The sequence below is a fragment of the Erithacus rubecula genome (genome assembly GCF_903797595.1).
Source record: "Erithacus rubecula genome assembly, chromosome: 5".
Lineage (NCBI taxonomy): Eukaryota > Metazoa > Chordata > Aves > Passeriformes > Muscicapidae > Erithacus > Erithacus rubecula.
In genome coordinates, this window is record NC_136687.1 from 43,336,137 (window position 1) to 43,624,494 (window position 288,358).

The window sequence follows — 288,358 nt, forward strand, 5'->3', positions numbered from 1 at the left end:
GAATAGAAGACATTTGATGCATTTTCTGTAGCAGGCAGTGCTGAAGGGGAGGAAAATATCTGTAAAAATAGTGTGGCTGTGGAATGGGTGGTAAACTCTTGCTTGATATATGTAATAGAGTCAAACTTCAGCCACATCTGCATATACCATTACTTGGAATAATGTGCAAGTATTTATCCTATACTCCTTATTGGAAGTGTCTTGAATATCTATATAATGCTGTAATCAGCCTCCAGATTTTTTTTTTTTTTTTTTTTTTTTTATGATTGGATGCCAAACTTCTTTCAAGTATTTCAGTTTGTGGTGAAACTCTACTCAATAGCTTCTATTATACTAAAAAATAGCTTCTATTATACTAAAATCAGCCAACAGGACTTACTCTCCCCGGCATAATCTTATACAGGCAGTGGAAAAGAAATCTAGCACTTGAATACAGCCAGCAATTATGGACTAGGACCAGAGCACTGATGTGCCAAGGGTGTAGCAATCTGAAAGACAGATTCATTGCAGATCTGATTTATGCATCAATCTTTATCCAGCAAAGTATTGGAACTTCGCTGAGGTTGTAAGTACATGCTACTCCAAAAGATGAACCTAATTATGCTTTCTGCTGCAATCATTTAGAGATCATCTTTAGGGAGCTCTTCCCATTTGTCCAAATTCAATATCCAGATAGATACAGGAGAAAATATTGCAAAGGGTTTGTTTTGCTGATAGTGAATTAGACTGAGTGGTATGTGATAAAAATGTGGTGTGATACTTGCGTCCCACACTGCATGTGAATGTACTACTTACATGCATATGGTGAATTCATAATGTGGTGCAGTAGCTGCTGGACAGCACATGAATCTTTTGCTTATCTTCATCTCACACTGGAGCCATGACACACTGGAATTCAGACACAGAAGAGCACAGGTTACCTGCCAAAATTAACTAACTTTATGCATTGAAAGGAAACAGATCCCCTGACATGCAGCCAAAGTTATGGCCACTACAGAATGATGTGAGTGTGATGAGTGACCTGCCAGACAAGGAGCCCAGTTTCAGGGTTTGCTGTGGGACTTGCCTGGCCAATGGACTCCCACCACTCTGGCTAATTAATGTCTGCTGATGGAACCTGAGGCATTCAGGCTCCAGAATCTGCAACTCCAAACGCAAGAAATAACTTCTGGTACTTGATGGCTTTTGCAAAATCATGATTTAAGGTATTGTCCCAAGAAAATGAGGCAATTTCAGTTGAAATCCAGCTTTCTATGTGACTCTATTATGGCTGCTGACAGAATATTTTGTTGCAGTAATTAAGCTCCTTCATTGTTAAAAGCGGCACCCTCTTTCATTTAAATTTGTCTCCCTTCTTTTCTCAGCTACTGTCTTATTACATCTTTCTCCAGTAGTTAAATATATCTTCAATACCAAGAACTTTGTCCACATCCAACTATTCCATTCTTAAGTCAACTTTTGATCTTAGTTTTGGCAATTTAAGCTGAGTACACTAATTAAGCCTATCAATGCAAGATTTTTCTTCCTCAAAGTGCAAATTCTTCTTCCTCGCCAACTTTACAGTATCTTTTCTGAAATGTAAAAATGACTGCATGTAGTATTTTAGTGGTAGTGTCAAACATGTCCTAGCAAACACTGCTTTTCATTTGCAAGGTGCAGAGTTATGCAGAAACTTTGTGGCAAATAGTTTAAGGCGAAGCATATGTAGAACACATTTTGAGAATCCTTTAAGGACCGAAAATTGGATCCTTCTACTGGTGACAGCTCCTAAGTGCTCCCACATAACATCCTTGAAGTAGAAGTACTTGCTTGGAACAGTACTTAGCCCATATGCAAGCTCACTTGGTGGGGTGCTGTTGTTGTGACTGAATTACTACAAGGAAAAGCTTTACCCTCTCTAGAAATCCCAATGCATAAATATGCTGCATAGGCTCCATTTCATTTGCTGAAGTTAAGACTGGAAAAGACAACTTTGCACAAGGTTGAGTTTTCCCTTTTCCCCTTTCCTCAGTGAGGTGGTCTGTGTTGTCATTTTGGCTGGTATTTTATACAATAGAGATGCACCAGCATGACATCCTAGTGCAGGCATCCTTCTTTCAGTGACAAAGTCTTTTCAAGCATTCAGGGTCTGCATTGATGCTGGTCAGTTTTCCCAGTTGCTGCCAAAGGATTTAGGAATGTCAAGCTTATTTCTCAGTGGTATTTCTGCCTCTAATTTCCTCCAGTGCTTTTTTCAAACCTCTGTAGCAAGACTACCATCATGGCAAAGGAGCAAAGCACTGAAATGAAGACAGATTTTGCTATCTTGCCTTTGTACAAAACAAGCACAGAAATTAGGAGAGATTTTTCAGGACAAGAATCCCAAGTAAATACTGTCATACTGGGCAATGTGCCTGTTCCCAGAGATATTGTGGGCTTTGAAAAGCTTCTCATTTATCTAGTCTGTTTTGTAAGCCACAGGGGACTACATGACATATTGCAGTTCTGCTTGCTGAGATGGAGGCTTTACCACTCTGCTGCTCCTGTCTTCCTGACAGTACCTCTGGAAGTCTGGTTTAGGTTGTACATTGGACCACAGAATGGGGTCCCTGGGAAGAATTTCAGGGAGAAATTGTGTCCAGCCTTGCATCCTTGCAGCAGCATTTCTTAGGTATAACAATAAGGTCTACATGCAGTTTTGCACACTTATATCTCTACCTATCCGCTCACACACAGGCAAACTGAATACTTAGAGCCACTCAGTTCTTTCAGGCCTTTAAAGCAGACTGTGAACACCTCCACCACTCCCAGTGCACTGGAAGCAGCTCCAACAATCTGAATCCAACCAGCACTGTTTTGCTGCCAGGGGCAAAGGAAAATCCTTGAACAAAATGCCCCACTTTAGGGGCATGATATGGTTTCAGTTCAGTTTGTTGATAGGGTAAGAAGCCAGAATTGTTTTGCATGAATCCATGAGAGCAGAATTTGACCTCTGAAGAGGAAGATTGAGTTTAACCTTCATATTCCATTTATCTCTCTATCAGGTGATCTGTGAATGCTGCCCCATGGGTGTTTCACCCCCGTGCCAGGACAGCACTGTGTCATTGCATTAGTTGCCTATATTTATTTCTTTCCTGACTGCAGACAGGGAATCTCTCCCCTGAAAAATGTAACACAATAGTATTACAGTATTTCTTTCTGCATGCCCAGTAACCTACTGGATTATTTTATCAGCTTTGCACTGAAAAAAATCTGTAGAGAGGGGAGTCCTCTGAAGGCAGTATTACTTGTTCACAGCAAAGGCATCCTTTTGCCTACCTTGCCCTTGAGGGTGGTGTTCAGGGTGAAGCTTGCAGTTTGTGTGTATCATCATTGAGCCTGGAAAAGACCATTAAAATCACTGTGTCCAACCAAATCCAGTGGTGCTACTGTAATTTTTCATTTTTTCCAGAGCAAGAGAAAAACTTGCTTCTCTTGATACCTTCCAATTCACTTGTACAGCTAGGAGAAATGTAGGATTTTGTCCTCTCCTACATTAAGAGCTCTGAAACTCAGATTTACTTTACTAGAAAGCATTTAATCATGAGACTGTGATCTCATTTGGAGAGACTATAGCAATCCCTCTCCTTTTGCATAAGCATTGCATGGAGTAGCTAAGAATCAATGGATATCACAGAGGGAGGGAAAGCTTGCATGCCTCTTTGCTCAAGAAGTGGGACTGTCTGAGAGGAATAGGAACTGGGATTAGCTATAGGATTTAAATGCATTCATGTACTCTTAACCTAAGGACTATATCACCCTTCCCCTTAAAGCAGTTGCTTCTCCTACAGTTACAACCAGCCCGGACTTTTTAGTCATGGTACAATTCACTGCCACTGAGCTGATCAAATTATCACAGTGTCTGGTTTACAGTATCACTGATTAAGTCACAGAGGAGGAAGCTAATTATAGAGGAGCATGCTATTTGCACACAGGGATGCTGTAGCAAGCTCTGCAGGAGGCAGATGGAAGTATTTTGAAAAAAAAAAAAAGCAGAAAGGCATACGGCAGCAAAAAAAAAATTGTAGGAAATGCTACAGCTCTTCCTTCTCTTGAAGCCTTTCTTTTGTATGGAAGAGATGGTCTGAGAGACACTCAGAATTTGAGGGTACAATTCCAAGAAGCTGCTTTAATTTTATTACTGGACGTGATCATTATGCTACAGACTAGAATAGCTCAAGTTTGGCTTTAATGTCAGCTTGAGAGTGTATTTATCATTGAACAAGCATTACATAATTATACTGAATCACACGATTAGAATATAGGAGATTTTTTTGGGCAGGTGGGGATATTTTAATACAGAGTAATCTAATTTGTATTGATCCTTTTTTCCTTAACATGCTTAAGAGTAAGCGTACTTAGGAGCCAACCACATAATAAAAACAAGGTCTGGAGTCAAATGGAGGAGAGTGGTGGTATAACCAGGCTGTGGGTACTTGATCAAAAGATTCATTGAAGCAAATGGAACCATTAATGTACGGTGCCCTTGAAGAGAAACATTTTAAATACAAATCAATCTAATATTGTACTTACAGCTGACATTTTCTTCAATGACCAAGTGCTCTTGCATTCCAGCTTTCCAATGGGAAGTACAAGTTTCCAGAATGTGAATCTGCAATTATCTTGCTTTGTCTCTTGTGTGATAGCTTATAAGAGAGTGTAATAAAGAACTGTTGATACAACAGCTTTTAGCCCCACTTTGTATGTTAAGGTCAGAGAAAGATACAGGGCCAGTGAAGGCTAATCTGCTTTATAAATCCTGTGGAATAAAGCTTTCTGACTTGTCACCATAAGATTTAAAAAAAAAAAATTAGAAAATGATCTCTTGACCAGGATTTCATGGAAATGCTGCTTTGACAGCTGTTTTTTGGCAAAAACTGTCAGAGTTTAGCTCACAAACCATAACATGCTACTTTTCTTAGAGAAGATTAACAGACAAGGGGGGGCTGAAATGAATTGCCTGTAGGACATATCTGAATCCCCTTCAGTCACATCATTAAACCCCCAATAGGTCAGCACAAGTGTAGATAGCAAAAGTAGAAGGAGGAATCAGATTACCCCACTTAGTCTAGTTCTGGTAGGGCATTTAGGAGGCCATTTTCAGTTTGACAGGATCAGTACAGTAGGACGAGAGGAAGGCCATAATTTCCTCTCTGTGGGAATGACCATTGAGAAATCAGGTGGTAAGAAAGGTATAAGCATTTACTTTGTGAGCGTGAGCTTTGAAACAGGAGTTATTTATTTTGCCTCTGCTTATAGAGAGCCTAAGTAGCAGTCAGCTGGATTCTGAGATGCTTTTTTATCTGCAGACTGGTAGGTAATTTTTAGAAGGAAGAATGGAACTAAGGAATAGGAGATGTTGTATGTACTACCTCTGCCTGGGGTATCAGTAATACCACACCTTCCACATCACCAGTGAAAACCTGAGCTATTAGCAGACTGTTGCTGCTTGCAGTACAACACCCTTGCCTACAATGCTGAAGATGAGACAGAGAGAAGAAACAAACTGCTTGAAAAAATGTATCTGAGACAGGTGGGACTTTCCTTTTGCTGACATAACCTTACCTTTGTTTGGACCTAACACAACTTGGAAATGCCTGGTGGGAGCATCTCAGAGCCAGGGTAATCTGTAGTCTTCAGTTCTCAGAGAGGAACTGTCATGGCAATGTCGTAGTTTAACCCCAGCCAGGAATGAAGTACCATGCAGACACTCATCTACACCCCTGCCCCCCACACAGGGGAGGAGAATCAGAAACAAAAACGTAAACTTCGTGGGGTTGAAATAAAAACTGTTCATTGAATAGAACAAAATATAATAATGCTGTTGGTGATAATGGTAGTAACAACAACTTTAAATGGTTCCCTCCAACTCAATGATTTCATGATTCTCTGAATTGTAATGAAAAAGTGACAGAGAAAAAATAGGAGAAAAAACAAGGGACACTCAATAGAGCTGCTCACAACTCACTGACTAATGCCCAGTCAGTCCCCAAGCATGGATTCGCATACTAATTCAATCGCAACTAATCCAATCCATTTTACAGACAGAGCATAATGTTATGTGATGTGGAAAATCCAGTTTGGGTCACCTGTCCTGGCCATGCTCCCATCCCAGCTTCACGGGCAATTCCTTACCAGCAAAGCATGGGAAACTGAGTAAGTAACTTATAGGAAGCTCTACTGAACAACAGCCAAAACATAAGTGTATTATCAACATTATTTTCATCCAAAACACAGCATTACACTGGCTATTAGGAAGAAAATTAAATCTATCCCAGCTCAAACTATGACAGGAGGTAACATCAGTAGCTGGCATCTAAACATTTGGTATATTGCAGCAAAAAGTTTGAAGTGAAAGGAGAATGAGCCTAATATATTTTTCTAGCTAAAGGTAATTAATTATGTGGGAAAACCCTGGCATGGAGAATGCCAACACCCTAATAGATTACTCCTGTGTCTGTGCCAGAGAGGTATCCACTGCTGCCAATTTGTGACAATGACAATACTCAGAGGTTTGTCTGTGTGTGTGTTGTTTTCCCTTATGTAGTATCTCTTCCACTTGGTCTCACTTGTCTATTAGAGATGCTTGCAAGTCCCAATAACAGCCATATGGACTGTACAGTCTCTGGATTGAATGTGTCCAACAGTGCTTCTCTTTAAAGTGACCTGTGGGGCACCTCTGTTAACTGGAGTCAATTTTCTTTCACAATTGCACGTATGGGGCTAAGTTTGGGATTTGTGCTGGAAACAGTGTTGATAGCACAGGGATATTTTCAATAGTTCTGATTACTATTGAAAGGCTTTTTCTGCTTCTCACCACACCCTACTTGGGAGGAGGCTGGGGGTGACAAGAGGCTGGAAGGGGACACTGCTGGGACAGCTGATCCTAGCTGGCCCAAGGGATATTCTATACCATATGGCACATAAACCTGGGGAAAGAAGGAACAATATACCTTGAGGATGATGGCATTTTCTTCCCTTGTAAATTCTACAAGTGGAGGAGTTCTGTTTTCCTGAGGTTTCCTGGGGTTTCCTGGGGTTTCCTGGGTTTTCTGGGGCTGAGCTTGCCCATGGGAAATGGTGGATTAATTCCTTGTGTGGCTTTGCTTGTGTTCACAACTTTAGCGTTACCTATTTTAGTGTCTTTATCTCAACTCATGAGTTTTCTCACTTTTACCCTTCTGATTATTTCCCCTGCCCCACTGGTAAGGGAGTGAGTGAGCAGCTGTTTAGGACTAAGTTGTTAGCAGGGATTAACCCATGACACTGAATAAGTGTGTGACTCTGCCACAAGAGTAAGAAAAATATGTCTTGTCCAGTTGTGGCAAATTCAGCATTCTAAATAGGTGATAGAATAGATATCAATTTTCAGCTTTATTCCTTCAGTACACTAAGTTGCAAGACACCTGTAATATAAACTTGAAAATAAGTCATGTTAGATAATGGTGTCCTAGTATTTACTTTCTGAACTGGTCTAAGAAGAATGTGGAGAACAGGCCTGCTTAAATGTTCATAAGAGTCTCAGTATAAAATCCTAATGAGCAATAATCTGTCTCTAATTCCTCTAATGTAGTCTCTGGTCTGAATGATAGCACTTGTATTACTTTCTATGAAACATATTTACCTCCTGCGATTCATTTGACTGTAATTCTTTTGCAGTTTATATTTGGCTGGTTTTGTTTTATTCGTAATAGTAATTCTATCTAAGCACAGATACTTTTTTTAAAAAACCCTAAACATATTTAAATAGTGCTGAAATAAGATTCTTCTATCTGCAGCTATAATAACACCTCTAATGTTTAACAAGCCACAAGAACTGCGAAGAACAGAATAATTTACTTGGCTCATAAAAGAGCAGAAGTAGTTACATAAAATGAACATATCAGTCTGCTGTTATCCCTATTCCACATAGCTCCCTGTGGCTTATTTCATTTTCAGGTTTCTTTAGTTTTTTTTTTTTTTTTTGAGCAAAATTAATTTAATGATGATACAGGTTCTTCTGGGTCAGAGAGACCAGGTTAGCCAAAAAGAAATGACTTCTCAGAAACAGAAAGATTATATGCTTCCTGGCTTTCAACCCTGTTACTACGACAATAGATGGATATAAATTTCAACAAATACAAAACAAGCCAAATTGGAGAGCTACTCCAAGAGGGATTCTGAAATGATACAAAAACAAATGGGTTTATAAGAACTGTAAAACAAAATACTACATTACTTATATCACTTTTCCTGAAGGCATAAAAATATATTAAAAAGTCATTAGCCATCCTAGCTTAGTCACCTGAGAATCTTTGGGAAAGACACTTCAATTTCAGTTTTTTAATGACCATGTGGGTTTGCAAAGGTGGAAAGATAACAGAACATATTTTTCTGGAGTGGTTCATTGCTGAAAAGATGGCAAAGTACCCCTAGCAGCTCCGAGACAAGCACCTACTCCAAACACACATTTAAAGGTCAGGCCCTGTGTCAGATCTAGTCATTGTGGCTGATATTCCAGCCTGTGCTAGTGCTGGCAGCTTCAGTGGGAGTCTCATTATGCATGTAGTAACCTTTCCAGTTATCCCATAATTTTATATCTTCTCATTTTATAAGGCTGGGCATTGTACTTCCCTAATTTTATGCTCTTTTGTGGAAAGCGTAACATCTGGGGCAGAGTGAAAAATACTATCTGTCTGATGCTGTCCCTTGGCAGCCAGAGGCCTGTCTTCCCAGGAGAGCACACTTGCAGTGTTTTCAGGAAGAACAGGATTTTGGGACCAGATCTGCCTCACGGAGTGGTCTAGTGGCATACAGCTGGTATATTGGTATTGAGTACATACATAACTCAGCAGCTATTGACTTCACTGAAGTGCACAGGGCTCTGATCACTTTCCTTCGTGTTAAGCAGTTCTGCTACTTGTCTAGGATGATGTAGGGGAAAAAGGAATTTGTTGCTGTATATTCTACATTTTAGCCCAACCCTTTGTCCTGTTTTTGGCGAAGAAAAATAGCAAACTTGTGTACAAAGTAATTGCCTTCTGTGACTTGTTGATTGGAAGCAAGAGCGATTTTCATAGTTATTTGCTAGAATGATTTCCAACTCCTTGAATGAAAGATGAGCTTGTTGAATCGAAGTCTACATTTAAGGTCTATAAAACATGACATGTAGAGAGAAGGATGTGTATGTATGACTAAATTTCCTCCAAGGGATTACACAAGGCCTCAGGCTGGAGCTATCAACACTGTAGGGAAGTGTTTCTTTAGCGAGCAACCAGATGAAAGGTGATCTTCCTACTGGGAGTTAGCACTGCTGGTGCTTTCAGTTCTGGAAATCCTTATTTGCTAAGGGCAGCCCCTGCCCTGCTTTGTGAGGCCAGAGGTTTGGTCTTTGATCACATCTCTTGCTCTCCCTCTGCAAGCCTTGCTGAGACTACAGTTTCACTGTGGCTTCAGCCATTGACATTGTACTAGAGTATCTGTAATATCATGGACAGCAGGAAGCCAAGGTAATGGTAGGACAAGGAAAATAGCTATTAATACAGAATATAGTCTGTCTTCTCCTTAGATCTTATTTGTATTGCTTTTCTCAGTCAGTTTTAATCCATCAATAGGCTATCATTGTTGATAATTATCACAGCTGAGAAATCATTGCTGAATAATAAAATGTCTCTGAAGGAGATTGAGGGGCAATAAATGAGGAGATCTGGTGTTCTGCAAATTATGGTGGTCTCTGTACAGCTTTGCTCTGCTGGGAAAATATCCTGCACTTGCCTCTTGGCTTTTCCCCCCAGTCCTCTAGGGGGACGGGGCCTGTAGTAATTGTGTCAAAACAGATGGGACTGACACCATCATCAGTCTTTTATTCAAAAACTTTACAGGCAAGTCGGACTCCTTACCTCATAGGCAGCTTCACACAGTACTGAATCCTTCTCTGCAAGTTTCCTTCTTCTTTCTACATGACCAGCTAAACCCCAAGCTGTCCCTCACCTGGTCACCTAACACTGTCTGTCCCTTACCTCCTCACATCACAGCCAACAGGCTCCAACCCAAACTGCAGCAGATTGTCCCAAGCTCCAACTACAGGCCAGCTAGCCCACTCCTTTATAACACCCATCCTCGTGGGGCAGGCAAGGCTGTTTCCACTCCTTGGTAACCAGTACAGCTGTAATCCATTGGGAAAGACTTCCTCCTGCACTATGCTTACAACCTATCTTCCCACAGGGACCCACCCTCGCAAGGGGACATGCTGGCCTTGGTATCGTGCAGGGCTTTTTCACAGGTGAGGGGTATAGCAGGGCACAGATATTCCCTAATGTACAGAGGCTGCTTTCTCTGGCATGAGGGCTTACCTGCTCCTGGTTTAGCCAGGCATAGTGCAAACTCCTCCTGGTAGAACCAAGTGCAGGGGCAGCATGAGGAACAGAAAAAGCACTGATGATGTGCAAGCCCTGTTTCCACAGGATTTTTAGTCCAAGAAATAAGGAAAAAAATCCCTCTGTTACTATCACTGTTTCCAACAAAGTCCCAAATACAGGCCCATGCCACCTGCTGTGAAGAAAATTATCTCTACCCCATCCCAAATCAGCACACTGGGCTGGTGCAGAGATTCATCTTTCCACTACCTCCCCTGTGTGAGGCCAGCAGGACTGAGTCAAATGGCTTTCTGTTGGGCAGAGCCAAGGTGTGGGAGATGGCTGACTGGAGCTCTCCTTGAAAAATGAGGGCTTCTTTTTACCTCCTGTCATTTATTAATGGATTTTGGGATGTGTAGGACAATGGGGAGCGGATCCTTCATGCTTAAATTTGCCTGGCACCTCACTTTGGACTTCAAACATACCAGCAATACAAACAGTTATGCTTTTAAATTGGGGTGCAGGTGTGGGGGTTGTTGTTGACTGTTCTGTGGGGTTTTATTTGGCTTTTTGTTGTTGCTTTTTTTTTTTTTTTCAGTAAAGACACATCAGAAAAGGTTTATATTGCTATTAAACCATGGCCATACTTAGGTATTTAGAAGCTCTAATTCTCTTAGGACTATGGTATGACAGCAGTGGGTTGCCCTGGGAATGTGCCAAGATTTCTTCCTCTCTCCAGGTTTCCTAGAACATAGTAGTTAAGGGCCTGAAACTTCTTGGGATGAAACTGGCCCTCAGGACTTGATTCAGAGTTGAGTGTTATTTCACAAGAGTGGCATAAAGTTTGTATTTATTTTGGAATGATTTCAGGATGTCTTTTGATATGGAACCAAGTGATACTTGATGTCTCCTGCAGGGCTGTGTGAGCAGAGTCTGTCCATTTAATGAGTAGCTAAAGGGAGACAAACTACAAGGAATTGCAATAATCAGGTTGCTGAGGATGGGACAAAATCAGTATCTGAGGCAAAAAAAGTTGGGAAACAAAAGTCAGGTAATATTCAGCAAAGTCAGGTAATATTCAAGAGATTGAAAATGTACTGGGGTTAGGGAGAGGAGAGACAGGAGAAATCGTGAGCAGTTTTTTCTCTTTAAATTTTTTTTGTTTTGTTTTGTTTTTGTTGCTGGCTTGTTGGTTTTGTTGGTTTTTATGATGGTTGGGTTTTTTATAAATAGTATTTTAGTTCTGCAGGTAATCCATATTGTGAGTTACAGTCCAAATTTATTTTGAAGGCAAGGTTTTATCCAAAAGGTGAATCTGTTGAAAACAAATGGAAATGGACTATTAACTAAGAGGGCAATGGAGTGACAAGGTATCACAGCTTCAGGTTTGAATGTGTTTACGTGTAAGAAAACTTGATTACATTTGGGGTTTCACTGTTGTTTGGAGCTGGGGAAAAGACAGCCCAGCATAAAAGCATCAAATGAGGTAAAAGTGAAATAAATCTATAGAGTAATAGAAAGCTGTTGAGAAATGCAGAGTTTCAGTAAAGAGCAATATCATAAAGGCGAACATGGCCTATAGATTCTGAGTAAACTTAAATTTCAAGCCACTTTTTATGCAATAACAAGCTGAGCTGAAAAGGGAGAGGAGGAGGATAGCAGACAATAAGGACTTGTCTCTCGAGTGCAGCTAAGTTCTAAATCAATTGTATAGTGCTTTAGAAATGCCAGTGAATGCTTCCAAGCATTATATTAAAATTTCATGATCAATAATGCTGTAAGCTGCACTACACACCAGCTAAAATTATGGCTGATAATTCACCAGTATATGAATTTAATAAAATGTTGTTCACCAGTGTTAGCTGCAATACACTGTCCAGGTTATCCTCTTGATTAAAAATTACCTGTCAAAACAGTCCTTTTTTGTTAGATGAGCATAGATCAAAGACAATAGTGCTTGTTCTCTGGTATATTTACTGCCAGGAGTAGGTGGCTGTTTATTCAAACTTGGTCTAGCTGCTAAGGAACATAGCTTTTTTCCCTTTTTGTAAGCATATTATGGTCTGCATCAAAGGAATGCCCACAGGCCCAGCTGAGTTCAGGACTCTCACATTCCAGTCAGCAGCAGTCCCAGTCCTAAAGACTTAAAGTGCAAATAGGCAAGAGCCAGAGGGCAAAGAAGTGGAAGCAAGTATTTTAAAAGCAGTTAGAATTAATTACAAATATTCCTTTAGTTATCCTTGGAAAACTCAATGAATTGGTTATTAAACCTATTTTCAACACATAGCTTTATCTGTCCAAGATGCTTCTTGAAATCTGACTTGATTATCCGGGAACTTCTTTTAAGATTTGCCTGAAGAATTGGGTCTTTCTTTTTCATTTAAAGCATCAAGATTGTTTAGACTTATCAACTTGATTATAGATAGAAGGTTTATGTGTTATGATACTGAGTGTTAAATTACTTTACTTTTCACTTCTAGGTAGTTAATGTCCCTGTATGATTCTGAAGCCAACTTTGTGTTTATTTGCTACCTCAGTGGTTTGCATCTTTTTTTCCTTATTGTTTATTCAGCGTATGAAAAGCATTCTAATCTGTCATCTGACTGAGAGATTTCAAAAGCAGCTGTTTCTCAGGACTTGCAAATATTTGGCTGTCTGTAGAATATTTTAGGATGCTTTTACTGGCTTTTCTTGAACCTCTTCCACTTCTCATAAGTGAGCAAGAATTTGGTGGAGTGCAAGTGAGGGCAAGACTATCTTTCAGAGTGGCAGCAGGAGTGGGTGAAACCAGGCTTTTTAGCTGTGCTGCAAGAGCTATTTCTACTTTTTCATATTTCAGGGAATGGTATCTAGCATGCAGTGGCCCCTCTGCTCAAGGTATTGGTTTCAGAAATGCAGGTATGCTGTTTGATTTGTGGATAATTTGGTCCACATTAAGCCATTTGAAGTAGCACAATTTCATGAATAAGAGAATTTTGTCACATAATCTTCTGCCTAAAGGCATACTATCATTTAGTGATGATGCATTCTCCTGACATACAGGAAGACTGGATTTACATCACTGTTAATTTTTACAAGTTGTTATGCTTAATAAACAAAAAATGAGAAAACAGTCTCCATGAATATAACACTCACATTCTCTGAGGTATTTAATCTTTATTGATATGTCAGAGCTTTTAGTAATTCTGCAGCAGCTGGCAATTCTACACAGTATTGCCTGAAGGATGCGGGTTCAGGCTTGTCTAATATTGGGGATTGCTTGATGATGTTGAGTAATGCAATAAAATATTACATATTTTTTACTAGCAAAATCCTTCATTAACTCCAAGTGTCTGACCATTGGAACCCTTAATGTGTTCCCCTAATTAGCTGCTGAAGCCCCTGCTTTGATTAGATGTTCACAACTTTGGTCCATTGATTCTTTATGCCTTATAATGGCAGAGGCTGCTGTCCAAAACAGTTATTTTGTGGACGTTTGTGTGTCTTGATATTTTCTGATGTTTCTTATGTGTTTGGATATCTGCCCAGGATTTGCTTTGAAGTATGAAACATTAAAAAAAAAAAAATCTGTTTTTATTGTATTTGTCAGGGATATGGTAAGCCATAAAAATAAAACATATTGTAGGACTACACTAACTCACAGTAATGGCCTTGAATCCTTCTGTGGGAAACTAGTTGTTACAAATTAACAAGAAAATGTGCATTCCCAAACAAGCAGTATGTTGCTCATTTATTTGGACAATTGTTCTTTAAATAATTTATGGCAACACTTCATGGTGATCAAGTAGCACACGTACTCCACTAAAATGTCTTGCAAGAGTAAAGAGGGAATGGTAACACACCTTTGCTATTGAGTCTTTTCCTAGACATGGGCTGAGTCTAGTGGGAAAAATTGTTCTTGTGGAATATGCAGAATGTTTATGAGTAGTGGTCTATACACGCTGGAGATCCTGATGAGCCTATAGAGAAAACTAGGCAGGACAGGATATCCTGCTCTAGATGGGTCCTGTTGCTATCATGTCTCAGGGTTTTTTGCCTGGTTAATCCTGCTCTGTGTTATTGCAAGCACTGCAAAAGCAGCTGTTTGGATTCATATTATCAGCTGAAAGATTGGTTAGGCATTGGAATGAGTTGCTGAGGGAGGTGGTCAAGTTACAGTCTCTCCAGGAGATGGAAGTGTTTAAGAGGCATCTGGATATGGCACTTGAGGATCGTCTTAATTCACCTGATAGCCTGGGAATAAATACAACAGGATACTATGTAGATGGGTATGCTGTATGTATTTCAGAGTAGTCCAAAAGTTGCTGCTAGAGAGTTTGGCTCTGAAGCTGTTAGAAGCTTTGATATTACAAAGGCAGATTCCATTACCTGTGGTAGTCATTGTTCAAAAACACTAGTGTTTCATTTCAGAGATTGTTTGATCTGGCCAAGAGTGGATAGCAGTCTTGGAAAATTGCTAGACCCAAATAAATGAACTGTGGCATTCTGACTATACCTTTCACAGAACAGAAAATGAGAGAAAAAAATTTTTAGACAAGTACCTTCTCCCCTTGCCCCTTCTTTGCCAAGTCACTAAAAAAAAACCAAACAACCAAACTGATTCACAGTTTGGGTTTCCAAAACAACAGCCATTCTAATGATTCAATGACATTTTTTTCCTATTTTTGTTCTTTCACCTCTCTGATGAGGAGGAATAAAGTTGCCACTTAGAATCACAAAATGGGTCAGGCTGGAAGGGACCACATTGGTCCAATCTCCCTGCTCAAGCAGGGTCATCCTAGAGCACATGGCACAGGATTGTACCCAGATGGTAGTTAAATAGTGAGGAAGACTCCACAACCTCTCTTGGCAACCTGTTCCACAGTGTGAACTTCTTCCAACAAGGACTTATTCTAGATTTGTTTTGTTTTGTTTTGGTTTGGTTTTTTAATTAGACTTTGTTTTAATACTGTCCTCTGATATCAAATTTCCATTTTCATAAAAATAGATTTTGAGCCTTGCTTTGATACTGTGGTAGGACCCAGGAGGTATTTGTTCATTGGAGAAACCCTTGCTAGATCAAAGCATTTCAACATGGCAAGGTAGAGCAGTACAACATATGGTTAATGCAGAGGAATGACACAGAGGGAAAATGCTGCAAGAGACAGAGTAACATGTCCTAACTGTCACTTCTTCCTATTCAATACCATATATTCATATTCTATTTGGTTAGAAATGCAAAAGAGTTTAAAGATTGTCTGGAGGATCTGGCTGTCCTCTAGGTAGAGTTGTGATTCAGGGACTGTGGCACAAAATGTGCTTTACAGTTCCAGTTTGAATCCTGGTAAAAAAAAGGCAGGTGAGAAACTGGGAAATGCCAGGTTGTAACAGCTACCTCCAGTCAAATTAGTTGATTTCAGCTTATTTTTTGCCTGATTCTCCCCAGATGCTTTTCCTACTCCTGCAGAAACAAACACATTTTTTTATTTTCTGTTTTGTTAATGCCTTGTTCATTTTAAAAATGGAGATTCAAGTGATTAGAACCTCTCCTTTACTAAGACAATTTGATGTAAATTTGATTTAGTCAGGTTGTTGAGTTCTTTTGTTTGTTGTGGTTTGGTTGTGGGTTTTCTTGTTTGTTTGTTTTGTAATTTAACAATAAAATCTCTGGACAGTGAGCTAGCTTGAAGTTTTCTGGCTCAAGGAGCCTGCAGTCCCTTGAAGCATCTTTGCTTGATCAGAACACAGAACATAATTCTTACAATAATAGAAAGCAATTTCATACAAGCCCAGCTTCAAATTTGACTGGTTGTGATATAAAAAATATAAGCTCCTTCTTTTATCAACTGGTCCAACTGAAAAGCCGCACAACTTCTTTGTTGTCTTTTTGGAACTTTCTGTCATCTTCAGTATTTGCTAATTCACAGTTGTTCTAATACATGCCTGGGTTTGGGCCATCATTTGTTTGAATTTAATATATTTTTTTCTCCACAGGATGCTCCCCTGGAGTTAAGATAAAGAGGATGTTTCATTCTTTTTGGGAATAATACTAATCTGAAGTTCTAAAGCCCCCTCTTTCCTTTATGCCAGGAGCCTTCCTTTGTAGCTCTCCTTTTAAATAATTTATCCTAAACTGAAGACTGATTATGAATTACTGCTGTCAGGAAGGATCTTGATCTCAGACTGACTTTCACTCTCCCCTGCTTATTATTGATTGCCCTGTGACAATCTGTGTGTGGCATATAGCTAAACAATCCTAATCTTAAATACTGCATAGATTATTTATATGCAAGAATTTGGGCAAAATAAAGTTCATTTTTTCTGTTAGCCAGTGTGGTGGCTGTCACTGCCGAATCAACACTTGCTCAAGGTTACTGTACACTGAGATTTTGGGATCTTTTTTCCTTTTCTTTTTTTCTTCCCAGTATGCTAAGAATAGGGACATATCCATGGTAACAGTATGTTATATCATGGCAAATGTTGAATTTCTGTCTGTGTGTGAAACAGTGGCAGCTGCATGGTACCATTTCTAAGCATTTCACCTCATATGTGTGTTGGGCAGGATAAGAAGGTTACCTCATACATTACCAACTTTAAAGCATCTGAGATTCAGTATCCTGTGTTTGTACTTCTCTTCATGCTTGGCTTTTATCTGTAGCAGTGAGGTGCTGGGAAAATAAGCATTGCCATTGAGCTCCCAGAGCTTTTGCATCTCTGGAGAATATAATTAATGTTGTTTGAGACATTTACAAGTGAGGAGAGAAAGAGAGAAGTGTAAATTTACTTCGACTCTATTATTTCTGGACTCAAAGCATTTTTGCTGGTTTTAATCAGAATCAAATGTCACTTCAAAACATCCTGAAATTATTGACAACTTCCAGATTGCTGAACAGGACTGTGGCAAATTCTCACTGGAGGATCTTGTCTGCATGGCATCCCATTCCTCAGGGGGATTTGTCAACTATACCCATCAGCTTGGCTTTGTCTGAAAAAGTAACCTGTAAGAGACTTTGCAAATGTTAGCTGTTGATTCCAGGGCATGAAAATGTAAGCACTAGTCAGCCTATATACCCTTTCAACTTGAGTGCGGTCAGGCACTTATTTCTTTGTATGTCTAGTCCAAACCAGTGTTTCAGCTGAAATGGTTCCTGCCCTGTGAAAGAATAATTGAATACAAATTTGTTTGTCTTTTGGAACATAGTTGATTGGGTTCTAATCTAGTTCTGGGATTGAAAATCTCTTGCTCTGACAGCCAAGTCACACAGGTTAGCAATGACTTCCAATGACTGGAAACAGCAGTATGCAAATGCAAAGATGAGCTCTGAAGCAAGAGCCCTCCAAGTGCTCCTCCAGAAACTGCCCAGTGCAGGTCTAAAGGGACCCCAATTCTCTTTATAATGGACACCTCCACAGGGTGGTTCAGCCTCCTGGAGTCAAAAGAGTTTTCCTGGCTGTCACGTGGTCCTGGGCTGACATGGATCTCAGCTTGGGCCCTTAGCAGGTCTCTTGTAGGGTCATCTGTACCGCATGTACTGCTGCTTTGTAGCAGTAGCTGGCTGTGAGTTGAATTCTAAAGCTTCAGCTTTTCGGCATCCCTCAAAACTCCGTGGTAGATGAAAAACCAAGACACAATATTTGAGAAGGGTATTTCAATTCCTCCTCAATGCTGACACAGTTCTTCGTGTGTCTACTTTCTGGAACAGATTTCTTCCAGGCAGTGCAGACAAATTCAAAGAATTGTGTGCGCTGTTTTGTCTTGAAAGGGGAAATGAATGCTGACTTTAAAATCTGAAGGGTGCAAAAAAGTGCTTTTTGTGAGATGCTGCAATAATAGGACAGCTATGACAGAAACTATGCTATGACAATTTGTTGGCTTTTCAACTTGAAGTGTTACTTAAAATAAATGCTTTTTAAAATTTATGTTTTAAACTCTTGGTTTTATGTTTTAAATTCTTAGTTTTATCACTAAGCACCTGTTACAGGGCTGCCTCACTTATATTCTCCTACCTGCTAGAGTTTGGTAGCCGAAAGTCACTAGAGGTAGATTTTCTATGAAAATAGAGTATGGCTGTGAATTCTCCTTTGGTCCTGATGGGCTTCTTCTATGGGATGTGCATGTGGGAAATTCAATGCCAGGTGGCGTTTCCACTGTAGTTGTTTTTTTCTCCTGGTAAAGTAGCAGTACAAATTGATGACCTTCTGCTACTCTCTGTTACCACTGAGGACACTAAAGGTCTTGGGATATAAGGGAATGTGATAGGCTCTTCTCTGACAGGGTAATATTGATTAATGCTCAGAGTATGGTACATGGCTTTTCTGACATTTTCAAGGACATTGTATATATCATTTTTAGAATTCAGTGTACCTCTTTCCATTCCCATTTATTTCACTGTAGGTCATACAAATTTAGCTAGGACCAGAAATACTCCAAGTTCAATAAAAATGCACAAATTTCATTACCCATATTCACTTTTTGTCCCAGCCCAGCATTTAAGAAGTAGGCAAGCAGTGAATTTCATCATAAAGTAAAATATTGGAATTATTTCTGGACATAATATTGAGACTCTAGGGACAGTAACTTTTTGATTCTTGAAGTACAAGAAGCCTTTTTAGGTAATAACTTCATTTGCATTGTTACTTGCTCCGTGTAACAGATTTCAAGGGAGACTCAGCTACCTTTTTTAGAGGAGTGTTGTACTGTACAGTACAGTGTGTTTGGTAAATGATGACTCAAACCACATGGGTTCAGAATTTCTTTTTCTGTGTTTCCAGTGATGTTAGAGGATTTGCATCTTAGTGTGAATGTAGTGAATGTAGTGGTTACTTGTTTGTAGGAAAAACTAATTAATATTTTAGTTTTCAAAGAACAGTAGCCTGTAACCTGTTAATGCCTTTTAATATTTTGGTCAAGGAAAAATGAGGACATAAAGTCATTCACAAGAGTACTTGGCTGGCTGAAATAGGTCAGGTTTTACAAACAAGCCTCTGAACTGTGATTCTGCCATAGAGAACAGCAACAGCAGATCTGAGAGTCAAATGATTGGATTTTCAGGATTCTATGTCAAAGTACTATGTATAAGGAGACTGTTCATTGAATTATCACTGCCACAAATGAGTTACTCAGGATATGCAATGGTCTGCAGCACCAGAAACTTCCATCCCTACCCACTGCCCAGTGTTTAGGATATCACTTGCATGTCTCAGTTTGCACACACAAAGGAGACTCGTGATTGTCTGTTAACTTCAGTGCAACACATCATGAGAAAGGTGGACATGGTATTTGATGCTTTTAGTAATAAGAATGCTCTATTGCCCGTGACCTCAAAAGGTTCTACCAACTGCAACTTTTTCAAATTAGTTTGGAATGTAGAATCCCCAAGCCACAGATTGTGTTTTTTCTTCTTCTTTTTTTTTTTTTTTTTTTCATTTGGGCCAGGACTGTAGTCCAGGTGTCTCCAAAGGAACAAGTAATATAAGAAAGTATAAAAGTACTGAAGGGAAGGGAGACGTGTTGCTACTAGTTGAGAGTAATAAAAACACTACTTTGACCTGCTATAAGAAGACCAAGTGTGACCTTCTTGAATCTCTTGATGGTTAAGTAAATTATGTGGATGTGTGTGTGTAGATGGGTTATTTAGAATTATATAATGGACTTAATTTAAAATGATATTCAAAGGGATATAAACAAATGGTTTAATTTGCCAGGGACATCCCCTTTTATTGTCTTTAAATGGTAATTAAGAGGAAATTTGGGTGAAAATTGTTTCTTGGTCTAGCTTGTTATTTCACTATTCACGAGATTACCAAAGGGAAATAGCCTTGTCCCTGTCAAATCTGAACTCATCAACAAGTGCTCAAAAACCACAGGGGCTTGTAGTAAAGCCTATAATTATAAGGAAAAGGGGAAAGTCTTCCTAGAAGTAGCATGTAATATGGGAATAAAAGGGTTGGCTTTATCTCCTGTTGCCTTTTTCCTCCAAAGTTCAAGTGGTTGAGTCCTCACTCAGAAGTGCTGCTCTCCTGGAAAGTGTTGTTTGCCATGAAGTAGAATAACAAATTGAGAACTACAACCTGAGCAAGTTAAGAAAAATAGTGTTTTGTTCTATGAAGTGGAGAAGCATACAGTGATGAAATACCAAGGTTGCTGTTGCCCTGAGTGTATGTTTATAACCAGCAATGTGGAATGGTAAGGGTCAGAATTTAACTTAAAACCTATAAAGTGATAGAATTTGTCAAAAATGTAGCACTTAAATTTTGTCAGCAGCTGAACACTTAAAGACTCTAAAGTTTTAAGGCACTTAAAGGATCATCTAATGCCCTTGCATCTTGAAGATGTTTATCTTCCTTTTTATACTTCAATATTGTTGACTCTCATGCTGGCAACCTTTTTATGAAACACTGCAAATGAATGTATCACATTTTAGGTGTATATGATACTTGTGTGCAGAACTTTTGAGATGGTCCAAGGTGGCTTTTGTTAGTAGGGCTTTGTGGCAAAAAGAACCAATGCCTTTGCCTTCATTTGATATTTTTATTCTCAAACATCCCTTCTCTGTTTTCACAGCAGCATAATACATGTATCTTAAGGAGGAAATGGGGTTTTAATCTTCTGTATATTTTAAAGTTTGATTATTCATAGAAGGGGAGAGGGAGGCAAGAGGTATTGCGGGCATTTTAACAGTCTTTCTGAGTACTTTTATCCTTCAAACACAATTCCTCGCTCCTGTCAGCAGTGACTGTCTGAATCATACACAGAGGAGAAAAGGCGTTTGGGTAGGTGTGGATTTCTACCAGAATGCAGTTTTTGAAACATTAGTGACATCCTTTAAGTGTGCATACTCAGCATAACATATTCACTTGTGAATGAATATGTTCATTCTCATTCTTCTAGCTAATTAAAGCAATTTATTGGGACATGAATATGCAAAAAAAGATAACTCTCAAAAGATTTTTCTTTTTTTGTTCTGTCTTGGTTTTGAATATAGTCTCAATTTTTTTCCCATATGCCATTCTGACTATTGGCTCATGGTTTTTTGTATTTTAGTCTTGCACCCTGTTTCTTGAATGGCTTTGATTAAAGCTTTGAACTTTTCTAGTAATGGTTATTTCTGTAGGTTTAATGAAAATAATAATGATATTAAAAACAGATTAACACCTCCTCCCCAAAATAACTTTCTCTCTGCCTGATTCTTGTATTTGTTGGAGGAGATGTATTAGGAATTGTTATACACATTGCTTCTAAATCCACACATATTGTAATAGATGCATCTATAGGAAGCAGAAAATTTTGTGAATAGCTAATGGTGTGGGAATTACTGTGGAGATATTTAAGGATAAGCCATGGGGATTTTCAACACTAATGACTGAGCAGGAAGTATAAAAATCTCAGGTATGTATTAACTATAGTACTGCAATAATTGTGCAATCAAGACATTTAATTGTTAATTTTTTTTGTCTTGCATCACAAGACACTTGACACCCTGGAAAGCACACGTAAATATAGAACAAGTAAGCAGATTTCTTCATAGAGGCATCTTAATTCAGGCGGAAGTTTAGAATCATTTGTATTCTGCTTTTGTTGCTCTTGAAAATTGGTGGAGTAGTCTGGATATAAGAGGGTTTGCTGTAAGATTGTGGATTCTATCTGTTGTACTTTTATAGTGTCACCTTGACAGCATGTGCCTGATCCAAAGAGGACTGAGAATAATGTTTACAGCTGTTGGGGCGCATAATGAATGCCTATAACTTTAGTCTGTGAAGTAATGCCACTTTAACTTGCCTGTCCAGAGTGGGTGCTGTGGTTGTTGGTGCACTTTTGAGGAAGCAGCAGTTGCTGGGTCAGATCCACTGCCAGCAAGAAGCAGAAGACAATTTAATAATGATACTGTCCATGCAGATTGGCCAGCTGGATGCTTCCAAAGCAGGTGGTAGAGGTTTTGTACTCGAAAGACAAAAATAGTACGTGAGAACTTTAAACTGGATGCATCATTCCTTGGTAAATGCTTATGCAAATTAGAAGCCTCTCATTAAAAGCAAGCTAGAAGAAGCAGCTTCCCCTTGTATTTGATGAGATTGTGGGGTTTTGATTGAAATAATTTCATTTTGTACTGAGGATTTACCTTTTTATAAATTATGTTTAGTTAACTTTAATGTAATGTGTGATGTCTATCCCTGGTCTCTCTAGATAGCACTGGAATTAATACTAGTTACAATTTGACAAATCTGACAAATCCCCAGTAATTGTTATCTTGGTTGAAATCTAATTAATACTAGTATAGCATTACTCTTGTACCTCCTTTGCGAAATTTAATAGTCACTTGGTGACTTTCAGACTGTAACTGCCTGGTAGGCAAATATGCTGCAGTGGTAGACTTGGAATATGCAAATCGCAAACACCCAGCAATATGCCCTTTACTGTGACGTGCAACACTTCTAAGGAAGCTTCTCTTGCACAGCGAGGTGTTGAAAAGGGTTTTTTTTCCCTTGGATGAAGAGGGAAAAGGGGGTTAATGGAATATCAGTGCACCCTGGGGAGGTGTTTCTCTAGTCTTCTTTGCTTTAATTCTCTGCATGTGCCATGCATATAAACTGGAAGGACCCGGTTTATTTTTTCATTTTCTATTTCCAGATCCTAGTGAAATATCTACTGTTCCATATGTTTGCAGGATCATGCTGCTACGTTGTCTTAAGTTCCTTAGGCAGATTAAGTATCTAGTACTGTTCAGCTGAAGCTAAATTTTCCTACTGAATTTAGCTCTGTTTGTGCTCAGGCTCAGAAAGTGAGTGAAAGGTTCAAGGCATAAAACATGATACAACTATTCAATGAAAGGTCAGAATTTCAATTCTCATTCTGAATTTTAAAATTAGTCTGAAACAATGCATGCTGATCATCAAGTTCTATACCCAAAATAATGGGGTTGACCTGAACTCATGCAGTAGAGGGAAGAAAAGAAGAAGATGATAATTTGGCTTGGCTTTCTGATAACTCTCACCATAAGGTCTGAAACAGTTCTTGCCTGTTTTCAGTGTAGGCACTTGAAATTTTGTTTGTAAAGGACTATCTCAGCCAACCAGACAAATTTCTGTGTAGGGGGGTTTCATTACAAGCACGGTGTACAACAGTTGATGTAGACTGCAGGACAGCCTAGCTTTGGAACATATATCTGTGATCAAAATAGAACCACGATGCAACTAGAAAGATTACTAAGGAAACATTGGACAGCAAAAAGGGGCTTTTCTTCTCTAGAATCTATTGCTGTCTCTGGCTGCTGCTGGCTGGAGGTTTAGTTAGTGATTCATTTGTTATAGCTGACTGCTTGGAGTAAGCCTGTGACTCTCCGGATCTGTTTCAGATTTGGATGTGCCCTTTGGGGTTCTTTCATTAAGGTCGCATGGCAGAAAGGAACGCATCAGGCTCCTATGCAATGAAGGCAAGATCACCAGGGAGCCACGGCAGCAACCACACCATTGCATAATTGCAATAAAATAATTAAAACCTGGTAGGAAGTATATGGTCTCCCATGACTGTGTTGATAATTTCTCAGCTGATTAGTTGTTGCACATTCAAACTGTAATCTCACTGCTACCACAATGTAGTTTTCTTGCTAGGCCACCTAATATTGAATGCTGAATCTGGAAGGCTACTTGCTCTTTTGCCTTTTGTGCTAGCATTTTTGAGGTGGTAGAAGTTGATTGGTGACGAGCAATCTCTGTTAATGCAGATGTAAAGTTGAGTGCTAGGATACTGAAAACCAAGGGAAACACTTTGCAGATAAGCAAGCTCTACATTTTGTTTAAGACAGCATAGCATAATTACTCATGAGAAGTACCTTTCCCTGAGCAGTTGCTTCTGCCCCATTACCAGTTCAACCCATTTCAGATGTTGACAGAAGCAGCAGCATCTTTGTAAAAATCTTAGTAAATTAGTTTTCATTTTCATCCTGATAAACACTAGCCTGAAGTGAAACAGGAAGAGAGGAGATGAGCAGTAAATAGTATAACCACTTTGAAAGTAGCTGGCATTCTAAAAATATAGAAAATTGAAGAAAACTAGTTGTAACCTACAGGCAAATCCAACTCATCTCTAATACACATCTAGTTTGGAATTTCATCATGTTTCTGATTGAGGAAAGAAAGACCGATTATCCCAGGACAACATGTATTGCATTACATATGCATTCACTGCCAAAGGGGGAGAATGTTGATTGCTTAACACAAAACTGCTGAAGCCATTAGTACAGCCTTTTAAGAGTCGAAAATAAGTGTACTATATGCCTGTAAATCCCAGTGGACAGCACAACTGGTGTCATATTCCATAGTGGATCCATTAGCAACATAATTTCATCTAACCACAGGCCATGCTAATGGTTGAAATTAGAATGTGTGTGAATTTTTTAATTTGTAAAAGACACTGCTGCCTGATTAGAATAACCCTCTTCAGCATAAAGCCACTGCTCTTGTGATATATCACTTCAAGCAATATCAGTGAATGGGAATGGCTGAAACTAAGCTTTCTGAGTATGCAAGGACCAAGAGTTGAGCAAAATCAAATGTGTCCATGCAGTATTTTACAGCACATAAAAAAAGGCTGAGATGTCTTTAAAAACAATTGAGATCTCATGTGAGGCAGGTGACAAAGGATAAACAATGGCATGTTTGTACATATCCATTTTATAGCTGAAGATAATTGTCTCCACTATACGCTGTGTGACAGTGCCCCACTGACAGTAGTGGTGCTAATTGCTTGGGTAGATAAATAAGCAATTGTCACAAGTCTGATGCAGAAAAGAATCTGTGTAAAGCAAGACTTTAATAATCAAAACGATGACCTCAACACAGAAAACAGAAGGACGTGTGAAATTGGGGACTGCTGTTCTTCTTTTTCATGATGACTATAAATGGCACTGCCAGAGGTATGGAGGCTACTGCTGCGTCTTCAAATCTTTTCAGAGAATGTGGCACTTGTACTATACAGCTTCCCACATAATTCCTCTGTGAAAGCATTTCACCGGATGGCTGTGCTACAGTATGACACTAGTAAATCATTCTCTCCTATGGAGCTGGAGGGCAGACTATACTGTATGGCTAATAGTACTGAAAACAGTTTTTGTTTTAAAGTCTTCTATCTACATAGTACTCTTTTCGTCAGAAAATGCATATGTATTTTCTCTGCTCATCGTCTATATCACTTATCATCCTGAAAATTCACGCTCATGTTAAGCGCAATAAATAACGAGCTGCTCTTGAAACATCTCATGCAGTTTGGTTGGGGTTGAATAGAGGAATAGAAAGAACCCTCTTGTGATGAGTAGAGGAAGCAGGATGGGGATCTTGTGATTATAAAAGTTACCTGAAATAGTTCTCAATTCTCTTAAATGGGCTGCTAACTTCACCACAGAGTTCTCCCCCTAGGGTACCATAGAGTACCGTAGCCAGCTCTGGTAACTTTAGGAGCATTTGTTCTTACTGCAAAGATGATTTGATCATAATGAAAGAGGTCTCAGTTTTAAAAGCAGTAGTGCTCTTACCTTGGGCGGGCTGGCAGGTTGGAGAACTTGAGCAGAGCTCACAAATTACTTAGTGAACCACATCCCAAGCTTTCTTCACTGCTGCCCCAAGAGACACAACTTTTCCTTTCTCAGTAAAAACACTGTGTAGTGGTGATGCCTTCCAAGCTACCTGGAAAGAGGATAGACAGTGTTAAAGGAATAAAGTAGGTATTTATTAAAAGGCCTTCAAAGGATAAACCTTGGGCAGTATAAGAGCCCAGCTGTGGCTCCACCCAAGATGTGGGCCTGGTCACAAGTTTTCACACTTTTATAAATTTTGGGGTTATTTGTCCAATTACAGCTTCAGGTTATGAAATCCCACCCTCCCAGATTGCTCTCCTCAGTTTGCTACTGTTTTTACTCTTTGGGCCTGAAGCTGCAATGGTGTCCTTGGTTCTTGGGCGGAAAAGGACTGCTTTGTCTAACTAAACTGTGAAGAGAACTTGCTAATACTTTATATGAAGTTCAGAGTTATATACTAATGCAGTACAGAATCTGGAAAATATGAAAGCTAAAACTTAAGGCAGTACCTATTTTTCTAAATGGGTGTTCATGGGTCATTTACTAGAGTGGAACAAATCCATGCTGTGCTCACACAAATCAAAATTTTTGAGTGCCGTACCCCTGAAAGAAGGAAAACTATAATCCAGTTTGCTGTGTGGATATGAAAGCAGAGGTTCAGACTGGAGGGCAGGTGGAATTGGGGTGGGAAAGAGATCTTCTTCAATCTGTATTGCAAAAGAGAGTAAGAAAGCCTTCAGGGGAATAAATGATGTAAGTATTTCTGCAGTGAAATAAGCTCTATGCAGATAAATCATAACTCCTCACTGTACAGGGTCCCTCTCTTGCATTTTTTTCCTTTGAAAGGATTTCTGAATTCTGCTGACTATTCACATGTTTTATGTATATATCTATGCATGTTTTAGTAGAGCCATTCATGGGACTCTTTTCATTTCCTACCTATGTGCAGTCAGACCTCCTATTACTGTTTATGTATGTCCTTTGGTGAAAGCCAAGCATACCTTTGGAATTTGATCTGTTGTCTGTAGCTGAAATACTGCCCTCTCACTACTCTCACTACAATGAAGGATGATACTTGCTTTTTTTTAGTCACTTTCTTAAAGCCCAAACCAACTTTCAAATTGTTTGCCAATTGTTTGCCTTTCCCCTGAAAGAGCGAAAGGAAGCAGAAAAGTTCAATTAGTTCACTTCAGTACAAGTCACAGGTGCTTTATATGGGAACTTAACAAGCACATTTTAAAAACTACCTGTAGTTGACACCCAACACTGTGTAATTTCATCTGGACAGGCTAAGAAGGTTAAATTGCAGCCTTTTGCAGAGCTGTACTACTGTATTTGTGACTCCTAGCTGTGGGGCTAACTCTCGTTCCTATCAGGGTTGGCCGACAGGACAGGAGGAGACTTCACCAGACCTGTGTTGAGCTCAGGTGGTGACATGCTTCTGGCCCTGACGTGTGAGGCTGCTCTGTCAAGTGCTGCTCTGTGCTTTTAGCAATAGCATAGAATCATAGACTATGCTAGTGGGAAGGAACCCACAAGGATGATTGAATCAATCTGCTGGACAGGACAACCCTAACCAACCTGCCAGCTGGGAAGGGATCTTCCACAGCCAGCCTTGGTTGCTACATGGGTAGAGGGCATTTCTAATCCTGATTCTAACCCTGTTTTGGCAGTTGCGGTCAGGTGTTGAGCTGCAGGCTTTTGCTGCTGAGGTGTTGCAGCTGCCTTTCTGGGCTATTCCTTCACTAGGGAGCATGTCCCTTTCCATCTAAGAAATGTGCAAAATAAAGCAGGAGATAACAAAAAATTAGTTATTCATTAGCACCTCTGATCCTCTTAGGAAGGCTCATCATGCTTCACTAGCACCTTGCTTTTGCTGCGGGAGGGGAGATTTGTGACTGTGCTGTTCAGATTGTCATGTCCAAAGTTAAAGTAGCAGTAGCTGAATAGTTTCTCTAGGCCAAATGGGAAGATGTCGATGGGGTTTGAGCTGTGCAGGTAAATGCTGTATTCCTTTTGTCATTTCTGAGCACTGTTTTTTGAAAGCTCTAAGCTTGTTGAATACAAGCTTGGGTTTCCATTTGCTATAGTTGTTTCAGGATTTATCACATGACTGTGAACAATCTCATGTAATAGACCTTATTCTATAATACTACCTACCATGTGCATTTTCTACTTCAGAACCTTACAATCTGCTGACATTTTCAAGATTACCAAAAGGAGCTGTGCAAGAATTAGACCCCAGTTTCTTGAAATGATTGAAAAAATTAAATAATTAAAAATTAATAGCAGCCCATTCTGAGGTACACCCAGAATGTAAGGAACATGTCTGAGTTTTCTGTGAGTCTGGCATTCCATCTTTAAAGTGAAGAGTTTTCAAGACTTCACTGCATCTTTTTCTAGAGAGGCTAGATCGCTATTAGTAAAGCAGTTAACCCATTCTCTCTTTCTGACCTTAGCACATAATCAGTATTCAGTGATGTTTGGAGTCTTTAACTGTGCCAGAAAATCAGTCTTGCAGTTCACATTTGCATGAAAATACTTCAGAAATCAATCTTCCTGTTTTTCCCTTAATTTGACAAAAGTTACAATTGAATTTGCATTTTCCCAGTTAGGGAATTAGTTTTCACTTGGTTTAGTAAGATAAAATGTCAAAAACTGTGTTCACAAATGGGAATGCAAAATAAAAATTGACAGCATGGCATCGTTTGCTCATTGTATTTTTCAATATCAGAGATTAATATGAAATGTAATAGAGGTGAAAATAAGACAATCAATGTGAACATTTGGTATTGAAACATAGTTGAGATAACACTGATCAATCTTTTTATTAGTTGTCATGCTTTAGAAGATTGTTTGAATATTCCCTCTTTGTGGGGGGAAGTTTATCTGCTAGGGAAGTTTGGGATAGCTTGTAACAAGAGCAAATGCCAAGTAGTTCTCTTCTGAGGAATCCTAGTCTGCCATTTCTTTGAGTTCTGGTCTTTTCATGGGAGTCATGCTCACAATACCTATGTTACTTTTTCCCACCATGTATAGCTCCAGTGGGAATCCCTGACATGGGATTATTTTAGCTTGGTTATCCACAGCTAGAATTCTTCACACATGAAAATAATCTATAAGAGGCAAATTAACTACAGATTTGACCTGAAGCATCAAAATCAGTCAGTGAAGTAAATCTAGAAGCGCAGCAGAATTTCCTTGAAATTATTTGCTCTTTTTCAAGGGAGTCATCTTTCATTGGATGTCTTCTTTGGCACCTATGATGACAGATACTTGAGGTTCTCTGCCTGGGCATAGTAACAGCAAGGAAAAGCCAGGACAGGCAGGGGAATTGAGGCTTTGAAACTGAGTGGGCCAGCACGGGATGGGTTTGGAGTATGAAGCTGATGTGTTTCATTGTGTTTGCTTGAGGCAAAAGGAAAAAGTAAACTTTTGAGAAGCTTAGGAAACTTCAAAACAAATTTTATTTCCCGTTTTTTATCACAGTGTGGAATGACTCAGAAGCCTTTCAGAGACTTCACTTTCTCATCATTGATGAGATCCCCACTAAGCTTTTCAGGGTTGGGTTGCCACAGCTACAAGTGAGCACAATAAAATGTGAGATCATCTGTATGATTTTTTTACCATTGATTTTTATGACTTGGCTTCAGCAGTGATGTATGGGACTTTCTCTTCTGTAGTAGATTCTTCTCAGCATCAGACTTGGAGAGCCTTCAGTGCCCTTGCTGTAGCTTTCACTGGAGTGCCAACTTAGCAGAGACCTCTCAGTTTCAAATGATGTGATAGATTGCTATGGTAACAGTTCTGTTGTGCAAAGCTGCCAGAAGGAATGGGTTACATTTAAATGAAATGAATTAAAATAAATGAAACCAGTGCAATGTTTTAGTTTAAAGCTTATTGTGGTGAAGTAGTTCCTTTTTGAAACCTGATTCTATTGAAAATGGACCTCCAAAAGTTCTACAATTCTTTTGTGAGGTCAAGGGCTTTATGTCTCATTATGGGGCCCTTTATCATGTTTGTACTTCCTGTTTTGAGCTAAGGTGCAAATTCAGAAGTATCTTGTGAGTCTCAGATTAATTATCAAAATAGTAAATGATCAAAAATTGATTGTGTTCTTTCATTTCTAAGCTGGAATTTTCCATTTTCAGTTTATATACCTTTGTTTCTCCAGTGAGGATCAGGGATCTCTTTTTGCAGACAGGAGAGACTATTTCTTAATTTCTTTCTGCTTTTTCCAGACCTAGCTTATTTCTGGGTTTTTTTGGGTTTTTTTCCCTCCTAGAATTCTTCTGGTACAGTATACCCATTGTATTTCCCTTCTGCTTAAGTAAGGACACAGAGCATTTCAGGTAGTTCTCTTGCCACTTTCTCAATCCTGCCTCATATCTCCTGCTTGAAGACTGGCAGTTGGATTATCTGTCTGCCGTAACTACGGGAAGTTTTCGTTCCCTTTCTGTCTTGTGGTCCTTAGTCTTCATTCCATGCACTGTATTTAGGACTTCACATTCTTTCCCTATCTTACAACCAACATGTTTTATCGTGCATTTGGTTTGTTTAACAATTCCTACCATTCAAATGAATCATCTTATTCTAACAAGTCTTCCTGTTTCAGTACTGCATTAATCCTATTTGCAAAGATGTAATAATGATCTGAAGGGAAATGACACAGTGTCATTGAATATTTACCACTTGATTTTTTTTTGTGTGTGTGTGCTCTACTGCTGCAGTAGTTTCTGGCTTACGAGTTGCAAAGGTACTTACTTTTCTGTATTGCTATGTGAAACTAAATCAAATATTCCAGAGTCTTTAATGGCTACAGAAAAGTATCAGCAACATGACTGTATTTTTTCTCTTGCTTTTTCATACCTGTTTTCATACCAGTTTTTCATAGCAGACACATTTAAATCAATTTGAAGCTTATGAGCATAGGCTTTGCCCAGACATCTCTTGGAATTTCACAGAGAGGTGCAAAGCATTTCAGAACACAATAGTAGTACCCATTGAATAAAGGCACTACAAATACATGAATGAAGGACTACTGATATAATTAAATATATTAGTATCTGTCTTTCTCCTTATGAACCTGTATTCTAATCCCTCCCTTGACTGAAGAGCTGCCATAAATAAATAGAAAGGACAGGAAGGGCACAATCCCCACCAAAAATAATAATGAGTAAAAGAGAAGTGTAACTGTATGATGAGTATGGTCCATCATATGTATGGGTGATTTCCTTGTTTTGTTTTAAAGGAAAATGACATCAGGTGAGAAAAAGATATCCAAAATAATCCTCATTCACTATGGTGAACCTGTTTTGCAATGGGGTCGCCTATGCTGTCACACATGTAGAGGTGACAGAAGCCTTTGTTGTGGTCTTCTCCCAAATGCTACTATGAAAATGAATTTAGATAAATTTGGACTGAGATTTGGTTAAGATTGTCAGGAGGATTATAAATTAAAGAGACCAATGTGTGATGAAGGGAGGAGAAAGACTGATGAGGGGTGAAGTGCTCCTCAGCTTTTGTTAATGACTTGTGAGAAGAAGTAAACAGAACTTGACTCAGTTTCACAGATGCTGTTCCATTCTAAAGGACTGACAATGCTTTTTAGAGTACAAAAAAACAATGCAGAGCAGAATGAGCGGGATTTTAAACAAGGAGAGAAGATGAATGAAATAATATAGTTTGTGTGTCTGGAAGGAAAGAATATAAAAAGCATGCATTTGTCTACAATCATAGGCATTGTTAAAGGAAAATCTTCATCAACAGGAATGACCAAGGAGATCTCTATCCTCTGGCCAAACTGAAAAGACTTTTGGAGTGAAATATGACCAGCCATTCTACAATGTTTCTGCTGCTGGTCTGTCTACATGTAGAAGCATACTGTGGCCAGTGGAGCATGTGCTTTTTTAGGTAAAGTGTAAAATAAGCTATCTCCATGAAAAAGAAGTTATTTAATTAGCAGATGTGTTCTGCATGGCAGGGAGGTGAGATTTTACCTTTTCTGTGGCCAGCCATCTGTCTGACAATGTCAGTTATGTGCAAACCAATCTCTTGGCCCCAGCTAGCAGCTGACCTGGCCTCTGCTGGTTTCATGCAGGCCCTGTGTGCAGGGAGTCAGCAGAAGTCTGTGGGGATACACTGATGGCTGGTGATGCTGCTGCTTGAGGTGCAAGGATAAAGTGATGGGGAGTTTCAAGGAAGTGTTATGCATAGCTGTAGAACCAACTCCTCTTACCTCCTTTTGATTTGAACATCTCTGGATTTTCCCAAAGTCCTGTAGTGCCTTTCTTGGGAGAGATTATGAACAACCTTTTTTTTCTGTATTTAACTTCTTTGCTTTCTCCAAGACTCCTCTTATTTTCCTCCATTCTCCCACCCCCTTCACCATGCCTGAAGAGTCCTATTTCAGCTGTGAATTCTTTGGATGGAAGCTGTCCTGTTACCTTTGATAGCTTTTTGCCTTTTTTTTATTATTACTGTTAGAATACTTGGCAATATTTTGAATAGAGAGAAATTGAAAGTTCTCTCTTAATTACCACCAAATATTATTTACTGTTCCTTATCAGTGCAAATTCAGATTTTTGAAAATTACCTAGATGAAAGATTAGAGCAGAGATGGTCAATTTCCATTTCCTGCAAGTTGAGTACCCAAAAGTTCTTTTGGCAAAGCACTGCACAAGAACATGAGAAATGAGGACAGAGAAGAACTGAGGAGCTGATTGGAAATGGGTATCCTGTTGCTTCCCAGGACTTAATCTCTTCCCTTACAATAAGGGAGGTAGGTAATTGCTTTGCAGCAGGCTCTTGCACCCAACTTTGGCTGTTGATCTCACATATGCTCTTGGGTTACTTTTCCTTACAGATACAGTTTAAGATTTCCTGTGCTGTAGTGTTACTTTACATTTCTGTGATATCTTGTGCTAGGCTGTGTTTTTAAGAGATTTTAAGGGCTGGATTTGGTTTCCAACAGTGTATCTACAACCTACCAGATTTGTACTCTCTGTGCTTGGGTGCAAGCATGTATAGCATACTAACATACTGCCCCTACATTGTCTAATTTTAAGATTATGAAAAATCTTAAAGTGCTTCGAGTAAGACAACTTACTTTTGCTCTCTGTTTTGTCATCTACTGCAAATATATTTGGCAAACCTACTAATCAATGTTGACTGGTCTGCTGTAGGCTGTCTTATCTATATTTGACTATATTGTCTGTTATGATTTGTTGAATATGTAATTTTGTTTTGTTATAGCCTAAATCTCAATGAAAATTCTTTGCATGTCTGCTCACTCAAAATGGGATTTATTGAGGGTGATAGAAGAACACTTATAATGTGCAGTGTACTGAATGAAAATATACTTGTAATAATTCCACTTGTTTTGCATCTGCATTGGTAAAAGGTTGCGATGACTTTGAATTAAGGAGAGAAAACTGCTGAAAAGAGAACAGAATGCAGCTTATGAAGGGAAGAAGTAAATTTTCATTCATTTTGCTGTATTCCTTTCAATACTGAATATTTTGTCTGTAAGCTGCACAGTACTTAGGGGGTGAGTTTCTTCTGAGCCCTGGCATTTTGTAAAGAAAACTAGTTCAGATGTCAGTTAAGCTCATGAGGTTGGAGCCTCAAATAAAACAGAATAATAATATTGCCTGTGCTTTTTTCCAGTCATGTGTCACTGCTCCCTGGACTGTGAGCAGAAGAAGAGGCTACGGGGAGAGCAGTGCAACTGCATCAACATCATGATGCTGCTGGGCAGTACTAACAAGGAGGAGTTGTGCTACAGCTCAGCCTCTGCTTTTCCTCCCCTACAGGTGCACTCCTGGCTCCTTTGCACTCTTATGGTTGTGGTAGCTAAAGCAGAGACTGTCTCTTGCTATGTGAGGGTCTGGCACAACGAAACCTTGAAGGGGAGGTATTGCTGTACAATAAAGGAAAAGGAGAGTGTACAGAGGAGCTCTGACATTGGTTCTATCTGGCAGCCCTGGGTCTCAGAGTTGTTTCTGATTTGGTAAGATCTTCTTTGGTAAGATCTCAGAAGCCATGTAATAATGATAATTATGGTTTTTGTGCCTAGTTAATATATTTTGATTTATTTATCATTCTATTCCTTTCCCTCCTCCCTTTTATGGCTACTGCATGACTGTTACTTGTTACTCTTAAAAGTCTAGCAAATTTCCAGTGTAGGTGGTAAATTACAGGTGCTCTGCACTTCAGTAAATAATTCAAGATAGGTAAAAAGAGTGTTAACTTTAAAAGAACAAACCAAATCAAAACTACACAACAATCTCCCCCAACCTCTCCCCAGCAATATTCCTGCCAGTTTGCTTTGAATTTTTATATAGCATTACTTCGGTTAATCCTTAAACTTTACTGTATCTCTGTCATCTACACAGAAAGATGGTGGTAAGTCAGATGTCAAACAATATGGAAGCATGCTAAGTGGCCACACTTGGTCACTTCAAAATCATCATCTTTCTCTCTTGCTGTTACGTGGTGTTCAGTGTCTGGCATCACACTGTCCTGCAGAAGTGTCCCTTCTCATGTGTGTTCAGAAGGTACCATTCAATGAGGGTAACTGCTGTAAAAAACACACAGAGAAAACGGCATATTTTCTCCATAATCCAGAAAATCAGAAAAAGTTGCTTCGTTTCTTCTCTTTATTAATTTGTAGTAGACAAAAAAATATACTTGTCTTTGGCTAGTTTGGTTCAGGGTAAATGGTCTCCTTCTTTCTAAGGATAGTTATTATCTATATTCTTTAGAAGCAGACTGGTTGTGGCTTCTTGCTTTGCTCTGCTCTGCAGCAGCCTCACAGTTTTGGGTGCCACAATACAAGAAAGACAATGAGCTGTTAGAGGATGTCCAGAGGAGAGCAACAAGGATGGCAAAGGGCCTTGAGGGGAAGCTGTGTGAGGAGTGGTTGAGGTCACTTGGTCTGTTCATCCTGGAGGAGACCTCATTGCAGTCTACACCTTCCTCATGAGGGGAAGAGGAGGGACAGACACTGATCTCTTCTCTATGGTGACCAGTGACAGGACCTGAGGGAATGACCAGAAGTTGTATCAGGGGAGGTTTAGGTTTGATATTAGGAAAAGGTTCTTCACCTAGAGGGTGGTTGGGCATTGGTACAGGCTCCCCAGGGAAGTGGTCACAGCACCAAGCCTGACAGAGTTCAAGGAGTGTTTGGACAACACTCTCAGGTACATGGTGTGACTCTTCCAACTCAGCACATTCTGTGATTCTGTGGCTCAAGTCAGCCAGGCTTTGTATCTATCAAGTAATCTGATTAAGAAGTCAACAACCCGATGATATGTAAGGCAAAACCTGCAGAGACTGTGCTTCCATTTCTCAGTCTATTAAAGTGAAAGAACAGAAGGCTTGCGGTCTAAAGCTTAATTAAACAAATAGATTTCCAGCTAATGTATTGGAAAGAGGAATTATGCATGCAAATAATAATAAGAGAGTTCCCTGTTACAAAAACAAAATAGAAAACTTAGAGGGGAAAAAAACTTGAAGAAAAATAGCTGTCAAATTATTCTGAAAGCCACTGGTTACATGTCAGTCAGAGGATCTTGCTGCTCATGGCAACTGCCTTTACTGACACAAGATTAGAAGCTGCTTTTTCAACTGTCATCTAGGAGTGTACAAGTAATTGATTTTTAGGTTCAACTGACAAACAAAAAATACCAATAATAATAAAAAATTACTAAGATTGGATAACATGTAGCTTCCCCCTCATCCATATGTAAAACCAAAATTATTTTACATGAATAAAATATTCTATTTTGGATGTTGTTTGTTGGGGGTGTTGTTTTTTTTTCCATAAAAAACCCCAAATTGACAGATTCTCCTTATAGGTATGTTAATTAGTGTCTGTTCTATTATGGCAAAGATAGGTGGGTTTAAGAATTTCATATTGAATTTGAATATTTCATATTATTAATTATCTGTACTTTTCCACATAAAGGGTCAAATTTTAAAAGCTGTGTGTGGCTATGTACTGTATTATTCTCAAAAGAGACAACTTGAGCATCTGATCATTTCTTATTGCATGCTCGTAAGATTCATAAGGGGCTTTCACATCAAAAACTGTGATGTGAAAGCTGCCTTCAATATTTGAATCTTCATTTTCCCTTAAAATAATCAAGTAATTAAAGCCTCTAATGTAACAAAACACAAGTGAAAGTGTACAACTCCCCTTCCTCTCCTGGTAAGTAGGTCCAAATAATATTTTTTGACAACAGAGTGAAATTAAAGCTGATATTTGTCTTCAGGATGTATTGAGATGCCTTTTGGAACCAGCAGAGTGTTGAACCCTCACGCTCTCCAGACTGGCACCCCACACTCCTGAATCCTTGTGACTGAAGGTGCTACTTCAGTTGCTGATACTTCAGTTCATTAACCCCAGTCTTTCCAGTTGCTGTCACTGCAGACCCCCATATAGACACATGAACACAGAAATAAGAATCCTTCACCCAGAAAAACAGAAAAAAGTGGAATCTGATAGAAAATAAGACAGATTGTGTTAATCGGGTGCAGAGTGCTCAAAGAGAAGTGTATGGAGCACAGTTAACCTTAGATTGCTCCCTTTTGCTCCCTTATCCCCCTCTATTTTCCCACATTTTCCCTTTCCAAATCACCTAGATCCATCCTTTTCCCAGCTTTCAACTCCTTTCATAAACATCTTTTAAGTCATGTGTGATCCCCAAATGTCTGTATTCTGTAAGACACGTAAGTGAATCCATCATGCTGTTTTCTGTGTGTGCAGAGCAGCTTTTATCACATAACCTACTGCTGTTATCTTGGCTTATTTTTTTCTGTTAGTTCCTATGTTTAAGGGGGTTATGATGTCTTAAGGGCCATGTGCATCTCTCTACCATGAAGATCTGGAGGATTTTTTGCTCAGTAGGACTGAGCTATGCTTCAAGAAAACCATCTCTGAGACTGTGTTGCTTGAGTTTTTGTTCTTTCCCTGAGACTGTAGTCTAGGAAAGACTGATATCAAGAGGTGACTGAGTTTACTGAAAAATGGCAAATATTAATTTAATAGAATAATTAATTGTATTTCCAACACAAAACTGGAATTTTGTTTACTTCTGAGCAAAATGTGAATACTTGTCCTAAGTCTGATTTGTTGTTCTCGTTAATTTTTTAACTCAGCTTTGTTATTCTGTTCTTGGTTCTTGTGATTTCTGGTTTCTATCAGTTGCAGATGCAAGAAAGCCCTCAGATAAATTTCCTCTGTTCTGACAGATCCAGCTTCTAATAACTTTGCTCTACACCTTAGTATGACAGGAACTACATTAAACTTAGTTAATAGTAAAAAGGTTCTGGTACAGAGTTCTGATGAAAAGTAGATTCTCAGAAATTGTGCTGTTTCTAAAAGAATTTTTATTTTATCCTCTAACAGGACATAAGTCACTTCTGGTGTTGACTTAAGTTAGAGCCAATGGAAACCTGTTCTCTGCATCACACTGGGTTTCCATAAAATAATACTTGTGAAGTTCAGCTTCCCTAGTTATTTCTGTTTCCAGCAGCATGGTAGACAAAAATCAATTATTTTGGGGGCTACCAAAGTCACAATGCTGTAAGGTAATGGGAGTTGCCATGGAGTGAATCTGTCTATTGACCTTTCTCTTTTCCAGCAAAATTCTGTGACTGCTGGTGGCTCTTGCTGTCAGCAAGCAGGAGACATAAAACCAAGATATTAGTTCAACAATAACCTAGCCCAGGGTAATGAGTCTTTCTAGCCATTTTGAAAAACCTAACTTTCCAGTTGTTGTGCTCTTGGAAGTAACTGTAGATGTTCCTTCTCTGTCACAGCAGCTAACCTCTCTGTAGTCTGGCTGTGCTCCCTGCCTGGGTGGTTGTGGCTGCAGCCTCTGTGTTGCACACAGAGATGAGGTAATTTTCTGCTTCTGTGCCATCTGCACAGATATATCTGCAAGGAACAAAGACTTGCAAAAAAATCAGAAGACCAGGAAAGAGAGAGGAAAAATAAGCAGCAAATGTTAATCACTGGGATGGTAGTAAGGCAGTGCTTAAAAATGCTTTTGGATGAATAAGGTTGATTTTTCTCTCAGTTTTGCTTGGTCAGATTTGGAGGTAATGATTTTCATAACTCTAGATTATTTCAGTACATACCTTGCAATCTAGGGAGAAAGGTCTTTTATCTTCCTATGCACCTCAGCTGTGAGACTGGTTTCATAGTAGTTAGCTTACCTTTGTCTAAATGAGCCATGTGTGATAGTGCTGAGAGCTCTGTTCTTTTCCCTTGCCACATGGCAGTGTTCACACCTCATCTGTTCCCTGCCTATACATATTCAGGAGAAAGTTGCAAGAGAGTGGATTTTTTAAAAAAACTGTTTTCACTGTCCCTGTCTAAATTTGTTCTTTTTTTTTAATAGCTGCAATTGATTTTTTTAATGTAATCACAGGAATTAAAGGGTAGGATACTTCAGAAAAATGGAAACCATTTGTAAGAATCTCAGTCAAATTCCTAATGATTTTTAGAAACATAAGGTAAAAGAGAGACTGATTTTTGCTAAGTGGACATATTTCAATGTGGATTTGACATAAGTGAAGGCAAGACTTATATGGAATGTATAAATATCTCTCCTAGTGATGGGGATATTATTTAGGGCACGACTGCAATTTCAGATGAATGTGTTCACTTTTGTAAGTCCTGTAAGTTTCTGTTTGGTACAGTGTGTATAATGCCCTTTGTGATAGGTGAAAATCTGTGACTGAGCCTTTCTGAATAAAGGACAGCTTCTCTGAGGCTCTAGAAGATCTCATCTCCTTACAGAGAAACTTGAGTAAGCTCCCAAGGTTTTCAACCCAAGTTGCTTGGGCTTCTCTTACACCTTGCCCCTCTTTGCTGCTTTTTTTTTTCAGGATTATTTCTGCTCGTCAACTAGCATGAATTCACATCGGCTGCTGCTCAGTGCTTATCAAAATGGCTTTGTTCTGTAGAGGAAAGATTCCAGTGCCTTTCCCTATGAAGAAAAAGCTTGTATTGTGTAAACCTTACCTTTATGTTCTATAACAAATGGAGCTGTTAAATGTATTAACAGAGGCATAACTGATCATCTCCATGGAAGCTGAAAACTGTTTCAGAGAACCTTTCATTAAAACAGGCAGAGCTGAGGGCTAATGTATAAAGTGCCATGAGAGCCCCATTGCTAACAGGTATTCTTCAGCAGAGTCTGTCAGCAGTAGATGAGGCTCTTGTCTATGCCTTTAGTGTATCTGAAAAGCAGAGATCCAGCCAGCATGGTGTGGATATAGATGGGTACAGATGCTTCACAATGTGAAGCTTGGTGTGGGGTGTGCAGAAGGAACGGAGGAGAAAAACCTGCTGTCTCTGTGTATCTCCTTCTTTCCTCCTAGAATATGCCTATTCCATCAGAGCATCTTCTGCAGCCATAAATACATTTTTTTCCTTTGATGTCCTGTGAAAACACAGGCCTGGGGAAGGCTGGATATTTCTTTGCTCAGAGGAATTTTATTTCTTTTTTTTTTTTAAATAAGGAGAGAGATTAGGAATATAGAGCATCTGAGCCAGGGTAGAGGTACAGGCTGTGGGCACAGACGCACACACATATGTGGCACAGGGCCACTGGGGCTTCTGTCACCCCTCCACCTCAAGTAGTGGCAAGGCTTGATCTTCGTCTCAATGCTTGAGCAGACAAGGACCCAGGTAGGCTCAGTGTTGCCACCTGTGGCATGGCTCCCTAGATGATATTTAAAGTTCCTGGACGTCTTAGCAGGCAGGCTGCTGGAGACCAGTGAGGCCTCCATATAAACCAACAGTATTTCAGCTAACAGGGAGTTTCTATTAAATTTCCATTGGATTTGATGCATTGCCCTACCTTTGGGCAATGTTTTATTCTCTGCTTTAGCTAGGGGCATTATGTTGTTCATAAAAGTACAAGCCCTAAGAGCAGTCCTGTGACAATGGCAGGATTTGAGAGTCTGGTGTTTGCCGTTTCCCTTGTTGGTAAAGAGGGAAGTTTTCTTCAAATCCAGAAGTCTGTTCAGCTTTAGCTGCAGTGTCCCTGACTTGGTCTTCACCTGTAACTTGTTGCTCTACAGGACTGAAAAGTAAAGTGGAGTCACCTGTACAAGGGGGAAATGGAAGTAGTTGAATGGCCCATATAAATGTGTCTGCTCTTGGTCTAAGGCTCTCCAACATGGAAAATTCTTGGGTTTTTTGACAAAGGCGGTTTTAAAAAACATGGGCACTAAAGATTATTAACAGGGGACATCTCTAAAAATGTTGTTCTTGTGAGGTTTTCCATTGTTACAGCCCTGGAATCACATACCTAGTCTTGTGTCCCAATCCTTTACAAGAAACTTAAGGGAGCTGGATATTCAGTTTGCAACTATTTCTGTTATCTCACCAGTGCAGTTATTTCAACTTCTTAGACTGCCTTTAAATTATATTTTAGGCTCTTGTGCCTCTCCTTTGGCACCCAGGGCTAGATTCGCAAGTTAAAACTTTCCCTGACCTTTACTTACCAATATTGGGCAGCTACCTAGCTATTGTGGACTACCTCAATCTTCTAATTTCAAGTTTATAATTCATCCTATATGAGGAAAAAGTATGTTCCCTAGTGTCACTACATCATTTGAAATCACTTACCATACCTGGTGGTGAATAGTAAGACTTCTGAGCAGCTCTGCCAGGTTTTATATTTTACTAGTAAGCATGCTTCTAAATGTTCTTGGGATGAGTTCTCCCAATCTCTCCAACAGCAATAAGGAAAAATGAAAATCAGGAGAGGGTCGTTGGCATCTAAGTTACTGTGCCAGCCTGAAAGTCCAGCCCATTAAATGTGAAAATCCTTTAATTAAGTTTTGATTATATCTTTCTTTCAGACAACATAGTCATAGCAACATAAATAAATGGATAGACATTGGATCACATAATTTTTAGGGTGTCTCCAACTGTGGAAGATTTTGTAAATGTGTGATTAATACCTCCGGTTATCATCTCTAATTGAACAGACACAGGAACAGCCCCAGTAAGCCCATGGCACTACTGTGGGGAGGGATGGAGAACTGATGGGACCAAACCAAATTGCATTTTGTCTTTTGTAAGCGTAGCATGTTGTTGAAGCCTAGAAGAAAAATATGAGTGATTACTGAAATTCTGTTCCTGCAATCTGCCAAGTACTGATGTCTGAGAAGACAGAGGTTGTTTAGCAAATATGCTCTTGCATTGAGATTGGTGGTAAGCAATGTACTTTAATATATTTAGTTATTTAGATCATAATAATCTATCAGTTTGATATCAAGTACTCAGCATGAAGACCTCTACCTTAATCCTGCCTACTCCTCTTTATTTATTAACAAATAGAAGCTTGCAACTGCGTAAAAAACAGTATTTATTGCAGGACAGAAGCTGCTTGCATTCCATATCTTTTCCAACCAATATTGGGCATGAGAACTGGTTGAAGACATGTTTACAGTTAAAAAAATGTGGTTTTTAGAAGAAAACTGCATTTTTTTCCACTCAAAAAGTGGCAAGTCTGGCACTTTTCCATTTGGAAACTCTGGATTAAAATTTTAGTTTTCCTCTATGTCATAAGACATCCTCTTCCACCTCTACCCTGTCTACCTTGTAATCACATATGCACACCAGCTTTTAAATCTGGAACCAATATGTCCATTGGGAAAAAAATATTTTGAAGACCTCCAACTGAAGAGCTACTTTGTTTTTTGTAAAGTTTTATCTGTGTACAATGAGGAAATATTTTTCAAGCATGTCTCTATGACTTGCTTGTATTTGTAAAACAGTGGCAAAGTTTTATTTTATTTATTTATCTTTATTTATAGTTGCAGCTATAAATAATGTTTGCTGAACCTCAGCTCCACATTTCTAATGCAGCCAGTGCTTCTCCTGAGGTGGGTACATTTAAAATGATGGCACAATCAATGAAATCTGAGATGTTATGAAGAAGAAAACCACAGTATCTTTAAAAAAACCTTGATAGAACATTGGGGCAGATGGCAGTGGGAGAGAGATGAGAAGCAGTCCCTTGTGTGAATAAAATACATTATATTCAGCTCACTTTGATTATGGAGCACATTGCACTGAATTTTATAACAGTGTTATCACATAAAAAGTATGTGACTAGATGCCTATGTTGTTGCAGCTGTCTGCACTTAAAAAAGGCAACAACCTTTGTACCTCAACCACCCATAGGAGTAGGAAGCCCCTGAAAGGGCCATTATTAGCAGGAAGGTTTGGAGCTGGGGGTACTCAATCCATTGGACTGCCAGCTATTGTGGTCAACTCTATAGCTTGGTAGCAACCTACAGGTCACCTTCAATGCTCCCTAGTTCCTAGTTCTTTGTGCAACCAATTTAGACAGACCTGTCAGTTCAGAGAGAAGATTTTGAAAGCTGTTACTATACATTGCCATGGGCAAATTTCAGAATGAGATATTTCTTTCATGGAGGATGTTTTTTAAAAAACAAATGGGAACAAAATGGGATCTAAACGTCTTCATGCAAACTAGTTTCTGCTGTACAGCTTCAGTGTAAAAGTCAGATAAGACATCACACAAACAAGAAAGAGCCAAAATCATGTAATCAAGAATGGTTTGAACTGGAAGGGACATTAAAGATCATCTAATTTCAACCCCCTGCCATGGGCAGGCACACCTCCCAGGTGGACAGACCCTTGAAAGAGTGTGCAGGAGGCAGGTGTAAAAATATACAGTCAAAATCTCAATCACAAGATCTTCCCTAGCACACAAGACATTATGGCTAAAGGTGAGCTGGTGGAAAATATGGAGTTACCTGGTTTTGTTACACAAAAGAGAAGGTGTTTTCCCAATGTTAGCAAAAGTGTGATTATCTCCCAGGGGCTAAAGGAGTATGGCTCTGCCTTTCTCTTGAGATTGATAGTGGCGGGAATGATGGGGCAACACACAACACACTGCTAATCACTCTCCAGTGTGTCTCCTACTGCACACAGACAGAAGACAATACTTGAGACATTCTTCCAAAACCTCACCTGCTCTGAGGCTAGCAGAAGTCTTTGATCTCTCATCCCATTTTGAAGTCATTCATTACCAGAGTGAAAAAAGTCAGTGGTTCACCGAACAAATACGTGATTGCTTTACTTTTAGGCAATTTGAAGCAAGTTTTTAAAAGACAAACCCTGGGAGGCAAGGCAGAAGAAAATAGTTTCTACTGTGAAGGAGGCTTATTATACATAGGGAACATGTAAAGAAAATTCACTCTCTAAATATCAGTGTGCATGTCCAAATTGATTTCATGAATCTATCACCTTTTCTCACCTCTCTGACGAGGTCACTTCTAATAAGTTTCCTGCTGCGATCCCAGCACTTGGTGAAAAATCTATGGGAAATCCATTCAAGTAGCTGTAGTTTGACATAAAGGCCTTCTATTAATGAAGTGATACCAGAAGCATACCTTTCATCTCCTACAGGGTCAGTGCTATAAGGAATTACTTATGCTAAAGTCATTCTTTTGTTCAGAAACATGGTCTTGACTGAGGTGCCAGACCCCTGGGAAATTACATTTCTGTGAAGCTTGAACATAATAAGCAACAAGAAACTCCTACTAGCTCAAAAGCCAGCTTGGTATATTCCTGCTGCACCAATACCCCCAGGTCAGCAGCATTTAGGCAGCATCCAGTGTGCTTACCTCTGCTGAGATGATTGCTAACCTTGCAACTCATTCCATGGTGTGGTGAGTTGACCCTGTCTGGACACCAGGTGCTTACCAAAGTCTTGCTTTGTGGCTCCCCTCCTCACTGGGACAGGTGAGAGAAAATATTATGAAAGACTTGTGGTTTGGGATAAGTACAGGAAGGACCAACTCACCAATTGCTTTCACAGGCAAGACAAATGTGACTTGGGGAAAAAATTATTAACAACCAAGTTAGAGTATGATTATGATAAATATAAACTAAATCTTAAAGCATCTGCCCTCTCACCCAGGCTTCTTACCAGGCTCATTTCACTCTCTTTTACCACATGTATTAAATTCCTTGCTGCTGCCATTGACTAAGAGATCAAATTGGAGTGCTGCCTGCATCCCAGTCCCCCATCTAAAGAATATGTATCTCAGAACTCAACTTACACCAGCAGCAGAATGTGTCTCAGTGGTTTTACACTTGCGGAAATCATGTAGCAATATGCTGATGTCAAAGCTGAAGTACTGGTGCCACCCACGTTCCTACGCTGTGTTTCACCCCAGCTCCCCCCATTCCACTCCTAAGTGCTAAGTCACAATCCCAGGCAGCATCTCTGGGGAAGCCAGAGAGACCTCAGCTGAGAGCAAGAGGAGATGGCTCTTCACTGAAATTTATCTGCAATGCAAATTGCCACATGATATAGTGGTTGCAACTTCTTGATGAAAAAAGCTTTCCCTGGTTGGTGGATATTCTTGAGCTTTATTGAAAATAAATTGTTTGAAACTTGCTAAGTAGATAGAAAACAATATTTGGCCCAAAGTCCTGGAGACCAGCAGAAGTTGTCTGTCAACCATAAACACCATACCTTCTGGATGGCTAAGGTGCTAAGTGGGAGATTGCTTCTGCACAAGAACATCTATACCCATAGATGGTATAGGCATGGTAGGCATGTCCTTGCTCTGACCAATATGACCATTCCTATGCTTTTGACTGTTCTTAACCATGTGAAACTTGTATTAAGAGGGGTCTGCCTAGCTAAAGAAAAGTCTCTGCCAATCTGTTTTTGGAGGTTAAGCTTTTACAAGGTCAGCAATTTCTTCTTGCTATGCTTGTTAGAGAGCGCGTGCAAATGTGAGTCGAGTTAGAGGATCGTTTCTAACATGGAAAGGCTAGAAAAAGTTAACAATTTTTTCTACCCCAAACTTCAAAGTATGAAAAGGGAAAAACATGTTATCTGTCCTGATTTGTCATGTTTTTGTTTCTTGTCCCCAGTACTACTTTTTCCTAATTGAAATAAAATAGTAATAATGCTTAAAGGGACAGAAAGGGGAGGAGAAAAAAAGGGTTCTATTTTTCTGTCTTGGTCTTGCATGGTGTTATATTTACCCTTGCTTTGCATGGTTTTGTTTGCCCAACCTAGGCCACTCAGTTTTACCCAGGCAGGAAGTGGTACTGTATTCAAATTAATTTTGTACGCTGCATTCAAGTTGGCTTTGAGTTGTTAAAGCCTGTGTAGCAACCAATAGAAACATTTGCATTTTGTGCTTGGAGCAGCTTAACAGGAGACACAAAAAAGGTGACTCAGCATTACTGATATTCATCTTCATTGTATTGATCTCACATTTTAATGATAGAGGAACGTGCCCACTGGGTGCTAGTTCATTTTCAGCTAATCCTAATGGGAAGGGTTGGAGAGAAAAATTATTTTTAAAAACTTAATCTCTTTAGAAATTAGGTGACTGTGGCTTTCAAATATTATAAAAGGTTGTAAATTACAATTTAAATAGTATAGTTTGTGATTGCCCTGAGTGAGAAAAATGAGTTCTGTGAAATTCAATAGAAGTTGTCATATGATGAAAAACTTAGTATCTGTATGATTAAAGTGCTCCAAAGTTTGGATTTTGGTGACTTTATTGTACAAACAACACTAAATGCAGAATCAGACTGAAGATGGATCATGAAAACACTTGTAGAGCTGGAATGCTATGCCAAAAAATATGTACATCTAGGGAAAGGAAAAAAAGCTATCTGATTTCTTGCCATTATTTAGTGATAGAGAAGCAAGCAAGAATATAAAATAGGAGAACATTCTTCCTGCAGGACTTTATTCATTCTGTTATCTCCAACCCTATGCAAAGAAGTTTTGGTCTTGTACCAGTACTCTAAGGAGAACAATTGTTTGCCTTTATCTTCTCTCTCCACTTTCAGGAACTCAATGGTCTCTCCAGATTGGGAGATTCCAATTGGATCTGCTGTCTCAACGATGGGAAGAAAAATAGCAACACTCCTCTGTGTCTGCCTCAACAGGGGAATGGCTACTCCACAGACACACAGATTTATAATGCTGGGAGCTGCCCTGTGGCATAGCAGGATAAATGTAGAGAACAATGGCATGGTTTCTTTCAGGGCAGTTGATTACTTAAAAAAACCCAAAAAACCAAAAAAAACAACCAAACCAAAACAAAAACGAACAAACAAAAAACCCCAATGCTATGACTGCTGGGTACTTGGTAATGCAGTTTTTGATAAACTGCTGGAAACGCCACAACACTGTCATGTTTTGTCTAAAATGTTTGGGGACAAAAATTATATATAAGGTAAAGAGATGTATTTTGGCTTCTTTTTCCCCCTCCTTGCTTCCTGAGGAGGCTGTTTTCACAAAAACAGAAGCCTTTAAGTCTCAGATGTTTCTACAAGCAAATGGTGAAATGGGGAGACTAAGATCCTTGAGCATAGTAAATCAAAATCAGGGTGCTGGGAGCTGTGTGAAGTAGTGCTTTGCAAGGATCTGAGTGACTTGACACTGTTATTGTGTGGCAAGACAGATGAGCTTGGATATGTGAACTCAGAAGGGACATATCAGCTGAAGATCAGCTCTGCTGAGGCTCAACAGTGTGGAATGAGGTTTACCTGTGATTTGGAGACATGAATGTTTAGTTTGCTACTCTGCCTGCTTTTGTAACAATGCCAAGATGCAAGTAATTTTCCAACAATTTATGTTAGGATATGTGAATGAAAGACTTAAATCTGTTTTGAAACAAAGTTAAATGAAGTTACAGTATTTAATTTTGTTTAAATAGAAGGGGGTTTGTACTGATTAAGAAAGCTAGTCAGTGTGAATCTGTTTTCTGTGCAGCTGCTTCCCAAGTCATTTGGAAATTTTCTATACCAAGAATTGTGTGTCATATGAGGGGATGATGCACCCTCTTTGTGGAATCTGAAGTGCCATGTGGTTATTACCATGTGCTCCTGCTGAAAGAGGGAGTAATGAGTCTTCTACATCTCAGACAGGCTTGGTGGAACAGGATTAACATGACTGGTGTGTATTTGGCTCAGCAAAAGGGAATGCAACTTCTTCAGGAAGCAAGGTAAAACAAATAATTTCCATTGAGAAACTGTTCAATAAAAATGAAACAGTTTTTTTTCCTGAACCCTTTCATTCTGGGGAAAAAAAGTGCTAATGATTTCTTGTAAGCACTTCTATTTTCTCTTACACAGAAGAAAAAAAAAATTGAATTACTAGAATTTCCCATTCAATAGAAACATAGATTTCTGCCTGCCCTCCTTCCCCTGCCACATAAGGCAGATGATTATTCTTGAAACTGGTAATAAAGGACCAGAAACATAGCACTCAGTTGCAGAGAAGAGTGAGACAATTGTGTCAATGTTGCCATTTAAACATGGATGAGAAGGTTTTTTTCAGAGGTCTGCTTCTGCAGTTCCTAGTTAGCCACTAATGCTGAAATGTATTCCTGCCTCTGTTTGCTGTACTGGGCATATCTGAAAACTTCCACCTTTTCATTCATGCAGTTAAAGGTGAATTGCTCCTATTTGAAATGCTGCTTAGAGTCATGGGTGCTGAGAGCTTTTCAGAAGCCTGGACCAAAAAGGTCCAAAAAGCTTAATTTTGACTTGGGAAAGGAGTCATCAGTGGAGGAAATAAATCGAGGTAAGGATAAGATAATAAAAATTAATAGAACGAGTCTCACATGGCAAAGAGCAATTTGCTGAATTAATGCTTCCTTTGTCAATGGGAATATTTTACAAGGCTGGGAGCAGGGCTGAGATCTAGAGAAGGCCAGAAATGTACTTAGATATAGAGCTGTTCCCTCTGCATAAGAGAAGAAAAACCAGTGTGGACAAGCAGCTGATGGATGTGGATATCTTTCAAAGTAATGAGTTCAGGAAAACCCAGGAAGGAATTTGGCCCTGATCTGAAGTGGGCTGGACACAGAGTGGGAAATATAGTCAGAGGAAAGAATGATGCTTCTCCAAGTCCAAGGGTGTCCCATATAGATGTAGCAGGGACAGAATATGCTCTCTGGTGCTGAGTTTGATAGATATGAATATTATGCCAGCCTAGCAAATGAGGTTTGTACGTTTTTTGGGAGAGTTGGCAGCTCCTTTACTGTCATGGCCTATCTTCAGTGTCTGGGCATACTACTTGTTGACTGAGTACAAAGCAGAGAGATGGATACTGCAGTCAAGGTTTACTTGTCTGCACTGATGTATTGACTTCTTTGCAGGATATTTCAGTGTTTTTTCCTCCCTAGAGCAAATATGAACTCTGAAAATTATATGAATATACATACACCTCTTTTAGCTCAGCATTTGTGCAGGCAGTTTGTCCATAGATAAATCAGTCCTCTGTTGCTCAGGTATCTTAAAGGGTAATATCTTAACACTGCAAGGTAATAACATTCTCCTGCTATAATATCTCTAGTCCATTAGTTTGAAGAGTGATTTACTCTTGGAGGAATTAAAAGAGTTGTCCAGCTGTGGCTAAAGTAGTACATCTGTAATGCAGCTCTCTATGGTGGTTTCTCATCAGCTCTGAATGAGGTAGAGGTCAAACCAGGAGAGGTTCAGGACTTGCTTTGAGATCCTACTTTATTTTGTGATATTCTTACTTAAAAATACTGAACAAAAATAATAACTGCTTTAAGTTATCTTGTATTAATGAATGACAGAATGTGCAACAGCAGTGGCAGTGTTGCAGATGTACGAGATGTACTCAGGTGGTTGCTTAGTCCAGCCACCCATCCTGAGCAGGGCCAACAGCAGGTTCAGACCAGCTTGTTTAGGACTTTTTTCAGTGCAAGGGCAGATTCCTGTTCTGAGCAAGCTGCTTCAATGCTCTATTATATCTCAAATGAAATCAGAAAATAGCCTAAAGGCAAAATAAATTCCTTGTTTGCCAATTCTGTTGTTTTGTTGTTATGTATTTGTTTCTTTATGTAAACCAGCCTCTCTCCGTTTTTTAATATTTTTTTTTTATTTGAAAGGTGTGAAATCCCCTTATCTATCTTATTTTATTCACATTTTTTAAAACTGAAGAGCAGTGGAGGGGGAAAATAGCATAGGGAGGAAATTTCAGTTTCTTTTAAGTCCTTTTCTGTCTTTGTAGAGGATAGAGCAGGATTGGAGATCACCTGCTGTTTCTGACATAATCCTCTGAGATTTGAAGATGTGAGAGTGGAGTCTATTTCTGATCTTTGTTGCTTTCAACAGCAAAGGCAACTCTTGGAACTGAAGAACTGAGGCTCAATCCTTGATTGTATTGAAAAAGGTGCAGTTTACTGTCTTATGTCAAACTTATTCCTAACAGAAACTATAGCCCAGCCAGGTTGCTGCTGAGGGTGTAGGCAAGTGTATCTCCAGAAAACAATTGTGTTGTGGTAGAGTGCTGTAGTATGGTAGCAAAAAATGGACTCCTGAATTCCTAGATTCCTTCCTCTGAAGCAAAATGTTATTGCTTCGACTACCACCAGAACTGTGCTCAGCCATACCCACCTTCTACTGAACAGGTATTTAAAATCTGCCTAGATATGGGACAGCTTTATACTGCTCTGGATAAGGGAGGTGTCAGGAGGGAAGGTCTTCGGAAGGAATTTAGCCAGGCTCCCAAAGCTGAGCTGCCATAGACTATGCTAACAAAAACAATGAAGAAATCAAAACCAAGCAGTTGCAAGCCATCTTCTTGTGCAGAAGGAGATGCAGTGGTGAGTAAACCAGTGTTTGCCAAGTGGCAAAAAAGACACTGACTGGCAGAGAGAAATGTTACTTGATGGTTTGAGAGACAAGCAAATGGAATAAATCCAAACCACTGCCTATTCCTCAGAACAGGACAACATGAAAATTAACTTGTAGCTGGCATTTTGCAATGATAGGTCTCTTTAAACATAGTCATAATGCCTGCAATTTTTTCCAGACAACCAGAACAACTTTGCCTTTACCTCTGCTTTCTACAAGACCTGTGCGAAGCCCGATGATGATGGGCAGACTGTTAATTTCAATCTCAGCCCAAGTGTGGCAGCAGTAATCAAAAATAGGTGCTTAGAGCAAGTAGGCTAAGAAAACAGTAAGAGAATATGTTGGCAAGTATTAACAAATATTTGTTAGTATCACTGCTGTCATACAGTGCAATGTGAGTTCCAGCCAGTGTCAGAGAAAGTTTAGAACTCTGCTGGAACAAATCATAAAATTGTAATGGAAATGTTTGAGAAACAGCTTGAGCCTTCTGATGAACTGAATTAAAGTGGGACTGGCGTACCTGACATCTTAGATTCCTTGAAAAATCCTATCCTAAGAAGTTGCTTTCTGTTTTCCATCAATTGTGCAGGTAGTCTTAGGTGTGTTCTTCCTCTGTTCTTACCAGTAGGAGCTTTGCCACACGCTCTGAATATGTCTCTGCTTTCATCCTGCCAGCTTTATTTGTCAGGTTTGCCTTATATTCTGCAAATGCTGAATTGATTCATTTGGCAGATTTATGGATTTGCCTCACACTGGTTGTGGCTTAATATGGAAAAAAAAAAAAAAGAACTGGATTTCAAGTACCACATGTTCTAGTATCTCTACCAGTAAAAGAATATATGGAGGGATAGAGCAAATTTTGACTCATCCATTTTTTATTGTCTGTATGCTTAATCAGTGGAGGCCAAAAGTTTGTGGGTTTTTTCACCCCAAAGGGATAATCAAAGTTCACAGATATTAAGTATTGATTTAATTTAGAGATTCAGAGATACTCCTGGAAACTATAGTCAGATCTTCTCATGTATTTAGCACCTAATATTAGATAACTCCTTTACACATCATTGCTGCATAAAAAAACATTCTTAAGAACATGGGTTTGCTAGAAATGTTCTAAACTGTTATAGGGGTGTTATTTCACTTTTATAGTAGAAAAATTCAGAGTTAACTTAAGTTCTAATTTTTCACTTTGGGATGAAAGTAGTAAGGTGTTGTGCATTTCTTTCCTCTGTCCCCTGTACAATTGTGGATGTACAGGAAAAGAGAAGGCTTGTTCAAGATTTGGAAAAGATCTCTGGAGCAGACTGGTTTCACAACAGCTTTCAGAGTTTCAAAACTAATTTGAGAATTTGTGCTTGTTATGAAAACCAGAAACTTCTGAATGTTTTCATGATACTACATAGCATCAATAGCTTCAACTAGGTCTTTCTAATAGAATAAAAGGTGACCTTACACCTGAGAGGTCTTTCTCTGTCAAAAAGAGAAAAAAAAAAAGTGGCGGCATTTGGAATATGATGTGGATTGTGAAAAGAGTTCCTGGAAAAAACACTTGTCTTAGCAATAAGTATTCCAACCAGCTCTGCATTATACCTAAACACAAATCTAGAAATTATTTCAGAAAAGATGTGATGTGTGTATCTTGCCCAGGTGTTAGTGTACTAACAGAAACTATGCAGATAATGCAAATAATAAAATACGTAAATTTGCTCTTGCAAATATTTCTGAGTTGCATCTGCAATCCTAATTTTTATATGTTGGTTGAAAAGCATGATGACGTTGGAATATTTACATAGTAAACTATGCTAATTGTCTCTTCTCAGATGCTGTAAGGTCATGTTTGGAGGATGCAACTTAGACACTAACATTGAAATGCAGAACACCTAATATTTTGTTACTGGCCCCTTCCTTGGTTCATATAAACTAGGGTAAAATAACTACTTCAATTTGCTAGCTCAGTAAACCTGTTTTGCACCGCATAAATTAGAATGTCAAATGTGAAACAGTATAGTGAGGGATAGAGATCTGTATTTCTACATGGAAAGTATATACACTGTAGCAAAAAATACGGTTGAATATGGGGGTGACAGTAAGATATTGTTCTCACACCAGGTTTTAATTAGGGGAGCATCAAGCCTGAGAAACTCCACTGAATTTTTCAGTTTTAATGTACTGTATTTCGGCAGAATTTCATCATCCATGGCTTGTATCTGTAATGTATAATCTTGCTGTAGTTAAACCTGCAGTGCTAAAGGGGCTAACATGAAGGAGATATTTACAGTACATAGAAACACTTAAAAGTCCTTTGAATGAGAAGTGAGATGGAAGTTCTCACTTGCTGCTATAGGTTCCTGTCTGTAGAGGTTTATGAAATGTTGTCTTCTGCTCCTCCAAATCTCTTCCTTTAGTTTTTCCCTTTTGATTCTGGAAAACTCATTGCTCTTCTGAGCCTATGATCTGTCAGGTGGAATCAACCTGTTTTTGCAAAAAAGGAATGCAAATTGTTGAGAGTGCTTGAGAACTGTTTAAACACCATTGTTTATAGACAAAAAGGGTGCAGCTTTCTTTGGCCTATGATGTTTGGGCTTCTTTATGGATGATGTGAACCTCAAGTATCTGTTGACACTCGACAGGTGATTGCTCAGAGAAAACCTCCAAGGCATCTTCCTGAAATCAAAAGGAAGGATGAAGCATTTTTTTGGATATCATGGAAATATCTCCTGCATATAGAAACAAATTTTGACACCTACGCTGACTTTAAGTGCCATGCCACAGGGTCAGAAATGCCTGGAAAGAATTTGCTATTTTGCTTAAATTTTCCACTTTTTTCTCACTTTTCCCATGTTTCTGCACTGAATGCCATGGAAACCCAGGTTTTCAGCTGGGCTCCTTCTGGAACATAGGATATGAGATGCTTAAATCTTAGTCTTTGCTTGGGCATGGTTACTGAACAGGATTGGATGTAACGCATATGATCCTGCTGTTGCTCTGTTTTCTTCTCCTAGTGGTTCCATCTAAGAACCCTGAACATGTCACCAAGTCCCTCCCCAACTCCTGCACATTTTTTGCTCACAAGGCATCCAGCAAAGAAGGCTACTCTTTTTTTCTCCTGGAGAACAAACACAGGACTCTAGAAAACAGTCATCAGGTACAAAGACTGGGGAGAAAACTCTGAGAGGGGATTCTGACTAGCAAGACTGATGCAGAGTAGGGACTACTCAGAAAGAGATGGCCTGGGCAGAGACTAATGAGGAAGAGGTGAATCTGAGTGTGTGGTGAGTGGCTGTTATAGAAAAAGGATAACAGGGAAGAGATGCTGAATAAGTAGATAAAATTTCCTGAGACCACCTCCTCTTCACTGGATGGGAAACGTGGTTATGACAAAGAACTTGTAAGGGAACCAGCTAATGAAATACAGAAATGTGAAGAAAGAGCACTTAATTGTGCCCAAGTGCCTTTTGAATCAGTCGTGTTGCTGCTAAAGTGTAAGACAACTGGATTTATCACTATTTACTATTAATAAATTTCTCTTTGCTATTAATCTATCTCTACTAAATCTATTTACTAAATCTATTTACTGTTTGTCACCTTTCCCTCACTCAAAAAAATGTGTAAAGAATAAGCTTAGACTTAAGCAGAATCACGGAGATATTTGAGATACTCACTGTCCAAGTCATTAGTTTCTTGTGCAGCTTTGTGGTTGAAGGTCCCTCCTGAAATCATCTTATGAATCTGTTCACCTTTCAAGACTTGTGGTTTTGTTTGCACAGTAAACTAAATTAGTTTATTAAAAAAAGTAGTCATAAATAGAAGCTAAATTAAAACTGATCTTGGATTATATTTTTAGTGGACCTGGCTTCCTGAGTCAATGTCCTGTGAAGAAGCCTGCCATATTTCAGATGCATTGCAGCAGCTTCATGCTTTGCATGACAAAGAGCCGCTATCAGCCACAACTTCAGCCTGCCTGTATGCCAGGTTAATGGAGCTCATCAGGGGTCGGGGGAGAGGAGTGGGTGGGTGGGTTGCCTAACAATGAAGGGTAAGGTACAAGGAGAAGCTTTTTTAGTAAGTTTGTTTGTTTGGAGAGATTCTCAAAGTTGATTATCAATCTCTGTATCCTTAAAATCAGGGATAAAACTTCCAGTGACTGCCTACCCTTCTGAGTTGTAGTATACAGCCCACAGACCTTTTTTCTGCAGAAGGTGGCTGTACAGTCTGTCTAGATTAGATGCTGTAGCTTTGGCATTCTTTCAAATTCTTGTCAAATCCATCCATTCTTTCTTGAAATACTAACAAAACAAGGAAGACAAGGTAATGCTAGCCTGGTATTTAAAGCTTTCTTTGTTTTGATTTGCTATTACCTCTTATTTTTCTCCCTCTGAGGCACAAAAAAGGAGAAAGAATAGATACCAGATCAACAATCAAATTACAATGCTTGCTTTTTAGCAGTCCATGCCGTCATGATTCACTGTAATCAACTGCCAGTGCTCCCAGTGCAGGAAAGGAATTGAGATAACTTGATAAAGCATCTGTACTGTATTCAAGCTTCATCTGGCCCAAGCTTTTGCTTCATTAGTATTTCAGGTTGCACTAGAATGTAACCTTCTTAAAAAAGATCAGTTGGGGATGAATTCTCATGGCTTCAGTTTTGTCATAGTACTGTAGTGCTTAAAAATGTGTAATCTTTTTTAGTACAGTTGTTCCATTGAGAAGCTTCAATTTAAGGATTTGTTATTTTTCACTCTTCTTGGGAATAATGCATAATTTATCTGACTTTGGGAGAGCAGAATCAGCAAAGGAATAATATTAAAGAGTAGAAGTATGATCTTTCATGTTATTGTTAATTGTGTGAATTTGTGGAGGAACTTTGGGTGAGGTCAGACCATGCACATGGTGTTTGTCCTGACCATAGGTTGTGGTGGTGGAAGTGGAATGCAGATGTAATGTAAGGACTGGGTGAGAAAGCTGCAGTGGCTCTAGGTGGCTGAGTGAACAGGACTGGTTATATACTTGTACATGAAAAATGCCTTCTTGGGCCTGAACTTGCACAACCCTTTGCCCAAGGGGAAATGGCAGTGAAAGTGATAGGACTTTCTCCCAGCAGTTGTGTTAATATAAGGACTCCGTCCTGACGAATCCATACAAACTCCTTGGTTTCTGGACTCTACATCTCTTTAGGTGGCTGAGGGTTTGTGTTACCTCCCTTCTAGAACACGTATTTTATGGAGAGGGAAATGAAGGGCCTCACCTGGTTTCTCTTTACCTGAATGGGGCAGCTGCATCCAAAACTTCCCTTCTTTTTCGTTGTCCCTCCTAAAGTGTGGATATATTCAGGGATGAACAAGCAGTAAAAAGCTTGTGGTGGCTTGTTCTGTGGCTGGAAAGTGGATGAGGTTTTACAGCTGGGATGACATTTCTGTGCTTGTGTGAAAGAAGGAGCATAGCTTTAAGAGCCCATGAGCCCCGATTAGGCGTCTTATTTTTTTATATGCATCATAAATGAAACTTCAAAGCTTTCAAAGAAAGGAAGGGGGATGAGAGCACATTCTCCCATTCACTATAAGTGTTTTTTGCCTGCCAGAACCATTTACTCAATCTGCTAAACAGCTTTGTTAAGGTGTTTATTCCACCAAGACAGTTCATAGCTGTGGGCATTCAGGGATATACAAATGAATTGAGGCTATGGCAAGCATACAGGACAATGTTTCTGAGCCTGACACAATATAGTGGCTCATCTGCATAATCCCTCCATCCTGTTTGAGATGGAGAATGGAAAAGCAGTGGATACTGTATGTCAACCCTGACAGCTTTATTATAACTAGAGAGTCTGTTCTTCTGGTCTTGCAACTTTCTTCTTGCCAGCATTCAGTCTCTAGAGAGAGGGCTGCATTGCCCCCTTTGTAGAGTTGGAAAAGCCTGGAAGGGTGGAAAGGATGCAGAGATTTCACTTTATGCCCTCCCTCACTGTACCTGAAGGTGCTGCAGACTGTCACTTTGCAAATACATTGAAGAGAGAACATGTGGCTGTGTGAGCTGGCCTGTGTAAGGTAAAGTGCACAGTGTGTGAGCTGTGGAAGGCAGGGGCAGGTTTCCAAACCTGCCAGCTCTTATTTAGGCATGCCCATAAAGTGGCTGTATTTTAAATAGGCTACTGCTCTCAGTAGGAGTTGCTGGGTGCTGAGGCCTGAAAATCTGGCTTCTTGACAGTATAATTCATCACTTAATTGGAAAGATTTCTTTCGGAACCCTGTGAATAATCTGTTCTGTTTGAGTGTAAATAATATCTCTAATATTTCCTTTCTGGCTTTTGTGGAATATCATGGAGTTTATTTTTCCCCCCAAAAAAAGCAAAGAGAGACTCTCTCTATTTATTGAAGTTGGGTGAATAATTTTCAATGAATAATTTATTCAGGGAATAAAATCTGTTTCTGCTTGCAAAAATCTCCCCTCTTCAATTACTTACTCAAATGCATGTGACAAAGTTTTTTATTGGCTCTCACTTCAACCACTCACATCCCCCATTCATCCCTTCTCATGGGCTTGGGACCAATTCAGTTTGGGGCCTTGTTCAAACATGTGGAGTAATGTGGCAGCAGCTTCTTGGACAGGTGACCCACATCTGTCATACAGGTATTTAAAATTATGTTGGTTATAATAAGCATCTGGGGCAATAGGAATCAATTGTTCATGCTTTCCACAAAGTACCAGGTGACAAACCCTACAGAAGTGCTCCTCTGTTGTGTAATAATGTCTTGTCCACTGGGCAAAATTTTTATACAAGCCCACTGAGAGTTGCTCATTCAGCGCCTGAATGCAGACAGTAGATCCAGTAGATAGCTCATTTGTATTGGAGAAGTTTGTCCTGGTGCTGTAGTTGGATATCCAAACGAAGGCTTGCAGGTGATATATAATCACATATATAATATCCACACTATATAATATATAACATATAACACATAATATCCACTCTATTCCCAGATTGTTACATGCCCTTATCCCTGGTTTCTTTGGTTTTGTGTGTGGACTAGACTGTAGGTTGTAAAGCTTTCACAGCAGGGACTCTTCCTCACCCAGTAAATCTGCAGGAGGCAGAGCAAAGAGATGGAGTGACTTTTGTGTCCTGCTTCTTGATGGCCTGACAGCAGATGTAGTCCTGTGGACTTCAGGTGCAGGATCAGAATTAACAATATTTCCCAACTAATTTAATTTCACTCAGCTACTTAGGGAATAAAGTGCAAGCTGTCTAATAGCAGAATTAATTGAAAGACTGAGGTGAGATACTTTGTAGAGATAATCCACACATCCTCCTGATGTAGCTGGCAAAAGGGAAATCTCCATCAGAGGCTGACATGGAACTGTCAGACTGACTGAGTGTTCTGGGGTACCCTTCAGCATCTTGCTCAGTTGAGTAATTTTGGCACCTAAGTCAAGGGCATAAAATGAGATGGTGTGAGCATGTGTGTTCAATGTAATCTCAAGAAAACTGAAGTCCATACGAAATTTATTTCCTGTGGTAGTGTTGGGGGTTGAGTGTTTTTTGTTACTGTGTCAATTGAAAGAATTTTTCCCATTATGATGCCAATGGAGCTGGCCGGGCTACACCCAGGGTCTCTGATGGGTCTAGACAAAAGGGGTGGGTGGGAACGGCTCCCGGATGGGCCTCTGAGGCTTCCGGGAGGGCACTCGGGTTTCCGGCGAGCTTGGACGAGGACACCCGAGGATCGTCAGCCCACGCGGCCGAGCACAGGAGAGCCAGAGCCTCTGCGATCACCTGCCCTGCATCTGCCTCGTTCCAGCCTCCTGCCTCTGCGGACACAGATGATCACCCAGACACACACGGTGAGCGAGGAGCCGCCGCTCCAACCCGTTCCCGCCCGGGACCAGCGTGGCCGCTGCCGCCCCACCCCCCTCCCTCCTGCCTCCGTTCCCGTCTGCCCTTCGGCAAATCCGGGCTGTGGACTAAGCACAGAGACAGCGTGCTTGCATCTAAAGGGACTGACACTGAGTTATCTATTTTGTTCTGTTAGCAATATTAACTGTTATTGTTTTCTGTTTGTACAGTTAGATATATTAGTAAAAGAGCTGTTATTCCCACCCCCCTTATCTCTGCCTCAGAGTCCTTGATTCAAACAATTATAATACTTAGGGGGGGGGGAGTGGAACCAAAGTCTCTATTCCAAAGGGGAACTTCTGCCCTTACTGGCAGACACCTGTCCTTTCAAACCAGGACAGATTTTGGCGCCCAACGTGGGGCAGAGGGCACTGAGTTGAGAGTTAAGACAGGAATAACAGCTCTCTTAACTGGCAATATGTTGTCTGGTTTAATCTGGTTTGTGTTCCATGTGGTCACAGCCATCTCCCTCCCATTTGCAAGCCCTTTTTTGAATTTGGGCCCCCTCACCAAGGTTGCTGTGGCTATTGTCTGATTGGTTTGGTGGATTGATTATGTCAGGAATTCATGGGTTTTTAATTTTTTCTGGGAAGCGGTTGCATGGATCCGGAGCTATCGTACTCTAACTGCGTGTTTCTGGGGCTATTTCAGTAATGGTACTTACTGTGAGATAACGAGTGCAAGGGAAATTTTCTCCCAACCCATCACCCAGTTTTTTGAGGCTACCCCACTGGTTCTCAAGGATTTCAGATCTGTTTTAATTGCCAGTGCTATTATACAGTGGCTGGTGTTGCTGGTAGGCTTGCTCTACTTAGCATTCAGAAACAAGGGAATATTGGCTTGGACAATAACTCTGATACCTGCCCCAGGGACTAGGAATGCTGCCCCAGAACCTGCCTCTGCTCCAGGGACTAGGGATGTTGCCCCAGAATCTGCCTCTGCCCCAGGGACTAGGGATGTTGCCCCAGAACCTGCCTCTGCCCCAGGGACTAGGGATGCTGCCCCAGAGCCTGCCTCAGGGACTAGGGATGCTGCCCCAGAATCTGCCTCTGCCCCAGGGACTAGGGATGTTGCCCCAGAACCTGCCTCTGCCCCAGGGACTAGGGATGCTGCCCCAGAGCCTGCCCCAGGGACTAGGGATGCTGCCCCAGGGCCTGATGCTGCCCCACAGCCCACCACAGAAATGAGCCACCCAGAGTGGTTGGGGGCTCTAGTGAAGGATATAGGTCAAATGTTGAAGGAGCAAAGCCAGATGTTGAAGGAACATAGCCAGATGTTTAAGGAGCACAGCCAGATGATGAAGGAGCATTTTTCTCCAGCTGGTGAGAAACCCTGCCCTAAAGAGGGAGAGTCAGATGGTGCTGCAGTAGAACCCGTAGATGTTGTATCTGTCCAGGTTCCAGCTGGATCACAGGAGCAGCCACAGCCAGCAGCAGTTGCTCCTGTGGAAACTAGGAAATCTAAGATTAAAACAAGACACTTAGATAATGGGGATCAGCAGGAGGGTCCTCACAACCAGCAAGGGAGCCAGAGGTTGAGATTGTCACCGAGTCCCTCTCATACGATAGTCTCCGTAACCTGCGTAAAGACATTGCTCGGCGGGGCTGTGAGCCTTTTGCAACTTGGTTACTCCGGGTCTGGGACCTTACGGGAACAGGTGTTCAACTGGATGGAACTGAGGCCAGGAATTTGGGATCCTTGGCCCAGGATTCAGGTGTGGACCAGATATTCGTAAGGAGCAAGGCCTCCTTTCCCTCTGGGACCGGCTTTTAATGAGTGTGAGAGAGAAGTTTGTACACAGAGAGAGAATGCAGGAGCACCACCGTAGGATGCGCTGGAAGACCCTTGAGGAAGGGATCCAGCAGCTTAGAGAGACAGCAGTATTAGAGGTACTCTTTGGGAGGGATGGACAGCATGACAATGACCCTGACAAGGTCAAGTGCACAGGGCAGATGTTATGGAATCTGGCAACCTTGGGTCCATCTCAATATACCACCTACATAGCAATGATTAATGCTGATAACAATCCAGAGACAGTGTGTTCTGTTGCCAACAAACTCAGAAATTTCAAAAGCATGATGAATGGCCCAATGCAGGCTAATGTCTCTGCCATGGCCAGGGACCTCCAACAGGTCGAAGATAGGATGAGGGATATGAGGGAGGAGATGATGGAGGAGATGAGGGAGGTGAGGGAGGAGGTGAGGAAGATCAGCGTAGCACCAGTACGAGTCACAGGCCCCCAAGTCAGAGCTTCACGTCCCCCAGCTAGGGAGAGAGGGTACACCTCACAAGCTGACCTGTGGTTTTTCCTGCGACACCATGGGGAAGACATATGGGAAAATGGGATGGGAAATCCACTTCTGTCCTGGCAGCATGGGTGCGTCAGCTCAGGGAGGGAAATGCTAACCGAGGGAGCCGCACTAAAATGAAGGTAGCCTCAACCTCCTACAAGCAAGGTGCAGGGTATTACAGCAAGGAGGATGTTCTGTCAGATCCCCTGGAAGGAACCTCCACTATGTATGCCCAGGAAAGAAATAATAACCAGGGCTAGAGGGGCCCTGCCTCTAGCCAGGGAGAGGCATGGGATGACAGGATCTATTGGATAGTGTGGGTGCGATGGCCTGGCACGTCAAAGCCACAGAAACATAAAGTGTTAGTTGATACTGGTTCACAATGCACCCTGATCCCATCAGAACATGTGGGGATGGTACCTGTTTCCATTGTTGGGGTGACGGGGGGATCACAGGAATTCACTTTGCTGGAAGCTGAGATTAGCCTGACAGGGAAGGGGTGGCAGAAACATCCAATTGTAACTGGCCCAGGGGCACCATGCATTCTAGGCATAGACTTCCTCAGGAATGGCTACTACAAAGATCCAAAGGGGTTCAGGTGGGCTTTTGGAATAGCTACTGTAGAGACAGAGAGCATTAAGCAGTTGAACACCTTGCCTGGACTGTCAGAAAACCCCTCTGCAGTAGGACTCCTGAAAGTGACAGAGCAACAGGTGCCAATTGCCACCATGACAGTGCACCGCCGGCAGTACCAGACAAATCGAGATGCTGTGATCCCCATCCACAAAATGATCCGTGATCTCGAGAGCCAAGGGGTGGTCAGCAAGAGCCACTCACCCTTCAACAGTCCTATCTGGCCTGTGCAGAAATCTGATGGAGAATGGAGACTGACTGTGGACTATCGGGCATTGAATGAAGTGACTCCACCGCTGAGCGCTGCCATGCCGGACATGCTGGAACTCCAGTACGAGCTGGAGTCCAAGGCAGCAAGGTGGTATGCCACCATTGATATTGCAAATGCATTCTTCTCCATTCCTTTGGCAGCAGAATGCAGGCCTCAATTTGCTTTCACCTGGAGGGGCATGCAGTACACCTGGAACCGACTGCCCCAGGGGTGGAAGCACAGCCCCACCATCTGCCACGGACTGATCCAGGCTGCACTGGAGAAGGGTGAGGCTCCAGAACATTTGCAGTACATCGATGACATCATTGTGTGGGGGAACACAGCAGTGGAGGTATTTGAGAAAGGAGAGAAGATCATCCAGATTTTGCTGGGAGCCGGTTTCGCCATTAAAAAGAGCAAAGTCAAAGGACCTGCTCGAGAGATCCAGTTCCTGGGAGTGAAGTGGCAGGATGGACGGCGCCAGATCCCCACTGAGGTCATCAATAAGATCACTGCAATGTCTCCACCAACAAGCAAGAAGGAGACACAAGCTTTTCTAGGTGCTATCGGCCTTTGGAGAATGCACGTCCCTGAGTACAGCCAGATTGTGAGCCCTCTCTACCAGGTCACTCGCAAGAAGAACGATTTCCATTGGGGCCCTGAACAACAGCAAGCCTTCGCCCAGATCAAGCAGGAAATCGCTCATGCAGTGGCCCTTGGCCCAGTCAGGACAGGACCAGAGGTAAAGAATGTTCTCTACTCTGCAGCTGGGAACCATGGTCTGTCCTGGAGCCTTTGGCAGAAGGTGCCTGGTGAGACCCGAGGCCGACCCCTGGGATTCTGGAGCAGAAGCTACAAAGGATCTGAAGCCAACTACACTCCCACAGAGAAGGAAATCTTGGCTGCCTATGAGGGAGTTCAAGCTGCCTCAGAGGCTGGCACCCCGACTGCCAGTGCTGGGGTGGATGTTCAAAGGAAAGGTTCCCTCTACTCACCACGCCACCGACGCCACATGGAGCAAGTGGATTGCCCTCATCACGCAGCGCGCCCGTATTGGCAACCTGAATAACCCTGGGATTTTGGAGATAATTACGAACTGGCCAGAAGGTGAAGATTTTGGTCTTGCTGATGAAAATGAGCAGAAGCAAGTGACCCGGGCTAAAGAAGTTCTACCGTACAACCAGCTGCCAGCAGATGAAACACGCTGCGCCCTTTTCACCGACGGTTCCTGCCGCATTGTGGGGATGAACCGGAAGTGGAAAGCTGCCATATGGAGCCCCACACGACAGGTTGCACAAGCTACTGAAGGAGAAGGTGGATCGAGTCAACTTGCTGAACTCAAAGCTGTTCAGCTGGCCTTGGACATTGCTGAGAGAGAGAAATGGCCAAAGCTCTACCTTTACACTGATTCGTGGATGGTAGCCAATGCTCTGTGGGGTTGGCTGGAAAGGTGGAAAAAGGCTGACTGGCAACATAGAGGAAAACCAATCTGGGCTGCTGATGAGTGGAAAGACATTGCCACTCGGGTAGAGAAGCTCCCCGTGAAAGTCCGTCATGTGGATGCCCATGTTCTCAAGAGTCGGGCTAATGAAGAACATAGGCACAACAAGCAGGTAGATCAGGCTGCACAGATAGAGGTCTCAAAGATAGACTTAGATTGGGAACACAAGGGAGAACTGTTCCTGGCTCAATGGGCCCACGATGCCTCAGGCCATCAGGGCAGAGACGCCACCTATAAGTGGGCACGAGACCAAGGGGTGGATCTAACCATGGACAGCATCTCTCAGGTTATTCATGACTGTAACACGTGCGCTGCCATCAAACAGGCCAAGCGGGTGAAGCCCCTCTGGTATGGGGGGCGATGGTCCAAATATAAGTATGGAGAGGCCTGGCAGATTGACTATATCACACTGCCTCAGACCTGCCAAGGCAAGCGCTATGTGCTGACCATGGTAGAAGCCACCACCGGATGGTTGGAGACCTACCCTGTGCCCCACGCCACTGCTCAGAACACCATCCTGGGCCTGGAAAAACAAGTCCTCTGGAGACACGGTACCCCTGAAAGAATTGAGTCAGACAATGGGACTCATTTCAAAAATTGCCTTATAAACACCTGGTCTAAAGAACACACCATCGAGTGGGTGTACCATATTCCCTACCATGCACCAGCGGCTGGGAAAGTCGAACAGTGCAACGGTCTGCTTAAAACCACCTTAAAGGCACTTGGTGGGGGGACTTTCAAGAACTGGGAGATCAATCTACCAAAGGCCACATGGTTAGTGAATACCCGAGGTTCCACTAACCGAGCAGGCCCTGCCCAGTCAGAGCCCTTGGGAACAGCAGATGGAGATAAGGTTCTAGTGGTACACCTGAGAGGCATGTTAGGGAAAACTGTCTGGGTGAACTCTGCTTCCAGCAAAGACAATCCTGTTTGTGGGGTGGTTTTTGCTCAAGGACCAGGTTGCACTTGGTGGGTGATGCAAAAGGATGGAGAGACCCGATGCATACTCCAAGGGGACCTTGTTCTAGGGTGAACTATCTATGATACTGTGCCTATAACTACATGTATGTATATAATTTAAAGTTTTCAATATGATGTAGCATGTTGGCATGGAAAAAATTCGGGGTGGATAATGTTGGGGGTTGAGTGTTTTCTGTTATTGTGTCAATTGAAAGAATTTTTCCCATTATGATGCCAATGGAGCTGGCCGGGCTACACCCAGGGTCTCTGATGGGTCTAGACAAAAGGGGTGGGTGGGAAAGGCTCCCAGAGGGGCCTCTGAGGCTTCCGGGAGGGCACTCGGGTTTCCGGCGAGCTGAGAAGAGGACGCCCGAGGATCGTCAGCCCACGCGGCTGAGCACAGGAGAGCCAGAGCCTCTGCGATCACCTGCCCTGCATCTGCCTCGTTCCAGCCTCCTGCCTCTGCGAACACAGCTGATCACCCAGACACACACGGTGAGTGAGGAGCCGCCGCTCCAGCCCGTTCCCGCCCGGGACCAGCGTGGCCGCTGCCGCCCCACCCCCCTCCCTCCTGCCTCCGTTCCCGTCTGCCCTTCGGCAAATTCGGGCTCTGGACTAAGCACAGAGACAGCGTGCTTGCATCTAAAGGGACTGACACTGAGTTATCTATTTCGTTCTGTTAGCAATATTAACTGTTATTGTTTTCTGTTTGTACAGTTAGATATATTAGTAAAAGAGCTGTTATTCCCACCCCCTTATCTCAGAGTCCTTGATTCAAACAATTATAATACTTGGGGGGGGGGAGTGGAACCAAAGTCTCTATTCCAAAGGGAACTTCTGCCCTTACTGGCAGACACCTGTCCTTTCAAACCAGGACAGGTAGGAAGGCTATTAAGAGGCAGTTGAGTTATAGATGGACAAAGACTGAGCTATCTGATACTGACATACAGATCCTGTCTGAATTTGTGTGATCAGTGCAGCATTGTCCGAGATTTCAGGGCACCTATGCAGTTAGTGTTGGCACTATGTCTCTAGCACAAATGAAAATCAAATTAGCCAGACTGTAAAGGACATCTCCAAGACATCTTGAGATTATCTTAAATTTGTCTAAATTTTCAAACAAAATTTAAGCCTTACAGAAGTTTTGTCAAGGTTAATTTGCTTTAGTGTTCTTTTGTCTGCTTGAACCAGTTGCATGTTTTCATCCATCTGTGCTGTCTTACTGCTAGCAGGAGACTGGGTGCATTTGAGGATCACTCTCCTGCATGGGCCATTTCTGGGACTGCAGGAAGTGAGAAAGACTCTTAATCTGCATTTACTACAGCATCCCTGCACTTGCAACAATTTTGTTTAACAGACAAATCTTTGTCAGAGAAACTAAGCAATGAACTTTATGCAAGCATATTCCATAAATTACTGCTGACTAAATTAATAGCAAGCCTCGCCTGCTACTCTCAGTTTATTTTCTTCTCTCTCAGCATGAGCAAATTCTGATACACCTGATAACTGCACAAATAGCACTGAGCAGTGCAGCGTGTCCCTAGAATGAAAGCCACAAGCAACTTGGGCAGTGTGGCAGCCGATGAGTGAGATCAGCCTTGTAGTGAGAGGAGAGCATGAAAAGGGCATTTTGGAAGATGCTGGATCAGATAATGAGTCTCACTACAGTTTACATACCTCTATTTCCCAAAGCAGTCTGCTCTTCAACTGCCCTTTCCTAACTGTTATAAAGGATTTAACTTGAAAAAAGAACTACTGCATACACAAGATGAGAGAATAAATTGCTCTAAGTAAGCCACCCAACGTTGCTCTTGAAATTTCTTCTGTAGTGTTGGATTGTGACTGGCTGGTATCAAAGTCATCATGTGCTTTGCCTGTTAGCAGAGCTCTTGTGAAGGCTGAAGCAGTTGCATGTGTCTGGCCAAATGACTCTGCCTGTCCTCTTAGCCAGACCAGACTCCATGCCTGTGCACTGAGGCTGTTAATCCTTACCTAAATTCCAGCAAAACGATGAGCTAGAGGCTTCTTTAACATGAAGAGTTTAGATTCAGAAGTACTGAGGCCCCTGTAAAAGAAGAATATTGTTGGTCTAAGATCATCACATTTCTCAGAAGATAATTTATGACATGTTATATCCTAGGGGGAAAAACTGAAAAGGAAAGTAATTCCTGAGGGAGAAAGATAGTATCTGATAAGAGAAATTAATCATAAGTTGGGAAAAATGTATGGTAAAACATGAAAGCATGTTCTTATGAAATAATTTTGTGGGATTTTAAAAAATATTTTTCCATATCACCCCCTTGCATATTTTCCTGTATAAGGGATTGCTAATGTTTCTAAAATGTTGTAATCTAATTTCTTGCTATGTCTTTTCAAGTTATTTTCAGTAACTCATAGAGAGAAAGGTGCCTTTCTAAACATTGCATATGCAGGAAGTGAAAAATGGCTAGTCAGAGACACCAAAGCAAGCTTAAAAATCATGGCAGAAACTTGATTCTAATCGCACAAAATGCTGCTTGGATCCCCCTATAAACTAAGCCCTAAGGGTGCAAACTTCACTTTTTGAGATGGTTCCCCAAACACCAGTTTTGTAACTGCATATAATCTAAATGTGCATTTCCATAGACTTTCTGTAGCAATTTGTGTGTGGCTTATCGGCTTGTGTGTGGCTTATCACACAGATACAATACCAAAAATAACATTTTATTTGGAAAGTACTCACTGGGCAGCAAAAGAGAAGGAGCCTGTGGGAAATCCCATTTATTTGCTTTTGGTGTTTGCCTTTCTTGCTGTAAATGTTAAATACATGCCTCCTGTTTCAGGTTGCACAAGCCCTTCATTTGTGTTTTCCAGCTCCATCTGTAGTCAACAGAATACAAAACGAACAGAGGTAATGCCTTGGCTGCTGTAATAGCTAAATCAATTTTTGTTGTCATTTTTACACTCACATTACATAGGTGCATAAAATTAGGTACCAGGTTCTCTGCCAGCAGTAATTAGTGATAGGTAGTTGTGGAGCTTTGAGGCTATTGGGTATGAAGAAGTTGTACATGGAAAAAGCCATTGAACCAAATGAACCAACAGCAGGAAACACTCTTGTTGCCACAGTCAAGAAAATGGCTAGAAGTCGAATGAGACTACCTTTTTGTTTGTTTGTTCATTTGGTTTGGGTTGTTGTTTTTTTGGGGGGGGTGGGGGGTGGTTGGTTTTTGTTGTTGCTGTTGCTTGTTTGTTGTTTGTTTTAAGTTAAACTCATGGGGGAACAGCTATATGGAGCAGCCCAGTATTGTGAGTAATTTAGTTAAAACACCAAACCCATGTTGTGTGAATTAATAATGCTGACCAGTATTCGTGCAGAGCACTGAATGTTGTGTTGGTACCTGAACCAGCAGAAGGTGAACACAGGTTATTGTCTCTCTGGTCTGGGATATGCACCTGATATGGGCTTTAAAAGAAAGCCACTGCTTTGTTTAAAGCAATAAAATTCTTGACTCTGGTATGGAAATAAGAGAAGAATGACGACAAGATTTACAAGGCATCAAAACCCAAGAAATTTTTTGTTAGCTTTCATAAATTGTAGAAGGAAGGGGGGGAAATGTCATAAATTATTTTGCAAATGGAAACTTTACTGGAAATGAAAGTGAAAATTAAAAAAAACACAGTCAGTAGGAAAAAAAATCTGGGTTTGCTATTCTAATGTGAGTGTAAATATTTAATATGAAAATGGACAGTGCCGGGGGACGGAGGTTGGGGCGGGGGGGAGGAATTCCGAAGTACAAAGCACATGGGAATATTCATGATTCTTTTTTGCTTAGTTGAGTCTATCTTCAATTCCTGAAATACTAAAATAAGTAACCTGATTTTCAACACTGCTTTGAGCAGTCTTCATTAAAGAGAAAACAAGTGACTGTAGCCACCTACTTTGGAAGAAACCTCAGTCACATATTTGTATTGATGCCACTTGCTTTCTTTTAGTTACGTTACTGTCAGAGGATCCTCTCATTTGAGCCACAATTTCTCTTCCTTCTCTTCCAATTTAAATGGGTAATATCCATATGCAAATTTGCTAGAAAGGTCTCTTGGCAAGTACAGGGGGAAAAACATCCAGCAAAACTTCTTAGCAACAGCTGGGAAGAACATCAAGAAGGAATCTTTCTTTCTCAGCCTTGGAAACATGTTGGTGTTCATATCTCTGCTCAGTGCTCTTCTGGGCCTGTGTGCTTATTAGTGCTCTTAGAGTACAGACAAACTCCACTGATGCCATATATATATATGCTTGTCTCACATTCTTTGTTCATATTTTAATCTAAAAGTCTCCATAGGTGCATGCTAGAGTACTAATCCAAATCTCAGGAAAGTTAGTCCTTGCTATCATCTTGCATGTCTTATACCCTCTTCCCTCAATGACCCTAAATCCCTGTGTTACACCCCTCTTATAAAAGTATTGAACTGTTTCAGAATGTCTGATGCTTGATATTTCAAATGTCTGTTACCTGTGTGTGGTCTGGGCAGTGAAGAAGTCTTTTGGCCTTTTTTTTGGGAACTGCTGCAAACAGTGGTTTGCATTTGCAGGCACGTGATACCCTTTTCTTTATTTGCTCCTGACATCAATGTGGTGCAGGGACATTGAGGGGCTTATCACCAGAGTCAGGCTGAAGTGAAGACAACTATGGCAGGACTTTTTCCAGCCTGAAATATGAAAAGTGTGCTCCTGTTTTATGCAGAAAAGCCCAGCAAGATGGCCCATGTAATTTCTGGAAATCAGCAATCTGTCTCCTGTCATTCAGTTTAACCCATGTAAACTTGCCATGTGCAATGGATACAATCCGTGGGTGTGATTTCAGAGAAGGAATGGTCCATCTGGTTTATGCAAATGATGCTTTAAAGGAGGATGACTGACAGTTTTTTCCAGGCACAGAGTGCAACAGACATGCTGGAAGCTGGTTACTTACCAGCTTGGATACAAAAGATCTCTGTATTAAGCTTGCTGTCAAAGTAATGGAAGCTGATATCATTAGCAGAAGCAGGCAAATAGGCAGTGGGAATTTGTGGCTGTGCAGGTAAGCCAGAGCTCAGCTTTTTGTAATATATGGTGACTCACATGGAAGAAGAAAGCCTCACCTCTTCTGGATGGACTGATTTTTGTAGATAGCTCTAATTTATAAAACCTGCAGTAGCGTTTGAGGATGTGCCTTACAGTAGAAGTGATCCAAAGGGGTCAAAAAAATGAAGAGTGATCAGCAGTACAGCTGCATCCACATTTCCTCTCCTGACTATGGTGCTTCTGTTCTGATCTAGCTGTTCTGGTACTACATTTCAAAATAATTAAAAGACAATAACACCTGTTTTTCTTATTCAAAGTTCAAAAACCTACTGTTAAGTATGTTGTCTTGCTTATTTGTCTGCTTAATTTGTACCTAGAGATACTTCATTTTTCGTTCCCTCTTTGAGATTTCAGATTACTGATCTGGAGAAAATGGGCACTTTGCCTTAACATTATATGAATAGCAGAACAGGATCCTGTCACTGATGAAAGTACCATATTTATGACTCATTATAATTCATTCATTGCTTCACAGATCCAGAGCCCTCCAGGGAAAACCACAAACCCACATAATTTTCCCAAGTGCTCCATTTCACATTTGGATCTTTGGTTTAGCTGACAGATATGAAAAAGGAAGAAAAAGGTGCAGGAAGGCAGGGAGGCCATGCAACTGCGCATGTACAGATGCTCAGCGGGTTGCAGAAATTTCAATTAGAGTGTCCCTGTCATGCTCCTGATCCCCATTCCTTCTGATGTTGTAACAACCATGAGGGGGTGAATTTCAGGAGCTGACAGAGGCCATCATGCCTTTAATGGTTGCAGGCCCATTGTGGTAAGCAAGTGTTGGCACCACAAACCTTGTTGGAACAGGCTAACAGAGTGGCTTTATGGATTTTTGAACATTGGGATGCCATCCAGAGGGACCAAACTCAAGAAATGGGCCCATGTGCACCTCAAGGGGGTGAATAGAGCCAAGTGCAGGGTGTGGCACCTGGGCTGAGACAACCTGTGGTACCACATGGGCTGGGAGATGAATCAAGAGCTGCCCTGCTGAGAAGGAACTGGAGGTACTGAGGGATGAAAACCTGGACATGATCTGACAGTGTGAACTTCTAGCCCAGAAAGCCAGTTATATCCTGGGCTGCACCAAAAGCAGCGTGGCCAGCAGCGTGAGGGAGGGGATCATGGGATTATGTCCCTTTGCTTTGGTGAGACCCCACTGGAGTGCTGCATCCAGCTCTGGGGTCCACAACACAAGAATGACATGGACACTTGCAGATTGAGTCCAGAGGAGGGCCACATAAATGATCAGAGATGAAGCAAGCCTCCTGTGAGGAAAGGCTGAAAGGGTTGGGGTTATGCAGTCTGGAAAAGAGAATGTTCCAGGAAGACCTTATAGCAGCCTTCCACTACCTACAGGGAGCATGCAAGAAAGCTGTCAAACTTTGTAAAAAGGTGTGTGGGACAAGGGGTAGCAGCTTTAAACTGAAAGAGGGTAGAGTTAGGCTGGAAATCAAGAAGAAATTTTTTACAATGAGGGGTGTGTAAGGCATTGGACCATGTTGCCAAAAGGAGTGGGGGATGCCTCATCCCTGGAAGTGTTCCAGGCCAGGCTGGATGAGGTTCTGAGCAAACTGATTTGGTTGAAGGCATTCCTGCTCATTGCAAAGGGATTGTGCTAGATGATCTTTAAAGGTCTTTTCCAACCCAAACCATTCTATGATCTTGCTGCAGAAAGGAGCTTGGAGTCCCATGCAGGAAAGCTATGGTGCTACATTTTCACAGTGCTGTCTATCAATCCTTGGAATAGCATAAAAAAGCATATTTATTCTGCAGTACCCTAAAAATGCACTGATCTGGTGTTACCAAGTAGGTTTCCTGGCTAGGAATGTATAGCTCTCAGATAGGTGCTATCAAAGCTTTTTGCAGGCAGTGTTTTGGGTAAAGATGACCAAAACCAGGTGCTTTGGTTGTACCTTGCAGATTATCTGATTACCGCTATAGAGAACAGCTTTCTGATGGCTGTGCTTAGTACTTGTGCTGGTGTGGTGTCTGCATAGTGATGCTGGGACTGAGTAGCTCAGCATCAGCTGCAGTGTAGAAGAGGAGGACTGGCTTTGAGGGTCACTTTTGTCTGAAAGTTCTTTCTTGGATTGGTTTTACAGAGCCAATCTCTTTCTCTCCTTGGTATGGGAAATAGCTCCTGAGCCATATTTACCTTGCTCAGGTTCAGAAAGCTCTGCAGTGATTTGGGGAGGTTTTTTTTGTTATCATCCTGACGTTATTCTGTGTGTTAACATGTCTTTTCATTTATAGCATGTGTGGTATTTCCAGAGTCGTCCATCTCTCAGTGGAAATCTGACTGATGTCAGCCTTACTCTGTCAGTACTCCTCCGAATGCCTTCATCAGAAGGGCTGTAATTGTGGAGAGTGGAGAGTGTGGTTGTTTCCGTCAATTCAAGATGCCTTCTTTGGGATTGAAGTTTCACCTCTCTCTGTTCTCATGAGGAGAACAGAGGTAGCATGATGCAAAAAAATAAACTTGGGCCTTTGGGTAGATAAACAAAGATTGGGGTGTTTATTAACTCATTATTTTATAACTCATTTGAGTGAGGGGTTCAGATTTTTTACTTCAACATACAAAATACATTTCTTGACTTTTCTAGCATGATTTGCAATGCCATTGCCCAGTTTTTAATGAAGTCTGAAGAATCCCTTGCCATTTCTCCTTCGATAACTTTCACAATTATTGTACCTGCTTCATGATTCCCCTCCTCTTTTTCCTTCAAAAACCTTGTTTTTTCTGGCCAAGAGAAGACAGTGAGTCACTTTTGACCATCTTGTGGTACCTTTTAATTTTCTGCTGTTGCGTAATGGAGCACTTCTCAGGAATACTGTCATGCTATGCATAACGATTAAGGCAAAGAAGAGGAAAACATTATAACTCTTTCTTTCTCTAGGAAGTTCGTTGAAAAGTAGCAGAGATTCTGTATCTACCAGAAATGAAGATGGTTTGGGTTACCTGGGGAGTTCTCCGCTGTCTGGAGTAGAGTGGGTCTGTAGCAGGTTGTTGAGTCCTATTTTTCCCAGACTCTCACTGGGGTGGGATTGCCCTTAAACCTGGCAGTTTTTAAGAGCAAAACATCTCTTCTAGTGGCAGTTCAAACATAGTGACTTCACAGGTTTCCCTGGAAAGTCACCTGCTGAAACTTTAAAAAAAAAGTCTTAAAATTACTGATTTGATCTGGGAAAGATTTGATTTAGAGAGCTGTTCAGGAATTCAGGACACTTATGCACTGAGTAAGTATGAATTTAGTGGCTTAATTTAAAACATCCAAGTTTTAAAACGTTGAACTTGAGGTAGTAATGTTTTGTACGAATACTCAGAAGTGCTTAAAATCAAGGAGAATCTGTCCCTTTGCTCCACAGGCAGAATGGTGGGTGCTGGCTGCAGGGCAGCACTGTCCATGTATGTGCACACTGCAGATGCTGCTCACCCATAATCACCATGGAAAGCAATAATCATAACTGAGCTATGACAGCAGCACGCTTCTAGCTGATGTCTTTGACAAGAGCGCTTGTGTGCCAAAATCAGATGCTTCTCTGAAATGCTGCTTCCTCTGGGGAATCTCAGCTGCAGTTATACTTACGGCAAATGAGGCTGTTGAATCAAAAATCCCTCATCCTAATATTCTCCACTTGGCCAGCTTTCTGCATTGTGATCACTATATGGAAAAGCTTTTAGACATGTGCTTAATCAGACTTTTCAGTGAGGGCATGCTGGAGCTCCTTTCATCAGCTCTACAGTTCTCACAAAAGTGAAAACGTGTAGATATGTACTTGTATGCTTGAGTTTTGTGAGTAGCAGTCCATTCTATTTTAATCCTACTTAAACTATAAGCAGAAAAGCCTCCAAGCAGCATGACTGCCCAAGTTCTTATTTGTACTTTTGATGCCTCGGTGACTGCAGATGTACTCAGATGCCTTTTTGCAGCATTTACATTGGCTGACATAGGTAAATAAGATTTTGGTTAATACAGAAATGCATAGTATAAATTAAGTGCAACTTCCAGAGTAGGACTCATAATACCTAAATATTTTCAAGAAGAATTTTCACAAGCAACACTGAATAATGTCCCTGCTCTGCTGTTCCCCTGCTTTTCAAAAATATGGCTAGGGAAAACCAGGGGAAAAAACCTCTGATTTAAAAAAAAAACCAAACCCTAATAAACTTTGGATCCTATTAATCTTAATTTTGCAGTATTTTATTTAAACCATTTTAATATACTTTTCCTAGGCAAAATACCAAGATATGGTTGATAATGGTTAAGCTTAATTAAACAAGCCTGAGAAATTAACCTGGAAAATGAAGGTATTTTCTTTTTCTTGGGCGGGTTTGCAATTATGTGATTTTGTGAGGTGTTGATGGCTAGGGTTTCTCAAAAGATGTTATTCACAACTAGATCATAGTACCTGTTTATGGGTTGTTTATGGCTCCCTGGGATGTTTCATGACTTTATTAATAGAAGTAGTCATTGTTTCAAACATTAATTATTGCTCTTTAGCACAAGCTTAAATTTATCTACTACAGAAAATTTCTTTCAGACAAAGTCCTTCCTACATTAAACAAGCTTATATCAGAGGACCAGAACTACCCATTAAATTGTGAGTCCAAAATAATTTGATCCAGCAAAACCACAGGAAAAAAATACTGAATTTTTAAAATATGGGGCTATTTTTGGAAATAAAACATGAAGAGCAACTTCAGCGAGAATTGAAAGTTTTCAATCCTTGTCAGAGGGGTCCACTTTGTTGCAGGACTGAGGCTATGAGTAGTGCCACTGTCAGAATAGATTTGCAAGGGTCTTCAGGAAGCAGATTTTTTACGTGCTGGTAGCAGCAATGAGTGTGGCAGAGAGTGGTGGGTCCTTCTGACTCTTTAAAACTCTGTCCCATGCAGCTTTTCCATTGTCTACTAAGGATCTATTTAGACTCATCCATATACAGCTTCTTGCTCTTTGAGGACTAACTTGGGTCTCTCACCTCCCTGTCCAGCTCTTTCCAACAAGTGCATGAAAACAATGTTTTTTGAAGTGTCCGTCTTTCTGTCAAATGTAATTAAGTAGAATAAAAAGTTTTAAAGTTTTGATGGAGGATTACTAGACCAAAACAAAGAGAGCTTGACTCTAGTTTCTTTACGAAAGCACAGTATTCCCAACTAGAGAATTACTGCCTCTTGAAGCAATCTGGTTTTATAAACACATTGCTGAAGTTTCCCAAAGCCATCCTTAGAAAATGAGATTCTGTGTTGGCATATGCCAACATATTTCTGATGAGCTCAACTGACTAACTACCCTTCTGGAGTTATTTATTTAGCCCTTTTCAAATTATTTAGATTTTTAATTAGAATCTTGATGGAATTGAGATTTGGCAACTTGATAGCAGGAGTAACTGCATCTTCTTTAAGGAAACAGCTTTCCAAGTGACAGAACCCTGTATGAGAGAGAGTGGGGAGGAGGTAGGAACAGCCTTTCCAATAGCATCCCGGAAAGAAAACAGCTTCATGGATTAGGAGCTTAATTAGGACTGAAATCCATAACAATAAGTGGGGAACAAATATAGTTAATTTGATTAAGCCTCAGAGTGAATGAGTTGCACACTGCATTGATTACTTTAAAGCAAATAACAAAGGCAAGGCCGTTTACTTTATGGTACTATTACTGCAAATGAAATCAGTATCAAGCAAGTTGCTGGGGAGTGTAACTAAGACAACCTCATAACCTCATCTACTGATAAATGAATCTTTGGCTAATCAGTAGACTCAGCAAGGAGGCTACTCCAGCAGACTGTAAGAAAGTCACAGCAATGCAGATACCCTCCTAAACAAGAAGGCTCAGAAATAAACAGGCCTTGGATAGATGGTAGTAGGTCAAGCACTTTCTGTGTTTGAAAGCATTCCTCAGAAAAATACAACTGCTCTCCCAAGGAGGGCAAGAAGGAATGATATTGGTTATGCACAATGCAAGAGAGCAACTTGTAGGACTTCACAGCAGTATTTACATCAACAGATAGACACCAGAATAACCTGTTTAAAACAAAATGCTGCAAGTTTTGCTGCTGATTTGACAAGTGACACTTTCATAGCACAGCAAGAGAACTGAGGAGCAATCTCTCTGATGGTTCTTTACAATATCAGTTCTCTCCTAAAATTCCACTGGTTCTTGTAGGTCTGGCTGGCTAGAGATACCTGCCATTGCCTCTGCAGATGGTGTTACCCAGAAGAGAAAGAGGGGAGGTTCTTCCCCCTCTGCTCCATGTGATACACTGAGTCTGCACATCCTGAGTGAGAGAGAAACCAGCATGATGGTTTGCTTCAAGTTTGCATTGATGAGTCAGATGCTGTTCTGGGAGTAGTCTGTGGCAAGAGTGAGGGGAGCACATCTGCTAATCTCCTTTTGTTGAGGAGGGCACTTCAGTGCCACCACCAAAAGGATGGTCCTTCACATACCCTGTTGGTTCTTAATTATCACCAGGCAGATCCTGACTGCACAGCACTCCCTTAGGAGGTAAGCACTCTGTGAAAAGCTTGTAGGTGTGCATGTATAAGCCATCCCTGCAGACATTTCTAGGCACTAGGTATTAGCACTGGAGAAACAGCTGCCCTCCCACCCACTACAGATGATTTTATTGCTTCTGCATCTCTGAAAGTGGAATAGTTGACTGCTTCAAATTTGGAGACAGAAATTCTTCAAAAGCTCCTGCATCTGTTCTCAGTCCAAACAAGCACTCTCCAGAGGCCAACTTCCCATAGGCCATTATGCATATGTGGATGAAACCTCTTGAATTATTGATCTTGCAGAGGCATATAATTGTAGCTTACACAGTGTGTTTACTCTCAGCACTTTGATTTATCAGATCTTATAATAATGTTCTCACTTTTGGCACTTGTAAAATACAACTGGCTTGCAGTTTAATAAATATTGACTTCTAGCAATTTGCTGCTTTGTGATTATTCCTCCTAAAGAACAAACTGAGCGCTCCTTCATTCAGATCCACTGCAAATGAGCAGGAATTTAATGCTTATAATATTTCAGTTTCCCACCAGGGAAAAGCTTGGCTCAGCAGTGACCTTCCCATGCTTGTAAGATCAGGCACTGCTTCTCAAGCTGATGTGAAGATATTTGTGGTGACCTTAAGAGTCAGCAGGCATGTTCTCTCTATAGAGAGAGCCCCTTTCCCAAGCCCTTTTTTTTTGTTCATCACTTTCAACAAATTAAGATGTTCCATGTTGCTCTGATTAGAACAAGGAGAGTCCCTGTGCTTCACCTGGTAGATTCTGGGTTCAACCCTCTCATCACTGAATTACTGCTGTGTGCAGCACACTGGGCCAGGGCTCCCTGTGGAAATCCTGCCAGACAGAAGGAGAGTCCGAGTGGGTATTTAAGCAAGACCTAATCCAGCCCCATATTCCAGCAGCTGGAAAGCCATTTTCTGCTATTTCCATATCAACACTGGCCACATATCTTGAACAGCTTTTTAGGTAATTCCCTTTCTCTGACCTGAGCTGCTCATTTTCCAGTTTGCATCTATGCAGCTTCTCTCTTTTATGTGTTACCATAAATCCACACTCCTTCTATGACTGACACTAACCATAATATTATATGGAATACACGGTGAAAGCCTGTAGCAACTGACAGCCACAAAACATTTCCAAAAAATGGCAAATGCTCATCTTTTTGATGTAAAACCAAGAAGATAATGAGTTTTTATCATTTGAGGGGCTCCTGTTCTCCTAGAGGCTTTTTCTGTGTTGAAGACTCATTGTATTACGTGGAATCCCAACTCACAGTGGGAGCTTGTCAGTCACACTGCTCATAGCTCAACGAACTAGTGAGCAGGGGTGGAAATAAATCACAGATGATATCCTGGATTCACAGCCTGATTAAACAACCTTCCCTCGGCTCCCACAGCAGGTCCATTGCAGATCCATACAATGAGTCTCCTTTTTTTGGTTCAGTCCCCTATTATGACCCACAAGCTCACCTGTCCATACCTATCAGCACAGGAGTCAGAATGAGAGCTAACAGTATTAGCCAAGCCAACAGAATCACAATATATTCTAGGCTGCATTTGCAATGCTGCCAGCACTGAGTTCCCTGGATGTCTTTCTGTTAATTGGCAGTAATAGCAGAGCAGTCAGTTCAAGGAAAAAAATCTTATTCTGTTCTTTTTCTAGAGAATCTTCTATCTGTTTGGTTGGTAGAGGCTGCAAGACAGGTCTCAGAATTTGATTATATTTTTTAATGAGTTTAGTTGAATTTAACTTACTTAAAAGGAGATATAAATTAGAAAATATTGAAATTAAAAATCACCTCTTCTTTTTCTAATTATATTTATTTTTGTGCTTAATTAATATAGTTCCTATCTCTTTGCCCATTGCTAAAAAGTAGATAAATTTGTCCCAGAGAATATCAATCTAGATCCCCTCTATTAGGCAAGCTTGCTTTGCACCAGGTCAGGGTTTGGCCTAAAACCCCTTTGTGTTAGCAAAGTGCAGGGTGTTTCTGTGAGTCTCTGGTCTCTGGAAGGATTTGCCAAGCTGTAACAAACACTGGTAGCTCAGTCTTGGAGAGGAAACATTTCCTTGCAGGCACTTCTGGCTTTTGCCTGTCCTTCCCCAGCCAGCACTCTGCAGGCAGGGATGAGGTGGTCCAGTGGGATGTGTGGCAGGAAACCCTGGTGTCACCTCAACCTGTCTTCCAGCTTCCTGTTGTGCTTCTGGCTGCACATAGAAAATTACAAGGGTGACCTATATGATTCACATTATCTCATGGTATCCTCATTTTCCTTCCTGAGATCTATTTCTCTCCTGCATCTCCCTGGTTAGTGGAAAGAGGATGATGAGGAGGTAGGAGGCAGCCTTAGGTGCTGTGCTTACATTACTGTCTCCAAGGTACTCCATCCAGCTGGATCTCCTTTGGTGCCAATATACTCTTGGGTGATAAAATTGTGACCCGTCCTGAGATTTTTTCTTTCTGCTGCATTATGGCTGTAAATTTTAGAACATAAGATATGGAAATAGACAGGCCTCAAAAAGAGGGAAATTAATGTTTGACTGTCACCAGTTTGGGAATCCCCCCTGTTAGCTGTGAGACTGGAAGAAACTGAGCTGTCAGTTCCTGTTATTGGTATAACAGGCCTGATGTGTTCTCCACATCTGCTTTATCCACTAGTTGGATGACATAAAGCAACTTCCTTCACAGCAAATACTTTACGTCATCTTTAATCTGAAGTATTTCTGTAGTCTGCCAGAACACTTTGGTGTGAATTTCTTGTTAGGTTAAATGTATGTTTGGAAGCCTCAATCAGTGCTGCAGAGAAAGATTTGTCTCTAAAAGAAAGATTGGCACAGACAGACATTGATATAATTTTATTAGCAGTTCCATACTTCTCAGCACGTGGGCTCAATGTGTAACTACAGGATAGCTGAGACATGATATCACAAGGACAGGAAAGGATAGCTGGTTTAATTTTTTGTGTCTGTATCTCTCATTTGCCTGCCTGCCTCCTGTATTTCCAAGATGTGATATCCAACCTCTGTAACTGAGATCTTTAGTACCAGCTAATGGATCCAAAAACTTCAACCCTTCAACCCCCAGCTACTTTAATGGGAATGAGTATTTTTGCGGGGGTTTTTTTGTTTTGTTTTTTGGTGGTTTTTTTGTTGTTGTTTTATTTGTTTTGTTTTGTTTTGTTTTGGTGGTTGTTGTGGGGGTTTTTTTTTTGGTTTGTTTTTTTTTGGGTATTGTTGAATTTTCCTCTGAAGATTTGCCTCACTCTGTTCATCCACATGGGTGCAATTTCCTTAAGTGCCAGCAGTCTTAAAGTTTTATGTTGTTAAATATTGCCTCAGGAGAATCTCTGGAGGTTAACTCTGTCATCTCTGGGTCAGTAACATTTTGCAAATATACCATATCAAATTAGAGTAGTTTTTCCACGTGATCATCCCTGTTCATCAGCAAAATAGTAACCTGAACTTCAGTATACTTCTTCTTTCTTACTGCAGGATTGTTGTCACAGCTCAAGTTGTCTCCTTAGATTTGAGATCACCTCTGGGGGACATGCAGGTGTTCTGGACCCCAGCTCTTTCCAATGCCCGCTGATGAGAGACTGCAGGAGGCTATTCTCAGAGGTTTCATGGTTGTTTATTGTTTCTTATTTCAGGAATTCTTTGTCCAGTGAACAGCGGTCTGCTCGCCAGACGTCCAGGGCAAAATCTGCCTGGTAGAGGCAGGACTTATCTTTTATAGTCTAAATTAAGTACTAGGTACTTAAAATTATTTTCCAATACAATACAACTTTGTTAAACTGTCCAGCTTTGTCCCCATCCAATCTGAAAGTGCCAGAGTGTCACCCAGCATGGATGACACGGAGAAGAAGAAGGAAGAGGTATCCATGCCCCAAATCCTCCATCTTGGCCACGAGCCCCTTAATATAAACATTCCCAAAAGTCTATTTATCTATGTTCTAACAGTCTAATTTGCACTTTATTAATTTTTGTGGCTTGCTTCTCTTCCCTCTGTGTTGGTAATTTGTTCCAAGGAGCTAAATCCAGCCCTTGAGACACTTGGGTCTCATTCAGGTGTCTTTGAGACCCTCACCAGGGCTGTTTTGAAACCCCCAGGGAAGCCAGGGGAACACCCTGGACTCCCACAGATTTACACTGCCATTTTTTTTTGTCTCAGACTTTTGTAAGAGATACCAATGGCATATTAGCAGCAAGTTCTTTGTTGTATTTTTTTAGCAGAGATTTCAGCAAATTCAAGTAGTGTTTTGAGGAGAGGCAGCATTACATAGGTGACATTATAAACATGAGCAAACTAAACCTTACACATTCCTGGGAAGGATAGGAGATAGTCTCCTATCTTTTACAGAGGGAAACTGAGGATAAAAAATGTTCATCAGAAGTCATAAAGGATGTCAGGGTCTGGGTTGTCTAGACAGCTTCCTCTTGAATTCCTCCCTTCCAACTGAATCACAAAGACTGCATGCCCTCTCTTCTTTCCTTTGGAAAGAGATATATAGTGCAGAAATTAATTTCACAGAATTGTATGTCCTTAATAAAATTCAGCTCTAGTTATGACCCTGTGAGATGATTAGTGAATTTGAGTTCTTAATTAGCATTTTGCATAATTCATGGCAATTACAACATTCTCATGGATATGATTGTCAAGGTGCAGATGTGCAAATGTTCAGCTATAATTTTCTCATCTAAACAACTCTTGGAGAAACCTCTAATTTTTACAACTCTATTGTGTAAGGGCCATTATTCCTGTTGTTATTTTTAAGGCATTAGAAAATGGATGCGAATCTCACTTCAGCTCCAATCACTGCAACTAACTGTTTTTCAGAAGCTTTAAAAACTGCCATAAAAGTTTGCTTCTGGGTGTGAATCAGGCATTTGAATTTTCTGAAGGACCTATCCTACCCTGTGGGATGTTTTTTAACATCCCACAGGGAACTGTATTGCAGTTTTTCAGTTACAGTAATGAAACAAAAGCTACATAAAGTACGTGTAGTAGCCAAGATTTATATGGCTGGATTGTTAATGGATTGAGCTCCCATTCCTTCTTCAGCTGAAAATAGCTTTCAAAGTTCTTTGAACTGTGGAGATCCTTTTGTCAGAAATGTATAAAGTATTATGTATCTAAGGGTATTAGGACTAGTTTTCTGGGCACAGAAAAATCTAGCAGTTACCTAGACTGAGTGGCAGCTAAATAGAGGAGGAAGGTGGTCATGCATAGTTAGAATCTCTGAACTTTCCAAAATGCCATCCATCAGAAACTGAAGGCAATAGCACATAAATCAATGAGCCAGATGATCAAAATGCAGTTGCACCCAACTCAACACTTCCAGGTAAAGCTTGTAGTTAAAAAAATTACTGAGTTCCAAGTGACAAATTTAAATTTCTACTTCCTTCATTAAGTGCCTACCCAGACAGCATTAAATGTAATTAATTTTACCTTCATAGTTATAATCTAATATGTTAATCCATTTACAGTATTCCCTTCTATTAAAGGTACAAATCAAAATTATAATTTCTAAATAAAAGTTGTTAATTTCCTTAAATGAAAGGCATTTGTAATTTCCCACAGGAAATTTTAATCACTTTAGGATGTGTAGTCACAGAACACGTAGGAGTTTCATGTAGTCAAGATGTGATGGAGGGAAAGTGCAACCCTTACTTCCTTATTAGAAGTGAATGGCACTCAGAGGAACCTGAACGTGTATGCCTGGACACACATCATTTTTAGCAGCTGATATCACCTTTCAGCATTCCCCAAAGGAACTACTTTGCAGGAGTTTACTCTCACTGTAGGGCTAGGAGCAGCGAAAGGATACAGCAACACAAACTTCCTCAGAAGGCAGAAGAAAAAGAAGCAATTTATTACAGAATCTTTTATAGACTAGATCGCAGAACAAAGGATAGAATTAAACTGATCGGTCCAAGGAAGGCAACACCCCTTACAAACATGCTTTTACCAAAACATCATGTTTCCCACATACTCTCCTGTGCACAACAGCAGGTGCTAGCTTTGTTATCAATTCTTTCTTTTCTGTTTTCCTTTGAGTAGCTTGGGAAAACTCACACTGCTGCATCCACAGCTTACTAGTCCTTTCTAGACAGAATGAATACCCAGATTTAAAACCTCTCCTTTCTGGCTTTCCTCTGCCTATTGAACATGAATGTAAAGTAGTTGCCCTGATCAGATGGAATTTGACTGCCCCTTTAAGGCTGGACTTTCTTATACCCCATTTATATTTTTCCCCAGAAATTTATATCTGTGATTTAAGTCCATTTCTTTCTGTGTTCAAGTTTCACAAAGCACTGCTACCAAAATAAAAAAATCAGATCCAAAAGAAAGCAATTCCTTGCTTTTTCCAAGTGAAATATTGATGCTCCTTATCTATTTTTACCACCTTTTTTAAATGTCTTTGTTGTTTTGAGCAGTCTGATACTGCTTACAGCAGCTTACTCTGTAAATGTCATTCATGCAAATTCTACTTTCAGTCAGTTTATTCCCTTCCTTTCTTTCTGTAACTCTTTTCTTATCCTTATGACAATATGTGGAAATGGGTGTTGTCCATATATTTATCTTTTTGCTAGTTTCTGAATTGTCAGCATCCCTACCCAATGTACTTACATTAGGAGAGATTTTCATGGATTTTAAGCAGATATCTTTAAAATTGTTCACCACTGCAATTAATGGTAGGGGAGAAAAACAAACCAATGAAACCCCCAGTGAAATTCAGCACTTTATTCCTTAGTGTAAAAGGAAAAGTGAATGGTAATTTGCTAACCGTGGAGGAGAGTTAGAGGACACAGGAAGCTAGCTTTCCTTACAGTGACAGTTTTGCCTCTGGCTAGAAATATGGAGACATTAAAACAAAACTTCTTTCCTTTATGTCTTTTTTTCCCCTTACAGTGATACCTTGTTCATGTTAGCCAAAAGCATTTATGAATTACGTCAAATAATTTCTGTGGAGGGAGGATGAGGTTGATAAGAATTTTGGAAAACCTTGAAATATTTCAGGTTATCTTACCCGAATGACACTTCTCTTCAGTTCATTTCTAACTTTTCAAAGGAAAAAGCACATTCTTCCATAGAGGAGAAGCTTCTATTTTCAATTAAGTAGACTATTTTGACAAATCAAGAGTATATTGTACTTTCCCCTAAAAGGAGGGGAGGGGAACCAGAGAAATGGGAATTGGTTTCTGTAGAAGACAAATGTTACAGTTTTGTTTTCCTCAACCTGAGAACTAATTTTCTCATTTCAATACTGTCCTGGTTCGAAAGACAGGTATTTTCCAAGAAAGGCAGGAACTCCTCCCTGAGATGGAGAATCCAGACCCCCCTCCCTCCTGATGATTATAATTTTGGAATCAGGGCCTCTCAGGCAGAGATATGGACATAGGAATAACAGCTCCTTACTGGTATTTATATACATATATGTATATAACAAAGCAAACAAAACAACAGCTAGGAAATTAAGAACAAACAGAACAGGAACCCAGTAACAGTTCTTTTGGCTGTGGACACCTTTCCCCTGTGGTACAGTCTCTGTCACAGCTGGCGGGCAGCACCGGCAGTTCCCGGTGAGCAGGGAGAGATCTGGCGATTCCAATGGCTGGAGGGGCGCTGGGGGGTGATGGTGGCTGTGTCCCGTGTGGGAAGGGCGGAGGGACACTGCTCACGGATCTGGGGCAGTGTCGGTGCCGGTGCTCCAACAGGATGTGTGGAGGTGGCAGGCTGAAGCAGGAAAATGTCCGAGCAGGATGAGGTGTGGGGTCCCACGGCCGAGGAAAGCAGCTCCCGGTGTCGCTGTGGCAGGGTGAGGTTTTCCAGCGGCCGTTCTCCTCCAAGCCAAACGAGCTAGAGTGAGAGCAGCTGCCCACACCACCTTTACCTGCTTGCCCCCATCCGTGCTAAGGTGTAGACAACAAGATTTTTGCATGGCAATGGGAAAAATTCCACAAAGAGGAAAGGAAAACAAAACCCAACCCCCAACCAATACTTACTAGAGGAGTGAGACAGGCATATATAGGCATGAAAAAAGTATTTCAAATGCTAAATTATACAGTAATTTGACACAGTTTCTATCTGTAACCTTGAAAAATCTTATCACAACAAGCCATTAAAAATAAATAAGTGGTGGCTTCCAACTACAGTCTGCCACTCGGGATTGATCAGTGATCCACTGGCATGCTCCTGTTATTGTTCTGGTTCTCTCTGAGCTAAAACACACTGGGGGAAAATTTCAACATCAAAAGGTGCATTGGAGTATCCAGTTCACAGGCATGGCAAATGGGAGCCTGATATGATCTGCCTTGAAATTAAGCTTCTCTTTACTTAGATGATCTTCAGTCAGCAAAGTAGCTTGGCAAGGTGATCCAAGGCCAGATCCTGTGTAACCCTGTTTTTTTTTTTTCCATAAGAAGACACTGAACTGTTTGTTGTTCCTCATGGGAGTGCTTCTACTTTGTGGCATTGTGAGACAGTAGGAATACTGACCACTCTATGCACCTGATACATCTCTGAACTAAAGTAAGATTACTAAAATGAGACCATTCTTTTCTATACTCAAAACCATGTATCTGAGTCTGTGTGACAAATTTTCACCTGATGTACTCCTCAGCTGGTGCAAGAAGCTATGGCACTGTGCTCTACTTTCATTTTGTTTGTAGTGCTGCAGATTTTGGTTTCCTGTGCTGGGACCATTTGGTTTTCTCTATGTTAGCAGTGTTTTGTGGCCACTATCATGTGGCAAAGCTGGTATGGAGCGTTTCAGATTTAGCATATTTTTTTTAGTTTCTTCCACTTGTAGGAGGACAGTTTGATGGACTCGGAAGTACCTCCCATTCAGTGGTCCCAAAATTTTGGGTTACTTTCAAAATTGCCAACATATCAAAAGTTTCTGTGTCAAATTAATTTCAAAATCATAGAACTGTTTAGGTTTGAAAAGACCTTTAAGATCAAGTCCAGATGTTAACCTAGCAAAAAGTCAAGAGATCAATCACAAGAACAAGGATACAGAATCTATTTAACCCAAGTTTTCAATGTGTTGGCATCCAGTGGCTGTATGACAAAGTCCCTGTCAACCCCTTCCTGCCAGTCCCCCAGAGGTCTTTGCTCAGATGCGTCTCCCTTAAGGCAAAAATAAAGAGGAGGTTGACAGTGATGAAATGCAGGGATTGTGTATGTATGGAAGAGCTGAGTGGCAGAGCAAGATTCATGTCTGCTATTACATAGGGTGATGGGGGAGTAAACAAATGTGTAAGGGAGCAGGGTAGGGTGAAGGACATTTTGAGCACAGATGGGAGCAGACATGGCAACAAACCCATGAGCAGAAGAATTGTGGATTGGAAAATAATTTATAAGGTGCAGAAATAAGCAAGGAGTGCAGAGACTTAATTTTATGTCTTCTAGGAGCACTTCATAAACAGTGCAAATTTTATTGACCCATCCACAAATCCTAAAGCATCTCTCAATTTTCACTCTTATAAGGCACTGAGATCATTGGGCCTGACCTCTTGAATAGCACAGACTACTGAATTTTACCCTGTGATTATTGCATGAAGGTTTATGTTTTTCTGTCCAAGCTTCAGTAGTAAACTTGTTTTCAAAGCCTCCCCTTAGAAGCAACACATTCCATTCATCAGTCCCCTTTGAGTCATCTGTATTGTCTTTCTCTCAGTGGGCTTTGTGTGGGCAAGACAGAGTGTTAGGGACAAAATCAAAGGCTGGGAGAGTGAAACAAAAGCTGAGTACAGTTTGATTAGTGCAAACCTGTTAATTGCTCAAGTTGGGAACACACTGTCAGGAAAACACAAGAATAAAACTGCATCTACAATGCATCACTGTACCATTGTAATGCTTTGAATTAAAAAGATTAATTCGCTCAACTTTCCATCTAGTCCTAATTTAATTGATTCCTGTATTATTTCACTGCAAATAAAGTGTGCAAGTTTTCTGTAATGTAAAAAATAATGTTCATGTGAAGTGAGAGTTTACATCAGCAAGGTTGGAGTATATTTTCAAAATGGTAGGAAGGGAGAAAGTAGTAAAAGAAGATAAGGAAAAATATATTTTCCATAATTCTGTCAAAAGAGAGAGCATCTGTGCTTTAAAAATATATGGGAAGCTTCGAAAACTGCTTAAAGTGCAAGCAAAGAGAAAAAATGAAAACTCTTTTGCAATCTAGTATTTGGACAATAGAGAATCTTTCAAGCTTTTAATTAAGAGTTCAGTGCTCAAATGAAAGGCCTGTCAAATATCTTGAAGGAAAGACAGATTTGTGCTCTGAAAACAGCAAAGTTTTTCAGACTTCCAGTAATGGAATTACGTTCTTTTTACACAAAGTGAGCAGACAGTTACATGCTAAAGATGTGAATCTGCAAGCACATAAGCATATACTTAGTTCTAAGCATCCACAAAGTCCAGCTGAAATTCATGATCTGTATTTTCAAAAAAGATAAAATATAAAAAAGCAGATGTCAGCTCTTCTGTGAGCAATCTTTGTACTATTGTCTCCCAGTCTTGTAACTTGGATGAAAGATCTGCCTTAGAAAAAGGCTGCGGATGGAGGCATGTTCTTCTGCAGCCCTCTCTGAAAGTGGTGCAAGTTATCCTAAAGTTTTTCAATTAAAAATAAAGGCCATCTTTTAAACTGTTTTGTTCTCTTAAGTCTGTGTGGTGGTGTGCTGGTTCCACATGGAAGCGTGGGGGCGGAGCCGCCTGGGGGAATGGAGGGGCTGTCCCCCCTCTGGGAGCTTCCCCTGTGGGACACGGGGACCAATCGGAGGCTGATTTGGTAGTTGACATCCCAGGTGGCAAATGAGAGAGTTGATTCATTCCCATAAATCACATTGGTGGGGGGGGGGTGCCCGCTCTCTTTTGGCTTCCGGCCTCCCTGGAGGTGCGGTGGCCTCTGGCTGGGGCCTCGGCTTCGGCCTCAGCCTTGGCCTCGGTCCCGGCCCCGGCACCCCGGACCCGGCTCTGTAGGGCTCAGCTCGGCGGGGGGCCCGGCCCAGCACCCCAGTCCTGGCTTTGCAGGGCTTGGCCCTGCTCGGCTCAGCCCAGCTCCGGGCCCGGCCCTGGCAGGGCCCCACGTGGTCCCCTGGCTCTGTGTGACTCCGGACTCTGCTCAGCTCAGCTCGTTTCGGCTCCTGCTCGGCTACCATGTGGCTCAGAGTTTTTCTTCCAGCAACAGCCTGGCCCAGCTTTTTCACATCCTGGATGCAATTTTACTCCTTTTAATGGCTGGATAAGACTCTAGATCTCCGGAGCTCCCCGGAATGAGAACAATGAAGAGGAACTCTACTGAAGTCAGTGGAAGAAAGTTAAGTTTCCAGATGGGAAGAGATTGAAAAGTTGCCACTCTTAAATAGCTGAAAACCTTTTTTTGTGGGCTATAAGGAAACTGTGACTACACTAAAATTCCTTTAAACATACTTGGGGAGGTTTAGATGCTTGGAAAGAAGACCTTTTTGCTTTGAGGAAATGGGGCTCTCTGTTTTAGGACTGTAAATATGGATAGAGACATTTAATAGAAAAAGACACAAAGAGAATTTTGTTTCTCAGCAGTTTGCCTTTAAAAGTGGTACCCCAAGTGTGTAACATAACCCATAGCACAGCTCTGGAAGTGCGGAGGACTTTTTGGCAAGGGAAATATGCAACCAATCAGTGTGATTGATAAAGCACAATTCAATTTATTGAAGTTATAATATATATATATATATAGTTATAATCCGAATACAATGACAATGCATATTTAGCATAATTTCATTGGTCTCAGTTACATACGCCTTTCCTACTATTGGCTCTTGCAAGTGTGAGATGACCACTCCTGCTTTCTCAACCATGTCTGTGTATGTGCCATTTAGCATCAAACGTAGTGCATCTATGCTCTATATAGCAACAAACCACATCTTCCTTTTTCACATCCTTTAGCTGCAATAATATCAGTTTTATGAATATGCTGGTACATTTTGACCTTGCTAATACATGCAGTTTAGCAGCTAGTTTCTTGCCATAAGGCCTCTGACAAGCCATATTCATTCATTGCTAGTAAGGCCTCAGCTGAACCATGTCCATTACTTGCTAACCAAGCATAATCTGCAATATTTCCTGGGCGGATGTAGATTGTGAAAGTGAGACACTCCCAAAGCCTAAACCAAAAAAAGGGACTTTTCTGTCTAGAGTGAACTGAAATGATTATTTAAGTAGATAACTGACTGAAGTGTTTTCTGTATGTTGTTGTTAAGAAATGTGGAATGAAGGAAGGGGGAGGAGGAACAATCTAGGAATCTTATTCTGAATTCTTTTTGTGTTATTAATAAATTTCTTCTTATACCCTTTTAAGTTTTAAGCCTGCTTTGTCTCCTCCTAAATCCTATCTCTACAAGAAATTATAAAATTGGCAAACCCAAGTCACACTGTGAGAGGTGTTTGTTTTTGTTGTTGTTGTTATTTTTTTTAATATGTCACTGGTAAGTTTGATTTATTGTTTTGAAATAATACTTTCAAATCACTCCACAGGCTTGCATACATTTATACATATGGCCCAATCCTATATCAGCTGTGAAGCCCTAAAAGATCTGAATACTAAGAGCCTTATTTTTTTCCCAGTGCACTTGCCCAATACACACTTGAAAGAGAAATCTGGTGTGTGTTTGTAATACGGAGATGACGAAAAGAATAATGAAGTACCATGAAGTATTTTCACTTCAAGAAAGTATTCAATACTTCAAAGTATTTTCACTTTGAAGAAGAGCATATTTGTCAAATCCAAGAGTTTCACATTTATAGCTTTTTTTTTTCCTTTATTGTTTACTGTATTGAAAGTTTCACAGCATGAGATTCTATTCTCCTTTATGTTTTGGTAATAAGTATTTCATTGCACATGTGCTTCTCTCAGCAGCCTTGTGGATCAGTGTGTTAGAGTGAGCTCTTCCTCCTCCTCCTCAGCAATGCACCCCAGTGCCCTGACCAGCATTTTTTATTTATTTAATGAATACATGTATTTCTTTGGAGGGAAAGGGGCAAATAGAGCACTGATACTGATGGCAGTGGGTTGATTAAGCAGAAAAGGACAGGAGTGACTGACCATCACTGTATTTTTCACTAGATGCATGTTGCAAGAGGGCTGAACGCTGTCCTCTTTCTGCATGGCTGGTGATGCTTACACCAGAGCTTGTAACTGTGGCAGCCCTTGAGTGCCACTCAGCTAGCCAACATGACATCTTTGACATGTAATTAATTTTGACTGAAAGCTTTGGCAAATAGAAACACTGAAATAATTTCAGTGTCTCTTCAAAGATCTCTCATTTTCAAGTGTTTTGAAAGTCAGGTGAGTACCAGTTTAATGAAAAAACTCAGTGAGGCCAAAAGCTGCTTTGATTTAGAGCACAAAGTATTGGTTCCATCCTTCCCACTAAGATACTTGAAGAAACTCAGTGTTCCCTTCTTTGAGACACTGTGGAAACCTGAGGCTTGGAAATGAGGACCCAGGTCATCCTGTACATGGACCTCAGGGTGGTCCAAGACCAAAGCTCTTAGACACCACTCCTTGAATATTACTTAAGTCATTAAGTACTCCAGTGACTGTGTTTAGTACACAGAGAGTAGTGGCAATACACACCATGCTTTGAAACTTAATTCTGAAATACAGACTTGTACCTGGACAAAGATTTTCTGAGAAACTGGGGGTTTTTGCAAACTATGTGATAAGTGGTAGACCAACTCTGTTGACAATTTGAGCAAGAAAAGAGAACAGGGTAACTGATGGAACTGTTGGTGCCATTCAGACAATTGTGTGTATGTGGCTGGCTGGAAGAGTTCTGTCTGGTAGGTGTTAGTGATGCTTTTTGCAGGCATAACAGTCCAAGTGCTCTCTAGATGCTAAAGGTCTATGCTGCTGTTAATAAAGCAATTCTCCCCTAGACAAGCATTTGATCTGAGCCAAGCACACTATAGCACAGTACTTTTAGTTTGTTCAGTAAATCCTTGTTTGCTTATACATACTACCAGTGAACTATTTACACAGAAAGTATTCTCTGTGGGTTTCAGTACAGAAAATACTCCTGAATACATGACAGACTACTCTTGCTAAATTCCACTGGTCCAGGCTGTAGAACCCATACATCTACTGTCAAAATATGAGTTTGATGTGTCAGGTACCCACTGGCATTCATAAGCCTCCAATGTATTATTATTATTTGGAACTGAGATGGTGAGCCTAATTATGGTTAACCACAACAACCCAGAAAGACATCAGTGGAGGGGCATGTTTTACCCTAAAGTGCTATTTGAACTCTTTGGAAAATGTTGAATTACCCCTACAGCTATTGCCGATTAGCTATTTAATGAAGCATCTGCGACTGCTGGCATGTCCCAGCCATGTCACTGTGATGCTTGAAGGACGACAGAGATTAGCTAAAAGATTGATCATGGTGACTTCTTATGCAGCAGCCAATCTAATCAAATCTAATAAGGGGCAATTGGAATTGAAAATGGCTTTGGAAAACATTATTTTGCTATAATATAAACAGTTTTTCTAAGACCTACTATCTTTATATTTTTTTAAAAGGTACCTGTTCAAGCTTCAGCAATGTAATCCCTTTACCACATAGAGTTTTTATTTGCAGCCACTATTTCTGCCTGTTTTTTCCATTTGCTTCTGCACAAATACAGAGCAACAGGACCAGGTGAGTGAATTTAGCTGAACAATAGGTGGAAATTCTATGCAGATATAAATGGCACATCTTATACATTAAGATAAATAAATCTATAGTACTGTGTAATGGTTTGAAAGCAAAACCAGTGAGAGACTCCAAGTCAGAAATACAATTTAATAGGAAAAAAAAGAGAAAAATAAAATACATGCAATAGTACAAAAGAAAAAATTACCAACAGAGTCAGAATACAACCTGATACCCTGCTAGTTGGGATGGTGGTAGCAGCCCAGATGAAGTGGTCTTGTTGAAGTAGTGGTCCTGTAGATCTTGTCCTCTGGAAACCAGTGGGTAAGGGCAACCTTGGTATTCCAAATCTCAGTTTTTATTTAGATAGGAAATGTTTGACTCCTCCCCCTGAGTGAAGCATCTCACAATGGGATGATGTAATTTTATCAGTCATGCAGTGAGACTCAGTGGCCCATTAACAGAAGATATCTTCCTGGAGGAAGGATGGGTTGTGGGAAGGATAAAGAACATTGCCCCACCTGGTTTTTAACAGACGGCTCATTAGCAGAGGATATCTCCTGCAGAAATAAGAATCACTGCCCCACCTGGCTTCAGCAGATAGTGACACTTTTGCGCACATCTTTGCATTGCAACCTAGGACACCCTGTATATCTTCATACACCACATACAGAAAGGTATTGTTTAGACATAGATTATATATTTAAGAATTTAAGTGTGCAGAATCCTTGACTAATTAAGAAATTAGAAGGAAAGCATGCACTCATGGATTTATTTTTGTGATGTATCAGATGTTATTTTGCCATAATTCACAGCAGTGCCCTGCATAGGCACTGTAATTTTATCATTAAATGCTTTCAATATAAAGCTTATTGCACCTGGGAGCAGTGGTGTTTAAATCAAGACAATCTGTCATTTCCAGAAGAGCTATTCTTGTGTCAAAATGGAGTCTGGCTCATTTAACAGCTGGACTGCCTGATTCAGAGCGAGCTGAGGGCTCTGCTGGGCATTCCCCAGGCAGAAGCAAGGGTGTGTCCCCTTCAAACATTGCTATGGATTCCCACTCTGGGGAGAAGGGGTTGATGCATTTTCTGCTTTGAGGGTTTCTGTTCTGCCAGGTATTACTGTTGGATTAAAGATCCTGTTTTGTTCCCAAATGAATGAGAATAGGCAATCAAAAAGATATCTTGTGATTACCTGGGGCTCATGTTGCTATCAGGAGATCTAGTTTATTTGCTGCACGACTCCACCTGGTTGAGCAGCAATCCAGCAGTTTCCTGATAGGGATATTCTCTAACCTCTACCAAGAGAACTTTGAGAGTATTGAGTTGGTGAAAACAAACAGGTTTTTTTTCTTAGATTATAAATCAATCTTCTTCCTTTTGGCTCGTCTTCTGTCTTACTCTGATAAGTGTGACATATTGTGCTAATAACATGTCAGCAACTTAATCTCACATCAAAATTTCCTGCCTTTGACAGCATCTGTACTTCTCTGGCAACAATCAGATGCCATAGCCCTGACTGAATATATAGGTGAGAGTGATTCAGCTGGGCTAAGGTTTTAGAGAGAAGCTGAGAGTTTCTTCATCTGTGAAGTCACAGCTTCAAGTCACTCTTGAAGCTTGAGAGAGCAGTGAAACACATTGAGGTTGGACAAAGATGACCAACCAAAGATAGCAAAAGTTTTGTGGGAAGAACAAGTCTCATGAGAATCTCATCTGGGACTTGGTCCATCTTGAACAAAGCAGGGTTTCTGTCTGTTATTCCACTGTCATGTTCTCAGCTGGACCAGTCAGGGTTAGCTTTTGCTTGGAAGAGTTCAAGGTACTGTGGGTGCTTAAGCAGCAGGGCAGTCCTTGCTGGTTTCTCCTCATGGATGCTGCTGGAGTTGAGGGAAGTGCAAAAAATGACAGGATCTAGGTTTCTCATTAGAAGTGCAGTCTTGGAGGTGTGTGATAGCACAGCTGGACATTCATGGATTCCTCAGGGAGAGGCTGGAAAGCAGTGCCTGCTCTGGGTATTTTTGAGCACATTGGAAAAGTGTGTGCTTTTTGAGGACCATGATTTTATTGCTATAGAGAGCACTGGCTGGAATTGCAGTCAGATATATATTTTAAGGTGCATCTCAAGCTGTCTTGCTTTTCATGTGACTGAGATAGGAAGTTCAAAATTGCCTCGAAGAACTGAAGTTTTTCTTTGAAAGAAATAGTCTCTACTGTAAAACAACAAAGTTCTCTTTGTTTCAAAAAATGTCAAAATGCCTGTTCAAAGAGGACTTTGTGTGGTTTATCATGTTTCTGCTCCCTGATACTCATGAAAGATTTGCATGATTTCTACAGAGTTGTCAGTGAGTTGTTTCAATTCTAACAATTATTTTTAACTTTATATATTATGAGGAAAAAAAATCCTACCTGAAATGGTAATGTTTTTGTTAGTTGTCCTTGATTGCTGGTTAAGAGAAGAACATACCTTTATTGTAAGAATCCAAATATGCCTTTCCTAGCTGAGCCATGGTGATGTCACTGCTCTCATCTTCCCTATGCTGACCTTTAATGCATTAAACCAATATTGCTCTTCAAATAGGATTGAAATCCTTCATCAAATATCAGTTCATAATTGGTCCCTGTGGGTGCAGACTGTGACTGCCTTCTGTCTTTCCTCCTGGTATGAAATAAGGTTGCTCAGGACTTTATGTTCAGGACCTACATAATGTGTCCTCATCTCACGAAGTCTCTAGGTTCAGTTTATTTTAGGAATGATTACTGGAGATAGAGAGCTTGGGAAAAGACAAATTAAGTAAGACGCACATGACAAGGGAGCTAATGCAGGCACTTAGGCACTTTTGCCTCGGACTTTAAACTTCAGTGGTGATTACAGACAATAACGTGTATCATGGGGCTTGCATGGGGATCAGCTTTTTCATCCAGATGAGAGAGGTGGAGCTGTAGCAGAGCAGGATTCCAGCATCACTGTCCTTGATGCTGCCCCTTGAGGAATGGACATTGAGCCAGGTTTGTTACTGTTGGATCCTCCTCCCAGCTGCTTTCTTGCCTTCCTCTGCTCTGTGCTATCTCTGCCCAGACATCCTCACTGCATGGGGAAGAAACCACGCAGGCAGAGGCCTGGCTGAGCCACTGGACTGGGTGTGAGAAGCTGGAAGCTGGCTGATACTGGATCTGGTGTGGCTGAGGCCAGCATTGGCAAGGAAAAGGAAGAGCCAATTTTTCTTCCTTTCTCCTGTTCTGTGCACATTGACCAAGGCCTATCACATTTCTGTAATTTTGTATTTGTACCTTTTGCGATGCAAGCTCTCAAGCACACTCCATCTCTTCTCACAGGTGTTCTGGCTCAAGTACTATTAGTTTTATTGGCATTTTCTATTTTCTGAGTGTCAGACAATGAGTCCAAAGAGATCCTGATATATCTGTAATTTAGCTGTCTTCTTGTTGTCTCTACCTGTTGTGAAAGGACATTTTGTAAGAAACACAGAAGACTGAGCTATCAAGCAGATCCCACTTCCCATTCAGCTGCAGCATAAAATTTGTGTTTAAACCATCCAAGATTCTGAAAATTCAAATCTAAATCCCCCATATTGCTGAATTAATCTACCTTGATCCCCTGTTTAGTACTTCTATTACTGTTCTTTGCAGTGCCACACAGCCAAGGTCATCCTTTACACGTGTCCTTGTTGTAATCCGATAACAGAGGTATAAGGAAGGTCTTACCTCTTCCCTCCTGTCCCTTATCCTATTGGCAGACGGCCAGAAATCCCCTCCCTGACCCTTTCCTAGAAAAAGCCAAGACCTGAGATCCTGTTCCTCTTTTGCCCTGCTACCACCATGCAATAAAGGCAAAGAGCCACTCTTTTGAACCTCGTGCTTGTCTCATATGCTAGACCTAGCTACTTCTTATTGATACAATAGGAAGAAGTTACAGTTTGTAGCATGTCCTTTCTCATTGTATCACTGTCTTGCTGCTTAGTTAATTCATAAAGATGAACAAACAGCTTCCCCAGGCCAGTGGGAAGTCAAGATATCAGTACCCGGAGGTTGTATAGATGTAAACAGCTCTGAATCAATTGACTTCACCCTCACCTGCTCTTTGAGATTTGTCATAAGTAACTACAGCTTTGTGTAATAGTAATGTGTTTTTATACACTATGGATTTTTACCAGTGTCCTCATAGGGTACATTTGCTTTTAGAAAGTTATTCCAGGAATATCTCTGTTTGTCTGTTATTGCAGGTCTTATTTCTCTGTGAAATCACCACACCTGGGTCACAACTTTTGATTTCTAAGATATTCACATTTTCAGAGCAGAAAAATAAATGCTGCTTAGTAACAGGCTGAATTACAAAGGTCTAAAGCTCTCAAACTGACTAACTGCTCCTCAGCAGGTGATTGATGTACAGATACAGTCATATAAAATTAGAGTGTATCCAGTGAAAAACAATCAGTTATCATAAAAGGGAGCAAACAGGCTAAAATTTAGTTAAGAGTTATTTAAATAATAGCAGGAGCTCCTGCCTTAATTCATTGAGCAGTTGAGCCTGTGGCAAACTGTAAACACATGTAGTAGTGAATTACTGTGTCTGATACACAACTGGAGAGCAGAGCCTACACCATAGCTCATGTTTTTGTGGAAAGATAGAGTACCCCTGAGAGCTGCACCTTTGTTGCATCTCCAGGCAGTTCCCCTCAACAAAAAGGGTTATACTTAAATTAGATTCTTGAGTTTCAGGTCTTGGCTCAGGGTTCCCCAGAAAGTAGACTTTGAGAAGAAGAAGAAAATAGTGTATTTCCCAGCAATTTACTTCAGTCTCAGCAGTTCAATGGAATATTTGGTCTTGGGCAGCTGGGACCTCAATGCCCATGAAGTAATATTGTTAGTACCTGCACATCCATATTAAAAAACTTATGTCTGTGCCTGTAAATCCCTTTGCGACTCCAGACCCCACTCAAAATAAGACCTGAGCTCTTGACTGTGGCCTGTGTTTGCCTGCTGGTTCCAGTATGGAGGTGTTGGCTGAGGCTTCCCCTGTTCCTTCCCATTGTCTTGTGTGAGAAGGTTAAACAAAAACACAATAAAACTCTGGGTCAGGCATCTTTCACTGTAGGTCAGAGAGACATTCATAGCAATTTCTTTATTTATGTCATAAATTCTACTTCCCTTTGTGTTGGTCAAAGAAATTAAAATTAAGGACATCACCACTACCATCAAAACCTAGATCCCTGAGGCCAAGGAATGGTTTCACTATTTCTTCAGGTTTTCTTACCCATCTATTCTTTGATATCTGATCCTTCTAGTGCATTGACTGTCTTACTTTTTTAATTTGTATGTGCTGTAGCCTTAGTCTGTGGCTAGAAATAATGATATTCTTCTCCTTTTACCTGGTACTTACTAGCAGACAGTGTGTGCACAGCAAGGAAGAAGAAAAGTAGAATGGACTCTGTAATAAGAGCTGAAAGGCAACAACATGCATAAAGTCTTAATAAATTTTGCTATTGTTTTTCAAAGCATACCAGAGTTTGGTGCACTCCTTACTATGCCAGCTCTTGAGAGCAGGGGATTTTGGAAGTGTAAGGATATTTTTTAAGGGATCTGTTTATTTTTGTTCCGTTTATTTGTTGATTAATTTATGTAACAATTTAATTTTTTTTTGCTGGCAAAGCTGCATACCAATTTGTTTCTTAAAGACAAAACCAGAAGGTAAATAAAACCAAAATTGGATCATTTTTATAAAAATCTTGAGTAGGTTTTAACCAGTTATAGAATTTTAGGGAGAGGGGAGCTTTTCATGTTCATTCTCAGATGTACTGTCCCTTGGAATGAGGGACAGCAGGTTTACATCATGAGAAGAAAAGGATATTTATAAAATGTATCCTCTCCCTGCATTTATGTTTATGAGATTTTAAGAAATGGATACAGTTCTTAGCAAAACACTTGTTCCTGCAGCTACTGACCTAGACTGTCAGATTCTTCTGGATGAATTTGAGTTCCCTTCCATCACAGCACTCACATGCTTGAAAGGACAGTGTGAAAAGTAAAGAGAGAAAGTGGCAATGTGCTAAATGTCACAGTTCCTTGCGAGTGGTGGTTACCCCTGCACGTCACCTTTATTGTGTCATGCTGCCCGAGCCCTGCTTGGTGGGTGAAAGGTGTGTAGCCCCACTTTCTCCCTTCTTGTCATGTCTGTGCTTGTTTCAGACCACTGATCTTCCTAACCTTGTGCAAGTCAAGGGTATAAGGAGAAAATGCCGGGCCACTGAATACGAGGGCTTTCCACCCCCTTTGTTTCCTTTCATGGAAGAGAGGTGAGCAGAATTACCCTATTTATCCTTTGGGACCTGCTGAACAGGTTAGGGGTTAGAGACAGGCTCTGTGCTGAGAACAGCAGCAGCAGCATGGGGCTATCTTTGCATCCCATCTCTTTCCCTCCCTTCCCTAGTGATCTGCATCTATATCTATTTGCCTCCATGTTCCCAGTCTTTTCTAATCTATCTTTCTGTCACAAATACATTCTCCTATGATACAGCTTCTGTCTGGATAGCAGTTGTTTTTGTCTACAAAGCCTACAAAGCCTACAAAGACAGCAAGCTCAAGTGAAAGGGTACTTTTTCCATAATAACTTTTAGTGACTCTTGAGTTGTTCTGGCCCCTCAGCTTCCAGAGAGTCTTTTGTGGCAGTGGACGGAGGCTCCTGGGAAGCCTGTCCATGGTGCCGCTCTCATGCTCCAGCTGTACAAAGAGCTGTGCCTGGATGCAGCAGTGTGCCGGGAACAGTGCCTGCTGCCAGGGAGCCCCACACCCTCCCAGGGGCCCGGCGCTTTGAGATCAGCTGGAGGGCAAAGCCGCTGGGAAACCATCTTTCCTTGTTCTGCTGCCATCTGCTTGGGAAGGTGATTGACAGCCAAAGGGTGAGGGGCCAGGTCTGTGCTAATTGTCTGAGGCCCTTGCTCAAACATGGCTGGAGGAGGGGGTCCCAACAGGCAAGGAAAGAATAGGAACCTTTGTGAGGCCTGACATAGCAAACGCTACTTTTTGTGAAGATTTAGACTTGCTGAGGTCAGTTTTTAACGACTTGGGATGCTCCAGTCTTTTCCTTTTCCTTTATCTCTAAAGGTTCCTCTTCCTTCTTTATTTCTGCTACATCAACATGCATTGTTTCAGTCAGGCTTGAATCCTCTTTCAGTGGCCTAGCTAAAGAAAAAACATCCCATCCTCCTAAACAAGACCCTTTTGGGACCTTCTTTTTTTTTTCTTTCCTGTCTCCCTGTCTCACACACTATAAAGAATGTTTCAATATTCTCAGAGGAATGGGAGAATTTGCATATTAATTTAATTGTGTGTGTTCATGCAAAACTACTCAGCTCTCAGCAAACTAGCCACAGTTATAAAAATTAATTTGCAAAGGAAGGGAGCTATTGTTTTTCAGGACAGAAATTGTCAAAGCTTATGTTTTTCTGTGTGCTAAAAACACCTTCCTAGTTTCTTCCTGCCTTTATAGGCACTAGACGACAGCTGGAGAAACATAAGAAAGTTCTTTGGAGAACATGGTATGTAGAGAAGCTATACAGAGGTAAGAGCTGAGAGAAAATCCCAGTGTTTTCCAGTTGATCCCAGAGAAGGATCTCCCCTCTATCAGACATCCCTTCTACTTGCTGAAAGGAGAAAAACAGCCCTTACTGCCTTTAAAATTAGAGATAACTCAGCTCAACTCCAGCAGAATATTTCCCCATAAAACTGCTTGTAGTGCTCTTGGATATATTTCCATCTGTTTTGGACATGCCTCTCAAAATAAACCTGTGTAAAGCTTGGGGATGGTGTGTTTGTAAGCCCAATCACTGTCTGTGTGTGTATTTATACAAGCAAGACAGTCGAACTCCTCATCCACAGAAGGAATTGACAGGCTAGGGCTGGAAAGTCAGCTCGTGCAGCATTTTGTGATCTGCAGCAAGAAAATTTTGTCAAGATGTCATAGTGCTTTTCATTGGAAATAGACTGTTAGACAGGAGGAACTTTGCATAGTCTCTGTATGTACGGGATTATACACACTCCCTTTTGTTTTTGCTTTCCCTTTTTTATGCTTTTTCAAGATGTAAAGTGTACATATTTTTAAGGTCAGTCATGATCAGCTAGAAGTCAATATATGTTGTTATTCAATCTGAGCAAGATGAAAACCTAGATGTTTTTCCACATTTATATTTGTTGACATTTTATAATTATAAATAATATTGCAGACTTGGCTACCAGCAGACAGATGAGCACACAAAGCAGCAGAAGGTTTTCTGGAAATTTTGACAGTTCCATACATAATCCATGGATGTGACATGACCCATGTCTGGTCTTAAAATGTATTATCAGAACTATCACTGGCACAATATCCAAAGTAATTTAGCTTCAGACCATGCACAGAAGCATAATACGCAAGTGATTTTGCCACATTGCTTTTGCAATATTTGCTCCCATGTCACTGATAATAAAACTGTCAGAATGACCTTGGGGAGGTAATAACTGCTCATTGATTTGGATGCAAAGCCTCCATGGTGTTTTTCCCACTGTGTGGTATTTGTTAAAGGAAAAAAAAAAAAAAAACCAAACCCAAAACAAATCTTGCTTCCACAATCTGCTTTAAAAGGCATAGACGTAGGGCTTATAGATATGTTGTAGTATGTTTATTAACTGCACAGACCTCTAGAACCTCCCAGAGACCTTGAATTTTCTGGTCCTGGGAGACAGGGACTCAAAAGCTGCATACACTGAAAATTCTGGTTTCTGTAGTAGTCAGCCTGACAAAAAGCAGGGTGCTGAGCCAGTTTTGATGGAAATTTGTTTACAAGGGTCAGTTAATAAAAACTGTCTTTTCAACCAATCACTTTGGATTTAGTGAATATCCAGACCCTTTTTATTGTGTCTGTCTTCCTCTTGAGAGTTAATTTCAGCTGCAAGCTCTGGGTGATTAATGATGAACCTCCTTGTTTTTTGCTCAATACTTTGGAAAATCTATTTACCAATTTATAAATATTAACATTGAGTTAAAAGGGGGTTGCAGGACTGCTGGCTTGGACAGTCAGGGTGTGCATGGCTTGTCCCCAGTCTGGTACACATCATGTCTCTGACAGGCTGGGAAATCTGGTGGGTAATCCCAAACAGTGCTGACACTTAAGGAAGTTGTCTCAGCAGTTCTAAATTAGAAGTTTTGATTTCATGCACCAGTCCATACGGTGCCACAGTATAGTTTGTATTCTCTTCACTATCATTTTTTTTTTTTGGTGGAGAATAAAGTTTTGATCACCTGGACTGGAAGGACTTAGAGGTTTTAAGGGGAGAGGATGGGCAGTAGGGGTAACTTTGATCAGAAGCAACTCTGCTGTGGAACAAGAGCAGACTGAGAGCCCTTGCTGAGGGCAAGACTCAGTATGATGCTATTAGTTCTCATCTTACAATTATGAATTATAAGCATCATTGCAACAATTTAGCACACAGATCAGGCTTCTTTGGTTAACTGAGAAAGTGCATTTTGAGCCACACAATACATGCTTGTGGTTGCTTTATGTTTAGATACTGCTGCACTATTTTGAAATTGCACATTCAAACAATATTTTTTCCAAGTGGCAACTTTAGGTTCTGCTTTCCCGCTCCTGTTACTACAGACATTATTTGATGAGAATTTTCTTTTAGTGAAGTCTGTTCATCTCTAAAAGGAAAGAGGCATGTATATTTTTAAATTCATTTGCAAAATACAGTGGCTTATATTAATTGGTTGGGGGAATTTCAGCTGAAATTTATCATGCAAAGGGGCACATGACACTAGGAACATGTAGAAAATACTATTTCATATGTACTGAGCACACAGGCTTTTTAACCTGAGAACATTAAGTGATGCAAAATATAACTGCTCCTGGTTTCCAGTTTGCTGCATACTACACTTGAGAATCAGAGTTGGGTTAATTAAATTGAATTAACTACCAGGATCCTTTCCATTGATTTTAGCGGACTGTGGATCATACCGGTGTATAATACAAATTGCTACTTCTTAATTAACACCTCTACTCTTATCTGATCTCTACAAGTTACTCACCAGGTGTGGAGGAGAATAGGGACTGAAACTTTGGTCCTCTGTATCAGTTAATGTCATCAAGTGTTGATTATTCAGCTGGTTCTTCTGTTGTCCTCCCACCAAATTAGTGCCTAGGGTGGGGGTTTTTTTTAATGCTAGTGAAAGACAGCAAGAGAAATAGAAAAAAATCCATGCTCTGTTGAAGGAGGTACCTGCCACTCTTCAGACAGACTCCTGACGCAGAAACTTGATTCAGAATGTTACCTTTGTCAGGGCAAGTCTGCTACCAGCTTCCAGCAAGTTTTCTTTTCTGCTAATTTTTAGTAACCTGCAATTAATTTGCCCAATTAGACTTTAGGAATCCAGAATAATGGTGAGAAGGGCTAAGTGCTGTTCCAGGGAGTGCCTGATAGGATTTGAATGAGGAGAGGTGGTCACTGTGATACAAAGGATGCTGGATTCAAAGGTAGAGAATCTCAGAAGTCTTTTGGAGGTGAAATTCAAGATGCAGATGACATTGACTATGCAAACTTGGTACTGTCTTCACAAGGGTACTTTTTGCCCTGATAAATTCTCTGTTCATTTTACCAGACCAGAAATATATTGCATGCAAAACGATAATAAAATATGGGTATGACATCGTATCCCAGCTATTGCCAATGCTAACCATTCCAATGAGGCTACAGACTGAAATGTCTGAAGTCCAGTGGTTTCTGGGACAAACATTTTCTGGAATTGCTAAGACATTTTAGTTGCTAAGTGCGCCATTTTTTAGAGCTGTCCCCAGGTTAGAGCCTTACAGACATCTTGGGGAATTCTAAGATTCCTAAACTCCAGGTTCCTGTGTAATTTATTGCTTGTCCACCTGTCATTGCATTTTCAACTGGCAGTTGAGCTAAGATGGCCCTCTTGCAATTTAATAATTTCAACCTTGAAGCACCTATTTATTAAATTCAATTTTGAAAGTGGTAGTTAGGCTCCTAGGCTGCATGGACATGCTGGAAATGCTGCCATTGACATGTCATTATGTCAGCACAGAACTGGCAAAATTCTCCTTAAAAGGCATATGTACTGTGATCTTACTCACTTCCTTATGTCATGAGAGATTGAGCTAAACTCCCCAAGTTAATGCATAGTAGGCACAATATCAAAGATGCTTGCTTGCAGGAAAAAAATCTTAAAAAGTAGATTTAGCCTGCTTTGCAACAAATAAGCACAGTAAATCACTGAAGCCATTTATCTGTGTACTTTTGCATCCATTCTCTTAAAACAAATAATGCATTATTGATAACCCCACTTCAGAGAAAAAATTGATGTTATGCTCTTTTGTCAATTTTGTTTTTAATTAATGGTGGGTTTGAGAATGATGTTTTATAAACTGCTTCATGGTTTCAAAGCCATTTTTAGTGTATTGTTTCTCCGTGATCTAAGAGCCACAGAGTGAAATGATCTGTAAGACATCTGACTGGGTGATCACAGAAACCTTGTCCAGCCCTGAAATAATCTTTGTGGGGTTAAATTATGCATCTTCTTTCAGAGAGAGCATTATGGAGTCACATCATCCCCCAAGTAAATTGCCATCCCAAGCAGCACAGCAGTGTAGCCCAGCAGAGCAGCTGACCACAGGCTAGCAGAGACCACATTTGCTTCATGGGCTAGTTTTGTGCACAGTGGTATCACTTATGTACCTCTTTGTTTCATGCTGGGAATAAGAGAGTCAAAGGGTAGAACGATAACTGAAAGAGGAACAATGGCATTCTAATGAGAATACAAATCCTGTCATGGTCTAACTGGGCTAACTGGGCTGGGTCACCATTTATCCAAATACACAGACTCCCAGGAACTGTCAGATTGGATCAAACCCAAACCCCAGCTGGTTTTCAGGAGTGGGCAGAATCAGAAATACCAGTGGAAAGACTAAGACCTGTCCTGTAAATAGATAACAAAGTACTCCCATGATCATCTACAGTAAGTGTTCTGCTGAGTTGGAATTAAACAATTCATGTCCTGGAGCACAACACTGGGTAATTGTTTCAAAGTGCTTTCTGATGTTGATGGTAGATTTGGATAGTCTTGGTATGCAGATAAAATGAGAGTCACATGAAGAAGACTTAACATGATGCATGTTCAATACAATTCCACTGACTGGGCAGGTTGCTAAGCAAGACTAGTACCTGGAGTAAATAAAGTGGGAGGGCAAAGAGGGGGGAACCAAGTATTGTGTATTCACAGGGACTGCACCTAAAGAGTATAATTTCAAGTAGAAAATGCTCAGTATTGCTGCTATGCTAGTGACAATGAATAAGTATTGTTGGAAGGGACTATATGGAAGTTTTCCCGTGTATGTACAGGGATACAGGTATGCCTTGCACTACAGATGTTGGATACTGTCTTACAGCTTCAGTGAGCATATGCCTTTGATAGTGTTTATTCACAAGCTCTTTCATACCACAGTGTAAAGGAAATGGTTCAACTTCTCAAAATACGCTAGTGATTTGAAAGCCAAGAAAATGCTGCCTGGTGAGCTGATTCTTCTGCTTTGAAAAAGGACTCATTTCTTGGAAGAACAGGGATTAAGTCAGCTCTTCAAGTTTTGAATTGATTATATCTGTGCACCAGAGGTACAAGGTGGGAAGGGTAGGAGACAAAAATGCTTTTTCTCTCCAAACAAAGCTGTACGCTAAAAAAAAAATGTAGACCTGTTCTAAGGAAAATGTTCACTGAAGAAGTTTGGAAGCATATGATATGATTCAGAGAAAAACAAATTCCTCTGTAAAAAGAGTTTATCACTGTAATGCCTTTTAGATAAGTATAATTCAGTGAATTAGCTTTGATGTGAAGTTGGGATAAGAAGTATTTACCTTAAGTGCCATAAACTTGCATGTGAAGAAGAGAGACTCATGCAATTGGAGATTTCCAGCACTTTCCTAATGCAGTATTGTGAAGAACAACATAAGGAAATTCACATCTCTGATAATTCCTCCATGCAGAAAATGCACACTTGACTCATACATCCTATTTTACACTGTCTGAAAGAAAGCAACACTTTCATCTTGATAGTATTAAAAATGTGGGATCTCTTGAAATGGCAGAAGCACCTATATGTTGATCTAATTTTTTTATAACTGAGAAGACAAAATAATATTATATTTGGAAGTCTGTGTTTTCATAATGTTAAAAAAACAAGATTATTAAAAACTTGAAGAAATGACAGCCAAGAAGAGAGAGGGAAAACTGTTCTGTAAGATATTGAGTTCAGGACATACATTTTAGCAGTGTCATGCTACATGATTCAATTGCTAAACTAGTAAATTTTAATACAATATTAGGAAATTATAGTAATGAATATAGCTTGATACCCTCTGGTATTAACTCAGTTCCCAGGGCATTTAAAATTGTGATTGCACAGTTCTTTGTAGGATTACTGGGTTGGAAAGCTGTAGTAAGGAATGTTGTAATTTGTCTGGTTCTAGGATTACTGAAAAGTCAGCCAGTTCTGAGTTCTGTTGGTTTTTTTGTTGTTGTTGCTTGGCTTTTTTTTTTTTTTTTTTTTTTTTTTTTTTTTTTTTTTTTTTTTTTTTTTTGTTCCCTTCTATAAATAAATAATATTTTGGGGGGAAAGAGCGGTTTGTTGTTTTTGTTTTTTCAGAAATCCTGGCAGGGAGGGATGTTGTGTTTTTGGTTTTTGTTGACAGTTGAGTTTGTGAGTTTGTTGGGTTTTTGTTTTGGGGGGTATGTGTGCCTATTTCAATGATGGTGCTCTCTGGAAGCAGTAGCTCTGAAGAATTAGTCTCATTCTTTATAATGTAACCTGGTATCAAGAATCCAGGCTGTGTTTGCTGTTCTGCACCATCCTCAGACCTTGCATTGCAATAGGTTTTTCTCCCTCAAAGACAGCTCTCATCATATCCATGGGAGAGAATCAATATGTGAGAAACACAAACTGCACCTCTCAAACTGCTGTTTCTAACTGGACAACTTTCAGTTTTAGACACAATTTTTCTAAGAATAAATTTGCTTTTCATACCCTTAATAATTTTGTTCAAATACAAATAAAACACTTTTTCATTCATAAATAATACTTTTATTTTAGAGAAACTGCTGTAAAACACTGGGTGTCTTAGGCCAGTGATAGAAGAGATAAAAATCATAAATAGTAGTTTGGTGAATATGAGTAGCCAAAACTCAAGTCAACTGAATTTTTAGGTCACTGAGAAATAACAGATACAGAATATACTGAAGTTGCAAGAAAAGTGTTAGGTTTGCTATGCAAGAAGTCAGCAGAAATAGCTCCAGTGCCTCAGTGCCCCATATATATTATGCCTTATTAGGATAAAACAAGATTTTAAAGCACATCTGCTAGCAATGTAAAATTTCAGACAATAAAAGGGGTATCGTCTGGTAGCTTGAGTGCATTTCTTTATCCTTGAGCTAGTGTTAGAGATTTCCATCTACAGATGTTGAAATTCTCTTTGAGAACTATTTATTGTCATTACAAAACATGTTTCTCTCCTAACCAATAACTTTTTGTGAGTGTTTTTTGGGAGGAATTCTCTTTGCTCTTGATTGTTTATATTTTCCTTACTTTTACATGGTTTTTCATTTCCATGCTGTCTCTCTCAAACCCTAACCTTTATATCTTTCCTGCCTATTACTGCCACACACAAATTTACTACATTATGTCAGTATTTTTTATTTACATATTACTGAGTGAATCAGCTGTGAAATAGAATTTTTGTCCATCCTGAGCCCTCTGGGATTCTTTGAGAACTTGTGATTTCACTGTTAATATCAGGGGATTTGTACCTTAACATTCAACATTGGTTTGTCAAAAATTGATGCTATAATGAGAATAGGGTGTCTATGATGCAGAACAGCTCTCTCTTCTGATAGTGTAAATGGCCATTGGAGTCCCAGCTGCCTTAATTAAGCTGATATGTGTGATTCACAGAGCTGGCAACCCTCCTACAATTCCTTTCTCATCAGTTACTTCAGGCAAAATTAAGGTGCATCTCAGCTTTGCATTGTTCTGATAAAACACAAACTTGAGATTTTTAGAAGCCACTAGGGGATTGGAGTGCCTTTCTTCTTAGGCACCACTCTAAATGCATCGATAGGAGGAGGGCTTGAAATTTGGAAGAGAGGCTGAAAAAGATTGTGAATGTTTTTTTTTAATTAAGTCTTCACTCTCTGTTTATTGCTCTCTGTACACAGAGATTTTCTGCTCTTACCCTTAAAAGAACCTTTCATTAGCTCTCTTTGTGTATGCTTTTCAAGAATACACAGCAGAGGAAGAGCAGCCAAGGTGTGGGCATCACAGGGCAAATGTCAAGATATGTTCCTCTGACAAAACATTTATTTGAGTAAAAGGCTCAGGTGATCAGATTTCCTTCAAGCCATTCCCTTAAGATCTCTCTGTTCTATGCCTCTTGTAGGACACAGTCCAACTGTCCCAGTGGTTTTCCCTTGCAATTTATTTCTCACCAGTCTGTGGTCTGTCCAGCGCAGGCACACAGTTGTTTCCTGCCCTGGCTGCATGTATGCTGTCTGAATGTGTCATGTGCCAGCAGGTCAGATGCTGAAACACCATTGTCCAAGACAACTCCTCACTGGGGTCTATGGTGGGTCCTCAGCACCACCATGACAATGAGACTCAGACAGGGTGCAGAGAAGTTTTCCTGTACTGACTCCACCTGCAAGGCTCTGCCTGCTGTGTCCTGCAGGACAAAGGCACATTGGTCAACTTATCTGTGACAGACACTCAACAGAAAGGCTTTTTGTCAGTCTCTTTCACATGCTCTTGCCTGCTATGGCACATGTTCTCACTTTTTGTCCTAATCATCCTTCTTCTGTTTGGTGTAGTTTTGGAGAAAAGGTTTTGCTCAGCTATTTGATAAACTTCAGCATTTGTTTTAAACCCATTTCACTTAATGCCTAGGGGTTTTTGGTTGTTGGTTTTTGTTGTTTTTTTTGTTTTTTTTTTTTCCCTGGAAACACTGGTTTTCAAGGGCATTTAGGCATTTGTCTGTATTGCTGGTGGTTTTTCTTTAGCATAGTGGAGTTGAAATGACTGCGATTTGCTCTCCCTTTCTTCTGTTTCCACTGATTCCCTTCTCAATCCTAATGCTTTTGCTTTCCTATAGACAAGTGATAAATGGCCCAGAGTGGAGTTTGATGAGGTCAGATGTTACTGTTGGCTGTAAATCCTTCCTGCTTGTTGGTTCAGCATCAGTGTCTGGCCTTGGACTTTTATGGGTCTCTCAGTGGAGGAGGGACAGGAGTGGTATCACTGTCAGCACACCAGAGTGATTTGTGGAGGGGTTTTATTGGAAAGCCTCGTGCACCTGGAGAAACTCCCCCAAATCCCAGTAACAGAAAGAAATCTTCTAATCAGCAATCCGTTCCTGTAGGTTGAGCTCTCCCGCTTATGCAGCACAGGCCTGCCTGCTCCTCGTGCAGCAGAAAGTCAAGCGGTGCCTCAGGATTAAATGATCTCACCACAGACAGCTGAGATACAGATACAGGTATACAGAGGTACTGTACAGAGGTACTTTCTGGGATAACAATTGTAGCCACTTCTGAATCTGAATGCTTTGGTAGACATACAAGCACAAGCAAGGAGTGAACATGCTGGGGCTTTTTTGGGTACTAAATGTGATAGCCCACTATATGCTGCAAGCAACAAAATGTTTGGAGACACTCAGTTTGTAAATGTAGTCTAGCTGGTGGCTGCCTAAAGCTCTGCTCTCCCTCTATTCTGTCACAAGTGCTGGAAGAAAAAGGGAATCGCAAAAGGATGGCTACATGAACTTACTCCCAAGTTCTTGTGCCACTGCTGCACATAACATAAAAGATAGGAAGAAATTAATGGATACTTTAAAATGTAGCTTTACCTGTGTCCTGAAAAGGCTCAGAGTCAGCCTGAAATCCTGCATGAATTAGAAGATGCAAGTATGTGTGGCAAGGGAAAATGCTTCCCTAAAATCCAACAAAATTAGTGCTGCCATTGGCTTGGCATAATCAGTGTCACTCATTCTCCCCAGATATAATTATCATCAAATATGCCAAAAAATTTTAAATGTAGTTAGATAACACTTGAACAGAAAATGAAATATATCTGTTAGTGGGTGGGGCAGGAATTTATCCTCTGTGCACGTACTTGTTTATAATTAGGCAAAAGAGAAGAAAACATTCCTTTAATGATTTATTTTAGTGATAAAAATCAAGACATGCCAGATAAAGAACACTTATTCAGAAATAGCTTTATTCTGAAATTAGCCAATTAAAGGGACCAAATATACAGCACCACAACAGAGGAGCTGTTCAAAATGCAGCATTACTCTCCATTCCTCATGCATTTTAGCTCTGATATTGGTAATACCTTTTGGGTAAGATTAAAACCCTTCTGACTGCTTTCTATTTTGGTTGTTTGGTTTTGGTTTGGTTTTTTGTTTTTTTTTTGTGTGTGTGATATCCTTAGTATTCAAGGAGGGGAATAATTAGAAGATTGACATAAAAAATTATGTTTATTTATTGGATTGTTGCAAGGTGTTGATGTTTTCTACCTTCTCTGTCTTGTCTCTTTAAACCTGCAGGATCATACAAAGGAACATGAATAGCAGAATTTGCCTCCAGAACTTTTCATTATTAATGATGCTCTATGACTAAATTGGAAATCTGCTACTGTACCCCAAGGGGGAGATTAATTTAGCAGACTAGGAGTTTTGATTAAAAGGGAATGAAATGTCTGACACATAGTCTATTTATCAGTTATTATGATATTAAAACACTCTAATCATTGTGGTGCCTAAATTAAGGCTTCACAGCCTAAATGTCACTTCAGTGTTCTTTTAGATCTGTCTGTGTGATATGAGTTTATTATCAGTGGGTGCATGAGAATATAAGCGCATGTAGTGGTCTTTGATAAGAGCTAAGCAGTCTAGTAAGATCTCTGCTCTTTGCCCTTTTCTCATTTAAAGAGGAGATGAGAGGAGATTTTATAGATGTGATTTGTACAAGCACTGCATGCAGGACAAGATGAAGTTATCCCTGATGTCCTAAGGATTATGACACAAACTTTGTAAAACTGGACTAAGCCTAAAGGACACAGAAAAACAGGTAAGGATGTCTAAGTATTTAAATCTAAACCAGTGTGCTAAATCTAAACCACATGTGCTCTGAGATATTACATGCTCTGAGAGGTGAAATCCATGTCCTTAAATTGAAGGCCAGGGCAGAAATTGGCAGCGATCTATCAGGAATGGTAATCAACAGTTAGAGCTAAGTGTGTCATTGAAGTCATTGAAGTAGGAGGCAGAAGCAGTAATCATGTGTTTCTGTGTAGATGCCCAAGAAACAGCTTCAAGACCACTGACACACCAGCCTTGCAAGCCTCAGGGCTGGGGGGCACAACGTAAGGAAAGACAGTCAAGTACTGGTGGAGGAGTGGTGCTTTGTGTTCATGAAGGCTTGGAACCAAATCAAATCCCTAAACTAGCCATGCCAGCAATTCAGATAAAGGTTTTAGGCCTCAATACGAAAAATGCTACATTAGGACTAAATTATCCATTGATTTGGAACCAATCAAGAAAAAAAAGCGAAAAAACTGAAATGGCTGAACAGTAGGTAAAACATACTAAAAGCAAGAAGGCATTTTTCATGTAGCTGGGGCTTGACAAAGGAAAAAAGTAGATAGGCTCATAAACCCAGGCATTTTATGGGGGAAAGTGCAATAAGAAAGGCCAGCAGTGTTGGAGAAACTTACAGAAATCACAAAAAAGTCCCTAAAGTCCTGTGCCAAACATGTGAAGCAGGAAGCTTGCTGGAGTCTGTAGGCTCAATAAACAATAAACATGCAGAAAGAGTGTTCAGAAAAAATTAAAAGTTTTGTGATTTTGCTGTGTAGGAACATGGAGAAGTTCCCACAAAATTCCTCTCCTCACAGATGTCAGCAATGAAATAGTTCATGTGGTAACTATATCATCCCCTAGCTTGAGTTCTGATACCAGAGGGTAAGGACCAGTGTAACACAATTTTTTAAAAACTGTTTGCTGAGAGAATCCCATAATAAATACATTGATAAAAGCTCAAATAATAACAGAGTAATAACAGAATAATAACAGAATGAATGGGAGCATCAATAAATGTCATAGTGGCAAAAAGCCAGACAGGGTTTTGAGATTAAAAGACATGATTTTCTAATCAGTTGGAGATCACTGGGGGAGTGAATGTGTGGGCAGGGCAGCACTCCTACCCCTTTCCTCAGGTTAGCCTGGGCACAGATCCAGGAGTTGGGCTTGCTTTGATCTCCAAACTGTCCTGCAGTGCATTGACGTATCTCCCAATCTGAAGACAGGCACAGAAGTGAATACTTTACTAAAAAAAAAACCCCAAAAAACCAAAAGAACCCCAAGATTCAGAACACTAAATAATCATCATTTGAAGCTACCTGGAGATTATGATTTTTTTTAAGAGAACCAGGATGTGAAATAGAAGTGGGGTAACTGTAGGGGATATATTATGAGAGAAAAGAGCATTTTGCAAACAATGCTTTTAAAGACTTGAAAGAGCAAGGGTAACATGCCCTCTAAATTAGTGGCAGATATGGGAAAAGGAATTCTTACCAGTCTCTGCTTTTAGGATTCATTCTTCCCTTAGCTGAAAACCAAAGGGCATCTGTGGGAGTAAGAGATCTTAAGCACAGGTTTTGTTTGTAAAGAAAACAAGCAGAAAACTGGCAGAAGATAATCACTTCCTTAAACGAGGCATGTAATCCAAACCCCAGAAAGCACCCAGCCCAAATGGGAAGGGCAGCACTTGCCTCTGCTGTGCAGGCTGGCTTGCTGCCCACTGCTGGAGCTGCTGCAGGTGAGTATGTGTGAGAGGCAGCCTGGATGCTCTGCTCCCTCCCTCCCAGTCCCCGGGCCTCGGCAGCTGTTTGTGGCTGCATGAGAATAACGAGGACATTGCTCTGGATGTGGCACCGCCTCAGCTGGGTCTTTAGGAAAGCTCTCTACAGCCAGTCTCCTGAGACCTGCAATATTCTGCAGCCTGAGAAGACAACGCTGGTGGGCTCATCATCTTCCTCTCTTTTATTTGCCTGTTGAAGGAAAATATTGCCACTACTTCTGTGGTTTCTTTTAAAATGATGGAAAGCAGTAACACATTGAAACAAGGGGCGAACATTCCCTGCCAGGATAAGGATGAGGGAAATTATAAAGTAGCTTTACATCCCCTACACCTGCTCAGTTATACCAAACTCAAATTACATCACTGGACTGTGTCCTGTAGAAGATTTCTGGTGGGAATATTGCCAGATCAGCAGCCAGGTTATTGGACAGTGAACCCTGCTCACTCCTGTTGGGACAGCTTAAGTACTCTGTGACTGCTGCTGTCATCCCTGCCCCTCTGCTGGAGTTTTGGAGAGGGATTTGGGTGGTGGTGTCTCAGCTACTGGACTTGCAGCCTTAATGGTAACTTAAACCACCAGGAATTGTGAGTCTCTGATTTCAGGAGACCAGGCTTTTTTCCCTGTGCATAGCACAGAAATTCCTAAGTGAGAATCTTTGGTCTGTAGTCTCCTGGGGATCTAATCAGAGGGTTGGGATGGTCCCATTTGTTGATAAAATGAATTCAGTTTATCTTGTACAATGAGTTTGCGTTCTCTTCAGTGGGATTTTACACAGAAACCTGAGGCAGTGTGTGAGTAAGGCAGAAAGTGCTCAACGTGATGGAAATCTGGGGCTAGCCAACACATTGAAATAGGAGGAGTTTCTACATTTCTGTGGGATCACTGAATTTTATGTGATCTTTTTCAATATCTTCAATTCATTGTTCTGGGTGTTGATTTAGTGACCTGGAGCTTTCCAAGGTGGAAATTGTTGGAGAGAAAAAAACCTATCCATGAGTTAGTGATGGAAATATCACTAGCCTTTTACCTGCTTTCCTGCTTTGATTTCTCTAGAGCTTACCTGAGCTGTCTGTCATCCAAAGAACATTTTTATACCTCTGCCAATAAGCAGTGGAGTGTTCATGAAGGGCACAGAACAGTGGCAGTCTGTGAGGGATGCAGTGAAAGACTTTCATTTAACACCACCGTACATGGCAAACACAATTTTCAGCTGTATGTATCAGCATGGCAAGTCTTCTTGTTCCCAGTCAGCATGCTACAGGGTAATTCAGAATACAGCTTATTGCAGGCTTTGGTTTCTCTTCCAAGATTCATTCCTTTTCATCCCTTTTTGTGCCAAGTATAATAAACAGAACAGGAGCTGAAGGCAGTTTGGCTGGGGAAACAACATTCAATAATTGAAAAAAATAAAAACCTAACAACAGAAACCAACCCTGCAGAAAACAAAACAGAATAAAAAGACTGGTCAGTAAAAGAGGTAGAAAGACACCTTTGCTGACAGAGGAAGGGCGAAAGCAGAAAAAGGAAAAGACACATCTGAGCTGCTCCTCCTGCTCTTCTCAACCAGCCTGGAGACTGAATAACAATGTATAGAGATCTCACCATTTCCTATTCAGGCAGGCTGTGCTTTTCCAGTGCTCCCTTATTACTGTCAACCCACTGAAACCAGAATGGCTGAGAGCAGAGTGTCACTGGATAGCCCTTGTCCTGAGGAATGAAGGCACCAGCTAGGTGGGAGTTTAGAGTGCAAGATGAATGATCTGGTCTTGAGTGTCCTTATGAAAATTAATATTGGCATTTGGCCCTTAATATCTTAAACAGCCTGGAGAGAGCTCTAGGGAGCTGGAGCATGGGGAAAAATAGAAAAAAAGAGCAAGACAATAAACGAAAGGCACACTGGTTCTGCTTTCTTTGTGTGCTTAAATCTTTTGAGTACATAGAAAATGCAGATATATGAGATCTTAGAATGCTGCACTTCTATCAGCTTCTTCCCTAGTGTTGAGTGTGAAGAATCTCATAACTGCCAGGCACTGCTTTTGACATGGGGAGGATCATCTCTGGAATTGAATCCAAATGCTAACTATTACAGGTGAGCCTAAATGTTAACTATTACAGATGAGAACTGCTGCAATAATAAATTATCCTGCATCTTATAGTGATATTCTTGTCTGTGCTGTTCTGGGTATTATGAAACAAGAGATATACATAGATAAACTGTGGAGCTCATGATCTTGAGCAATTCCTGTGCTTCCATGTTTTATCTGGACTGGTAGTTTGGTACTACTCCTCAGAAAGGGTTGAACAGTGTTTGGTGCCTGGCTAGGAACTTGGTTCTGCCCCCTAATACCTGTTGGCGATTTTCTGTAGGAATATGGACTGTGCAGTGAAATCATTCAGAGTGGTGAAGGTTCCTGCTAGGCCAGGCAGTTGTGATAATCTGCTCCCTGTGACCTCATTAAAACAGCCGGATTTGAGCTGCTAATCACATAAATAAAGAATTAAATCATAACATTAACCTTCTACAGAGAAACCTGCCCTGGCAAGACTGACAGAATTAGATCCATTAATTATTTAAAGGGTTATTTGATAGAAATGTATATAGATGGCAGATTATAAGTACTTGAAGCAATAAGTTAACCATAAATTTTCACTCTGATAAGAATCTTTTTATATTTTCCTTTTAATGTACCAAAACTTTTTTTTGCACTTTTTGAAAACAGGACTATAACATCACATATAATTTAATATATATAAATTATACATAAATTAAAAATACTACACCCCAACATCAAGGATTTTTGTCCTTCTTTTGGCTCTTGAGCCTCCTTTTTATTAGAAATTCTTCCTGTGAAAACAGTTTCTGTAGCTAAATTCGGAGCCAATTTCATATTTGCTATAATGCTTGGAGCTTCTTTGATGGCCAGGGTGTTCAGAGGACTTGAGCACATTTCCTATCCACACCTGAACTAAAAGTCAATGTGCAGGAAATCTGTCTCGCCAGCGTAGTGGACTATCAGGATGCTTTCTGCAGCAGTCATCTACTGTTACCCATTGAGGTGTTAAATTCCATTAATTTAACACCTGTGTTTAGCAGATTTTCCCTTTTTTCTCTGAATTTCTTGGAAATAAAATGCTCTTGAATTAGATGGGATTATGAGTTGTTTTACTGATTCTACTGGGCTTGCAGGAATGACAATAGTACTAGATAGGCTTGCTTGCTGACCAGAATTTGAATGCGTATTTGCAGATAACACACAAAAGATTTGGGCATGTGGAGTGGAGGAGGGTGGGGAGACTGGAGGGAAATCTGTAATTATTTATGGAAATATCCAGTATTCATGGAGCCATCTGCTGTGAATGATTCAAGACTGAGAAGTGTCATAAAATGTGAAAGCATAATGTAGAAAGCAATAAAAAACGCGACCTGGAAAAATCTTTTAAATTTGTATCACTCAGAAACCTGAACCAGGGAATATATAACCTCAGACTCTTTCTTTCTAAAGATGCTTTGAAAATTTTCCTGCCAGATTGAGAGATAAAGATACATTATATTTCTCAGGTTCCTTTCCTCACCCTTTTTAGAACAATTAATTCCATTTGTTCATTTCCAGTCCTTTAATTATTGATCACATAGTTTCCTTTTTTCTTTCTCACTGTGCCAGGCTACTAGGCAAGGGATGAAGACAAAAAAAAACGGTGTTTAGGAGACTGCTTAAACCTTGAAGCATTGAGAAGATCTGTACCATAGCCACAGTTTTCTCTCTGATAGTGAAGCTCCACTTTTGTTGCCAAAATTTCATCAATACTAAGAGATTTTATTAAGGGCGGGACCTTCATAGCACTTCTGGAGAAAGTCTCAGGCAGAGGATCATGTGCTTCCCTGTACTGTGCTTTCTCAGTTCAGATCATTAATTTATTGATTTGATCATCATGTTCTGTAAGAAGTGAATATAAACAAATAGTGGAGAAACTGAGGCAAAAAAGGGGAAATTATTTGTACTGCGGCACCAAAGGCTTATGAGAAAATCAGGAATGCACTGTATCTTTCTCAGTCATTTGTATTAGAGACCTGGTCCAAGTCCTTGCCTTGGGAGCAGTTGGAAATCCCTTTGAAACATTTTTTATCTTTCCTTCTTCCATGTATTTTGGTTACAGTTATAGTGGCACATCACTTACCAGGACATACTCCTGTGTGGCTGAGTGTGATTGTCTTGCCATATCTGTTTTCATCTCTACCACCTTATTCTCTCATCATCCCTTGCTGAAAAAAAACCTGATCTACCTGAACATGTTAGAACAGAAATTTCTCTTCAGCCTTATTTCCTCTCCTATAGTGTCATAGTCCAGGACTATGAATTTAAAAGTCTAATTACTAATGTATTGACTTTTAAAAATACTTCCTTACCTTTAATTTACTCACTATTGGGCTGCCTTGACATCCTTCAATGTTCTTGTCTGCTGTGCAGGTCTGCCTTTCTTCTTCTACTATTCCAACTTCATGTCTTAAAAATCACATCTCATTTCCAGCAAGGCACATTAGGATGTGGTGAAGCATCACAGATTTTAACTGATGTGCTTAAGTACATTCTGAGTGCTTGCTCAATGCCTCTTTATTTCTATTTGGACAAACACCTTCTTTCACGTGGAAGCCAACAGAGTAGTAGCACAGAAACACATCCACTACTTCCTTCTCTACACAGGGATTCCTGTTCTCTCTGGATGGGAATTTTGTGATTCTTTAAGGCCCTATCAATGCAATACTAAATTATAGTAATAATTAAAAAAAAAAAAAAAAAAAAAAAAAAAAAAAAAAAAAAAGATTAAAAGGTACTTTAAGGGAGATCATCCAGTGTCTTCTTGTTCTTCAAGGTGAGAACAGCTATACCTTTTTCTTGTCCGTGTTTGTCTAGCCTTGAAATATAAGCCATACTAGAAGCATAGTGACTATTTTCTGACATTCAAAACATGTCTAATCTAAATCTCCCTCAGCCATGACTACATGATCTGCTCACTGTGCATAGAGAGAGCAAACTCTGCTTTTCATTTCTGCCTTTCGCAACTCTGAAAGTTGTTATGCCATTTCTGTAGACCTTTTACTGTTCTTGAGGAGCTTGTGTAGCACTACAGCCCAACTGCAATGCTCTTACAGGTAGGTTTCACATCTTTGAAGAAAGACGCCTTTGCTCCTGGTTCAGGAGACAGCAGGTGTTGGGTTTTTTCCCCCACTATCCCCTAGCTCTAGAAACAACTCCTTCCTTTGCGGTATATTTGCTACTCTTCAGCTGTGTTTTTTTTATCTATAGCAGAGAAAAAGTGAGACAAATTCACCTAGATATGAATTACAATGCTGTGGGATAGTCACTGTAAGTTTTTGGACAGGTCATTTGTTCCTTTCTTTGATTATACAGGGCTTGTTCCAGCCATGCTCATGCTGAGTAGCACCTCATTCATTCAGCAGCCTCTCAGTAATCAATATGTCTGCAGGAGAAGAAATACTGTGTACCAGGTAAGGCAACTATTGCTTCCCATCGCAGGCCACTCTTTTCTCTCAGCTCTATCAAAAGTTGTGTTTAGGCCAGTAATGAAAAAGTGATTGCATGATGACATCTGTGAAGTACACAATCATACTGTCTGCAGTGCACTGGAGAATGGTCCTTTGTTTGCTGCAACATCAAACCCATTGCGAAAAGCAGTATTTGCAGCTGATCACCACAGTGATTTCATTTTGCATTTAGCCATTGTGCTAACAGAGGCAGCTGGAAAGAGAAAAAAAATCAGCACAAATAAACACAGCCATAAGTACTGTCAGTTTTTAGCACCAGGAACTGCTGGAAGCAATGCTCATGCCTCCAACCCAAGAAATCTTTTTCACATGAAATGATATATGTGAGGCCAATAGAGGAACACATTTTGTCTTGTTTGCTTAAACTCCAGAATATATGTCCAAGTCTCTGGATGTAATGATTGCTTAGTCAAGTCAAACACTGTATATCACCTGCTGAGTATCTGATTCATTGACTGGGTGGACTGAAGCCAATTTAACCAGCTGGAATCTGTAATATTGACTTCAATGGTGTGATACTGATTACACAGAGAATTTGGCCCAGAAACAAAAGGAGGTAGTTTCCTTTAGGTGACATATTTCTGCAAGCCAAGGTGGACAGCATCTGTCTTGCACAACCTAGTTGTCCTAGAGGTGGCGTGTATTGCTCTGAAGTGGTGAACTTCAATGGGTTTCTCTGAGAGTGACCTGTGCTTCCAGAACCCAGAGCACGCTTGCTAAAAATTGGCTGACAAAGAAGGGGAAGGACGGGTCTTTGTATGGAAATCCAAGGGAAGGTCTTCAAGGGGATCCAGGGACAAAGACAAAATGGAGTTGAGGACACAGGATTAAATATGGGGAAGAAGGGGTGGATCTGAGGGTCAAGGGCCAATGGAAGCAAAGGAAAGTGGTGCAGAGGTGGGGCAACAAACTGGGAGAACCAGGGTGCTCCAGGGATGGAGCACTGCAGCAAACTGGGACCAATGGGGATTAAGAGAGGGGAGAACATTCTAGGGAAGGTACATATATGGTACACAGGGGCTGAACCAGAGTGAACAGGTAATAACCAATGGAACGTAAGGAATTTAACATGTACCTGCAAAGGTCTATGGGAGGGAGCATTTCTCGCCATGACCTAAATGGGTGTTTCTCCTTGCTTGCTCTTGCCCTTCCAGGGCTGAAACACTATGGTTGTCTGAATCTCTACAACGTTCATGAAGTACCACAGAGTTTTATTATTCTGTAGATTTTTCTTAGACAGAGGACGGTGATAAGGGACACCAGCTACTGCCAATTTGTTTTGGTTCTCTTACTTCCCAGCTGGTGTCATTTTAAAGCAGTTTTGGGATCAGTTATCTGATCGTGCTGAGTCCCTTTGTGCAGTTTTCTGCAGGCATGTTTGCTGCTGTGTAGAGTTATTTTTGGGGAAGGGAGGAAGCTTAACCTGGCTTTAGATTTTCCTTTCTCCTTTTCACCTTGCTGAAGAGACAGACTGGGCATAAGACCTCACATACTGTGTGGAGAAGCCCAACAGAACAAAATATGACATGTAGGCATAAACAGCAGCAGAGGACAGGCAAGGCAAGGCCCTGCTCTGCAAGTGCTATGACAGCCCTGGTGCTCTGTCTGTGGGCATGAGAGTTATGACACTACAGTGCTGTTGCTCATCTTTATTTTCTAGCTAAGTGACTTCATTTCACTAAATCTCTCCAGCTTTCTGTATCTCCATAACCAAAAAACCAGAGGTACAAAAGACTAAGCAAAATTTATTATTGCTCTTTATTTTTATAATATGTTTTGTCATCTTTTTAAGATTCATGAACCTCCATTCAATTAATTTATCAGAAGCCTGAAAAAGCCAATTGTGCATTCATATATTTCCATAGGCACAGGCTCATTCCTGTGCCAGATGTCAATAATACCTGATTTGTGCAAATGGAGCTGGGTTTGTGGCAGCCTGCTGCCCAATCTAATTAATGTTGTGACTCCAGTTCTTCCAAGTAGGAATGGAGTTTGGGTTTTGAATAATTGTAAGACCAGAGGTGGGAATGGTGGGAGACAGGGATCTCAACTCCATGTCTCCAGGGCTGAAATCCAAAATGCCAGTATTCCATTCCCAAGGTCCTGTATATAGGAAGGCGATGCAAAAGGCTGTTTTTTTGCAGAAAGAGGGCTCAGAAAAATTTGCACTGCACTGCCCAGCCCTAGCAGCTGTTTGAAGAGACAGAAGGGGCTTAATAACTTAACTGAGTTAACACAGTTAACAGTTAGCACTGTGTCCTTCTCTGGGTTTTTTTGATCATCCTAACACTGCTGTTGCCCCTAGGACAGACAGTGCCAGACTGGCCACTGCACAATTTCACACATGCTGGGCTTCCCAGGACTTTGGTGGCTTGTGGAAGTGATGTTTGTGGGTAAGTGCCTAGGGCCAGGACCATGTGCATTATCACCTCATTGCCTTCTCCAGGCAGGAAGAGTCTCCTTGCTTCAGAGAAGATGCTTTTCTCAGGCTTGGATGAAATTTTATGTTTTCCAAAGCAGGTTGCAGCCAAGCATGGCTTTTATTTTGTTGTTCCTAGCATTATTAGCACACAGCTTGCTTTCAAAGATAACGATGTGGAAAAACAATAGCATCTTGCCAAACTCCTTCAGTGTACCATTTGCAGGTTGTGCTATTTTATCAGAGTCTTAATATGTACATTGCAATGGTGTGAAAACTCTGTTTTGCGAGCTACAAAGGGAAAGGAAGTATTGAAATAAGTCCCTCTCTGCCCTGCCCTTCCCGACCTACCTTATTCTAGTACTTTTCCTTTTCTATCATTGTGCTGTATTGTAGGGAACTTGTTTAGCATATAAAAAACTACTGCTGCACTCTATCATCAAAGACATATTTATTAAAACATGCATATAAAAGGATTTGTAATTGAAAAACAGCTCTGATATATTTAATAGGATGTAAAACTGCCATCCTTTTTTTAATAGGAGATGCTTTGTCTGCATTAAAAGTAGTATAATAATGATCTTCACTGAGTTCTACCCATTAGCAGACTGGTTTTTTCCCTTTCTTTTAGTTAATCTTAAAACTTTAATGTAATCTAAACACATTGGCACCTTATTTTCCTCCCCTCTCTGTACTTGGAAGTGCTTTGAACTGAACTTTGTTTTAAATAAGGGCTAGCAGCAAACATGGCATCAATATACAGGGCCCTGGTTCTGTCTGACAGATGGTTCATAAACCAGCAAATCTCCTTGCCTTAGGAATGTTAACAGTAATGGGAGTGTGGCTGCATGTGCAAGCAAGCACACCTGAGAGTAACTTGTGAAGAATGAATAGCTATAATGCCATTATTTTCTATATTCCCATGTTTCAAGTGTAATCAAATACCAGAGCAGCAGCAATAGAAAATTACAATCAAAACAAAAATAGTAATAGCTTTAATAGCTGTTTCTGGGTTTCAATCTCAGAGTGTTTTACAAGACGCATTGTTAAATTCAGGAAATAAGGCTGTAAATTGGTGAAAAGAAAGTATGCTAAATCTGACTGGTGTTTTGGGGTACTTGTGGTTTGGTGTCTCATCTTGCACAGAGCTGTTCTAATCTTACTTATTTATTCTGGAAAATTGCATCTGTGTCGCTGAACCTTGTTAGAGGAAACCAGGAAAGAGGCCATTTCTCCTGATTCCTGGTCTAGTGCCTCACCAGCAGTACATATTTATCATGACAGCTGTAGGAATATTCACAGAATGCCTGAGATTCTGCTTCATGAACAAACCGAAGCCATCAAAAAGAAAGTATCTCTCTCTTGTTTCAGAGGCATTACTGTATTGACCAAGTTCAAATTGACTGTGCAGCTGCATTTCCTGTTTTTCCTAAAAATATTTTTTGGTTCATTTATTCATGTGTCCTTTCAACATGAAGATGTTGTACTAGTGATTGTGCCAGCAGGAGCTGGACAGCTGTGACCCACAGATGTAGTCCTTTGCAGCATGAATTTGTATGTGTTCACCCTGGTTTTGTGGCAAGGGCTGAGCACTGGCCTGGCAGACAGGTGAGGTGACATGTTTGAAGATGTATTTTGGTGACTGTAGGGATGCTGCTGTCATCCAGGTCTGTTTGTAGGAGGGAGTTGCAAATCTGTGTCTATTTGTTTCCTGATGAATTTTTGGAAGAATGACTGTTCCTCTAGGCTGTCAAAGTAAGTGGGATGGCAGAAATGGCCTGTCATCTTTCAAATTACTCAGCCAGAGCATTCTTTATTCCCTGCTTGGGACTGTAGTTGTCCAGTGCTGCAGCTTCTGCTGTCTCTATTGCTTTTCTTCAGCAATGTTTTTAACCTGGATCTTCTATCTTGCACTAGAGAAACAGTACAGGTATCTGAAAGACCTGTTAAGCTGTATATGTAAATATCTGAATGTCAGAATATATTCTACTAGTGTAATTAATGACTGATGGACAGAAAACTCCATTTTATATAGAGAAAATGACATATTCCTTTCATAAAGGGAGGCAGTGCAAGTCATTCAATTTCATCTGGATATTGCCATCGTTCAGTGAGTGCTGTGGGTTTGGGTGCATAGTGCAAGAATCACACAAGGAAGTATAAATGGTTTCTGAAACTGGTTCTCTTTTTCAGATGGAAATACAGCTCCCATCTCTGCCAATACATGAATTCTAAAAAAAAGTGTATTCATTAAGTGTCTCTGACTTATGAAAAAAACACAGTCTTTTTTTTCCAATGAAGCCGGTCTGCAATTTGGGCTGATGTAAGGTAGGTTTAAATAGGAATTAAATTAAAAAAATTCAAGCCAGTATTTAGAGATATTTTCACTGTTTTCTGTGTCAGCACACTACTTCAGTGAGTACAGTTTTAATACCAAGGCAATTATTTGTCATAAATTCCTCGGGTGTAGCTAAGTTGAGTTAATTGTGGTGAAGTGCTGACCAGCTACATCGATCAAATGGATGAAAATTTTGGAAAAAAAACCAACCCAAAACAAATAAAAAAAAACAGAATAGGATTTAGAACTAGTTGATGGAAGAAAAATACTACAGTCAATGAATTATAAAAATTCTAATCTGGGTTGTTGGTTGTTTTTGTAATTTAAAAAACAAAAAAAAGCCATACTGGAAGAAGTGCTCCAGTGAAGTCTTGGACAAAGCCCTGCAGTGCAAGCTTCCTGTGAGGCACGAGTTCATCCCAGACATAGCCAAACCCTACTATAGAAAATTAAAAGTTATTTACCCATTTCAGTCAGCTTCTGGATCAAATTAGCTCTTACCTTTTTCTTGCAGGACAAAGTCATTGGCCTGGAATACATCACTAAGCAGAAATTTAATTATAGTTGTCTGGGTGTAGAATGCTTGTCACTGGGACTTAATCCAGTAGTCCTCATAGATCTCCAGGGCACTAGACACAGGTAGATTATGTGGTTCTGCTTTTTGTTCATGTTTGGATCTGTACTCAGGCAGCTAAGTTTTCAAAGCAGCCATCCTAATGAGGGTAAACTTGTTTTCAGTCAAGGATATCAATTTTAAGTCACTATAGGTGACCTCAGCATTTATTTGTTTAAATGTAAGTATATTTGAAGCGATTCCGTTCTTTTTAAGAGTTAGGATAAATACTCCACAGTCTTTTAATTCTAGCTCAAATGTTTAGCTTTTCTCTCTTCTTCTAATTGTACAGTAAGTGTAAGGAAATTATTGGGCCAGAGTTAAGTATAAATATGCATTCTAATAAGAATATGCCTTCTCTATGTGTAAAGGTCATGAAGGACTGAAAACAACACTTCATTATTATTTTAAATATACTTTAGAAGTTTATTTCAGGAAAAAAAGAACAAGCCAGATTTACTTAAGACAGAGAACTCAGAAAAAAAGTAGTTGAAACAAAGCATTCACAAAAGCGTGTATGAACTACAATGGATTAACAGCAGACTACCTTGATTTTAAAAAGGAACAAATCCTCTATTTTAAGCAATTGCCTGTGGCCTAGACCACTACATGACATGCAAAGAGAATACATTGATAGAGCAAGTAATGCTTTAAGTGTCCTCAAATAATAACTAAATCCTACCTGTTGGCCAAATAAAACATGTTGATTCTTAAAGAGATCTTTCAGTCTGGAAAAAAAGGTATCAATTTACCTTGAAAAGGCATGGAGCCTGGAAGAATAAAAGGCACACACAGCCTTGTCTAACACACATGCATTGCAGCTATTCCAAATATTCCCGAAACATGCAGCTTAAAACTGATAATTTTTGTTCATAGAAACAATGAAAGCTGCATTTGAAGGTACTACATTTTCAAGAGGAAAGGAGAAGATACATGTTCAGTGTCAGTTCTCTACTGAAGCACAGTATGTATCTCTGTGAAGAACCCACAAGTATTAGCTACAGCTAAAGAGCAGAGGTATGGCATTTCCAAACTTAGCTCTCCCCTTCACGCAGAATTAGTCTTCTAGGAATTAATTTCTTCCCTCACTTCCTAAAATGTGCAACAAATATATTAACCTTGAAACACCTTTGTGTCTCTCCTAAGCTTCACTGAAAATAAATCTAGGAGTCCTAATCCTCATATGTGAGGTTGAGAAGGATAATGTAGTCTGCTTCCACAGAGGAATTCCACTGAGCCTCATTGCTGCACAGGCCTGGAGACACAGAAGCAGAGGGGTCAGTCTCCTCTGACAAATAATACCGGGTTCAAAGTGTCCCTCTTGTGCAAGGTATTAATTACTTTTTTTTTTTTTAGTAGTGCAAGTTCATTACTTATTTTCTGTCTTCACAAAAGTGCCCGTGGAACAGGCACTTCTTTGTGCAGTGTCAGCCATGTGAAGATTTCTAGATGCCTCAGTTCCAGTCTGCAAAAAAAGTAACACAGGAAAAGGATGCAAGAGACTATATAGATATGAGATATTGATATAGATATGAGATTAATTGTTTGGAGGCAAAAAATCCATAGGGCTTATTTGTCCCCACAGATGGCACAGCATGACAGTGCTCTAACAGGCTGGGCCTGCTAGTGCCTCCTCATACTGCTCTCAGAGACTTGGACTGTAGAACTTGATGGTTAGTACAAGTCCATTGGGAGAACTAACTCCCTGAGCAGTTGCTGGTCCCTGAAAGTTTTAGCTGTTTTCAGGGTGATGTTGGCAAGGTGACAGAAATTCAGCTTCTCACCCAGGCAGAAAAGATGGCTCTCCTTCAATGGAGCATGTGTTACATATAAAATAAACCACATGTTCATTTTGCAAATCTGCCTATTGGAGCAGAAATCTGCCCCTTCTGTGAGCCAGTAAAGAGGCAAGAGAGCAGATTGGGAAAAAGTCAGTTGCTATTCATGTGCCCAATGGAAACAGAGTTCTCTTGGAAACCGGGACATTTATCTGGGTCATTAAACAGAAGCTGTGGGTCACTTAAGGAAATGGGGTGCTGTGGGTAGTGCCTGGAGAGTAATAATGAGAGCCAGGTAATGGCATCCAGTCAATTACAGTCTTACATTGGCATTGTCTAAAATGGAAAACCCAACAGTCTAAAAGGCTATAACACTGATTCTGTAGAACATTAAACTATTACTTTATGCTGATGATATCCTACTGTTAATTAAGGACTAGCATGCTTCCCCTCCTGCTTATAATGAATATTGCTCTCTGAGTACAAAGTTATCATTGCACAAAATTAATGACTCTGAGACTGCAGTGATACAGCTTTCTAGAGTTTGCCCTTCAGCCCTGTTCACTTCACGGACTCTTAAGTGGGCACCCAAAAATACAGTACAAATACTTAGAGGCTGGTATTCCAAAAGGCTCAGACAATGTAATTAAAAACCATTTAAATCCAATTATCAAGCAGGTAGGAGAAAATTTGGATGGATAGCCAGAGCTAAATAAAAGCAAATATGTGTTATTCAGTTTGTTATCCCATCAGGTTGTTAAAGTAGACATGGAAACATCGTGTAAGTTGGCACCCTCAGAGTTACTGTCATAAATGAGCTCATGGCAATATTTCGCACTGGCACTGACCAGTTATGTGTGTTGAGTTTACTGTGTGCATAAATGTCCATAAAAATTTTAACAATGACTAATAATTATATTTCTGATCCACATCAAAAAGGAAAAAAACCACACACAGTTAGGAGTACTTCACCTGCTACTGAAACTCAGCTGCTTCTTTAAAGGGTACACAGGTGGCTCACACAAGTACCATGTGAATACGTACCACACAGAATGTGACAATGATTAAGATGTACTGCCAAGCTCACATTCACCCACAGCCCAGGCTTCTAATGCCATAAACCAGCAAAGTTTCCTTAAAAGTCACTGTAGAACTTATTGAATACCAACAACAACTACACTATATTTCACATGACAGAAATTTCAGGATGTGGGGATGAATTAAAGATGCTACATGGGACATTCAAAAGTGTTCAGCTCTTGGGATGAGAAATGGCACTATTCTCCTTAAGTGTCATATAATTGGCCCAATTTTATGCACCAAAATCATGCAGATTTTTATAGATTTTTTTATTCCTAAAAGGCAAAGTTTTGAATGAAAATTGCTGTACTTTAGGTAAGATTGTCTATTTTCTCTTCCTCACACTGCAAACTAATATTGATGTTAAGCAGAAGTTGCATTTTAGTGGTGGCTGGAATAGATATCTTTGGATAGTCACATGAAATCCTTAGTGATAAAATTATATAGATATTAACCAATTATTTTTGGACTGTCTTAAAAAGTTAAATCAGACACACTTATTTGAACACTATCCTATGATTTTTTTGTGCCATTCAATATGTTCTGTGGAATTAATTTTATCTCTGATAAAAGGCAGACAAGATCCATTCCAACAAGTGTGCTCAGATTTTTCCAGTCTATTGTGAGATTAGCCAGGTGGGGCCAGATAGCAGAATGATTTTGCTGGGGAAATGGTTGAAGCTGTTGTGAATGACAGTTGCCTACAAAAACAGAAAGCTCATATGCGCTAGAGAAGGCAGTGATATCTATTTGTGATAAGATGGAGAATGCAAATAAAAGGTGTCAGTGAAAGCATAGTTTGGACAGCAATAGATGCATGGAGAAGCTGCTGCTGCTGCTATAAGAACACGAGCTATGAAGATTCATGGCTATGAAGAGTGCATTACCCTAACAGCTCTACAGCAAACTCATGAAAGATAGCACTGTAAATACTTAAAATTGGCAAAAATGCTGAAAAAATTGTTCAGCAGGTGGGGGTTCCTCTTCAAAACTGCAACCTGCTTCCCAGATACCCACATTCTCTGAATTATATTCTTAGGAAATTTCTGCATGGGAAATTGTCAGCTTTCTGTACAGGCATTTGAGCTTCACTGAGTGAGTGTCCAGAGTTCAAGTCACAAGAATATCTAAATTGACAGACACACAATAATCAAAGATCTCTAACATGCTAACATGGTTTAAGGACTAAGAAACAATTTAAATAGCCTCAAGGACATTCATAGTTTCTCTTTCTGATCCATGTTTGGTTGTAGTAAGCAAAAGGTCTTCCCACAGATCACTGATGAAAGTAATGGACAAAAGAAGTGGGAGTGAATAGAGAAATCTTAGTGCTAGATCTCCTTCAGAGTTATTTGGGGTGAACTGGTTCAGCTTATTGGTAAGAGGTTGTACACAACAAATTTGCTTGTGTTCCTAAATTATTCAAAGTTTTTAAGCAAAAAATTAACTCTAAGTACTTGCAGAAAAATATATGGCAGATAAAAATCACAGATGAGGGTGAGGTTCAATAAATGTAAACTAAAGCATGAAGAAAAAAAAGTAGCAGCCATGCACGTTCAGTGGCATGCTGTAAATCCCTTAAGAAAGAGGCACATCAGTGTTGGTCTAAGAAGTCAATAAATTAGGGGAAAGGCAAAAAGAACAGAACAGGAGACAACACTCTTGGATAATAATGTTGTTGCATAACTAATATGTGCCTGCACTCTAAATACTAGCTGCAGTTCTGGTCCTAGTCTCAGCAAGGATTGAAGAATAACTGGAAAGGGTCTAGAGATGGATTATAAGACTAATCAAAGGAATTGGACAGCTTCCAGGAATTGCCCAGGAGTGATGATAGACTAGGCTTTGGAACTATAGGAAAAATATGACTGAGGGGTTTATAAGGAAAAATTATCTCAGCTGACAGAGTAGGGAAATAAAATGGTTATCATTTTATTTGGTAACACCATTACCATTTGGTGTTTCTCAGAATACAAGAAACAGAGACTACATTTCATGTTCAACATTCAGATTAGAAATAAACAGAGCACTATTTTTACATATAGTGCATATTTGAACCCAAGAACCACTTGCCACACACTGTTGTAAAAACTCAACATGTTCCCCAGAATACCATCAATTCACATAGGTGCAAAGTGTAATTGTACAAACTCATACAGAACAACAGCTCAAGCCTATGAAAGGATGTCACAGCTAACTCAGGAGACCTCCAAGATGTGGTTCACTAGAGGCTGCAAGGATATTGCTGTACACTTACTCTCTTTGCCTTGGTGTTGCCTACTTGTGTGGAAGGGAGCTCTGGTTTTACCCAAATGCTGTTGCCTTGTCAGATGAGGCATTTGGGTGTGTTTACTCAAACTGACCCCAAGTCCTTCTGCAGCATATATTTCACACTACAGCTCTTGGGTCATTAGTCTGCATTTGTGGGCATAGAATGACCAGCTAAAATTGATGGCCAAAATTGCCTAGAGTGGTTCTTTATACCATGGAGGTTGAAAAACTGAAAAGCCAGAAGATGGTAAGAGTAGAAGATAGCAAGTTTAAGAGGACAAGAACAAAGGGACACTTACTGTTGACACAAGACTATGGTTGAAGCCAAATTGTAAGTACAGCGGAGATGGAGTGTTAATCTGGCCATGAAAGCAACCAGCCTACATAAATTCTGCTGGATACTGACCGAAGACACAGCCAGGAGAGAGCTCTTTGGATGAGAAGAAAACCAGGAGCACAGAGTCTGCATTTCTGCTTTGCTAAGGAAATGATGCTGTGAAACATGATCTAAACTGCTAGAACAGAGCTTAAATCAGGGACTAGTTTCTCCTCTCAAATAAATCAGGGTGGCAGTACCAAAGAGAGAGAATCGTCTATCTGACAGGTCTTCACCAAAGTCAATACACTTTAAAACTGATATACCTGAATTGCCTAGTGTTACAGAAATCAGTGTAGATGTATTAAATTTTATCTATCCCAGTCAGCCAACCTATGATTTTTTTCTTTCACAAACCCCCCCCCCAAAAAAAAAACACCCCAAAAAAAACCAAACCTCAATCCCCACACTGCAAACTGTCTCTGACTAGCCTTACCAGATATTTGAGTTTTCTTCGTGGTTTCAGTTGCTTATGACACTGAAGAACTAAAGCTACTAGAGATTGGGCTATAGTGTTTCATTTTAGAGTACAGAGCATAGCTTAGGTTGAGTATTTTGGAGTCTTTCCATCACCAGATTTCTGTGTTCTTTTTGGTACACACAACAGCCTGAAGCTGTGCCTTTCACAGACACAAAAGCCAATGAGCCTCTTGGCCCTATTTCTTGAGCTACCTCCAATTTTTCCTCACAGGTTTTGGAAGCTAAAGTTTTGATCTCCATTTTTGTTACCTCATCCTCTGTCTTGTTCACTTTAATTGCAGATTCTCTGGGGCCTTTGTCTGAGTCTTTAGGTACTATCATACTACAAATGATATTTAATAATAATTTTGTATTTTATCAGCTGCATTTTAATGGCTTTTTTTCTTCTGGGCTTTAAACTTTTTTATTTGATTGCATCCTTGCCCTAATTTCAAAGATAGAAAATAATAGATTTTTTAGAGAACAATCCCAAAAGTCCTATCTACAGCTGATCTGCAATTCAATATGATGGTTCTTTCCTTTTTCATAATTTTTTTCCCTTTCAGATTTGAATAATATAATTTGTGTGATGTTACTTATTTTCTCTGTTTTAATTTGAAATCCTATTTTTAATCAATTAGGAAAAAAATGACCTAATTATGGAGTAATTTAGGCTAGCAACTTAAACATTGTTTTATAAAGTAGTTGCATTTAATTGAAAATGTGCTCAACTACTGCATTGCATTAGCAAGTAATTTGGAAGAAACAGTCAATGGGATCCCCTGACTGCTATTTCAGAAATGATAGTGACAAAGCTGAAGTCCAGAGCAGTCTGATGAGCTTGGCTTTCACTAATAGCCTTGCTATGAGCCTAAAGGTCCAAGCAACTGCAGCTTCTCTTTATACAAGACAGAAACATACAGTGACTGCTGGCTCCTGGGAGTCAGCACTGAAGAGCTCTGAAATGATGTGATTGATATATGGCTCCAGAGCCAAGAACACACAGAGGTGATCCAATTTGCTCACCCCTATCACTAGTCAGTGGCAAAGGTACTTGTCTGCCAGAGTGCCCCCAACCAGACAATTAGGCTGTCACCAGCTAATGCACATGTTAATAACATTTCCTAAAACTCCCCAGCACCTTTTTCTTCTGTATTTCCCTTTAGCTGGTAGAGATCCTAGCATCAGGGTTGTCAGAACTTTCCCTAAAAATGCCCATGTGTCACAAAGAGAAGAAAAGAAGGCTGCTTAAAAGCTCACTAGGATAAGAAATTCAACTTTCACTCCCAAAGGATGTGCTACAGGTCACAGCTCTGCACTGGCTGCCATTGCTGTCAGGACAGGTCACTCCCTTCTGTATGGACTCATCTCTCCACTGGTACTTTTTACTGGAACAGCACTACAATACAGATGGTTTTAGCATCAGAAAGAGAACTTGTCTAACACCTCTGTGCTGTCTATGCCATGTTTCATTCTCATTTACTATTAGTGGTTTTAGCATTGTGTACTTACAGTAGTGTAGTGGAAGAAATAATTATGACTCTAGGCACCAACACACTCTTGAAAGGACACTAGTTTCCAGCTGATCACCTAAGATTTCTTCACTGTAGAGTGGGTATTGCTGGACAAACGTATCAGCACATTATTTATTCACAGTGGCTCAGAATTTTTCCTCAGATAATGGCCCTCAGGGAAACACTTATGTGGCACAGCCCTTGCCACATGTTACTGCTTCATGACTGGGAACAACAGCATTGTATTCCATTTTAAAAAAATACCAAGAGGCTGCTTGCAGGCTCACTTCAGTTTTACACTAATACTTTTTGTCATGAAGTTTCATGTCAGGCCATTATTCTTTGAATATTTTGCTTGAAATCTGAGCTACAGAGGCAAGAGAGATTGTCATCCAATTGGTACCCAAGTGGTTGTAACACCAAGGAAGCTACAGGAAGCCACAGTGCTGTTGGCCCGATGCCCCAACAGGAACATGTGCAAGTTTGTAGTGCTGCAAAGGGGACACTTGGTGGACAGGAGAGAAATTTGGCATTTGGGCAATTTAGTCCTCAGCTACTGATGCCTTACTTCAGGCAGGGTACAGTCTCATTTAGCCAAGCAAAGGGTGGAGCAGCACTTTTAAAACTCACTGAGGGCAAGGTAGGCTGATGCTCTGCATATCATCTTTAAAATGATGTGTGTCTAGATAAAAGAACTCACAGCTTTTGTAGTCAAATATTAAGTTTCCCAGGTGATCTCTGTGAGAAGAGCACACCTCCTGCACCTTCCTTTAAGTCAATAGTAGCAATACATTATCAGATTGCCTATTTTCCCAGATACATTAAATCTGTTGGGACAAAGGTGAAAATGTTAGCTGTTGGCAGCCTGACACGGAGTCAGCAAAATCCTGGGCCCTTAAAAAGTATCAGCTTTGATTTTAAATCATGTCATACTTCAGGAGAGAGTATATGCAGTCACCTCACCTGGTGGGCTCCTTCAATGACAGCTTCCTTTCAGCCTTCAGGTAGTATGAGCTTGGAAAAAATCAGTGCATAATCCCAATCTTGCTAAGGTGTATTCACATTAAACCACCACATCAGTGGTATCTCTAGACTTTCAGAGGAGTTTAGTGCAAGACACATCTTGCCCTAATCTATGCTTTTACACAAATGGGATAAATTTTCCCACCTTCTGGAGATGTCGACTTCCCCCATCTTAGTTATTGAGGGAGAAGTTTCTATTTCAGCATTTCAGTATTTCATATATTAAATAACTAAAACTTGACCATCCAAATTCCACCAAAAGAACTTGTACAAAACACGGGGCCTGTTTGAAGTGTAAATTACAAGTATTTAAAGAAAAATATAATCAATATTTTTTTGCCTGCATCCAATCATAAGCACACTAAACCAGCCTGATGTACACAGTGTGCAAGTTGTTTCCTGCCATAGTAATTCCACCAGTAACCACTATCAGCATGATGAGACTTTGTAATGCACCTGAGCAGAAGTGTCTAAATTGCATGGAACTGCAATGGGGAAAGAGGGAGACTTTGATCCTAAAAATAGGATAAATAATGCTGGGAGGTGAGTTTCCTATCCCTTCACTTTCTGGGGAGAGCTGAAAAGCATAAAAAAATGAAGAGGTAATAAGGCAAAACAGGGAAAAAGAACATGAACTTCTCTTCCAGCTTTCTTTCTGGAAGAGCTCTTGAATTTGATTTTAAGGTCCTCAGCCATGGAAAGCCCCAAGAACTGCATCAATGTTCACTACACAACATCAGCCTTATTCACACTCATGGCTAATTTAGAATAAGATTGTTAAAGATTAATTGTTTGAATAAGTAGCATTAACGACTGATAATGATTAAGTGCTAACCATTGGCAGTGTATATTTGCTAATGAATGTCAGTCTAGAAAAGTGTTGTTTTGAAGTTGGAAACCCACTTGATTTATCAGATGCTTAAACACTCCAACCACAGTAATTGCTAATCCCCTCACTGAAATGCTTATATGATGTGTGGATATTCATTTGTATTAAGTTGTTAGATTGCAAATGACCATCAGAAAATTCAGTACACAAACCCATTGAAAATTAGGAAGAATTTCAAGCCCAAAGCTCTCTGCATCCTACTCAAACACACCAAAACTGATCACTACTGCTGCATCAGCAAGCCTGGCACCTTCAGACTTTGTGATAAGTTGGTGCATGGATTGCAGGAATCCAGTTGGATTCCTTCTTCCTAGAGACACAGCCTTAGAGCCAGGATTTTTTCCATCAGCTTTAGAAGTCAAGGTTTTTGATGAAGAGTGATCCACTCTGGAGACACCCAATTCTGTTCTGCAGCACAGAGAACCTCTATCTGACCATCCTGTGCTAAAACAAAGATTTTCTAATAAAGGGCAAATGCAATCAAAATGCCATTATCCTAGCTATATAATTACTGTCATGGTACAATGGCTGTTGTACATTCTTCTCACACAGAATGGGAATGGACTTATATGAATCTTCACCAAGATGATTGGATACTAGTAAAAAAAGAAAAAAAAATCTTGATGCCAACGGCAAATAATATCTATTATATAACATTATAATACTTATATAAATATTGGTTTGGTTTGTTTGTTTTTGTTTGCTTGGTTGGTTTGTGTCTTTTGGCTGTTTTGTTTTTTTTTTTAACTACGGATAATGAACTACTCAACAAAACCATGAGGAGAATAAAAAATTAGAAAAATACAATGGTCCTTGATTAATGGAATAGGATAAGCAAGTCAGTTGTTCATTCTGCCTTTGAAATCAATGAGTTATTACAACTCTCAGCACAGGAGAGAGGTTGTTGGTTTTTTTTCCCTTAAAAGTAAGAGCCATTAGTGCTGATTAGTCAGCACCAGACTAGACATTTTAGAGGGTCCACAACTGCAACTATAAGCACTTAAAAATTCCTGTCTTGACTGAACATAATGATGTTTTACAGAATAAGAACTACATACTTAGTATACAAAGTCTGGTAGTCTGGCTTGGTTCTGTTTGTTTCATATCTGGAAGGAAAAGTTGTTTTTTATATGCCAGCTCTGACTTTTAAAGTTCATTTGAAACCACTTGTTTCTAACTGGTAACATCTAAGTTGACATCATAGCTGAATTTTCCCTTGTTCAACTGAAAAAGTTAACACTGCATCATTTTATTCCTACTTGAAACACAAGAAACTTCTTAGAAACTACATGTAACATGAACATTTAGGAATTAAAAATCCCTTGTAGAAGCCTAAACCAAAGAGAAAGTCCAGGAAGAAATGGGAAGAAGGGCTGCTTTTGTGTTGGAAGTACCCCAGCTTGGCATAACAGTGAGGTGCTGCTTTTTCCTGCCTGCACAAGGACCAGCAGCAGTGATGGTGAAAGCCTGAGCTGTGCAAGGGGGTGGCATTACAGGTGTCAGGCTATGTCAGAGAAATGTGCTCTGAATGGCTGATGCCAGAATGCAATTATTTAAGTGGTTAAAAATCCCAACAGGAAATAAACCCAAATGAAAGAGGATTAGATGGCGGACATGATTATCCTAGAAACAGGCCCTCACTTTTGCTTCCTTTTAATACAGCTGGGGGCCAAGGAAAACCATGTTTCCAGTGCTAATGGGCCTTGTTGAAGGCATTAAGACATTTTATAAAGAATGAGAGGCTAAGGGATTAGGAGTGACGGGAATTCACTGAGCATTCATGAATTAGCATCAAAGGATGTCTGCCTCAATGGAAAGTTAAAAGCAGAGCTAAATGAAGATACCATTATAGGAGGAAAATGGCATGAACATTTTTCTAGTTAAAAACAATATTGTTATTATATAAGTATGGCTCATTATACATGTATGTTAATTTCTGTCCTGAACTTCAAGATATAAAGCAGACTGAGAATTTCTATTCACTCTTGCTTATCATGGAAGCACAGAGGATATTAACTTGGGTAAGAGGATTAGCTGGAGCTCAGGGTCTGGGTCTAGAGTGGGACTTCATGGCAAGATTGCAGCCTACATAGCCCATACAAACAGTAAATGCTACAGCTGTGTGTGCTAAAGAAAGGCAGAAAAATCCCAAACCATCTTTATTTCAGGAAAATGGCTGTATTAAGAACAAACAGCCATATAGGAGTAGGGTTGTGGGGCTGAAAAGTCCTGTGTCCACCAAGTCCAAGAGGCACAGCAGCCTATTGGGTGAGCAAATGGTAAAAGCAATTTCCAAACCTGTTTGCCTGTATGTTCACTGCAAAAAAAATGGCTTTCCTGTGCAAATGCTCCCTGATTGTGAATACCAGAAATCAAACCAGTCTTATTGCCACAGCCCAGAAGGAGCAGCAGAATGAGAGAAGAGGTGGAAACAATGAAAAGTGTTTCTCTATCTGAAACTCACTCTTTTTCTACCTACTGAGGTTACTCCTGGTCCTTCAGCTTCTGCTCACTGTGGTGATGAATTTTCCAGCTGGAAATTAAACTCCAAATAAACCACTCCTCTTACTCTACCCCTTTGGGTAAGGGAGGGAGAAAAGCAAAGCCTATGGGTTGAGATAACAATTTACTGAAAGCACAAAGCAACAGAATAAGAAATGCACAATAACAACCACTGTGGGGACCCTAAAAGGCATTCCCTAGTTAGGGAAACACAAGAGGCTTCTCTCATAGCAAGCCCTGTTCTGTCATGCCAGTGTACCCCAGTCTGTTCCCTGGGTCGGCTCCATGCCTGGTCCCAGTCCCTCAGTTTTCAGTCACTCCCACCCTGTTTCCCCTTGGCTCCACCCTTGTGCCATCCCCACGTTCCCTGGTAACTGTTCTCTGATGCTCCCTCTGCCCAGAACACCGACGTACTTGCACCTGGACCTTCACCAAGAGGTTCATCTTTTGTCTTTGCCTCTAACCCTGGACTATCCAAATGCATGGCTTAAATAAACATCCCTGTGGAACCCATACAAAGGCCCTTCTTTCTTCTTTACCTGAAACCATCTTAACAGCTATTGAGGCTACAACAAACCTCAATATTAATAACAGGAGTATGCAAAAACAGAGGATGTTTTACTTTCAAAAAGATGTTCACCACCAGGATCAAAAACAAGATGGTGGACTCTTGTTATAGGCTGTGTCCACGTGGCTACTCCAGACAAGGATCAGACAGTTACCATTCCTGTCCCCTGCCCAAAAAAAACCCAACAAAAAACAACAAAAAACAATGACAAACAAGCCCTCTGGAAGCTGCATCTTCTGAGATGGGTCACGCAGCCTCTCCACTGGTCTCAGCTTACTTCCACTAGATCAGATTGCTCAGAGCCCCTTTGAAACTGGCCTTTTCACACTGTACTTGTGGGGCCAACTCCTTATTGAAGGTGTGCAAGACAGCTGGAACAGTCATTAGTCCATATTTCAACAATATACAACTGTGAGAGTTCATATTCTTAGAATAGTGATTTACTTAACGATTTTGTCAAAGCCCCCATTGCTCTAATGAGCACAAGCTGTAATTTAGCTTAAGGATGGGCAGGGCTGTCCCCAACCAGGAGCAGAGCAAGCAGCAACTTCATTCTCAGCACAGGCAGCCTGGCTTTTTCCTCCTGGATTAAGTGAACCCTGGGCAGGAATCTCCCCATCTCCTTTCAAGGGCAGGAGTGATGTGTCCCAGCACGTGCATGGTTCCCACTCAGCAATTTGTGGGCAGCACCACTGGCCTAGTTGCTCTCTGCAGATGAACCCAGGACTGAACTGGTTCTTTCCTCCCTGGGAATGAAGGTACTTTTCAGTCAGAAAATTGTCAAAAAGCATCTTCAATTTCACATGTTACAATTGAATAATACTTTCTCGGTTTATTAAATAATAATGAAGTGTTTAATAATCAGCCAATATTTGTAAACTAGTAATTCATTATTATTTGTGTATTTGTAAGTTGATTATTCAACATATACTCAATATTAAACTATGATACGTATAATCAAGTGATCACAACTGGTTTTTTGCAACCATCTCAAGAGTCCCCTCACCCCATGAGTGTGGCAGGAGCTGGGCAGGATCAGGCAGCATCCTGGCAGTCACTCTGCACAGGTCTGTTCCCTTGGTCTCAGGGAGCTGAACAGAGTGCAAGAATTAGCAATGCCCAGGTGTAGGAAATCAAGAAAGGATGGCAAGAGACCCAAATGGAGCTGAGATCTGCTAGACAAACTGAAGAATAAGAAGGAAATGCAAAGGCAGTGGAAGCAGAGACAGAGATTTCTTAGGAAGGGACACTTCCTGATTGTGTAGAGTTTGGATCTGGAAAGGCAAGGCATGGCTGGAGCTGAACTTAGCAAGGGATGCGTCAGTGGTGGATGAGAGGCTGGACATGAGGCGACAATGTGTGGTTGCAGCTCAAAAAGCCAAATGTGCCAAAAAGCCACAAGTGCCCTGGGTTGCATCAAAAGAAGTGTGGCTTCAGGTCAAGGGAGGTGATTCTGCCCCTCTGCTATGCTCTGGTGACAAGCAAGTCTAGAGGAGGCCACAGAAATTGTCAAAGGGCTAGAACACCTCTCATGAAGAGCAGCTGAGAGTTGGGTTTGCTGAGCCTGGAGACAAAAAGGCTCCAAGAAAACTTTATTGTAGCCTTTTAATACTTTATAAAGATTCAGACTAGACATTTTTTACAGTAAGGGTAGTGGAAAGCAACACAGGTTGCCTAGAGAGGTGGTAGATGTCCCACCCTGGAAACATTCAAGGTCAGGTTGGACAGGGCTCTGAGCAACCTGATCTATTTGAAGATGTCCTTAATGACTGCAGGGAGTGTGGACTAGATCTTTAAAAGTATTTTAGAACACAAAATAGTCGATGATTCTATTATTGTTAAATATTCTGATATTGTGCACCAGGAACGAGCAAATTACAGGAGATGAGAGGATGTGAAAGCTATGGAAGCTGCCTGAAATAAAGTATTACGAGTGGTTTTGATCAGAAAAAATCCATGACACAGAAAAAGAGGGAATAATATGACTGATGAACAGATAAGACTTTAAAACACTCTCTTTAAGGCTGTTCCATGACTGCTCTGTGCAGCAAACTGTTTCAGGGACCCTTTAATGGGTCGGTCTGTACTGTGAGGGAAAGAATCCACTTTTTTCATATATATCAGTGCTCAATAACCAACTCATACCTCAATCAGTAACTATATGCTATATATCACGTATATGTATGTCATCCACTCAGCACCAAGTTTGGAAAAAGAAGAAGCCCCCAGGCCAAGCACATATTACAAATACAGAAAGGCAGAAGAAATGCCAGATTATTGACACCTTTTTAAATTTTTTCTTCTCATCCCTCAGGTAAATATGTGAAAGTAAAAGAATCTCCTGGACTACTAGAAAAGGAAGCTGAATTGGATACATCCATCATGTGACACATAGGAAGGTAGACAGGGACGCACAGGTAACAAGACGTTATCGTAACATTCTACGTAAATGTTGTCATCTGTGATGTTGTGAGGTGTTCCAACTTACCCTTAGTCAGGCTGCAGACAGAGGGTACAAATGTCCCCTGTACTGTAGGGACAACCAATCATTGGGCTGCCTCTCCAGAATAACATCTCCTGCAGGTTGTACTCCTGTCTGCCAACCCTGTGACAGCAAAGACACAGGTCAAGGCAAAATTAACATCTAAACTATTTCTAGATGCAGGCTTAGTGCAGGACACACTCAGAGTTACAACTTGACACATTTGCAGTTGTCTGACTGTGTGGTTTTCCCCTTCTCCTGTCGAAACCAACCACACTCTATTGTTGAAGAATCCAACTCAGGATCTGTATTTAACTCCTTTTGCTACACCAATTATTTTTGTGTGTTTCTGAGTACCACTTTAAAATTCTTCCTTGATTCTGTTGCATGAGATGTTACACAGAAGAAATTTGTTCCACTTTTTGCTGGCTCTTTCTGGAGAGGTGCCTAAGCAGCTTCTGGTTTGCAACTGTAGGCAACTGTTCTACCAGTGTGGGACCTGAATAAGATGTTGAGCTTTGATGACAGGCTGCTGGAAAGAGCACATGACTTGTAGGGTGTCACAGCAGTTTAATTCTCAAAGTTGAGGGGATTTTCTTGTTAGCAAAAGCTGCTTTGTTGTCTGATGTGTGGGTTCTATGGACTTGCAGCCAGAGACATGGAATTGTACTCTCAAAAGGGCTTATACATTACCAGTGCAATTTTTTTCTCCCAATGATTTATGATTTAAGTGCCTGAATTTCATTTTTGGGATGGAGTCAGGGAAGTATTTTGGAACCTGAAGTTATAAAGTAGCTCAGAAGAAGGATTATAAAAACAATTCATAAATGCTTCCAAATCTGCACCATTGGGACTGTTTTGAAGACATGCACTTGTCAACACTCTTGAGTTCTCTTTAGTTTTCAAAAATTCAAGAGTTCCTGAGAGAGGAAGAGATTATTTGAATATAAAGTTTGCAAATTATAAAAATATAATTTCAAAGTACTGAATTTTTAAACATGCAGACTTCCTTTAAAGCAGTAGAATCTGGTGGTTATTTGAAAAGGAGAGCGGGAATAAGGTTTGTTTTTTTTCTGAAAATATGAAAATTTTCATGCAAAATATAAACTAATCTCTTTGAAACAAACCAGTCTCTGTTCCTTGCTTCTCTTCCCATGGGTTCTTCACAGGAAAAACAATGCAGCTAGGCAGGGAGCAATCGCCCCCAGAGGCTGGTACTCGAGGATGCAGATGGCCTCTGAAACCAGGCAGCATGGGACCCTGGCCAGATCCACAGCAAATAACATCCCTGCAGCTTCCAGACATGTGATACACCCTGATTTCTCATGGGACTGAAGCAGCCTGGCCAGGAACTGACTGGCTGTCTTAGCCAGGAGTCCTGTGGCAGCATGATCCTCCTGTGGCATTCATTGTTCCCTGCACGGAGTGGTTCACCAGCACCACCGCACAAAAGTATTTGGGCATAACCTCTGTTCTCTTACTCTGGCCTTCAGTTTCTCATTATAGAAAGCCATGTCAGCAGCAATGCTTCCTCCCTAACTTTTGCATTTTAAGCCTTTGAGTAGTGAGTACACAACTTTAACTTTCTCCTGCTGTGTCTCTATAGGCAGATATGGTGACAGAAAGACATCACTACACAGAACAGAAGGAGATAAAACCAGAAAGAATATGCAGCAAATTCAGCAATTTTCATTCTGCCCATTTACAAATAATTATGCCTCTCATCAGTCCTTGGTAGCAGGGCTGCCCCCCAATTGGTATTTCTCACTAAAAACTGTAGTTCTGCCTGCTCAAGCCTAGAATTGCCAAAAATGGATCTCCTATCTCTCAAAACCAGGTGAAAGCTGTGAGCCTTCCTACTGATCAGAACAGGGGAGGGACGTAGCAGAGGTGTGTCTCTAGACTGCCTCTGTTTCTAACAATCTGGTTTTAGCCACTGTCAAATGCAGAAGGCTGCTTGTTTTCTGCATTTCCAGACCATGAACAGATCCTCAGGAGACAACTCCTTTGTCATAGCATTTCTTTGCTAATATGCCCTCCACATTGTTGGTAACAGCTACCTGTTACTGCAGAGATGTTTAATTAGAGTTCAGATGTTTAATGCAGAGTTCATCAGTGGGGTGCTCCCACTCACATTTTCCGTTAGAATTTACTGCTCCTGCTGCAGACTACAAAACAGGAAAACTTTCATGCCTAAAGGCATGTCTGCTTTTTTCCCGAATGCTGGCTGGCTTGGCTTACAGAAGATGAGGGTTAGACCTGCTTGTCTAACATTGAATACTTACACTCACTACATGCTCCATACACATTTTATACAGGGCACTCTATGTACTGGGAGATGCCTCAGCAATCTGACATGGATGCACTTCAACAATTACAGAGCTGACCTATATAAAATAAAAACACATGTAAGTGTTTTGCATGTGCATTACTTACACAATAGCAATTTTAAATTATCACAGCTTTATAGTATTTATTTGTTCAATGCTTTTTAAAACATAGTGATGCAATCAGTAGACTTCATATTTTGTTTGTTAGTATACAAAAGAAAACATCAAAGATGCTAACAAGAATGTAAAAGTTACGTGGATGATCAAACGGTACTGACAAGTAAAAGCCCTACACTGAAGTGTGTGAAAATTTAAATATGGTTTTTACAGTCTTTCTATGAGTCATATGGATTGCAAAAGAGGAAAAAGCCCCCAGTACATGCCTTATCACACTGCAGGCATTATCACTCCTCTCTGAGGCCACCTTTGTCATGTACATTATTTTACAAGAATTAAAACATTATTATAGCTACATGGTACTGAAACTATTGAATAGTTTCTTAACAGCCACCCCTCTCCTAACCTTCACATGCTGTAAATGTGTTGCCAGCATACACTAGGTTCATTGGCATGAGCCATGCTGGGAATAAAGTGCTTCCCTAAGTGGGGCAGCCAACACAGAGGCTCCTTCCTGGCTGAAACAAACTGCTGGGAAAGAGAGATGTCTGCACCAGAGTGAGCAACTCACAGAAAGGGCCTCAATACCCGGCAGGGTTGGGCATGCTCTGCTATCTGGTATCACCACAGTTGCCGGGAATGTTGTTTCAGTATTTGTCCTGTCTAGACATACCATTATTTTGCCTGTGCAAAGCTGCCCGAGCCATCTCCTGCCCATCAATCCCCCAAGAGGCCTCTACCAGACATGCCGGGAAGCTGCCATACACATGCTGACAGCACCCTTTGGAGGAGGCAGTTTTAGCGTAACAGGAGGAAAAAAAAAATAAAATCAGAAGGCTTAAATGACTTATGAAAGTTCCCAGAGGAATGTGGGGTAAAAGCCAGCTGATTTCCCAGGCAGAAATAAAGGCTGAGGGTAACACAGGAGGCAGGATAAAAGCACAGAGGTGCCAACAAGGTGACAATGTGTTTGGAGTGCTTCTGTGCACAAGGGCTTCCTGTGCTTCCCCTTCTTCTGCAGGGGAAGGCTGATTTAGTTTCAAACAGCAAATTTGGATTCACATACAGCTCTTTTCCTTTCCCCCTGCCTTTGGCATGGCAAAGGGGAAAGCTGTTGAGCATGAAGCAGAGCTTCCCATGTTTTGATCCAACTCTACATCTGGATATTTGATGCTGTTTCTTCTGATTCTTTCTGTCTACCAGGTTTCCTCCTTCAGGAACCAAGGCCAACAAACCTATTTAATCTTTCATATTGGCACAGTGATAACTTCTTTTTAAATATTTCATATTGTTGTACTGATAAAGAGCATAAGACAAAACTTGGCATGAACACAGTCCAGAGGAGAATCTGCTTAAAAAAAAACACTTGGGAGAATGGAAGGAAACAAGTAGCCATGTGGCTGGAAACAAAATTAATTTAAGGTAAGCAGGTCAAGCCTATAATGAAGTGCTTGTAAACAAAGAAAATCCAAACATTTCTACTAATCATCAGCTCCAATTATTTCACTAACACTCCTTCATTACATGTGCTTAGTGGCTTGCAACTATTCTGTTTTCTAAACCCTGTGCTGTTATCCTTTCTGAGATGGCTCCAGAGGGCTGAAATGTAGACAAATGCAAGCATTAATCCAGCAGCCTGGCCAGCCAAGACACAGATGCTTTAGGTGATGGCCGTGGTCCTTTGCAGTGTGTGTGCCACGGTGGCAGAGTGGAAGGTGGGAGCAATATGCTGCTGATACCAAGGGTGTGCCCTGTTTAACACTTGCCAATTATCCCGGGTGGGTGCAGACACCAGAAATAGCCTCTCTGGGTCCAGTGTTAATGGGAACCCAACATGCAAACAGCTGCCCCATTAGCAAAGGGGACAGACCATAGCTATGTTGAGCTAGCTTTGAACATACAAACTTTGAACAAACAAACCTATTCTGCCATGCTGTTCCACAGGGGCATCGCCTATTAGCAAAACACAGGGGATTGCATTCAGCCACTCTATTCTCAGCCCCTCCATGTCAATGTTCAAGGCTGCAGCCATCTCTTGAACTTTTATGATTTATCCCAGCCCCAGGCCTGAGTGTGCCACTTGCCAGAACCAACTTGGTGCGGTCAGCTTGCTGGACTGCCCTTTGTGGGCTCCAATTCCCATGAGGGCTAGATCTGGGAGTGGAACCTGTAGCACTGCTGGCTCACAGCCCTGCCTGTCTGCCCTCCTCAATGCTTCCCCCACCGCCCACTCTGCCTGCCTGCCCTCCTGTGTCCTTTCCATACACCACCGGCTTCAGGTACCTCAGCATAAAAAAGTCTTGCAAAAACTTTAAGAAAAGAGAAAGTATGATGGGAAGCTTAAAGACCTTGTACTCACTGGCAAAAACCGAAAGGGAAGCTAAAGCAACCACTAAGCAATTAATTGAAAAATTATTGGCAGGCCAGGCCAGAATGTTACTGCTGCCTTTAATGATAAATGATAATAGGACCAGTCAACACTATAGAGCAGGATAATACAAACACATCCTCTTGAATGAGAGCATAAAATGAGACATACTATTATCATAAATAGATTAATTAACTAGAAAGGGAACATTAAGGAACATGGGGTTATTAGCATGCAGCCTATAGCCTATTCCAAGCGTAAATTTGATGAATACAGGTAGCCAGAAATATGGCACACAAACATGGAAGCGGATAGCAGAAAAATGTTTTGTAAGCTGCACAGCAATTATCCCCTCCTGTGGCTCCTCTCTCCAGCTGTGGGGGAGCTGATGACTCTGGAGGCCACAGGGCTCCAGCATTGAGCTGGGAGCTTTCTGTTTGCATGCAGCTGAAGGTCAAAGGCAGAACCTGGCCAAAATATGATGAGACTTTTCCATCTGCCTGCAAAATACAGCTGCCTGGTAGGAAGGCTCACAGTAGGTGCTGAGCGATGACTTAGGATATGTAGCAGGAGGTTATTAAAGTTTCAGTGAGAAACGCTTTGAAAAATGACTAAATGTCATAGTTTATTCTTATTAAGAGTTTTCCTGGTGAAAATAGTGCTGTTTTTCCCAATGGCAGTTTGTCAATTGTACATTTTGCATCAAGAAAAATGTTTGCTATTTAGAAATATTGAACAAAACCCCATATTAGATACAGGAAACAAATAATGAGCCTAAATATGGAATTTATTCAAAGAAATCTTCAGTCATGTTATGTCACAGCTGACATGACAGAGATGCCTATAAATAACAGGTTTTGGGGGGTTACCCATCCTTTTCCCCCAGTGTCCTACAAACTCATATGGTGCTGTACAGCAGGAAAAGAGAAATGCGTTTTCTCATGCAGAAAAAAAATAAAATAGAAAAACATGTATTTCATTCCTAGATGAAAAAAGAGTTTTTTAGTTCACACTTGACTTCATTTGGAGAATTTCTCAAGATGCAGTGGTTGTACCTGCAATAACTAATCCTCTTCACATTAGCACTAAAGTGAACTTAAAATAGGGTTCTGGACCTCCAGAAATGTTCACATCTGAGACAGAGGAGAATTTAACCCCAAATCATTAATCTTCAGCACATCTGGAAGGAAGGGGAAGGAGCAGTCTAAATGCCTGGCCCTGGCAAAGTCTGTGCAAGGTTTCCTGATTTAGGAGTACTCCTGAGGCTCCTGAACAGTCCTGCAGAAACCAGGGTCTACATTTTATGAAGAAACTCAGTCTAGCAGATGTGATCTATGTTAACATCTAAATGACATAGTTACAATGTTTGGATTTATATTAGTGTTTGTCCTGTACAATGGCATTTGTGACAGGCTTTTGAAGATTCCACTTCTATTAATAGAGAGAGGGTTGTTTCTTTCCATCATATTTTCTGGCCCTGCGCTTCTTGCTAACTGTGAATAAAGGCTCAGCATCTTTCATACCAGAATTGGACTCTGTAAGGCAGAGACAGAGAGATAAAAAAAATGCTTTACATTTCCCCCAAAATCAGGAAGACAAGATCCTCATACTGACTTACCCTCAGCTGACTTATTTGCTAGAACAGATTCAGACCAAAATTAAGTGAAAACATATGAAACACTGATGCTTTAAAAACAGTATGGGTGCCATAGGCTATTATTATTATCACAACAGTTCTAAAAGAAATCAGGACCCTCTTTGATGACAGACAGCCTTCATGGCTTTTATGGAGAGAGAAAGAGAGAGGGAGGGAGAGAAGGAGAGAGGGAGAGAGAAAGAAAGAGTAACTTGTAACATCAATGGCACAGCATAAATACCTAGAGACTTTACCACATCCCAGGGAAATATATCACCCAAACTGTTTTAATCTCATCTTTAATTCTCTTTTTCTCTTCCACAGAATTTATGAAAATATTGCAGAGATCCACAGTATCTCATCAGATATTTATTTATTCATTTAAAAAATTACTATGGGAGAATCCCATTACAAGATTGCCAAGCAGAAAGCACCAGACAGAAGCAGAAAGGTTCTGCAGACTAGTAGATATAGATACACATAACAGCTCCCTAACATCTTTCTGTGTTTTATTTTGCCACTTCTTTGAAGCCAGCTCTGGGGAAACCTTTAAGTGGTTTCTGCACTTGCAAGGCAAAAATTGATTTCTACTGATATTTGGAAAGCTTTTTTGCAGAAGTTTTTCTCTGACAGGGATTCAGATGGGGACTAAGACCTCTGTTTTCATCCTGTTCAGGTTTTGAGGGCTCGCCTGGATAGGTCTCCAAGAAGGAAAGCTTTGGTGAGCATACTGAAGCATTTTCTTCTAACCATCTGACCCTTTCTATGTCTCTTACTTCAAAAAAGGATTTGGCCTTTTTAAAGAGACAAGAGGAAAAGAGGGGTGTTTCACCAAGGACTGGATCCCTAATCCCAAAGTTCTTAAGACGATGCTACTTACTAGTTTATATTCTTTGAACTGTTAAGGCATTTAAATTTAATTTTATCCAATTGAAAACACTTTTATTCAGTAGGCTTGCTCAAAAGATCACTTGCAAACTTTAGGAACAGTGTGATATTGCCTTGCAGCTCCCCCTGGAAAGCCCTTGTCTCCAGGCCTTTGGCATTGTGGCATCCATAACCCCTATTTGTATAAATTCATCCATGGGAGCCTGCTGGTTTTGATTCCGTCCCCTTTCCCAGCAGCATGTCTGGCACCATTTTAGCAATACTAAACACAGACCTGCAAACTGGTATCTGCACCTTGCAAATGTTAATTCCCCTGCAGCAGAAGCAGGATGGGGATCACTCATTGGGTTTGTCCCTGTTGTGCCAACAAAGCTGAGACACAACTGTGATGTCAGATCTTAGAAACGTGGTTGGAAAATTCAGGCTCATTTCAGGACACAACAAAACATGCCTCTCTACCTTGGCAGTAAAGAAGGCTGCTTATTTTCATAGTTAGCAGATTCTTTATCCCCAAGAGGATTTGGTGGGATCTTGGTGTGTCAGTCAGGGACCCCTCAGACACCTTTGCCTCTGCCTCCCAGCAAAGGCAGAGATGAGGCTGGTGCTAGTGGCAGCAGAGCCCCTCCGAGAAGCTGATCCTTGCAGCAGAGCAAAAGCCAGCAGGAGGGGGAGAAATCTGTGCTTACTCATTTAAGCAAGAAACTCTTCACCTAAATCAGCAAGAATGAGAGCAAATGTCTCACTCAGAACGAGGATAGAAAATGTAGCTCTAAGCAATTAACACAATAGCAAATGTCCCTAGCATTGCCCCATATGGTGTATAATTTAAATCCTCCATCTTGTTCTCTATAAGTGCTGCTGAAATTGATACATGACAATTTTAGAGCCAACTGAAGTTTAATTAATGTAAATCATCTCAACATCTGAAATTTAGGTTAAATAAAATAAAAAAAAATTAGGATCAAATCAAACATGTTCCCCTCATGCTGATGCATGCAAGATAAAACTGCAGAAAAAAACAGATACTGATATGCTGGAAGGTAAGCTTTTCCTTGTGTAAAAGAAACAATGTCCAGGAGATGGTTCTCCTTTCTCTGAGGAGGACATGAGGGGTGTTCCTGAGAGGTGTACCCTCCTTGTGAAAACATGGCTTGCCCAGGGAAATCAATATTAGCCAGGGAAAATGGAGCTATGATGATATCTACATGGGCAATTAAAAAACTCTGGAAATCTCTTACATTCTGCTGTCCCTACGGTGAGAATATTGCATATAAATGAACAAACAAAAGAGTTTATCCAGGGAGATTTACCCCTGAAATCCACAGCCTAAAGAAACTGAGAAAGGCAGTAATGGCCCAGGATATCTCAATTGCTGCCTTAGCACAGATTATTTGTGTGCAGCAGAGCTTCTGCAGGCTCTTTGTTCCCCCCTTTCCTTAAATATTTGTTCAATGCCCCCCTGTTGTGAAAGGACACCCCCTCACGCTGCAGTCAACTACAGGGCTCTTCTGACAGTAGGAATATTACTGACCTGAGGTATTTCTGACTCTGAACACCAAACCAAAGAGAAAATAAGTAGGACTGGGAAAGCAGATCTGCTATCACAAGAACACATTTGCAATTACAAGAACATACTGGAAACTGCATCTGCCTGTCTGGTTATGATGTTTCAATTTCAGCCTTTCCTCTGTTTCACAATGCACATTTGCCACCTATTTTCTAACACTATACATATTTATTTCTTATGCTTTTGAGCATGGATACAGCTCCCTGAAATAAAGGTTGCTGTGAATTGAGATGTCCTTTAATTACCTTACTGGTCCTCCCACATGTGCTCTGAGCTTGTTAAATTTCCAAGGTACAACAATACAGCCTGTAACACTTGTTTCCAGTAACAATAAATATCATCATAATCAGTTTTCTTTAAGAGTTTGAATTTATGGGAAGCAAAAAATAAAAGCAGAGTCAGGGTAACCTGCAAATGAAACAGTGACTTTGTAATGGCTGTTCAGATTTCATTCTTCCATACAACACATTTCTGCATCTCTTATTAATGAAGGTTCTGCTGCTGAAATGTGCTGTATGTGGGGCAGAATGTATTTAATTTGATATGTAATTACTATTATTAATGCAACTAAGCTCAGTGCAACCACTTCCCTTATCTCCAAGGTAAAATACAGTTCTCAGGTGAATTTAAATCTGTCTTGCATTAGGATTGCTATTGATTTGAAGAGGGTTTTGTTTGAGTGCATTGTGTTATTCCTAATGGTTAATCAGTGTGTCCTGGAACATTCCCCCTTCCCTCTACAAAGGGGTGCAAGTTCTTCAAATTGAAACACAAAAGAAAATAGTTGCTAGGATTAGGTTGGGTTTTTGTATTGGGCTGGTTTGTTTTAACTAAAACACAGCTAAAAGCTGCAGAGAAGCACCTCCTCTAACAACTAAAATGTTTGCATATCCATGAGAATAAAAAGGCAGTGCTTCAATTTTTGTCAGCGTTGACTGAGTTTTTCAAGTCTACTGCTGCAGTCCTAGAAGATTCAGCTCAAATGCATCTGCTGTATAGAGAGCTATTTAATACCTCAGAATGATTTCAAGACAGATTGTGGGTTTACTGCACATGTGAGCATTGTGAATGTACACACATAAAAGTGCAAATGCCTGTGTGCCCTTCTCTGTCTGGGGTCGTCCTAGCAAATGTAGGTCATTTTGTTCCTTCTTGCTTCCCTCACTGTCAAGTCCACATGCAGCCTTTTCTCAAGCCTCTTCCGTGGCCATTTGGATTTTGCTCCAGTCCCCAGATTTCAGCTGCAAGGGTATTAACCCTGTCTATCAACTACGGGGGAGAAAAGTATATTTCCCACTTCAATAATAATTTAAAAGAATGCATTTTTGACAAGGTAAATAGTCCTGCTTAATACTGGCTAGCAAATACTGACAGTTACTTACAAAGCAGAGACAAAAAAATGTGGAGCAACTGTCTGTGCAGGCAAGATTGGCACTTACACACAAATTAATCTTAAATATCGACACTGGCACTCCTGAGAGCCGTTGGAAACACACTCTGGCAATAAAAACTTCAGGGTGTTAGTCTTCACTCAAGGAATTTCTTTTTCACAAAAGCATATGTATACACATGAGAGGCATCTAAACCCTGTAAAATGCTTATCACACTCTCTATTTCTCTTAAAACGAACACACCACCCACCACTCTGTACAGTTATTTTTTATTCCACCTGGCACAAGAAAATAAGGCTCAGTTGCATGTGGTAAAGACAGATTTTTTTTCCTCTTTCTCCCCCTAACCAAAACGAATTCCCAGAGACAAAAGGAAAGCTTATAGTGCTTGGTATTTTTCCTTCACAACCCATGGATCACATATAATTAGCAAGTTAAACCTACAAATTAGATGTCGTAATTTGGTAATTATGCCACAATCCGGTATTTTTTAACCTGTTTTTGCCTGAATTAGAAGATTCCACATTATCTTTTGCTGTTGCAAAACACAGTCCAGTTGTCTGCCCTTACTGCTGATTTTTCATTCTCAAGTGAGAATATGGAGGGAAGGTGAAAGTACACGAATTTGAAGTTTTTGCTGTTATTGTTCTGCTTCACTTAACACCTGCAGCCGAGACTCTCATCAAAAACTGTATGTATCATTCCCACAAAATACATTCAACCTACAGTCTACCTCAGACTGCACACGATGCAATTTGTAAACACTTTCTTTAAACTCTTTTGAAAATACAAAATGCTGAGAAGCTTTGCTCACAGAGGATAGGGGTTATAAATGCCTAGAAGAAAACGATTTCTTTTATTCTACAGGTGAAGCGTTCAGATTCTTTCTATGCAGTGAAACCAGAGTTATATTTACTTAAAACTGTCAAAGTGGAGCTCTAAAATATTTGCTCATGTTAAACACGTAGGGAATAACTCTTTAAAAAATACCTCCAGCCTCTCAAAGGAGCTTCCCAGAATAAGCATCCTCTTCAGAGAGCATTTCAGGAATAAAAAAAAATGTGCAAAGCTTTACAGGCATGGTGCAGAGTTGCAAGAAAAACAGGCAGCACAAAGAGCAGCAGATGAGAACGCCTTTTGGAGAATGTATCGTTTTCCTTGACTTTTTAACCAGTCATTTGTGACCACCTCTTTAGCTTTTTTTAGTTCCTAATCAATGAGGAATGGGTGGAGCAGTGGAGAAGTGGGTGCTAGGTGGGGGGATTTTTTCCTACTTAATTCGCTATATGTGTTGGAACAATTATTTAGGGGAAAGGAAAGTAGGATTCTACCCAAAGCTTTTGTGTGGAAGGAGAATGTGGGGAGAAGAAGGAAGTCTTAAAAATTATGTGCAAATGCCTGGTAACACGGGTAGACACAGGGTGCTGAACGCTCCTGATCTTTAGCTTATTTCCTGATGCTTTTGCTATCGACATCATTGTTATTCCTTGGCTGTGGCTCTGGCTGGGGAAGGTACTCAAACAGGCACCTCATTTTAAGCACATGAGAATTCCCAAAGGGATTAAGTGGTCAAAGAAATACTTGGTGGCAGTGGTTGCACTCCCAGACCCCAAAAAGTGATTCTCACTGCGTCCTACAGAGCTGTGCATTTACTTAAAGAACAGTTTAAAAATGAAAAATGTGCCTTTTCATTTCAATCTCCCACTGCACCTCTTCCCACAGCACCAGGCTCTAAGCACCTCTCCATTCCCGTTCCTGGTTATGCAGTTTGGACTATACGTGAAAGAATTTTAAATAATGGTCTTAGTGAGGAAATATTCATTAACCAGTTCAAGGCATTTAAAGTTGTTTTGGATCTCTCAATATAATCAACAAGCCAATTAATATTTTTGCCCACTTTTTCAAGTATACAACGTGGGAAAAGCGACTGACAGACTTCACTGGTTTTACATAGCAGTGCTATTGAAAAATGCTGTTTACTCCTTTCATGCAGACTCTAATGGCACAAGTGAATCAAGGTAGGTTTTCCCAAATCATGACATAAAACCTGAGAAATAACTGACAGCACTTTCTTCACAATATTTTAAATAAGAAATTTCCCAAAATATCTGGAACCACTATAGGAAAAAAAAAAAAAAAAAAAAAAAAAGTCAGATGAAGAAATGTGTAAGTATTGAAGATTTAAGCAAGTCGGAGGAAATTTTCATATCGTGTTTAGTGAGTGTGTATCCCAATCGTGTGTCAATGATCACAATGTGGGATAAGGGGTGGAATGTTATGGGCTGATGTTTGGACTGGCTCCTCTCCTTGCTTCCCCCGTGCAGCTGCCGGTCCCTCCCTCGGACTGTTTTATCTAGGCTGGTGTTTTCTGTCTCTCTCTCTCTTGCTGCGCTTCGGTTGTGGGCTGTGTCTTGCTCTCTGCCGTCTGCTCAGCTGTGACCCCCTCCCCTGGCTGCTTTGGCCGTTTTTTTTCCCTTTTCCCCCAGCTGTTTTGTCTGTGCCCCTGTGTTGGCTTGTCTTGGGTTTGCTTTTGCTTGTCTTGGGCTCGCTTTAGCTTGTCTTGGGCTTGCTTTGGGCCTGCTCCCGGCTGCCCCTCCCCCTCTCTCCCTTCTCCCTGCTCCAGGGATTTGCACCGACTCCGGAGGACAAGGATCTGGACTTCGGGGGCCGCTGCTGGAGGTCGGCTTGGGAGGCTCTGCCGCTCTCCCCGGCGAGGACCGGCTGGGTTCGTCTCATCTGGGTTTGGGTTGGGGAGTGTTTCTTTTGTATTTTTGTTAATAAAAAAGTTTTTTCCATTTTCACCAGAAGAACAATTCTTTCTGAGCTCAGTGAAGGAAGGAATTGTGAAAAAGAAAAGGGGGGGGGGGGGGCCCTTTGGAGCTCTTTTTCCCCAAATTTGTCCTAAACTTGGACAGTGATAAAGTAAGCTTTTGTCTGATTAAAGTACTTGAGAAAATATGTATGGAAAGGTGAAAAAAAAAAAAAAAAAAAAAAAAGCTTCAAGGAAACATTCCACTAGTTCTTAGTAGACTTTTTCAGTTCCAGGTTAATGAAAATGTGCTGCTGGAAGTTACTGGTTTTTTTCCTTACGTACTTATGCCTGATATTTTAAGATAGATTTTAATGCCAAGTGTTAACTTTATGGAGATTTTGGGAAACTGAAAGCAAACACAGTCATAAATAACAGTACTGCATTTAGCATGGATCTGGCTTTCCTTTTAAAGTACTACCTTTTTAATCTCTAGAATTACCCAAAGCTGCAGCAATTGGCATTGGCTGGCACACCTGATACAAGAAGAGATCATATTTGTTGGTTCTTTTAAAATGGTTAACATTAGTCCACTGGCAACAAGAAGTAAGAGAAATATCCGTCCTGAAATTGGTGTGAAAATGAGAACCAGTACAGGAGAGAAGCTGTCATATTTGATTTAAGTATTAAAGAAGCCTGAACTACCTGCTGGGGAGCCCGCAATAATGAGAGAGGAAAGACTTTCAGTAATTTTTTCAGAAGCTCCTGAGTAACTGAATAAACTTGACTGAAGTTCAGTGGGTCCCGGGACCACAAGGAGCCACCCACTTGTGAAAAGTTTCCCCTTATCAACTCCTATTTTCAGCAGCAGCATTTTCCCACATGCTTGACTGCAGTTCTGACCCCTGTGGAAGGATAAGCTGCTAAAGAAAAATTAAATATTTGGCCAAAAAGTCAGTCCTCCTACAAATATATTGCAAAGCTAATCATCTCCCCTTTAGCTAGGTAGCTTCGGTGTCTTTGCTGCAAGTACCCCTCTCCCTTCCAGTGGCTCCCTGCCCTGCAGCTTCCTAAAACACCCCAGGTCTCACCTCCTGAAAACTTCCAGCATTTCTCCTTTCATAACCGGGTTCAGCATCACCTTCAAATATGCCTCCTCCAGGACTTGGATGCAGATGGCTGCATAGCACAGGGAAACAGGCAGGATAGCCATGGAAATAATTATCCAGCTAAGTTCTCTCCACCTGGGATGTAGAACAGTCTCAGCCTGTTCTTGAAATTCACATAAAGAAGTTGTAGAAACCCTTAAGAACTACTAAGTGGCACACAGATCTAATTACATGTTGGGTACAACAGTACTGAAATAGCTCAGACTATAGTTCTACCAACTTCACAGAGCTTTTCCAGGACTTTTGGTTTTACTTTTCTCCATGCCCTCTTCAAACATGCCTCTGCCCCAAGCTTCCTGTGGAGCCTCCTCACTTGGTCCTCCTCAGCTCTGCACAAACTTCCCAATAAACATGCAGCCTGGGTGAGACCACATTTGTGGGTTTTATGCCATGCAGGATCCCCATCTTTTCAACTGTATTTTACAGACTCTGGGCAAAGATCCATATACTGCTGGGAACTGCTATACCCCAGGGACATTTCCAGGACTTAATCTGTGCCACAGTGCTGGGGTAGCCCTGAAGCAATAAGGAGCTCTCTGACCTGTAATTAAGAGCAGCAAGACATAAGCATTAGCCTCATGAAGAAAAGAAATCAGGAAGTTTCAGGAGGTGCAAAATCGAACCTGATTCACTATGTGATTGTGTGTGTGCCACCCCCCCCTCCCCCCTTCCTGGAATTTCCCATGGATTTTCAGTCATTTTGGCTTCAGTAGAAGGGGAAGTTGAATGACCCACAGACCTTCTGCACCTCCCAGGATGCAGAAAAAAACTGATGGGTTTATTTTCTGAAGGAACTGAAGATGGGAGCTCAGGAGTTAAAGGAGGAAGACAAGACTTCCATGGTGTTTCTTCAGAGCACAAGGTTTTATGTGTGTCAAACCTTCAACAAACACTCCCACAGCTGACTCATACTTCCTTGTGGTGATGTGCCCCTTTGATGCCATGCTCCCTGGTCAGGGCAGAGGTGGGAGGGAAGGGACCCCCATCCCTCATGACTAAAATATGCCCCGCTGCCAAACCACTGGCAGAGTTACCCACTGGAGACCCCGGGTAACACTGCATTGGGAAGTGCTTTCGCCTGAGGTGGCTTTTGTGGAGGCCATGTTTGCGTGCAAACCTCCACTTACAGCAACACGAGGCAGCCGAGCCAATGTTCATACAAGTGTAAACTTACAGCAAAAGGCAGGAACCGCCAGAGATGCCACAGAGCTTCAGCCAGTCAGTGTGGCAAGCAGCTCATCTTTTATTGAAGGCCTCTTCTCAGAGGAGAGCTAAAAATTCACTTGATGCCATCAGGAAAGTGTCTGTTTTGGCTGCAGAGAATGGTTCCCGATCACGGAAAGATAAAAACATCAAAATAAGCTAATAGGGATATGCCTTGAAATTCGGTCCCAGTGGATGTGGGGCCAGGTTTCCTGGGGACACGTTAAGCACGGCTCAGGGCGTTGCAGCACGCAGGCGCACTCCTGCTGAGAGGGGCTGAGACAGGCAGAGAGGAGATGCTCCAGAAAGGAAGTCCAGCAAGGGGGGGGGGGGGAAGAAAGAGGAAAAAAAAAGTAAAAAGGAAATATTGGAAAAAAAGATCCCCTCTTCTCTTGGCTGGGGTATCCCAGCCAAGCATGGCAAAGTACAATTGTCAAGCAGTATTAAAGGCCAGACAGGGATGATGCAAAGAGACTGGATTCCTGCAGTCTCCCCAGAAGTCTCCTCTTGCACTTCTGCTCTCACACAGTAACTCTGTTTGCGCTTATGAACCCACTAATGTACATCTTAACATTGGGTTCTATCCTTCACTGTCTTCTCCTCTTCCTCCTTTTAGACAGCTCAGCTGAGAGGTTGACACCTAAAGAATTCAAGTTTCTGGGGAAACAAAGCTTCTCTGTGTGCAGTGAATATGTGTTGAGCCCACTGCCCTATTTTGGTTTACCTTTTCTGTTTTGTGCTTCCTATAAGTTTCCTGCAAGATGGGACTGACATGAAAGACCTTATCAGTGTCTCTACCAAGGACAAGTTTATTACACACGACAAAACCCACATAGGAGCAAGCTGGACTTGGCTAGGCTCCACTAGCTCTGGGCTGATGCAACTTGTTTTTCCATACCTGCAAGCATGGGGTAAGACTCAGGTGGACACTCTGCAGAGGACCTTCATCTCACAGAATTCTATACAGCAGATTTATCTTCTTTTTCACCTGTAACTCTGCTAGCCACTACTGGTTGGAAGAATGTGGTGCTTTTTTTTAATAAGCCATTTTAACTCATGGGCAAACATCTTGATTATATTTATACAACTGACCTATTTTAAAAGATCGTTTCATAAAATATCCTACCAGAACCTAGTACAAGAAGTTAAGAAAACATACGTCACAGCAGTGTGGCTTTCTTAGCTCAGTACTTGCTGTGATCAGCCCAAGCTCTATTCAGCATTTATTGAGCATGCCAGCTCTTAATTATTGCAACGTGAAAAATCATTCGTCAGTATGATGATACTTTAAGATGATATCTGATCACGTAGAAGAGTTGGATCAAATAGTCCCAAAGCAGACCTTAGTGAGTGAATCTACCCACTATCCACCCAATGGTACTCATTTTCAAAAGTAAATTGACTGTAATTCTTTGTACCTGTCAATCTGCCTGATTTTATTGGACCCTGCTGGATTTTGAAATAGAGAAGCCCTATCTCCTTGCAGTGCCTGTGCTTTTTTAGAAGACCTTCTCACAGCAAGCTCTGAAATGAAACATTGTCAAGATTTTATTCCATTGATTACCCTTTATCTTTACTAATTAGCCATGTAAAAACAGATTGAAAATGCTGAGACTGGCAAAAATCACGTCACTCACTAACATTGCTGCATTCACCAACAGCAGGATTCAAAGCATAGCATGTTTTGTTCCTTGTTGCACCAGATTATGGCTGCACATCCTCCCTCCCCTTTTTTTTTTTTTTTTTTTTTTTTTTTTTTTTTTTTTTTTTTTTTTTTTTTTTTATTGTCACTGAAAGATGCACAATGATAAGCTCAGTGCCACTTCCAGTAATGCTCTCCCTCTCAGGTTCCTTGGGCTTTCCTGTCTCCTTTCTGTTCCTCAGGTGGAAAGTGTTCTCTCAGTCATGATGATGATTTTCCTGGCTTCTGAAGCAGTACAATGTGGCTCAGCCTCTGTGAAGCCTGAGGAGCTCTGCCAGTTTATACCAGCAGAGAACCTGGACCAGATTATCCTAACAGCTCCTATGAAAGCCAGCTATGGACAATGAAAGAAGTATAAATAGAGGTGTTTCTCCCCTCATCCAAAAAGCAGTGCTTCCAATCCCAAATACAGGGTTGTTTTTTTCATTTTTAAAGGGAAAAAACCCCCAGTATTTAAAATTATTTTAATCATCTTTTGAAGTATGCACACAGGGTTGTATTTTTCAAGATTTTTTTTTCACAGGACCTGGGCAAAAATTTCCTAGTGGTCATGAAAGCTCAGGTTCTGCAGGACTTTGAAGTTGCCAAGTCCCATGACTTATCCAGAAGATCTCCAGAGCCAGCTGCAGGTCTGATGCTTACCAAGAACACAGGAAGGGAAAAAATGCCAACACATCCACTAGCCAAGAGTCTGGTGGTAAAAAGCCCTACCAAAACATGCAATTCTCAAAAGTTTGCAAACCTAGCCTGAACCAGTAGCAAGGACTCATGTCTTCAGGGGCTGGAGTGGATGATGATATTTACTATTTCCTTAGCATGAGAATGTTCCCTTTAATTTAGAAAAAGAACTTTGTCAGAACTCTCCATCATGGGAAATGAAAGTTTTAAAGTACTGCTGACACCTCCTGGAAAACATTGAAAAACCTCCTAGGTCACTTGAAAATAAAGCAATGCCTTTTTCTCACTTTTGCCCCTCTTTTAATCCTTGCTACAGGACTTTTGTATAGGTCCATTAGCCAAGGTTAAAAAAATAAAATTTATAACCAAGATAAAAATTATTATTACTACAGTTAGTAATTTGTTTCAGATCTTGTTCTTCCATGCTACATTCTCTGTGTCTTCTTTAAACAAGAAGAAAATTAATTAAAAATGAATTATTCCATGCTTATCAAGCTCTCCTTTGCCAAGGCAGCATTTTTTAGATTTCCCCCTAGATGCTGGGGCAGGTAGCTGCTGAGTGCAGGGGATAAGGGAAGTAAAGGAACATGAAGAATGTGCCTTGCCCCATGGAACTATGGCTAAATACAATAACTATGACATCAGTCTTTGTTAGTTCCCTCATTTTTTCATTGATAGCAACACATATTGAAGTCATTATGAGGTGAATCCTCAAATCCACTCCCCAAATTCAAGAGTAAAATTTAAATCATTTTGTTGAAAGCATAACAAGCTGATTTTCTCACTCATTTTTTCATTTCAGATAGTTTCTTTCCTGTGTTTAAGCTTATGTCCGTAGCTGCAAGTACAAGAAACATCAGGTTATATGTGAAAGTTGAGATTTTATCCTGAAGAAATGTGTGTTTCAGATAGGAACTTTTTCAGAAGCATCATTTAAGAGGCATTTCCTGAAATTAGGAAAATGAAAAAGCAGCTGTAGCACTGATACATTGATCCTCCGTTGTGAACTGCCCAACTCTTTTTGAAAAGGCTGAACTAAAAGCTAACCCATATTAAAGAGCCTCCTGCTAAATAGGTGTGTGCTGGCTTATACCCCAGTTCAGCCAACCAGGGAGAGTACTGTTCCACTTCCCTTTCTTTCTTCATCACCATCAAATCAACTCCTCCAGTTTCCCTCTTGTCCTTTTAGCTCTCAGCTGCTGAAAAGCCTCCTGAGGCTCAATTCACCCCCTGAAGAGAAAAAAAGCTGTCTGGAAATCTCAGAGCAGAGATCAGAGAATGAGAGAGGTGACCCCAGCCCATTTTGCAGTCTTTAGTCAAGACGTGAGCGACTCCTTGAGAAACAGAAGGATCAAGCCCACCAACTGATGCATTCATTACATAACCAGAAACTCTGCTAAATAAATTGATTTTTAATTTCTGTTTTGCTGATTTTATTTCTTTCAGTTGAGAAAAATGTTCTTGTCCTTCTGTATGAGTGCATACACATTATTTATTTATCACCCAATGAATATCAATTTGATTCTTGTCTATAATTAAACCCTGTTGCTCTATATCAAATATACCCTGTGTCCCATCACTTCAAATATCTGTCACTGCCTTGCCAAGGCTGTTATAGCAGCAGTCCTGAAAAAAGGATGTCCCATTTTGGTTCACCACTTGGGCCCAGGACTGCCACTGCATCTCCTGCTACATCTGGATTTTCCCTCCCAGGCTCCTAACATGCTTTCCTCTCTGATTTTCAAATAACTATAGAAACTGGTATTTCAAGAAAGATTTGCACTTGAAAACTTGCCAATTCTGTCTTCTTTCCAGAAATCTCAAAGGGGAGGAGCCCTCAGCTGGGGTCTGAAATGATAGGGAATAACATTTGTATCACCCAGAAAACAACAGCATTGGGCAACTGATTAAACACTGATATGGGAGGTCTGACAACAAAATTGGTAGCCTTGCCTGAATAAATATTTTATCAGAGGGATTAGTTGATTTCATTAATGTTATGGGTCCTAAAGAGTAAAATTTGGAGGGGAGCTCATTAGTGCAACATGACTTTTTTAGAGAAAGAAAACGAAGAAAAAAGAGAAAATAACAACTTTCTTTGTCCCGGCACATTTGCAGCAGCAGCAGGAACCTGAGTGGGAAATGTGATTTTGCTTCTTTTGTGTGTTCTGTGGGACCGTGTGCTGATCCTGTTCTATTAAAATGGCCAGCCAAAGGAAAGGCCTGCAGCAGCTCTTCGTGCAGGTCCTCACCACACCAGATAGGAACCTGTTAATTGCCTCGTCATCCGTGTTGATTTACAAGCTCTTGCCCATATGTTATCCCTCAAAAGGAAAAGAATAGAATGATTTTGGCAGAGTTTGTGCCCAACATTCTGTGGCATGTGCTATGACCCATGATTACAGTAGGTAAGCAGAAAAGCAAAGCAACAGCATCTATTTATTGTGAGTGAACTGTCCTCTCCAACTTTTCTATTTATGTCCCAGCATACAACATGGCAGCCCACATGGATTAGAAATTAAACTGTAAATGAGCCTTTTCCATTTCCTGCCTAAGTAAGGATTAGCATATATTAAAACGTGCTCAGGGGCTTTGCACTTTCTGTAATGAAACCTGTTCAAACAGATAATTGATATGCAGACACTAAATAAACACTAAATAAACATCTGACTGGAGGAACAATGTTCTCTTTCTTTTTTCTTTTTTTTGGATAATATATTATTCTGCTCCTTCCCATAAACATCTCCTACTAATGACATCTTCCATTGCTGTGGGCAGGCACCACAACAAAGCTGAAGCAGGTAAAAGAGCAGAACAAGCATCTGAACTTGAGTAAGAAATATTTAAATTCCCCAAGAGCATGGGAGAGAGGGAAAAGGTAGTACAAGCGGCACCTCTCATCCTTTTGTACTACTGAAAAAAACCCCAGCCTTTGTCCTTCATGCCAGAGCATGGCAGAAAAGTGCTTCTGTCTTTTTGTCAAAGGCAGATCAAATGCCATACCAACACATTCCCACTCAGGTTCCTTCTTCTGCTCCAGATGCCCTGGGACAAGGAAAGTCCTTCCTTTCTCTTTTTTCTTGGTTTTCTTTTTTTCTTTCTCTAAAATACTCTAAATAAGTTATCCCTCCAACTTTTCCCCTTTGGAAGATTTTAACAATAAAGGAACCAAATGGTTGTTTAGAGAAACTCAAACCAAAGACACCTCTCCAAGTGGATTTTGTAACTCTTACAGTTCCAGCTGGATTAACTTCCTTCAACTAAACAACTCTTGCAGCCCCACAGCAAACCAGACCCCAATACCCCTCCTGGAAATGTCTTCAGAACACAAGTTCACTCAAACAATACAGAAGCAATTACCTAAATAACAGTTTCTATCAAATAACTCAGCTTGAACCTAATGAGTTTCTGAGTGCTTGAAGAAACATGATCTATCACATGGGGAATGGGGCACCTACTAGAGTACTATGTCCTCCACTTGCCCCAACTCCAACAGTAGTTAATCTGTTATCTTTCATTACATTGCTACCAGGCATATAAATATATTCTGAGCCCCACATCTAACAGAACAGTGTCACTACACTGACAGAAGACTTGGCCTCATGGTCTCCAAATATCTATTTTGGTACTTCAGCCACCAATCAAAATGGGATGACCAGACAAGATTAGTTTGAATACAGGAGTGGACCATTTGTTCTTTTTTTAAGGTGGCAATGCACAGAAACGGATTAATTACACTCTGACCATAGTTTAGAGTAGAAATAGAAACATTACACATTCAGTTCAAATATAGATAGCTATAATAGACCCTTTAATAAAAATGAAAAAACTCCTAAATGAAAACCAGGTATCTCTGAAATCCCTAAAAACAGATGAAAAGCATGAACCTACCTGGGAAAGTCCTAATTTTCCCCGCAGACTGAACCTGCATGCAACACAACCAGCAAACAAGACAAGAGCTTTTCAGAGTGGGGAAAAGCATGGCTGCATGTGAAAGCACCAGCCCAGATCATTAATTGGCAGAAGTCAGCTTGGTTAGTCAGCACATGCCAGCTGACAGTTATGGCAGGTGTAAAAGCACATATTGCCTTTCAAAATGCAAAGAAGGGCTTAATGTAATTTGTGGGGGAGATTTTTTTGTTTTCAATCAGAAAGCATCTGCCATTCTGCCACCAGCACTAATAGCTGTAATTGCCACAGTCATATCGTGTAAATGTCTAGCTGTGCTATCTTTACCCCCAGCCTAATGGCATGGGAACCAAAAAAGGAGCCTTTCTCTCTGTAGTCCCTGCACACAACAAACAGTGCACACTCTGCATCCAGCAAGACACGTGCAAATTAAGCAATTACCGCTGGTGGTGCAGCAACCTCAGGACTGTACTTTGACACTGGCCAAGCAGACTGCTGCAAACTCACTGGGTCAAAGAGAAGCTGAGCTACGAGAAACCAACTTGCGGTGCTCTGGAGGTTTGTTCCACTCAAGCTGTAACCATGGTGGTCCAAGGAGCCACCACACTCCCATGCAGCGTGAGCAAGCACATCACTCTGCACCAATATTAACTTACCAAGGCTTGGATTCTTTCTTCCCTATCCAAAAAGCTGAACAATTTTCAAAGTAAAGTGGGTTACATCTTGAAACTCATGACATATACCCCTGCTAGGACAGGCAACAAAATCCTCTTCCTTAATAAAAATATTTTCTGGTTTAGTATAAGCCCATGCATCTGTACTTACTGGGCTTATAACACTCAGGGAAAAATAAGTACTGGCCATCAGTGCACAGCAATAGTGCTTTGTCTCTTACTTCCTGCTCCAGTCCAGAAAATGAGAGTCCAGAAAAATGAACTCTTTGTTTTTAACCTAAGGTCAAGTGAATGTTTAAACAAGGATATAATTTTTATTTCACACTTCCAATGACTTTTCAATTTTCCTCTTTGGATGGTATGAAGTAGGCACCTGTAGGATTTAATTAAAAGCAGAAGCCATGCAGAAGGGGTTAATCCAAGACACAGAGGTTAAAACCTTGGCTTGCTGACAGATCACACAGAGGCTATTTGGTATGCCATGCTTTCAGTGGTTACTTAAAGGAAATTACATATAATTAATTTGCAATAGCTACCTTGCCTTATTCTAATTAAATGTCTGAACACTTATTTTAAGATAAGCTTTTATAGAAATTAACACAAGTTCAGGGTAATTTTTTTTAGAAGGCAGCAATACTATGTTTATTACTTACGTAAATTTCCTTAATTATACTCTAACTAGGTTATCTTCTTTATTGCATTTCAATCCTTCTAAGAGTCAGTAGCTCTTTAATTAAGTTGAAAGAGTAAGAGGTGTCTTGTTAATTGTAAATTAAATAGATTTGAATAGACAATAGATTGCAAATGGGAGATGTGCTTTTAAGTGCTATGGAGGAGTCACTGGAAGGCTTCAGTGTAGCTTTTGCTTTGCTTAGTTGGCAAAAAGGGAAACATCCAAAGCCTCCTAACCTTTGCTCTAGAGAGCTTCCAGCTCGCTAGTAGCCTGTCAGCCTTCAAACAACTTCTCAATGAAAATTTTAAGAAAGAATAAAAAGAAAAAAATCACCCCCCATCTGGATTGATGATGATGAATGAACGAATCCAGAACGATGCAAGCAGTGCAAGCTTAACTTTGAAATTAAGTCATTAATTTTCCTTCGGCAGGAGATTTGCAGGTACCCATCACACAGACTGTCGTGGGTTACAGGTAGAGCAATCCATGGGAAAAAGTTCATCTATTTGTGCACAACTTCTTGTGCCTTAAAAATATGTCAGATGTGCTCTAAATTATAGATGTATTCAAAGATGCACATTCTCACATGCTTGTATGATATTGGTGGCACTAGTTCCAAGACCAATGAATTAAATACATTTCCATACCTAGAAATAAATTATTGCTGAAAGCTATTACAGCTAATCATTACTGCTAATGTCCCAATATTGCCAGAAAGACAAACAGAACCGTTATTCTGCACTAGAGGAGAGTGTATACTGTGTATGGGGTTTTTTTCCCAAATTGGAAGTCAAATTGATCATCTCTGCCATTAGGAGTTATGGCTCACAGAATTTTATCACTTCTATAATGTGCTGTGAAAATGCAATAAGGGAATAAAACAGAACAGCAACTTACACAGTAATTTGTTATGAAACACACCAATATTGAATGTGTCTAGAGTCTATTGATAAACAGATTTATTGTAACAACCAGTGGATATTATGATCACCCTAGTGTAAATCTTTGTACAACAAATTTTCCTCATGGTATATTGGGGGAGCCAGATGCCCATTAGTGCAAATAGGAAGTGAAAGCAGACCTGTGACCAATGTAAATCAGACACCTTCTCAAATTACCAGACCTACATTAACTCATCAACATTCATACACATCCCTTGGAATCTCTTTTGCCACTTCATATCTCAGTGTAATGCGAGAGGGAAGCACCCACATGAATTGGAAACAACTCAGACTTTGACTAAATGGCATTAAAATTAATGAACACACACCTTAAAATCTCACAGTTTAAGATAATCCTAAATGCAATACTTGATCTAAAGAAACTTTATGTTTGGGGGGGATAAATCAGCTTAAGAGAAGTAATCGTATTTTTGCATGTCTAGATAGGAATGAATCCATAGCTCAGGAAGCCCAGAGAGCACATATAGTCATGCCTGTGAAGGGCTTACATACCCTCTCAAGGGAGACATAACCAAGCACAAGTAGTCAAGAGACAATAAACACTGTGCAGAAATCCATTCCTCAGCACTTACAGCAAGAGGGATTTTTTCCCCTTGGACACCCATGGGGATGGGGGTGGGAAGAAGCAAAAGTCAGTGTTTTACAAATTATTTTCCAAATAATTGCATTTTCCCTAGCTCACCATCAGCTGCTAGTGAACAATTAGCTTGCATCCCCTTGGGCTCCTCATTTTAGAGTTATTTTAGTTCATTCATAACCCTTTACAAATTGAAAACTCAAGTTTTCTCCATAGTATTGCAAGGAGAAGCAACACAGGGATGACTTTTTAACTGTCACAGTGACACAAATAAATGGGCTACTTGTGGCAGCAGACAAACAAGAGTCCAACAACCTAGATGCCAGATCTTAATACAGGGAGTGCAGCAGCAGTCCTGTGGAGGAAGGAAACTATTCATAGGTTACAGACATTTGTGTAGCATTTAGCAATAACATTTTCATGTTGGAAAGCAGCAGTACCTGGGACCATTGCTAACAAAAGCCATGCTAGCATGACATGACACTGTGCCATCAACTCTAATGAAAATTGAGGCACTTTTCTGGGACTTCTGAAGGGATAATGCTCACAACTCTGTGCACACTTGCCTCTCTTGTTCCAAGTCTCCCCAAAACCCAGCCTTTGCCCTTCCCAAAGGTACTGCCATGGTTGGCATTGGAACACTGGAACAGGGCTCGGTCAGTGCTTATGGATCTGCTCCACCACAATCCAACCTGGACAATATTTTCCACATCTCCATAAAAGGCAAGTTTATATTTTCTAGCCTTTTTTTTTTTCCCCAGCTACAGTGTCTGAGCTCTTATTCAAAGAGTATTGTGAGAAGGAAAATATGACAGCTCTGTTAGACATGCGATTTTCAGGCTGACAGTTTCCCTTTCATTTTAAAGAGCAGAAAAACATTTCCGTGTCAGACAGATTGAGTTTTAACAACATGATAAACAGGCCCATTTTTTGATCTCAGGTTCTTGCTATCCATCTTCAATTAACATGGTAAAAAGGTGGCTTGCATCCAGTGTCAGACATTTGTATAAGGAGCACATGCACTTGCAGTTGGAATCAATGTTTGACATTAATATATCAGGCAGGATAATTTATGGTATGACGCCTCATATAATCAGAAGAAATCAGGTACCTTTTGAAAATATCTCTCTCTTTCAAAATCCAAAAGTCTCTCTAAGATTTATAGTGAGTGAAGTAATAATGTATTATAAGAGCACAAAAAAAAACCCAACAAAAGTGCGATGTTTCACCATGAAAAAGTGCAGCTGATTTTGTAGCCAGCAAAGAGCACCACAGTGATTCTACTAATGCAGATGTGCCAAGGCCATTTCTGTCCAGGGCCTCTTTGTGACAGGCAGTCTCATTTAATTTCTTTCCTCTTTCATAATAAAATTAGGATTGACTAGTCCTGATTTAAAACCTCCTCACAACATGTCAGTTTTTACATAACAAGAAAAGGCAGACTGAAAAACTAAGTCCATTTCAGAAGGAAAGAAAATAGCTCTAACTGGGAAGGTTTCAAGTTTAACACAGAGGGAACCTGTGCAGAAGTTACTTGGGTAGCTGTGTGCGAACCAGATATGCAATGTACAATTATCAGAAGAATGCAATACCATAGAGACTGACATGGCAGATAATTTCCATTGATTTCAGCTATTTAAACAGCTGTCTCATCAAATGGGACAGTGTTTACCATATTGAGGTGTTTAATGAGATGAAGTGTGGGTAGTGGGAGCTGAGCTCCCATAACAGGCCAGCCCTTTAGCTCCACTGCACATTGAACATATTTCTCATTGGAGGACATTTTCTCAGCTTTTTGTGACTCCCACATAGACCAAAACAGCAAGGAGAAAAATTAAGCTATTTTCTCATTGGAAATATGAGAAAATTTTAATGGTACTATTGACTCTGAGATTATAATGGCAACTTACATGATATTTAAGATTAAGGTACATATTTTATAGTTAAAACTAAAAATGGGCAGACTTTCCTGATGGAGTCAGCAAACCCTGACATCTTATTTATTTTAAAAGACCTGAGGACTGCTCAGATAATTGGAAAAATGCAATAATCTACTAACATCTAGTAGCACAGAAGTGGCAAATGCATAGTTTAAATTCAGATTTTTTTTATAAAATAATTGCAGCTTCTACCTCTCAGGGCCTATACAATATAGGAAGGGTTTGTTAGTAAAATCTGTTCTCCTTTTTGTACAATAGTGGTGACTTAACAGACATTTTAACATAAAAATCAAATCCAAGTGTTGTTTGGCAAGTTCACTTGCCAATTGTTTTATACAGTAAATCAAGTTATCCGAATGTTCGAATACCCCCATTTTTCAATGTATGCAGAAAATAAAATTTTGGAGCAAAATGTTTTGAGCAAAAAAAATAAGCAATGTTAATTAAACCAGAGGTCCCAGTCAGCACTGTCTAAGACGATGTCTGCTTGCTTGAATTCCATTTAATTCCAGCCCAGCCATCCTGAGCCATCCCAGGATTCCCAAGGGTGACATTCCTCATGGTTAGGGGTCACCCATCTCCTTCCCATGTATCACCTGCAGTGCACAAGCCCCTCTTGAAGCTGGTGTGTGTGCCAGGGCTCAGCTGAGCCATGCTTGGGCAGAGAGCCAGATCATTTCATGGTGGCACCACCAGCAGCACCCAGCAACCTCCGGAGGTCCAGTTTACTCGGCTCAGCGTTACCAATCTGGAGGAGATGGCCATGACCTGTGGAGCCCAGATAAACCTACTGCACAGCCCTATGTAGACTTGAACCCTCCCATGCTCAAATGAAGAGACTGTAGGAACAGAATACTGTAGGAATAGGAAATAATCCAAGGATCCCTCTAACTCTGCAGCCTGTCTCCAACAGGGACCCGGAGCAAATACCCAGAAAACACTAAGTAAGGATGAATATCAGAATAGGAACATATCAGAACCTTGTGAAAATTCCTCTGTTCCTCTGTTTTTAACCAAAGCCATCTCCTGAACCAGTTTGTGTTTCTGGCTATGCAGTGGCCCCCAACAGTTCTCTTACCCCAACATTTAGTTTCTTCTGTACTATGTTTTATACAAAATTCAAGGAAGCCAATACTGAGCAGACAGGCAGAAGCGAAGCTTGGCTTCAGCAGAGCTGAGCACTGACTCATACTGGCTGAGACCCATGTGAATACATGGCAAAAGCACAAAGCACAGAAATGGCACAAATGCAGTCTGGTTTCCTTGCACCATTACAAGCTGCCTCATGTTCAGAATGTGGGGTAATTTAGGTCACAATAAGACATAAATAGAAGTTTTAACCCTATTCAAAGCAGCACACTGTCAATAGCACCAAAAACAATACCAAAACACTTAGTTCAAGCTATAGGAAAATCATAAAATTTAATTTGCTTTCTTATTTAACAAATAAAATCTTGCAACATACATAGAAGTAAAACCAAAGGAATATAAGCTCAGCACAATGGAGAAAAGCTCCTTCCACTCTACCATTAACCTCTCTCCAACCAGTTCCTCACTATCCTGGCTTTCCACTGCAATAGCGTGTCAAATAATACTGTATTGCTTTTCCTTCTCCCTTTTAGTCTTTGCCTGAACTTATCCTTCCATCAGAAGCTATTAATAAAAATGTACCAGGGAAAATCTTGTTTCTACCATATCTTCCATATTCAACATAACTCAATTGAACACTTAAGTCTGAACTGTGGTATCAAGTCATACTGCATTACCATGTAACAAATTCTTACAAATTTCTTGATTAAAACAAACAACTAACCGTATATCATGCAGACAGAACAAACTCTTCAAAGTCACATAGGCTGATAGCACGATCTAATTCCCATTTTCTCTTGCCCCAGTGTTTGTCTTAACATTCAAAAGTGTACATTATCATCTTACTTTCGCTGAGTTTAGCAGCAGCCCTTTCGAGTGTTCAAGTTAGTTTTGGATAACTCTGTTTTTAAATTAGAAACTAAAGACCTGTTATTTCCTCTTTGCAGGATGGAGATTGTACCACTGGGGGCTTCAACTATCTTGAAATAATTAGTCAAAACTCCTTTTTTCAAAGATTCTACCTTTCGGGAAACTCAGAATTTTAGCTTTAGGAAAACAGAATGCAGAAATTATTTCACAGTCATCACCAATCCTCCTACTTTAGATATGTAAATTCCTTTCTTTTTACTGCTCCAATTCTCTGTCCATCACTACTGAAATGGGACCCTGTAGCTGTGGTTGGGAAAGGACTCCAAAGTATCAAGGAAGCAGCAAACTGCTCTTCCACATGTCTTCTCATACAGTACACCTACTACTAAGTCCAGGCTTGTGCTGAGCCTACTGCTGTCTCCCATTTCTTGCTAGGTAGAAAGCAGTCTGGCTATGATGCAGTGATATGTCTGAAGCTTCCCAGCAAAGCTGGTTCCCTGCAAGTCCCTCCTGTTGGAGAAGTCATGGAAGCTGACACTTATAAGGCAGCATGAAGAGCAGTTGGGGATGTCTGGATTCAGGTCAAGGCGAGAAGAACAAGTGGGAGGCAGAAAGTGAGGATGAACTAGTGCCACAGAGCAAGAATGCTTATTATCTTATGAAAGTGGGAAATTCACAGCCAATCTTTGTAACAGCATAGAGGTTCACTCAAATTGTCTCTCCTTCTGAAATTTACAACCCACATACCATGAATAGGCCGAGAACCTCATTGTCCTGGGTGATTGTGTTGCCCCAAGTGAGGAGGAGGCACATCACAAATGAATGAAACACAAAGCTCAAAGTTGGGGGAAAGCCAGGACTCACATTATGTCACTTGCTACAGTGACATAGGTTATGGGTGAACCTATTCTATCTGTATGCCTCAGATAGAAATAAAAGTATTTTTCAAACCCTGGAGGTGGAGGGGGGGACTTTCCAATCCTCTATGAAGTTTATTGCACCACTGTGCTAATTTCACACATAATACAAATTTGCTTTCCCTGCACACAGATGAAATTTTTAGCTCAGTCTTTTAAGGTTAGGATTTTTTCCCTCCTGAATTGTGGGAGGGATGGCTCCAAGCTAAATACAAGGAGGACCCAACCAAAACAGATCTGTAGGTTCTTTTATTTGACTGATAACACAAAACTGCCATGTAAGGAAGATCAGTGCAACACCTCCCTTTGCAAACCATCATCCCCTCTATGCAGAGATCTTCAGTATTGATACAATTTATGACTGCTTAGCTCCATCTTTCAAGCCTCCTGGTTGCAGGAGGTGCACCGGTGGAATCACTGTGTCAAGTTATAGCTTTGTGATCAGCAAGGCAAGCACACTTGTGCACCCCTGGCTTCTGTCCTGCCTGCTCACAGCCAGCTCTGCATTTTCTGACTGGACACCAGTGCTATGGGGGAGGTCAATGTTTCCCAAGGATGGAGACGCCTGTTTCCCCTGACCTGGAGAGGAGTCCCTTCTGTGCTCTGTCCCCATAGTGACAGCACTGGGTGTGTTCTGTGTTGCATGACACGACACAAGAAAGCAGCATCTACATAAGCAAAGAGATACAGGGAGCAGCAGAGACTATGCTAAAACATACAACTGTGTAAGTTTGAGAACAAAATATTTCAATTATATATCTAGCACTGGGCATTTAAATCATATTCAAGCAAAACAAAAACAAAGAAAAAAGTCAAACAAACAAGGCAAATTGACCATGCAAAATACATTTACTCTCAGGCCTGCATTTTGCAATTTTTACAGATATGGAGAGCTTAGATTCTTCAGCACAGCAAACAGAATAAATATGCACTTGACACAATCTAAAAGGCATCAATAAAACTTCATTACCAGCACTTAAATACTAACAGGAGATCGAGTGACTGAAAGTTTAGGGATAAAGTGGCATTCAAGAATGAACTCTTAATTTTATCTCTATCATGGGCAAATGTCACACAGCAATTCTCCCATCTTCCTCCAAAAGTTGTACTGGCCTAGACCAATTATTTTCAAAGTAACAAAGTCATCTCAAATTTGAAGCCCATAAAGATCTACTACATCTTCAGGGAAACTGTCACGATGATTATAACTACGTTTATTTGGGGTGGGGGGGGAGAGCAAGGGGGTTGTTGGATTTTGGTCGGTTTTTTGGGGTTTTGGGTTTGTTTGTTTGGTTTTTTTTGTTTTAAGAGTATATCTTGTTTTGAGGATGGACTTCTCCAGTTTCATCTCATATAGGGTAGCTTTCTCTATATAGTACATAAAGTAGATACAGCACAGTATTATGCTGCCTTTTACTGGTTTAAATTCCTGGCTTTCCCAGAGCCCCTTACCCAGAGGATTAATGAACTGACTTCTGCAAAGAATCAAACTTTTCAGTTAAAATGACAGGATACCAGCTCCCTCTTTGTCCACCAGGAAAAACAGCCTGCTTTAGAGTCTTGTTTGCATTCAATAGATAACATATTTGGAGAAGAATCTGGACCAATGTCCTAGGCCACCATGAACTATAGGTGACATGGTCTGGGGAAGAGATAAAACAGAGAGAAACATGTTACTGTAGTGTGGAGAGGCAGATCAAATCTAGGACAGCCTGGATTTTAGCACAAGCAGCCAGGCAGTCTGGATGCTGTGTGCCACAAGCACAGAGCTGGTGACTGCTCTTGGATGTGATGAGGGTCGCACAATTTCATCTCATCTGATATCTAGGCAGTATCTTTGCATAGAACATTATATCAGACCAATATATTACAGTAAAAAAAAGTTGTTTTGACAAGTCAGTACTTTGCACAGGAAAAATACAACCATTCTGAAAAGTTTCCCAGATAGCTCTTATCTAAGCATGGATAGCAAAAGCAAGTTAATTTAAAAAGTTTTGTTTTCTTTTGGTTTTTCTTTGTTCAAACAAGCCTGGAAACAAAATGTTTTTATTAATATTAACACAAAATCCATACTTGTCAAAGCAAAAATACTCTACTATTTTTGAGAGCAGAATTTTTTTTTTAAATCCTTAAATTATTAACAGTCAAAATAATGCTGATTCTAGGGCTTCTCAGAGGCATGGTTGATCAGCTGATGAAGGAGATCTAATGTAGTTTTCAAATCATAACCTTTTCCACCATATCTCAAATTCACCTCTGACACTTTCTTCTTTTTCATGTCCATTGTGGAATAGGCAGACCATACACTAGGACACATTTGAATTTTGCTGCTTCCCAGCTAATAATTTTCTGTGGGATATATTTTCAAAACCTTCTCCACATTAGAAGACTATTATCATTTTTGGATGTGACTTAGCACCACTGGACTTTGGTTCCTCACTGAACAAATCAGAAAGGCAATGATCATGTAAAGGTGGTCACAGAGGCCAAAACTCAATTTGCAAAAGCAGGGAAGATAATTAAGTCACATTATTTTTTACTGATGTATGTTAAATTATGGAGATTTTAAATCCTCAATCTGAAAAAAAAAAAAAGGGATACAAATTTAAAGTACAAGCTCCACTACAGACAAATCAAGGTACAGAGCTGGAAGTCATGGTTACTGAACTGTTTTCACTTCTGCCCTGTGCAGGGTCACTATTGCAAAATACTTTCTACTCCATTTCTGAGCACTATCCATAAATCCTTTCTCTCAGTATCTCTCCTTAGACTAGAAATCCCTCAGAGCAGGAATCATCTCACTGTGTTTTTACAGCACTGAGTACAACAGCGCCCTGCTCTCTCCAGACAACAGTCCAACAAACAGTGGTAAAAAACCCAATGAGGTGCCCAGCATCTCCTCCCCAGAACATCAACAGACACAAAGGAAAATAACTAGGACTGTCCAGAAAAACACAATTTCCAGCACAAAGTAGTCCTTAAGGGCAAGAAATATCTGGGCTGTAGAAACCTTTGTCCCACTGAATCTTGCCAACTTGGCTGCAAGGGGTTCACACCTGCCCAGTGTGAAACACAACACTTGGCAGCTGCAATGCCTGGGAACAGCCTGGCTGCCACTCCTGAGGGTGTCTTTGCCCAGATACAGAACAGGACCCACCACAGTGCAAAGACACCTTGGTTTTTGGCAGGGCAGATACTGTGTTTTCTTCCCCAGGAAATGGACACACTTCATACCTTTTCCTAGTGAATCCATGCCCTTTCAGTCCCAAAAGTCAGAACATTCTGAATCAACCTGACAACTTAAAAAGAGAAAGGAAGATATCCTCAAGTGGTAGTAGATACAGAGGGAAGGGGTTTTTTTTCCTAAGCTCAAAAAGTATAAATCTACTTTCTTAACCTCTTTTGGCTCTATGTCCTGTGCCACTATGAGCTTGCCCTCTACCTTCACTGCCTTTTTATTTTTTTTAACAAATCTCATGAGAGCACTAAGCTGATAGAAAGGATTTTTATTAAATCTGGCAATTCAATGTAGTGTCGCAGAGTGAAAAATACCAATCTACTGAGTGGAAGTGAGGAAAAGTGTGAGTTGGAGGCAATTACAAAATATTAATTTAACAGCAAAGGCAAAACTTTTGAAGGAAAGAACAATATATGGCAGACAAAGAGAAAAAGGAGGGAAGGTGTAACATGAGCTTACCAAAGAGAGATCTTATGAGACTTAGCTGGTATCTTCCTCTAAAAAGATAACTAATTTTCTAGAGAAAGGGCACACAAGTATGGAGACTATTCAAAAGTCAAATAAAGCATTAGTTACAATATCACAGGAGAAATACTCAAAATTGAGAAAATGGGGATTATCAGAGGGACTAAAAGCAGTTATGAAACCAAGTAAGAGGTAACATTGCACTGGGGAAGGGTGAAACAGGCTGGAAGGTAAAAATTGGCTAGGGGAATAATTTTCTTTATTATTTAAATTAATAGCCTCTGTGTGACTTCTGGAGCGGACCAATGTGATTTGCTGATGATGTGATGTTGGAATGAACTGCCACCCTATGCCTAAGCTGGCACATTTTGAAGTCAGAATTAGCTGGGAAAAGGCTCAGGGGATAGACCTGAGCAGGTTTCTGGGCAGTAATTTGGGATCACTGGTGATAACACCTTCAGTGATTTCACTGTGTGAAATGATGGCAGAAAAAGCCTCAAGAGCACAGGCAGCTCATAAAATTATTTCTAAGCACCTGTCTGAAGGTGCTGTTAGGAAGCCAAACCTGTGGAGGTGACAATGAATGATTGACAGGATTCCCATGGGATGGACACAGTCTAGGAAGCAGAAGGGAGCTCAAGTGCCACTGCAATCTCATGTGGCCAAGACAGAAAAACCTATGGACTAGGGCTACTTAAATAAGGCTAGTGGCCAGCCCAATTTAGGACAAGAAATTAAAGTAACTTGCCTGGTTTTGCATTACAAAACAAAAGCTGTGAGGGCACACAGCTTCTCCTCCTTTCTCAGAAATATCCAAAGGGGGCAACTTAAACCAGTGTTAACATAAACATGGCTAGATCTGTCTCCACTGTAAATAAATTTAGTCTGAAAGCATGATAGTTACAAACAGTAGAGGTAGAAGACCCTTTCAGTATAAGTAAATGGGAAATGAATATATGCAGCTTAGGAAAGCAAGAAATATATCATCTTTTCCCTATTGCAGCACTTCATTTTCTTCTAAAATATTGGAACCATCAGCACTGCTTCAGATTACTGAAATAAAGTGAAATTGTGACATGATTTTCTCCAAAGTTTTTAAAAATGGAAACAATTGCCAGTTTTAAATTGATGCTCTTCAGGACAGAGAAATATTTTCTCCTGTATTTAAACTTGGATATTTAAGGCAAGAAACAGAAAGTATCAGCAAGAAGACACAATTATGGATGAGGCAGTCTGCACTAAAAATGGATTATACAACCATTCAAAGATAAGGAACACCCTGCTAATGGGGGAAGACACACAAAAATGTCACTCTATTGCTGCTCTGTCAGTTCTGAGCCACCTGGGAGCCATGCAAAATGCTATCCAAAAGCAAACATGGGAGCAAGACTGACAGCTGTACCAAGATCTGGAAAACTCAATACAGTATTAGTCTTATGAAACAGTATAGACTCTGCCCTTTCGAACATTGTCTTGTTTCACAAGGTGTAAAGGACCACTTGTTTTTCTCCAGGTGATGAATACACCTGTCTATAGCAACATATGAATTGCTGATGCTCCTGTTTGCTGTAGACATCAGCCTATAGTGTAATATTTTCTTTCAATCTTTATGTCTTCTTACAATCTTTAATTGGTACACATTGTCACGATCTGCTCACACAAGTGGGGGTCATGATTTGCTTATTGGGATAAGCAAATTGAAAAACTCTTAACGTCATCCTGCTAAAGATGAAGAACATGACTGGAGTTTCCTCATTCCTAAATAAATTCACAACTACTCAATGGAGATGTTTTGAAGTTCTAATCACCATTTTTATGGTAGTTTGGGTAGTCTTTCACAGCAAAAATTTCTTCTTTCCATTGCAGAACACAGCAACTCCTCTAGCACTATTTGCCTAAACAGAATATAAAATAAACCAAAAACAAGACAGACAGCTAACAACAAAACTTAAATCTAGTGTTTTGAACTTGATCTCTCAGGAGAAGTTTATTTTGCTTTCCAACTTAGAGGGATAAAATAGTAATAATCCTCCTAGGATATCTAGCACAGCAGAAACTTTTGATGCCAACATTCATTTCCTGCTTCATCGCAGAGGAGTTGCTTTATTTCTTGTTATTTTTGAAATTTCCCCCAGATATTTTGTGAGTTTCCTCATGACCAAGTCTTCAGAGGAGCTGTAAAAATGTTTCAACTCAACAAATCTTCTCCATGAAAAAATGGACTTTCAGAATAAGTAAATAAATAAATCCATTTCTATCTGAGAAAATGTCACTTTTGACAGGATAGTCAGATTTTCTGTTTATTAATGGAAAAACCCTTATAAATTCTGGGGATTTTATGTCTAAAAACATACCATCAACAGCTGAATTTTTGGGTTGTTTCCTTTTATATACTTGAATCTGGAGAGAATAAAGAAACACTAAGAGGAGAAGCAGCAGCAAAAGCTTTCACTTTCTCATTTTTGTTTTTTCAAGCTAGAAGAAAATTAATTATCAGTAACTTGTAATGTTCCAAAATTTCCACCACTAAAAACTACGAAGGCACAGAATTAAATAATCCCACTTACTATGCTGTCCATTTCCCAAGTATTCAAAAGGCATGTTAAAAGGTAAGCAGAAAATACCTAGAAGGGCCTGTTCATTTCAATAATAGCAGAGAGGAAAGAGGAGAGGGGGACCAACTCTAAAATGCAAGGGCACAGAAAATGGCACAGATGTCTGGAGAGAGGGAAGGCTCCAGTCTTTCCAGTTCTCCTTCCATTTCTGCATACACACTCATATGCAATTAAATAAATTTTGCCGAAGAGTGCAGCAGTAGTTGTGGATGTTAAGTTACAACACAGTCCCCATTTCCTGGCTTAGTTTGAAATACTAAGCATGAAGGTTCATATATGTAATACATTGTTGTATAGGGGCAGAGCTGCCTAGGAGTGCTAAGTCCTGGGGATGGCTAGAAGAAATCTGCATTTCTCCATGGCACAGGTTCGGATTTTGTGACACATCATTTCCATCTATGCCATTTCTCAAGGTCAAAACTGCTCAGCCACTCACCATTTAAACCTGGGATCAATACTAAAAGGGATTTACTACCTGCCTCAATGCATACATCTGCAACAGTCAAAGAATGTAATGGAAAATCTGCATCTCTGAGCAGAGTGTTTCTTCTTTCCATTAAAGAAAGGAAATGCATTTCTTTCAAGGATACAGTCAATATATGAACATATGTGGACAACAGCTACAACTTCATGTAAACATAAACAGCAATGAATACAAACAGTGGTATTTTCAGGATGAGTAGAATTAGCAAACTAGAGAATAAGCTCCTGTTTTTGTCTTCCCCAGTATATCAAGTGTTAGTTCAAGCAAATATTTTCCTAGAAAATATCTTCTCTAGAAAAGTTAGCCTGCTCTATTTAAGTTTAATGTGAAGATATATATACAGATTTAAATCCTGAAAGGCTTTATTGGTTCAGTTTGGGTGCACAAACTGTTTGCAAGCAGCTGGAGATATTGGATAGCAAAAATAATCAAAGCAAAGCAGATCAGTCAGTGCTCATCACACATGGCTTGCCACCTTATATAATGTTCGGGGTTGAGTGTTTTTCTGTTACTGTGTCAATTGTAAGAATTTTTCCCATTATCATGCCAATGGAGCTGGCCGGGCTACACCCAGGGTCCCTGATGGGTCCAGACAAAAGGGGTGGGTGGGGACGGCCCCCGGAGGGGCCTCTGAGGCTTCCGGGAGGGCACTCGCGTTTCTGGCGAGCCGGGAGGAGGACGCCTGGGATCCTTCAGCCACGCGGCCGAGCACAGCAGAGCCAGACCCTCTGCGATCACCTGCCCTGCATCTGCCCCGTTCCAGCCTCCTGCCTCTGCGGACACAGCTGATCCCCCGGACACACACGGTGAGCGAGGAGCCGCCACTCCAGCCCGTTCCCGCCCGGGACCGGCGTGGCCGCTGCTGCCCCTCCCCCCTCCCTCCTGCCTTCGTTCCCGTCTGCCCTCTGGCAAATCCGGGCTCTGGACTAAGCACAAGACAGCGTGCTTGCATCTAAAGGGACTGACACCGAGTTATCTATTTCGTTCTGTTAGCAATTTTAACTGTTATTGTTTTCTGTTTGTACAGTTAGATATATTAGTAAAAGAGCTGTTATTCCCACCCCCCTTATCTCTGCCTCAGAGTCCTTGATTCAAACAATCGTAATACTTGGGGGAGGGGAGTGGAACCAAAGTCTCTATTCCAAAAAGGGAAACTTCTGCCCCTACTGGCAGACACCTGTCCTTTCAAACCAGGACATAAACTCATTTATTTGACAGCTGACAAGAACTCTTGTCCCCACCACGGCTGGACCAAGTGGCAAAGTCCACTCAGAAAGCCCAGACTGCTGCCAATGAAATCCTTCAAGCAACCAGACTGCAAATCACAGAACTGACCTGTGCTCCTCAAAAATAAAGGGAAAAAAAAAAACTTAGGGAAGGCTTAATAAGCAATCAGACAGAATATTGTGTACCTGTCTCCTGGGGTCTGTGTGCAGTGGTGGAATTTAGAAGTGATTGGTTTGCTTTTTGCAAATTTGGTGTTACATTTGTTTGTTTCCCACTCTTTGAGACAGAATTCCTGCTATTCAAAGTGTTTGCTACAGTATGGAAGGTAAACAATAAAGAACAGATGGAAGGGAGTATACCATACAGATTTCATACAGGTGTTGTATGAAATTCATACTTTCAAAAGAGCTTCACTGCTCTTCCCAGGAGGAACTGCAGGAAGCTGAGTCCTTTTGGAAATCTGGCTCCTAAAGCTACAGTAATATTAAATAAATAAGCAAATAAATAAATGCAGCATATTTTCTCCTGTGCTTTAGCTTTATTACCAACTTCATGGGAAATGGATTTTGGTAACATTGAACTGTTTTTTTCCTGTTCTCACTACAAGTTCCTACACTTTCTCTTGGCATCTAAAGATCAGTGGCACCAGAAGAAATTTTTCCACTGACAGCAACTTGGGTCTGGATTGGGTTTTCCATTTTCATCTCTCTCTGCTATTTTCTTCCCAAGGAAATACAGAGCTTAAGATTTTTAATTAAGTCTGACATATGAGTTGTAAACAAGGAAATGAAGAGATTCCTCCCTATTTTACTACAAAGAGAATATTACTTATATCTCCACCCCCTTGCTGGAAAAGGTGGTTCACTACCTCTAAAGGGTGTCAGTAGATTGATGAGAGAAAGTCAGGCATAGTGGCTGATCAAAACCCTTCCTATGTTTAGTTTAACCAGTATAGTCCTCTGCAAATGGAAAAGGTCTTCATTGAGACTTTAACCTCTTTCCTGTTCCAAGTCACTTGTAAGAGTTACATTTCTCTGCCCAAAGAGCAAATTGACATGCTGAAAGACTGACTGATGGAATGGAAATGCCAGATTTATCTACAGAGCCCCAAAGACTCTTCCTCAATAAGTATTTGCAAACTCACAGCCACATAAAAGCAGAAGAAGCCCTGAGAAGTGCATGAGTGATAATCACAGCATAATCACTGCTGATGAAACTTGATGTTCTTCCATAATCACTGCAATTTTAAGTGGATTGAGTGCCATTTAAGTGACAGGAGTGCTATGATGGATGAAATATATACTCCCAAAGTTACATCAGCTTCTTTGACATTCATAGCATGGAATGCTTAGTGGCATTTAATGTTTGTAAATCTTTAGAAATAAGTTAAATATGTTAATTACCACTGGAAAAATCTATCAAGCTGAAGTACTCAATGACTATATTGCAGTTGTCCTTAGTGCTATATTTTTCTCTTCTTGTCCACTAAGTAAACATGACATATCAGGTCAGTGATTACACTTAGGATTTGCATTGATTTTCATCTGTTAGTCCTTCTAGGTAAGTCAGTGGGCTGGCACCCATCTTGCACAGGCAGCCTTCCCCTCACCCATATTTTGGGTACCCCAAACTCCTGGCACTGGTGCTGCACTGCATCTGTGCCAGCTGCTATGTGCTCTCATACATGGGCTGAGCACAGCAGACCTACAGAAAAGCTCACCAACCAAGGCAGCACTTTGATTTCCTCTCCCAGGTGCATTGGATCACCTCTGGCTGTCACATGGAACAAGAATCAGGCACCAAGTAAATCCAAATGGCTAAACTGCTTAAAAAAATACAGTTTAAAAATTTGGATCAAGAATGGGGAATACACTGAGCATTATCTGATGGAAGACTTCAGCTTCTCATAGTAAAAACAGGTGGCAGAACAAGGCTGGTTTACTGATGGCATCTTATTCCAGCATATGGGCCACAAAGAGGCCTGCTCGAGAGAAAACATCTGCTAGCCATCCCTCAAGGGAAGTGCTCCCCATTTCTGCACCCCTCTTTCAAAAGATTGTATAACACAAAGTGTCTTACACGCTAGAAATAGAAATCCAGTTTCTTCACATGTAACATAAGATAGTTGCTCTGAACCAGGAACAGAAGTCATCAGAACATGGCAAGTGATCAGGGTATGAAATAACTCAGCAAGATATTAAATTCTCGGCATCTTAGCAACAATTTTTAAAATTCAGGTGAGGTTCCTCTAAGAATTGTTGGCAGTGAACAAGAGCAACAGTAGGTCAAGGCAATTGACTTTTTACAACTTAAAAAATCCTGTCTGAAAATTACTTGGGATATTATTTAAGCATTTTAAGAACAGGTAAGATATCAAAATGAAGCAGGATGTTTTGTAGATTAAGCCTTTGCAGTCCCTCAGTGATTACTTTCCCTCCCCTCATTATTGGCTTCTTTAGAAGGCAAAATTACTTCATTTTGCAAGACTGGCACCCCCAGCTCCTTATTTTCAAGTAAAAGCAAGAGAGTTAAGGGCGCATACGACTACTGTGACTAGTCTGCAAAAACCATGGGTTATCTGACTGGCAGGTCAGGCTGCTAATTCAACACTTCCATTCCTTGAATTTTCAAGAAATTATCTTTAACAGTCCAAATACACTAACAGGGTGAAGAAAATCAAGATGGAAAACCAAAATCCATTTTAAGCAGCACGTTGGGCACTGACCAGAAACACAGCTTGTCAAAGTCAGCCCTTAGCACTGTCACACAGAGTGACCTCAAACTGATGAAGTGAGCTAGTAGTAAGTTAATGCACTATTTACTCAATTCTTGTAACTGTCATCAGTTGTTATTTGCAAATTCCAAACTGCAATTCACATTTATACAATTTGAGCTTAAAGCCCCACTTGTCAGGAGCCTTATTAAATTTAGGCAGGCTCCAGCAGGAAGAAAAGCCCAGCTACCTGGCCTTGTTTGGGAAAGAGGCCTTTGAAAGCGACTGAAAAGCATCCTGGTTTGGCAACAAAAAGTATGTGCTTCACCTTGAACACAAACTTATTCCTAATTTTAAGCACAGGCTCAAGTACTATGTCAGATAAAAGCCTAAAATCCCATCCTGCAAACTCTTAGGCATATTACATTACAGCAGGTTCATTGATATTGAGAAGAATTTGGTAAATTCAGTGTAAATTATTCATGAGGATGTTTCCACCATTGGGTCCTACATAATTCCAGACCAATGAGAGATTTGCAATGCTGATATTGCTTCAGGATATTTCCCTTGTAGGCTGAGCCTACTTCCATCACACAAAGACTACATTTTATAAGGAAAATACTGGCAACTTTGGTATGAAGAAAAATCCTCTGGGCTATATCATTCCCTGTAATAAAATAAAATCAGATAGAAGCAAAATGGAAACCTGGAACAAGTTATGTAACTGAGCTGCATCATGGAAGCTATTTACAGGCTTAAAACAATCAGATCAATGTGCAAGTCAAAAAATTTTTCTGTTAAAGGGATAGATTTCTAAACCAGGTCAAAACAGGAGTCAGAGACGGGTTTTTAAATGAGCTCAGTCCCTGTTTGAAGCTTGTGTGTCTTAATACTGGGTCCTTACAGTTTCTGGTGCTCATGATGGTGTCTGATTGATGCTGAGCTCCCCTGAAGACCCAAAGAGGTCTGAATAATAAGTCTACTATTATATTCCCCTCTGTCCTTTGGGTACAGTATCACCCTGCACAGAAGACAGATGCAGTCATAATTTGCTTGTGTTGGAGATAATAGGAAAGAATAAAGTTCCTCTTGAAGGCTGTCACCACTAATGTGTCCCTGTCTCATTTGTGCCTGTAGCCCAAATCTATGGACTATTCCATCTGACCTTTCTAAGCCTGAAGCAGCAACTTCATTTGCTCCATCCAGCAAGAAATAAACCACCAGATCAAAAATGGACTTAATACCATTAACAGGAATACCAGCTGAATAACCAGCCCTTTGACTATTATTACTTGAACAAACATTCCTGATGCCAACATATTTCTGAGATGGAAGTGACGAAATTTTCCCCACACCTCATACTGTGCAGTAGTTACACTAAAATCACAGAAGTAATTTCAAGTACAAGACATAAAGGATCACTATATCTGGTTTTCTCATGGAAAGCTGTATTTTTTGAGAAGAGAGAAAGCACCAGGTATAAGGCTTACAAGATATATTACTTAGGGGGAAAAAAAAGAAGTTGAGAATACTGTAATGCTATGTGTCATTTTCTACAAGCATTTATCATAACCCTACTGAAATCAATGGGGACTTTGACACCGACTTTAAGAGGGATGATATTTCACTCTGAGTTTTCAGACACTGATCTGATCAGGTTAAAGTCACAACATATAATTTTCCTATTTGTAAAGAGAGGGGGAAAAAAAGAAAATACCCAAGACATTCCATTCACACAGAGCTAACTCACCAGGACAATTTTATGACTTTAAAGATTTTTCATTTTAATCCTTTTCAGAAACTAATGGCTTCATTTGATGATATCCAAAAAGTCTTAAACTTTAAAGAAGTCTCTGTGGTAGATTCTTAAATGTATGTATTTAAAAGTTGTATCGCAAGTTTTTCTCCCTACCTGTATTTGCTCCAGAGATAGGGTCAAGCATCCAAAAGCAGAAAAGAGATTATGTAAAACATTTTTCTCCTAAGACAATCTGCAGAAAATGAAAGCTTAAAGAAAATAAGCATCTGCAGAAAATTAAAATGTCAGTGGTTTTCACTGAAAATTTAAAGTTTAAAGCTATTCACTCAGTGAATTTTTTAGCAGTAGCTCTTAGACAGCAATGCAGTTGTAACCATCTGCAAGAGGGGAACAGAAGCCATGGATACTGCTAGCTGGGCTCTATGTTGGGCTCCAAAGAATATCTCCCATGGAATTTTTGTAAGAAAAAAATCACCAAAATTGCAGCATCAGAGAATATTCTGAGTTGCAAGGGACCCACAAGGGTCATCAAGTCAAAATCTTATGTGAATAACCCATATGTAGATCAAATCCATGATTTTTACATTATAAACACCATGCTCCAAACAACTGAAATATCATGAATTTAAATATAAAAGAAAGTCTGGATGGTTGGGTCAGAAACAGATGAAAATCTTAGGAGAAAAGCTGACCAGAGATACATAATGGTTTACATATACCCTGTTAAGATCTGCTATTACCTTTGCTTGCTTGTGATATGGCCAGATGTCAAAATTCTTACTGCAGCCACAGAGAACATGAAGGGCTTTTCTGCACAATTTAATAATGGTATTCAGTAGCCAGATGTCATAGACACATGGCTTGTAAGTTCCTTGGAAAACCCCACCCAACACAATAGCAGTTACAAGCACAGGTCCACAGCCACCAAACCTCTAGTGTCCAATGTGCTGTGTGGATTTGCTTTCCTGATCCAGTCATGCTGGGGATTTGATATTCTTACCACAGGCAGGCCTTTCCTGTCCAGAGCAGAACCTGCTATAATTAATTTCTAAGAGATGTTCAGATACTGTTTCCTTGGAAGTAGTAGATTTTTTTATAAAAGTCAAGTGGATATGAATCTGAAATCTGTAATGGGCAGTAATGCCCATGCCTGTGGTTTGTTTGATCTTATAGCTGCATTGAGCATAGTCATAGTGTACTATTTTAGGTAAGGTATCATGTTGACCAAGCACAAAACCAGCTTTGGGCAAAATAGCCACCTTTTCCCAGTTCGGTCTCATTCACAACCGCAGGGACCACCATTAAGATAATAAAGTGGAGAAGTCCATAGAAAACCTGTAAATAGTCCCAAGAAATTCACCAAGGCATTGTAGGCAAAAAAAAAAAGTGAAAATGTGCACTGAAGTTAGGAGCGGAGTCTGATTGTGCCATGTTTTGTTTTTTTCACCAGAATGAAGGGAAAAACCTCACTAGGGTAACAGGAGCAGAAATTATCTTTTTCAGAGATGACCAAACTAGCTCACTATTGGCAAAGCTGTATGTTACACATGAAACACAGCATCGTGTGCCTGCACCCACAGGAAAATTCCTTTTAGGACTAGAAATCTCAGGCCTTATTGTTCAAGCCACACCATGAATGCTTCCCAAACTACTGGATGCATACTCCCTCAACCTGGGCATGCTAAAGCAGCCTCTCTTCCTGCAGTTGCAAACCTGCCATACACATTACCAGTCCTTGAAGTTTGAGCTTTTTCCAGCTTGTCTTGTGAGCAAGCTTGGCTTGCACCATGCACCAGCTGGAAATAAACTTGGCCATTCATTTAGTGAAAAAGCACCATGGCTGTAAATTTGCTTTCACAGCAGTTAAAAATAGAGGGCTCTTTTGAAAGGTTTCATTACAAAATGTGAGGTAGAGGCCCCTGAGGTGGCACTAGTCTTCTAATTAATCAGTGCAAGGATTGTTGAAATCATGGCAGAAGTTCCTCCCTCTGCCTGACTTAATCCTAGAGGTTTTGATCTGGAAATGGAAAAAATCTGAATTCTGTTGGTTCCCTCTTCAGTCAGGTGAACATGGAATAATTAAGCCCTTTTAAAAATATATTTTAAAATGTTGCACAGCAAACCACATGCACAGACACACAATGTAGTTTCTACCTCAAAACCACCCAGACTAGTTTTCAGGGTAGTGCTTTGGGGCTGAATCCTGTCAAGTCAAGAAAGGAGAGAGGAAGAAAGCAGAAGAGATGGCTTGTAAGGAAAGCATTTTCTGAGCAGGAAGTCAAGACAGCATGGGCATCCTATTCATTGGTCTTCTGTGTCTGGACATCTGATGAAGAGCTCTCTGAAGCAGGAAAGTCTTGAAACATCACACACACAATACTCTAATTTTGTTTGTTTAGTTTTTTCGTTACTTTTGTTATTTTAATAAAAGCTTTCTGGAAATTGGCCACTGTTTATATCAAAGTATTTTCTTTCAAATAGGAGTTTTCTTTCTGTTATTTAAAAAAAAAAAAAAAGAAAAGAAAAAATATTTTTCAAACCTGGCCCAAATGTTTTCCTTTTCAGTATAAAGCCACACTAAGGCAAAAACTTCTATATCTCTGCCCATATAAATGCTCTCTGGAATTCAATTTAATATCTACTCTCACTTTTAATAACTCTCTAAATAACATACAATTTCTTATTTCAACTGTGCCTCATTTAGGAGTTGCATTACTTCCTTCTGGCCATGATACTGGTCTGTGTTTAATATACTGCTACCTTTCAGCTGCCTTTCTGGGCCTCAGGCTTTGGCAAACATTTGGCTGTGATTAACAACATGCTCTTCACTTGCCCTTGTTGTTCACCCCTGGATGTGTCAAGTTCAGATTTTCTGTTTTCACTCTTCACTGTTTGTTGGGGTTTTTTATAAATTTTATTTTGTATCATCTAACTCTGCTCTGAATGCTACAATACTTTACAAATCTAGAAAGCATTTGGTCTATTTTTCACTATGAGGTATGCTTTACCCTTTGAGATTGTGAAACATGGTGACTGTCATGTGCTTAGCTAGTGTTGTGATGTGCCAGTATTCAACAAAGTCAGCAGATTTTTCCAAGACAAACCAACATCATATTGGCCAGCTCTCACGAACTTCTGGCATGTCTTGTGACAATCAGCAATGGCCATCCTTACCAGATCCAACAAAACGTATTTTTATTGGCCTTTCCTGCCTTTTCAAAGGCAGATCCAAATAATGGCCCCATTATTTCAGGGAGAAAAAATTTCTTGCAAAGGGTCTTGCAAACCAGGACGCTGGAATCATGGACACATCCAGGGAAGATCTAGATTGTCAAAACCAATGTGGGGGCTTTCCTTAAAGGAACAGCTTTTGGGAGAGGAGCAGCTCCCTTTGGACCTGTATGCTATGTGCCAGTAGAGAACTTCTGCTGCTGCTCATCTTGCTTCTTGGCCAAACAGAGGTCAGTTTTCAATAAACCCATCTAACTTCAAGGGACATCGAGAACAAACCTCTTTTTCTTCCTCTTTCTCCTCTCCCCTTTCTTCTTTGCCCATAAATCAAAGAAGAAAGGATCAAATGTACAAAACAATAAAGTGGTAAAGTGCTCACTTCAGGGTTGCAGCCAATCTAATTAATTTTTCATTTAGGTCTTATATATTAGAGGCCAATCAATCAAGGATTATGTTTACAGAGTTGTAGGAAGAGAGGAGACCAATCCTCATTTGTCGTCTAGGCTGTCCAAATTAGTCAGTTAAATGATCCTGGGGGATTTCATAAAGGATATGAATAGGTTCTTGTAAGTACCTTTCTTTTAATTACAGACCAAACAGTCAACACTTCACAGTCCTTGACTTCCTGCCTGAAGGACAGAGCTGACTTCATGGAAGCCAGAGGGACAGTGGTGACTTCTGCCACCCACTTTTGGGACAGTACAATTTCTTCACCTCTGAGAGCTCAGTAGCCCATTGGGCTCAGGATACCTATCCAGCAGGAATATGCAGTGGCTGGAGTCCAGCAAGTCCACCAGATTCAATGGGCTGCAGTATTTCTTATTTCTAAGGGAGCAGAAAAAGGACTGTGATCTTGTTTTCAGGTCCATCTACATTGCCAAAAATTTTAGGGAAATCATAGTCAAATCTATCTGAGCAGAATTTACACTTTTGACTTAAAATCCCTTCTTGAGTGTGACTTAACAGACTGTGCCCACAACACTTGTCACACAAGTGCTTTGTTACTGAAGCTTAGTGTTTGACTTTAAATGACATCTTCAACAGAGGCCTTCTGGTTTATTTCTTCCAAAGTGCATGACTTATGAGGTACCTGTTTTGTCTTTTATAATTTGCTGGGCTGCACAGACAGTGCATGGCCTTGCAATATTAATGATCCTTAATAGCAAATGTAGTGACAATGAAGTAGATAGATGGTTTCAAATGACCTGATAAACATAGAAGAAAGATGAGATGAAGAGTCAGATGATTTGGTCAGTCTGACATAACCTTTTCCTATAATTGTTTGACATGGCAGGCTCCCAAAGGACATTTATAGACCCAAGATGACCAGCACTGAAAAGTCACTTTGTGGTCAAGAGCCAAGCATGATGCAGGGCTCCTACTGACACACACTGCTTGAGTGGGGGTGAGACAGAGCCAATCCAAAGCTCCCCTGCCTTGCAACAAGAGTGCTGAAACACAGACCTAGTGCCCATGGGATCCCCTTTGCATGACAGTTGCCAGACACAGAATTTACGGCTGAAACTCCTCAGGAGAAAAGCAGTTTTGATGGCTCAAAATATTTCAGACTCTTTATATCACTATTATGTCTTTGAAATTTCAGCAATTTCCTCCCTAAGTCTCAAATTAGTGAAAAGCTTACGATAATTCAACAATGGCCCAAAATGCCATTCCTTAAACTGCCTGCTCACTTGCTGTAGCAATGTACTTGCTTGCTACACGTGTTTCTATTTCTGTTAGTTCACAGAAGGCTATGGTTTTATGTATATTTTCAGTATCTCAGGGAACTGGGGGCACAAGAAGCAATAACTAACAGAAACAGAGAGAGGACAGTGCCCTTTTTAATATGACTGATTTCTATGTTTGAGAACAGAGTCTGAGTGTGCTCATATTCACTTTTATTTCAAACCCACTGATTGGCCATACTAAAATCACAAAAAGCAGAAGGCAGCAGTAGCCCCAGACAACTGCATCCTCATGCCACCAAAAACAGGTATTTCAGATATACTGGCACAGAGTGCCACCCTGTCAGCCATGCTGTCCCAGCCTTGTTGGACTGGAGCCTTGCCTCTTTTAGGAAGGCAGAGTCTCATTTGAATCTGTTCAAGTTGATGCAGAGCAGATTTCATGTAGATAAACTCTGGCTTCAGAGGGAGTAAAGTTCTTCCAGAAATGTCCGTGTGTCTGAAGCAACATGTAAAAAAAGAAAACTGCTGAAATTTTCTCAAATGACCCTTTCTATTGTGTACAAATCAGCTTTTACAACAGGGTAACTTTACTTCCTATAAAATAGATCATTTAAATTCTTTGAAAATATGGTCAAGTATAATCATTGAAGTCAAGCTGTCTTGAAAATCCAGTACCTACAGACACACTAAAACCATAAAATTCTTAACAATGCAGTTAACAAAACCAGATTAAAACCAGAAAAATACACTTAAGAATATGTGTACTTACATACTACAATGATGTGTAGTATTGACAAAACAGATATTCTAATTTTTTTTACAATTGCTTTGGATCACTGAATGACATGCTCCTGTGTTTTGTGCAACTAGCTATTTCCATGTCTAGTAAATAAAAATCAAGTTTAGTCAAAGCCTGTCTGTTGCCCTTACAGGGGATGTCACCTGGTTTTAACTGATAATTAGCCCAGGAAGGCAGATGCAGAATAACTGTAATTATCGCAGCAGGACAAAGGTAAGAAGGTTTGGGGCCTGAGGCCACTCAGAAGGGAATAGGTATAAATAACTTTTCTCAAAGGGGCAGTGATGCAGTGGTAGAAAGCATTTACCAAGGGCTTGTCATTTTTGCCAGGTTTTTTTCTGTTTTGCTGTTTTAATTTTTTTCTTTTATACAAAGGTGCCTCGTCACTTTAGGCAGTAAACATACTAGTGGATCCCAGCTCTTGGAGCCCGTTTCTATTTTTGCCCTCAAACTGGGGCCTGTGTGATATGAAAGTGGTTGCTGATAGACTTTTATCAATATACAGGCATGCACAGTACATACCTAAAGCTTCTATCATTTTAATATGAATATTATAATCTGGAGGTAGACATGCCTCGGGTACATATATCTGCAAACCACAGGAGACCTGTCCTCACAAATCACACCCAATGAACTCCCAAGGTCTTTAAGCAAACAAATGGAAGGGAAGCAGGTTTTCCTTGTAGTCACCAGCAAATCACCCATTGGCAATTAAGTTTCCTTGCTGGCCTGTTCTCGGAAATGAGGAGTAATTTGACCCCACTCCAGAGGCTGTCATGAGCCCTGGTGTGGTTTCTCCTCTAAATGCATATGCTGAACCTGAACTACAATAATGGCTCTGTGGCAGATGGGGATGTCTTTTGGGCTTATAGCCCCCATGAACATGTGTCTGGCAGGGGAAAAATGTGAATCCACAGATCCTCTGTGCAAGGTGGTGTCTGCATAAAACCTTGACAATCAAGAGCTGTAACACAATGCCTTATGGTTTGCTGTCTGCCCTGAAAGAAGATTCATGACAAGATGGGTGCTATCAGTCCCCAAATCCATAATTGAAATCCCTATGCAAGGGATTCAAGACCAATCCTCTTGCAGTTGCATTACAGCTGTAATGCTATATATGCAATTTAGCCTTTTAATTATAAGTCTGGGGTAAAGCTTTAATCCAGTGTTTGTGTTCCTTAAAGGAAACTGGTTTTGAAGTGACAAATTCACATTGTGGGACTGAGAAAGTTACTTTAATCCCTGATCATTTATACAACTCTTTTTATTAATAAGCCAAACTAAAAATAAAAAAAAAATAGATTATAATAAAGCATAAAGAAAAAAAAAAAAAGAAGGCTAAGTTGGCAAAGTATTAATTCTCTCCCATTTATGAAGCTATTGATCAAAAATGCTAAGGTGCCAGTAAAAAGTCAATCCAGCCCTTCCTGGCAAGAGCTGTCAGCAGTGTCTTGGAAAAACAATGGTTTCTCATCTTTGCACTTGGGACTATGCAGAATGGGAACTAAATGCAGTTGTCAAGCTAAGTGCTTCATTCTCCTTGTTTCAGTCAGATCCACATACACCCTCTCTTCTGGAAGAACAGCTGGGTATTTCTAATCATTTTTTCCAGAAACTACCTAGATCCCTTCCTGCCTTCAGCCAGTTTTTTTTTTGTATTGGCAGGGGGCGGAGGCAGACATCAGGGCAGAGGCAGGTCTCATCTACACTAAATTCTTAAATTCTTATTTACTAGACACTGAAATAATTTGAATAATTTGCTGCACAAAACAGGTCACCCACTGAGCCAGAGAAATGCTGTCTGACTCTCCTGCAAGCTGATTTCAGGCTGCCCTGCAACTCACAAAAATCTCTTGCTCCTGGGGTGCCAAGAAGATCTGAAACAGACTTGGTGCAGGGAAGGACAGACAGGAACAGCACACCAGGTGTTCTCAAACATCAGATGGTGTGCCACAAAGCCTAAATGTGTCAGTTGTCATGTGAAAGATGGCAAGGGGCTGATGGAGGTGGATTGAGAAGATGAGTTTGACTGTGGGGTTTGATTGACTTCCAAAAAATGTGGCAGGGCACACAAGGTGGGTACTGACACTGTGAACCTGCACATGGCTCCTGGTCACAAACAGAAGAACTGTAAAGTGTCAAGTGAAATTTGAGTCTTTTTTCCCCATCCTGCTCTGGATCCTGCACTTCCCCCTTCCTAGCCCTGGAGACTCCAGAGGTGGATTTTAAAAGTTTTAAGATTTTTAAAATTAAGGTATAATCACCAACTCTGAGTCCTCCAAGGGTCAGAGGAGAAGGCTTGCTTTGAGACACGTCCTCTATTCTTGGGCCACATCCTAAAAGCATTCCATGCAACCATAAGGCCCAGGAACGACTGTTCTTAAGAATAAATTAATCTTAGTGGTTAATTTCTGAAAAAATCTGAGCTTCTCATGCTGGCCACATCAGCATGTGAAGCAGGCCATGTTTATCTGAAAGGACAATTGAATGACATTTCTGACAGAGGACCTTATGCAGCTGCTCACACTTGCCACCAGAGCTCTTTGGTTAGGATTTTAAGCAAAAACCTGCAAAATGTTATTTCTTGTAACAGCATCTGACACCATAGAAAGTGAAATTTTTATGTATGCATTTGCCTACTGTTCTTTCATCATGACTATTCAATCTTTATGAAGTCACAGTATGAAGAAAAAAATACCATGGAGATGAAATGAAGAAAGAAACCTATTCCACGGTGTGATAACCCACTTCAATATTCAATGTAGAAAAGCAATTGCTGCCCACTCAGAGCAGATGTTCCTTACAGTTCATAAGCACCCATCAAATGTTAGGTCCCTGGTCATACATACACTTCCTCACAGCTTTGATCTCTATCAGTACCCAGGTTAGTAATTTTAGATACTTAAAATGCAATCTATAACCAGATACCTGTTGTTATTTGAATTAAAACAGTACATATAGATGCCAGGTAGGATTGGGGTTCACCTCTACTAAGGTATATGTAAGATACCTGTACACATACCAAAAAAATGGGTTTTCAAGAGTGTGACCTACAGTGGCTTGTTCTTTTTTTTTCCTTTAGTTTCCATAACAAAATAGATTTCATCTCAAATGTCACAGACTCACCCTAAACAAGTTCAGAGGACCTCATCTCCAGTGAAATAGTCAAGCAAACTAAAAGGCCAAAAAAACCCCGAAACTCCACATAGGATTTCCCAAAGCACCTGGTTCAGACACATCCTGCTGTGCCACCTGAATGGGATTCTCTATTACCAATGGCTATTTGAGGACAAGTCCTGATTTTAATTATACTGGATATCACACAACATGTCTGGGAGCCAGCCACTGTATAGTTCCTGACTGAGTACTCATTTAGTAAGGTAACAAAACAGCTGAGTTTTTACAACTGTTCAACAGTAGCACTACCCCTAGAGAAGTACAAAGAACCAGAAGAACTGCAGCACTAACATCTGTGTCTAAATGAGACCTGAGCTCTCAAATGGCCATATGCTGTCAGGACCACCAAATTTATCTAGAATTATCACCAGATTATATAGATTATATATTGAGGCAAGGCAAACTCCCTCAAGCAAAAAAAAAATATGTATTTCATAGACTTGTGCTTTTTAAATGTTTGCAAAAGCAGAACTCTCTGCTATTATGAATACTATTCAAAGTTAGCTTTTAGGGAATGAGGATCTGGATAAAGTAAGCACATTTCAATCAGTTCTCCATAGGCAACCTGTCATCAAAAGAGATGGATTAACCAAAACATGCATTTTTTCTCACAGTTTAGAGGGTTTGGTGAACCCGAGTTCTTTTCCCCTCAATTTTGATGGTATCCAGAAGAGAAATCCTTCTAATTCTCTCATCCACCTTTACAACACACCTCCCAAATTACACTGCAACTCCCATCTACCAGATGAATGATTGTTGTCATACCAATCCAAAATCCATCCACTCCCGATTGTCACAGTGATCATGCCACACACCTAAATGACACAAATCATTTAATCTGTGTTTGGTGGTATCAACATACTATTTTTCTGTCAGATGTCCTAAAGGACATCATAGAAGAGCTGTCATTGTAAGACTGTCCTTCTTATCCATACCCCATGTAAGAAAGCTTCCCTTGTTGGACAGCGAGAAAGTTTCAGAGATAAATAAGCATCTGAGGCCATCCATTATTTTAATGAGTCTGCTGAAGAGCCCTGTTCCCTGATAAAAAGCACATGGAAGACAGTGGCCCCCATTATCTTCCAAACAGGAGCAAACTGAAAAAAGAGGGAAAAATCCTTGCACAAAAACCAGAGAGTATATGTAGACAGTGTGTGATGTCATGCTTTAATTCTGTGAAGACAGAGGCAATGGTAATGTTGTCACTTTCCTGGCAATGACAGATGGTGGAAACTCATTTCACTTCAATATTAAAGGTGGCATGGTACCTGAAGCTACAGGTTTTGACAATCTTCATCCATTTGTAAAAGTCACCTTCAAAGAGGAGAAATTTAGAATAGGGAGCACATGGGCTCACTGTCAGCAGCAAAATTATTTGCCCTTAGTGAGGCTGACTCCCTTCTCTTTGCTCCTGCTCTGTATTAAAGACATGTCCAGCTTCCACTCCAAAAGTGAAATTTTTGCAAAGAGCTGAGGGAATTGCTCAGAGTTAAGCCAGGAGAGGTAGCAGCTCTTTAGGGAAAAGGGCCCTAAACCACAGCCAGGCACAACACTGGGCACAGCAGCAATGCTTACCATCCCCATCTGCCTAGCAAGGCTCCCTCAGAGCTTCTGCCACCCAAAACATAGGGCAGGCAAAACTCTGCCAAAAATAACAAAACTGCTAGCTGTGGCTGTGTAACTTCAGATCCCCTCTGCAGAAGAAGAAAAGATAATGGAGTCTGTGAGAAACACATCCTTGGGAAGATACAGAAAAAAAGGAGTAAAGGGAGGAAAAACAAAGATGGGAGCAAACAGCAGCATTAGCAGACTCAAAGAGCTGGAAAGATTGCAGATGGTGACCAGAAGAAAGGCCCCAGAAATCTGTTAATATATAGCATTTAAGCAAGTGGAGTCTGTGTAGACCTCTGAAGTTTTAACACCTCTGGCCTCCCAATGCACCATCAAACATCTGGCCAGAAGATTAGAGAGATTACTGAGATACACAAAGCTCAATATGAACACATATGAATGCAATAGAAGCAGTCTTTTAGCAACCAAAATAAATACAACCCATCCTCCCCATATGTTCTGTGCTTGTAGAATCCCCCCAACAGCCTTTCTATGGTGGTCTTAAATGCTTTGGCAGCCAAGAAGGCTCTCTATCAGCTTGCCTAGTGAGCCTCCAAATATCTTATGCTGCATCCTAAACAAGGCTGGTGAGAAGAATCCCAGGGTGAGGGCTGAAAAAGGCTCTTGTTTGGTTGCAGCTACAAGGAAAGAAATTAATATACCAGAATTAATAAGTTCAAATGCCTGTTTTGTTTGCAGCAGATCTGCAATGGGACTCAACCTAAGAGCCTCAAAATGGCTGCCTGCATTCGTAGGGTAACTGTTCTGGACTGATTCGTGGCTGGAAGGTTTGCTAAGAGCAGTTCTGAGTGGAATCACAAAAAGAACATGCTACAGAGGTCATAAAAGCACTAAATCCATTATTTCAGTTTGTAATAAACACCATCCAAAGCAAAGAGATTATAAAGCGTAAGAAGAGCAGAAAATCCTGACATGCCAAGTTATTTTCAGCTAATCTGCATTAATACGGTAAACCAGCACATTAGCACATAGGATTAAAGTGGAACCCCGAAGTCAGGCAGCTGGAAATGTTTTGTCCTGAGAGCAAAGATGATTGTTTCCAGCATCAGAACAGCAAACACAGCCCAGCCTACGAGGTAGCTTCCTGTGCTCCCACATCTGAGGCAACAAAGCCATCTAAAATAGCTTGGCTGTTCTTCTGAGCTGTGAGTTAAGTGGGATAAGCACAGAAAATAATTATATGAGCCATCTAGACAGAGAGGTTTGCAAATAAACTCCTCTGTAGTTTTGGCCTCTCTTATGCATTCCAAAAGCTTTCACAATGTCAGCATGGCTTACCTCTAGCCATATTTAGCTCTAGCACAACTCCATTTTGGCAGCCAAAGCAATGGGAAGAGACAGGGATGGGATATGAAGAAGGTGGATTAGGAATCAGCACAGGTGAGGTCTACCCCTGTTTCCATTTCTGACCAGCATGAGTCAGGCTGTACTGAAGTGCCAGAGCACTGCAAAGCATCCTCTTCTCAGCTTGCAAGCTGTGCACCAAAGTGCCACATAGAACAGAAAGCACCTAACACCTCTTCTGCCCCCAACATTTACCCAACAACACAAGACCTCAGGTAATAACTTCCAGCAAAGAACAGGCAAGTCAACATCTGGTCATCTCTGGTCCAGAGCTAGCCTGAGAACCAGAGAAAGGAAAGGAATCTTGCTTCAGACTATTGACTGTAGATCCAACTCTTCCTCTTACGAAGTCCCACCTGAAATTTAGTCTCTGTAAACAAAAAAAAACCAAAAAAAAAAAAAACCAAACAAAAAAACAAATACTGAAATAATTCTTATGGAAACTATTTGTTTTGCAAACTGTCCTGCTATAAGACATGAACACAAGCCTATCGCAGAGTTTTGCCCTCAGTCTCTAGAGATTGCAGGCTGAGAAGTTTATGAATCAGCTCTGGGGTTTATAATCACTTTTAGGATTCATCTGTTAACACTTATGTTTGTACTTTGGGAATGTGTAGATTCCTATCTGCTCTTTTGGACTCACCTGCTTCTATGTAAGCCTACAGTATTTATTCTCTCTGCTGCCTGGAGGGGACATGCCTGATGTCAGATGTTATGCTTTTTGTGGATTATCTGGTAGGCATGCAGGAACTTGGGTCAGTAGCCAATAGATTATTTCATGCAACTTGGCATACAAGGAAATGCCATTTATATAATGCATTATATTAAGCAGATGTTCCTTTAAATTAACTAAGATATACAACCTGGCTACAACTCCTATTCCACATGTGACAAAAAATAACTGGTGAAACTAAGTTGGGGGGGAGTTCTGATAAAGATGAGGACCACTTCAATGCTCCAAAGCACATACTATGTAAAATCTAAAAGCCAGGGCATGTGCAAAGCTGAAATATAAAGTCCTCTCTTCCCTCCAAAATCACTTGTGGAGATTTCATTCCAGTAAGCAAATGAAGTGCTATTGATTGCGTTGGTTTGAGCTGTTTTGTTCCTGGGACTGTGTCAAACATTTCTTACTCACAGGGAATGCTGAAGCATTTCCAAACAACTGGTAGGATTTTATTATGAGAATATTCCTGCAGCAGGAGTACAAATCCGCTCCTGGCTCTCTACTTGTTTAGACCTCTGCACAGGACAGACTGGTATAACAAAATAAATAAAAAGATCTCCAGCAGATAGAGGCTACAAAGGTTTTCTGCAAAAAAAACCCTCAACACCTCTCCTCCCCAAAAAACCCAAAACCTCCAAACAAAAACCCACCAAAACTAAAAAAAAAAAAAAAAAAAAAAAAAAAAAAAACAACCAAACCAAACCAAAACAAAAAAACAAACAAAACAAACAAACAAAAAAAACCCACCAAAAAAACCAACCAAACAAACAAATAAAAAACCCCAAACAAACAAAAAACTTACAAAAAACAACAAAAACCCAAGAAACCAGTAAAAATTCCTGCATGCCTGTGGATGAGTCAGTGTGGCAAAAGGTATGACATGCTGAGAAATAAATAGAGAAATACAGAACACATTCACTGTGTCCTGGTGAAAATCCCACTCTCCTGCAATTAGGTGGGGCCTCAGTGTCATGAGGAGTTTTTGATGTTTTTCTTCTGTGCTGAAGTAAATGTGTTTGTCTACAGGGAGATACAAGAAACAGGAACAAGGAGGTCTCTGAATGCATCCAGCCTAATCATTCACCTGTCTATTAGTCACCTAATTTCACAGATCATAAACTTTAAAGGTTTCAGTTATGAATGGGCCCAGTGGTTCTGGGATAAGAAAGTACTCATCTTCCACAAAGAACAGGAAAATATGTTCATGTGATACTGCTTCAGCTGGTTTTCATTCTCAAATGCAATATGTGTTAGAAGAGAGGAAAACCCAAGAATCCCATCAGCCCTAACAGTGTTATCCAAATTGCAAAGATTCCTACTTTATAATCTTGTTTGCTAAGAGACTCAATGTGTCCATTTTCATACACTCTCATGATTTGTGTAAGTTGTATTTTCTTCTAGATAACAGACAAGTGCTGCAGTGGGAGGACCAGATCTACTGTAAAGTTGGATCTTTATGCCACCACTCCCATCGTTATAGAAGATTTTCCTTCACTGGAAAATTACTGTCTCCTCATTGTTTAGATATCTAGTTACAGGATTTGAGCTGCACATTTACAAGTTAAGTTGCAAGAGCAGTGAAACTGGAAAATTTAAATCCTAGCATTATTTGTAAACTGTGATCCATGTCACAGATGAGGTGCCCATGGCAAAAGGCTTTCTGTAACAGCAGAACAAAAAAAAAAAAAAGTCAGAATAAAAAACTCATCAAGTTCACTATTGCTATTTCTCATGAGGATTCCAGCTCTTCTCTAATCAGTAGCTTTATGCAAGCAATGACTTAAATAGGAAGAGTTAAAAGAAATTTTATTCCAGAAATGCTTTTTAAACCACAGTAACAGTTCACTGTTAATTTCCCTCGGCACATGAACAAAATTACTTTGAAAACATAAGAATCAGCTGGCAAATGTCAATGGCACAGTAATGGATACATCCTGGAATTCACCCTATAGGCAGAAATTCACTTGCTGTCACTCCTCAAGCAAAAGCCTAAGTAAGCAGGTGGATTAGTAAGGTAAAGGTCAACATCTGTGTTCTGCTTTGGGATAAACAGGGAGAAAATGAATGCTCAGATGTCCCCAGACATTTTAGTTGTATTCTTACCTTCAGCCTCTTATCAGCTGATATAACTAGGGCTGTTAAATACCTGCCTTTTGTTTGCATGACTGCCACCAGTCATAACATGGCTGGGTGCAGAAAAGCACTAGAGAAGCTTCAGCTCACGAAGGAGAAGGAACAGTCAGAGTCTGTTTTGTAAAAAGATGGAGAAGGGCAAGGGAGTGTTAAAACCTGTGATGGCAAGCAGTAGCCCTGTGTCCTGGTTTGAAAGGACAGGTGTCTGCCAGTAAAGGCAGAAGTTTCCCTTTGAAATAGAGACTTTAATTCCACTCCCACAGTATTATAATTGTTTCAATCAAGGACTCTGAGGCAGAGATAAGGGGGTAGGAATAACAGCGCTTTTACTAATATATCTAACTGTACAAGCAGAAAACAACAACAGTTGTTAAAATTGCTAACAGAACAGAATAGATAACTCGGTTTCAGTCCCTTCTTTAGATGCAAGCACGCTGTCTCTGTGCTTGGTCCCAGTCCTGCAGCTGGAACAAAACCCGGAGCTGCAGAGGGCAGGTGGGAGCGCAGGCAGGAGGGGGTGGCAGCAGCCACGCCGGTCTCGGGTGGGAACGGGCTGGAGCAGGCGGCTCACCGAGTGATCAGCTGTGTCCACAGAGGCAGGAGGCTGGAACAGGGCAGACGCAGGGCAGGTGATCACAGAGGGTCTGGCTCTCCTGTGTTCCACAGCATAGCTGCAGACGGGGCGTCCTGCTCCAAACTCGCTGGAAACACGAGTCCCCTCTGGAAGCTCGAGAGGCCCCTCTGGGAGCCGCTGCCACCGACCCCTTTTGTCTAGAGTCATCAGAGATCCTGGGTGTAACCCGGCCAGCTCCATTAGCATGATAATGGGAAAAATTCTTTAAATTGACACAGTAATAGAAAAACACTCAACCCCCAACACCCTGGAAGTGTTCGGAGGCTGAAGAAAACCAGTTGTGCTGAGAATCACAAAGAATGGAGAGAGTAGAATTATTTGTTAAATTTATTGAAATAGCAGAGGTCTGAGGTATTTAAAAAAACCAAATAGGAAGCACAAAGGGCACAGGATCTCCTACATAGTTCAGTTCCCACTACTGTGTCCCCTGTGGACAGGGAATTCATGCCTGGAGCATTTGACAGAAGAGCCACTACAAAAACAAATTACTATAGCCATAAACTTTCCTCCTCAAAAAGTATCTTTCCCATGCATAAAAGCATGAGACAAAGAATAACAGTGAGCAACAGAAACATCTCAAAAGGCTGCCTGGTCCACTGCTGGTGTTTGGCCCTCAGATTTGGGACCTTCAAAAGTCTTCAGGCTCTTCAGGAAGAGATTGCCTGATTTAGGGTAAATGATAAAAATCAGACTTCCATGAATGAGTTCTGTGTCACCTGATAAGCAAATAGTGGTCCACAGATCTCCAGGCTTTTTGATCTCCTGTCACTTGAGACACTTCACTGACATTATTAGAGATGCACCACTGCTGCTTGGAAAGGCAGGCAAATTGAGATTTCTTCTTTTTTGCTAATGAACGATGAATATGCTTTGGTGAGCACTGTTCAGGAAAAGAATAATTGCTATTTAGAGGTTTAGTCAAAATGTAAGTCTTCAAAGAAAGCACCCTGATTTTTAAAAGCAGCCAACCATTTAGTATGGAAGACAAGTCCCATTTTTCTAACTCAAGCATGTTAGGTTGGACTCATAAAGTATTATTTTGATTTTTGAGAAACACTGGAAATCCGATGGAAGGTGTATTTCCAGTCCACCAATAGCTGCTGAGCTTTGCTCATCTTCATAAATAGGCTAAGTCACTGAGATGGAAAACAAATCTTTTCAAAGTTAAGTTTTCAAAGGTTAAAGGAGATGCAACATTTCAGTAATGCTGCAAGTTATTTCTTGAAAACTGTGGCTGCTGCAGGCAGCCATAACAGGACCAGGCCACCCAGGGAATCTGTGGTACAATATATAGAGAGACAGGTGAAATGAAGTTGCCAAAAAACAAAGAACTTTTAATGTAAAAATGACAAATGTAGAAACCTCCAAAGACTTCAAATCCCAGAAATCACGGAGATATATATATGGGTTGGAGGGTACAGGATCTAATCAATAACCAGGATAAGGAACAGAGCCACATGTAGCTGACAGCCAGCATACCATATATGAAAACCAAGTGCAACAGCTTATTTGTAATAAACTGGTTAACATTCTAGTGCCCATGAGACAACTCTTCTTTCTATTCTCTCACCATGATGAAAAAAGATGTCCTTACTCCTACCTAGGTGTCTCCCAGAGTTTGAAGCTGAAGCTCTCTTCATCTGCTGGTGAAGCCAGCTCCCTGTCTACCCCAATTTCCACAGAAAACAAGTACAAAAAAAAAAAAAAATCAGAATAGATGCCATTTCCAAGAAGAAAATAAATTACAGGAAAAAATGCAAATTGACAAGTGTCATTATTTTTTCCTTGACCAGTCCTTGGTATCTCTCAATTGTCCTCTTTTCTTTTTTTAAAGGATGTTGCTATAGTGATATTACAGTACCTGCAAGACTGTCCTAGCTATTCATCATCAGAGATTAAAATATATTATGAAATGGGTTTTAATAAATTATAAATTATACATACTGCATTACCAAATTCTATTATAAAACAGGCTTTAAATAACATATTGTGGAACTAGACTAGCTGTCCTTAGTTCAGGTGGAAGATTGCTTTATATTATAAAACCTGATTTTTCAGTCTCACTAATGGTCCTGAAAAGAAGTCACCCACTATGAAATTTTATGTACAGGCTTTCATTCATTCCACGATCCTTCCAAGCAGCTGAGTCTGGAGAGAGACAGATTCTGTGCCACTGCCTGGGCACCCAGTGTCATTCAAGATGCTGTAGTGGAGCCAAAACCTTCCTGTGGAGCCTACAGAGACAAGAAAGGAGCTATGAAAGAGTTTGCTTTATTGGACAGCAGCTGGAAATCAGGAGTGGTGCCACAATGCAACACTATTGGAACTAGAGGCTTATTTTAGACTGAATTGAGCTAAAGAATGTATTTTACATTACTCCAGGGAAAGTGAGGCTAGAAAGAAAACAATTGGATTTGCTTTTAAAATTAGCCTTGCCACAGTATTTCTGTTCCCTGTGTTTAGGAGGGACATGGGGAGGCACAAGGAAAGAACTATGACATTCCCCCATAATTTTCCTTCCATCTCATATAGCAGTAGCTCTATTAATGACAAAGCCAGTTTCTGGGCTGGAGATCCTGACAAGGAAGATCTTTTCAATTCCAGTTCCCATCCAGAGACCACCCAAGCACTGGGAGTTCCTACTATGCACTAAAAGCAGGAGCCTACTACGTCACCCTGAAGACAGCTGGTGTTGCATCCCAGCTGTCCTGCTCCCTGCTGGGAATATTAGCTTCTCCAAAGGGATTTTATCTCTACAAGCAATGGGAAAAGCAAAGAGGTGTAGCAGTAAAATAACCTCCCCCAAGTCCCATAGCAGCAGGCTGTGTTTGCAACAACAGCAAAGACTTTGCTTTGCACAGTGGTGATAAACGGCTCGCTGGCCACAGTTTGCACACAATTGGCACAATGCTGAGACACATAGGCTGCAGAGTGCCCCTGCTGCCTCACAGACACAGCCTGGAGCTCTGAGGGAAGCACCTCCTGCTGCCTTTCAAAGCAACATCCAGCTGCATGCACGCTGCAGAGCCAACACCTCAGCACTACCACAGAGCAAGCAATCCAACAAACAATCATTCTTAGCAAGAAATAGTTTCCTTTGTTAAGCACTGACATTGATGTCCCTAGCCAATTTTGTACCCACTTTACATTAATATTTTGAGCTAAAAAATTACTGCTTGCAAGAGTTTGTGTTCTTACACTGGCATGATCCCAGAAAACACAAACCGACCCAACAGTCTTATCAGTTTAGTGCCTGTTCCAGGGTTTCATGAGCAGCCAACTTTTCTGGGTGCTCCTCAGTGAACAGGTGCTTAGTGGTCAGCCTAACACACATGTAAGTGCTTGGTGCTGGGTGATTTATGCCATTCTTTCACAAGCCACGTTAAATGCAGTTTTCCTGATTGCACTTCAGGAGCTGGGTGCTTCACTAGATCCAAGCAGTGACTTCTTTTCCCCAGTATCTTACATACAGATAGCTCACAGGACTATGGAGCTACACCAAAGCTCTGCATAAATCTCTGTGGCATTTATTGTCTTCCCGAGTAGCAGACAAGTTGTTTTTTTCCTCCTAACTTGCTACAGGAGCAACACATTTCATTAACCTGCCTTTTATTCACACCAACTCAAAAGGTCAGAACCAGTAGCTTCAAACAGTGTCCTCATTTTAACAATGAGGTTTTCCTGCTGATGAGCGTCACGCACTGCTGAAACCTTAAAAAATAAATGTTATGCTCATAGGTCCCTCCCTTAAGTATGGTAAACTATCCATTTATTTTGCAGCTGCCAGGCACACAGTCCTCTAATTGCTGTTACAGATACACCACTGTAGATCTAAGCTTTACCAACCTTGTCTTGAAATTTAATCACACATCTTGTGCACGTCACACAAGAGCCCAGCATTATTTGGACTCATCCTAAATCTCTTTGCATGTATTTGATTTGTGTGATCGGCATGTTGTTTATGCCCATATCAGAAACCCATCCTAAATAAACTCTGAGCCTGAGGCCTTTATGCTCTTACACAATACAAAGGTTCAAACAGACAATGACATCCCATTCAGAAGATCACACAGAGAGCCAGCAGAGTCAATCAATTTGCTTGCTTCCTTGCCCTGCCTCAAGAGTTAAATCTAATTCTTGCTTCCTTAGACTATGTGGCATTGCACTTCAGCTTTTGCTGCCTGAAGAGGTATAAATAAAAATACAAACTTAAAGGAGATCAATCTACTTCTGGATAGACAAAAATCCAAAAGATTTCTCCCTAAACTATGTCATGATTTAACCTATTTGCCAGTCACTAGTATTAACAGGCATAATTTTTGTCATCTTTCATCAGCCCAAAGTAACAAAAATGGTCTGATTGACACACAATTTCAGAAGCAGAATCCTAATTAATACAGGAATTAGCAATATAGCATCCTCAAATATGATTGCCAATTCAGAAGCCCAAAATTTAGGGGCATCTATTATAAGGATCAGGCCTCTCTTAGAGTGCTCAATCAGGCATCCAAAAATGAGTTAACACTGAAAACTCAAGCTTATTCTACCAGTACTGTCCAATGCAGGGATAAATCAATCCATAATTTTCCCTGGTTCTCCACAGCTAAACTAAAAATCCCCTTTACATTGGATCAGAAGCCTTCTGAAGCATGAGAAAAAATAAAGATGAAGATGAATCAGCATTTTTGAACAGATTTCTCTGACACAAAAGAAATAAAACACCAACTTGAACCAACACAGGTGAGATAAACCCACAGCCAGAAGCACCATCTCTCTGGAGTGTCTGGGATGAGCTACTTGACAAGTTGGCTTGATCACTATTTTATGTACACTAAATAAATCCACCTGAGTCTGATGATATTTAAGCTAAAGTAAGACCATTTAAATTTGCAAACTAATTCTAGTCAAGCATGTACTTTTGAAAAATCTGAGATATTTAGCCAGAAGAGGTAAGTGATGAAAGGAACAGTAATTTATGGAGGTACATGGTTGACAAGTCTTCCAAAAAAATGTCCTGATCATGCTTGAACACTTTGAGACATTTGTGAATGAAGCCATGTATTTTTCAAGACAAAGAGAGAAATCACAGTGGGAAAACTCCCCCAAGGATCATCCACATGTGCTTCTTGGCTTACAGACATCATCTCATGTGACTACAGATGCAGCCTGGGCAGCATGCTTGTGCTGTCCCAGGCTGTGACGTGGCAGGATGCAGCCTCACCACCTCCTGCACATTCAAGCTCACAGGTCAGCTGCAGTCATCTCCCTTGCAAGTTATGTGATTACAGAGACAAATCTGCAAAGCCTGAATTAATTTATGAGGAAGCCCAATAGCTGTTGCAGTCAGAATGTGCCAGGCTTGCTTCAGATGGCTTTGCATGTATGGCCATCTGCAGCTTCACTACTTAGTGTGGCTGGAGAAGGCACCTAAAGAGTGGCTGCATTCTCAGAAACACGACAGAGTTTGGAGATGAGCATGAGCGGTGTCTAACAATGGTGACTGGGTGCGATAGGGTCCCAAAATATGGGGATGGAGGTACTGATGGGGAGAAGAATGTGGCTTACACCAAGCTGCCCCACTTCAGACATATGCCTCTGCCCACTGCTCCTTGCTGTACTAAGGATATTTAATCCAGAAGGGCCCTTTCACATTCCTAGATGCTCTTTTTCAACTTCTTTCATCCAAGCCCTAAGCCCAAAATGGTTGCACAGAGACTGGCACTCATAATATGAAAAGAAAACCTGTTAATGACTACGAGAAATTTCTACTCTCACCTTAAGGCTGTCTTGTCTTATCAAGGAGAGATCAAATGACAGGTAGAGGACAGAGTTTCTCTCTGCATTTATCTTTTTTTAATGAAAATTTGCATAATGTATTTGGGGCCCAAGAAAGGGGAGGAAAATAGACTTCCTTTTTTCCTTAGCCATGATTCTAGAAAGGGTTGAACAGTTTTAATCTGTAACTTTTCCAAAGGATCAGCTTCAGGCAGAGAGCAAAACTGAAAATCACAGACCACAGGAAGCCAGCTCTCAGTTTGAAATCTCCTGCAATGTCAAATACTAAGATAAATAACACTTCACAGCACTGCTAAAGTTACTGCAATGATGTGTACCCCTCCTCATTGAGGTCCACTACCTGAGGAAACCACTCTGAAGGCTCCATATCCTTTTCTCCATATATTCAGGTGCTGCTGGTACCCATCTACAGCCACTCCTCCATAGCAGCATAGAGGAAATTGCAACACAGATGAGCCCCAAGCCTGGCTGAAAGCTTCTGTGGGCTCTGCAAGGCCAGAGAGCTCAGGTAAATGAAGCTCAAAACTGTAAAAGCATTAGCAACTACTTTTACAACCTTCAGTTCAGCTTGCCCCTGTGCAAGCAGCACATGTGTCTCACTTGTCTGACCAGAGATCCCTGACTCACCCAACAGCATTGCCAGAGAGAAGGCTGTGTGTTTACAGAGCAGAGTCAGTGGGGCAGGGACTGGCTTCCTCAAGACCCAGAAGAGCAGCACGAGCAAAAACACAACTTGCTCTATGCAGTATTATTTTTAACTCTAAACTGTGATACTGTGGAAATGATAGTGAAACCTCTGAAAGACTGAAAAATTCCAGGAATTTGTGAGTTGGTAGAATATCTGTTGACTTTTTTAAAAGGCTGTTTTAGAATCACAACATGTGATGAGCTGACCACAGCCCTCATTCCTGACCTCTTGTGCCAGTGAAGGGAGAAGGAAGAGAAAAACCAGTAGGAAATTGAGGCCAGGAAGAATGGACAGGTAGGGGAAAGGTGTTTTAAAGTTTAATTTTTATTTCTCTACTTTGATTTGATTGGTAATCAATTTAATCAAATCTCCCACATCAAGCCTCTTTTGTGCATGAAGGTAATTGCTGAGCGATCTCTTCCTCAACCTTATCTCAGCTCAAGAGCCTTTCAACATGTTTTCTCTTCCCTGTCCAGCTGACAATTAGGGAGATAGAGCAGCTTTGCTGAGCACCTGGCAACCAGCCAGGACCAGCCCATCCACACACGAATTGTCCAACATGTACATTTGCATCTCAAGAATGTCAAATGAGGATTAATACTTCTAAATAATTTTCCTTCTTGAAAGAAAATATGAGCTTCAATTGTCTTTACTTCTAAGGCATGTACTAATCTTTCCAGCATACACAAAAATATCTGCTAATTACTTACTAACTTGTCACATTCCTATAGAATTTCACTGAAAGCAAAAGTTTTTGTGGGTGAAACATGCCTGAAATATTAAGTGACTTAGAACAGAATATACAAGATGATCAAGAACATTTTCTTAGTAGATATTTCTATTTTGAAGAGGAGATTGTGAAATATTCCATACGATTAATCTAATTTAATTGGATTTGTTTGGAAAACAGATGGAGAAAAAAAATCCTAGTGATGTCTAACCAAATCATTCATTTCCCTTTTAATTTAAACGTTTGAAACTGCATTGAAATTACAGAATCAAAAAAATGCCACAGAGCTTCAAAGTCAAATAATTCATCTCCTGCTTCTACCAGATCCTTTCACACCAGCAGCATTTCATTGTGCAAAGAGGGAAAAAAAACCAAAAAGCACAGAGAAAGAAGTAATCTCGTTTAAATTCATAATATTTTTGCTATGGGGGACTCAGTGGACAGCAGCTGGGCACCACTGCTATCAGCATTGGGTAAACATCACAAAGGACGGCCATTGCCTCAACATCTTTTATATTCAGGACAGCTAAAGCGTCCAGAAAATGACAGGAAAGGCTGTAAATACATATGCAGAAAAGCTTAGGAGATTTTTCTGGCTCTCAGTTCAGCCCATGTGCTCAGGTCTCCCTGGGGACAGAGTAGAGCAAAGGAGAAGGCCACTTCCACAGAATTCAGCTGGTACTAAAGAAAAACCAATTTTCTGAGGACTGGCATTTCAGTGATGGAAATGAGCAATTTGAGTTTGTCTTGGAAGAAAAGTAAACATAATTTCTTACCCATATGGTAACCAAATAGCAGCTGTAGAGATTTCCCTGATCTCAGACTAATTTCTGGAGAATGCTGTGTGTTCTCTGGAGGGGGAAAACACATGATTTCTCTTACTGTTTTTCATCAAATAACCAAATTTCACTTGCAGTCCTAGCTTATGGTGTGAAAATTGAAACCTCAGCCCAGAAGTAGGGTTCATGAAGCACACTCCAAAGCACTTTATCAATTACTCCCTACATCAAAACTGCAAAACTGTATCAAGACTAACACAGTAGGAACCATCTCCTGATTTTCTAGCAACAAAACAGCCTTAAAGTGCTTACATTGCAGCCTATTTACAACCAGCCCAAAAGGCACACAGCATAAGTTCCTCTCTACATCATTTTACATCACTCCTTTAAAAAAATTCAATTTCTTTATTGAGATCACAGATAATGTAACTATTTAAATATGAGAGGCCAATTACTCCAACCTCTGTTCAAAAAATAGTGTTTGTTCTATCATATGTATTCAGTGAATGACAGTCATACCAGGAGAATGTGACTTTGCAATGCCCTATGATATCACTATCAGGATTATTGCAACAGATGTGAAAGAAACATGGACTATTGGCCAAGTAACTCCCAAAAGTAATGATTAAAGCAGTAAAACAAGCTATTTTACCAGACCCTGTTAAATATTCAAATTCCCAATGCCCCACTGTTTATAGCAAAGAGCATAACAAGAAGAAAAGTGACACAAACACAAGTCTGTCCAGGTGATTGTGATTGTCAATGAGCTGGTGAAGGATAGCCCTGAAAATGGATCTATGAAGAGATTACAAAACTAATTCCTTTTGTGATATAATCCTGGCTCTAAGATAGATTAATGTATTAGCATTTCTACTGTATGTCTCTAATGTTACTGTTCTAATTCAATATGCAACTAGGGAGATAAATCTCTGAATACATCCTGCATAAATAGCATGCATTGTTATGATTTTCTTAATAAACCATGGAAAATTAACATAGACATTGATAGCTTCATGTCCTAACTCAGATGCAATTTATTGTTTTGTGGGATGTAATGCTATACAGACAAGTTATATTACACTAATTTTTGTAGACAGCCTTGAGACAGTTGACAAACTAGAAGTATAATGTGCTGTCTGATCCCGTCCCTTCCCAGTGTAGCTTTTCAACATGAAATATAGCAGGGCTGACACTGTACCAGCAAAGGACATTTTTAGCTGAAGAAGCAGGGTGGAAGATGGCAATTTGCCTTTGAATTGCTGCAACTGCAGGATGGTGAGTTTGGGAAGTAGGAGGCAGGAGCAAAGATGCAAGCTGCTCGCTGCCTCCCAGGGAAATACCACTCAGGCCCTGACAGCAGGGATAGACAAAGCAGCAAGACAGGTCATATTTCTGTTTTATGCACTTAGAGCAGCTCTTTTCTCCAGTCAGTCCCCTGGTATAGCATCAAATCACTGCTCATCCTAATTTCACATGTGAAAAGTAGAGGAATGCTTTTTGCTGATTCCAAACCATGATTCCAAGAAATCTGTTGAGCTCCCAGGCAGATCTGCTCCATGGTTGGGTATTCCAAAACAGCAGGACTTTGATATAAGAAAACATATCTTGCAACAGAGGACACTGAAAGTAATAGCCTGGGATTGGGGCCAGCTCATTAATGTCCTGCAGCACCATTTTATTTAATCCCACAGTCTTCCCAGTTTGACAGTGCCAGAGAATGAAACAGGGGACATCCTGGTATGATCATACAAGTCCACGATGCCTTGAACACTGGGAGTAAAACCCATCACTTGTCAAAAAATTACAACAGGTCTGGAGAAGGTATAAAGAAGGGAAGTAAAAATAGTTAAGGGAATGAAATTGCCTTTAGGTAGAGATGGAGTAAAAACAATAGGACTCCAGCATGGAAAATATATGGTAAAGCCTCTAACAGTCACAAACAGCATAGCAGAGTGTATATATGCTTATAATTTTCTGATGCAAAAACTCAATATTGTCAAATGAAATTTAAAAAAAAAAACAAACCAACATTAAGCTCAAGAGCAGACCAAAAGAGATGCTTTTTCACAAGATGTATGGTACAGCTGTGCAGCTGAGCCATGGCATATTATAAACACCAAAACCTTTCTGGTTTCTGGGGAAATGAATGAACAGAAAAACCCTGCCCAAGTTAGGAAGGACAGCGATGCTACCTGCAATTTAGGAAACCCCTCAGCTACAGACTGGCAGAAGGTGAGGAGCTTCATGCCCCACCCAAGCACCTGACTGCACCAACCTGACCCTGACAGCTGCTGTGCTCTGGCAAGGGATGCTTCTCTGCCACCATGCTGAGCAATATTTGACTCCCTGCACATGCCTGAGCCTCAGCGCGCATGGAAAACAGACAGCTTGCCCACAGAGCTGTGAAGAGGCACCATCTTGCTGCATGTGATCCATTTGCAAGTGGAACAGCAAAGCTCAGCTCAAGGGTAGTGCTGAGATGTCAGCATGTGTTGTGCAGTATAAATCGCAGAGCAGAGGATGTTTTCATCCCCCCAAAAGAGAAATGACAGATCTCCAGCCCTACCTCAAAGAAGATTCACCTATCATTAATAGCGCCTTATGGCATTCTCCAGTAAGGGCATAGGAGTACAGTGATGGAAGCAGGAACATATTTTGGGAAGAAGCAGCCTTTGCTCTCTAAGAAGAAGGCAACTACACTCATGCTGCTTATTTGCCTCCCTTTTTTGAGGCTGAGCTCACATCCCCAGAAAGGAATGGCAGGACAAGCTACAGCAAGGACATGCACTCCCAGCACCTTTTTGCCATGGTACCCCTGATCAATTCAAAGAAAGCACATCACTCAGTGCAGCCCCAGACAAGAGGAAAGGCTCAGAGTAGAGCCTGGATTTGTATAAATCTCCTGTTTTTACAGTCGCATCCATTGCACCCTTTTTGCCTGTAAGTTCCCAATCTCGGAAACTGCAGCACTGGAGGGATTTGTCATTAAGTGTATGGCTCAGGGCCACTGTGCTGTTTCCATTTAGGTCAGCAGTGCTTTCAACATGTTTTCCCTCTGCACAGATATGTAGCTCTTTCTACTGCAATAATTGTTTCTTTTACAAAAGAAATGTGGGCACATGGAAAGTATGGAGATCATCCTGGAGAATGCACATCTACTATCTGATACCTCTGTCTAACACAGCAATGAACTTGCAGGGAAAATCCCACAGCCTTCCCAGAATGCCATTAGGTAACACTGAAAACAGGTCAGTGCTAGCAGCATCTCTCAAGCTATACCCTGTACAGAGCACCTAAAATAAGGAGGAGAAGGGGGGACAAGATGAGTGATAATGATGAACTGCCACTCTTCTGGGGTACTGCAGCATGCTATATCACCCAAGTTATTAATTATTTCAGAGCCAGGACACTATAAGACAAAATATACATTTTTGTGTCTATATGCTTGGTCTTCTGTATATATCAGTGAGCTTAACTTGAAAAATCTCAGAGCAATGTACTGTAACACAGGTGTCAGCCTTCAGCTGTCTGCAGTGTCTGCATTGAGTAGCCCCTCACATGTGAGGCTGCTGGCTCTGCTCTGCTACAACCTGGTGACTGCTCTTCTCCAGGATGGAGAGATTCAAATCCAGAAGGTTTGCTGCTGAGCACTATAGAGGTCCTCTCAGTGTGGGACACTGGCAGTGCAGTTGCAGACTGATATTTCCTTTTACCAGGTATTGTGAAGAAATGCAGAAAGGATTCCTCTACTACAGCAAAGCTGCTGCATTGGGGTAGTGCAGGCCTGACTTTAGGGATTCAAATTCTAGCAACAGCTGGCTTTGAAAAACAGCAGCAAGTCCAGACTTCCTCCTTTCCCTGCACAGAGGTGCAGCTGCCAAAGAATAGACGTGCACTTGTTATTGCTTTATTTGACCAAGTGCAACCATACTGCACAGAATTTAAGTCAGCAGGACAGGCTTGACCTTTGCCAACACTATGGCAGGTTTGATTTATTTTCAATTATAACACACACTCAGACTGTGGCTTCTGGCAGCTTGCTTTATTTCTAGATCAATGAGAAATCATTGTTGAGAAGCCGACTTGGGGAGTAGATGTCATTTGCCCTTAGGGATGGGAAGCCTGGATTATTCAGATTATTCACACACAGACAACTCTGACCTGTATTAGAAATGCAGTGGATGAGTTTCAGGAAAACTTCCTAAACTAATGCAGAAGCTGAGCCTGTTGCAGGGGCTCATTCAGCTGAATCTTCCCCTCCCTGAGGATGGTGCAGATAGCACCACACCCCTCAAAGAGTCCTACCTGGATATACAAGTGCAATCAGATAAAGATATTTAACTTAAATAATGAAAAGAAGCATTATCTTTTGTTTCTCCTGTCCTTCATCTAGATCCTTTCTGAAAGCATTATCAGAATCTGTTGCTTAAAAATTTCTTTCAAGGGCCAACAGAGTGCACAGTTCAGTGGAGTTTGTGAAGGCGACTGCAAAACAGTTGAGGGCTATCCAAAATTGACACTCAGGATTTCTCAGGTGGACTGATTTAGTAAGTGTATAATTCAAAGCCCCTGGATTTTCCATTGTCCTACAAGCTCCAAATTTTAAGAGAGAAAAAGATATGGTAGCAGACATGTAGACAAAAGTAAATCTGTACTTCTGCATTGTGGAACAGTCTTGTAATTTCAGTACTCTATTTGTATTCAGAAGAAAGCATTGAGTGTTGAAGCTTGGAATATAATATGAGCAAAAAGTCTGCAATATTTCATTTGGGGATGAAAAATTTAATCCAACTTCCAAGGGCTCATTTGCCAGCAAGAAAAAAAAAGGTTAAAAATGCAGGCAAGAAGAAATGTCTAAATAGAAAAGCATATCCTAAACTGAACAGCACTTTAAAAAAAAATAAGATTTTACTTGCTAGAAATCTGTTCAGGGAAGATTTTTCTTTGGACAAATATGTGGAAAAATAAGCTTCTCAGATAGTTTCTTTGAGAATCAGTTTTAGACAAACATTATGAAACCACAAGCACCATGATAAACATGCAAGCCATGTTTCTTCACCCAGCTGCAGCTAGGAAACCAAGCAATAAATACTATTTATTTATATTAATAGTATGCTTAGTGAAAGTATTACAATATTTCCTGAGCTTAAAATCATCCATGAATGTATTTTATCATGAGGCTCAGCATTTTTGTAGTAATTTACAACTTTAAAAAGGTAAACTCTATTGCTCTCTGTCAAACCAACAACTGGGTAAGTGCAGAATGTTACCATATGAAGCATGATTAAATTTATTGCTGCAGTCATTAGTACATATTGATTTTGTTTATAACAACCCAAGGGAAATACTAAACTGATTGTGCCTGTGCTGGGCTCCCTCTCCCTCTGTGAAAGGACAGAGGCATGGCAATGTCAGGTTGCAAACCACCAGTGCTGCCCTCTTTCCTCTGAGGACAAAGGTTTTAAAGATACCCACATTGCTCCTTTGGTCACCACATCCTGCTTTGCTCCATTTTGTAGTCACCCCAAGTCCAGCTTAATTTTGAAGAATTTGCAGTTCTCAGACTGCCTAGGCTGCACATAAATACTGACTCATTATTAGTCAGCACATTATTAAATTGCATTGACTCCTTGTTAAGTCTGATTTTCCCATTTTGGGTAATTTCACTGTGTTAAAAGCCCAGTGGTCAGCCTTGTATCAAAGGTACTAACAGAACTGTTACAGTTACTTAATCATTTCTACAAAACACAAGAAAAAACACTTTGCTCAGGAAAATATGAAGCAAAATGTGTTTTCTTGGTTTGATTTTTGTGGTAAAGTAGCATTTTAGATGAATGGTGATTTAATTTTTAACTCATCAAAACTGTGACATTTCATACTTGTGTAGGAAAACCAAGTATGAAATTTGATTTAAAGAATCAGAAAGTTTCATTCCAATATTTATTTGAAAAGTATTCAATTATTTTCAATCTGCAATTAGGGCAAAATATATGCTGAAACAATTTCCTATATTCAGAGGATTTTAAACATTGGCAGTAGCTCAGAAATTTCCCCCAGTTAACAAGACAAGACTGATACGGTTATTTTATTTCTTTCTTCCTGCCATTTTTACTTAAAAGGCAGTTCTTTAATTGAACAGAAAAGCAATTTCAGTATCAATCACAACTCCAGAGAATGCAGCATTATGGAAAAAAAAAATTAAAATGCTGGTTTAGCATGCAAGAAAGGGGGAAATTACCATGCTTGAGACTGCAGAGCCAACTTAGATACCACCTTCCTCCAGCCAAGCTCAGCAGTTGGGAGGCTACAGATGTGCTTCTCCAGCTTCTGAGTGGCAATGAAAGTACCTCAGAGTGCATTTTGCTTTTTCATCTTCTTGATGCCAGAAGAACAGGGTAATGCAGCCCAATGCACAGATACACCACCCTGTTAGTGGGGTAAAGAATGGAGTAAGCACTGGAGTACTATTGGCTCCAGCTGGCAAAGCAAAAGTCACTAACAATGCCAAACAGCACAGGTCCATAGAGGAGAAAGCACCTCTAGAAAGAAAATCTTTTCCATTTAACATAGTCACACTCTCCCAGATAAAAGAATACTTGCTGTGCTTGGTTCCCGCCCTCCATCTGGCCTGACTCATGTGAGTTTCCCATCAGACTTGTGTTGCAATTCTGTCCTTTCAAACAGAGAAAACAGCTTATCAAAGTGACCAGCAGTTGCTTGCAATGGATATTTCATAGTGGGTGGCCTTCACATGAAAAACCACCTCTGCCTCAAACCCCCTCAAGGCACTTGTCTCACTCACTCACTTCAAGCAGTCCTTTTATTTCACCAAGTGCAAAGAGCATGTTATTAGTGTTCATTTGCTCAAGCTCTCATGCATCCCCACACTGTGGATATTGCAAGAGTTCATTAGAGGCCACTAGCACAAAAGAACGCAGAAAAAAAAAAAAATCACAGCAACTGCAGAATCACTTTTTATAGACTGCCTCTTCCCACTGCTCCTGTGTGCACAGAATTGGTACTCACCACATTTCTCTTGCAGCAGGCATAGGGAGATAAGTCACACCAGCAGCCCAGGATGCTGCCTCTGGGCAGTTTCCCTCTCATACCCTCACAATTCGCTTATCTCACTACACAGAGCTATTTCTTGCAGCTCTTTCTATGGGGGTCACAGGAACCTCAACTCACAATGCAGAAACTCATTTTACACAACCTTAGAAAGCTGAAAAATCTCCCCACTGGCAGAGAGTGGCTGCAATTCTGCTCTAGTTTTTTGATTTGTTTTGGGGGTTTCTTCTCCCTTCATTGTGCTGCAGCACAAGCAAGGACTAGATCCAACATCTTCTAACAGGAATAGTGCAACAACCACAATATGTCTCTGCAGGGATCTAACCTGGCACCCAGATACAAGTAATTATGTCCCTTTGAATACACCCTCCAGTGAGGATCAGATAGCACAACAGTGAACTTTCTCCCCGTCATTTTTCACCATAGTTGAACATTTTTCTGTACACTCACAGGGAGCATCATAAATCAAGGAAACAGCACCCAGAGTTGCAGGTATGAGAGGGTAGGCATCTGCTGGTGGAGCAAACAATCATTTTAAGCCCTGCTTTTAAAGTCAGGATAATCTTTGTTCCCTGCTTCACACACAACTTCTTTTATTAGGGGTGCTTAGGACAGGCCATTTACACTGCAATGCTTTAGATTAGGGCACACACCTTCCCACAGAGTCCACTTTCCAGGAGATTAACCAGCATCCTCAAGGGAATAACAAACATAGCACCACTAGGAAGTTATTTGACTCTGTACATTTGTGACAGGATGTATAGGGCTGCATTGTGCACCTCTGCTTAGAAAGCAATCACTTAAAATTAGGTTATTCATTACTCAGGTGATTTTAATTTTCCATCCATCTTCCCAGATGTATTCCATTTGTTTGTCTGTTTTGTTATTTCTTGCCTTTTTTTTTTTTTTTTTTTTTTTGGTTACTCCTGTTTTGTTTTCAGTCGTTTGTTGCCATTCTTCCCTTACATACAGCAGCCAACTGCTGGACATTCAAAATCCCTCATGAAGTCACTAAGTAATGTCACCACTTACTGCTTTCCACCTGCAGTCCCATCATCACTAATTACAGCTTCCATAAATTAGTTCATTGGTGACATCTAAATGAAGCCATTTACAAATAGCAGCAATGCCGAGCAGTCCAGCTCCCTGGTAATGACTGCATACAAACTTCATCAGGCAGCACAGGAGGGATGATGAGCTGCATGCACTGCTCTTACTGTCCAGCCAAGACAGCACAGATTTCCATTTTATCTCATCCATGTAGGATTTGCCTGTGCTGCTCAAAGCAGAGAATGTGTGCTTATACTGCCAGTGCTCCCTGCACTTACAAACCAAGAGAGGCTGGAAAAAGCATCCTGTAATTGGAGAGCTTCAGTTTTTTTGAAAAAGCATTTACACCCCTCTGTTCATAGGCACAAACACTGGGGTTTTACCAGCCTTGCTTACACTCAATGCTCCCCATTACAACATCAAAATACCTCAAAGGATAAAAGCACAACTCAGGATAAAAACTATTATCCTGTGATTAGAAAGAACAGCAGGCAGAGAAAAACTGTAGGCAACCTGTGAGATTTGCCACAGAACTGGGTGTCTTTGGGGGTCTCAATCACTGCAGACTTCTTTAAGCAGCCATCAAGATGCAAGAAGAGGTTCAAGTTGCCAAACAAATTGTATCTAGACACATTTCAAAGTACTTCCTTCTATAAGCCACTCAATGAAGTCACTGTATTCCCTAACAGTCCTTACATGACACATGCAAGAGAGGTGCCAACCCTGCACCATTTTGGGACAAACATGCTCAGGTCACTCAGCCCACCCTACTTCTAAGCAGCAACAGCCAGTGTCAGCTCCACAGCTTGGGGCATGACAAAAGCCAGTTAATGTTCCACAGCCATTTGAGGAAGTTTTGCCTCAAGCAACCTGATGTTCTGTCTAGACTCTACTGCAGGAGTGCACACCTTACATTGCTGCTGGTGGGGCACCTGGGACCAGGGAGTCCTTGCACTCTGGCTGCAGAAGCCTCCAGGACCATATTCCCAGCCAGCAATTATTGTGAAATGAAACCATGCCTTTCACTGCAGCACTGGCAAGCACAAAACAATCCACTGCAGTTTTTTCTCCTGAAAGCCACTGTAAATTTGATAAGCATTTGGTGCTTTAAACCCACCCTCCACAACAACAAAATAATATAATCAGCAGGTAGTCCTTCTACAAACACCAACACCACAAACCTTCAGTGAATGTGTGCTATAAAGAAAAAGAAAAGAAAATTTGAAAAACCATTTTTAAAAATGGTTTAAAACCATTTAAAAACCATTTTTCCATGGATGCTGTTCCAAGAATTTGAAGTAAGGTGCCTTTTGAAAACATCCCTTGCAAGCACATTGATGTTTCTTACTTGCAGAAAATCCCAAGTTAGGTTCCCATTGATTTATGTCACTTTTAAAAGCCTAGTTTTCTTGAGTTATTCCAGTATATCTCAAGCCAAGCAATTAATTATTGTTTTTTTAAAAAAACTTTCCAGTACATGAAAACTTTTTGGTACAACACAGCACTATAGAAATGAGTCTCTCAGAAAGATGCTAAGCATTCATATGCCAACATATTTCACAGATTGAACTGCTCTGATATTAGCAGCCTTTGCAGCACATGTGCACATAATTACGACGCGCTTGGAACATTTTGTCACTCAGTGGTGTTTGGATGTCTAGCACAAAAGACTTGCTGGCAGTCAATTTGAAAGCACATCCTATTCACCTGTTCCATAAGCACTTTGTGTGTAGAGGTAGCCCAGATAAGAGGGAGTTGTTCAATCACATAGATACAGGACACATAGATAAAGGAACATCATTCTTTCCCATTTAGTTAAAATTTAATGAAAAAGAACAATTAAAGGAAATACATTTTAGCAGCTGAAATACTGATGCTTGCATGTGCTGGTAGCCTGGAGGAAACTTGCCGCTCTCTGTAATGGTTTGGCTGCCATTCTCCCCATCACCGTCTGCAAAAATTTTCCCTACTAAACATCCCAGTTTGTATTTTAATTTAAATACTGCAATGAGCTTTTTCCACTTCTTCAATCTGTGCTTAAATCACCAGCAGCAGCACAAAGCAGAAGTATCCTCACATTCATCAAAAGCATTCCTTAACTCTCTTTTACCAGGCACATTCTTCACAAGAGGTATGAGCACTTGGCTGTAAAAAGACAGCAGCATACTTAGTCAGAGTGGCCCAGACTGGACTGGCACAAAGAAAACAATGATTTTTCTGATGAGGTTTCACTCCAGCCGTGCCATATGCTGCAGATTTGCTCGGAGTGCTGGTGCATTTTTTGTGCTCACTTTGGAATAAAGCCAAAAGCTACACTAACCCATGGATGTTGCCAAAAAAGAGGAGGGGTCTACCTATATAGCCCTCCTGGACGAAGGTGGAACTCAGAGCACAGGGAGGTGTACAGTTCCACACCTGCCCTGCACAGGAATTGTGGGTACAGGAGAAAATAACTCCCCAAAATCTCTGCAGTCTCTTCACATCCCCCCCAACTAAGCAATTCCCCATATCTCACTTGCCATAGGCAGCTCTCACAGCAGTACAGCACGGCTCCGGACTTATTGCAGAGCCACACCCAAACATCTGACCAAAAGCTGAAGTAAGGGCAAGACAGGCTGCTGCTGCAGCTGCTGCTGCCCCATTTCACATCAAACACAGCAAAACACAGTTTTTCCTGCTAACCTACAATAACAAGGTCTAATTCCTTTCCTAATGCAGCCAGCAACCCACGAGAGCACATACTTGTTTCACTTCAAAGTGGATCATCCAGGTTATTCTTTTACAGCCAAAGCATCAAACCAACGTTCTTTTTTCATAGGTCATTGTAGCCTTTTCTCAAGCTCCTATCCTCTCTTGTCTGAACAAGGTCTGCACTTCACAGATGGAGCTCACTACATTTAATTACCTCAAGACCTTTGACACCAGTGGAGGTGATTTTACAGCCCTTACCAACATGAAAACACCGGGAACCCAAAGCTCACCAATGCCTAAAACTTCAAACTGGCTCTAAGTTTAAAATCCCAAAGCTTACATTTTTCACTGATATGGTATGATTTGAGACAAGTGTCAAAAATTTCAGACCTACTAATGCTTCTTCAGACCATAATTTTCATGTTTCCTAGCTAAATAGCTAAAAACCTCTAGCATTTTCTCACTGGGGGCAGCTTTTTTTACTTAAATAAAACCCCAAAACAACAAACAAAAATAAAAACTCCAAATAAAAAATTCTAGCCTGGCTGAATTTCATCTCTGTTTAAGAATTCTCAAGGATTCTCTATAATTTGCTTTTTATGTTTAAACTTTTAAAGCTTCCCTTTGCAGCTACAGTATCAAGAAACATGTCTCCTGCTTATTTGCTTATTTTGAGTGCTTCATTAATCTGCAGGGAGGCCTGCAGCTGTAGAACCCCACCAGTCTTTCAGAAATCAATAAGCACCATGACAGTGTGAGAATGAGAACTGACAAGACTGTAGATTTGTCATAGCAATAACAGGTTTTTCCTCTGTGATTGTAATAAAATTCATGAAGTTACACGAGGGGTGAACTTTATTGCTGTATTTTAATTTGCTCATTAAAATAAGCCTGGACATTTGGTTGTATGTAGACACGGGGCAGGATATGTCTCTAGGACAGGTTTATTGTTCTTTTCCAGCACTGCTGCATGACCAGTGAGACCTATTGAGCACAAGACAGCTCTTTCCACAAGAGAACTTCTTCATCTGCCCTGGTGTAGGCTATTCCCTCAAGCCTCTCTGAGGGTTCCAATTAATTTCTCTGGTGAATTTTTATTTAGCAGTTTAAATACCTTCACTCTTGGAAACCTGTGCTAGAGGCAAATCCATGTACACCCCAGGAGCAGAAAAAAATCTGCTCTAAGACCTTAGTCCCTGCATATAAAGCTCAGTCTTTGTTCTAAGTGCTGGCAACACACAACTCCTCACCTGGGTATATGACTTGTGACCCTGTGGCAAATGTTCCTTTTGGCAACTGTATGCAAATATGAAAGGGTACAACTAATGCACCCTTCCTTCCAATCACACAAACAAATATATATTTGTTTTTGCCCTTGGATTCAGATTTTCATACTGAGAAGGGTGACAAAAGGACAGAGAGGTTTTAAGGTGATGGCCTCCTCTCTGTGCACAAGGGGAAAGTCTTTTGCAAAGAAGAACAAATTCTGGCAGCAAAACTTCACTTTCGGTTATGCTGAGGTACTTTTTCTTGCCTTTTTTCTTGGGCTCTTCAGCCAAGGTGATGTCACCCCTGAGAAAACACCATGAACTTTCCCAGTCAAGACTGTTTTATCAGTGATTGCTAACTGTAAGTGATCTTTCTTTATCTTGACCCACGAGCCTTATTTTTCATTTCATTTCCCTACTCCCCTCACCCCCCATCCTTTTGGGGAATGGAGTGATTGTCCAGGTGAGTACCTGGCAGCTGCCAACTTGCCACACCAGCATCACAACAACAGTGCTGCAGAGAGAGGATTCAGAAGGAGCTCTCCTGTTTTGGGGAAACAAACAAACAAAAAAAACCCAACAAAACAAAAATAAACCCTAGTCTGAGAAAAAAGTCTATGACTAAATCTGGAGATTGACCAGTTGCAAGGCTTTCTCAGGGACATTTATGCTTGTGGCCCCACGCAGTGGGTCTACTTGTAAGGAGGCCAGCATCCTTTTTCTTTTACACCCGTTTGCTGGGGGTCTGGCATACAGCCTGGCTTGCCACCTTACTCTAAATTCCAGGACTGTGGAATAAAAAATCATTTGCTGTTAGTCAACAAAAGCTGTCTTTTCTCTCTCTCTATTGATTACTCCTGAATAATCAATTGACATTTGGCACAGTCTTATTTATAATAATTCAACTCAGCAGCAACATCATTTAGAAACTGGCTACTAGGCATGTGTCGGTAATGAATTGAATCCATGGATAATTCAAATTCATAGACTAAAAAATTACATTTAATAATGTTAAGGTTGTGACAACCTGACAAATTCCACAAATTCAATGTGAAAACTTTTCCTCCCTCTGTGGCTGAGGAAAAAGCCCGGAGAAGACTTGAGAAGGAACTGGCATTTTCTGCCTCTCCCCTGATCCTGCGCCTTTGAGTTCATGCCTTATTGACATCACCTTTGTGATCAGCTGAATTGAATCCCTGGTCTTTCTTCACACACTTCCAGTGGTGTCATTTTATCCTATGGGAGGGAACAGATGAATATGTTTGCACAACAGATTGCTTGGCCCAGTACAAAGTCAATAGAGAGTGGTCTGCAAACCTCCCCTAGTTTTGTGGATTATAGAGATGTTACATGGAAGCAGGAGAGACCTGAGCAATTCCCTGCTGGGCATTCCACTAACACCCACCTCCTGCCACTGCTTTTTTCTCCTTGTTGCATGCTGTGACAAATTTTACTGTGAATAGAATCAGAATGGAGGGTTGCCCTTAAACCTACAACAGGAGACACTTGGAAATTACAGGTAACTTCAAGCTGAGTAAACTAATGGCTCCTTAAACCGCTGGTTAGCTTGCTCATTTGCACATAGGATTAAAAAGCCACAGAAATGCACCTGGTTTGGCTGGGCATGCCTGCAGCCAGTCCAAGAAGGACGGGTATTCCTGGGAACCATGTGCTGAGGTGGGTTTGTGCTTTGTGCAGAATGTTTTATTGGAATCCAGGCATCAGGCACATGAGTTTTTAGAAGTGCACAGTCTACTAACATATCTTCTGTAAAATAACTGGGTTTCCCTGAGGCGTGTTCTCTCAGTGGTCTTTTAAAAGCTATTTCCCCTTGGAGGATCAGAGTCGGAGACTTCAGGCTCAATGCAAATTCCCTCCCCACAGTAATGGAACTGACACTGGAGTTTCAAACTCACAGCACTTGCTGTGTGTTTCATCTCCCTACTAGGCCCATTAAGACTGAACTACAGAGATAAATGAATCACTAGAGAGCTTATGCATTCAGCAGTAAGTTCATAAACGCAGTCCTTCATGGTAACCTACTGTGTAGATATATATATATATATATATATATATTTATATCTAATACTACCCCTCCCAAAAAAAAAAAAAAAAAGCAAAGAAGGCTCAAGGCTGTGTGCTGGATTACAAACACTATGGGGTTTGCAGGGGCATTTCAGTTATGGGAAAATGCACTGTCAAGCCCTGGTTCATACCCTTAATTACTAGCACTTAACCACCACATACTACTGAAGGAAACTATAATTCACTTTGAAAAAGACCTGCTTTAATACCTATAATTAAATTAATCATAATTTATTCCAGCAGCTACTGCTATAACTATTTGAAGGAGAGAAATATTAAAGAAATCAGAGATTGCTTTACACTGTTATGATGAAAAATAAGAGCTCTGCTCCATGTTTCCATTCAGTTCTGCATCCAGATACTTAGAAAAAACCACTGAACCCTTTATCTTAATTTTATTCTTGTTTCTTAATGTAGCCTTCTCTGCAGCCAAGACCACATCTATATCTTGGACATTTAGTAGGTAACATTTCTAAGGTTTGGCCTTTTCTGTCTGGTGAGTTCATCTTTTGCTGGAGCCCTATCCCTTACTGCCAACTCCAAATGCTGACAAGGGATGACTTTTCCAGCCTGTTGTTTGAAGCAACATCATTTCCCCTTCAGGGCCCTTCAGCTGGAGCCCTAATCCCATGCACAAGAGCCTTTCTCTGTGCCTGAGGGCCCTCTGCCCTCTGCCATGGCAGAACCTCTTTTCCTGAATGTGAGAAATGGCAACTTTCCTTCCACCCACTGCTGCCTTGCTTTTTCTGCTTTGATTTTCTGTGTGTTCTTGCCATTCCCTCTGCAGTCTCTGAGCAACATCAGGGAAGGCTAATTGCAAGGAAAACTCAAGCAGAAGGAAGATCTCAGGGAAGAGCAATCAGGACTGGGGACATGTAATCAGCGAAAAGAGGATGGAGAAAAGTCACACTTTTTCCTCTTTCTTTAAGCAAAATGATGGACATACTGAAAGAAGTATTTCCCTACAAACTCTGAGTTATAGTGACAGTATGGTGCATTAACAGATTACAGCATTTTATGCAGAGTTCTGTTAAACAGTAGGAGACTTTTCAAGCACCAGTGTCAATATCATGTAATCTTCTAAGTAATAAAACTATTAAAAAAATATGGGCACATCCACATTTCTTGACTTGCACAGTTTGCTCATTGGCTTTTATGAGTCTGCTTTTTAATTTCACTGTCAGAATATGTCAAGTAGCTTTTATTCCTTCCTTTGACAGGCTGGCTTGTTGTTTTTTTTCTGTTTCAAAGGCAACTCCTTTTAAGTGTATAGGGTTCATATCCCTCAACAGTTTCAAACAAATCCAAGTCTTTGAGGCTTTTGGTACATCACTGGCCAGCAGAGCTGCCTGCATTGTTTCTTCTTCCTTGTAGCTCTGTTCGTTGCTTCTCTGGCTTCAGCTGCAGTGAAGCCAAAATCTTTGCTCTCTCATGATTTCCAAGTGCTCTCTCTGCTCTGTGAATGGGCTCCCTTTGAAAACATCTGAATTTTTAGCAAGGTTAAAGAAAGGATATTTGGCACTTTAATACCATCTTGCAGGGCAAACTTGAGCAAACTGTTCTTGTTTGAAGATGTGATTACTCATTAATGTCAAATTAAAGATGAGCTAAGATCCTTCACTTGGTCAAGGCCTGAACTGCCTGTTCTGAGCTCTCCTGAGAAGGATCCCCAACCTGAAGTCCCTGCCAGAGCTCTTTCCTGTTTTACTAGTGGAAAGATTATTACAATTGACAGAGAAAACCATTAGCAAAACTCCTCTTGTAATTCAAAGGAGAACTTGTCTCAAATATACCATTTGTCCCACTGTCACCATCTTCTTGTTTCCATAACCCTCTGCCCTCTTCAACCACTTACTTTGCATATGCCTAAACTCATCTATTTCAACAGTCTATTGAAAAGACTGGGGGTAGCCCTTGCTTTTTATTCCCCCAAACTTTAATTCCTTCTACTGCAACAATTCTAAATCAAAAACTAGAACGCTCTAATTTCGGAACAAGATGGTTTTCAAATTTGTTAAAATTCAGAAATACATTGCTAAAAGTAAATGTTCTCTACAAAACTGTTACCCACCAGGAAGCCTTTCTATCCATAAACAGTGCTAATCCTACTCAGAAATCTGGGGAAACATACAAAACAAGCCTTTATTTTTGAAAATTATTCTCCTAGAATGCTCTCCCAACTGTTTCATATTCTTTTTCATTGCAGTTACTATTAAGATGTCTTGAACAGACTTTGCAAGCCAGAGCCTCGAAGTTGATTATGAAAAAATCCTTGGGAAGCATGTTTGGTAATTTCTACTGATTTCTCCAAGATTATTTTCTGCATGAATATAGCCTAACCTGACTCAAGACACCTCATAGGTATTTGTACAAACCAATGAGTGAACCAAGTGGGTAAAGAAATCTTTCACCATTTATCTGCATTTTCCCCCAAAGACTTTGAAAGAGAGAGATTCAGGAGGTAATATATCAACATGAACAGCATCTGTGTAGCAAGGTGTGAGATTTGTGACTTCCCAAGGAGCTGTGCACATACAGGTGAGAGATTTCATATCTGATATGGTCAATTCTGGCAGAAATAAAAAGTTTCCTTAGAATCTTTCCCAACAGTTCAGCAAGAGAGAGTTGATCTTATGCTGCTGCTTTTAAAGACAAGCCTTTGAAAGAAAACAAAGCAGACACTGGACAAACTGGTAGAGTGGTAATCACCTCTCCTGAAGTGAACATTTATCATCACTGTTAAACAGGCCCACTCTTACCCACTGCTAGGAAGAATGGAGGGAGGCATAAAATGATCACACCTACTGTTGACTGCTGAGGTCCAGAGGCAGTTTGCCTGTGGGATGCTGTGTGTGTTTGACACATTTTGTGTTCTGCTTTTAGCCTTATATCATACTTCCCAATGACAAGGCAGGGTTCTTTTTCAGCTGGCAGTACTCACAGACCTTTGCATCTCCACCAGGGATGGTTCACCAGATTTCAGCTCAACTGCTCTGCTTCCCACTAGGTGTGACCTTGGCCTGTCACTACTGGGAATGGTGTCTCATGAAAGGTCCTGTGGGGCAAGCACCAAATCCACAAACACAGTGGCTGACCTATTTTGCAATGTCACTGATTTCAAAAGTACTGATAAGCTTTCACCTGGAGATTTTGTTATATTAACTTAGAGTATTCACACATACCCTTAAAAGCTGGAATGAGCTGATGGCAGTGATTAATTATCTACAGGAGTTCTGTAATAGATGAATATATATCTGATATCTCATTTATCAGGAAAATAACCACTTCTTTGAACTCCATGATCAATCAAGGAAAAAGACACAGGATTTGTTGACAATGCCAGATGCACTTCAGATGAGAGCATCTTTAGCTGATAAGGAGACTGCTGTTTTAAAGAGATGATTTACTGAAAACATGTGGTTTTCAGTTCCATTTTGTCCCTGTTCCTGCTCTAAATGCATTCAGTAAGCAGCCTGATTATAATTAGCACATCAAATACTGAATTTAAAGGTTACGATTTTTGTCACAAATGGGAGAATCATTTACTTATTTGCCATTTATGTGTAGGCTCCAGTGTCCAGTCAAAGTTTCAGGTTGTTTTGGTGGCTTCTCTAATTTAGATATATATACAAGACATCACACTAAACCTCCAAAGGCACCAGGGCTCTGATAGGTGATAGAGCAGTCTGGAGCCTACAAAGAACCTCTGAGTTCAGACTTCCTAAGACACCTGCCCACTAAAGTCACAAAAAAATCAGATTTAAATGTTTTCCCCCTAGTGACTTGCTGTCCCTACTGATTTTGATGGGTAGAGTTAATTTTCTTCATGATGACTAGTATGGGCTGTGATTTGAATTTGTGCTGAAAATAGTGTAGATAATATGGAGATGTTTTTGTTACTGCTGAAGAGTGTTTGCATAATGTCAAGGTCTTTTTGATTCTTATGCAGACAAGAAGCTGGCAAGAAGTCTTGGGGTACATGGGAAACTGGGAGGAGACACAGCCAGGACAGTGACCCCAATTGACCCCAGCAATATTGCAGACCATACCAAACATGCTCATTAGATTAGAAGGGAGGAAGAAGGAAGTGAAGGACATTTGAAGTGATGGTGTTTGTCTTCCCAAGTCACTTTTATGTGTGATGGGGCATGGCAGAACACCTGCCACCCCATGGGAAGCTGTGAAATCATTCCTTCTTTTGCTTTGCTTGTGCATGTATGTATCTTTTGCTTTGCCTATTAAACTATCATTATCTCAAGCCACAATTTTCCTCTTCAGGTTCTCTCCCCAGTCCCTCTGATGGGGGAGTGAACAACCAGCTACATGGCACCTATTTGCTGCCTGAGGTCAAACCAAGACACCTTTCAAGATTCGAGTCTTCTGTTACATTCCTTCCTTGAAAACTTGGTGAATAGGATAACATTTGTTTTCTTCTTATTTTATTTAGAATGTGTTGTTTTCAGTGGTATATTTTAAAAGTAAAAATAGTTTTGAAGCACCTATTCTGGAATACTCTATTTATTTTGTTTTTCCAGGTGTGAACTGAGTTGATGGAAAGCAAAGGGCTTGTCTTTTGCCAGCTGAGTGAACTCAGGGATTGACGTTTCATCTGAGTGACTCTTAAAATTTACATTTTATTTTGCTTTGTATCTGTCCATGATGTATGAAACACCCTGTCTCATTAGTTCATTCCTGTTCTCTCTCCTTTGTCCATTGATGAAATACAGACAGATTATTTTAAAACAGCAAAATCCCCAGAAAAAAAAAAAAAAAAAAAAAAAAAAAAAAAAAAAAAAAAAAAAAAAAAAAAAAAAGAAAATGAGAGTGTGCAGTGTGAGGGAGCTGCTATTTGCAAACAGTTCAACTCCCGGCTAATCCAGTGCACCAGGTAAAATGACCAATGAAGGAAAAGTACTGCTAAGCTGTTCTCTGTAGAATACATTATGCTTTGGGTGCTAGCAGAGCCTGAAAACATCAACAACCTGTGCAGTAATCTCAGCGTCATGTCATCTTCCTTTATCTTGTGTCAGGGTGGCAGGACACCCTGCTCAAAGCAGCACTGGGGAAGGTTTAGCTCCTGCTTTTCTTTGTGACCTTGAAAAGGTTATCTATACCTTCAGCCAATACAGCTCTAAGGCAGAAAGAAATTTTAATTGTATTCAGGGGACTTAATTTTCAGGTGATCTAAGAGAGATTTGGATACCAAACTGCCATAGCACATACAAAGAACCAGCTCAGATCCATAAACAGTCCTGCTAAACAGATTCCCACAAGATTGAAAATGGGGTATCTGCCCAAGGAGCTATTTTTTCTGAGTTATTTATTTTGTCTGCGAGTTCACTGTTATAGAGAGTCTGCTCTCTATATGGCTCAAGCTACCTGGGTCTCCCCATCACCAGGTCCCTGCACCGCTGTTTGTCCTTCCCATGTCATGTGCTCACCCACACTTGCTCTGTTGTCTCCACTCAGACAGGATGTTTGCTAGACCTTCCTCAGGTCAGTTCTGCTTAGTAAAACTAAGCATGGAAAATACAGCTACTTTCATGGTGGGTCAGTGAGATGAACTGGGTCAGTGCCATGTGTGATGGATGCCAAGGCAGGTAAAGAAATGAATGGATAGGAGCTGAGATAGGAAGATCTTCCTGTTGGGAAAACCATCATGACACCAACCCAGTCACCTCACAGATGGTTGCCCCGGTCTGCAAACCTCTTTGTTGGGTTTTCTTCTCAAATTTGTTCACGCTGGGCATAACTCATAGGACCTTGTGGTAAGTCTCTCTCAGCTGGGGTCTCCTGCACAGTCATACAGACAGACTCAACTGTAGGGGGAGGAACAGCTCACGGCAGAACCAAAGAAGGAGCCAAAATGGATGAGGATGTTTTGAAACTTCATTAATCCAGGGCATTTTATGACAGTGTAATTAGCACTAGAGGCTAAGAGGAGTGGCAAAATACATTTATCTCAACAAAGGTGGATAAAACCTGTAATTCTCACCTGAATTATGGTTTTCAAAGCCCTCTCTAAGGAGACAGATGTTATGCCAGACCTCACAATTATATATTTCATTCTTCTTGAAAATAAAAAATAGCTAATTAGTTATGGGTACCTCTTGCATAACAAACGATTTTATTGCAGGGAGAAGTTTTGTTAATAAACAATTTCTTTGCTCTGGGGCTAACTGTTTGCCCCTCTGGGTGCATTTTAAATGCAGAGTGATCACAAATCACAGCTGTGGCAGGGGTAAAGTCAGTGTAAAGCTGTCATTTGTTGAAAATATATTGCATATGAGAACCAGGGAGCACCTGCAGAAACTGATACAGAATTTGATTAAAACAGTAAACAAAGCAGGTTCCTAAAGGGATTAGACAAATTCACGGACAATATGTGAATGGTGCCCTCTCTGAGAATCATAGAGGAATGAGATCTTACCAATATTCAGGGATATCATCTTAAATATGCCTAATGAAGGACCTCTATCCTCTTCCCCCATAAACACACACATGCACAAAGTCATGGCTATCAGCAGTTAATGACAGATTTGTTAATTAACACCATGAGGCAAAGCCAAGGTTGATGTTCTAATAAACAGGTCATTAACTTTGGTAATGGCCAATTTGGGAAGATGATTGCTCTTACAAACTGTATTCCATGGCTTATGAAATGCAGCAGTGCAAGTCTGAAATACATCTGGCAGCCAAGACGTTTAACAGAACAATTGGTCTGAAGCACTAGTCATTCCATGAGAAGTTATCATCCCCATTTTCATCAGACATATCACATCAGCAGGAATCAGACTAGATGCAATTCAAGCTACAGCAATTAAAATCCATACAGATGTAAAAATGAAATAAAAAACAGCTTTGAGACAACTGGCCATTTTTGCCAAGGTTGTTCAGAAAAGGTACTTGGTGTTTGTGACTGCTTTTGTCCTGACTGATCTTTTGAGACTGCTCTGCTGCTATTTAATTCAGACTTTTCACCCTATTTTTCTATGAGGCCAAAGGATATGCCTGTCCTAGGGACTCGTCTACTCCAAGGAGAGAAGTCTTCATCAGTAGCCTGTCACTGTCAGGGATTTTTTTCCTCCCTGAGGAGGAAAGCAGGGTATGTAAGGACTGGGATGAATAGTCAAGTTACCTAAAACAGACACGGGGAAATGGGTTTGAAACATTAACCTGATTTCCCATGATACAAAAGAAAGGAAAGCACCTGCAGTTTCACTACGCTGCAAAGCAAGCCCCAAAAGAGACCTATTTAGAATGTCTCAAGATCAGTGAACAACAAAAATGTTGTGTTTTGAAGCAGAAGTAGGCTGAGACCATGTTGCAAAAAATTCCTCTGTTCGCAGGACCTGTTCCATTTTTTGGTGTTACTGGAATAAGAATCAGAAGAAAGCTGACAGTGTGTCATGAGCCTGAGGATCCATTAGCAGCACTCTGGGGTCTTTTGAAGGATAATTAAACATCCTAAAGAACGGTCACTTAATATCACAGCACTCAGTATTTACTAGAGAGTTACTAGATAGATACCAGGTACCAGTTAGATACCAGTTAGTAACCAGATAGATACCAGAAGGAACTCCTTCTATAGTTTTCTATACTGTTTCTATAGATTACCATCAAATGATTTGAAAAAATAATATCAAAGTTTTGTATATTACAAAGTTTGGTGAATAGGAATTATGCAGGAGTTAGACTCTTGCAAACAGTAGTAGGGTGAAAATGGATGGTGTTAGAGGAGCAGAGTTCACAGACTATACTTACTTCAGAAAAGACAAAGTACTTTAAAACAGTTCAGGGAATTTGTCCTAAAAGTGATTGAAATTAGCCTGTGGATCTAAGACCTGGACTTTTGACACAGACATAAGCAGTTTATACACACATGGCCTTAAAAATTCTGCAAATAGAAGAGCTGTCTACAGAAATGCCATTAAAATGTGACATTTACAAGGATAAAGAAAAGCAAACTTTTCCAAAAGAGATAAAACTGAGCTAAAATGAAATCTGCCTGTGATACACAGAAGTGGCATTTGCTTGTGGCACATGCTTTAGACTGAAAGTGAAACTACTGTGCTTTACCAGTGAGAATATAGGTTGCATATGTTTCTTTTTTCATATTGCCCTCTTGCACTTTAGTCTGGCTATGCAGTGCCTTTAAGGTGAAAGCTATTTTGGAAGAGGTAATATAAGTAAAATATAGCAAGACAGAACAACCTCACCATCAAGCAGGGATCACTCAGTCTCCATGATGGACAGCTGTGTAACCATGAGCAATCCCGAGAGCTGTGCCAGAACTCCTCCAGCTCTTGCAGCCTTGCACTGTTATTTGAGTGGACAAGGACTGTTTTCTGCTGAATATACTCACATGGATTCTTCATTCCTGGAGAGGAATGAAAAGACAAATGCAATCATGTCTTGGATTGCAAGGGTGGATAATATCTTGGGTTGCAGTACAGGATGTGACCAGAAATGTGCATTCTATTATCATCTGTTGAAGGGGTGGGGCAGTGATCCTTATCTCTGGGACATATTATCTGCTAATGGGCCATCTGGGGCAGTGTTCTTTATCTTTTCCACAGCCTATCCTCCCTCCAGGAAAATATCATCTGCTGTTAATAGACCATTGAGTACCATTGTATGACTGATAAAATTACATCATCCCATTGGGAGATGCTCCAGCCAGGGGAGGAGCCAAGCCTTTCCTACCTAGATAAAAAACTGAGATTCTGAACACCAAGACAGCCTTATTTCCACTGGATTCCAGAGGAAAGCAGGACCTTTCCACATGATCCCTGGACCTTCAGAGGAAAACTGCACCTTCTACAGGAGCACTGCTTCAGCTGAATCACATCTGCCACTGCAGGGGGACTGCAGCCACCATTTAATGGGACTGCTACCAACACCCTGACTGACAGGGTGTCAGGTTGTATTCTGACTCTGTCAGTGTTTTGGGATTGTTCTTTGTAATACTGTATTTCTATTTTAATTTTCCTAGTAAAGAACTGTTATTCCTAATTCCCATATCTTTGCCTGAGAGCCCCTTAATTTCAAAATTATAACAATAATTTGGAGGCAGGGGGTTTACATTCTCCATTTCAAAGAGAAGCTCCTGTCTTTATTGGCAGACACCTGTCCTTCAAACAAGGACAAATCACTAATTCAGTCTTCTCACAGAAGTTCAGCATCATGAGAAGCTATACTATACTGGAAGCAGCTATATGGATTTGGACTGGAGGACCAAAAGCACCCAAAAAGATTGTTAAGATTGCTTTCATACCTGAAAAAAAAGACCCAAAAATGCTATAAAATTTTAATTAATGAAATTTTAAATATGAACTTCTGACTTGCAGAGAAATCCAACTGATTTTGCATCAAAACATTTTTTAACAATATTCTATTTCTTGAAGTACTTTAAAACGGGCTTTAAATGGCATTTTCTCTTTCTGCAAATATAACATCACTCTAGAAGCAAAAAATATTGATAAATTGTCATGCATAAAAATGACAACAGAAGTGTTTTTGTAAACAGACCCCTTCTGTAATTTGTGATACAAAAGAATGTGGGAACCAACAAAGATTAAGACTAAAGGGACAGAGGCTGACTACATCCATCCATCGATACAGCACTAGAAAGTAATTTTGAGTGCAGATGGGAATTTACCAACAGAAGACAAATGATCCCATAAGGCAGAAGAGAATGTTACTGAAAATAAAAGTTAGAGATGACAAAGCACCTGCTATCACCTGATGTAGCAATCAGAGCCAACACATTCCAATTGTCCATCCTAAAAAATGGGTTTTATCACTGAAGAAGGTCTCAATTCATTATTTCTTCATTGATGTTATGTCAAATATGTAGGTCACATCATCAGCCTGCTATCTAAGAGTGAGAAAAAACTAGAGAACTCTGTTAAGGACACAGAATGAATAAAATTTACAGGGATGAGGGAATTATTTTTAAAAGTCACAATCAAATAGAAATAAAATACAGCAAGAAGAAGAAAAGTGAGAAAACACTCCCTCTTTTTATTGTTACATTTCTGACTATATAAATTGTCCTAATATTTCAAAATGACTGGCATGTTTAGGTCTTTTCATCTTAGTAGGCTGAGCTTGAGAGACTAATATATAGGCCAAGCCTTTCTACAGTGCCCCAAACTGAGGTTAAGGTAGCTGGATATATTCAGAATAAAATAAGAGATGCAGCATTTAACAGAGAAGTGGCTCTCCCTTGGAGAACACCTGCTGAAGGAGATCATACTTTCAACTGCTTTTGAGTGGATGGTGGGGGTTTTTGACATATTGACCTTTCCATTCTTACAGCCTTTGATTTTGCTCCACAGGAATAATTTCTTGTCATTGAACCAGGGAAAGACTAACTGTAGAATTTTAGCATTATCAAGGCCAGACTAGGACCAGAATTTTCTTACTCCATGAAAGGCAATGCTGGATGGAATAAGATGAATAGTCCAGTATCTTGTACATTCCACAAAGCTCTTAGCAATGGCTTATCTCTGTCCATATGGAAATTTATATCGATTTCACTGGGAAGAGATTTAAGACACCACCATTTCCCAGCTCTCATGACTCACACAATATTTGTTGTCTTTCTTAAAACACTGGCTCCTGCACAGAGGAATCTCAAATGCAATCGCCACTATGGGCTATGCAGAAAAGCTTGCAAAAATCAGTGCACTCAAAGGGAAGGGAAGTCAGCAGAAAGAGAAAAATACATTATTTAGGGAGCATTTAACGCTCAGATATGGTCCCTCCTCACAATCACCCTTCCTCCAAGTTACATAAAATAGCGCAGTTTGGCTAGTCAGGGAAGGGAAACAGGAGAACAGAGGGGCATTTGCAGTGGTAACTGTTACCTGGACTCCACCTGCAGCCAAATGAAACATCAGGGGAAAAGAAGCAGGATTTACACTGCTACAGGAGTAACAAAAAGTGTGCTCTAGTTTCCACCCACACTTGAAAAAGGTACATTTGGCTCGGAAATTGAGTCCAGGCTCCCACTGGTAAGCTGTGCAATTCACTCAAAGATATTCTTAGCAAAGATAGCAGGGAAGAAGCCAACACTATTAGACACAAGCAGTGAGTGCAGACAACAAACAAGAACACACCACAAGGTTGCATCCGTTCCACAGAAAAAGGATATAGGACAACGATTTGCAGCTCTGACAGATGCACAATACAGCATTTGGCTCTGAGATTGTAATCTTGTGGTCTTCGGAAGAAATTATTTGATTGCATCTGGGGGAATTGGTGTTAAAAGGGAATTAATCTTCAAAGGATTCAATGACCTTTGCTAACTTCTGAAAAAGAAAAGAACTCATATGGATTTTTATATTCAATGTGCATTAGTTGCTCGTTCTCTCTGAGGTGATTTGCTTTATTTTTTTTTTTTTCAGTTTTATTTGCATAGAACACAGTCTGCATGAAAGGACAAGCCAGCAAGCTTTGTATATGTTTATACAGTATTTTGCTGTAATATTTTTTGGTAGATATGATGGGGTTTTTTTCAATATTTGCAATCTCCCATCATTTCTGTTCCAGAGAAACAATTTATTTTCAAACATAGCTGTACAGAGCCCTCTCGGACACAACCTGTTTCCCAGCTTTCCACTGCTGTTAAAGCCAAATCACATTTATATTTAACAGCTTAATTTTCCAAATTGGTTTTATCAGTGACCCTGCTGGCCCATGAAGGCAGCGCCGGGGGGAGCTGTGACCTGAGCTGTGTGCCTCGCTGCAATGCTGACCTGCTGGCTGACACGACAGGGCATTCCTGTGCCTCTTTCTCCTCTGAGCTTTTGCCAATTTAAGGTGGTAATTCCCTCAGAACAGGAACTGCCTTTTGCTGAAGGGCACACGCAATGGAACAGTTTTGTGCCTGACATGGCAACAAGATGGACAACAGTGGAGGAAGCTCAAGGCAAAGGTGAGCTAACAAGCTCACAAGAGAAAGGCACAAACTACCTGCAAAGGACAGGCTACAACAAGCATCTTGTCTCTGACATGGCTTGCATGACTCTCTCAGCCTGACTACTCTCTCAGCTTTTCTGCTCATGCAGGGAACCGTGGTTCATTTTCTGCTTCTTGGCTGTCTGATATCCAGGTTATTTTGCCTTATTACCCTAAGAAGAGCCACCATCTGCACTTTTGTTCCAGTCCTGCAGCTTCCTGTCCCAGCCTAGCTCCAAATATGTTAAGGCTATCTCAGGCTTGTGAATAGTTTTTTGGCTTTTTCAATTTAAGCCAGAAAAGTATAAAGAATTGTGAGAGGAAAAAAAGAATAAATCCAAATTGTGAAAGGTGGCATTTTTAAAACCTTATCCTATGACAAACAGTTTGAAGTCTTTTCCTCTCATTACAGTGAAGAAAACTCACATCTTCCTTGAGGAGGTTCAGGATTAAAATACAAACAGCTTTTGAGACGGAATTCAAGCAGTAAAGTGTAAAACAGTAGGGTAAATGCTCCTGTGAAGCAGCAATGGCAGTAGAACAGTATCTGTGGTCCTGTGTATGGATATGGAGAGATGGAGCCATTGATGAACCAGTCAGTGGCACATAGAAACCGCACCAGTCACACCAATAAGCATGTGCCTGTGCTCAAAAGAGTTATACCACAACACAGCAATTTAGATAAATGCTAATGAGGTCTCAATTTCCAGGATTGGATGTCAGTCTTGAATTGACAAAAACATCACCATGGAAGGGAAATATTTTAATCGCATGTGTGCCAGAATCCTGTCAGTTTTCAGAAATCTCTATTTCTCCTCTCATAAACCCTCTTAAAATCTGTCCCCTGGGAATATTGCTCAACTGCATAGTGCCAACCAGGAACTGGGAAGAACAAACTGACTGAAAAACATGCAGACCTTCAAAGGCAGAAGAAAATTATTCTTACTGGAAAGGAGATTGTGGCACTAAAAAGAGCAAAAATGTGGCTTATCTGTGCAGAAGAAGTCAGTCTGCCAATCTTTTCTCACCCTGATCAGCAGCTAATTGCAGAAGTGCTGACGATCTCTGTGGCAGTGAGTGCTCAAAGATCAATAGTTGCCTCAGTCTGTCAAGCCAGTTATTCCATTGTAGACCATGGAATTATTCCTGCATATATTCTTCTTTGCAGCTGTAGTTTCAGAGCTGCTAGCACCCCTTTGGGGTGAGACAGGAGGAAGACATCTGGTGGCAGGATGAGAATAAAATGTGTGTAAGAACAAAGGCCAGAGGGGAATTACAGGAACTTTGCCTGTACACAAGCTCAGACAACATGACTCTACTATATTGTGTTCTCAACAAGACAGCTGTAAGCTCTAAACATATGGGATAATATAGGGCATAGGGAAGGGCAGATAAGGGAAGCAGAGAGGGGGCATTCAGGGAGTGTTTGACAGAAGTCAGGATGGACAGGCATGACAGATGAGCTTGTGGGATGCCTACAGTAGGACAGTTTGCAACAGCATGAATATGCCATGTGATATATGACGTATGACATGTAAGATATGACAGGGCTGTCCAAAGGAGGGGTCTGTATGCTGAGACTGCTTTCACAGTTTTCACATTAAAGGGGAATGGGCAAAACCAGCAGGGTTCACTTTGCTTTGAATAACCTGCCCAATATAACTTATAATTTTAAAAAGTGTTAGAAGTTGCAAATGCATCTGGAATTTTTAATGTAAAGAAGTATAGCAATCACCAATTCTTTTTGATGATTTTTTTTTTCCTCCAGAAACAGAAATAAAAAGCAAAGGAAATTAATACAGAAAACTTCTGTTTTGTTTAAAAGAAAAATGGGCATTTTGACATATCTTTTTTCAAAGCCATTAAAAATTTTTTTCTTCACCATAGAGGCATTCTAAAGCTGACCTGTTTGTCCTTCAGACTGTCCCATCTTCTGCTTCAATAGCTTTTTAATATATTGTCTACACAATCAATATTTACATTTCAGTAGCAACTAGCAGCTTCAACAGACACTACAGGCCCCATAGTGTTAAAGGGAGCTGTTCCTCTCTAGGCAGATAAGAAAGACAGATTGAGGAATGGGAAATACAAACAGGTAATAGAAATTATTTACACAAGGTAATTCATCAGATCAGACACAAACCTGGGATTAAAACTGAAGTCCCTAGGTCTGATGGGGAGCTTTCCAGACTCTAAACACAGCTATCCAAGACCAAAATTTTCCCCAAGGTCAAAGCTTCCTCCAATTTGACTGAGTTGTTTTTTTCTGAGCCTGGCCACTGCATGGGAAGGTGGGTACAGTTCAGGTTTAAGTCACTATGCAATTTTAGGCAAGTAAACTTATCTCTGTCTTTGTCTTCATGGTTAGAAATTACATACACATTTTAAAAAGGAAAAAAAAAAAAAAAATAAGATTACAGGAATGTTGGGAGCCCTAAATCCTCTGTCAACCTCCATGAATGGGAAACACATGAGACTGGTGGACTCATACGGACAGAATTGCAATGAACTTCAGATATTCACAGTACCAACAGCTGCAGATGGACTAAGGTTGATCTTCTTCCATAGTCAAGAGAACAAAACCAGCTGGTTTTAGGATCTAATTCCTCTGAACTATTAAGGCAACTAATCTGAGGTGAGATCATCTGAGAATAAGCAGCAGGATAGATTAGAAAAGTACTGATGTGTGCTGATGTGTGGGAATGTACATGAATATGTGACTTCAACCCAATAACATTTTTTATGATGGATATCATCATGTGGATAATGCACAGCAATCTACAGGCATCCTTAGACCTCTGGTGGTCTCTGCCCTTGATGGGGCCATGTAAAGAGATGCTGAGCTTTCCACCTCTGTTCCATGTTGGCTGCTACTGTAATAAAGCCATTGAAGCCTTCTTCAGGGGTGGGAAAGCCAAAGAAAAGCACTTGTGCACTTTTTGTCAGGTGGGAGATGGTTGAGGTCCAAACCCAGTTGATTGATAGACTGAGCAGAGACTGGACGCTTGATGGAAACATTGAGCCAGCATTACTTCTGTCAAGATAACTTATTAGTTAGTTCAATAGCAACAAAAACTTTAAGACATCATGAATCAATACCTTGGTAATTGTTACATTAATTACTGTCTGTCATCATTTTCTAAAGTCCTTTCTGGAGTTCATATTTTATGAAAGTTATCTAGCTGCCTTGCTAGAAGCCTGTAGGCAATATTCTCCATTACTAATGTGAGGGAGCAACCCTCCTTTTGAATAAAAGCACTCTTACAGTTTCCAAGAGAACTTAGTTTTCCATTGGAATTTTATTTTAAGTTTCACAACATGGTGACCTAGAAGATGGGGTGGAATATAAACTATCAGAGTCTGAATTCTGTGGGTGAAGATGAAAGAGCCACTGTGTTTTTGTGAGTAAAGTAGAGGGCAAAGACTCCCAGGGAATATATGTTACAGAAAGGGTCAGAGGGCAGGTTGGATTCTGGCCCAGAGGACCTTCTTCACTGCAATGCCCTACCATAGGGAAGTGCAGACCAGACTCAATATCATTATGTCTTAGTCAAGGTCAGATTACTATGAATGTTTTGATTAATGCAAAAAACGCAATCAAATTAGCTGAGTCGGCACCCATCACTGATGTTTGTTAAAGAAGCTGCCATGCTCATAAGGTGGAAGGAAGCCACCTAAAAGGTCAAAGCTAATTCTGAAAGCCCTGCTAAGACTCAGGGTGGCAAAGCAGGGTGAACCTGGCATGACAAAGAAAGAGATAGATGTCTTCAATATGCAGCATTCATTCATTCATTCATTCAGTGGCATTTATCTCACTGCCAGCCCTTAAAAAAGGATTCTGTCCTCACCAGGTGGAGACCTCAGCATCACTGATTTGCTCAAGGATACTTAGGCTATGACTGAGCTCAGAGCTAAACCCAGCTAACAAAATATAATTTGATAAAATATAATTTGAAGTGTTTGCAAAAATAAAACATCCTCATAATCTGTTTGTCCTTCACATTAAAACTAAAACCAAGCAGGATATCAGCAGGGCTCCTTTGTTTTTAGCTTGACTACACATTACACTTAGGCACAGCTGTAATTATGGACAGAGCAGATTAAGAAATTAGTCAAAACTGCTGTAAATACTAAACTCACACAGACAGGTGGGAAATCATACTTTGCAGGATTTCCATTAAGTATTGATCAGCAGGAACCAGGCTAGGAATAATAAACTGTAAGGAACAAACAGATAATGTAAGGGTTTTTTACTGGAACAAAGCAAGAAAATTGCTAAATTAATGCTGACCTTCATAAAATAATAAAGCTACAAAATCATAGAACAAACATTATAGCAATAATGTTTAATGACCACTGAGAACATTTCGCCCTGTTTTATTGAAGAGTAAGATATTCTATGACAGTATGGATGAAGAGATTTGCCAGCCAGGCTCTCCATATGTGATACCTGTGTCTGAGAGTGCTGGAAAATGTTGGGTTTTTAGCAAGCATCTGCCCTATTCTGATGCAAATGTCACCACTTCTGAGTATTTTGGTCAAAAGGGGCCGGGCACTCCAATATTTTTTTAAATGTCTAAACATCATGTGAGAAAAAATTCAGATGTGTATACAAAAAAAAGGCAATGGAGAGACAGATGTGCAGGAATTTCTTACTTAAACCATATTTATCTGGTCTATCTGGAGACAGATCATTCTATGAAAATTAAGTTATATCAGTTCTGAGTTTATAGAGCCAAATTACATTGCTTGAGAGACACGCTGAAACAAGAAATCATTTTGAAGCAGTACATCAAAACTGGAGCCAGTATATTCTGAAGTCACCTGTATTTCAAAACAAAGTTTTAAAATGCCATTGAAATGCTTCTTTTTTCTTTCATCTTACTGTCAGTCCCCAGTGGAAAACAGTAAGTATTCACATAAACTTCTCCAACCCTGATATGAAGTTGGGTTAAAACATTCCCACAAACTCACTGCAAAGGTAGGAATGTGCTGCAGTCCACAGGCTTAAGCCCTAAAAGAAATTTAGCTGTGGCAAAATCAACACAAAGCTGAAATCTTCTTTGTCCTTAATAAAACCATTGAGCTCAAACTTTTCTCACTGTATCTATTTTAACAAAACATCAAACAAAGAAATGTAGTGTATTAAATAGAAATCTGCCCCCGCTCATTTTTCAGTTTGCAGTGGCTAAGGAGGATGTTTAATATTACAGCTTCCAGTTCTTCATACACATTTCTACTGCACCTCCCATGAACAGTGCAGGGTGGGGAGGGACCATCCTCATTTTCTTATTAAAATGCTAATAATCTGGAAGTCTTTTTCTGATTCATCCAGTCCTCCCAAGATTGCTTTGCTTAAATTGGAAACATAGCCAAGTAATGTCACCAGCTGAGCCATTCACAAAAAAATCACTCTGTGGGTCTAGAAGCCTGTCGTTTTACAGGGTGACAAGTCACACATCCCTTTTTCCAAAGCCACTTTGTGTGCATAAATATGTGTGATTGCGTGCATATATATGTGTTTCACATAAATATATACATATGTATATATGTTTCAGAAAAAGTAAGATTTGTGGGCAAGATTTGTTTTGTGGGCAAAAATCAGCATTCTTCCTACCCTTTGTTCACCATAGCAACACTCTCTCACACACGCACACACATGGGCAGAGCAAGAGGAAAAAGAAAAGCTCCTACACAATTTTCAACCAGGCCTTCTCCAACAATAAAAGCAAAGCTTTTATCTTTTAGATGGGGATAAAATACTATTCTAGCAGTTATTGCATAGGCATGCATGAACCTGTCCAAGCAGGTACACATTTTCACTCCCCTGCCTAGGAATTTAGCACAGGAAATGCCTATTAGGAAATGCCTGGCTACTTCCAACACAAATATTTCTGTGTCTTATAACAGTTGTTCTGCTAACAGCTTCCTGCTTCCTAACTTCCTAGGACAGTGCTAGGAAGTTACTTAGCACAGAACTACATGTGCATTCATACATATACAGAGATACATGTTACTTAACAATTCATACTTCAGTTTTCCAGCAACATTAAAACTGAGGCAGAGGGTAACAGAAAAGGTTATCATGTTTTACTAACCATGACACGTGTTTTGGCAGTGCTTAAAGTATTTGGCAGTACTTAAAGTACTATATTTTACAAGATGCTGCGCAAACACATATAGGACATACATAAGTCAATTATACATTTCCAATCCTTCCTGAAGACCCCAGAGCCTGAGGATATCAGCAATTCCTGTCAAGGTCACATGAAAAAATCCACCGGCATCATCAAGCCCAAATTAAGCAAAAAATGGCTGCGGTTTACAAACAGGTCACTGCAACACAGGGAGGTTAAAGGAAACCACTCCCAGACATGCAAAAAGTTGCTTTCAGAGAAGCTTGAACATAAATCTCCCAAGTCTCCCTTGACATCTTAAATGCGACCTATTTGCCCTCAGACAGGAACACACATTGCTCCGTCTGCTACTTTTCTTTGTGTCTCTTTTTGTCTTTTCCTAGAGAGAGCACTTCCATTCTCTGAAATATGCTACTATTATTATGGAGGAAAAAAATGCAATATTCACTCTCAATCAAAGCCTGATGTCAGAGATGTTCTTTCGTAACAGGTACACCTGTAATATTTTGAGCACCTGCACTCAGCTGTAGCTAGGCTATGACTGAAGTTATAACACAACTTCTTCTGTAGAAGGGATCTGGTTTGCCATAGTTTTTCCCCATCTTTAAACTGAGACTCCACTTAATCACTGAGTGTGCCAGTCATCAAATAAAGTCGTCAAGAAAAGCCACATCTAAATAGCCTTCTAGAACAAAAAAAAAAAAAAAGAATGTAATTTGCTTTCCTCCTTGTGTCAACTCCTTCCAGCCTCCTTTCAGTATGTGCACCTGGTGGGCCAAGGAGACTTCAATGGTAAAGATGGAGAGAAAGTGAGATGATACTGAGCACATCTCATCACTCTAAAAAAACCCCAGCTTTTTCAACAACCAGAAAGGTTGAGGTTGTGGGAGAGACGTAGATCCCTACTTAATGAGTCTCTTGTCACCACAAGAAGAGCACTGGCAGCTCACTGCTGTGCAGCAGGTTACAAGGGGGCTTTGTAGAGCCAGCACTACTAAAGTACTTTCCTATTTTGTATCACCTACTGTGGGCATCTTTGAGCTGCTGATCTACCTGTTATTTCTCCCTCATGCTCTAAGCATGCCAGGTTGCCAAGCAAGGCAAATCAGTCTTAGAGACTGGAGAATATTGCCTTCCTGCTGCTGTCCTAGCACTCACTAGAGCCTGCATTTGCAGAAGAATGATTGATGATAATTGAAACACATTTTCTTCAGGTTTCAAGGTCACAAGACAAATCCAGCTGGCATGCAAATAGCTGAAGCCAAAGAAGGACCATTTCTATTTTGATGCACATACACTAAGTGCTGGTCTCTGCAGCTGCAGCTCTGTTACCATGAGTTCCCAAACTGTGCATACAGTGGGATCTCAGGCACATCTACCCAAATTGCATTCCCACACTGGGCCTCAGAGGGAGAATGCTGCTCCTTCCTGAGAGCTGATGTTTTTCTCCACTAGCTGCATGTTGAATTTTTTATTTTTATCTCCTTAAAGAATGCTTAGAATTTTTTCTCCCCACACTCCACCATCTTTGATTCAACACCATATTAAATTGCCCTGGATGTTATCTCTTGCACTTTTTTGAAAATGCATCTCTGCTCAATAGAAGGCTGAAAGGGATTGGTAAATAGGAGACATTGCCACCATGCCAGGAAAAGTGCTGCTGTACTCAATACCCTCCCCCATGCCACTTGTTTCCATGCTGTCACTCATGTTTTTACTTGTACAGCATGGTGATTGAGCATTTCTTCTAAGTAAATGTGTGTGCATCCTCTTTACTGAGCCGACGGACACAAGGGCTCATTGAGGACGAAAATTCATTTTCCTGTCTTTTTAGCAGAGTGGATGATTTTAGTGTCATTAGCTGATCCAAACTGAACCTTCTTTGAGCCATTCATTGAGGCAAATGTCTAGGAAGGTAAAACTAATGTTGCTCATTCCCATCTAGGCTGAAGCAGTTCATTTATTCGAGTCAGACATATTAAGAGCAGTAGTCTACTTCATAGGCAAGATTTTTGGAAAGAGGTGGCCGACAGGCACTCAGCAAAATCAGCATTGATTTTTCAGCTTGGAACACATCCAGATCTCATGGGGCCAGAATAAAATAAATACAGGAATCAGGCCTAAAAATTGTTAAAGTGAATAGTATGTACAGGGCTGTCAGTCAAAATTACTTTGGGCAGGTGAGAGGAAATGGATTAATAAGGAATAAAAGTCTCAAATAATTAACCTCACTTAACATGGGTTTATGAGGTCAAAAGACCCTGTCAAGTTAATGTAATATTAATTTTGGAAAAGTCCTAAGGCTGCTGCCACAAAGATTGCATCCTGCTCCGACTTCTGTGCTTGGGACCATGAGGAGCTTCAATCATTAAAGTCTGGAACCAGATGAACAGATTGAATGGATTTAAAAGAAATTGATTGACAAGTCGTGATTTTGGGAAAAATCTCCAGTGCACAGGAAGCTCACTGCTGCTTGTGGATATACATACTGACTTGCAATTCTTAGACACCCTGAACACAGGAGCAAAGTTGCAATGAGAAACTTCCTCCTGCTTTTGTCTCCAGCCAGGCTGGAGTGTCATCTTGTGCAACTAAGCCTGCCAGCCTCAAGCATCCAGCTTGCTTTCTCTGCCAAAGAGGTTATAGTAAACTTAAAAACAACTGGAACTCCTCCAGACTGCTGCTGTCCCAGCAGACCTCCCTCTGCTTTTCATTTCTGACCATTCTTAATAATTTATCTCTGTGTCTTGGACTTGATTAATACTAATTGACTGTCAAAAACGCAGCCGAGTGCCCAGTGCTGTCTATGTCATCCTTAACAGGAACAGGATGTATAAAAATAAATTTGTTTCAATGAGCTCCACCTGGGCCTTCACATAAAACATCTGTCCCTTATAGTCTCTGCTCCATGCGGTGGGGAGAGTTACTGTAGTCAGGAAGCCAGGACCAGAGCATGACAGCTATTGGCAGCCATGCATACCTGCAAACTGAATTCATAGTGAGATGCAACATTTCTGTGCCTTATTCTCAAGCCTCATGTTGCTCAGCACCCTCAGTGCTACCACAGTGACTTGGCCTTTGCCACTGCTTAGTTATTTTCCACAGCTGCCATCAATAAACAGTGATGTGAGGTCTCTAAAATGCCCTGAAGGTTCTACTTTAGGTCAAATTCAACTGGGCTCAGTTGAAATTGCCATATCTATGAAAAATGCTATTTTTTTTCTGCAAATAGCTGGAACAAGTACAATTGAATTTATGTAAGGACTGGGTTTGTTTCTGAGGTGATGACTCATGTTCTTGTCTATTTCTGATTAAATATTATCCTTGTAAATGTCATACACAATTTTTTGTATTTAATTGTCATGGCTGAAGGGATTTAATCTATGCACCAATTCAATAAAATGTTATCATTGGCCAGCCACATGAAATGCAATCAGAGTGCCATTGCATGAATGGCTATGAGATGTACTCTTGTTTTGGGGGAAGGCATTGAAGATGGGAGTTGTTTTACTCAAAGAGAAAGAAGCAACTAAAAAAAATCAAACTGAAGCTGCATTTACAGAGCCAGGTGTCTTATACACAAACAAAACTCACAAGCAGTGAAGGAGCGATCCCAGTACACTGTGATATTTAATTGATGCAAGTTTGATGTTCAAAAAATCAGCGGGCAATTCCCACATACACACATTCACCGACAGGAGGAAAAGCAGCTGGGGTGCTAATGGCATTATCCCAATCCTTCTGAAGGCAATGGAAGTTATTTTCAGGCCCATCTCTGGGAATTGCCTCATGTCAGAAAACAAAGGTTTTGAGGTGCTCAGGGCTGGATTTTTTGGCTGTTTAATTCACACCAGTTGGGCCAGGTTTCCAAAAGAGCTCAGCTCCTGCTAATATAGTTCTGATGTATTTTTTTCAAGTGCCTCTCTATTGGTATGCAACACACTAAGAGGTGCTGAAGATTTGGCAACGGTTTGTTGTTTAAACCCTTAGGTTTAGAAGCGATGCCATTACTGATTCCTTGCAGGAAAGGCATTTTCTTTGGCTATGGCATCTGTTCAAGTCCCTGAACAGGTTTTGAGCTGACCAGGCTGCTTGTACCAAGGAATCCCACTGCCCTCTTGACTGCCTGGGGGCACATCAGCATATCTGCAACATAGGTTATAAATAAGTTGCCTACAGCCCATAGAAAAACCTCCCACCACTCATTTCCAGTATTTGTGGAAATTCTGCAAGCTGATAGAAAGAAGACAGGCCATTGCCTCTGCACGAAAACAAGTGAGAGTACATTCCTCCCCAAAACATCTAGTGACCAAATGAGATCAGATTGTTCAGACTCCCATGTGGAGAGGCCCAGGATTTGCAATTGCAATGCATCAGGAGATAATGGTAAGTTAATATAGAACAATGGTAATGAACAATAAAGGATGCTTTATATGCTTTTATAATCATCATATGGCACCATTATTCCCATATGCACACATAAATCTGCCAAAGGAGGCAGCTCTACAGCACAGACACTTTTACATGTATTTTAAAAATGGGATTAAAGTCACATCAATCCTTGGCAGAGCTAATTTAGCATCACACAACATTTTTCATAATGCCAGTACCATTAAACTTGATGCCCACTGCACCATCAGCCATTTTATTGCAGGCTGAAAACAATGGCACACTGTCCAGACAGGGGCTTTGCAGGCAAAAATAAAGCACTTCTAGAGCTGAAGTAGGGAACCCAAATTTTCCTTCTGTACCATGAAGCCTGCTAAAGAAAGCTCATGGAGGTTCAGACATTACTGAGATTTTCAGTATGGTCTGCATAAAGTCCTCATAAATCCAGACAACTCTTAAGTAATGCACTTTAATCTGGGATGCAACTCCAGTGGCAAAAGGAGATGACACTGCAAAGGGTCTGGTTCTCACCTAATGAAGTGTTTGTGATACAATCCAGCACACCTAGCAGGACTGTTGATCATGCATGCTTGGAGTAAGTTAGACTTGGAAAGTTTTTCCCAAAATTTTCAGAAATTATACCAGTGCTTAATATCCTAGAGCTGAGGGCTTGAGTTTCCCAAATTAGGCAGCAGAGAGGTGGTTGAAAATTTATTTGCCTACTTAAAAAACAGACTTTCAGCTAATCACCCAAAAAGGTATGACATATTTAGGCTTTTCCATGCTTTAGTATTTTATATTTCTGTTTCACACAGGCCACAGTAGCATCTATATGGGAAGTATTGAATCAATTTTCCCTTATGCACATCTGAAAGTGAAGGTGCGCACAGCATAAACAGCATGTACTGACATGAAACTGTGGCATCAAGCTTGCAAACGTTGCTGTGGATTTTACCCTTCCAAGTTACACCCTTCCTGACTGTCAGTGCAATCACAACCATTGATCAACTTCTGCAGGCTCCCAGCTGAATTACCATTCCTGACTTTCCAGAGAGGTCTTTATTTATTTTTCAGGATTATTTGCAAACATTGCTGTCTGTTGCTCAAACACACCATACGTCTGACTAAATATTTTCACTCCTTGGTTTGTGACCTAAGACAGAAATATGAGACTATTTTGAGCAAAGCTTTAATAGCTCATGTATTCAGTTTGTATTCAGTGAGCTGAGCAATCTTCAGAAGAGCAACAGAAAAGCAGAAATGGAAGAAACCAAGTCCAGCTTTAAAAATGGAAAACAAAAAACAAAGTCGCTGCTAGTATTGCTGCAGGCAATCCAAAAGGCATGTCTGAGCTGTTTCTAATCATATCAGCTCTACTTCCCAGCAGGAGGCGAGGGAGGAAGCGTGACACTAAACTGACAAACATAACCTTTTATTTCACATCAGCCAGACTGCCATGCTGAGAGACGTGATTCAGTCTTTTCTTAGGGAAACTCACTCTGGCCTAGCAGGAGCATCATTTTAGCAACCAATCAGTATGATCTCAATTAGAGAGAAGTTAAACCCTGGGACAAACCCCTCAACAAGGGTTGGATCCTGCATCACAGCCTACAAACACACCCTCCTCTACCACTCCTGTCCCTTCTGGCAATATATTCCGTATATTCCACTCCAAAGCCACCTGCCTGTATGTGCCACTTCACCAAGCAATGTGTCCTGTGCCACAGCACAGGTGGGAAAGATGTGACCAGTATTGCATGGAGCAAAAGGAGACTATGGAGAAAAGTCACAGGCCTGTGCACCCCCGAGTCTGTTTACAGTAAGTGGTTATATGCAACTGTGAATACATAAAAAATAATTTTAATTTAAAACAGATAAATTTGCAGAGGCTCAGCAAGTGAGGGCATGCATGAGCCAAATAGCCTAAGTTCAGATTAAGAGAGACCACATGTTACATGGAGATGTCTGCAGCTGGAAAGGACATTTTGCAGTAAGAGACACCTTGTTGTGACTCTTAAATTCAATTATTAATGAATAATATTCACTGCATACATTAACTACCTCACTTTTACAAGATAAAAGGGTGCTGCATAGAGACGGACTAAGTTGGCCACTTGATCATTTAATTGCCCTTGTTTAATTATTACAGTTTAAATTATAGAGATATTGATTTATCAGAAAGACCCTCCAGACCTTTCACTGGGTATCTACCTCAAAGTGAGCAAACAAGTGTTGGGGAATGAAGTCTGCAGTATAAATAATTGAAAGTAATGTATCCTCCATGGACTACATATGAAGAAGAATGTAGGTAAAACATGAATATAAGCCATAGCAATAGGAGTGAAGAGGACAAGCTGTCAATTCCTTGATGAGGAGTAAATTAGTAGATTATAGGGGGTTTCTTCAATGGCCCAACTCCAAATGTCAGAATCTCAATTCTTGTTCAAAATAAAATTCTTAGGATTCTGGGAATGAAAAACATTAAAAGATGCCAATTCAAACATGAGTAAAAAAAACCAAAAACATAAAGACATCCAAAGCAAAGACAATGAAAATTATTCTGAAAAACAAAGATTGCTATGCAAAATCTATGATTTTTCACTCCATTCCTGAGCACTTGAGATCAGCAGGGTGAGAACATAATTATAAAGGAAAACCAGTACCTTCCAAGTTCATCACTTGCTCAGGAAGCCAAAGTTCAAACAAATTTAGCAGAGCGGGTAAGAAGGGTGAGAAGACTTTGAGAACAGTGAAATGGTAATAAATCCTTCCTTTGTGTTATTTTGTAAAGATTCTTAGTACTATTAAAAATATTTTTATTTCACCAAAGGATTCATTGACAGAATTATTGCATGCCAACATAAATTACAGCATGTCAACACAAGCAAAAGCCTTAAGACAAGAAAAGACATTTTTGCAACCTGTGGCAGTGGGAAGTAGCCAAGATGGCTTAATATGAAAACGTAGGTGGTGCCCTGCACCCTTCTAGTCAAAATCAATGGGACTGAAGTTTAGTGATCTGCCCAGAAAGCAGCAAAATGGCAACACTTATCAGCACTGTGGTTTCTAATCAATGCTGCTTACACTATGGATGGCAGGTCTTCAGCACACTTAGTCCAGCAGAGCTTTGCAGTCCTTGTGAGGGATACAACGGGAAGAGGATTGTGCAGGGCCATGGCACAAGACTTAAACATTTTACTCACAGAGTTATGCAATTTTTGAAAAATACTAACTTTCAGCAGAGAGCCAGTTTGCTTTTAAGGTCCTTAGAGCAAAGCAGTATTTGAAAATCTTAAATTAATGACACTTGAGAGTCTAAAAATAGGGAGAAGCATTTTCGAAAACAAACGCTTTTGAGTTGGCAGTTGTTGAGTTTTTCTGTGCTTTCTCATCTCCACACTTTGAGACAAGAACCTCCAAATTTTTCTGCTTAATGTGAAAACAGTGTATATTGGAGTGTATTTCCTTCAGCAGAACTCAATCTCTGCATAACTGTGTAATATTCCAGCTCTTTGAATCTGCAGACCCACAACCAAGGAGCAAGCAGGGATATTTATCTAAGGTCATAGACCCATTTGATGGACATAGATTTTATGATTCCCCAAGTTGCCACACATTTGTGGGGAAGATCACTTTCAAAGTCTTCTGAACTAACTCCCAGGTGACTTCAAGAAGGAACTAAAAGACCCCCAAATGTTTTGTGGATTGTTTTCCCACCTCTGTAAAACATGTTCCCGTCAGTTTGGCAGGGTGGGAGGCTCAAATACAAGTGGAACAGGGAAGTGTATCAATATCTTAGAGCAAATCAATCCCTCCTACTAACTCTAATAGCACAGGCTAGCCCAAAATTTTAACTCATGTCACAGGGAAAATTAATCAGCTTGAGTTTGGTGTTGCCTTCTCCATTTGCACATGGGACAATCACAGTGCTAAGAAGCTGTAATAAGCCCAGCAATTAATCCTTATTTTTCTGCTCTGAGCTAGGTATGCAAGACAAGTAGGTAAGCAGTGAAGACATAGCATCCACGATGGGTCACTGATAGGACCAACAGGATAGACTGTTGTCTAATGTTGAAAGTAGGAGACCTGTTACAGAGTTAAGACTCATGTAAACTTTAAAATTTCAATGTATACTCCCCTTACTGTAAGTCTTGCTGAAAATGATGCATTAAGAGCATTTGGAATAATTGTATCAACATAGAAATTCCGTATAAAGTAGCAACTGCTGTTGCAAAGGTTAAAAAACATTGGCGGGGGGGGGGGGGGGGGGCTGGTTATTACTGACATGTAAACCACTGGGTATTTTAAAGGGATGTATTTTTCCATAGATATTTGAGTAAGGACTGAGTGGAAAATACTCTCAGCATACCTGTCCATGAGCTGGCACCTTTCAGCTCTCCTTGCTTCAGGCAGAAAGATGAGAACAAGCAGTTCAAAGAGCTCTTCCACTTTTCTTCCATCACTTTTTACCAGGTGACTAAGCATCTTCCATTATTACAGGTAGGAAATTATTCCATCTATGATAATTAGAATGTAATAATAATAACTTGTTGTTATTATTATCTTCAATTGCTATAATCAACACAAATCGGAAGCTTTCCTTCCTGGAAATTTCAAGTGATCCATATATAAACAATGTAAAAAGCTTGGAGATACACAAGAAGCCACACTTATGGTTTCATCCTGGTGATATGAAAAGGAAGCTCGTGGCATAAATGAATTACCAAGAAAATTACATTCAGGAAGAATAAAAGTTGTTTGAAGTAAAGATTTAGTTGTATTTGGAGCATGAAGAATAAACTGAAAAAGGTGGATTAGGATAACTATGACAGACACGTTTATAAACAGATGTGAGGGGTTGGATATGTTATTCTTGGATTTATTTGCAATTGCTGTCTTCAAAGGAAATAAAAGGATGCAGTACAATCCACAAAACTTGAACTGATTTTGCAGAAATTAGATGAAAAAGACTAGAAAGCATAAATAGATATTCATTTAAGGCTACAACAGATCCAGCAGATAAAGATTCAATACAAGACTCAAAAGACCATAAATCGTTAACAGAACCAATATAGATATTTATTTTTTCTATATTCTAATATATTGTATTCTGTATCCATGTATTTATAGAACTAAAATGGAGTTGAATGAAAGTCAGACTTCATTAGGATATTCTGTGTAGTAAACCTCAAAAAGCTGGATCCTGAAAGACTTTTACCTGGTCTGCCTTTAGAAATTAAACAGCAAAGGTAACAGAAATATTTGAGGCATGCAATATTCCTCCTACATCCTTCTCCTTTAGCTCCTGAAAAGAAAATAATTATTTTATGGGACTTCAGCCACAAGAGTAATGAAATTACTAAGACTGTTTCCAAATAATATCTCTCTTTCCCACACTTCTCCACTGAAAGTTACACATATCAGAAATAAAGACTCCCAGATATAGCCATTAGGAAAGCCATTTAGATTTTTAAAATTTGATATTTTGGCACTTCGCTGTCTCCATTCAAATTTCGTTCATCCATCCATAATTTCAAGCCTTGTCCACATAATGTGTCTCATGTTTGACCCTGACAGACTGAGGGACATGCATCAGTGGTGCAGGTGGCCCTTTGTAGGTAGCGATGGCTGTGTCTTGACTGCTAATTTCAATTTTACAGCCTGCAACTGAATCCCAGAACAGTCCTGTTTTCTTTTCTCTTTATTAAGAAGGAAAGCCACACATGTTACTGCTAGAAGCAAGCCAGGCAGTGCAGTGTGTTCAGCGGGTACTTGCCATTGAAGCAACTGAGCTAACACATGGGAGACAACTTTTATGCTCTTTTAGAGTGAATGAGGATTGTGCCAAGCCCTAATGTTCCATACAAAGGAAATGAAATCGGTCAACATATTTTACATCTCAGGGAAAAATGCTGCTTCATTTTTCCTCAAAAGAGGTGTTTTGCTATTTTTAGTGAACATTTTTAGAGTTATTACCATGTCAAGTCCAAGAGAGCAACCAGTTTAGCTCTCAATACAGACAAAACACTGTTTGGAAGAACAGAGAGAAGTGCACACATTTGAACTATGCAAGAATTTTTAAAAATGCATTAACAACTCCAATACACTTGAGCCAGTAAGGCACGTTAGGAGAATGCAATTGCCTTGATAGTTCGGAGGGAGGCACTAGATTAGAAAACTTCTAATCTAATTTAGAAACCTACATATAATTATGTGTAGGAAGGCTAATATATGGAGAAGAGAATAATGCTACAGCTTCCGCTTCTTGCCTGAGAGCAAGCAAAAGTGTTTGGGGCCTGATGCAATTTGGACTTCCACATGGTGTTTTTAAGGTTGCTTCTGCTCTATATTTAATAGGATTTAAATCCTCAAGTGCACTGCAATTCCTTAGCTGTGCTAGGATCAGTTATGTTCTAAACGCTTCAGCTTCAGAGTCCAGTATCAGTAACTCCTTCTGATTAGCTCCTTTCACAACCATTTCTATGAATTTCACTGTAATCATTAACAGAGTAATATCTAATACCCAAAACTGCATCCTGCTTGCCTCCTCATCCAACTGAAGAGCAAGGAATGAAGAAAAAGAGAGTTTACTACAATCATAGAATCACTAGGGGTAAAAAATAGCTAATATTGAGTCCAACCATTAACTCAGCACCACCACAGTCATGACTAAACCACAGCCCTAAGTATCACATCTTTTAAATACCTCCAGAGATGGTGATTCTACTGCTTCCCTGGGCAGCCTGTTCCAATGCCTGACCACCCTTTCCTTGAAGAAATTTTTCCTAACCTCCAATCTAAATTTATGCATGTGGAACTTGAGGTAATTTCCTCTCATATTGTCATTTTTACCTGGGAGATGATACTGATCCCTACTTGGCTACATCCTCTTTTCAGGTGGTTGTAGAGAACAACAAGGTCACTCCTTTTCTCCAGGTTAAACAACCCCAGCTCCCTCAGCCAATCCTTACATGACTTGTGCTTGAAATGCTTCACCAGCTCTGTTGCTCTTCTCTGGACACACTCCAGCATCTCAATGTTTTATGACAATGGCTGTGAGCAGCCCAGAACTAAACACATGATTTGAGGTGTGGCCTCACCAGTGCCACATATAGGGGGACAGTTACTGCCCTGATCCTGCTGGCCACACTATTTCTGATACAAGCCAGGATACAGCTGGCCATGGATGCACTGCCACATGGGCACACTGATGGCTCATGCTCATATGGCAGTTGACCACCACCTCCAAGTCCTTTTCCTCCAGATTTCCAGCCACTATTTCCCTAGCCTGTAGCAATGCCTGGGCTGCAGGATGCAGCCCTTTGCCTTGCTGAACCTCATAAAATTGGTCTTGGCCCATGGATCCAGCCTATCCAGATCCCTCTGCAGAGCCTTCCTACAGTCCAGCAGATCAACACTGGGGTTGTCTGTGAATTGACTGAGAGTGCACTCTATTCCCTTGTCCCAATCATTGATAAAGATTTTAACCAGGGCTGACCCAAATAATGAGTTCTGGGGAACCCAGAACTAGAACCACTAGTGATTATCTGCCAGCTGGATGTAAATCCATTCACCAACATCCTCTGGGCCCAGCCACCCAGACAGTTTTTTCACCAAGTGAACTATCCACCTGTCCAAGCAGTGACCAGATAGTTTATCCAGAAGAATGCTGGGGGAAACAATGCTTTACCAAAGTCTAGGCAGACAACATCCACAGCTTTTCCCTCATCCATCAAATGGTAACTTGCCACAGAAGCAGATCGAGTTGGTCAAGCAGGACCTGCCTTTCCTAAACACAGGCTGCTGGGCCTGATCCTCTGGCTGTCCTCCTATACACGCTGTGTGATGGCACTCCAGATGATCATCTCCATAATACCAATACATTATGTAATATCTCTTGAGTGAAGTTACGTAAAGTATCCATAATACACTTTTGCTATTCCTTATAGCATCAGTGATTGCTGTCAAGCCCCTCTATTACCATAGTAAAAATGGGATACAGTAGGGGACTATGCTGTACAAAAAAAAAGGAAACAACAAGCTGTAGCTGTAGATTAGAATGTGGAGGGGCTGATTTAATGCTTAAGGGCACAAAAGGAGAAGTTGCTGTACTGCTGGGTAAGCAGGAGCAAAGGAGTCAAAAGAAGACCAGACAGCACAAAGGACAATCTCAATCCCCTTTACCCAGTGGATCTGCAAGCCAATTTCTGCCTCAAGAACCAATAATCAGCAGCAAAAGTCTCCAGTGCTTTACAGCCAGATACAAAACTCATAATAGCTCTTGTGCAGAGCATCAATGTGTTCTGCACTTACTGGGCTAATATTTATTTGTGCATAAACAGATGCCAGGTCTGAAAGGCTCATGGTGTGGCATTTAATTCAAGAAGCAATGGGAATGACCCTGCTTTTATGAACAGCTGTAAAATCATGCTGTTGTGGGACTCAGGTGTTTTGCACCCCCTGAAGTGTTTTGCAAAAGGCTCAGAGAGCAGATGCTGGGTTGCTAACCAACCCAAAAAGCAAATAATGCCAAGCATGGGGAGGGGGCAAACAGGAATAATGACGCCCTATGAATGTGCTTGATGGTTTCCACAGCTAAGGCATCCTTCTGAGTGACAAATAATTCATCTTTTACCAGCTCTTATCCCCTAAAGATCAGTCTCTTGGTTGTTTTCAGTAAAACCTACATAAACCAAAGTATTTTCAAACAGGAAACTAGATGTGATGGGGCCTCCCCCAGCCTGTGACAAGGACACAGGGGTTAATTATGATTGATGGCATATCACTCTTCATAAAGCACTCACTTGCCACATCAGGTGTTTTTGCTGTCATTTATGGAAGGATGCTGGAGATGCCAGAAAGCAATGTGTGGGGTCAAGGAGAAAAGGACAACAGTATGAAACAGCCAATTAAGTTTCCCCTGCTTGACGGGAGGAGGAAGTAGAAAAACGCATTAAGTAAAAGTCACAGAGTGATATTGTTTGTTTTCATGCTGTCTGTGTGGTCCTATAGCACTGCTCTTATTGAGGAAGAAGAAGATGAGGAGTTGGCTGCCAGGTTAAGTTTTAGCACATCACAGATGAAGCTGGGAGGGGTACACAGAGCCACAAGCCTGCTGCAGGCTGCTGAGGAACACATGACTACAACCACTGCTGTAAAACCATTTCAGACATGACTTTGCCACACAATTAACATTGCTTTTCTAGGGGCTGCATGCTACTCATCTGATTCCTAAAGCATCTTTATAAGGGAAAATTCTAGCAAGTTGAATTATATGGGAATTAGTGTGAAAACATACTTGGGCTCTTGGGATTTTTGTCACATCTATCCAGTAATGAATATATGTGGCATACACACACGTGCAGAGAAACACAGATACCCTGTGTTCAAGTGTGAGCTTGTTTAAGGTGTAAGAAAGGCCTGGACTCAGTATTTCACAAATCAAAGAAAACAAGATGCAAACCTCTCATGCTTAAAATATGCTCACTGCCACATGGTGTGCTTTATTGGTTTTTCTTTTGCATACTAATCCCTTATACATCAGCTTCCATACAAGACGCATGTAAGACACTGACATGAGCTAGTGCTACTGTGCTGCAACCTGGTAAAAATATGAGCAAGAAGTGAGCTGGAGAGCCAGGGAGGAAGAATGAGGCACTGCTCTCTGCTGTAACTACTCATGGTTGTGTAGCACTTCTGAACTGGGTATGACTTCGCAAATGACAGCCACAGCCATCATTTTCTGTAAGTAACAAAAATGGTTCAATGTTAAATGAACTATTGTCCTGCACTTTATCTGTTTTATGGGTTAGACCAACTTATTGTATTTTAATGAAAAATCAAGATTATAAAGCTCAAAAATTCATAAAGGGAATAGTATCTGCTAAGCCTCATATTGAACAAGCTGTGTAATTCCATGTGTGGGGTTATTTATCCTCCTGTTCAAGTAATCTTTCTTTCTTTCTTTCTCTTTCTTTCTTTCTTTCTTTCTTTCTTTCTTTCTTTCTTTCTTTCTTTCTTTCTTTCTTTCTTTCTTTCTTTCTTTCTTTCTTTCTTTCTTTCTTTCTTTCTTTCTTTCTTTCTTTCTTTCTTTCTTTCTTTCTTTCTTTCTTTCTTTCTTTCTTTCTTTCTTTCTTTCTTTCTTTCTTTCTTTTTCTTCTATTTAAACTAATCAGAGCCATTTCAGGGAAGGAGCAAGGTATAAAGGAGGAGTCCTAAATTCATTTGTCTGGGGCTCTGAGCTCAATTCCAGGACAGAAGCAGCCATCAGACAGTCCAGAAAGCTTTTGCACACTATTTTGAGCTTTTCTGTCTGCTGTTATGGATAGACAGAGCACAGCTGGAGAGCATATTTCACTGTCTCCTACATGTCCTCAACTTGAATTAACCAGCTCACCATAGCAGATTTCATGTCCAGCACTATGAGAGTGCAGAGCTGCTAAGGAGGCAGATTTGAGAGTGTCAGATTTGAATGGCACGTGCATTTGCACATACACAGGGTCCTCAGAGGAGGCAGATCATCAGAGTGTTCACTACTGGGGAGTGCTTGATGCCTGTGCTGCAGGGAAACAGGGTGGTGTTGGAAGGGTCCTGGCTCAAAGTGTATCTTGTCCAACTAACTTTTCAAGACCTTTTATCCTAAGCTTGCAGCTCTGACATTTATTCAACAGAAACAATCAATTTTGAAACATTTTTAGCAGATCATCTCTCTCTCTCTATGTCTCTGTGTGTGTGTGTATGTGTGTGTGTAAAAAATAAACAGCTTCCACATTAGTTGCAGAGAAGTGAACAAATGAATTACCCACTGTTTTCAGCCAGACATGAATAATTCAAATCCCCCTGTGTCGATGGATCTAATTACTAATCATCCAAACTATTCTTAAATTATCTAGTTTGGTGTTACTTGCAACGACATTCATTTCCGATAGTATTATTAGTCCATTTGCCAGTGTGAGATTGCCAGGGCAGAGGCAGTTAATGTTATTAATGTTTCTTTAACAATTAACCTATCCAGTGTTCAGGGACAAACAGCATATGTCATGTAGAGATATTTTTAAAGTTCTGTGGATATGTGCCATACATCCTGCTGTTTCAGCCACCTTGAAACACAAGGAGTTGTCATTATCGAACGTTTGACCCTGAATGTGCTAATTGCACAGGAGCCAAGAGAAAACATGAAATAATAGAGTTACCAAGATATCTTAGAAACAGCTGAGGTATGACTCACTTCAAAAAGTGACTTTGCAAATGCAAGGCTCATTGGAGCACTTATCACTGTTTCCCACTTAAGTAATAAAGATCTGTAATCTGTTTTCCATGTTGCTGATTTTAAGATTCCCAAACACAACCCATCTCTGAAGCCCACACAAGAGGTCCTTTCCTACTTTGCCTATCCTGTGAGTCTATAGTCAGTTCTTTTGAAAAGGAAAATTGCAGTTTAGTGTACCTCAAAAGATGGGACAGCTGAGAGTGGTCAGGAAGTTGTATATTTCTATAATTCAGTATACAATGAATGTATTATGAGGTTTCCCTATCCACCAGATATCCATAGTACAACACCCGCTCCAGAATGCAAGATCAGGGTGACACCTTTGTTTAAGGCAAATAATCCAACAACTACTGCTGTGGGAGTTTCATATCTTAGAAACATCTGGCCCTGGTGCTTCTTCCAGATGGGATACTGCATAAGAGGAAGCCTGGATCACATGAAAACATGTTCCCAAACTTAATTGTTTTCCAAGGGCCCTTTAAATTTACTGATCCAACATTTCCTTTTAATATCCTACTAGAGAGGTTGTGCCAGCTTGCAAAAAGCTAACAGTTTGTTCCACACAAGCAGCATATGAGTCCCTGGGTATTTTGTTTTCTAAGCCCAATTCCCTGGATAAATCAATTAAATAGCAGGGGGATTGTGCTTGGGGCAGCTCTCAGCCCTGCCTCTGTCCAGGGTGCAGCACGGGGCGCCTAAGGAAGCTGCTCTGACACATTGGCTGCCACAGCTGCAAATAGAACCAACTCATTCCTACACACTTACTACTTTCTATGTAATGTTAAAGGGAGTTAGCTCATTTACAAACAAAATCTTGCTTTCTCAGTTACTTTGAGGACTTCACTGGAAACTGATATTTGCAAGTATACTACATAAAATACTTTTAAACCCATTAAAACCTAATATTCAAAAGACAAAGGAGAATTGAATTTCTGCCAGCCCAGGAAAATCAAAGAGACCTGTCATTATTTAGGATTGTTTTCTGATTAGTGTAATATGTTGTGCTACGGCTGGCCATGTGGGAAAGTTCTGGATGATAAAATAGTATGGGAGAGAGCATAACACATTTTTTATTAAATAAAAAAGTAAGCATACTGATGCCACCAAAGGAAAAGAATAAAGTTATAAACATATTTCCCAGACTTCAGCTAATAGCAGGAGTTTACAGTTTTTCTGCAGTGGCCAAGTATAATAAAATTGATCTGTTGACTATACACTTCCATAAAATAGTTTATGCTGAGTTATATTATTGCCAGTTGGATCAGAAACAAAATTCTTCTGAAGGAAAGTGGCCTTATAAGCATCCTTTTTCCATTACACATCATGGCAACTGCAGGGCAAATGAGGTCCAGGTTTCCTCAGAATCTGGCACTTTGGTTCACTCTGCATTTTAACAGCACACAGGGACCAAGTATAGGAAGATGGGTGAGCTGAACAGGACTGAAAAATCCTTAGACATTCTTCTCCTCACAATAAAAGCAGATCGTAGCACTTCTATGAGCATTGTATTTGCCCTGGCAAAGGAAACTGGTTTGTAAAGCATTTTGAAGACAAGTAGATTTTTTTTTTTTGTCAGAAGAGGCAATGGGAGATGCTCTCTCCTAACCCCAGGAAGACAAAAGGGCAGAGAACTGCAAGTGGAAACAGCTTAATCCACCATTAGCACTAGTGTTCAAAGCTAGCAGTGATGTTAACATCCAAATCTCTGTCCTCATACTGAACCAAATGTTCTCTTCAGAACTGTGTCCCTCATACAAACCCCGCCAGACCAGGCTTTCAGCATTATTACTTCTTCTCATCAATTCAGGTCTACTATTTGGGACAAATTAATTAAATCCCAAAGAGAAATCTTTAAAAAGCCTCACTTAAAAAATTCATTACCATCCAAACTTCCATGATATATGGTTCATAAACTTGATCCAGGAATCTGGATCTGCAGATGGAAACCTAAGTGAACGGAGAATCAAGGAGCTTTTCTTACAAAATCTGGGTAAAAGGGATGTTGAGCACAGAAATAGAAGGCTACCTTCTCTCAGGACTATAAATCCATCCCTATGACAATCCTATCTCCACTGCACATGTAAGGTTTAAAGACCTGCAGAAGGCAAATGCAGAACAAGAAACTGGACCCAAAGCTCCAAAATGGCTGGTTAATGCCCTAACCACTGGAGCAGCCAATACATTATTGCACACCTCTTTTCCCCAGCATTAGTCTCAGTGCGACTAAAGAAAATCAGTGTATAAAATATGCAAAAACATAATTCATTATTTCACAATGCAGTGTACACAAAATCCTCCCCAACGCACCAGCATTTAGTTTGAAATATGCCAAGGTTAATAGCTATAATGTAAAATCGTTATCTGCAGCAGAGTATTAATTAGAGGCCTCATGCACAATGCATTAACAATTTGCATGCAAAAAGAGCTGCAGTGGTTCTCTGCAGGAGGCTAGGAGCATGTTATAGCCCTCAAAGAGCTGGAAGACTTCAGGGAAAGCCTCACGCTGAGGCTTCGTGCTTGAAGCCCAAAGCAGGGCTCTAGGACAGTGCCAGACACTTCTCTCCTGCCCTTTGCAGTTTTTCTGGTCCTCACTGCATTTCTGGTGAGACAAAATTAATTTGTTTGCACTCCTCTTGGTGCAGGGGAGCCCTGCAGACACTGGGGGTGTATCTCAGCATGGGCCACCCCAGGCAGCTTTCTTCCAAATTGTGCCAGGCACCTTCCAAAGCTGCCTGATATGAAACTGTTTTGGCCTGCAAGCACTGTATATTTTCTGGAAGAGTGGTATTTTGATGCAGAAAAGGTCTGATTTGTTTTACTGCTACTATTAAGTCAGCTAGTCCTAAAGCCCCTCAGGCCAGTAATTCAGCAGAAGCCACTTCCACAAGTCTGAGACAAAGACAAAAACCAAAATTTCTGCCATTTTTGTGAATTTTACAACTCTAGAGGGCCTCACTATCCCATGCACAACACTTGAATACTCAGCCTTGCAGGATAGCTCTAGGACAAAGCATCAAAACTCTCAGCAGGGACATGAAACTTGTTCAGCTGCAAGAAAGGAGCGCATTCCTCTTGCAAATATTCACAGAGAGTGTATGGGTCTCCATCCTTCTCGTTCCCATACTGATTAACCATAGTATCAGATCTTTTTTTCATATCTGTATCTTGCTTGTAGAGGCTATTGGTTTGGTTTTTGGAGGCTATTTTCCTTCAAAAGTTAACAAAATCGAAAATATTTTTCCAAACAACAGTTTTTCTTAGTGAGATCACAATACCACAAGTAAAGAGGCTTGATGAGACTTTGAGAGCTGCTGTGCACACCCTTTCCCCCCAAGGCAAGCTGATCTTGATTCAAATGGCTGATACAGACCCTCATACAGAAAAACACACACACCTACAGAAGATCTTTGACCTCATGGACTTTCCATCAGACTGACAAAGAAACTTGAGAAAGGTGCTTCTTCAGGAGGAAAAACCCTTCCTTATTTTTCATCCTGGAGAAGGAATTGAGATTCCTTATCTCAGACAGCTTACATCTGAAATGAAGAAGGTGCTGTCCTAGCAATTTTCACATATTTTTTGCTATCTTCCATCCAAATACTACAGCTGGGACTCATGATTTGGCTGTGGCATATCTGAGGATTTTATTAGAGTGATGTGTCACTGTGCCAGTAGTCAAGATTATCAGTCTTTTTACAAAGACTGTTATCTTGCTGCTGAACTTCAGATATGGCTGTGTGTCTTGCACATTTCTGGGTATAGTCCATGACACAAAATTAATTTTGAAAATTCCTGTTCTAATCAGGCTTGGATTTGATACAATGAGGACAAAGCCATTTTCTTCTGTCATTTTTAGGCTAACTTATGAGACAGCTCACTCATGCTACAGCATGTACCAGGATGTTTGTAAATGGTGCTGGCAAAGTTCCATGACTCTAAGGCTTCCACAATGCCAGGAGTGAGATGACCATGAGTTTTAAGATGGGTCTTGATAGCCAGAAGCACCAGTACTGAAGCAAGCAGATAATGCAGTAACTGTGATCCCCTGAGAAGCTTGAACAGAGAGAGAGAGAGAGAGAGAGAGAGAGAGAGAGAGAGAGAGACTCTTTGTTCCCAGGGAAGAAGAAGACCTCTGTTCTAAGAGATGATTTTTCAGAGAGATAAAGAGAATCATTGCTTTTTTAATTGTTCATCCTTAAAAATAATACTCCATAAGTTGACATGGTCCTTGAAAACAGTTGTGGGGGAAACTGTAAGTCGAGGAAAGGGACTTTTACACAGTGATTAGATTTCCATTCTCCCAGGTGGCTGATCACTGTGACACTGAAGCCAGAAGAAAACTGTTTTCTTATGGAGAAGTCTCCATAGCATGACAAGAGAGACTCCTCTCCCTATAATGAACTGGAGAAAGACTATTTTAGAGATGGTAAACTGACTGATTAGTTTCTGTATATCATCAGTGTAAAAGAAAAGAGGGTGTGGAGGGATGAGAAGTGTTCTGAAGGTTTTATTCTGATTCTTATTATTTTTTCTTTTAGTTACTGTTAATAAAATTTTCTTTATACCCTTTGAAGTTTGAGCCCACTTTGCCTTCCTTCTAATCCTATTGCACAGCAAGAAATGAGTAAAACATTCTAGTGAGTGCACTGGCAATTTGGCCAGCACTAAATTCATCACATAAACTGTACACTGGCCAGGAAATCTCAAATTGGGGAATCAAAACCACTACACAAAATCAGTGTTTTCCACCCAGTTTTGAACCACCACACAGATATTCAACCAAATTCTTTCCCCCTACTTTTATTCTTCACCAAAGCTCCAGCTTGGGCTCCTTTTGGAGCTCCTTTTCCTCCCCAACCAAAACTTGCAAGACAGCAAGTATTGGTGAGGCTTTGGCCAGGGCTCAAATGACTGTGGGCTGACTCCAGCCTGGGAGGACTGATGAGAAAGCAAGAAAAATTAATCTCTGCATGTAGATTCTGTCTAGTTTCTCACCTGCTAAGTGATGCCTCTTCAGGGACCATTTTGCTTTTTAAGGATTTGTTTTATTTTTCTTTAACTAACAAATGTATAGCTGTTCTGTGTTTCAAATTACTCCCATTCACTTTTCTTTCATAGTTTTTTCTTTTCTTTCCAGCTTTTTTAGCACAGGAAAAGCAATTGACATATAGCAAAGCCATCAGCCAATGATCTCATATCCTTGAACCCCATGAAAAGGAAAGTGGTGACTCAATTACAAAATCCACTCAGTGACAAAACCCTGCCCCTGTTCCTCTTTAGGTGACGACTCCCTGCTGTACCTTTTTTCACCTTGCATTAGTCAGCATCCTCAAACTTCAAAGTGGTATCTTTGATCCTCTCAACCCTTTCTTGCCATATACTTCTGTCACCATTCAAAAATGAGGCACCAGATGAAAGGTGTGGAGATGAAAGAGCAGGAGACAGAACTTGGTCCCTAAGCAAAGGTGAGATGCAGTGGAAAGACCAGACCACAGCCATTGGTAGAGGCATGAGCAGAAAACACAACCTGCTCTTAGCAAGAAGCCCCTTTCTTGCAAACAGTTTATTAACATGTAGCAAGGGATTCAAGCAGCAGAGCTCTGCCAGCTGATGCTGCCCTGCTCTGATCCAGGCAGTGACTGTGCAGGAGGAATAAAGCACAACAACCCCCTCACAGCCACAAAGATCCTAAAATCTACATACCCATGGGCCCTGATGAAGTCCACAAGCATCACACAATTTCTACTAACTAGAGGCATTTGCAAGCATTCACACCATTTCTGGAGTCTCTAAAGGAAAGTTCCTTCCAAAATTTCCAAAACAGTAACAGGAAAATTAAAAAAAATGCAATCAGAGATCCCCAGAGTATTACAGTTTTTCAGACAACAGCTGTCAGTAACAGGAGTCTCAAATGAAGTTTCACATCTAAATAACAGGCCTTCCCTTTCAACAGCACAAGTCACTGCTTGGAGCTCTGCATAATGTTGTGAAATCAGGCATCATGATGAATTGCCTGAATATACTCATTTTTTTACTAAGAATCTATTCACTATGCCAAATTCTGCTCTCATTTCTATCAGGGTTACTTGCAATAATGAAGTCACCTCCTTTATCTGGGTAAGTTCAGGGTTGTCTAGCAGACCTTTTTGAATAACAGATAATCAAGTATTTTTCAGCATCTCTTTTTTTCAGAAACAGGATTTTTTCTCTAGCATTTAAATATCTCTTTTTTTTTTTTTTATTTAATGACCTGGGATTTTCTGGGAAATCGTGTTTGTAGTGTCAGGCTTTTGTCTGCACAAAACTATTTTGGTAATTCCTTTAGGTCACAGAAGTATTTTGATGATAACGATATTTTGAAATAATCATTTGAATGATAGTATCACAAAAAAAAAAAAAAAAAAAAAAAAAAAAAGCTCTTTCTAAATCTTATAATTTCCTGACAAATCTGGGCAAACTACCTAACTATTTGAAATGCTGCAGCTTGCTTTAAAATACTTCCCCTCTCCAGTCTGTAATTAGATGTCTTATTACATTCCTGACCTAAGATCACACCAAAGACGAAGCTTCAAATTGTCCCTGCTTCACAAGAAAAAAGAAATGAGAGGACAGCAACCCTGGCAAGTCTTGAAGGACAGAACAGTTGGATTCAATATTGTGACCCCAATGCTATTTGATTCTGTGAATTCTCTGCTGCCAAAACCCACTGCAAATGCATTCAGATTTACATACTTATTATGCAGAGGAGTGGGTTTGAGAGTATTACCTTGAGCTTTTTTTTTAATTCCTTTGTGTGGATTCTTACATTAAATCTACAAAAATACCCCAGCACACTCAGAAAGGGCCTGTGAAGCTGAAGAGTGGTGAGAAGAGACTTTCTGGAATGAGCTGATCCACAAGAGCAACCCTCTACACTCTGTCCAAGCTTTGTAAAACTACCTGGGTCAGTAATAATTATCATCAAGGTAAATTATATTTCCTGTCATGTCATATCACAATTAACCAAGCAGCCATAATTATCATCTATCTTGAAAAGCCTCTGAGTAGGCAGTTTGCTATCTGCTGTTGAGAGATAAGATATATGCCCACACAGATGTGAGAAATGTACTATTTCCTGGCTACACACGATCAATTTCAAAGGCAATAAATGCCCAGCAGTGTGTTATTCTGCTCTCTGCCATAACCCTTCTCTTCCTGCAACCTCACTGTCACAGGCACTCTTGCCTTTCTCCTAGCAGCAGCCTCGTTTATCCACCTGTCCATCATTTCTTCAAGTGTGGACATGCAGTAGGAGATACAGAATGCCTGTCTGCACTTGGACAATTCAAGAACCAGCAGATAAATGTACCCCTCACAGGTGTGCCCATGGGGATTAATCAGCAAAAGCAAGAGATGGCAAAGCAGGAGAGTCTCTGGTGCATAAAAAGTTCCCTCGGCACTAGAGGGTGCCTCCCTGCCTCAGTGTAGCTCCACTTAGACCTCCATCAGCCCAAAGTCTCTAAATAGACCAGATTTTATTCAGTGTATTCTTGTACCTCTCTCTACCTTGGCTGTCATCTGGCTTCAGGAAATCAGTGCTGCTGACATCAAAATGTTTATAACCAACCTATAGCTCAACTCCCACCAATAGCCAGTCAACCCAGAGTCATCCTTCCACTGCTCATAGACAGCCTCAATGAGAGCAAAATAAAATCTCACAAATGCTAAATTTTATAAATACTTCTGATCATTACTCACTGACCTCATAAATCTCTCACACAGTATACAGTCACACTAAGAGGACACAGAAATTTTGCTCTTTGTGCCATAAATCTTTCTCATGTTCTTTCTATGGTTATAATAATAGAAATTTATTGTTGCTTTCGTTTCCTTCCATATACTGGGTAATTAATCTCGATGTGTTGCCATGTACATCAAGAGACAGTACATTTTGTGCCTGCCCATTTGTAATTTTTTCAACAGCAAGTCCCATCTGAGTTAATATATTGTTTTATATTATATATAACCACTGACCATAACTCAGAACACAACACATTTTCATTTTGTTGCCCCATTATTTTTGCAGTAAGTCGATACAATATGAGGTGAAGCGTGCTTTGCTCAGCACTTATTGATCTGTTAGCCCATTGCTTACATCAAAACACCACTTGTCAGCTCTGCTCTGCTATGATTATCTTATCACACAGGAAGTGACAGCCTCAAAGAATAAATACTAGGCAACATCCAAGGTCAGGTGACACCAAAAACTGGCCTAAATCCTTTTGAGCAAGGCAAAAATCAGCATCTAGTGTTGCAGGATCAAGTCTCCTTTTTATGCAGGGCACCTCTTCATTGCAATCATGAAAAGCAACTATTTTAGCTAGGGGAACTACTCAACCAGTTCTTGCAGCACTGAGGCTCAATGTAGGCACGGTGGTAGAGTCACAGTACTCCAAAATGAGAGGAACCTCATGGACCACAAATGACAAATCAAGTTGTCTTAATTTTTTGGTTGAAAAAGGAATTTGGAGTTTACCCAAAGCCTGTCCATCTTCCTGAGGAATGCTGACCTCATGGGACATTCCATGAGTAGAACAGAAATTTTGTGCATTGGTTTGGACTTCTTACTTCCTCAGCAAGTGCTTTGTACACTAGAAAAGCACAACCCTGCTTGTTGAGGAAACTTAAGACACTTATGTGTCAATGTAATGCATTGATAACACTTTGGATCAGGATCAAATGCCCAACACGTCACCTCTCTGCATATTCAATGAACCAAAATAGTGCATGGTGTTCATCCATATTGCCCTGGAATTATGTGATGACACTTATGAGCAACAAAAATCACTGCCCCCTCTTTCCTGCATGTTTCTCTGTCCCCTTCAGATTTTGGCTCTCAAGAGCTTTGAAATATGGATTTGGCAAGGCAACTCTGCTCTTCCATAACATGCAGCAGGGCAGTGCCTGAACAAATGAATATGATTAGTGAACCCTTGCTTTAAGGATCGATCACTTTGCCCATGTTAAAAAGAGTTATGTGAGACACATGCCAACTGCCAATGTGCTGAAGCATTTCCGAATTTGTCAGCGGGGGGAAGGTAGTGCTGTGGGTGACAGGAGCTTCTTGAGGATTTGAGTCATGTTGTTTTAAAGTTCCAGACAGGAAAGATTAAAATTTATGGCTGAATTGACTGAAATAATGTACCCTCCTATCTGGAAAATGGCAAAGGCCCAGTAGCAACCTCCACTGTACAGTTGTCCTTCTACATGAGGGTCACAATTTCAAGCTAACAGATTTCCTGTACTTGGCCTTCTGCAGAGGGGTGAGCCTCTTCAGAGAGAGAAACTTACTACAAGGTGGTTCAGAGGAAAGAGAACACAAAGTATCCCCTGACACAGAGGCAATCTAGGGCACTGTGAAATGGCAGGGTGCAGAACAGATGAAAACCTCTACACAGAATGTGTTCATTAACTATTACCAAATTACCATCTGCTCCAATCCCATGCTGTGGAGGCACTAGGCAAGATCAAGAGATGCTGCCAACCACCGTAAGCACCCAAGAACCAAAACGTGAGGGTCACAAACCCTTGCACACTCTACTAAACACCTTCTCTCTTTTTTTGCCATCTCTTCTCTGAGGAAAAACACGTAGAGGACTTGCTGGAATGACAGCCAGGGCTGGCATGCAGTGGCGGGAAGCACAAGGATAGGTCATCATCATGTGAGGTTCCATGCACTGTATCAGAGAGCAATGTGGAGCACATAACTTCTGCTTCTCTCAGCGCAAGGCTGCAAAACAGGCTTAGAGCAACTCATTTACACTGTACAATGCCAGCACTCAGGAGCTCAACAGTTCACATAAATACAGACCCAAATTATTTCTTGTAACATGGCTATAAGGAGGAACTGAAGAGCATTTCCATGCTCTGCATGGTTTGCATTACTGGTGTGGGTTTTTAAATAATGTAATCCAATACATTACAGCTAAATCTGATGAAGAAACAGCTGACTAGAGCTGATTTGTGTTCCCTGATTTACAAGTGTTTGATTTCCCTTTCATGTGCTGGATTTCTAATTGCAACCTATCCTATCCAAGTTGCAGCCTACATGCCACTCACTGCTGGTTACAGAGGAAGAGGGATTCACATCCCTTTCCTCACCTGCTCTGCAGCCTGATCCTGCCCTTACAGCAAAATCCACACTTTTCCCTTTGATGCACACTGTTTTCCTACCATGTCTCTCCCTTAAAATTCCCAGCTTCAGCTTTTTGAGAGTCCTTCTTGATCACATGGTCTTTAACTTCAAGGCTCTCAACAGCTGACAGCAGCAATCCCCTAGTGCAGTTTGCAGAAAACATGGGCAGCATCCTTTAAACACACTTCTCCACCAGAAAAATGAAGGGCTGATGGCACTACACTACTTGCATTGTCTGGTGTTTCCATCCCCTGGGACATGGAAGGAAAAGGTACTAATGATGCAATGTCTATTCTGCAGCTGCAATGTGCTTCCAGATGGAGGTAATCTAATTGGTACCATATCACTTTACCAGCAAAATCAGTGACAGGAACATGTATACTGAAGTGCTCGGTCATTTGAGGAGCGTTCATATGAACTGTGGCTGGTCTCATTGCTGTGACCTCTGAGAAAATTAGAGACAGGTGAGCTAAGAAAGAGGAAATCCTGAACTAAACTGAAGCCTGCATGGATCCCAGATTTCTCTCTTATTCTTCATCTATTGGGATGTTTTTTGCTTTTCAAAACCTACAGGTCAGGATCTCTGATTTAAATACTTCATTTCTTAAAGTCCTGGGAAAGCTGGTGTCTGGTCTGGGGAGTCTCCACTAAAATTGATCATGCATGTAAATCAGTGCAAGGCATGCCAGGGTGCATCAGACACTGTGGATCTGCAGATGTCCTTTGGGTCTTTAGCCCTTGGCATCATCTGTGCAATGGAAGTACCTCCAGCCTCCTGGCTCTGATGACACTGAAATGGCCAGAAACTACAGCCTGGCTGACAGAGTGCAGCTGAGCCTTCATTTGAATACCGACAAGGGGAAAAAATAAAGAGGGTGGGGGGGGGGGGAACGCGGAAGCTCTTTTATTCAGTTTGTTCCTTCTATTATTCTTCTTTGCACATGCTGCGTTTGTTTTTGTCATTAGGTTCCCAGTATCCCTAATAAGATATTAATGAAATGCTAATTCAACATGCAAATTACAGGAGACTGGCATGGCAAGACTGCTATATTTAGAACCAGAGCAGGATTTTAATGGCTGTCTTCACCCATCTTGTGCCTTTTGTCAATTGTTTTCTTACTTCAGTGAGCAGTCTCGCATCCCTGAAGTGTCTGGGTGACCTTGGAGGTTAGGAAAGAGACAAAAAATCTGGACCATATATTTCCATAGTAGTAATGAGAAAATCTCACTATGTTTCAAAGATACTGTCAAAAGGAAGCCCTCTTCAAAAAAAAAAAAATCAAAAAGAAAGACCTTGGAGCTTTGCCCATTCAAGAGTAATAGCAAGGAGAAGGGAGAAATGAGATGCTTGTTGCCACATTGCAGAGTTCAGGAGTGATGCCATGATACAGGTCTGACTCCATCACACAGCCTGGTCTGGAGGAATAGAGCAGAGTTTTATGTACATGCTGTGGTTCAGAACACATCCTAATCTGTCCCATGGCCTGAGGCACAGGCAAGGGCTTTGATTCTCCATCCACAGACACAGTGGGGCTGTGAAGTGGCTGCCTTGAGCTCGAAGTAAGCACATCAGTAGTTTGCACTCCTAAAATTAATGCTGCTGGAAATGTTCCCTTAAGAAAGCAAGCAAGCTGAGTGCTCAGGTGTTGAAAGATGCTAAACACTCAGGATGACACCATCCATTTCTACCACCTATGCATTCCCATGGCATGCATCTCTTCCTACTGGTGTGAAAGAGCATGTTCTCACAATGAACCAGAAGGACAGCTCTGCAAATCACATCAGAACTTGAGGCTTCTATTTTGTCATCTAGAAACTGAGAATAAGGATAAAGTCTTCTATTTACAATTGTTGTAGCACCACTGACTACAAGAATAGATTTTTAAACACAGTAACTTTAAAGGTGCTTAAGCCTGAGAGAAGATGTAGGTAGTAAAGACAGCATGTCCTTTCTTGCCAGAAGTTGTTGTCAAGTACCTCACTTCAGAGGTTATCTGTTGGGAATTGGGTATCTTTCTTTTTCACTTACAGAACTTTTACCCATAAATTGCTAGCAAACTAACTAGTGGGTACTTGTGGGTACTTAAGAAAAACAAAAGAAGTGGCCAAGGTCAGGAGACAAGTGTAGCATCTGGCTACACCTTTTTTTTTTTGTCTCTGGGAATATTGTCTCGAGGGGAGAGATACCACAGGATTTGGGCATGTAAAGGGGTGGCACCAGCTTCGAGTCTCTCACCCTGGGCTTCGGAGGAGGGCAGTCAGATCTGCAGCTTGAAGGAAAGGAATTTCCTGCCACCACAATAACCCAGCTGGAACATGCCGCGATTCCAGCTACCGCCACATAGCTTCTGATGCATCTCGTCCACCACCCTGGGATTCTTGCTCATTCCTGCCATGCCAGCTTGGTGGTCCTCAGAGTCCAGGACCGACACTGCCCCGGGTTCGTGCAGCAAGGCCTCTCTGTTCCATCCCTTCCCGTCTGGACGCAGCCGCCAGTACCGCTATTCGCGCCACAGCGCCCCCTGCAGGCGCGGGGGATCATCGCACCCGCCCTGCCCGCCGGGAGCCACCGGCACCCCCTGCCGGCTGTGACGGGAACTGCACCAAAGGGGAAAGGGCCCGCGGCCGAGAGGATGGAACTGGTCACTGGCTCAATTTGTTATTAATTCCATCGTTGTTGTTTTGTTTGCCCTGTTGTACACACTAGTAAAGAACTGTTATTCCTATTCTCATATCGTTTTTGCCTGAGAGCCCCTTAATTTCAAAATTATAATAATTTGGAAATAAAGGGTTTACATTTTCCATTCCAAAAGAGGCTACTTCCTTCCTTAGCAGACACTTGTCTTTCAAACCAATATATTATCATGAGAGGCTTGTGTCTTCAGAAGCTCAATAACCACGTCCCACTGCAGTTTAGGGTCAGTTTTCAGAGTGCTGGGACACCCTGTTCTGAAGCAACTAAACTCGGCTTCTGATCATACCAAGGATCAAGTCCTTCAAATTACAAACTTTGGAATACTTTTAAGAAGAAACTGATTTTTAGATTATTATTTTTATTACTGAAAGGTGCCAGCAGCAAGCTTATTATCTCATTTGCTTCCACCATGCTATCATGTGTATATCAGATGCCCCAGCTCCATAGCAAGCGCACACCCAATCCCTGCCAACAATTAGTCCCACTCACAGAGAGACTTTTGTGTGCTTCTCAAAAGCCTAAAACATCTTTTTCCAGTCTGTAGGGACACATGTAAAGGGATACCCAAAGGGACTGGCTTACAAAGTTACCAAGTTCCCAAAATGGCTCTCTCAGTTGTGGAAACCAGCCACAACCCATGAACCATGTGTCTGCTTGGGCAGGCATTGCTTCATTCAGTATTTGCAGCTTCGTGTACCAGGCTTCTGGCTCACAAACAGCATTTTTAGTGTTACTCTATTTTTAGATATTACCCTGAATTTCTGGCTGAGCTTTTGCTTGCGGACAGCCCCATGGCTCTGATGCTTCTTACAGGTTTTGATAATTTGAATCAGCTGAGAAACTGGCTCCTATTTTATGTTGGTTTATTTTCCCTCTGAATCATATCTCCAGACTAAAATGGTACCAAATTCTCTGCAGACTTCCCCTTCCCCCAGTAGTTTCAGCTGGTTTTATTGCTCTGAGGCACCAGACAGTTTTGTTAATAACAGTAAATCCTTTTAGCCCCTGGTTAGCGCAGGTTGTGCTGTGATTGACAAGGTAATAAAAGTGTTAATGAGAGAAACTGGCACAGCCAGAGATCAATAGTTGCCAATAAGAAAAACAATTCTGATACTTAATTTTGTAGAATTCCCCCAAAGCGGTTGAAAATACATCACAATCGGTCTATTTTATTGTTTAATAGATGTTCTCTCCCTGGTGGTCTCAGATAGAGATCAAATTAACTAGAGATTGGGTGAAATGGCAAAGAAGAGAGGAGAATTCTTGCTCCTCCCAGGTTTGCAGGACTGTTGGGACATGGAGCTCTAGGGCAAAGCCATTCCTGAAATAAATGTTTTTGGGGCTACCTTTCCCATCCAGATGATTTCCCAAATCACTCCTTTCTGGACATTTTTCCTGCAGTACAAATATGGGTGGGAAATAGTGCACAATGACAACTGCAGTGCCAGTGGTCACATTAAGTTTAAAGCCAGAAGATCAACCATAATCAAAATGATGATTCAACATGTGGTGCTGTCCCAAAGGGCAAAGATACAGGTATGCTGAAGGAATCAGGGAAAATGCCCTTTAAAAAGGAAACAATTTTAAGATTAGTGCCAACCTGTGTTTCTGAGATCTGATCAGAGTGGTAAAAGCAAATGAAGTGCATACAATTTGTACCACAGATTAACACCAGTTTCTTGCTAACAGGCTCCCCTAGACAGCACACCATGTGTGGCCCTAAACACCCTGTAACACCCTAAATCTCCTCTCAAAAATCTGTCTGGTTCCAGATGAGTATAAAAGCCTAATCTCATTTCAAGGGCAGGTGTTAAACTTAGGAGAATGTGCGCTGGCAGTAGGAAGCACTGCCAAACTGGAAATGCAGTGAGGGGAAACACACACAAGAAGGGCACAGAAAGGCTGTAAGTCAAATGGAAGAGAAACTGCTATGCATTTGTAAAATTAAGGAGAAGGACCAGTGTTTAACCATACAAAAATGTGCATTCATTATCCAGAGGCAGTTGTATTATGCACGGATGGTAAGGCTCTTTGGGCAGCTTAATGACAAGAGCTTGTGTGGTCCCAGGGGGTGTGCACAAGGAGCACCAGCAAAGTCAAAGATGAAAGGAGGCCTCTTCACATGGGCTGTGCTCATGAGAGACACTGCTGTGAAACCCCTTCACAGGCAGGACAAAGAAATCACCAGCCCAGTTCTGACAGCAATTATTTGTTCTATATATACATTATTATTTGACACAAAATTTCCATTTCTACCCCTGTATTATGAGGAGTTCAAAGCATTTTGCTGAACTGTGGTACAGAGAGGAGCCATAGAGTACACTGGTACAGGGCTGACTTTGGATTCCAAGCCTACTAGTCATAAAAATTGGTGGCAAAACTTCACCTATCTTTACAAACAGCAGAGCCTGAGAAATGTTGAAGGCTTTTTGAAATAACTTCACCCTTTTTTGTGTGTGTGTAGGAATGATACACAAGCTCGGAGGTAGACTCTTCTAATATTACATCTCACAGGTGTCTATGGACCTTAGGGCAGGCACAGGGAGGCTGGCAAATGCAGATGCTCTCTCTTTACATCTGGAAAGTTCTGCACAGTAATAAACCCAGGCTGATTCAGCTACACAGACATGCAGACAGCAGCATAACAAAGAAGGGCTCTTTCCTGAAAGTTTTGGTGTGAGCTCAAAGGCATTGTGAGCCACACTCTCACCTGGCAGGAAAGGAGTCGTGACTGAATTTTCCAGCATGGGCCCTTAAGTTTTTGACTAAAACTACTGGGAGCCAATCTGCAGGTGGTCTCCAAATGCAGGCTTTGACAAGGCAGGTATGAATTTCTGTGGAGCAAATATGATCATTTTGGCTCTACTACTATATTAGAGCCAAAAAGGGTAGGTAGATCCAAATCTGTTCTTCCTTGCTCTTCCCATCCCATAGCACAATTAAACAAATACTCCTGCCTGTAAAGAGATTGGAATAATTGGAATCAAAGAGCATGAAGGGAAAGATCAGCATGGAAGGATGTCCAGATGAAACCAAGGGGTTTGGTTTATCCCTTTGGCTTTATCCCCCTATTCTCATCCTGTCTTGTATTAATGCGGTGCTAAAACCTTATTGTCTGACTGCATTGTTATTAATGACAACTGGTATCCCAGGGGTCAGGGTGGCACTGCAGCTTGCCATTCACTTTAATTATCGATGCACATCACCAGCTTCAGAAATAAGAAGAGGTAAGATGAGGATTATTGAATCCCATCTTATGCTGTGTGTTATCGTACACTCTACATCCTGATCAGTTCCTACCAGCTTTTCTCAGCTCACTGCAGGAGGCGAGGGGAAAATCAAGAAGGTTCCCACTTTATGTTTTCATTTTGCCCACATCTTTACAAATTTGGCCAAAACAGATTCTGACCATCACATTAATGGCTACATCTGCCCAGTGACTTGGATTGTGACCACAACATTTAGGTACTTTTCTATTGAGATATCCAAATATAAAAGTATTTAGCTCTTTAGAAAATCAAATATTTAGATGTCTGTAGTAGTTGTTGCTGTACTTCAGGACTATCATTGAGGCAGATACAAGTACATGGCTTAGTCTCGTTTGTTGGGAGCAGATGACACTAAAAAGGACTTGAAGATGTAGATAAAATTCACCATTCTCTAATAAAACACACCATTCACTGTCATTTTACCCAGATTCAACACTGAACTAAGCAAGCTGAATCAAAATAGGGGATGGAATGGGTTTTTCAGGCAATAAAAAAAATTAATAATATCTCAAGTGTATGAAGTATTTTCCCAGGAGAGTCCTTCCAACCCAAAGAGCCATCTCTTACATGGCATATTTAAAGAGAGAGAATTGCTGGGTGGAAAAAAAAAAAAATTAACAGATTCTTTGCATCTCCAGAGAATCTGTTCCACACATTGGGCATTCCTCTAAAATAATAATAATATATTTTTCAAGGAAATATATGCAAAAGCCTAACAAGAAGAGCTATCCATATCTAAAATAGTAATAATGTATTATTCAAGGAAATAAATGCAAAAACCAAACAAGAAGAGCTATCCATATGCACTACATACCCATGCTAGTTTTGAAAGGCAGCTCAGAAGGAATGGTAGCCTTTTATCTATCCTGTCATTTACAAGCCACATAACTCAGCTCTCAATTTCCAACAGTTTGCACGCTCCCAAACGTAACTTATGTTTGTTGGTGATAAAACAAGATTAGGAGAAAGGGGGTTGGAATAAAACTTCTTCTGGGGAACACTGCCCACACCAGTATATGGCTTTTCCCCATTTTCATGCAAGGCACAGGTATAACTTTGCTAGACTATCTTTATATACCTCCAATTACAATCAAGAGGAAGGTAGGCTTGCCACAAGTTAAAAAAAATGTCTTTGGCAACCCCTTTTCAGAACTGAAGCAATGAAATATACATATCTATATACACATATATATTTATATACACACCGCTCAGCTTTGCTTCCGTTCAAAGCATGATGACTACATCTCACACATGCAATGACAAGAGGCGCCTTTGGCAATCCCACAGTCCCCTTTTCCATCTGAGAAGTGGCAGAATGAAGGTGAAGAAAAGCCCAGAAGCCTTTTTCAGCCTCCTTATTTTTCTTTGTCACATCATTAAGGGTTCAATGAATCTCCAATTAAATTTCCTTGACTGCCATCACAATTTTGATTGATAGGTGTCCTTGGATCAACCTCAGCAGGGCATGTTGTTGCACTGAACTCCCGCTTTGCACTCACCATTCATTATCAGCCCCTTGTCATCATTACCTTCACATGTCAGTTCATTTACCACAGAAGCAGTGTCACCAACTGATAGGGAAAATAGAAAAACATTTGTTACAAATAGGAAAAAATGTTAATAAATCAGGTTGGGTTTCAGCCTGAAACTCATGGAGAAATAGTTTATCTCCAGTGTGCTTGTTCACCAGTTGCCCTTATATAAAACTCCAAACAAAACACACACACACACACATACACACAAATACTTATTCTCAGAAGAAACAAAGAGGGCAGAGCCATGTGCAGATAAAGTGAAAACAGGTTTTACAACTTTGGACTTTCTTCATTGTGAACCCCCCAAAAATCTGGATTCTTTAGTTAACTTCAAAACCTGAACAATATTTAAGCTATAGAGCTAAGAGTCTTTGCTATGGACACTGTCTGGAGATTTTCTGCCAAAACAGTTTTTCACCAGAAAGCAAACATTTTGTCAAAATTAAAGCCATTTTTACTAAAGGGTCATTTGTGACAAACTCCTGATGGAAAACAACAACAACAACAACAACAACAACAACAAACCAAAAAAAGAAAAATCACAAAGAAGGGTACAGGATATTTTAGTCTTCTAGAAATCTCTGGGTTTTTTTCACTTCATCTGTTTAGAAACCTTATAATAAAATGGTATCATTAAAAATTAAATGTATGATGTACAATATAAAATCTTTAATTTGTGGGGAAAGTATTTAAATTTAGTTTAAATTTGAATCTGATTCAAAAGTTACATAAAAATTCCCTTCTGACTTTTCAGCTTTGGGTCAGAATTTGGCTCTATTTGGGATCTCCTCTGAAACTCAGAATATCTTCATAGGGTGGGAGCACCATTCTGTGTTTGCCACAAATGCAAGGAGCTTTGCACACAAATTTCAGGTTACATATGAACTGTCCCACTGACCTAGCTAGAACAATAGCTAGGTTTTTGTTCCCTGTTTGTTTGGCATCTTGTGGAGTAGGAACCTGTGACAGACATGCCTGTCCCTGCTGTGATTTATCATATAAAAACGTCTGTATGCATTTCACACCAAGGACTGTATCCCCAAGGACTGGCACAGAACCACTGCTGCAATCCCTCTTCTTTTTTCCTCTGATCACCATGAAAGGATGGAAACACTCCTAGATGCCTGGCAATTGACAACTTAGCAGGGAAGGCCTGCCCTTCAAAAATAAATAAGTAAAATCAGAACAGCTTTACTAAATTATTTGTAAATGAAACCAAACTTCAAGTGTGCTGCAACACACCATTATCCCCATTACAGCAACAGCTCCTGGTATGGGAGACAGCCAGCACACATTGCCTTGAAACCCTTAGGGCTAAAGGAACCACAGCTGCCTCTCATTTGCATGAGTTTCATCCTTTGCTAGAGGTTTATCCACCACAGTAAGAGAAAGATGTGTCCCTGCAACATACTGGACAGTTTTACCCAAGATCCAGTTCAGTCCTTACCTGTAGTTCCCATGAGCTCCATCTATTCCCAGGTAGACAGCCAACCACACAACAGAGGAAGACCAGCTTTTCCCTTAGGAACTGTTTGGAAGACCATCTCAGTAATTAAAAAGCTTTGCTGCTATTGAAATTAAGAGGATTAATGCTTTTAAGCCCCAGGGATCCCTGGTTGATCAATCCACCAGCACACACTTTTTCCTATCTGGTCATAACTAATTTTAGCCTATGCATCCAGGAGCAGCAGGACAATGAGTTCACACAGGGCAAGGGCTACTTGGTGAGCAGAGGCTGCAGGTTTGCAAAGGCTGCTCCAGAGCACCACAGCACCTTGCAATTTGCCCTGATTTATTATGCAATTAGCAGTGAGTGCATCTCAGTGCACTACAAGAGACAACACTGGCAGAGCTGAGTGATTAAAGCTGACTTGGTACTCAGGCACCTAAATAACTGCCCTGGTTTTCTCCACCAATTTCAATAAGAATTTTGTCTGAAAATTGAGGCAACTTCTACAGATTCTCAATGCAAAAAATCTCAATCAAAGACCACAAAACTATGATTTTAAATGGAGGCTACTTTCATGTAGCCTCATCAGACTGAACGCTACAGAGAGAGAAGAAACTTAGTTTACTTCAAAGCCACAGTGCATAGACAGACCAGAGACAAGGAATTCCTGTGGGAAATCAAGTTGTATGGTAGCTATAGAGTCCAGATGCACGTAGAGATGCAGAGCAGGTTTTCAAGAGGTGTGCATTGCCCATGAGAAACACTAGGCACACAAGGGTGGGATGGACCACATATGGTGCTCCCCATACACACCATGCCACCAGGTGGAAGAAGATGGGGTGAACATAACCTTGCAAAGTCAATAGAACTTCAATTGCCCCATTCTCTGCGCTTGCTTTTGGTCATCCGAAATCCTCTGTTTATGGCTAAGCTCTCAACTCCTGGAACCTTCACAAGGTGGATCAGAAAAATGACAAAGTCATCCACTGCATTCGTATTGAATATTTGTTCCGGTGGTTGCCACTTGCTTGGTGGAAAAAGGGAGATAGGGCAAAATAATTAACTTGGAGCTTTTTTGGATGGGTATTCTGAGATCTCCAAGCATGCCTCAGCTCCCATAGCCAACTGAATGTATCCTTAAGGTAGCTTCCCTTCCCTTTGCCATTTGTGGCAGCATCTCTGTTTTAATTCTTCTGTGCATTATTGAAAGCCTCTAACCTAGCAAATAATTTTGTAGGGTAGACTCACGCCTCTTTGACTAAAAAAAAAAAACTTCTTCTAGCTCTTACAGGAACATGGGCAAAACAAAAGTATAGAGAAAGGAAAAACATAAGTTAATCCTGCAGGAGAGTGTCCAGAGGTGAACTAGAGCCTTTCACCAACAGGAAAGGGATGTGATGCTGTTACTGCTATCATAGGAGAAAATCCTGCTGCCATAATGTGTCTTTTTCCATTATTTGTACATTTCTTCTGCTCCTTGCTAGAAAACTGAGAAGATTAAGATACAGAAATGCCAAGCTGCTAAAAGAGCCAGACCAGATGTCAGAGAAATAAAAATGAAATAAAAACCAACTGCACATACATTTTAGTGATATTGTTTGTAGATGTCTGAATTGCAGTCATAAAACTAGGGAAAAGCACCAGAGCGATGGGGGAGCTCTCCCCAGCACTGCTTGCCTTGAGCAATTCCTAGGCTGGCCTTGATTGGGATTTTCCTCTTGGATTTCTCAAGACATCAGCTTGACCACATGAAGGAGAGTTTACCTAGAAATAAACCAAGAAATAATTCAACCTTTTTGAGAAAAAAAAAAAAAAAAAATAATCAACTGTCATTCACAGCCTTAAGACCAAATTTGTCAAGAAAGATCTGCACTTTCTTCCCCCCTGTAAAGCCAGGCTGCCACCTCAGGTGAGCCGGCCCCAGACTTCCACACAGCAGCTGCACCTGAAACAAGGTCTGAAGGAGATCACCCGGAGGACATTTTTAGCCAACACCACGTGGGAAAGCAGCATGTTTGCACTGCCCTCACACCTCCATGCCTGTGGCTCTGTTGTTGGCAGGTGCCAGCCTGTGGAGCTCCCCACGAGTTCTCACGGCTCTGCAGCAGCCCCACATCTGGGCACTGCACAGCCCCTTCGTGGTGCCTCAGGGGGAAAATGCATTCAGGAGAGGGCAAAAAGCAACAGTGAGGAGTGGGGGAGAAAAATGGGGAAAAAATACCTGAAAGCACTGAAAGGAGAGCAAAAATAAGAAGGGGATATGGTGATCCCCGCAGCCAGTGGAGCAAAAGCCCTATGCCTGAGCTGACTGCTGTGACTTATTTAAACTAATCATCATTAAATTATCATTTTTGAGAGATGGAAAACAATTAAAAGATTATTCCTGATGACTAAGCAAGCCTAAGTGCCATGAAAATGAGTTGTTCAGCACCATCACTATCAAAAATGAAGTTCACTTTAGATGTGAAATATGTCTGATGAGCATGATGAAAAAAAATACAGTGTTAATTTAGGCAAGTGAATAAAATAAGAATTTTCTGACTATCAGCTGTTTAACAGGGTATCTGCTATCAAATTAAGAAGTGCAAAGGGGAGCAAATCTAGAGAGAGTAGGTCTTGTCAAGTTCAGCATTGTTTGGCTTTCTTGGACCTCACTCAGCTCAGCACAGTTCAAATCACAAAGAGAAACCACCAGGAACTATTTAAAAAAGAATTGATTGCAAAGGTCTTCTGAAACTATTTCTCAGTGTTAGATTGAAAGGAGATTTTATGTTTTTTCCTCACACATACACCAAACTAAAGCTCAGCCAGGTAGATTTTTAAGGGTGTGAAAACTTCAGCAATGAACAGGGAACTAACTTCTTACCCAGCTATGCCTACAGCTGGGCTGGAAACTTTTGGTTTGAGTCCTACCACACATTTCAGAGACCATACAGCTTTGCTATAAAGACTAAAGGAAAAAGGACACACACCACATTTCAGTGAGCTGCTTCCAGAGTTAATTCCCTCATTGTCAAAATCTGCCTTTTGTTTTGTAGCCCTCAGCTTTCAGCCTTCAGACATCAACACACCCTTGTGTGCTCAACTGAAGAGCTCTTTAGCTAAAGAAAACATTCAGCCTTTGATCAAATCACTTTCTGTTTTTTTCTGTGTCAAACAGAATGGCCAGAGCTTCTGGGAAGCTCCTACATCTTTCATTGTAAAGGGCAATCATGGAAAAAGAAAAGTATTATTCCAGAAACATCTTCACAGGGGCTTGATACAGACCTTACTTACCCTGCTAAATTTATGTCTTTTAAAATACTGTCATTCAGCAGTACCTTCTTTGAGGACTTATGATCACACTAAAAACAGAAGCTGGGCACTCACCTATATTGGCACAAGAGCCAGCTGTTTCCTAGCTCTGTGTCTTACAGAATTCAGGGAACTTCACACACCGGTCAGAAGGAGATTAACATAGACCAAACAATTTAAAATATTCAAATACATAACACAAAGAATTCTACTAACTTTCAAGCACTGCTTCAATTAGCATCTGGTTGTTTGGGATTTTTTCCCCTTAACCTAATTCACTAGTATTTTCTTTTCAATAATAACTAAAATGAAGGGTTCCCCCTAGCTGTTTGTGTGAAGGAAGGCACAAACAAGAAGAGTTTGATGTCCATTTCACTGCAATAGTGAGTAAAAACACAGACAAAAGAAAATTATGCATAATTATTATCACCATTAACACCATCTGTCATCACCCAAATGTGCTGGTGGATATACTGTTTATATCTTTTCATATACATACACACACATGCACAGACACACACACACACATCTCTCTTTGCTCTGCTACTGTGGCACCACAGTCTGAACTCTCTTGGAGCTGCTGGCTGCTCCTGGAACATACCCACCAGCTCTCAGGGGAGACAACAGTTGCAAAGCAACCTATGGTTCCCAGCCCTTCTGGTCATCTGAGGAGGCAGAAGGTCCATAAGGTGACACCAGACTCAGACTTCGCCTTGTAAGCATAACAATAATGATTTAAATATGTGATATCCAGCTCCTGAAGGGGAAGACCTGTTTTATTCTTCTCCCATGATGTTCGACATCTGTGCCTTTGTACTAGACTTTTTTCCCTCATTGTTAAAGAATCATGACATTTTCTTTTTTTAGCACTTGAGGTTTTGTTTAAAAATATGAACCACCTAATTCGTAAATCTTAACCAGCAACATGAGCCATTTGTGCATATTTATTAAGTACACTGGCTGAAGATAAGTTGATGATGGAATAGGCACACTTGCATATTCCTGCTTTGGATATATTTTTTAAATGCTCCTTTTCCCTTGAGGAGGAGAATGACTAATTGCTTCTGTTGTTTAGGTGCTTGAAGTGGAAAGTGGACATTTCTGCTCTTCTGCTTCCATTTCCAGATGTTAAGTCCACACATGTACAATAAACATAAAGTAATCCACAAATGTTCAAACCTTGGCAAAAACTCCCTCTCTGCCCTTTTGCCCCTAGGCTAGGACTAATTGCTGCCTGCATGTGTATGTCAAACTGTCCCAGATGTTTTATTATTTTCTCTTGCAAAATAAAAATCGATCTGAAAATACATGAATGAATCCAAGGTTAATCCCACTTCTGCTACTGACTCCAACTTCCCTGCTGCACATCTTCCAAAACAGGGGTACAGCCCATGTTTTATCCTCATCAAAAATAAATTTAGGTTCCTAAAGCATTATCTCTTTGGAATTTAAATGACCAAAGACCAACCATGATGCTGAAAAAACATCATACTAAGCTAAATTGCCATAAAGTTTCCATGTGCTCCAGTCCTGCTCTGCATACTAGAAAAATCAAGGCCAAGCCACTGGATTTCTGCTCACGTACAATCCTAATAACAACCTCAAACCCATTTCCCCTGGGCTTGCTCCAAGGCCCCCCATATCCTGGGAATTCATGCCAAAAGCAATGGGAGATGTTGCTGAAAAAGATGTGGTCACATTTCTCATCTGTATGTGGTAAATCAGGACTACTTCAGTGAGCAATCTCAACATCAGGAAAGAGCATCTCCTTCCAAACATTATAGCTGTGCTTGAAGAATCCAAAGATGCATTTGGCCAGGCAGGTAAACAGAATTTTGTGTTCCTCCTTCTATTCCATAAATAAATGTATGCATTGAAAAATAATCCATGGTTGGACTGATATTTTCCAGCTCATTGGCTGCAGAAAAGTATTTTGAAAATTACTTTAATACGTATTTACTCAATGGACCAGAATGATTCCCTTCAGCACATGAATATGCCTTATTAAAAACTTATTACACAGAGGTTACTCAAACCAGCCTTTTTTAAAGCTCTTCAAGGCATGTATGAAATACCATGTTCATTACATGGCAGTCTGGGAAACCATTATTTCACCTATTTTCTCCTAGAGAAAAGGGAGTTCCTTAAAAAGAACAGAAAAAAGATGATTGCAGTGAGTGCCACAGATGCTATGAACTGGCTGGAGAAAGTCTGTAACTGAAGCTGAGCCATGAGCCAGTCTGGGGTGGCAAGTTTCTAGCAAGGCCTGTTGTGATAGAACAAGGGGAAATTGCTTTAAACTGAAGGAGGGTAGATTCAGACTAGATACCAGGAAGAAATATTTCACTATGAGGACAGTTAAACACTGGAACAGGTTGCCCAGACAGGTCATAGGTGCCCCATGCCTGGGTCAGGCTGGAAGGGATTTTGAGCAACCTGATCAAGTTGAAGATGACCCTGGTCATTGCAGGGAAGTTGGACTGTAAGGTTCCTTTCAAATTAAAGCATTCTATGAATCTATGTTTCTTCCCACACTCCATGTAAAGCTTCCTGCAGAGGGTGCAGCCCCCCAGGATGCAGAGACATTTGGGTAAAATGTTCCAAAAAGGCTCATTTTTCAGTGGGATAAGAAAACCTTCCCATTATCTTCATCCTTTGTGACAGGTCAGCCCACCCGTTATGTGAGCCTGCATCGCTTGATGTGTTGGGGCCAGGCAGCACCCAAGCAGCCTTGGGGAAAAGTGCCTTAATTGCTGGTAATGCAATAGCTCCACTTAGCACCAGCAAAGCAATTTGAAAAGGGAAACAAGCATTTTCTGAATACACATTTAAGGAGTACCCAGCTGTGTTGGCATGTTGCTCCATTACTTAACCACTGGGTCATATATCTGTGACTGCAGATGGCTTTTACATCTGCACCTCTTCTTAAGCAGCATCTGATACCATGAATTTGGCTGGCCCAAATGGAGGGATGCAGCCATTCTGACCAGAAAGATCTTTTCCTTTGTAGTAAACACCATCTCCAGCAAGTCATCAGAAGGTTTTTCTGTGTGCCCCATTAGACCAAATGGAAACAGCCTTCCTCAGTGCCAACATGGGAAGCACTACCCATCTGCAATTCAGCTTCAGCTTTGCCTTGCAATCTCCAAGGACAGGCAAATAAAATTACCTAGGAAACCAATACTGCTTCCCATGGAGTACTTCTTGTGATGTTCCTTGAAGACATTTTTCTCCAACTCACCTTCATCTCAGTTTTTATTTTCTTCCAGGCATCCCTAAGGAATCCACAGCCTCCAGGGGCAGCTGCAAAAGCATCACTGTGCAGTATTTGCAGTGTAAATCTGCCGGGCTTAATGCTGACATAGCTACAGCTTCTTAGCTATTGGCTGCACAGGGAAAGCAACATAGAAGATCAGAAAAAGTGCTTTGATCTACCTGAGCCAACATACCTGCAAAGTCAGTGACAGCACAAAATATGAAAGCAGAATGGTCTTACAAACACACCCATGGAACATCAACTTACCAAGTATCAATGCAGAAGTATTCAAGCTATGGATCCTGCTCTTGGCCGGGCAGTCTGTGGCACAAAGAAATGGTGAAATGGTGCAGACCACAAACTCATGGTCCCTGGCATATTGTACTTACACAGGCTTTGACAAATGCCTTGGTGAGCACCTGTGGACTCTCATCCCCATCCTCAACCACAAGCTAAGTGTCCAAATGCTCCGACTTTATCAGAACTACTTACTTGCTTGAATATTTTGATGCTTAGGGTTATATAGTGAAGGATTGCTTTGTTCAAGGAGAAAAATCATGGGTGAGAATTGCATAAAGCTCTTCAGAATTTATTTCCTTATTTTTATGCTTCCCATGCAAGGGAAGCCACATATTTACAAAATCTATTCCACTTATAGAATAATCATCCAAATTATTTCATGTTATTAAGGACCCATGGTGTATAAAATATGATGTGAGCATTACCATATGACAGATTTCAGGTTAACCAAAACAATTTGTTTGTCTCAAAATAAAACTTCTCACTCCATGTTTGAGGACAGGCTTTTCATATTGCAGAAAGCAATTGCTCCCAGAATTAAATTTCTTTTTATTTTCTTGGGGCATTTCTTTTTTATTTCCAAATTTCACCATGTTTCCATGTACTACTTGAAAGAAATCTGTCCTTTCTTTCATGCAAAACTGCTTCCAGGACACATTTGGAAATAGAGCATCAGCCCAAACATCACTCCTATAGCAAACACAGCCCTCACTCCAGCACAGGTGACACATATGTGAGGAGAGTTTTGCTTTCTTCCTATATAAATATTTAACTGTCTCAGACCAAATTTGCCTGAAGCATCAAACCTTCTCATTGATTGCTCGGCTGACTTCTTGTTAGTGCTGGAGATCATATCTTTAAAAAGGAAGTTGGAATAACCTTGAAAATGAAGAAATACTTAGTGGGGAGAAAGAGGAACAAGGCTTCACTGTTGAGAAGAAAATTAGTAGGAAATTTTCAGTCTGAAGCGGGATGGGAAATGGGGAAGTTTCTGGGGGTTTTTAAGAGTTCCCAACCAAACAAATTTTTTCTTATGTTTTTTTGGAAGCTATGAAGTGGGCTACCTCCCACTTCACTAACAGGTCCACATATAAAGAGGAGAGTTTTAAGATGATGCAATTTGGTTTCGGGGTAAGAAATAGACCAGCAGTTAGCTTTTGAGGATAACTATCGCTGGATGCTACACAAACCTGTCCCTTAACTAATGCCACATACTGAGAATGTTGTCCTTTGCAAAACTCTTTCAGTGCTGTGCCCATGGGGTTATACATTGTATAATTCTATAATGTTTGCTGAGATTTTGCAAAAACATGGAGAGGATATGGTGTCCCAAACCTTGAAAAATACAAGTGCAGATTCATTTCCAGAGTCAACTCTGGTTTGGGATGTTTGTACAAAAACAAGTAATTTTAGCTCAGCACTATGTGATTCCCTGTGATCCAAGTCAGAGCTGTGATGATACGCCACTTGAACATAGGGGAGTATATACTCTCAGCATGAATCCAAGGACTCAGAGGGGCAAGGTAGGTTGGACACAGCTCCAAACTGCTGCTGGAAACAGGAATTGGCTCCTGACTGCATTCACCTCCATCCTTAAACAGGTGTTTTTCTCCAAGGCATCAACCTTTTTCATCTTACAACCTTGTGGAGATAAAGCTTGGAACTTGGTAGTTTTCTTTGGTTCTTAAATCTGGCAAAATTCATCATAATTTGCAAGAACTGTAGAGAAAAGATAGGGAGACATCTTTTCCCAAAGACCGTATTTAAAATAGTTTGGCTCAAAATAACATATTGCTCTTCTCAGAACATGCTGTGTGCAGGTAGTAAAATGCAAAACCTGAAAATAAATCCTTCTAAAATAAGATTAAGAAGTAGGCAATAAAACAATTCTTCTGGGAGGAAAAAAATACAGCTGTGAAACAACCCTTAGGGGCTCTAGAACGAAGGCTTGATCTTAAGTGATACATGTGGTGTCCCTGAAGAGATGGGGCTGGATGACTTATCAGGGGCTCATACAAAAATCCCTGGTTACCAGTATCCTCAGTGCCAGAAAACATGTGTGGGAGGCAGGCTTTAATCGAGAGTTCAGATAAAGAGCATGTTTTCCCCTGGAGAATTTGGGGGGCATAAATCTGTACACTTAACGGGCTTGAGTCTCGAGGGTATGCATGCGCCCATTGCAACCACTTTTCTTACAGCTAGATAAAAGCCTCCCATAAATAAAGCTTTGAAATCTTCCAGGAGAAGTTAGCTATACAAATTTGGACATATGAAGCTCAGTGCAAGCAATAATTCCACAGATTTTTATTAGAGCATAGATATATGGTAGCAGCAATGCATGATAAATCAACATATCTGCCTCCTTACTGTCTTTTATGATAGGCATTAGCAGTAGTGACTGTCACAGAGATCATAACAGCTTTATTTCCACCATCTCTGTAAGACAAAATCAAACATAAGCAGTTGATATTATTTTTTAAGTATAAACTCTTTTCCCCTGCTTTGAAGTGGTGACAATATCATTCCTGGTAAACATCAAATTTAGGGGGAGGAAGGAAGTGGGGAAGAGGGAAGGGAAGGGAAGGGAAGGGAAGGGAAGGGAAGGGAAGGGAAGGGAAGGGAAGGGAAGGGAAGGGAAGGGAAGGGAAGGGAAGGGAAGGGGAGGGAAGGGAAGGGAAGGGAAGGGAAGGGAAGGGAAGGGAAGGGAAGGGAAGGGAAGGGAAGGGAAGGGAAGGGAAGGGAAGGGAAGGGAAGGGAAGGGAAGGGAAGGGAAGGGAAGGAAGGGAAGGGAAGGGAAGGGAAGGGAAGGGAAGGGAAGGGAAGGGAAGGGAAGGGAAGGGAAGGGAAGGGAAGGGAAGGGAAGGGAAGGGAAGGGAAGGGAAGGGAAGGGAAGGGAAGGGAAGGGAAGGAAGGGAAGGGAAGGGAAGGGAAGGGAAGGGAAGGGAAGGGAAGGGAAGGGAAGGGAAGGGAAGGGAAGGGAAGGGAAGGGAAGGGAAGGGAAGGGAAGGGAAGGGAAGGGAAGGGGAGTAGGAATTCTCTCATTTGGGCTTTTTTGGTAGGATTTTCTTGGAGCCTTGGAAGCAGCTGACATGACTTGTCCAGTGCACAGCCATCACAGTGTCTCCCTGACAAACTGGGGGGGTTTGGGGTTATTGATGGCAGCACAGGGATTGCTGACCTCTTCTATGGGGTTCTGGCATGAGTTCCGTTGTTGCAATGTGGATACGACCAGCAAAAAAATGTTTAGTCTTTTTCAGTTGTTTCCTTGAATAAATCAGTTTATATATAATCTGATTATGCATTTAATATAAACATATAAATTAAGTAGATAATTGGTAAATAGGGCCTTGGCAACAAAATTTAATACAGGGTTAGAGAGGCTAGGGTGTCTTAAAAATATTTCTCTCTTTCTAGGGTAGGATTTAAAAGGCAGTTGCAGGAGTTTTCCACCTAAACCTTAATCGGTAAGAGTCCAGGCACTCAGCTCTGACTAGGAAGTCCCTGGAGCTCTTTACAAGCTTCTGGAAGAGGAGGCTGTTTTGTTGGTATCAAAGTAATGTGGCCTTGCACCCTTCTTTATCTGCTCACTCAACACGTACCATGCAGTGAACAACTTGGTGAGTTGAATGCCAAATGGATGCTCTATTTTGCAGCTGCCCTTTCGAATTCCCATTGTAGACAAGACTGGAAGCAGTGTCATGTAAGACAGTTGCACTACACAAGGTGAAAGGTAATTTTACCCACTGTTTCATCTTCCATGGCCACACTCATCATAATCCCAACTCTTTCAGACTCCCTTGCCTTCCATAAATCAGCCTGTACCTACCCTGGAGAATCATCAGACACATAATTGCAGCTTTCCTCCTTTGTGGTTAGTCCTGCAAAACAGTGCTTGGTCCATATGTTGCTGCTGACACTATAGAAATGATGCTATGGAGTAATTACAGGAGGGGACATTCGGAATGGGGAGCTTTGTGTGTGCTGCTCTCCCAGGAGGTGCACAGTTGCAAAGCAACCTAACACATCTGCCAGGGCTGTCTAAGAAACTATTAACCAGTTGCTACCTCCTGTGTTCAAGAGCTGCAGGCAATTTCACAGAAATAGTTTCTTGGCTTCTTTCATGCAGGCAACCATGGTGCCGGGATACAGACTTAAATATGTAACATGGAATGGCATCCTTAATAGAGGCTTTACAGGAGCAAAATGTATATGGGCAATCTGCAAAGGCTGGTTGCAAGTGACAGCTTCATTATTGCTCTGAGGATGCATGGCAGGCACTGAGGGCCGGGAGCATAGAGCAGCCATGGGAATGGACAGCTTTGATTTGCAGGAATGATTCTGCAGCCCACCTACACGGGCTCAGGGTAAAATCAGAAGGACCTGTACAGGGCCAGGTTGGGCAGTGTACATACAGTAGGAGGGTGTGCTGAGGGGTAGTTTCTGTGTGAAGCTGTCTGATAGAGTCTGTCCCATCTGGCTCCAACACAGGGAGCCAAGGTTGAGCCCATCAGTGGTGACAGTAGCACCTCAAGGATGACAGATTTATAAAGGGGGAAAAAATTACCTCAAGAGCAACTGCAACCAAAGAGTGGAGCAAATAAGAAGAGCAGCCCTGCAGATACCCAGGTCAGTGCACAAAGAGGGGCAGGAAGTGTCCCAGGCACCATAGCTGAGATTACCTTGCAGCCCATGGTGCAGCCCATGGTAAGGCAGCTGCATCCTTGAAGCCCATGGGAGGCTCATAAGTGAAAAGTGATTCCATGAAGCTCTCCATGCCTAAGCAGGAGAATGCACAAAGGAGACTGACTCTGTGGGAAGCTCACACTGGAGCAGACTCCTGGCAGGACCTGTGGAGAGAGGAGCCCATGTTGAAGCAGGTTTTCTGGCAGGACTTTTCCCACAGGGAACCCACACTGAAGCATCCTGTGTCTGAGGGACTGCACTCCATGGAAGGGACCTACATTGGAGTAGTTTGTGAGGAACTCCAGCCCATGGGAAAGACTCATGCTGCCAAAAGATCATGAAAAATTGTCTCCTGTAGGAAGAACCCCATTCTGAAATAGGGGAAGACTCCTCCCATGAAGAATAAGGAGCAGCAGAGAGAACGTGATAACCTGAACACAGTCAGATCCCTCTGCACGGCTGGAGGTAGAAAACTTGGGAGTAAAGTTGAGCCTAGGAAGGATAAAAGATGGGGAAAGGTTTTTCAAGATTTAGTTTTTATTTTCATTACCCTACTCTGATTTGATTGATAATGTTAAATTTTTCTCCAAGTTAAATTTGTTTTGCTTGTGATGGCAATTGCTGAGTGGATACCTCACTATCCTTGTCTCAACTTACCAGGCTTTTGATATGTTTCTTCTCCCCTGTCCTGCTGAGGAGAGAAGTGATAGAACAGCTTTGGTAGGCATCTGAATTCCAACTCTAGTGAAGCAGAGGTGAGTTTTTGGAGCCTGGAGCTCTGGCTTGCAGAAAGAACCACAAGCCAAGTTCCTCTGCAAACACAAAAAGAAGGGAGACTTCTATGCAGTAAACCTGGGCAGAATAGGGAACTCCTCGAATATGGTCTGACATCAAAATGAATAATTTGCCTTTTTGTTTTTTCAATAAGAGGAAAACTGAACACAAAAGCCAAGGTAGTTTAGGTATGTGCATGTGCAGAATTAGGATTAAGGCTCATTGCAGGTGAATGAAGTATGAGATCATGCTGGTACATGTTGGAAAGTTGATTTAAAACATCTGAAAGCTTAAATGGCACTTAGTGCCCTCAGAAAACTACCTGAATCCTCAGAGCAAGGACAAGGTCTAAATTTTGACAAGACGTGTATCCAGTACTCAAAGACATCTCCTCCTGATGCACAGCTTCGCCTTCACAGTATTCCCTGCCCAAAAGGAGGCAATAAAAAAAAAAAAATCCACAAAAGGGCTGAGCCCTGGAGGGGATGCATTACTGGCATTATTTTCTCGGTCATTGAGTTTCAGCGATTTAGAACAAGCAGCGATGCCTCTCTCCACAGCTTTACTGACGTTTGCTGTCAGATTGAGCCACAGCAAAGGACAGGGCTGTAACTTTATTTTAAGCCGGATAGGCTATAGCTAAATCTCCTGAATCCCTTTCAGCTTTGGAAATGGTTTTCTCCTATCTCTGCCTTCTACCTGGTGCCTTCACATTGTTTGTGCTAAAAAGGGAATGATACTTTTAATCTTGAAAATGCCTTTGGAGCTTTGGAGTGGATTATTTTAAAGTCAACAGTGTTTAAAGCACATTAATGAGGGTATTCACCATAAAACATTTTTATTTCTGTGTGTAACTGATAAACATGAATATGAGAGAATATAAGGGAAAAGAGGTGGGGAAACAGTCCTGCTTGGAAAAGTAAATATATCACAGATCTGTGGTAAAAAGGATATCAAATTATTATAACACTAAAGCTGGCTGTGAATCTTCTGGTGGAACATATTTTTCTTTATATTTTTCTCTCTCTTTGGGTTTAAGTTCATGGCCCAGCACTTTGCCTGGTGTTTGGAAAATTATAGTTAGACTACATTGTGAGAATAGCATTATCTTATTCATTTTTTAAAACAAAAATGGTAGCTGATGTGCTCATCATGCTGGCTTTTTCCTGTGCAGACACAGGATAGTAAAAAATAGATGAGGGTGCTGCAAACAGGACTGTTGCCTCCTAGCAGGTAGCAAAATTAAAGAAAATAATTATAAGACTGCTTAATATTTTTGAAAAAAGCAAGTCAGGTTGGTTTTGAGGCCCCAGGTGTCCCTTTTCATGGCTCTCTGGATCAATACAAGGTTTTGATGAGATAGCCACAAAGAGGGGAACTGGGTGAAGGTGCCGTCTTTGTTTCATTACATGGAAAAAGAAAAACTTGTAATCAACCTCAGACAAAAAAATATACCAAAAAATATATACCGAATAAACCTTGACGGCATCAGGAACAAGATGTACTTACTAAACAACCCCAGCAGCATGATGTCCTGGTGTCACTGAACCCAACACTCCTTTTGCTATTTTGCTATTGACTGCAATGCAATCCTGAGCACTCTTGTTATCATTTTAACCACACTTTGGTGGGGTTGACTTTGGAGAATCACTGAAATGGTACAGTGAGGTAAAGAGTGAATTCTTGTCTGCATCCCCTGAAAGAAAAAAAAAAAGTAAAAAAAAAAAAAAAAAGTAAATATTTTGAAAAACAATTACTATTTTATGTCAGCTCTCCAAAACTAGAATGAAAAATTCAGAGAGGAGTGGTTGTGTATTTATCAAAACCATTTTATATGGGGAGAAAAAAACACACAAAGGAAAAGAATCATGAACTGTTTCTCTCAGAAAAATTCTCATTTTTGATTAAATCTATTTCCAACATGCAAGAGGATTAAATATATCAAGTCTAGGAAATAAATGTGTGAGCAACTTTCAAGAGTAATCAGGATTTACAATGACCTTTTATTCTAGGCAAGCAATAGCAAGCACTATGATGGATACAGAGAAAAGATTACTGAGAAACAAGGAAATCTGCATCCGGGATCAGCAGGAGCAAAAAGAGCACTGAATTGTGCTCACTTCACACAGAGGGTTACAGTGCCATGTTATTGCAGACAAATGAAGGGTTTGCATTAAAAATGCATAATCTAATCAAGAGAAAAGCTACTAATCAGATTGAAATATGCAAACCTGATATTGGTTTTTTAATATTAGTGTTAATAAATTCTGCTACAGTTTCTTGCAGAATCACCCAAATGTAAATTAATATAAGGAGAAACGGTTAACAAAATTACAGGCCCACATCAAACATTCCTGCTCATTCACAAGCATCTCACTGACTTATGACATTGGGGATGGCATAAAAGGCTTAGTATGAGATACTACATGCACTGATCTAATAGTACTTTTCCCAGTCAGAGCAGCTTGAAGTGCACCCTGATGCATTGTTGGCTTGAGTTGAATGGCAGCTAAGGATCAATGCCAGCATCTGTGGAGGCACAGACAAAGCCAAACACAGACTGCCACCTCCATGTGCCACAGCCTGAGCTGCCAGCTCCACCCAAAGGCAGCTTGTGCTGTAAGGAGCAGGAACTTATTACCTGGACATAATCAGCCTCTAAGATTAATACCTACATCAAGAAAACAGGACTGAACATTTCTCTAATTTAACATATTAAAAAGCATTAAAAATATCTCACATTTGTGCATCCAGATGATGCAAGAGTTCACTGCCTTTGCTCAGCATCTGTCAGACTTGTACTTACCCAAGTCTCTTCCTCCACTGCTGGTATAGTGCAAGTTTCCAAATTGCCCATTTTACATGAGAGTGAAACAGCTGGGCAGGAAGGTATTGTGGCTTGCCAAGGGAAATAGCACCCTGAAGTTAATGCTAGGAAAACAGCCCAAGTGCTTTTTCTCATTTGAATATTTCTGTTGTGGCAAACCTCAGCAGAGAGATATGCTTGTCTGGAAACTCCACCAAGAAACTGGGGGCCCACATTTTTGTCTACACACCTGTTTTACAATGCTTCAGATACAGCAACGCAGTCACTCTATAACACCATTGTTCAGAAAATGAAGAATTATTAATATTAACTTGGTTTATAAGGGTGGCCGCACTGTTTTAAGGAGTGTACAAACACCAGGAAAATTACACTTATAATTATTTCCCCCTTTTCATTTAGAATATAAACACAGTAGAATAGAGATTCTGGGGTTTTTGTTTGCCCAGCACCTTGGATCATAAGGTCCTAATATTTCAAGTACATCTAACACCAAGTGGCTCACCAAGCCACTTCCCATCATTTACCTGCTGTCCTGGTTAATCGGGGAGGCCCCACCTGACAGGAGGTGAACAAATAAGACACCAAGTTACAAGAAGGGCAAGAAGGAAGATTCCAGGAAGTACAGGTCTGTCAGCCTGGCCTCAGTGCTGGGTCAGGGACATCATCTTGAGTGCCATCACACAGCACAGACAGGACAACCAGGGGATCAGGGTCATGACAGACAGGTCCTACTTGACCAGGTCTCCTTTTGTAACCAGGCAACCTGACCAGTGGATGAGGGAAAAGCTGTGGATGTTGTCTATCTGGACTTCCAGTAACATCTTGGATACTGATGCCCACAGCATTCTCCTAGCTGATCATGGCTTGGACAGGTGCTCTGTTTGATAGGTCTATGATCATCAATGATTTTGGAGGTATTTTCCAAACTTATTGATTCTGTAATTCTATTCTAAAATAGATACTGAGCATTGAACATTGATTTCCAGTTACACCTTATTTGACATCCACCTATGAGAGAAAGAGAAGATGCACAGCAGGAAAACAAGGGAAATGAAACAGCATGTGTGACCAGTAATACACAAAACTTCTCATTTTCCAAAAATAGCTATAGACTCTTGTAGACTGAAAGCTGATGTGTCAGTCTCACTTCCTACTTATTTTTCAATTTATGTGATGTACCACATGAGTGTTTCTGACACTACTTGCACTAAATAAAGCTAAGCTAGATGCCCTTCTCTTCTTCCCCCACCCCCCCACCCCCATTTTTGCCAGCTGTTACCTCCCTCTGATCTCAGGTCCTGCACAAACGTAACACCACAGCACAGCACACACACACACAGGGCCATCAGCAGCATCAGATAACAGGCAGCAAGCTGCTGCTGCTTCCCTGCTGTGTTACATCAGTGCTAATGAGGAGTAAATAATAGTAATAAATCAGCTTTCTGCAGTTGACAGTAAGGTGTTCAATATTCACTGAAGCCACTGGCAACTCAGAGGCAGTTTCCAGAGGCCCTTGCCTAGCACACAGTGCAATACTGCAAACATAATTTATTCTGCAAGAGCCAGCTACCATATTCTGTGGTATAAACTTCAAAGCAGCCCATTCTGTCACATTAGGAAATCCTTTGCAGGCAGCAGATGAAGGAAATTGGAGACACCTTATGGGTCATAGCCTGTCTCATGCAGCATTTGACCTCCCCTCTCTCACCACAGAAAGGCTGCAGCAGAGCCCTTCAGGCTCATAGATTGGGTCAGGGGCTTGCAGATGCTGATAAATCTTGGGGGGTCATGAGTGTGCCCTAGCTCAAAGGGCTACATTAAGTCATTCCACCATGTGATTAGAACCGGCTCAGGCAATCCTCTGAGCTGCAACCCTACTTTAGTTTTGCTTCCTACCATAGCAGCATATTTCATAGCAGTATATTCTTCCAAAGGAGAAGCCCAATTCCAGCTTAAGTCAGGTTTCCTACAACACCCAGAGAAATTTCACGGCATCAGCAAGCCAAACCACAGGGCTCTAACCAGGCCCAGCAGTGTGGCATCCAGAGGGGCTCATAAATATGCATCACCTACATGACACCTCTGCCAAGCAGCAACAAAATCACAAACCATCTTCCAAGCTAATGGCCCAAGCATTGCCTTTGTCTTACTGTAAATATTTCTGGCTTTAACCAGCACATTAGGCAGCATTATTCTTCACTTACTTGAAACAGAACACGTGGGATAGTTCCCAGGCAAAGAAACATTATCCCAGACAGCCTCTTCTGTCTGTGACACAGAGCTGGCATCACCAGCCTAATATTTGAGGACTTTTGCTGTTCTGGACCTCTAAAAATTTTGTAAAAGACCAGTGTTGTTACTTAGGACCAAGATATGACCTGAGGAGTCAGGAGACAAAGGCATTTGGGCAGAATGATATCAGAGTAAGGACAGGACCCTGTGTCTTAACTGGAATGTGATGTCATTGGCTCAGTTACTTGTAAGCACAAAATTTAGGAAGCTTCCCAGTAAAACATAATAGCTCAAGATATACCATTTCCCGAAACTCTTAAAAGTCACAAGCACTGGCATTACTCACTGTTTCCATTGCTTTTTTGATGTGACCTTTATTCCATAGAGGCTGCTACATAGTTAACAGCTAGGAATTGGAAACCAATATCTGGAGGAGCCAGATATTAGCAAATCAAGATGACAATTCTTTAACTTTCTGAAGGTTCTTGGGACAAAATGCTGGGAGGAAGACAGCAACTCAATTCCATTTCATTGGAGGGAGAACTATTTCAAAAGAATAAATAATCATCAAGATGGAGATACCACTGTTCAGCAACAGGTCTGGAAGGGATAAAAAGATGGAGTTTTCCCTGAAAGCCTGGCAGCAGTCTTGTCCTGCACTTCATTGGCCTCTAGTGGAAAACGGTGATCATGAAACTTCATTTGCAGAGCACAGACAAATACACCACTGCCCACACAGAGCTTGAATACATACCTGGTGTAGGAATGCAAGGCACGTGATGAAAAAGGATGACTATTCTGCATCAGGTTCATACAGAGTCTTGGTTTTGCTATCATTCAGGGAAGAGATTGAGTTAAATATTAGTTTTTTCCTGCACATTCCCATTCTAGTGAGCTCCTAAGTTGTCTGCCATAAAAGAAATAAAATTTCACCTGTAGAGGCACTAAGTTTGTTACATTTGGGCTGGAAACTTGATACCACTGTATGTGCTCCACTGAAAGTTAACTCTTGCATCATTCAGACCACAGCAGTTTGGCTGAAAAGAACAATCTAAACCAAGATTTCAGTTGCTGTCTTCTGTAAACACAGGCTCTCAAAATGAAAACATATGCCTGTATGCAGCAGCCAGTGACTGCAACAGCCATTCTGCCTAGGTATAAATTTAATAACTCAGAAGTCATGGCTCAAGTTTCCATGGATATAAACAAGATGACTCCTCAATTATTAAAAATACAAACAATAACCAAAAAATGCACTATGCAGGATCACAGGAGTAAATCCCTGAGAAGAGGAGTGAATGTAGGGCAGAAGGTTCAGCGCAGAACCACTGGATAACAGATAGGAGCAAGACATCTTATTGGGCAGTGCAGAAACCTCAAAATCAGGACCAGCTGAAAAAGCAAACAGTGCCCCCAGTAGAACTGTGAACACCAGCAATGAGCAGGTACCTCCTGAGCAGGGCAGAGGTGCTTGTGCCAGCAGGTGCCATCCTCCTCTGGCTGAGTACAATGTCTCTGCATCCCTCCACTAAGTCTATAAGCTTATATTAATTTCCTCCCTCCTCCAATGCCAGCCTTCTGGAGCCCAGGGCAACACAGCAAGATTTGCTCCCTGGGAAACAGCAGTCTGGAGATGATGGAAGGCAAATGGAACCCCCACCCTTCACGTGGAGCAGGCTGCTCAACTGGCCTTCAGCAGAGGTCCTGCCACCAGCTTCCAGGATGTGTCTTCAATCCTCTGCAGACACTTGGCTCATGGGAGCTGTGGCACACAGGAAAAAGGAAAAGAGCAACAGGCATTCTCAAACATGAGAAAAAACTTCTTCAAAACTTACTTTCAGTGTATTTTGACTGGGTTTTGTGTCTGCTTGCTCCTGCATTCATTTTAGTGTTTGGTTTCTGTGCTCGCCAATGTTACAGGGAGTTGCTATTAGAAGTTTCTTTGAAGGCTGAACTGCCAAAAAAAGTGCAAACAAACCCCATACCAAAACAACACAACATTCATTCATTCAGCCAATGTGATGTGAGCAACATAAAAAATCGGGAAAAAAAACCCAACATTTTTGAAAGCCACATGCAATCTTCTGACTCATTTGTTTTGGTCAAATTGGCTGCATTCCCTTCAAGGAGAGAAGGGAAAAGACCAAGATCCAAACACCACTACTTCAATACTTTTTGTGAGTTCACAAGTGTTCACACCTACTACCTTGTGTGCCTGTGAGGGAGAAATGCAGCCAGCAGAAGGGAAACTACCAGACTACCTTCTCTTTAAGTGTCCTTGGCTCAGTGCTGGTCAAGTGCCTTTTTTTCTGCAACATTTACAAGAGTAACCTAAAGCAGCCTAAATTTAATGACATAAATGTAAAATAATCAAGCACAGGACTTCAAGACCATGAATCTTCAGGGCTGGCTGAACTCCCAGTTGTCAATTCTACAGATTAGTTCCTTCATGAGGAAAGAAAAAATAAAATAAAAAAAATTAAATGCAATCAGCCTGAGCTGGAAATAGGCTGGGATCTCAGAGCAGTAGATGGCAGACACGATGGCAGCAGGACTGGTGCGTGGAACAGCTTTACCAGGCTGGGGCAGCACCTGAAGAAAAGCAAGGCTACTGTGGCACAGGAAAGCTCTCCTCAGTGTGAAGAGAGGTAGTCAGGAGAGCTGTTTTCACCTCACTCACTTTCATCTTAATTCCTTAGGCTGCAAAACATTTGGCACTGGTTTGATACACGGTCTTTCAGTTAAGCATGCATATGGATAACACCCAGCTCAAAACAGAAAAGTAGAAAAAATTAAAATAAAAATCATGCTATCCCTAACAGACAAGTTGAATCTGCTTATCTTCAGAGAAATGAAAATCTTTTTTTAGTAACAGCTGAATCTCATGAGAAAGCAGTCACAGATGTGCACCAGCAGACCACATACCAGCATGACCAAGTGGCTTCCTACAGGAAAGAAACCATTTAATTCAAGATAATGAAAATACACAAGTGTCTTGGTTTAATTTGGGTTTGCCAATTTTAATATACTCAATTTTTGTTGGAGGTAGGATTTAGGAGAAAAAAACAAGACAGGTCTAAAACTTAAAAGGGTATAAAGAAGAAATTTATTAATAACACAGAGAAAATAAGTAATTTGGAACAAAATTTCCACATCACTCCCTTCTCCCCCCACCTTCCATATTTCTCAGCAACAACATACAGAGACACTTCAGTCAGTCATTCACTTAAATAATTATTTCAGTTTACTCTAGAGAGAGAAGCTCCTTCTTGATCTAGCCATAGGGTTTGTCTTCACTTTTACAATTTGCATCCGCCAGGGAAAATCTGCAAATCATGAAACTCCTCCCATCTTTACAGTCTTTCTAGAGTTGTGTTATGGGTCATGTCAAAAA